General features: G+C 40.5%; 1 protein-coding gene and 3 pseudogenes across 4 annotated transcripts; 3 read left to right on the top strand and 1 right to left on the bottom strand.

Moving 5' to 3' along the window:
• Positions 1–49,753: 49,753 nt before the first annotated feature.
• On the top strand, positions 49,754–50,648 carry LOC148035673 (uncharacterized; annotated as a pseudogene).
• A 48,693-nt stretch (positions 50,649–99,341) lies between these two features.
• Positions 99,342–256,468, top strand: LOC148035670 (sphere organelles protein-like protein). Of its 4 annotated transcripts, XM_087677678.1 has the most exons (15): positions 99,343–99,708; positions 101,137–101,218; positions 101,308–101,698; positions 141,765–141,829; positions 148,738–149,025; positions 183,383–183,706; positions 184,499–184,556; positions 184,799–184,879; positions 184,967–185,123; positions 190,355–190,386; positions 190,566–190,739; positions 223,419–223,490; positions 253,899–254,051; positions 255,034–255,298; positions 255,493–256,466. In XM_087677678.1, the coding sequence occupies exons 3-15, from the start codon at positions 101,630–101,632 to the stop codon at positions 255,747–255,749; spliced, it is 1,995 nt and encodes a 664-aa protein (XP_087533804.1). In that variant the 5' UTR covers positions 99,343–99,708; positions 101,137–101,218; positions 101,308–101,629; the 3' UTR covers positions 255,750–256,466. The 4 variants fall into 4 exon arrangements, with proteins under 4 accessions (XP_087533802.1, XP_087533804.1, XP_087533801.1 ...); XM_087677679.1 differs by lacking the exon at positions 101,308–101,698 and having other exon boundaries at positions 99,344–99,708; positions 255,493–256,464; XM_087677676.1 differs by lacking the exons at positions 101,137–101,218; positions 101,308–101,698 and having other exon boundaries at positions 99,342–99,708; positions 184,499–184,546; positions 184,798–184,879; positions 255,493–256,468.
• Positions 130,008–131,885, bottom strand: LOC148035672 (uncharacterized; annotated as a pseudogene).
• LOC148035671 (large ribosomal subunit protein uL24y pseudogene) lies at positions 134,199–134,642 on the top strand (annotated as a pseudogene).
• Positions 256,469–288,358: the final 31,890 nt, after the last annotated feature.

Genomic DNA, 288,358 nt, shown 5'->3' with positions numbered 1-288,358 from the left:
CTTCAAGAGGTAAAAATCTGAAGGTCTACTTATCCAACTTAGTTGCAAGTATCAAGAAAGAGCTTCTAGATGTGATTACAGAGCAGCTACAAATGCTGAAGGTGAATACCGCCAATATATTCACTCCTGTGGAAGCTAGAAGAGATGTGATGTGCTCTAATACATGGTGCAGAAAGTGTCATCAAGTGGGACATTTAGCCACTGAATGTACTCGAAAACCAACCATTCCTGGAGCCTTCTGTTCTTACTGTTTGTGGAAGAACCATACAGAGGATATTTGCTCTCTAAAAGAGATGCATGAACGAAGACAAAAGGATGAAAATGCAAGATTCAACTTACTGGAATCCAAAATGACAACACAGGATATTGGACCAAAGCCTAGGGATTTTGGCCCTAATTTCGAGCCAAGGAGGTTTCCCTCTCAAAGTTACAAAGGACGAAAGTCTGGCGGTGGTTAGAGATCAGAGGTGGAATGTTATAGGTGTAGAGAAAAGGGACATATCTCCCCGAATTGTCCAAACCCTAGACGATCTGTGGATTACAAGCCCTTATGCAATCGATGCAAAGGAGAAAGCCACACTGCAAAGGACTGTCCAAGTCCAGCCCCTGTAAAGGCCAATGGCACTGATAGCCAACAAAAGGTACAAGAGCTTGCCTCCAATTTGGTAGAGTTGGAATTTGCTGCTGTTACGCGCACCAAGAAGAAGAAACCAGATGTTCAAAACAAAAATATTTCTCCTACCAAGACTGTGAAGTTCAACCTACCCACAGAGGGAAAGAGCAGTGCAGAACAGAACAATGCAGTACAGAGCACTGTAGTGCCACAGAGAGTCATAGAGACAGTCCCAGAGACAGGACCAGAGGTCCAGGAGATAGATGATACAAAAGCACTTCCAAAAACAGAAGAAGTGCCGATGCTGCAATTATTAGAAGAAAAAGGAAAGATAAAAATGGGTATAGCCCCATTCCCCAACAGGCTGGAGAAGCCTATGGATCCTATCAAAGATTATGACTTGGTCAAAGACCTAGACACTTTTAAACCAAACTTAACATTTCGGCAGTTGTTGATGTTGTCTCCCAGCTCTGCCGAAAGAAATTCAAAAGCATCTTGACAAGAAGACGTGGACTCCTTCAATAGCGACCAAGACCAATAAGGCCCCAGAGCCTATAAAGGAAGTAGATGTGGCTAATGCCTTCCTAGATCCTGAAACCCCAAAGATTAGTGTATGGATATAAGGATGCTTTATTTCAGATGCATTGATTATGGAGGCTTATCAGTAAACATAATGACAGATGTGACAATGAAGGACTTAGGGTTGCAAGGAATTCAACCTACATAGTGGCTTATCAAATTGGCAGACCAAAGCAGAATTAAACAGTTGGGCATCCTTCCATATGTAAAAACAACCCTTGCAGGAAGAGACTATTGGCTGACATATCTGGTGGTCAAACCAAATTCTTATGGGACCTCATACCCTCTGCTGTTGGGAAGACCTTGGCTTTTTGAAGTAAGAGCCAGGACGGACTAGTTCAAAGGAACCCTAACCCTAGGCAGAGGACCTAACAAAGTGGTGTTGAAGTTGTATAGATTGCAAAAAGGCAATGGATCCACATCCATCGAAGTCATAACTGACTCCTCCAACGAGGTAACAAATGGTATATCAGGAGATGAAGAGGCTTTTAAGCAGATCTTTCCTAAGAAAACAGAGGCACAGTCCCTAACAGTGGGCACTATAAGCCAACTGCCAACGAAAGTAAAATCCTTGTCCATGAGAGAATACCTCTTGCCTCAACTAGAATTAACTTCTAAAATCACCTCTAACAGTGAAATAGAAGCATGGATGTACTATTCTCCCTGTTACATGATAGTCGCAGAGACAGAACAGTTACAGAGCAGAGACAGAGCGGATACAGTACAGATACATAGCAAATATAGAACAGAGGCATAACAAAGACAAAGCGGATACAGAGATAGTAACAGACACGGAACCAGAGGCAGAGGCAGAAGCAGAGTCAGAATCTTTGACAGAAGTAGAAGCAGATGCAGATGCAGAAGATCTATTCTTCTCCTACAAAGCCTCTATAGAAGCAGAGACAAAGCCTCTAGAGGACGAGGATGAAAATGATGAGGAAGAAAACGAAACAGATTATGAAAGTGCAAATGAAGAATTTTCTCTGATAGTGGATGATCCTGTTGATGTCCCTACAGAGACCTCAGAAGCCGAAGATCTCAAGGTGCTGGAGAATGACCATTGTTCCATTTGGGTTGATCAATGGACCACAAAGTATGCAAAATCTATATAGGCAATGCATTAAAAACATAAAAATTAAGTTCACCAGTGGCTCCTATCACCCTGACCGTTTAGTCTAGAGAAAAGATGATGATGATGCCCCTTGTCAACAGAAGCCAAAGCCCTCAAAGCCTCGACCTCTAGAAGGTCCTTCCTATGTGACATTCCTGGACGCATCCTTTGAAGATGAATACCTAATTCCAGAAGAAATCACCACTCATACAGAAGCAAACAAAGCTGATACCTTTCAGCAACCTCAACAGACAAATGAGTCATCTATTCAGAAGGAGGATACTGGCTCTAGTGGAACATCAGACAAGGATACTACTCTCTTGAAAGAGTTAGACCTCTATCCAGAAGCAATCCGTGGGACATTCATCAGCGAAGTGGAAGGTGAAAGACAAGTAACGTTCTTGGATATTGATGGTACTAAACGTCACCTAAAAGTGGGTCTCAATCTTCTAGAAGAAGAATTAGTGGTCTTGCGAGACTTACTAAAGGAGAACTTAGATGTGTTTGCTTGGTCATACAAATACCTAAAGGGGATTGATCCCACAATATGTCAACATCACGTTAACCTAGAGCTTGGTGCCAAACCTGTAAGGCAAAGACAAAGGCATATGAATCCTAATTATTCTGCTTTGGTGAAGGCTGAATTATTGAAACTTCTTGAAGCAGAGTTCATTTATTCCGTGGCTAACAGTGAATGGGTTTCGCCCATTGTCGTAGTACCCAAAAAGAATGGGAAACTTCGAATATGTGTCGACTTTCGAAAGCTCAATTCGAAGACGAAGAAGGATCATTTTCCTATCCATTTTACAGACCAACTACTGGACACAGTGGTAAGCCATGAGCTGTATTTCCTCTTGGATGGATTCAGCGGATATAACCAAGTCCAAATTGCAGAAAAGGACCAATCCAAAACAACCTTCATCACAGAATGGGGGACCTATGCCTATAGACTGATGCCATTTGGGCTCTGTAATGCTCCTACCACCTTCCAACGAGTAATGATGGCTACCTTCCAGAATCATCTTCATGATTTCATCGAGGTGTATCTTGATGACTTTTGTGTCTATAGCTTGATCCGTGAGCACTGGGGACATCTAGAGCAATGTTTTGACAGATGCCGAGAGTATGGGATTTCTCTCAACCCGGACAAATGTGTCTTTGGCGTCTCCTCGGGAGTTCTTCTAGACCATATTGTCTCTACACAAGGGATTGCAACAGACCCGACGAAGATTGAAAAGATTGCGGCCTTGATAGCACCAAAAAACCTCAAGCAATTGAGAGGATTTCTGGGCCATGTGGGCTACTACATAAGATTTATTGCATATTTTTCAACCAAGGCAGCCCCTCTGCACAAGCTCCTAAGGAAAGATGCGGATTTCCTTTGGACTGATGACTATGAAGAAGCCTTTAATACGCTAAAACAGTGCCTTATCAAAGCACTTATCTTACAGCCTCCTGACTGAACGAAGGAGTTCCATGTGCACATAGATGCTTCAGTTAAAGGGCTAGGTGTTGTCCTATGTCAAAAGGGCCCCTCTAAATTAGATCAACCAATTTAGTATGCAAGCCGAAAGGTCGCTGAAAGGGAACGGAACTATACAGTGATAGAGCTTGAGTGCTTGGCAATGGTGTTTGCACTAGAGAAGCTTCGACACTATTTATTGTCAATGCATTTCAAGTTCTATGTGGATCATGAAGCTTTGTCCTTCCTGATGAACAAAGTAGATGTTAAAGGATGACCGATGGGATGGTTGCCACTATTCCAGGAGTTCGACTTTGAAGTGGTCACTAAGCCTGGCTGTTCCCATGTCCTAGCTGATCATCTATCACGGATTCCTCAACCAGAAGAAGAGGAATAGGATGATCCAGACCTTCCTGATGCTTCCTTGTTTTTAGTTGAAACAGTTACTCCTTGGTATGCAGACATAGCCAATATCCTAGCAACTCAATAGTATTCTCCTGGCATCTCAAGCCGTGAGAAGAAGAAGCTTCTACTAGAATCAGTCCCCTACACCTAGGTGGTGCACTGTACAAGAGAGGCAAAGATGAAGTGCTGCGAAGATGTGTTGCAGGGGATGAAATCGGCATAGTATTGAAAGCATGCCATGATGAACCATGTGGTGGACACTTCGCAGGAGAAGAGACAACCAGGAAGGCTTTGTTGGCAGGATACTGGCGGCCGATCCTCCACAAGGATGTACATGATTACTGTAAAAGATGTGATGCTTGTCAACAAATGGGAAAACCCACCAAAACAAGTGCCATACCACTACAACCCATTCTTCCCCTAAATCTGTTCGAGAAGTGGGGGATTGATTTCGTAGGTCTCATTGATCCACCTACGAGACGGAAGCAAAACAGATACATCTTAGTATGTACGGATTATGTCACAAAGTGGTGTGAAGCTAAAGCCCTGAAGCGGGATAATGGTAACAACGTAGCCCTGTTCATGTACGAGAATATTATCACCTGTTTTGGTAGTCCCCTCGAGCTGGTAAGTGATAGAGGTGCTCATTTCCTTAACAAAATCATGGAGGAGCTTACAGAACTGTATAAGATCCGCCATGGCAAGTCCACTCCTTATTACCCCAGAGCCAACGGCCAAGTTGAAGTCATCAATTGCATTATTTGCTCGATTCTAACAAGAACGATTGCCGCACATCGTCGCGACTGGGACGATAGACTTATAAAGGCCCTACATGACAGCTAGTGTATGGTACAGAAGCTGTCTTCCCTGTTGAGCTAGAATTGCCCTCTTTGCGAGTGGCAGTTAAAGAACGCATGGGAGATAATGAGTCACTTCAACATCGTCTCCTGCACTTGGAATGCTTGGATGAGATATAGCAGATGGCCCTACAATGCATGGAAACCACTCAAGCGCGACGTCATCTTGATGCATGGTTGGTCCGCTATTAATTTTTACGGGTTTTCGGGTCCTTTTCGTGTCTATTTTTTCCATTTTTCCATGTGAACCTATCCTATTTGCATTGAATTCCACTTTGATTTAACAGTCGTGTCCTATCAGCCTTTCCCCTACTTTTTCCTTTTTCCTCTCCCCTCTTTCGACTATCAAATTTTTAGTTATTAATTTTTTTGAGTGTTTTCGGGTGTGTTTTTCGTGTTTTTTCCACGTGAACCCCTCCTAATTCCTTTCCAACTGAGTTTTGATGCTCTAGTCTTGTGAATCCCTTTCTTTTGGACATTTTTTCTTTTTATTGTCCTCTATTCTGGCACACGGTTCTTCCCGTATTAATTTTCGAGTCCATTTTCAGGCCCTTTTTGGGGTTTTTCCCATGTGAACGCATCCTATCTCAATCGGAATTGTGTTTTGCCATAATAGGGTTGTTTGACACCTTATTTTGCACAATTTTCCTTCTTTTTACACTTCGTTCCAATGTACGGATTTTCCGATATTAATACCCGTATGTATTTTCAAGTCTATTTTTTGCGTTTTTCCCATGTGAACACCCTGATTCTGCTCCGGAACACGTGTTGCATATTTCCATCCTTTTTTCTCATCTCCCGGTACATTTTTCCTTTTTACGAATTTTTGAATTGAAGCACAGTTCGGATTTTATTAATTTTTATTCTTTTTTCCCATGTGATCGTGTTTCTTGTGTCACACGTAAACATGTTTGTTTCTGGTTTTATGCGCCTCGATACGCCCCATGGAGTCTATGGTTCATACATCACCATCCCTGCTCCATTTGATCCTGTCATTGCAAATTTTTTTACTCCTACCCCGCGCATGTGCACGGGACGGGGGTGCATTCTTTTGCACATTCTTATTCAATTTCTTTGTATTTTTTAAAAAAACAAACAAACAAATAACAAAATCAAACACACCACAAACCACCTATACATAATATATATATATATATATATATATATATATAAATTAACTAACATTACTTAATAATCACCATTCAAACCAAATAATAATAATACGTTTTTTTTTTAACAAAGAAGAAGAAAAAAAATCCAAAAAAAAACACAAAAAAGAGACAAAAACAAAAACCAAAAGAGCACAAGAAAAAGAGAAAAAAATAGAAAATGCAAAACAAATTAACCAAATTAAGAAAAATTTATTTAAACAAAAAAAAGAAAGAAAAAAACAAAAAAACAAAAAAAAAACATACCTGCTTGACCGTTGTTGTCCCCGCGTCCCACCCTGTCCTTCTTCCTGCCCCTTCTTCTCCCCTCCTTCTTCTTGCCCTTCCCCTTTCTCTTCCCCTTCTTCTCGTCCCTCCTTCTCCCCCTTCTTCTCTCCCCCCCCTCGGCCACCCGTCAACGCTGCCGTCCGCCGGGGCACCTGGCACCGTTGCTGCCGTCGCCGCCGAAGTAGCCATGGCTGCCAAAGCCACCACCCGCCGATGCTGGCGTCGCCGCCCGAGGCCGCCGCACACACCACCACCACCTTTTCCTCCTCCTTCTCCCTCCTCCTCCTCCATCACCACCTTCTTCTTCCTCCTCCTCCTCCTCCACCACCTTTTCCTCCTCCTTCTCCCTCCTCCTCCTCCTCCTCCCCACTAAGTTCCAATCAACCTAACCTTAGTTATTTTTTAACTAACCTTAGTTTAGTTAAACTGACCCTTAGTTAATTCATTTAACCTTGGTTAACCATAATTAGACTAACTAACCCCTAGTTAGTCTAAACTAACCCCTAGTTAGACTAACTCACCTCTAGTTAGCTTACCCTCACCCCCAGTTAACTTAACTTACCCCCAGTTAATTAACCCTAACCCCTAGTTAATTAACCTTACTGTAGTTAACTTAACTCATCCATGATTAATTCACCCTAACCCACAGTTAATTAACCTACCTAACTTAACACTAGTTAGTCTAACCTAACCACTGTTAGTCTCCCTAACCCTAGTTAGATTAACTTACCTTTAGTTAGACCCCTAACCCTAGTTAGACTTACTGAACCTAGTTAACCTGACTAACCCTCCTAACCTAATTTACCAAACTTAACCTAACTAACCATATTGACCTAACTAAACTAGCTTAACAAACTAACCTAACCTCACCTAATTGATTTACTCAACTAAACTAACTTAATCAACTTTCTCAGCCTAAGCTAACTTAATTCACTTAATCTACTTAGTTAGCCCCCGTTCCTGCATTTTCTCTTCCGTTATTTTCCCGTTGTGTACGGGTGTGCTAGCGGGCGTTCACGTGCGAGGACGTGCTTCCAACTTGTCATTGCGGTGGAGTATTGCAATCAACCGTTCACACGCACTCATCCTTCACTGTTCACACACAGTCGGGGTACCGCCTTTTATTTTTCAACCCGCAAATATATAAAAATACATAAAAATAAACATAAAACACATAAAATTTTCAAAATTTTATTTAAAATTTTCAAAATTTGTAAAAAAAAATCCTAAAAAATTTCCAATATTATTGAAATTATTTGGAATATTTTTAAGGTGAATATTTTTTGAAAAATAAATTGCAAAAAATTCAAAATCGAAAAATTACTTCAAAATTACATGTAAAATGAGTAAAATTCATTAGAAATTAGTAAAAATTCAGAAATAAATTCAAAAAAAAATCACAAACCCCCTTGCCCCTTTTGCTACTACTTTTCCAATTAAAAGTGCTTTCATAAATGGCAAATTATTATTTGAAGCCAAAAACCCTAATTTAATACTTCACTTCATAAAAAATTATTTTAAATTCTAAAAAAAAAATTCAACTGAAAATGATGGATGAATTAACATATATTGTTGACACTTGCAAGATGGCTGAAAATTCACTCATCCACTTCATAACATATTCATGTGTCATATATCATGATTTAATTATTAGCAAACAAAAACAGAAAAGAAAAAAAATAACAAAATAAATAAACCAAACCCCAAATAATATACAAAATACAAACACGCCTAAAATATTTTTTGTTAACCACAAAAAAATTAAATTAAAGTAGTAAAATAAATAAATAAAAATCAAATCCGAATTTTTAAAAAACACTAAGATGCTTTATTTTTTTTCAATCTGTGGTGTTTGTTTTTGTTTGACTTGATTCATTGCATTTGGGGGACTACTCTAACGCCTTCAGTTTATTGTATACACACCCCTACCAGGTATTTATTTTGTAAGCTTTATTTATTTTCATTACCCCTTAACCACAATTAATTGCTAAAACAAACTATATTCACCCACCTTTTCCACGCGCATTCGTGCTAAACACACAGTTTTTAATAATAAAAATCAACCAGTCGTTCACTTTGCACGCGCTACCTGCACTTAAGAGGCACCTTAATTTTTAATAAAAATGAACCAACCGTCATAAAAAAGCACATGCTAGCAAAACAGCGCTCCACATTACTATTAATTTTAAATTAATGAATTTGCATTTAGAGACCCCAGTCTGGGAATCGTAGTCCGGGTTTCGATAAAGCACCCGTTCACCCTAATAATTTGTAAGTAAATATTTAAGAAGGAACCATCGTTTTCTTATTAAGGTTTATAACCTAATAAAATGTCACCCATTGTTAATAATTTCTTAAAATGAACCCTTCATTAAAACAATTTTTTCTCACTACACTTTTTCTCCCTTTTTAATAAACACGCTTCGTGGGATGGGCGCGTAAAGTCCTCTTAGTTGAAATTGTTAGTCAAGGTTATGGTTAGGTCCTGATTTACATTTTTATGGTATTATGGTTTGTTTATATGTTACGATTACGGGTACGATTTGCAGTTTTTCTTTCTTTCTTGCTTGATACGGGGTTTTGGGTGCCTGTTTGTTGCATCGCATGAAGTTTTTGGTCGCATATGTGTAGAGGTCATGTTGAATGTTTTCTAGAATGTGGGTTGTTTGGGGTGGTTATTGGGTTAGTTACGTCTGTGTATGTCCTTATTTTGATTGATTCCTTTTTGATAGCCCTTTGGTTATTTTGCAAGCATTCTTTGTGATTGTCTGTGTTGTGGTGTGTATTTTTTCCATCTGAATGGCACATCACGCTCCTCCTCCTATCCAGTATGTCCTGCTGGTTAGTAGAGATTATTCTTCCCTACTAGCTTTTGAGCCTATAGCGAAAGCAGGACTTGGGACTTTCATGGCTGCTTCGTTCCCATTGATTACAGATGATCCATCTCTGTGTGATGAGTTCCTTGCATCATACAACAAGAAGTCGGGCCTGGTTCATGGTGCTTCCATGGTGTTGACACCCCGAGGGTTAGGGAAGGCTTTGTCTCTTCCCTACAAAGGAGAGCCCTTTGTTACAGCTAGACAATTATTCTCCAACGATGAGATTTTCAAGCTGTTACAGAAGCAGACCAAGGAAATTCTGGATGTCAAGAAAGTGATAAACACTTCAGGCATATCTTTTTCCATTATCACTGATCCTCTTTGGAAGTTAGTTTGCCAATTTCTCCAAGACAGGTTTATGCCTGCCAAAACACCATCCCATTACTTGTCCAAAGAGCTCTTCACAGCTTCCAGGATGGTGTTAAAAGGGGTGGCCATTGATTGGAGTACTTACCTGCTTACAAAGATGGACCAACATTTTGTCAAAGTAACCAGAGGAAATGTTACAAATGTCACATATGGATCCTACCTGTATGTTTTCTTGACATACTCCAATCTAAAGAAGGGTGTGCTACTACCTCCTCCATCTGATTCAGTACCTCCCCCTCCACCTTTCAGAAGACTCAGAACATATTGATATAGAGGATCTTGATTCCCCTCCTCCAGTGGTCATTCAGCGAAAGCACTTGAAGCGTGTGGTAGATAAAACTCCTTCAGTTCTTCCTTCAGCCACAATTCCTACTACATCTGGCAGTGACCTCCCTGCCTACCTCACATGTAACAATTTGTTCAAAGCACATAGAGAGGGTTCTTTGGACATATCAGTCCCTTCCCTGAACAATTTAGTGTCGGGAGATGCCATTCCATTCCTCTGTAAAGACATCCAGAGTTTGATTGAACTTTCAGTGACAGCTTGTGCTCAACAGATGTATGCTTCTTTTTATGAAGAACTGATGCAGTCCAAAGACAAGTTGCATAAGGCAATCTTAGAGTTAGCCTCTGCTAAAGACACACTTGCAGATCTATTTAAGCAAATGGAGCAGTAAACCCAAATGATTGAGACCCAGAGAGAAGAAATATCTTCTTTGAAGATTCTATTAATAGAAGCTCAGTCAGAGGTCACTAAAGTCTCAGAGGAGAAGGAGAGAATGTCCAAAGAAGCTCAACAATTTCAGACTCTTTTAGATGCAAAACTCTCAGCCTTACAGACTGCTCATGACACAATGGAATCACAAGCTTCCCAAATCAAGCAGTTGCAAGGCCAACTGACATAGCCACGGTCTGTTCCTCCAAGCCCCAATGTTCCTATGATTCCTTCTATCTCTAAGCAAGACTTGGCATTTCTCCAGAGACAGGCCACATTGTGTCCTTTGTTCCATGATAAAGTGGAAAGATTGCAGTCCAGGATGGATTTGTTATGGTCTACGTTTGAGCACTTTCAGAAGTATGTTCCTCTGGACCATTCTTTCTTTGTCCACTATCAATTGCAGAAGTTGGCCTTTTATATAAATCTTTCAATGATGGATCTTCCTCTTCCAGAGGATAGGCTTGGTCTCCTAAGTTGCTGACAGAAGTGGTCCGTATGGTGTTTGAAGATTCTGTGATGACGAATACCATGTTTCTGCCTTACATGTATCTACGAGCTGATCTGTTGATTCCAGATGAAGTAGATATGGCCTGGTATGTGGGGGACGTGGTTTTGCAAGCTGTCTTATATGTCAACTATTTGGAGTTGCGTATAGATGACATGTTCCAATGTTATGCTTCAAAAGTGGCTACTTGCCCTGACAATTCATGGCACTCAATGATTGATTCTATGGTCCTGAATCAACGTCAGAACACAGCTTCTACCTATGTACAGAGCACTAACCAACTGAGGGTGGATCTCTTAGCTTACCTTTCCAAAAACCATCCATTTGATTCAATCTTTTTTTATGCCTACTAGAGAATATATGTCTTAGGTCCCTCTGTTCCTAGCATAATGTACTACCAACAAATGGCTCATCACTATGATACCTATCTTTCCCTTTATCAAACCAATTCAGCAGCTATCTTACCTCTTCTTTTCCAACCTCAATCTTTTCCTCAAATTTCCATATTTACCTATTATTCTTTTATCGAAGATATAGTATTTTCCCCTTCTCCACCATGCCCTTCTCCATCTATCCATATACCTTCTACTTTTCCCATTTATCAATTAACACCTTTCCTAACTGATTCCCTTAAATTTTCAGCCACTCCTTCTTTATCTTATTCCTCCTTTTATGATTTTTCCTACCTATCTCTTCATCCTCTTTTACTTATTCCACTTCCATCTCTTGCCGCTTCTATTTCTCAACCCCCTCAGTTGGTTAGTGAATACGAAGGATTTGATCAGTAGATTCCCAGAAGAAGAGGATGGAGCTTGACTGATTCTCTTATAGGACCACAGATAAACTGGCCAATAATTCCAGGGGATTGGACAACTACCAGTCAAGCATACCAGAACTACCTTCATTTTGCTCACCAATATTCACAATCTCTAGATCCTTCAGTGAGATTGACAGCTCATTTTGCTTGGTATCTAGCATACATGCATAGGCATTCCCATAATGATCAAAAGGCCGTTCCAAAGCTTTGTATAAATGTCAATGTGAACATTGACTGCCAGCAGTTGGATGTCCTGTATTTTCATGCCCTATGTCTACCTAGCAGATACCTGGTTTTGCTAGAAAGGATGTGCTGCCTGCAGTTCTTTCAAAATCCTCCAAAGACATTTGTAGATGAATCCTTTTCCATGGATCGTTTTCAAAACCACCAAGCCTTCAAAAGGGATCATCTTCATTGATGCCTTTGTAATGTATTTTGGATGATTCTTAATTATATATATCTCTCTTTTTGGAGGTGTCATTCAAATGGTTATATTAGTGTTTGTGCGTGTATTGTAATGATTGTATGTGATGAGTTGTGCTGATTGAGAATAATTTGTTCGAGAGCTCTTTTCAAACTATTGATGGTGATGGTGGATGGAAAGCCTATTGTGAAAAGCTAAAGAAAAACCTCTTATATCCTTTACAAATTTGTTATGACTTTTTAAACGATTATCAGATGAGTTTATGAATAACGAAGTTTTCCTTTAGTAGTATTTTTCTATCAGATACAGGTAATAAGTTGGGGTCGTGGTTTAGCGAGATTGTTGAAGATCCTATGAAAGAGAGCTCTTTAATGAACTTATATTCTTCTTTTCCTTAGGTCACAAGGACGCTTCCTTTCTAAGTGTGGGGATATGTTGAGAGTGGAAAAAGACTTAATTTTTGATTGATTTTTGTTGTTTTTGAGGTTTGAATGATTGATTTTTGATGGATTTAGAGTAATGTATGGCTGATAATGGAAGTATTTGAGAGTGTTTTGGATGATATTGATTATGTTTTGGAATTTCATGATGATTCTCAGTGGAGATATGAAGCTCTATGACAATTTTTCAAGCCATCAACCAAATTCATTTCAGCAGAATGGGCATACATGACTGCCTGCAAAATCACATCTCCTACATACAAATTCATGTCCTCATCAGGGATGTGCAGATCTCCTCGAAGATACATAAAAGATAATAATTGATCTTCATGAGAGATTAACTAATCAACAAATCTATCAAACACTACTTTGAGTAAATTTGCAAACCACATGTTCTAGAACCCATCCTCTAGGGGTCATAAGTCCACATTACTCAAGGAAATATACAATGCAAAGCATTGTTGTTGATACTGAATCAGAAGGATGATGGAGGTGACACCAATTCAACATAGTGGACAAAATCTTCCTAACAACGATTCATGCGCTGCTAAAGGCACTCTACCTTGGCAAAAAACCCATCACACAGTTTAGCCTTATGTTGCAAATGATCTAGCTCTTCCTTAGAAGACAACAAAGAAGACATCACCAAGGTTGGAGGAGGAACAGAAAAAGTAGCAACTTTTTGATTAAGTTCTTCAATAAATTTCTTTTATCACTTGTGGCCCTCACATATATCAAGATTACGACCTAATTATATCATTTCCTCGAGAGTGACATTTTTCTCCTTGGTTAAGGATACATTCTCTTCCTCTAAAGTAACAACTAGCTTCTAACTCCTTAATCATAGCCTTCTATGAATCCATCAAGCTATAGCTGTAGTCATTTGTGTATGGATATCACTCAAAGCAATCTTTTTAGAAGATAAATCCTCCATAGTTTTGCTAAGCTAACTGGTCAAAGAATCCACCTTGCCTTGCAATGAGGTATACACTCCTGTATAGATTTTCTAAAGACAGGAAGTCATGGAAGTCTCCAAAGTAGAATGAACACCAGAACTAGCTATGAAAGCATAGATCTAGAAAGTACTATTTGCAAGGAAGGAGGAATCTATGGATCCGAGTGTCCTTCCCATTTCACTTCAAAGAGGTTGGTACAAGACAAGAATGAGGGAAGGGAGTTACCAAACACCTCATGTATCAGAATCTGTACCATAGGGGTTGGAATAGGGAGAGGAAGGACCATGTGTGTGATGCTTCTTTCAAATGATTCTGACAAGGGGTACATCTACTAAATTTGAATCGACTTCCATAGGAGGAGAAGGAATAGAAGGAGAAGACTGTTGTGGAAGTGGAACAGGATTAGGCACAATAATGCCACTTGGGGGAGGTGCCAATTGAATGATCTTCTTTAGAAAAACCCCATAAGACACAGTATTGAGTTGACCTTTCATGACACGTTGAAAGTGTCACATCTAGAGCATTAGTAGGATATACGACCAATGGAGTGTCTCCTATGCAAGTTTGCAAGAGACCATCTCCATCAACTTATCAAGGACCATAAGGACAATAGAAAATGGCACACAAAGGATCTAAGATGACCCTGATAAAGCTCTATAATGACCTAGGATTGACCTTGTATAGTAAAATCCAACACAAAGTCCAATTGGAACCTACATATTGGTCATGGTCAAGCAGCAAGAGCTATTTAGGGAAGCTATTATGTTAGCCCACATGCCTCAATATGAAAATCTAGAAGAACTTAAAGCTTGAAAAATGTCTCAAGGATCAATCTAATAATAAAAGGGCCAACCAAGGAAGACTTGATCTGGTAGTTGAGACAAAAAGGCTATGATGAGTGTGATTTCAAAGAATTAGGTCTAAGAAAATCTAAAATACCCTGATTGACCTCTCTCATCGCCTTAGAGCCACCCATAGTCATGATACCTTCCATGGATATGCCAAACTTATCAAATATTGACACAAAGGAGGCACAAAAGCACCCAACAGATAAAGAGGAAAACCAAAGCAAAAGGAGGCCTACATGGCCATGATCCAAACTTTATGAGATTAGCCACCATCAACAAGAGTAATAGAGCATCTGATTCTCCTTGAAATCCTAGCATAGGAAACAGAAGAAAATGTAGAGAAGATAGTGCAAAAATATCAAAATATCCCTGTCTTGAAATTTTATTTCAAGGACAATGAGGAGAGTGGATTTAAGTAGCCAATCCTATTATGCATTGGATAGTAGCTTATGGCACTCTAATACTGTCAACCTATCATACTGTGTTACACTAGATGACATGGTTGATACTATTTTCACCATAGATATACATACTTTTTACCCAAAGGCATCATTGTAATCATAGGAGCACATCAAGGAGTACCTTGTCAATAAAGATTGTCTTCAGCATATGCTCAATCCACTTCCTAAGTAATCTCTTTCCTATCTTATCCACTATCATATGATGTATAATTATTTATTCAAAAAATAGATAAAATAAAGAATAAAGAGAGGAAAAGAAAAATAGAAAAGGACATGCACATTCACTACACCTAGGGCAACACCCTAGCCCCTCCTCCACATTACAACCGTCGGGCCATCAGGACATCTTAGGATTGCTTGGATGACCTATTATCCTAAGGATAGCACCATATGACATTCTTTTACCACCCAACTGATTCCTCAAGTGTGGGATAACATTCCGCAAAACAACCTTAGGGCATTGCAAGAGTGTGACATCCTAGGCTTGCTTGGATGATCTATCACCCTAAGGATAGCACCATACCACATTCTTTCACTACCCAATTGAGTCCTCGAGTGTGGGACAATATTCCAAGTTTACTTGGAATTTTACACAACTCCCACTTACACATGCATGAGTACATAGTCTCTGCATGAGTGGGTAGACACACCCCTAAGAAAGAGCACAAGTTGGTAGATACACCTCTTAGAAAGAGCACAAATGATAATAGGTACAATCGACCTCCTCAAGTCTCATCAACATTGATGGCCCACATCTATCACGACCCCTTTGGCATTGGCCATCACCTCTTCCTTCCTCTTCAAGTTGACCTAATATGCTTTGAGTCTGAAAGTCCCCTTTACCTTTCCATCCACACCTCTTTTGCCACACCACACTATCCATCCTTGTCATTTTTCTTCCTTCCTGTTCAAGTTGACCTAATATGCTTTGAGTCTGAAAGTCCCCTTTACCTTTCCATCCACACCTCTTTTGTCACACCACACTATCCATCCTTGTCATTTTTCTCATCAAATGTCCCATAGTCTTTCATTAGTAGCAGCATCATCCATTTGTTGAAAGTGCCATGAGATTAGCATTTGTTTGGGAGGGGGTAAGTGTTAACTATAAGAAAAATATAAGAAAAAGGCCTACAAATTTTGAAAAAGTACTGATTCTTATAACACTTATTGATGTTATCTTTATAAGACCTGAGCTCTCGTCCCATGCAAATTGTACTTGGCAACTTGCATCACGTGTCTAGGTTATTTTTTTGGTTATATGTAAAGAGCCATGATTGCCTAAAAGGACCCCAAAAGGGGCAAGATGCCTAAGGGGGATGGAAAACCCTAACCCAAATTTTCTTCTATTTAAAGGATGAGGAAGAATAGAACATGCTATTTAGCTAATTTAAGTTGTTACCTTCTTGCTTTTCATTTTTGAGAGGGAGACAACAAGAGTGAGAGAGTTAAGAGAGACTACATGCATGAGTGAAGGTGAGAGACCATTGGGTGAAGCCTCCTTCTTCTTTCTATTAGCTCTTTCTATTGTCTATGCTCAAGCTTCTTCCTTGCATGAAAAGGATGTAGAGGGTTGAGAATAAAAGGCGCACATTTTTGGATCATGGAGCTTTGTAGGAGTATCCTTCATTCTTGAAGGAAGGCCACATAAGCTCACTACAAGTAGATCTAAGTATTCTTGATGCATGTGAAAGGCTAGGTAAGAGGTGGCCATCATACTATATGGTTGAACCTCTTAAATGAACAAGAGAGTGTTCAAAGACCCATCATTAAGTTCATGGAAAGCAACAATGCTCCTCTTATAAAAAAGACAAGGGGGAATATTCAAGAACTTGCATACTCATTAATCAACCACTTGATCCATGTACAAGCAATTCTTCCCTACAAGATCTTTGGCCTTCTTACATCTCCATAAGGGCTTTCCATTTGGAGCTATCATATATGTACATATATTCTCTTCAATGGAGATTTAGATTTTGGGTTTAGAGTTTAGAGTTTAGAGTGTGGGATCCTCCCAAGTAGCATAAGGTTTGGTTATTGTCTACTTTGCAGTTTGGGAATGCGAAATGGCTAAGGACTCAAGATAGATAGGTAAAAATTCTCTAAAGTGATTTGGTATTTTCTCATCATGACTGAAGAAGCACCCAATATTAGTGGCCACCTATTCTCTACAAACAACCCTACATTCGTGGAACTGTCATCCACCTCCTTAGGTTACCATCACCAAAGTTGTAATAACAACAACTTCACACCACCATTAGGAAAGAAAACCACTTCTAGAGATGGACCATCTCTTCATAATCACTTCTCTAGAAGGACCATCTTTTCATAATCATTCTTGCATGAAGTTCTACATTGTTGCATGCCATGGGACTGGTATCCATCTAGAAGGGGGGATACTATAAACCCCATCTTGGAGCAAAAAAGAAGAATACGAGAAGCACAATAATGTGAGAGCTAAATTTTGCATATACAAGTACAAGAATTACATCCAATGGAAATACTTGTATTTATATTTTCAAAGACATTGTATTCAATTATAACCCTAAGAGTTAGGCTCACTCATGTGCAAATTGTAATGACTTTTCATAATAGACTCCATATTAAGTCTCTAATTACAAATATTCATTGTTGCAAGGATCGAAAAAAAGACCATGAAATGGGTAGCATGCCTACCTTTTGGGGTAAATCCTAAAATCTTGGTCCATATATAAAAAGTGAACATTTGAACAAAGAGGTCATTCATGTGTGTACAAACTTTGGGACCCTTTGTTCTTACTTCTGTTTTCATGATTGTGGAAGAGTGAAGGAGAGGAAGAGAGTGAGTGTGAGATTTGTTGAGATGACAAGCTCAACACATATGCGAACATTGATAATAGACTACCTAGTTAGATGGGCCCACATGTCTATACTTAGCATGTCAGTGGTAATTAGGAATTTTACATAGCCATTGACTTATCACTTATTATATTTGGTTTGTTATACTTATCTACAACTAGCATAGTTATAGTGTTGGTTGTTTAGTAAAAAAATTTATGCACTTTTTAACTTACTAGCCTACTTTCTTTTATGTTTTACCTTATCTATACTTTGTATATATTGAAGAGTGTGTGAAAGAAGAAGAAAAAACTAGCAAAAAATATTTTTCCTTCTATCTTTCTTCCTATGCTCTTGAGTAAACGTTTTCTTCTGTGTATGGTGTGTGTTTGGCATAGCAACTTAAGCAAGTCCCCCCATCATGTGACTCATGACATGGTATCAAATTTGCACCATTGGTAGAGGCTAGTTTTGGAGGTTGAAGTGAAGGAGAAGAAGCAAGGATTCAAGCAAGCAAGCAACATGTAAGAAACTCTCATATTCTCATACTCTTTCTCTTAGATACTGCTTGTGGAGGCACATGAAGCAAGGCAGAGTAAAAAGCTCATATTTTTGTGAGATTTAGTGTATGAGAAGAGCACTACATATTTTGCAGATTCACTCTTCAAGTTGTTCTGCTATTGTTTTGGCCACTTGAGGCTGTTTTGGATCTCATTTTAAACTTGCAAGGTTGTGGTCATCAGATTTAGGATATACTATGATTTTGATTGTATCGATCGAAAGTGGATGTACATGTTACATATTTCAAAATTTTAAGTTGTGAGATATTTTCCACGATGCAAATACAAGTTTATCTACAAATATGTTGCAAATTGCATGTATTGTTGAGCAGCCATCTGTGAAAAAGGCCGATTGGTGTAATGTTGTACACTTGTTGTGAAAGGTTGTAGAAGACTTGCTTGTTGTTTTGTATTAATATTTTGATAATGATAGAGAACAATGGAAACCCATAATCGAGAAACTGGACAAGAACAACTATCTATCAAGGAAGTTCCATGTTACAAACTTCCTTATTAAAAAATGTTTCTTTGAGTTTGTTTCACGTGAAAAAAAGAGCTAGAGCTGAGTGACTCTACGATTACAGATGAATTAAAGATATGAAAAGAATTAAATGCAAAAAACAAAAAGATGATGTACTAGCTATCTACAATCATTGATAACACTATACTAGTATATATTAAAAATGTAAAAATTTCATATGCAGCATGAACCACATTTAAGAATACGTTTCCCATTAATACAAAGACACAGATGCTTTGTAGTGATTGATGCAATGCTTGGCGATGATGATTTGATATCATCTATTTTGGGTGGCCTTAATAATGAAAAGGCTTGAAAATTGTTTATTACTTCTATGTATGTATATAAGCCATTTTCAGATTTTAATGATTTGGACTCTCTCATGATCATCACTAAAAAAATCGACATGTAGGGTGAATCATTAAAAATTGTGGTAAATAGATCCAAGCCTTCTACCCCAGTTAAGGAAGGGGACATGATAGGTTCTCTTCAAGAGATTGTTGTGTGGGACATGTATGTGATAACTAGCAAAACTAGTTAAATCAACAATTTGGTGGCATGCAGGTTTTAGGAGGTTGTTGCAAGTGTAGAGGTAGGGGGAGCTCTAGAGGAAGAGATGCAATGTAGAATAGAGGTTCTAGCAATTCTGGTATTGTTTATCATTATTGTCCCAAAATAGGTCATATTGCAGTCCATTGTTATGCTAAGAAGGATTATATCCACAATGGTAAATTGCAAAAATGAAACAATGCATCATCTTCATGACGGAATGAAGACAAAAATGAGCATCTTTTTGTTGCAGTATATGATAAATACTATTACAAGAAAGGGGACACATGACAATGTATGATACATTGATTCAGCTGCATCTAATCATATGACCAACTATATTGAATGATTTTGAGAGATACACAATTTACAAAATCCAAGTTATGCATAGACATGTAAGGATTTATACCATCCAATTTTACACATTGAAAATTTTTTATTATCCTTGCACGATGGTCAAAGACAAAGATTTTGTTTTATATATTACATGTGATATCCATCTCCAAAGAATTTAGTGTCTATTGGTCAAATGGTAGAGCAAGGAGCTGCAGATTCGATTTAATACAAGAGATTATTTTATGGAAGATTTTAATGATAAGTGCAAGTTTCACAACAAGAAGTAGAGTTGGCTGCATGTTTATTTTAGATACTAGAATTCCTACTATGAATGCTGCTATGTATACTAAAGAAAAAGGAGTAGTTGAATGACATTGACATATGGCAAAAACTATTAGACATGCAAATGTACAAATGTTGAAATTAATGCAATCCAAAGAGTGGTTGGTTACAGGGTTGCTTGCTTTTGTTGCAAAATTTCATAAAGTGTATGAAGCATGTTAGTTTGATAAGCAGATAAAACAATTTTTTTCACATGATAGAGATGTGAGCATGAATATACTTGGTGTTATTCATATAGATGTTTGGGGGCCTACATTGAACATATCTCTTCGTGGCAACAAATATTTTGTCACGTTTATTGATTATTATTTAAGAAAGATGTTGGTTTATTTCATAAAGGAAAAGAGTGATATGTTTGAGAACTTCAAAACTTTAAAGGCTACTATTAAAATAGAAACAGCCTTGAAAATTATACTTGAGGTTAGATGGAGAGGGAGAGTACCTCTCTAAGGAGTTTTGTGACTTCTTGAGAACTCATGGGATAAAGAGACAGTTTACTTTGTAGGTATATTCCACAGTAAAATGAGATTGCAGAAAGAAAAATAGGCATATTGTAGAAGTTACACTTGCATTAATAGTTGAAAATAATTTATCAAAACATTTTTAGTCTAAAGCTATTTATACTACTGCCTATATGATGAACAAAACTCCCACAGCTATAGTTCATGGAATGATCCTCATGCTTTACAGGTAAGAAGCCCAATATGTGTCACACTCAAAAGTGTTTGGTTATATTGCATATGTTCATGTGCCCGATGAACTGCGAAAGAAGCTTTATCCAAAGGCTACCAAATGTATTTTCATTGGATACTCTTTAGAGAAAAATGGGTATCGCTATTACAACCATGTCACAACTGAGTTCAAAATCAGCATGGATATTATTTTTTATGAGATGAGTAGTTGGTATATATCCAATGGTGATGCATTGGATGATAATGATGATCATATAGTTATGTACAAAAAGAAAATAAAGAATTACAGAGTCTTAGTGGACTGGAAACATTATCTTGTACTACGTTTACAGTTAGTCCTTAGTTTGAGAGACTAAGGAGCACTCCCATATCTTTAGGTGCATCTACTAGTATTGGAGATAAAGACCAAGGAAAAAAGAAAGTGTCAAATGGTAATGATTAGTCTACTAGTCATTTAGGGTTTGATGGAGATTCTAGTGGTTTGGAGAGTTTGGATGATGAGCTTGGTATTCCTTTAGTCAAGACACTAGGTGTACATAGTGCATGGTAATATAAAGGCTCCACTGAGTGATCTAGTGGTATGCAGTTCTAGCAGGGTCAAATACCCTATTAAAAGATTTGGTTTTGAAGGTAATGCAACTCACCATCATGCTTATATGGTAAAGGTGATTGAGGATATTTGACCTACTTTTTTTTAGGATGCTATTGGTCATGCTTATTGGGATACAACAATGGATGAGGATATGGTTGCATTAGAGGCCAACAAGACTTGGGATCTAGTACCTAAGGGAAAGAAAGCTATTGGTTGTAAGTAGGTCTACAAAATTAAGCATAATGCAAATGGTTATGCTATAACATATAAGGTTAGGGTGGTTGCAAAAGGCTATGCTCAAACATGTGGGATAGATTATAAATAAACATTTGGTCCAATTGCTACGATGACAATTGTTACATATGTATTTTCTTTGGGGCAAGCCAAATGTTGGGGAGTTTGCAAAAAAAAGTAAAGAATGCTTTCTTGCATGGTGAATTGCAAGAAGATGTGTATATGGAGCAACTAATAGGCTATAAGGATTTAGAGAATCCCATATATATTTCTTTGGAGCGGCCTCCTCTTTGGGGGTTGCTACCTCCTCCTTCTATTTAGGTTTCGCATTCTTGTGGTTTGAAGGCATGCCATAAGGGACCTTTTAGTTAGTGCCACCACTCTATTGTTGGTAGTAGTATGCTTGAGTATAGGTGCAGGCATGGTTTTCTTCACCATGGGCTCTTCGTTCAAGTCAGAGATGGCTTGGCTCTCAAATCCTAAATCACAACCAGCATTCAAATGCAAGTTTGGACCCAACCGATGGCTTGCTTACCAAAGTAGGGCACCTTTAGTAGGAGCACAAGCATCACACTTCATGCTAGTATGGTAGGATTGGTTTGCAAGGTTTGAAGTGAACTTGACACTTTGTTGTCGTGTTTTGTGGTGGTGATCATCTTAGAGTCATTAGGCGGGAACTCACTTATGAGCAGTTGCTCATGGACTCTTGGTTGAGCTTTGGGTCAATAGAACATTTGAGCACTCAAGAATTGAGCACTCTTCCTTTTAGTTTTTTTCCTCCCCTGTTTCGATTGATATTTCTAAAGCTTGATTTTTGGGGCTAGTGGTAACAATGATGTACTTGGCTTGGGAGTATTGAGCTATAGGGATAATTGGACCAATGAAATCCATTCCCCACTTCTCGAATGGTTGGAATAAGGTAATCTAAATGCCAATCTAGCTTAGTCAGATAGACACCTAAGGGACAATCTAACCTCACAAAAGGCAACAAGCACTTCTAAGAGGCCCATGCTAACTCCCTTCCACTCAAAATCCACTAATGTCAAAGATAAAAGTGCTAAGCACTTTAAATCTTTCAAGGTAGCAGTTGAAATAGAAACAGGCTTCAAAGTGAAGTGCTTGAGATCAGATGGAGGGGGAGAGTACCTCTCTAATGAGTTTAATGGCTTCTTGAGGACTCATGGAATAAAGAGGCAATTTACTTGTAGGTATACCCCACAGCAAAATGAGGTTGTAGAAAGAAAAAATAGGCATATTGCAGAAGTCGCATGGGCATTAATGGCTAAAAAGAATATGCCCAAAAAATTTTGGTCATGCCATCGCATTATAGGATGGGGTAACCACTAACTTGTTACTCTTCTCATCACCTAAATTATCTTCTATAGAGGAATCATGCTCTACATAACTAACTAAATCCATCAGTAAGTTTTGTATAGGGAAAGCCAAGGTTTTCCATCCTTGAATGGACCCCATTTTATGGGCAGCTTAGCACACTACTAATGGAAATTTTAAACTTAGGTCCCTTTACAACCTACATTCGGAAACCGCCACTTATAGGCAGCTCCCGGAAAACGCACCACTGATGGGACCTAAAATGTGCTGGCACTGCTAGCCTTTATGGCCTAAGATTTGTAAAAATTACATGTCATATAACAAAAAATATATAAGGAATAGAAAGTACACAAAACATATGAGAAGAATAGAAACATCTTTAATTTCAAACAAACAAATATAAAGATGGCTTTGTCCACCCATGCACTTCCATTGTGAAGCTTAGATGGGGATCTAGTCAGATGATAGGCGACAAGCTTAAGGCCTAGCTGGAAAAACTCTAACAAGGTGAAATATATATTAATGATGGCTTTGGAAGGGTCTTTCTTTTATAGCCCGAGAAGGTGGTTTGGTCAGATTGTTTGATTATATTATGAACCTTCCCTAGTTAGCCAATAAATATTCTAGGGAATAATTCATTTACTATCAAGCCAAGGTAGCATTTGGTCACATATACCTTGTCTAACATGCAAGTTAGGACCCAACCAATATTTGGGCTCACACATGTCTCCTCGTAATGGGGGCCTTACTTTGGTGGCACCTTACTAGGGTAGGGCATTGAGCATATCTAACAAGATTCAACAAGGGATGGAAAAAATTTAATTGCACTCTGCGATGGTCAATCGGAAATTGATCTTGTTAGGAGATAGAGGAAATTTTAATGAAACCTTTGAAAAACATTGACCTATCTTCAGGGGCTTAGTTTTGCCAACCATCTAGTTAACTAGAAACGAAGTTGCTTTTGGGAGAATCAAGTATGTTAGACAGGTTTTGAGTGCCTTGATGCCAGGAGGCATATTCCACAGTGGATTCCGTGAGGTTTTGCAGTGGATTCCGTAAAATGTTATTATTACCGGGGCTCATACACAAAGTGGATTCTTTGTGCGAGAAGTCGATGGGGACGCCTATCCTTTTCGGGCATTTTGTTAATTTAATATGTAAGTGGGTGATTCCATAGCAGGTGATTCCATAAAATACATATTTAAATTAATAAATATTTATGAGTTTAGAGTGCGCACTCGTAATAAATTAAGGTTAGGATTGATTTCTAACCAATTTATTTATGTAGCTGAAGACTGCTAGGTATTCACTTTTGTCGGTTTAATTGTATTATTTTTCTAACAACTGTGAATGCTTCAGTTGATGTGTAAAGCGAGCAGCGGTGGCATTGGGAAGCATTGGGGGATAGCGTGTATTCAAATTATCATCAAGTTTTGATGGGCGCGTATCTTAGGCATGACGCCTATATTTTGTCGCGCTTATTTATTATAGTACTTGATATTTATTTATTATTTTTGTATGCGCATGGGTGCATGATTTAAATACTTGTATTGGACATTGTATTTGGGTACCGCCTGACTTCTTGGACGCCCATTATCTTTAATTCTTTATTGGCACAAAAGCAAACTCAAAAGCTAAAGCGTGCTATTTTGTAAATTGGGCTATTATTTGAGCTTGAAGATGAATAATATATTAAATACATGCGTTGTGGAGCGCTCACAAAGGCATGGGGGGAGATTGCACCCAATTGGTCTCTTGTTCATGTCGTTCAAGCTTCCTTTATTGGTTTTTGTGTAAAAAGTAGAGTTCTTTTGTTCTTGGGGACCTTTTGACGCTCACTACACGCATACGGTGACCGATCTGTGCACCAATGGTATCAGAGCGAAGCTGAGATCGAGAACTTCCAATCGCTTACCATCTCGCGCGAAGGCAGAGATCCTGGAATGATCGAGCTCTACAGTCAATCTCGTCGCGAATGGTCGATACCAGCGTGTTCCTGGCAGTTAAGAACCCCCTTCTGCACTCTTTGATCGCGAGAGACCAGCCTCTGTAGGCGAAGGACCGGCGACCAAGCTCCTTCATCAAGTCGTGAATATACAGATAAGCCTCCATAGCTTCACACCTTTCAAGCTTAAGCAAAAAGCTTATTAAGCTTTACTTTATACGAAGCTTATAAAAAAGCTTTCTTAATCGAATTACTGCGCTTGCGGCGGCAGTATGTACTGCCCGTCGTCATCGACGATGGCGTCAATATACTCATGCCCACGAAAATTACGCAGAGATCATAAAGCTTAAAGCTTTAAGTTTCCAAGTTCTTCAAGTCATCCAAGTCTAATAAGTCATCTCCAACAACTCTTATAGCGGCGGCCGTTCATACTGTGTGTAAGCTGAACTAGTTTTGGAGCTTCGAGAAGTCCCTATTCACACTTGCAGACTTGCTGAACTAGTTTCAGCAAGAACAGAAGTTCACACACAGGCCATACGCAGTCTATACGCAACACTATTCTTTTGAAAGACGGTTGTGACAACGAATACCACAATCGTAGAGAAGAGATATCATAAAAGCCAAACAAAATATACAAGCCTTGTAAACCCGCCTTTGAGCTACGCTCATCCCACTAACAAGATTTCAAGTGTGTGAGGTCTTTTGAAATTTTGCAGGATGAATGAACAAAACATGGAAGTTTATGGCTGAAGGTGATTTACCCGAACCAACGATGGAGCAAAAGTTGGATTTGATTATGATGCAGCTTGAAGAAGAACGAAGAGCTCGACAAGCTTTGCAAGTTCAATTGGCCAATTTGCAATGATCTACCACCGACCAAGATGGATCGCAACCCAAAGATTTTATACGACATACCATCGATGCAACACTTAAAGCCCAATCCATCCACAAAGAAACAAAGATAAGTAAAAGAAACTTCAAATTTCGTACTTTCAATGGATCACACGATGGAAAGACTGTACTTGCTTTTATCAGTCAATTTGATGATTGCTTCCATGAAGAAACATATGCTGAGAAAGACAAAATTAAATGTGTCACTAACCATTTAGTTGACCGAGCACCCTTATGGTGGACTGTAGTCCGCAAGAGCATTGATTGCCCCACTACTTGGGAGACTTTCCAAAAGAATTTTTTGCAGAATTTCCTTCCTCCTCAATTCCACGAAAAAGCTATCAAGCAATGGGGTCTTCTACAACAAAGGGATCGCGAACCTATTTCCCAATACACTGAACGTTTCTAGAATGCCCTACTGCAATTACAAATGCTCAAAGATGTACCTGAAGCAACTCATAAACGCAAGTTTATGTCTGGCCTACTTGGACATTTCTATGCGGAAGTCAATATGTTCAAGCCAACAACTCTTGAAGATGCAATTTCCTTGGCCCATGACACTGAAGACAAGATTCGCGGATGAGACAAGCGACCACAACAATTTCCAACTAATGGTAACTTTGGTTCCAAACAATTCAATTCAAATTTTTGAAGATTCAACTAAAGTCGTTTTCTTCCATCTTCATTCCGTAAATCTTGGACACAACCACCTGCCTTGCCATCAAACACCAATCCAAACCCTAAGCCATCCCCACAGTCAAATCCTAACATTCCTAAACTTCCTGCCATTACCAATAATGTATCCAAAGCCAAACCCATAGTTTGTTACAAATGCCATCAACCTGGACATCTAGCAGCCAATTGACAATCCAAAAAGCCATCTGTCCATATCAATTATCTGGGAGCAATAGAAGAAGAAGAATGTGAGGAAATGCCAGGCTTTACGGAAGATGACGATGACATTGGTACTACTTCGGATACTTTGCCAGGTATGCTAACTCCCCATTCTTTGTTAACAATGAAATGTTTTGTGCATGGTAAAGAAAAGACTATTTTACATGATGATGGGACCACACATGACTTTATTTCTGCAAAATTAGTCAAAGAATTGAATTTACAAACTGTTTCTACACATTATCGCATCAAGGCTGCATTCCTAGGTACGAGATATAATGGAACACAAGAGGTGCATAATTTAGAAATTAAAATTGGTGATTATACTGAACGAAAAAATTTCTTAGTTGTACCTTTGCAGTCTAGTGACATTATCTTAGGAATGCCTTGGCGTCATCAATACAATCCTAACATAGATTATTCCACGCATTCAATTAAAATTTATTTTCAAGGAAAACAAATCACATTGCATGGTATGCACGCTTCTAATAATTTTCCACTACTTACTCATACTCAGGCTAAATGTGCATTACATAAAAGTAGCAAATCCTATTTAATATGGGTGAATGAACTTCAAGCTAAAGAAAAACAGATGCATCCTAGGTATACACAATTTATTACCCAATTTCAAGATTGTTTTGCTACTGATTTACCACCTGGACTACCACCTTCACGTCCAGAAGATCACAAAATAGATTTAATTCCTGGAACACAACCACCATGTAAAGCACCATATAGACATAACCAAATTGAACAAAAAGAAATTCAAAATTAAATAGAGGAATTGCTTAACAGAGGGTTAATTAGACCTAGTAGTTCTCCATTTGGTGCACCTGTTTTATTAGTGAAGAAGAAAAATAATACTTATCGCATGTGCATTGATTATCGTACCCTAAATAAAATTACTGTTAAGAATAGATATCCGATTCCTAGGGTAGATGATCTTATGGATAAGCTACAAGGATCTGCCATATTCAGTAAGATAGATCTTAAATCTGGATATCATCAAGTAAGATTGGACAAATCTAATATATTCAAAACTGCATTTAGAACACAATTTGGACACTATGAATTTCCGGTCATGCCTTTTGGTTTAACTAATGCACTAGCCACATTCAGCCGCATGATGAATCGCATATTTCTGAAACATCAACATTGTGTCATAGTTTTATTTGATGATATATTAGTTTTCAATAAAAATGAGAATGAGCATTATGAACATTTATCTTTAGTTTTTAAGTTGTTAAAAGACAATCAATTATATGCTAATCCCGAAAAGAGTGAATTTTTCCAAATAGAAATTAAAAATCTAGGACATATTATTGTCATGAAGGAAAATACAACATTAATATTTGCACCTTGGATTAATTCCAGCCTTTGTAAATTTATCCCTAGCCTATGTGTACATGTGTGAACAGCCCTTAAGTTTGGAAGAGGGTTAGAATAAAAGGGACTAGAGGTCAAAGGCAAGACATCTTTTGATCATTCAATAATCTTGGCTTTACCATTTCTTGGAGTTAGCTTCTTCTTAGCCTATGAAGCACTCAGTCATGGCCGTCATGTATTCTTGAATCCCCAACCATTAATACATGATGAGGATGTCTTGGTGCAATAGATTTGTTAATTCTTTGTTGTAGCTTAGTTAATTTTCAATTTCAGTTAGATTTCATTCCATGGTTGATTGCTTTCATTACATTGGTATCAGAGCTGTAGGTTAGATCCTTGCAGAAGTCATTTTCAAGTACTAGATTCAGTTTCCTAGGCTAGAGAGAGCAAACCATAGTTAGAAATTTGAGTGACAGGACTTGACAGGACATGAAGGCTTCAAACCGGAGTTACATGTGAAAGTCTACTACAAACAGGGATGAAGATGGTGATTCTTGGCATTAATAATGGAAGAAATGGAGGGCTCCAGCCAAAATAGCAGGACGTGATCAAGATTTGAGCCAAAAATTGGGGTAAGTGTACAAACTAATGGTTATAGGACACTTTAACTGTGGTTACTTTTGAGAAGGAAGGGTTTCTTCTTTCCTTTCCTCATTCCTTCAAGCTGCCATACAAACTGCCATGGACATTTCTTCTCAGATCTTCTTCCCATGACCTCTAATGCTCTAATGGCTTATGTAAGAATGTAGTATGGGTCTTAAGCTACCTATTGATTACCTACATGCTTCATATCTACCACGTTTTCATCACGTAATGTAAGAGGATGTCCAGCAGCAGCAGTATGTGCTGTTTTTACAGCCCCCCCCCCCTTCTTGATCAGCAAACGTGAAGCAATCAGAGCTTGTACTCTTCATGGGATGATCAAATGGAGTGCAACTATGAGTCTACATCATCTTCTACTTGATCTTTCACTCCTTTTGGAAGATGGGAGCTTTCTCAAACCCTAGGTATGGAGTTTTATGACAGTTTTGGACAGCACTCAAATTTCTCAAATTTCTTCTTCAAGATCAAAGGGTTTTTGCTCTATTATACTCCCTGAGGCTTCTACATACATCCTAGTATCAACATTGATTGATCTTGAAGCTTGAAGCTTTGATGGAGCATGGATATGGAGATTGCAAACTCTATGTATAACAGTTTGGGACAGCATTAAAGATTTCTGAAATTTTTAAAGCAAATCATGGGGCTTTTGTGGGCAAAGCATCTCTGAAGCTTCCTCAACCATTTCCCCTCAAGAATCCATCAACATTGGACCGACATTGAAGGAGATTGAAGCCAATGGAGGTCTAGGTATTCAATGGACAGCATGAAGCTTTTATGCCATTAAATTTTGGCATTCCCTCTCAAATTTCGGGATCTCTTGGACACATTGAAGCCCTCTCTATTACCTATTGCAACCTACTTCAAGTAGAGAAGGTAATCGGTCTTCATCAACCCTCATTTGGAGCATTCATGGAGTCATGGAGCTTTCATGGAATTAATGAAGCTGAAGCTTATCAAGGAAGGGATTATTCTTGAATATTGAAGATCTCTTGGACTGATTTTAGAAGGATTATCAAGCTCAACTCACCTATGTCAAGCATTATGGATTGAAGGTCATTCCATCAACAATGCTCTACTCCAATCAATTAAATGAGGTACTCTAATCACTCTTAATTTCTCTTTACATCCAATTGCTGATCTCATTTCCAATTGCTGAAGAGAAATAAGAGGATTAATGAAGCTTTCATTCATAGCCTAATGCATTACATGAAGCCTATAGCTTATATCAGTCATTGTCTTTACTAAACCTCTTCAATTTACTGAAATGGCCATCTCTAAATGTCTCAAACTCTTCCATAATGAATGAGCATTACCCATCTACTTTCATTCACTGAAATTAGTAATTTCTTGAGCTTCATTACTCAATCTTTATTGCCTAACCCTGACATGAAATTGATTGTCTATTTTGCCTCTTGATCATAAGAAAATCATTACCCAATTGGTAAGTGAGAAAAGCTTTGTAAGCAGTGAGTCACTGTTGAGGTAAATACCTCTCCATTTCTCATTTACATTTCAGCCTTTTCAATTCCAATCTTGCATATCATAAAAAGGGCAAATGAAAGGCAATTGTATTTCCTTCCTATTCCATGCATATCATATTGATTTTTAGAGCTAGAATTCACTTGCCATGTACTTGTCCACGAGGAAAAGTGGATGCCGGGCGAGTCGGTAGGACAAAAGAGAGGTGACCCTCCCCTACTGACGAGGACCCTGAAGGGGAGCGCAATCCGGCCCGAGAGGGAACTTTGCAAACCCCTCGGGTCTTGGATCCCACGTATTTTCAAGTTTAGGTGCAGGTACAAATCTCAAAGGCACTTGAAATCAGTCTACAGCATGAGTTATGGGCAGTGAGTTCTTGAGATTTTGGCAAATGTATGGTATGGCAAATGTATGAAGACATATGGCTACAGTAAAATGTATGCATTCCATGGTAAAGACACTATGGTTCAGCATTAAAGTTTGGAACAGAGTATGTATACATACCCTCATTAAAGATTGCAGTCTACTTTGAGTTAGACAGCCATTTTACTGGTTACAGAGGTCATTTTCAGTATGGGCAGACGTATGAGACTCTCCTACAAGGTGGAAGTTGGTACATGCTTGGTATTGATGGTACAAGACATTAATTGACTAGAACAGGGTATTCACTCCCTGCAGGAATTTTCAGACAGCAACAGAAAATCCCTTACAGAAATTTCTATACTCATCCATTTTCTGCAGTTGATAGATCGTTGGATAGAGGGCTCTTCAAGCTTTGAACAAAGCCAAAGACCTCGTAATTTGGAGCTCTAGAAGTGAAGATAATCAAGTTTTTCTATTGCAGGAAATTCAGGACAGAAATCAACCCATGGCTAGGAATAAGAAGAGAGACCCTGTTTTGGATACTATCAATGAAGAATTGAAGGAATATCAACAGGAAAGGGATGAACATCAACAGGAAAGGGGTGAACATGACACTTCTCAAGATGCCATTTACCGAATGCATTATGAGAACGATGAAGTCGATGCAAGTTCCACCCACTCCCCTACCAATCAACCCATAGAGACGTCTCATATCTCAATGAATTCAAACAGTTTTCAACAATTGTCAAATGACATAAAGGATATGAAATCAGGTTTCGAGGGTATGAGGTTGGGTATTGACAAGCTTGTAGCACTTCTTGGTGAGAAAATGTTGCCTACAGCTGGTCTTAATATCCCACATCCTCATAGGGCTGAAGAACCACCTAAACCACCTACTCCTAAGGTGGTAGGTCAATTTGAAGTCGGAGAGTCATCTAAAGCTAAGGATTTTGTTCATCCCACTTCACTTCAGCCACAATTCCATCAACAAAAGGGTCACTTTCAGCCACATGGGCAGGATCTTCAAGAAAGAGTGCAAACAAACTCAAAGCATGATGAAGATATCCATGGGTGCAACTCTTTCTACAAGCAATTTTACCCTCAAGAAAATGTTGGTGGCTATGAGCAAGGGCATGTTAATTCAGCCCCAAACTCTTATGGGCAGCCACATGGACATGTGAATTCAGCCCCAAATGCTTTTGGACAGCCACAACATAATTTCTCTACTCAAGTGCAGCCCAATAGGCCAAGTCCCGTGTTAAATCATGGTTGGAATCAGCAAAATAATGGGCAGCAACCACCTTTCAACTCACCGATGCATGGACAACCTCCCAATGTGAGCAACACATATTTTCAGCCTCAAGGACATTGTTTCCAGCCACAAAGTCATGGTATGCATTATGGACAGCAAACTCCTTATGCACAAGGGCATGGAAATAATGAATATCCTAGGCAAGGACCTTTTGGCAATTCTTTTGGGCCACAACACCATAGTGGGCAGCAGCACCCTAATGGACAACCTCCTCAATATAAGAGAGAGTACAAGGAGAAAATAATTATCTCAAACTTCAAGGGAGAGAACCCTTCACCCACGGAGTTGGAGGAGTGGTTTGACAAGTTAGAGATGTATTTTTCCCTTTACCCAAGGCCCGAGAATGCCAAAGTAAAATTTGCAGCCCTTCATCTAGAAGGCTATGCTCACACTTGGTGGAGATATATGGCAAGGATGGGACATGACTTCTTGTCTTGGGATGCATTGAAAAATGCTATGATTGAAGTCTTTGTTTCCCCTATTGAAAAAGAGCGGTTAGAGAAAAAGTGGTATGCACTTGAGCAACGTGGTCTCTCGGTTAGAGAGTACTCAAATCAGTTTTTGAACCTCTCGATGTATGTTCATGGGGTCTCCGATAGTGCCAAGTTGAATAAGTACATATTTGGTTTGGAACCTATTCTTTCTTCTGAAGTTGGAGCCATGAATCCTACATCCCTACAAGCTGCCATTCAATTGGCTGAACGTTATGGGCAGAAATACAAGGGTTTTCAGCCAAAAACAGGGCATTCTTTTCAGCCTACGCAGTTCCCAAGGACATCAGTCCATTATGGGCATGCTAAAACTGATTTTCAGCATATTGGGAAGCCATCAAATACTTTCAGCAATACCTACAGCAAGATACCCACTTTTCCTACTGTTTTTGGGTCAAAACAAAGCAGTAATTTCAGATCTAATGCTGAAAATAGATTTGATGGAAAGAGAACTGATATAAGTGCCAAAACTTCAGCCCCAACTCAAGGCAAACATGTATCAAATGACAAGCTCAAAGATATGTATGCTAAAGGACTATGCTACAAATGTGGAGAGAAATGGTCACCCGATCATAAGACCAAATGCAAGGCCAAAAATATGAAGATTAGCATGATCATCGAGGATGATTCCGGTGTTGAATCTATTGAAGGAAGCTTGGCTCAGCTTGATGTCACAACAACTCAAGAAGAGGCGCATGAAAATGAAGAGAATGGCCATGATGAGTTCTATGATCCGATGGATGGGTTTCCTTTCGACCCGGGTGGTCATTATTTGGATGATTCATGGACTGATTTACATCCATCACTATGTGCCATATCAAGTGATGCATGGAGTGGTTCAAGAGGGGATAATACCCTACGCCTTAAAGGTCAAATCAAGGGAAGGACCGCTCATATACTCATAGATACGGGAAGTACACATAGTTTCATTAATGCTAAGTCACTCAATGGGCTGAAATTGAATACGTATGAAATGCCTACATCACTCAAAATCCAAGTGGCAAATGGAAATTTTGAGAAGAGCAATCAATGTTGTCCAAATGTACCTATCACCCTTTCCCCATTGTGCACTACATCAATGAGCCTAATTGCATTAGAAATGGGTCCCATTGATATAATACTTGGCTGCAACTGGCTGAAATCTTTGGGCAGATTTACCATGGATCTCAACAACATGGAAATGGAGTTTAAATGGTGTAGACAACAAGTAACACTACATGGAGCTGAAAAGAAAAGAATGGAGATGATCAGCCCCAAGAAGGTTAAGAAAGAGATAAATGCAAAGGCATGTATGTTCACCATTCTTCTTTCCAAGATTGAAGGGGATCGGCCCTCTTCTCCTACCAACAATATGGACCCATGTCTTTGTAAATTGCTGAAAGAATATGATGATATTTTTCAGCCACCTACCTCTCTTCCTCCCAAAAGAGAAGTGGATCATCCCATTGACTTGCTGCCTAATACAAAGCCCATCAACAAACCACCATATCGCCTCTCCAAAGTGGAAAGAGAAGAGGTAGAACGCCAAGTCAAAGAGCTTTTGGAAATGGGTCTCATTAAGGCAAGCCAATCACCTTTTGCTTCTCCAGTCCTTCTTGTGAAGAAGAAAGATGGCTCCTTTCGAATGTGCATTGATTACCGCGATCTCAACAAGGTCACTATCAAGAATAGGTATCCAATACCTAGAATAGATGATCTCTTAGATGAATTGAAGGATGCCAAGATGTTCTCAAAAATTGACTTGAGATCGGGATATCATCAAATATGCATGAAGGAAGGGGATGAATTCAAAACAGCCTTCAGGACGGAGAGGGGTCTTTATCAGTTTATGGTTATGCCTTTTGGGTTATCAAATGCTCCAGCCACATTCCAGTCTCTCATGAATAAGATACTTCAGCCATTGCTCTTTAAAACAGTTTTGGTATTCTTTGATGACATTTTGATCTATAGCAAGAATAAAGAAGACCATTTGCAGCATGTAAAAGAGGTCTTTGACATATTGAGGATACACAAACTGTTTGCCAAGGCCACTAAATGCTCTTTTATGACAAAGGAAGTTGAGTACTTGGGTCATATACTGGGAGAAGATGGAATCAAAGTGGATCCTAAGAAGGTTCAGTGCGTTAAAGAATGGCCTACACCAACCAATGCCACTTCATTAAGAGGTTTCCTTGGTTTGTCATCTTTTTACCGACGGTTTATGAAGAACTATGCTCATGTTGCAGCTCCTCTTACCGATCGGCTGAAAAAAGAAGCCTTCTTTTGGGATGAGATCGCTGACAAGAGCTTTAATGAGCTGAAGCAATTGCTTGTTTCAGCACCCATACTAGTTTTCCCTGAGTTCTCCAAGACTTTTACCATTTATGCAGATGCCAGTGGTAGAGGTTTGAGAGCAGTTTTGGTACAGGAGCATGGTGTCATTGCATTTGAGAGCAGAAAATTTGATGACAAAGAGAGAGAGATGCATGTTTATGAGCAGGAGATGCTTGCTATTTTACATGCAATCAAGAAATGGCACCACTACCTCTATGGGACACACTTCAAAGTCAAAAGCGATCATAGGGTCTTGAGATATTTTCTCTCGCAGCCCAATCTTTCTCCCAAGCAAAAGAGATGGTTGGCCACTTTGCAATCATATGATTTTGAAATATCATACATGGCTGGCAAGGATAATCTGGTGGCTGATGCGTTATCAAGAATGTGGGCATGCAGTCTATCTACTGTGTCTACCATCTATAAGGATTGGATTGAAGACATTCAAGAGGAATATGTGCTTGATGAGCATGCTGCCCATATTTTACAGAAATTACAGCAAGGGTGTGATGCTGAATTTCCTAATTTTAAAGTGCATAATGGCCTCTTATGGTTTAAGGGTAAAGTGTACTTGATTCCCAGTAGTAAATTCAAGCTGAAGGTGCTTCAAGAGATGCATTCATCGCCAATGGCTGGTCACTTGGGCCTTTTCAAGACGTTTGATAGAGTTCATCAAAGCTTTTATTGGGGAGTGGTGGAGCATAGAAAGAGAAACACATCCAACACTATGGGGGACAGAGGCACATGATTTTTAGGAGGACAAGGTCATGGAGGTTCCCAAGACCATCAAAGGGTACGAATCACACCCAAAATGGAGGAGGAGAATCTGCGATGGGAACACAGATGCATGGATGTCATTTTGCAACACCCTACTCAACGAAAGAAATAACCCAATGTACATGCCATATCCAAGAAGAGTAGGGGTGGACTTCAATCTTGACATCCATGGTTGCTATGACTTCCCAAATATCTAAAACATAAATGCTACTACGCTAGAGGTAGCTCTTATATTCTCCGAAACTAACCTAGGACCCTCAATCGCTAACTTCCTTAGCGAATTTTCCTCATGCCTTGATCCTGCCTTTATCACAACATGTAATTACCTTAGGTTACTTAGGGTTTTGCTCAAGCAACCACCTACTTCTCAAGAATAATGCCTTCCACCCCTATTTTTTAATCCAAATGTTGGCATAGATAGCTACACCATGGCTAGGTTAATGATGCGAGCTTCCCTCTTCCCATCCTTTTGCATGGCCCTACTAGAGGACATGTGTGACAACCAATTCACTAGGTATAGTCATCCATTTTTGTACACATTAAGGGTGGGACATTAAGGGCGGACACACCTAGGGAGGTCACACCCTCCTATGGTTAGGCCTGTCTCCCTAAGCTACACTCACTACACTTTTCTCGTACACAAACTGGGTCCTTAAGTGTGGGACAACACCCCAAGCTTGCCTTGACCCAACTCACAATTCCAATAGTACGAACACAATGCACCACATGGGGAGGTAGACACATCCCCTAGTATAGGCAGTGCACTTTTCTTTTTCTCTTCACGTAAATATGGATGTGATAACCACCGGCAAGGGAGGCCCCCATCACCCACTTAAAGTACCCTCGGCCTCCACAACCTTAACTATTTCAACATGCTTCTCTCCCATGTCCAAGCCCCACAAAAGCCCCATCACCAACCTACAAGGTAAACCTTTAGCCACCCAAGCCCTTACCCACAAGTGCCATGGGATTGGCCCTCAACGAGGAGGGGGATAATGTTACAGACCATACATCCCAAAAAGAAGCAAAGAAAGACCAAGGAAGCCCAAGTCAAAAAGTAAATAGAGAAGATCATTCTACCCAGAGTAAAGGTCTATGGAAAGATGTTAAAGAGTATGTATCTCAGTGCTTGGAGTGTCAGCAAAATAAGAATTCCACTCTATTACCAGCCGGCTTACTTCAGCCTTTACCCATACCTACGGGCAAATGGACAGATATTTCCATGGATTTCATAACGGGATTGCCTATTACCAGTCATGGATGGAACAATATCTATGTGGTAGTTGATAGATTGACTAAATCAGCCCACTTTATCCCAACTAAAGTCCAATATTCAGCAAGGCAAGTCGCCGAGCAATTTATGGAAGGTGTGTTCAAACTACATGGTATGCTTATGAGAATAGTATCGGACCGTGATTCGAAGTTTATGGGCAACTTCTGGAAAAGTCTATTCTCCTCTATGGGTACTTTCCTCACTCCTAGCACAGCCTATCACCCTCAGACTGATGGGCAAACGGAGAGAGTCAATCATTGGGTGGAAGTGTACCTTAGGCATTATTGTCATGACACACAAGCTTCATGGGATCGTTGGATCCACCTTGCTGAATTTTGCTATAATAACACGCATCACATGAGCATTGGGATGTCTCCATTTGAAGCTCTTTATGGGTATAAAGTCCAACTTCCATCAGTTTTATTCCATGAAGACATCAACCCACAAGCAAAGGAAGAGTTGGACAGAATGGAGTTGCTCATGAGGCAATGCAAGGACAGCATAAGGAAAGCACAAGACGTAATGAAGGTCTATGCTGATGAGAAAAGAAGACTTTTAGACTTCAAGGTTGGAGATTGGGTATTTCTCAAAGTGCCCAAGACGCATTATGCTTCATTAAAGGGTGGAAACAACAAGCTTGCTCATAGGTTTTATGGACCATACTTGATTTTGGACAAAATTGGAGAGCTTGCTTATAAACTTCAACTACCATCTTCCACTAGAATACATGATGTATTCCATATTTCACAGCTGAAGAAGTATGTTGGGCTTGATGTACAAGTATTAGAAGAGTTACCACCATTGGATGAGGCAGGACTGATCATATATGAACCTGAAAGCATTATTGGAAAGAGAGAGAAAGTTCTCAGAAATCGTACTCTCATTGAGTATCTCATTAAGTGGAAGAATTTGCCCATTGAAGAATCTTCTTGGCAACCATCCACTTATGTCAGTAACTTTCCTTGGTTATTACAGGATGATATATGATGCAGTATGTAGTGACTGTGCAGAGACAGCTTGCTGTATGAAATTTCTGCAGACAATAGAACTGTCCTGACTTCATCAAAATTTGATTCTGATGTTATGGGGTGATGCTTGGGAGTGTATACTTCGTTTCTACACCTCATACGCCTTATTTGGACCAATATATCAAAAGTTATGGCAGTTTTAATGAATCAGCCCTGTTTGGATAGCAGCCAGTTTTCTCACAGTTTGGCATGCAAAAAGGTCTTCTTTTCATGGACAGTGCTTTCTTATCATTGGAAAGATGAATGGGCATGATTACTATCATCCTTGACTTGGATTTAGTCCGTTACTTCTTGGTTTTGAGGACAAAACCATCTTCAGGACGGGATGGTTTGTCATGAAGGAAAATACAACATTAATATTTGCACCTTGGATTAATTCCAGCCTTTGTAAATTTAGCCCTAGCCTATGTGTACATGTGTGAACAGCCCTTAAGTTTGGAAGAGGGTTAGAATAAAAGGGACTAGAGGCCAAAGGCAAGACATCTTTTGATCATTCAATAATCTTGGCTTTACCATTTCTTGGAGTTAGCTTCTTCTTAGCCTATGAAACACTCAGCCATGGCCGTCATGTATTCTTGAATCCCCAACCATTAATACATGATGAGGATGTCTTGGTGCAATAGATTTGTTAATTCTTTGTTGTAGCTTAGTTAATTTTCAATTTCAATTAGATTTCATTCCATGGTTGATTGCTTTCATTACAATTATTTCATCAGAAGGTATTAAAGTCGACCCTAAAAAGATAGAAGCAATTTTAAATTAGCCCATACCCAAACATGTGCATGAATTACGTTCTTTTCTAGGTCTTGCTAGTTTTTACAGAAAGTTTGTGAGGAATTTCTCATTACTTGCATTACCTTTGATAAAACTTTTAAAGAAGGGTGTTGTGTATAACTGGTCTGACAATCAACAAAAGTCCTTTGATTTGTTGAAACATGCTTTAACTCATGCTCCTGTATTACAATTACGTGATTTCAATAGACCATTCTTTTTAGTAGTTACTGATGCTAGTGGATCTAGAATAGGAGCAATCCTTATGCAAGATAATCATCCCATAGCCTACTCTAGTTGCAAACTCAAACCATCTGAACTTAAATATTCTACTTACGAAAAGTAATTGCTAGCTGTAGTACAAGCCTTACGTCAGTGGAAATATTATTTAATGGGATCTGAATTTATGATCAAAACTGACCAACAAAGCATTAGACATCTCCTTAGTCAACCATAAATATCTGACCGACACATTAAATGGGTAGCTTTTATTCAAAGTTTTCATCCCCTTATACAATATCAACATGGAAAAGAGAATGTTATAGCTGATACTTTGAGTAGAAGACCGACAATTCACAATATTTCTATAATATCATTTGATTCTCTTATCCCTATGAAATATACTTATCATCAGGATCCTACTTTTCAAGCTAATTGGAATAAACTAGTTGCAAATAATTGGATTCCTATTGATTCACTGTCTTACACTAATGAATTCATGTTTTATGAAAAAAGATTATGTGTGACAGTTCCATTTCGATCATTTGTTTTGCATGAAATTCATTGTTCTCCATATCAAGGTCATAGAGGAATTATATCTACTTTGCGTACATTGACTGAAGATTTTTATTGGCCACATATGGACACTGATGTATCTAACTTTGTATCTAAATGCTTAGTTTGTCAACGAGTTAAAAGACACCATGGTAAACAATATGGTTTACTAATGCCATTATCTATTCCATCACGACCATAGGAACAGATTTCAATGGATTTTATCACTGGTTTACCTAACACTAAAGCTAACCATGGTATGATTTGGACTGTTATAGACAGGTTTAGTAAACAAGCATATTTTATTACATGCAAGAAAACTTTAACTGCATCTCAAGCTGCTCAATTGTTTTTGAAAACTGTTTTCACTAATCATGGTTTACCAAAAGTCATTATTTCTGATTATGATTCTAGATTTTGTAATAATTTTTGGATTACTTTGTTTGCTTACTTAGGAACAAAGATTGATTTTTCATCTCATTTCATCCTGAAACAAACGGTCAAATAGAAGCTACTAACAATACTGTTTTAGATCTTTTGTGTGCTTACACCATTTCAAAACCACATACATGGGATACACATCTATATTTACTTCAGTTTGCATATAATAATACACCACATACAACTACAAAGAAAGCACCATTTGAAGTTATTTAGGGATATTGATTGCCTACACCTATTGCATCATTATCAAACAAAATTCAGACTGCTGATGATATTGCTAACATGCATGCCACTATTTTTTATGAAGTTAAAGATATGATTGCCAAAGCCCAACAATCATATACAAAACAAGCAAACAAGAAAAGACAGGCTATGAATTTTAAAGTTGATGATTATGTTTGGTTACGAATAGAAAAATGAAGATTACAAAGTGTAGATAAACACCCAGTTGTGAAATTAGCACCTAGATTTTATGGACCATTCAAGATCATACACAAAATCAATGACAATGTATTTAAACTAGAACTACCACAACATTGGAAAATCCACAACACCTTTCATATCATTTTATTACGACCTTTTAGAGGCCAATTACCTGTACACCCTGTCTATGAAAACCCTCCTTTACTAGATGATGAAACTGAAATCCTTGAGCCTGAAACTATTATAGATACTAACTTTATGACCATTAGAACTAGCCGTAGATATTCTAGATATTTGGTCAAGTTTAAAAATCATCCTATTGAAGAGGCCCAATGGATGCACGCTAGAGACCTAAATGCTTTTCCCACTCTGTTAGCTCCACATTGAGCTAATAGCAATTGAGGACAATTGCTATCCCACCCCGAGGGTATGATGCCAAGAGCCATATTCCACGGTGGATTCCGTAAAATTTTATTATTACCGGGGCTCATACACAAAGTGGATTCTTTGTGCGAGAAGTCGATGGGGACGCCTATCCTTTTCGCGTGTTTTGTTAATTTAATGTGTAAGTGGGTGATTCCATAGCAGGTGATTCCATAAAATACATATTTAAATTAATAAACGTTTATGAGTTTAGAGTGCGCATTCGTAATAAATTAAGGTTAGGATTGATTTCTAACCAATTTATTTATGTAACTAAAGACTGCTAGGTATTCACTTTTGTCGGTTTAATTGTATTATTTTTCTAACAATTTTGAATACTTCAATTGATGTGTAGAGCGAGCAGCAGTGGCATTGGGAAGCATTGGGGGATAGCATGTATTCAAATTATCATCAAGTTTTGATGGGCGCGTATCTTAGGCATGGCGCCTATATTTTGTTGCGCTTATTTATTATAGTACTTGATATTTATTTATTATTTTTGTATGCGCATGGGCGCACGATTTAAATACTTGTATTGGACATTGTATTTGGGTACCGCCTAACTTCTTGGGCGCCCATTAGTTTTAATTCTTTATTGGCACAAAAGCAAACTCAAAAGCTAAAGCGTGCTATTTTGTAAATTGGGCTATTATTTGAGCTTGAAGATGAATAATATATTAAATACATGCTTTGTGGAGCGCTCACACAAGGCATGGGGGGAGATTGCACCCAATTGGTCTCTTGTTCATGTCATGCAAGCTTTCTTCATTGGTTTTTGTGTAAAAAGTAGAGTTCTTTTGTTCTTGGGAACCTTCTGACGCTCACTAAGCGCGCATACGGCAACCGATCTGTGCACCATGCCTAGAGTAGTAGTATCTTCAATATTTCTTACTATGGGTTAGGGGAATTACCCAAGAAATAAGAAGCTTTCAAGTTGGTCAGTAAGTTGCTTAAAAGTTCAGCTTGAGATTTCGTAATATAGGATATTTTCTCTTATAGTAGTACTTTGGCTTCTATATTCTTAAGATTTCTTTCCATTTTTTACACTTAAAAAATATCCAAAAGTTGTTCATCTTTTGCCATATTGTCAAAAGTCATTTCATCGACATCAAGACCCCATGGCTTGCCCTATTAATCTTCGAAAACCACTAGCATGTCCCAATTGGACAAATCAAGTACCATGGAGACTTAGAAGCCAACTGAACAAATCAAGAAACATGGCAACCTATAGGTAGAAGCCAATCAAGCTCAACAATTGGCCACACTAAAGCAACCGGTTGGTTCGCTATTATCTTGAAGAGTGTAAGTAGAGGTGTCCATTTCCATCTTTCTTACATTTGGTACCCATGTCCATCTGAAAATTGTGAAACCACTCTAATATAATAGCCCATCTAGACTAACAACAGTAGCACATAAAGTATCATGATGATGATTTCAAGTGCATTGTCCTCACTATAATAAAGGGAAATGGAGATTGAAGCCTAAAACCGAAAGATTATATAAGAGAACAAAAAGAGTAGCAAAAACTTGTCCCAACCAACCAATGAAATGCTTCACTATTATTTTGGACTAGTCAACATTCCTCAATTGTGAAATTCAACTAAGGGTTTAGTTTTGTCACTCTCTTGGGGCCATTACCTTATCGGTCCCCTTACCTCTCTCCAATGTGAAAATTATCACAATAGAATTTTTTTAGAATCGATGATAACCTCCCAATATCAAATCACATTTAACAAATTATAAATAATCATATCACCACAAGGGAAACCATAAAATATATATCTAGCATCAACAAACTTTACAATCAAGCCAATCTTGGCAACTGCAAAAAATGACAATAAATTCTTTTTTTATCTTTGGTACATACAAAGTATCCATTGGCATGAAAGCACTTCCATTAACAATAGTCATCACAAATTCTTCAACTCTTTTGACAACATAAGAGGACTTATTGGCATGTGTTCTAGCATTGTCCTTAAGGTTAGGCTCAAGCAAAGTGAATAGATTGTGTAGAGTAGTAATATGCTTCATGGCACCACTTAAAAGTACCATACATCTAAATCCACAACACACATGTAAGAATCATGTAAAGAAGAGTCATAATTGCATTGTGCACTAAATGTCCATTTTGTATCTTAACAACATTTGTAGATTCCAACTTAAAAGGAGAAGCATGTGCATCAACCATACTAGCCTCTTTCTTCTTAGCCTCCTTCATAGCCTTCTCTTTTTTCTTCTCATGCTTATTAACCTTCTTTGTCTAAGTAGCATTTTCATGTTTCCACTTTTAGCAGAAAATGAAGCTTTCTGATTAGCCACAAAACCTAGTCTACAACATGCTTAATGGACCTATTTTGTCTAAATTGTTCTTCTTGTAACAAAAGAGAAACCAAATCATCAAATGAAAATGTATTCAAATTACCTTTCATTATCAAACAAAGAGTAGATGCAAAATTGTAATAAGAATCAAGAAAACCATTAATAATTGTTTGAGGTGAGTGTAGCTAGTAATTACAGATGGATCCAACTTTAATAGTCCCTCATATATATGATGTGTGTAGATATTAGCAAGCTCAAGTGTAAACTAGAAGGTGGTGTGGAGCGGTTGTGATGGGGTGTGGGAATCATGTGTGCAAGTGAAAGATAGTGTGATGGGAGGTAGGTGTGGTCTACTCCTATGGGCTATATTAGTATGTTGAAAGAATATATCGTCTCCATGAAAGAGATGGATCACAATCTGTAATCCACCATCCTAGATTGTGTGGGTTGAAAGCATGTCAATGCTCCTAATGAAGGCCATTTCTCCACCTCGTTATAACTAACAAGGTGATGTCATGCTCCCAACTCAAACAAATGTTGTCCATACCCCATATTATCCAAGCCCTAATTGTCCAACATTCTCCTCATCCCAATCTTTGCTAGGTCTAGTGGATGAAGTAACTCTAACCCATCAAAATCATGCACCTTGCACTGATGATCCTGGCTCTTGGCATTAAAGTCTCCTACCAAGAGGACATCCCCTAGACTCCAAAAGTATATACTCTCCTTATCTATTAGCTCGTGTTTATGTCCATCTCCCTACCCTCGTCTCCCCCTTCCCCAAATGAATCTAGACCCCTTCAGGGAGAAGTAGTATAGTGCAATGTATATGTATCATCTTGATGATAGTTGTGCCCGAAATCATATGTATCATGCCTCTACATCATGTGAAATGATACAAACTCTCCTACATAGCTCTTGCCAAAAGAGCACCAACACTCCCCGATCCATGTATAGTGCTCTAAACTTTGGATCCCCTTTGATAGGTTAATTCCTAGATGTACCCTCTAATTCTAGAAAATTCCCTCTCCAAGCTCTAGTGTAGTGAGCAAGATAATGTCACTATCAACCATAACTTCTTCTAGTCACCCTTTGTATGACCATAATGAGCCATTATGATTCCATATCACAATGCCAATGCCTTCTCATAGGCCACGATTCCCTAGTCCATGGCCTTGCCAATATCAATGATGACTCGACCATCTCTAGAAAGGTCTTCTTCCCCTCCTTTCATGCATGTATGATCTCAGGCATGCATACATTACAATGTTCCACTTTCATCCATGTGAGACCATCATCTAAGTAAATGGGTTCCACATCTCTCATACCCTATAGAATCACCCTTTTTTCATGAAGAATGTCCTCTTCATTTCTGAATTGAAGTATAAGGGACCTTTTTTTGCTCACCTCTTGTTCCACTCACCATGCCTTGTTAAATGAAAGTGGGTCCTCATCCTTGTATCTCAATAGCATACAAAGATTTTTTCCATCATTCTTGGGGAATCTCTAACTTGTTTCGTCCTTGTCTGTGATTCCTATATTGAAGCATTGGGCTCCTCAATGATACTATTGATTATCAAACAATCTTCCTTCTATTTGTCGTCTTTCACCTCCTTTTTCATGTGTTTCTTAACCATCTCCACCCAACCTTGTTGCTTGGCTTTAAGCTAACCTTTCAAATTCTTGGTCATTTCCTCCTTCAATGCTTGGATGGCCTCCCTTGATATTTACTTCTTTTTGGGGAAGTTCATAAGTGGAGGCTTGTAGTTGCTAAATATCATTTTGCAATTGTAGCCCCTATAGGCTGCCCCTTGCCTAGTACTTGGTTTTTTATCTCCACAATTTCAACCTTGAGTTGCTCCACCTAATTAACATTATGTATCAGCCTACTGTGGGCTATCGCCCCTAGATAGGCCATGTATCAATGACGCAACACTTTTTAGGGGTCGCTTTCGTTTTCATTATATATCAATTTACAAAACCCATATTAACTCAAATCACTCACACGCAGGTGAGATGGTAGAGTGCTTGACTTCCAGCTGAGAGGCGTAGGTCCAAGCCCCCACAGCAATGCCATAATAATTTTGGTGCAAAGGGAGGGCTTTTCATTGTCACCGACAGTGTAGCGGTTGCCACGTCACTAGGCAAACCGACACTTAATGTGAGCCGCTCCACCTTTATTGAGTGCTTTGCCTTCCCTCACTTCAATGCCTCTATCTCCTCTAACTCCATGTTCAGTTGCCCCTTTTTCATATCGTCAATCTCCCCTTCAAGTGGTTGTATCTTCTCAATAAGAGTGCATTGGGCTATTGTGACACTATTGTCCATCATCCTTTTGTATTGTTGGAGCTTGTCCTTGCACCATTCTTCCAATTTATGAATTTTATCATCGATCTCGATATACCATTGGTCTATTATCATAATCGAAGTCTCTCTCGGCATGTAATCCTACTGATAATTCCAATCGAGGTCGATGCAAGTTAGGCCCAAGGTGAGGTGAGGACAGGTCCTAACCCATGCAGAGGGTAAGCACGTACATGTCAGGGGAGGAGTGAGATAGCACAAGTCAGTGGTGAGATGGATAAATCCCTTGTGCTTAGCTTTCTCGTGTATACAATGTGGCGATGAGGGTAACGATAGGAGCTCTTTTTGCTTTTTGGGGGGGAGGGGAGCAAATGGCACACTTGTAATATCATTTAATAAATGTAGAAGCATATTCTTTATTTTAAAAATAAACCATTGTCATCACCATCGAATCATGCCATGTTGTGATAGAATTATATTGGGGTTGTGTCATACATACATGCTGTAAGTTCAAATCCTATGAGTAAGGATTGATTAATTTATAATTTTGGTTTTATTTATCATTATAGTTAAGTTTTTCATGGATCCCTTTTTTTTCTAAGGGGACCCGTGATGTTAATTAGCACCTCATGATCACCACATAAATATGATAAAGCTGATCATAAGAAAGTTATCCTCACCCACAAGTCAAGGGCAAGTAGATCACAACTGCATGGCTCGAGTGGGACAGGACAGGTTGGGAGCAAGAGAGGGTGAGTAAGGTGAGGGAAGAGGGGGTTTAGGTGAGGTTACGGGGGAGAGTAGGTAGGTAGGAGAAAAAGATAGAGAAGTGGCCTAGATTACAACCTAGGTCAAAGGTGTAGTCTAGGTCAAGACCTCAAGCTCAAGTGTCTAGGGTAGAGGTGGAGCTTTAGGAAAAGGCATAACCCAAGCCATGAGCCTAGGCCCCTCCAAAATTTTCTAAAACAAAACTAAAACACACAAGTGTCACTTAAGCAATGCCAAAAATCTATTCTATATGTTATTGAGACCTTTGCATTGGGAATCCCAAACCAACCAAAAGGCTCTTAAATATATATGGCACCAGGAGAAGGAGTTTAGTATTCAAGAAATAAAAATGGCTTTTTCTTGAAGGGTGAGTGGGGGTTATATTTATTTTCTATCATCTCCTCCATCCAATTGAGCACACATATATGCTCTCTCTCTCTCTCTCTCTCTCTCTCTCTCTCTCTCTCTCTCTCTCTCTCTCTCTCTCTCTCTCTCTCTCTCTCTCTCTCTCTCTCTCTCTCTCTCTCTCTCTCTCTCTCTCTCTCTCTCTCTCTCTCTCTCTCTCTCTCTCTCTCTCTCTCTCTCTCTCTCTCTCTCTCTCTCTCTCTCTCAATTAAATATAGGATATGATCATGGAAAGGGAAAAGGTGAGACTTTGATAAATTATTTTGTGGCTCTTGCTCTCTCTCTCTAAAGAGAGATATATATTTGAATTTTTTTTTTAACTAGACATATGAAATGATATGATATTTTAATGGTTGAACATATGGATGCAATGTGTACATACTCTAAAAATATCCAAAATTTCACATACACTATTAAAAAAGAGTTTTTTTTAAATTGAAATGTATACATACTCTAAAACCACACACAAATGCACATAGACTATAAAAAGACGTGAACAATATATATACACATACACATATATGAGTGCATACATATATGTAGATATGCTCATACACATGTAAATATATATGGAGAGAAAAAAATGGAGAGAGAGAGAGAGAGTGGATATGAGAGAGAATAGATACACACATAAAACATATAGACATGCACACACACAAACACACACATGAAATGCATACAATCATGTTTGCACATGTATATACACATGTACACATGCATGTATATGACGTGAAGAAAGATGAGATACAATAGGGAGAAAAAGAAATGAGAGAAAATATAAATGATGAGAGGGAGAGAGAGGGCACATATTTACATGACCACACAAATAGACACACACATATTTAATGCATACATACATACGTACGTACGTACGTACATACACACACATGCATACAAAGCATAGAAAAAATAATAAATACGTAAAAAATTAAAAACATGTGTGTGTGCATGTGGATGTGCATATGTATATCATTCACATACTCACACAGAGACACACACATTGATTATGTATTAATCATTAACTATTAACCATTATTATGTAAATTATACTTAACCTATAATCAATACATATATGTATGGTTAATATTTTCACATATTAAACATTATTCATTATTTATAATTATTATTAAATTACTAATCAAATTAATTATACTTATAATATAAGTATTATAATTATTATTTTGTATATAGTAACCAATACATATTGTGTGTGTGTGTGTGTGTGTGTGTGTGTGTGTGTGTGTGTGTGTGTGTGTGTGTGTGTGTGTGTGTGTGTGTGTGTGTGTGTGTGTGTGTGTGTGTGTGTGTGTGTGTGTGTGTGTGTGTGTGTGTGTGTGTGTGTGTGTGTAAGAAAAAAATAGTAATGATATATATGATATATAAGGATTATGTGTTAGTTGTTAATAGATAACATGTCAATTAATTGTTAATAATAACATATATAATGTATATACATATAATAATTAATAAAAAATTAGCGTATCTATTTACCTATTCTATATATACATTAATATACAACTATTATCTATAATATTAGTTAAATATATACATACTATAATTGTATATTAATATACATACTATAAATATATACAACTATAGTATATATATATTTATACATACTATAAAGTAATTAGTTAAATTAATATACATACTATAAATATATACAACTATTAATAATAATTGCAATATACATACTATAGTTATTAATAAGTTTATAAAAGTAATTAGATATTAATAATCATTTATTAATATATCAATTATTTATTAATAGAAGATACATAATTTTTTTAATTATTGTATTATACATATATAATTATATACATATGTTATTAGTTGTTACTTTTGTGTGTGTGTGTGTGTGTGTGTGTGTGTGTGTGTGTGTGTGTGTGTGTGTGTGTGTGTGTGTGTGTGTGTGTGTGTGTGTGTGAGGAACAAGAATAATAATAAATACTTCTCAATATAGAAAATTAGTTGTCAAATTTATATGATGTTATAATTGACTGAGAGTATGAGGATAATATGCAATGCCATGATAGGCTCAATGTGAATAGAAATCGCCATTAAATGTGTTTATTTTTGAGAAACTTTGAGAAACGGTCATAAGGTTTTGTTTGAGATGTATTTTAGGTTTAATCCCATTAATGTTGGTCTTTCACTCTAAAAATATTAATGAGTGCCACATCCTCATATATATTGCATTTTTTTGCATTCAACATTGTATTAGTTTAAGTTTCTAAAGCTTTTGAAATTCAGATTATGCTTTTTCCCCTAAACCCTCTTGCCATATAAAACGTGCTTTGAAACCCTGATGCTTTGCACCGAGAGAACACCAGCACGGAGCGCCTAGTAGATTCTTTTAAGGGGCTACTTAAGTGACACTGAGATATGGTATGAACAATGCAAGTCATTGTCCCTTAATATAACCACATAATAAATATTTTGTAATAATGAGACTAGTTTTGGTTGCATAAGTGTCACATTTTGCCATCGCCCCAACTTGTAGTGATAATATTGCTAAATGTAAGGAAACTTGAGTTGGTGGCATTGCTTAGCTTTACATCCCCTCTTTAACATGTAAATAGAGTTGCATGCACTTTGTGAGCTAAGATATGCATTGATATATTGTTTCTTGGTTTTCCTTGCAAACAGTACATATTCTAATATTTTATCTTATATTACTCTTTGCATTCATTGATATAGCCATGCATGTGTATATGCATGCATAGAGTCATGGGCTAGTTTATCAAAAGAAAGCATTTGTTGATGTATTTGTTCATTGATATAGACATGCATGTGTATATGCATGCACAAAGTCATGGGCTAGTTTATCAGAAGAAAGCATTCATTGATATAGACATGCATGTGTATATGCATGCACAGAGTCATGGGCTAGTCATGTCTTGATGTATTTGTCATGGGCCGTTTACACATTTAACATCTCATTAAATTTCTTGTGTGTGTAGATTCATACATCCATTGTACGACGATCATGCATGCAAGCGCTATCTTTTGGACACACATGCATGTAGCTAATACCACAGGCTCGCACATAGATTAGGACTATTCTTGATGATAACTATGTTATCATCATAATTCCAGTATATACACCAAAATCAATGTGAAGTCTGGAATGAGGTGATGCATATTGCTCTTGTAAAAAGATGCCCAATGGTGGGGACGAAGAAATTTACAGCATGGTTCATAGCAATTTACTACGTGTAGTCGCAGCTGTCAGGCGGCCAATGCAGGAGCGTGGAGGGCAGCTGTTTTTTCATAGACAGCGTGTAAGGAAGGGCCGACGAGAGCAGGGATAGCAACGGTGTCTTTGTTTCGGATATAACTTTGTCATACGCAACTGCGTGAGGCCATAAGGCACAGAGAGAGAGAGAGAGAGAGAGAGAGAGAGAGAGAGAGAGAGAGAGACCTGTAGCATTGGATTGTGTGATGCAACTATACGTATTGAGAAGGGGGGGAAATGATGCGCTTGCTTGGGAAGGTGAAGGTGGTTGGCAATGGATGCAAGTATTATTGTTACGTGCAGCAGCGGTAAGAAATGTCAGTGATGAGGGGCTACGCCTCAAGTCAGCTTCACACAAGCTCGAGGCAGGGGATGCTACAGTAGGCGGTGAGCTACGAGGCGGCATCGGAGGATATGAAGCCAAAGCCAACAAACCCGGAGGCACGGCAGTTCCAACATGCACCTCACGAGTTGCAGCAACGACGGACACCGGTGGAGGGGGAGCGCCCCAAGACCATTGGCGATGTAATTATAAGAATATTCCTTTGTCCATTCTATTATTTTTTTGGTGAAATTTTTGTTTTTTTCCGTAATAATTTAATAAACTGAATTATGCTTATGCTGTGGGGGGCAGGCATGGAGGACGCCGCGCAAATGGGCGTAGAGAAGCCACTGGATGTGGGGTCCGCGAGGGCGGTAGAGAGCGTGGAGGTTAGTACTACGAGGGGGCCCTCAAGGGGTGTTGGGCGGCTATGCCTCCAGCCTCCTCGACTCAGAGGAGGGAGCCACCCTACGGGCCACCCTGAGTGTAAGCAGTGCATGCCACATGTCCCGATTATTCTTTTCATATAATAGAATAGATTGTTTTTATATAATAACATTGATTTTAATCTTAAATTAACTTTCGTGTAGGATGCCAAGGACTACTTGCCCGCCGACAAGGTGGCAACTCAGCCCAACGCTAGTCGCGTCGGGCAGCAGGCCGAGGCCCGCAACCACCCCTTGGGCCACATCGACCTGCAGGCCGTCGCTATCTCCGTCCAAGAGGCAGCCAACTTCAACCCCGAGAATAAGAGTTTTGTCCCGGACGTTAACCTCTCCCGGCACCGACTGCGCACTGGTTGTCTTGTCCCCCCCCCCCAAAAGACCAACAAAGAAAAACCAGAGAAGTAATTGATTTTTATTTTCTCTCCCTGGGGCAAATCCTCTGTTCCCTCCCCCTCTATAGTCTATCACTTGCTTTCTTCCCGTAGCCTAGCTGGCGAGTCGTCAACATTACCCTTTCCTATCCATACAGTTTTCATTCTTTCTCAGATATACAGTTTTTCTACAGTTGTATTTCTTCGTAAAAAAGTAATTATGCTCTATCCCTGGTTTTGCTTGTTCTTCTCAGAAATTTTCCCCAGACTACCACTAGTCTTGAATGAGAGAGTTCGTTGTTAGTCTGCGAAGTTTTTATTGATAGTGCTGTTGATTTGTCCTTAAAAAACAACCAAGGGGTTTGATCGGTCAGATTTTGCACTCTATAAAAAGTCGTTTAGGGAAGCTTCCATGAAATCCGAATAGGGCGCTTCAATAAGGTGACATTTAAATGGGAGCCTCTCCGGGTCCGAGAAGGTATATAGTATGATGAGGTTGATTTCAAGTAAAGGTCATGGTATCATCAAAGGAAGGAAGAATATGGTGGACATTACTACTACTCAATATTATTAAAAACATCATGGAATCATCAAACAAAGGAAGAACATACTACAGTGGTGAGCTTATTTAAAACAAACATTGAGCCTTTAATAAAGGCAAGAGCCGTTAAAGAAAAGGTCATCGGATCATCAAATGCATGAAGTATGAAGAATGTGGTACTGAACAAGACTACTAGTGAGTTTAAGAACATGGTAGGTAGGTAAGTTTAAATAAAAATGGACATTGAGCATCTCACATAAGCAAGAGGTCCTCTACTAGAAGAGCATGTTGATTCACCAATGAGTTTTTATAAAAACATACATTGTTAATTTACTAGTGAGTTTAGCAAAAGCAAGTATTCAGCATCTAACATAGGCGAGATGCTCTCTATTATAGGAGCATGTAATCAACATAGAGCTTCCTAGCACAAGAATCATAAGGCCAACTAAACTCACACACACTCAACATTTTAACATAGGCAAGAAGCCCTCTATTGGAGGAGCATGTAACAAAAAGTAGAGCTCCTTGCATTGGACACACAAGACATCCTCTACTATAGGTGCATGTAATAAAAGTAGAGCTTTCCAACATAAGAAGTGCAATGTCTCCAATAGTTGTTGCATTGAATCTTCTCACAAAAACATGCGACAAAGGAAAAGGTCATGGAATCATCAAATAAAGAAAGAAAATGGTGGACATTTTGCTATTACCATGACTATCAAATAAAGGCATGAAATGACTATCAAATGAAGGCAAATCAAGTAAGACTGGAGATTTTATTACCAAGTCCAATAAAAACACACACTAAGCATCTAACATGTGCAAGATGCCCTCTATAGTAGGAGGATCATGTAGTTAAAGTACGATGTTCTAGCTCAAGAATTGAAGGCCTCTAATGTTTATTGCATTGAACCCTTTTGCAAAAACATGCAACAAAGGCAAGGGCTCTAGTAACACAAAGGCTTCCATTGAAGGCCTCTAATGTTTATTGCATTGAATCCTTTTGCAAAAACATGCAACAAAGGCAAGGGCTCTAGTAACACAAAGGCTTCCATTGTTTCAAAGAAAAGATTATGGAATTATAAGCAATGAATCCTTGTGCAAAAACATGCAACAAAGGCAAGGCCTCTAGTTGTTATGACAAGCAACCTTCCATACATAAGTGGAAGTGTAGTATTGAAACATCCATTCGAAGAGAAGGTCAAAGAAGGTCTATAGGTTGCAAAAGGTGAGTTGTGATCAAAGTCACTACAACAAAAAGGCCTCTTAGACGCACTTTTAGACACGATTTTTGAATTGAGAGAAAATCTTATGGGCGTGTCTACCAGCCCGTCTATTTGCGCATCTACCATTTCGCGTCTATAGTCTCATGTATGAGGAAATTTACACGCACCAATAGACGCGTTGTAGATGCGCATATATACGCATGAACACAAGTGCATAGGAAAACCAAAATTGTTATTTATTTAATTTCTTTTGTGCATCTACAAGCGCGTCTACATGGCAAATTAGATGGGCATATGGACACGTTCATAGACGCGCTTTTACAAGCGCTAGTAGACACGAACGCAAAATCAAAAATCTCCTTTTTTTAAGAAAAATATTTTTTTTAATTTGAATTATATAGCGCGTGTATGAGCGCGTGTACTCTGCATTTTAGATGCGAGTATAGACGCGCATTTTCTGCAATTTAGACGCGCAAATAGACACGAAGGACAGAACTGGAAAAAAAAAAACCAAAGAGCATGTGGAGATCTCTGGTTTTTTTTTCCCCCTCCCATACATCAAATTGTGCATTTGGGAAAAACACAATGGATTTGAAGGCACAAGAATTGAAAACAAAAATCCATGTATTCATTATAGATAAAATACATTTTCATGGGGAGTTTAAGTGATTGCGACCTAAAGCGTGGCCGCAAGCAGTAGGCTCAAAGATAGATAATAGATATACAAGGAAACAAGGCCGTAGAGGAGGTATTGTGCTCCTCTACGAATCTGAAGAAGAAACATCTTCGCTAGCACCACCATGGCTACTAGCGTCGCTATCCCCCTCCTCGCTATGCTCCACATCAGGGTTCGCCTACACACACAAAAGATCAAGGTTGCTTACGTACAATTACAAAGAAAAAGTTATAATTAGCTATACTTTTAATAGGAAAGTAAGAAAAACATACCTCCTCTGGCTGTCGAATCCTCATAGCCCGGTTGTATTGCTCCTCAATGATGAGACCCTCCTCATAGAAGTGAAGCCATGTGGCTGCGCAGTTATGGCCTCGATGGTAGCCTACCTCTCTAGGAGTAGGTATCCTACTAACGATAGTAGTCTGCAAAACAATTATGATATATATAAACAATTATGAGACACAATGTATTAGAACAAATTATATAAAGAATTGAAAGAAATATAAATTTTTAAAAACTAGAAATCAAAATATACTTACAAACTTTGCCTCCCACGACTCTCTGCTGCCCGATCCATAATGCGACGATCCCATGGTTTTCATTTGGATGCGTCGTGCCTCTGCGTGCTGGCGACTCTTCACTTTCTCTATTGTTTTCTTCTTGGCTTTCTTTCACTCTATGCGGTGGCACATAGGTGGTTGGCTATAGGCTCTATGCCCCTCCTCCTGTCTCCGCAGTGACTCCCTGGCGCATGTCATGAGGTGGGATCTTTTGTTGTGAAGCAAATCCCTCACTTTTGTGCGTCCCCAATCATCCGAGAATCGCTGACCCTCAGGATTTGGATACCTCCTATGGACTGCCCTCAACACCTCTTGCCACAAGCCGCTTTTCTGATTCTTGAAGTAAACGAAACAATCTTTATACATCGCATGTACAACGCTCCTCATGTACGCCATTACATCCCTTCCTTCATCATCATGGAAGATGTCACCAATATATGTAACTCTATAGTAGTGGCGTACAGGCTCCTCTACGTGATCTTCTGGTGAGGGTGATTGCTCGCCACCTCCTAGGCAGTCCCCACACAAGCCTCATCCTCCCCCTCGACTCTCCCTCCTCCCTCTCTATCGATTACCCTCTGCCTCGCTAGATGCACGTGCTTCTGCAAATGCAAGTGCGTCGGCTGACGCTTGTGCTTCAGCCGATGCATGTACAGGTGCTGCACGTGGAGTACCTGCAATTGGAGTTTGGACATTTTGTGTTTGGGAAGCAGTGCCGTCAGAGGCATTCCAGACATGATGCTGAACACCTCGTCTGCTGTGGGAGAGCAGCCAAGGTGTCTAGTCATCTCTCCCATGAAGTCTTCCTTACTAGGAAAACCTCCAAAAAAAGCATCGACCCCTCTACCGAACAAGCCCAATGTATCATTCATACGATCCAAATCTAGGTCATTGCTAGATGAACCAGGATGCAACATCTGCAAACAAAACACAGGAATAAGACAAATTCATACAATTCCAGAAATAAAAATTTATTTTTTTATCAGAGTTGGCACGTATATAATCACGTCTGAGATGCAAAATAGACGCGCTCTCAGACGCTTCCCTGAGGTCAAACCCTCTGGTCAGAGCGCGTGTATATCCGCGTCTGAGATGTAGCATAGACGCGCTCTCAGATGTGACTCTAAAGTCAAAGCTTTTGGGCAGAGCGTGTGTATTCTTGCGTCTAGAACGCAGAATACATACGCCTGGAGACGCGACTCTGAAGTCAAAGTTTCTGGGCAGAGCGCGTGTATCCTCGCGTCTGAGATACAGAATACACGCGCCTAGAGACGCAACTCTGAAGTCAAAGCTTCTGGGCAAAGTGCGTATATTCTCGCGTCTGAGAGGCAGAATGCATGCACTGGGAGACGCGACTGCAGACGCGATGACAGCAAACATAGCTGCGCGTCTATGTCTGCGTCTGTACTGAAATCTACACGCGCTGTCAAGCACGCTCAGTTTGCTGCTTTCAATCCGATAACTGCCATCCATGATTTATTTGTGCTATAAGAAGTTCAATCATAAATCCTAATACACATATAGAGAGAGAGAGAGAGAGAGAGGACTCGCCTTGGGTCTTTGGACGGGCGGTGGCACTACTTCCTTCTCCTTCTTCCTCTCCTTGGTGAGTTACTCTCCCTTGATGCTTGCTGCTTGTTGTCTCCTCTCTTTGCTTCTTCTTCCTCTTGTTCTCCCCTCTTTTGTTCTCTCTTTCTTCCTCTCCTTGGCTTTCTTCTTTCCCCTCTTGTCTCTTTAAAGTGAAAGAAGAGGTGAATCATGAGGAGGTGAGGCATGAAGAGACTAGTGGAGGTAGATTGCATGTCCACTAAACTCGAGCTTCAGAACGCGCAAAAAATGTAGGAAAGGAAAGGCGCAGTTTGAAAAGAAATGATTCAAGTATCTTTTGAATTTTGACTTTTGCGTCTATTTTTGCGTGTATATAAGCGTCTACGTTTACATAAACGCGCTTGTAGACGCGAATTTAGACACGCAAATTTATAGTAAGTTCTCATCATAAGTTTTTATGTATTTATGATAAGTTTTGGGTATTTAAAATTGAGATCTTAGAATAATTAATACGCCTTGAAGTTTTTATATAAACATATGAATAACAAATTTGATGTTGTCATGAATTAGGTTTAATCATGTCGTCGTCATCACCTAGTGCGGCGCATGCTGATGAGTCAATGAGCACATCCTCAAGTGAGGATGAAACATTACGTCTTCATAATCGAGATGCATGGCTACGACGAAAAATTAAATGCATGTGTGATCATTGTCGAGGGTGTATTTTTCGAGCACGTCGAGTTGCAATGTCACACCTCAGCATGTATGGAGAATGGGACCGAGAAAAATCGCCGGTATTCATTGTTTTTAACACTAAGATTGCTAGTCTATGTTACTCAATATATATCAACGTACATGAAACTCCCTTTTGTGGTTGAGCAGGATGCGGTGCCACATCCTCAGATGCTCCCTCCCGGGCATCAAGAGGCTGCAAAACATCGACGCAAGGAGGCAGAGTCTTCAAGAAGAGTAGAGACTGACGACCACGATAGTAGCCCTCACGAAATGCCCTATCAAGTTGTAGAGGATGAGATTTTGGACAACATGGTACACAATCTATTTTCACAACCGGTTCAGGGAGAAGGTCACTCTACGAAGCCAGATGACCCACTATACGTAGCGTCATCTACTCCGTTGTATGAAGGTTGTACGTACTCCGTTCTTCGTGCGTCCCTTGAGATACTTAACTTGCAAACAATTTATGGATGGAGTAATGTCAGTTTGAATGCATTATTGAAGTAGGTATCAATTCAGTTTGGATTATGAATCATAATATTAATTGTTCTATTTTGAAATCAGACACAAATATATGTTGGTGATTTTTTAACTCACTTTTAAAAATATATGTAGGTTATTATCACAAATGCTTTCAAAAGGAAACAAATTGCCAACTAAGAGAGAGCAAGCAAGACATTACTTGACATCTTTGGGAGGCCTCGATTATGTCAAGATCCATGCATATGTCAATGATTGTGTCTTTTTTCGTGGGATTCATGAGTTCGCACAAGAGTGTCCTGTTTGTGGTGAATCAAGATACACGCACGAGGTTGCTTATCAAAGGTGAGACATACTATCAATTAATTTGTTTCTAGTTATATTTTATATAATAAATGGACATGTTTGATCTTAATCTTTTACTACTAGTGCACATTATTCAATGCTATTTGATGTGAGGGTAAATATCTTCGAACTCAACGTATAGATGAAAAGAGAAATACCCAAGATTGTGGTGTCCTTGCTCACTTCGAGGATGCCAATGGTACCATGGAAGGTTATTGTGGCTTGATCCAAGACATTCTAAAGCTTGACTTCAAACGATTCTTTATATATATACTAGATGTGAAGTGGTTTAAAGAAGTGGTAACAAATGGTGAGCATTGCACAATTAGACGTCATCCAAGTGGTTTTGTAATCATTGACTCTACAAAATTTCACCAAAACAAGAATGACACATTAGTACTACCTCAACAATGCGAGCAGGTATATATGTAAAAGCTAATTTTTTTATATGTATCCATGTGATACATATACACAATATAATAAGAATTTAAGTTTCTTGCTTTTGTTTTTCAAATACAGGTTGTGTATCATCCAATGATAAACAATAACCGATGGTGGTATGTCATCCCTATATCTTATCGTTCAAAACCAATATATGGTAATATTACCGATATAGAGATAGCAGATGACAATCCAAAAATTAATGATGATGTACATGATGACACCATAATGGATGATATACGTGATATAGTACAAGATGAACCTCGCGAGGATGTTCAAGGACATGCAGAAGAGGACAATAATGTGGTTGATGATGATGAAGTTATTGAACAATATAGCAACACATCTGATAGTGGGATAGACTTATTTGTTTCGTTACCTCTTTGTAACATAGACCTAGAAGTAGATAGTTTAGCAAGAGCTGATCTCATTGAAGATAAGATGGATCATTCACTGTAACATACTTAATTCGCTTAATGATTCAATGTGTATTCTTAATTCTATGGAAAATATCATGCGCACATGTGCATACTCAAGAATCAATAGTTAAGTTTAAAGCTAAATTGAATTTTCCATAATAAAAAGGAAGCATTTTTTATCATCTTCAAGTAGAGAAATTACGAGATACATGCAATGCTTGCTACTAATTGTATAATAAGATTTGTATCGCTTGCCGCTAATTACTTATATCAGGCTTGTCAACTGGAGGAACTGCCATTCATTAGAAAGCAATGCAAAAATAATTATTAACTCTGTTTTTTTATTATATTAAGTCCAATTTCAGGTGGTTAAATAATTACGCACCTGCAAACATGTCTATATTCGCATCTATATGCGCAAATATATATATGCAAAATTCGCATCTATTTACACGCACATATAGATGCAATGATAGATACGCCTGACTTTGCGTGTCTATGCCTTATTTTTGTTGTGGTGAGTGGCCTTCTACACGTGCATGTGTAGTGTCAAAATGTGTCAAAAAGCCCATTCGAAATCTGTATTCACATTTTTTTAAAAGGTCCTCTCATCCCTCCACTCTTTCTCTTGGATAGTGCCTGTGGAGGCATCGGAAGCAAGGCAGAGCAAAAATCTCAAATTGCAGTGAGATTTGGTGTACGTGAAGAGCGCTGAATATTCTGCAAGCCAGCCCTTTAGGGCTAACCCATAGTTATTTTGGGCATCTGATACCGTTTCAGGGCCCGTCACACGGCTTCCAACCTATATGGCACAATGAGAAGTTTGGTATTCAAAAAATGAAGACATCCAAAAAAAAGTCTATTGAAAAAGAGTTCGAGAAAGTATGTATTCTATATATTATTTAGAGCTTTACCTTAGGGATTCCGAATCAACCACAAAGCTCTTAAGCCTATATGGCATAATCAAAGGAAGTTTGCCAATTAAAAAAATAAAGAGGGCTTTTTCTTGAAGGGTGAGTAGGAGTTTTTTATTCAAAGAGGGCTCTCTCTCTCTCTCTCTCTCTCTCTCTCTCTCTCTCTCTCTCTCTCTCTCTCTCTCTCTCTCTCTCTCTCTCTCTCTCTCTCTCTCTCTCTCTCTCTCTCTTTGATATTGTATTATTACTTAAATTATACTTACCCTATAATTAATGTCCCTTGAGTTGTCGTATTTATATTATAATTGAATATTTTTATATAAATTATATTTGATTTATAATTAATATGTATATTTATAATTAATACTTATAATGTGTATTAGGTTGATACGTACGCAAGAGGCCCTCTATATTCTAGAAGCATATAATAAAAGGTAGAGCTTCTTGCATTGGATATGCAAGAGAGTCTTTATTGTAGGAGCATGTAATAAAAGGAGAATAAAAGTAGAGCTTTTGCGATTGGGTGCAATCTCTCCCCATGCATGGATGAGCACCTCCTTCATGCATATATTTATAATATGCAATTAAGTTTTTGTGCTCAAAATACATTGAAATAATCATTTTTAAGTTTTTTATTTTCCTCACCTTGTAGAAATTGCTTTTATGCAAATAAATCAAGCACAATTTATTCTACTAGCTTTACAAAAGTAATATTTTATATTCTCTAATAAATAGATCATAATAAATCTATCATGCATGTATGTATGCAAAGTCATTGCACTAATATGTACATATAAAATAGAAAATTTCCAATAATGTTTTTTCATGTCATGAAGCACACAAATTTCACACATTAAAATACACACTATAAAATAATAATTTACTTAACTTTGTCTAATTATCTACTCACCACAATACAAAACACATTAGTATTCTTCCATCTATCTACCGAGCATAATACAACTAATATTATACACATGTTTGCATGATAAGTTATAAATTATGTAACAAATAGATAAAATTTATCATAATTAAATTTTTAAAAAATAAATATATTTCATAACTTTTTTGGGAGTTAAAAAGCAAACGTTCCTAATTGATAACACAAAGAAAAATATACTAAGGGTAGCCAACCACATGTAAGTGTTGCCTCAAGCGTATACTAGTATTGCTTTCTATGGCAAATATGCACTATCAAATTTCATAGATTTTACACAAAATAATATCTACTACAATGAATTTATGTGCATGAGATATTTATTGTGATTGTGAGTGGTAGGCATAGAGTTAGCATTGATTTTTTAATCCACTATGATTCTTTCATGGAATGATTTATGTACTTGACTAAATACATATGGTATTTATTTTATGTTCTAGTACTTGTCTAGTCATAATCAAGAATCTTCAAGAATTAATATTTTAAATATCAATTTTTAATAAATGAGGGTCATCAACTATAGGAGTAAGTGGAGGTGTTTCCTTAAATGGTTTCAACAAAATAATGTAAAATTATGTATCTTCCAATTAGTAGAGATGCCCGATCTAAACGCATTCTAGTTAATCTTGTGAACAATACGGAATAATGGGCAAAAATACATTGGTGCTAATTTAATTTTTGAATACCATTCAATGGTTTAGTCTCCTCTTTTTAATATAAAATCTCATCTAAACTTTCAAGGGAACAATTGGTTAATCAATCACGAAACGCTAGACTAATAATGGTTGGGTAACAATAGTAAGTATGAGAATAGCCGTTTTTTTTCACAATAAACTTTTATAAATAGTGCTTTGCTTGGTATCTAAATATATACATAATGACAACTAATTAAATACCTATAAACTTATACATATAGCTAAGTATCTAATAACCTAAATAACTACATGGAATTCAAAAACTTCCCTCTTAATATGAAACAATCACAACTCAATATATCCAATCTCAAAGACAAACCATGCACGCTTCTAGGAATGCTCTAATGTTAGATCATAATACCTTATTTACTAACAAATTGCATATTTCTCCATGTAAAAAATAGCCAATGCATGAATAAACTATACAACATAACTTTGGATAAAATAGATAAAATCAACAAAAAAATGTTGTGGTTTCCTCTTTTTAATAGCACCCATATTAAATCATCCAAAAAGTTATATAGGATTGATGGACTTTGATAGCTATCTCCCAAAGTTAGATTAAAAAAGAATTTAAACATGAGGAGTTTAATGTCTTATAAAGACATAAAATCATAAAATACATGGTTTCTAAGGATTTTAATATATAGGGTGGGTCTAAAATAAAATCTAAGGATATCAAAGAAATAATCACTATATAAATAAGACCTAAAAAGATTACATAAGTATTAAGTATTTATTATGAAAATGAAAATGTGATTTTTTATTTAAAGAATATAAATACAAGTAAATATTGAAAATAAAAAACTTTGTAAATACAATCACATAAATATATGTAAGTGTATACAATCTACATTTAAACATGCAAAAATAAGGATGTTTAGTATGGTGTCTAGTCAAAATATTAGTAATATATATGCGCATGTGTGTGTATGGTTTTCTTCTCTTTTAGAAAGACTTAAAAGCAATACATTGTATACCAAATTTTAAACATGGAGTTCTTCGCATTTGTTTCGATGTCAAAGACAAAGGTTTGAGTTTTTTCATACACTTTAGCAGGTCCATTGATGCATGGATCTTATCGTTCCAATTCTCCTATTGTCTTTCCAAGCCTTCAATTACTAAAATGGTCATGAAGTTATTTTTTTTATGCTTACTCGCCAATTGCTAGAATTTTCTACAAGTCAAAGTAAGTCTTTTTATTCCTAAAACTAAGTCGACAAAGTAAATATACTTTATGGTGTGTGGTATACGACTCATTGTGGATTATATTTGCATTGTATATTGAAAGGATAATTGTTATAGGAGCAAAATATTTCAAGAAAAGGAAGGATTGTTATATGACTTGTTGTGGATTATATTTGTATTGTATATTAAAAGGATACTTGTAAGAAACTGGGAAGAATAGTTGTTTAGTGTGAAAATAATAGTAATACTATGTCACACTAACATAGATATAAAAAGGAAGTACCACTACAAGATATAGACCTTATAGCGACGTTTAAAGCGACGAAAATACAAACAACAAAATTTGCCCCCGTCGTCGCAAAAAGCGTCGTTATTGACGACGCCATAGAATCGTCGCTATAACCGTCGCTATATGCGTCGCTATATGCTATAGCGACGCTATATGCGTCGCATATAGCGACGCATATAGCGACGGTTACAGAGAATTTGCGACGCTAATAGCGACGGCAATAGCGACACGTGCAGTAAATTTGCGACGCAAATAGCGACGGTAACAGAGAAAAAAAATTTTGTGGCAGGGCAGCAAGCTGCCCTGCCACATATAGCACTGTGTGCTGTATGAGAGCCATACAAAATAGTTTCTGCACTGCTTCATACAAAGCGTTTGCAAACAAAAAGAATGTATACTGAAATCATAAAACTGATGGATGAAAAAAATACATGATATCGCATAAAATGCGATTGGTACAATCATAAAACAATATCACTAATACATAGAAAATGTCTACATAGATCGGGCGACTAAAAACTAAAGGTATGTGAGCTCTAAGGATCCAAGGGCGAGCTACAAATCGTCATCCCCCGAAAGCTCTTCCCGCTGTAAAGGAGCATCAAACGGATTCTGCAAAAAAAGAAACAGCATATCAATCCACCATACAATAATGCATTCAAATATCTCATGGTAACTACGGACAAGAAAGATGAGTGACTTACTGGGCCGCCGCGTCTATACAATCGGTCGATCAATGATCTGAGACCGTGCCTCTCCGCATATCGAGTCTCAAGGCCTTGCGGATCGCGATTTGTAATGGAGTGCTGCAAAGAAAACAAAATGCTAACTGTTAGAAACATGATTGTCAGTACAAAGAATATCTCAAAAAAACAAATAAGCAAAACAAAAGAGAATCTTACAAAGTCCTCCAAATATGTCCTGTGGCCGCCACTCCCAAGATGATGTACCGATCCGGCCTCGATTCGTGCCCTCGCCGCCTCCCGCTGCTGACTCCAACGTCCTGGCAAATTTGTAGCCTCCTCCCTCAGTCAGTGCCAGTCGTCTGCATCTAACCACTCGGGCTTTGGAGCCCCACTCTTGATTGCCTTGCGTGCGTCGGATCGTCTATGTGACATGTATGCACGCATGCAATCCATCATCCAGCCCGTAGAGAATCTATCCACTGCGGCTGGCACCGGGAACTCCTCGTGCAAGGATGCTACTATGTACTCCTTGCTCCCCTCCGGTATGTTCCTCCAATGATCCAGGACGTTGTGCCGAAAAACTTGTTGGCACAACTCCCTCATGCGAGCCATCACCCTCCTCCCCTCATCATTCATGATGATGGCTCCTGACCACCTGCCATCCACTAGGTATCCATAATCCCTAGGAGTGTACCTTGTATGGGCCCTCTCCCATCTCCATCCACGCTCCTGGGCATATCCAGGAGACCCCTGAACATCCGGTGTACCGACGGGGGTACCCTCTCCCGGAGTGACACACAAAGGGGTGCCGCCAGAGGGTGTGCCACCAAAAGGAGTGCCACCAGAGGGGGTGCCACCAAAAGGAGTGCCACCAAAAGGCGTGACATCTGCCGACGGCTGCGCAAAAGCCGGAGTAACTGGAGTGGACGTCCCCACAGGTGTGACAAATCCTGGCGGTGACCAAGCTCTAGCTGAACGACGAGACGGAGACACCGCGTCCGTGTCTCCACAGCAGCACCCCCCTGATCCTCCTGTAGTCGCAGTCCCTCCCTCTGGCCCAAGTCGCGAGCGTCGAGATCGTCTACTCGAAGCTGAAGCATCTGATCGCGCCGAAGCTGATCTAGCAGAGCGCCCTGACGAAGAACGAGACAGCTCCTGATCTGCTATCTCTCTGAATCTCGCGAGCTGATCTGGAGATATACGTGCCATCATTCCTGAAACTCCTCATCGCTCATCCCTCGACTCATCCTGAAAATGTCGATACCTACACAGATAAAAAATAATGTTAGAATAATCAATTTAAACTATATAAAGTACATTAATAAAATCATTTTTGAAAAATCCCTCTTAAAATGCATATCTTATCTACCTTTATGGAAGATCTAAACAACGAATTGAGTAATACAATTCTCCAAGAATGAAGTATTCTATGGTCCCATGTTAATCTCTTAACACGACTCTGCATACACTGGAAGGTCGATAGACATGTCACCACAAAACAACGAGTCTGTCTCGTTCTCAAAAAATTCTACGACTTCTGTATTTCCATCATTGTTACCCGATGCAAGCTCCAAGCTTGCGGTGGCCTCCACCCCTTGTAATTTCGATCCCTCTATTTGCATATTTTCTTCATCTATGCCTGGAACATCGCTTTGATCGTATACTCTCGCACCTCGAGGAGTTGAAGGTATAACATACCACCATCGAGGTTGTCGGGGATTTGGATAGAAGATAACCTGTTCACAAACACTTACAAACCGTCTTCAAACCATTGTGACATAAACCATGTCGTATTACAATTAGCAAGCAAATGCCTAGTTGCACCTGTTCACAATGGGCCGGCAACACAAAGGTGTCGCACAAATCCATCCATTTTTTTTCGAAATCTATTTCGAGAAATCCAGATGGACCTCGTCGAACTGTTGCACCAGCTCCTCCAAGTACCACTTTGAACCAATGCACGTCGAATATTATCATGGAGAAGCTACGGTAATCCACCGTAATAATACTTTGCAAATTCCCAAAATACTCCATCTCATCCATAACCGTGTTCGGATCCGTTGCTCGTCGCCGGCTCTCTTGCTCAAACCTTGCCATGATACCACAGTCCATTGTGGAGCTCATTTTGTCAATACGCTTCACCCGAAAATGCCGTCCGCGCGACCACGCTGCACTATATATTTTGTACTGCACATTGAAACACTCAAATTAGATGTAGCAAGCAAATTTAGATACGACACATTCTAAACCCCTCATTACCTTTGGACTACATCCCCTCGAGAACTCCCACTCCTCCATTGAGACCTCTGTCCCTTCGCTGGATGATGCGGTCAAGGCTCCATGCAACCATCGTGTTGACATAAACCGCGGCATCTCCTCCATGCCTTCAGGATATCGAATCGGTCGGTGACGCGTACTGCGTCGGAATTCAGCTCGTGCTTCCTCTCGATCTTGCCTTGCAATCTGGTACTTGGCGAGCCACGTCTCCATGGAGGCATGGTGCAACATACAAAAGCGATTCACCTTCTCTTCCATTGAGGCATCCATTCTTTTTTCTACCCCATTTCCAACCACCACATCTCCAGTCAGCCTGTCATCGTCCTTCAGCGTCCATAGCATTTCATTGTCTGGTTCCACCGTTGGTAGCCATTGTGAGATATGCACTAACGCCTCTGACACCAACCAACCTTCCGCCATGCTACCTTCTGGACGAGCTCGTTGTCGCACAAAGCCTTTCAGGGTTTTCATGAAGCGCTCCAGGAAGAACATCCATCGCGTATGGACAGGTCCAGCAATCTCCACTTCATCCACAAGATGCACAAGAAGGTGAACTTGTATCGTGAGCATGCTAGTGGGCAGGTATTTCTCAAAGAGACAGACCGTCTCAACTGCTCCCCGCCTTGCGGATTCAATAGAGGACGTCTTAATCTCTTTCTGTGAGATCCATTGCACCAAAGTCGACAGCTTGTAAATGGCCCCGCGAATTTCTGGAGTTAGGCATCCCGCGATCGCGATCGGTAGGACAAACTGCCACAAATGAGAAAGCATTAAGAATAATGGTCACTTTTCAAATTTCAAAATGTCCACGCTAATTAAAATCCATTCTGTTCACAAACCTGACATATCTTATGCCAATCATGGGATTTTAGCCCAGAAATCTGGTCATCTTTAGAAAATGCGGACTTGAGAGAACGCATCATACCCGTCGGAGTGTGGATAGACTTGATTACTTGCTTCACAATGCGCTCTTCTTTGGTAGACAAAACCCAGGGAGCGCGAGGAAGCTGCACTCCCCCTTCAGCACTCGACTGCGGCCAAAGCACCTCCATCTTACCTACCTCCTTTAAATCCATTCGTGACCCTATAGTGTCTCTCTTTCCTGTGATGTGGTCCCATAGCAAGCTGCCCACATTTTTGAAAATATGCATGGGATCCAACAAGTGGTTGACCTGTAAGTGGGTCCAATATGGCAACTCGTAGAAAACTGAGAACCGCCGCATTCCATTTGGATGTGAATCCGGGTTTACCATTTTCAGCTCGTACCAACTTGCAGTGTTCATACGTGCTGGAGGTCGTCCAAGAAAACCTTCCCTAAGTTCATGATCCTCCGGCAAGAAAGCGGCGTGTCCTTGATATACCATCTTCTTCATGGTTCGTGACCTTCGGGAGTCTAACTGTGGCCCACACAATGGACATGCATGATAACCTGAGGTAATGAGACCTGCAAGGCGATCCACGACCTAGTGAATACTTGATTGAATAAATAAAATATAGATATTACCGGCGAGAATAAAGGTCTGCTCACCTGAGCACTCTCCCAATCCCGGAAAGTCATGCATCGTCCACATGAGAATGGCTCGAATGTTGGCTGACCGCCGACCATCGCGCCTGCTCATATCTTGCACCGTGACCCCCTCCTCCCACAAAATCTTAAGCTCATCAACTAATGGACGAAGATACACGTCCATATTTTTTACTTTGTAGCGGCCCGGGACGAGCAAGCTAAGGATGAGATGTCCTTTCTTCGTAGAAAGCCATGGAGGAATGTTGTAGTTGACAAGCACTATAGGCCACACACTGTAAGAAGTCGAGCGCAGACCGAATGGGTTCACACCATCCATGGCGAGACCGAGCCGAAGATTCCTTGGCTCTCGCGCAAAGCCTGGGAAGGTAGAGTCAATGTGGCTCCATGCGCGCGAATCTGCTGATATTCGTTGAACTCCATCCGTGGACCTATTCTGCACATGCCACATTGTCAAGCTTGCCATGGCAGACGTACGAAACATGTGGTTTATGCGGGGGATGAGCGGAAAGTGTCTGAGGACTTTTTGAGGGATGGTTTGCCCTTGCAAGTCCTGTCGATACCTGTGAGCACCACACTTTGGGCATGTCTCCATAGTCTCGTATTCATCTCGAAACAATATGCAGTCGTTGATACATGCATGGATGTTATTGTAGTCCATGCCAAGCTTCCGTAAAACATGTCGCGCATCATCACGAGACTCAGGCATGGTGTTTGCAGGTGGCAATATATGATATTTCAATAACCTGAAAAAATCATAAAACACCTTGAAAAATCTATCCATGTTTGCAATAATACTGTTTTTTAAAAAAAACAATGAAGTCTGTGTGCAAGGTACCTGAATAACTCAGTCACACTCGTATCGCTCCAACCGTATTTTGCTTGCACACTTAAGAGTGCAAGTAATGTCTTCAACCGAGATACTCGGCACCCATCATATAATGGTATGGATGCTTCCTCTCTGAGCAGGTCAGATGTCTCAACATCCATGGGAATCAATGCATCGATCATTGCCTCCATCTCAGGCTCCAAGATTGTAGGCAAGTCGGGAAGGTTGTCTGTCTCCTCTGGCATTGACGGTATAGATGGGCCTTGCGAGTGGTCGATTGGCTCCTGCAATCCATCCATCGCACGTCCAGGAACTCTTCTAATTGGCCGCAAAGGGTGCACTCCCCCTTGGGTCGAGACATCACCCCCCTGGATACAAAATTTACCAACAAGACCCAATCTTATTGTGTATGGTTTTCAATTAGCTTGAGAGTACAATGCATGAAAAATGCTAACTTCAAATTACCGTTTGCTGAAAGTCTGCAATCGCCTGATCAATGATCTCAGATTGAAACTCGCCAAATCGTCGTACGTGTTCTATAGACAATCGGCGTTTTCGTCTAATTGCCAACTTGCATTGAGAGCAAGGACATGGGACACGCTGATTAAGATACGACTCGCGGTCTTGAACAATAGGACCTTCTTCGTTTGCCATCTTATCTACATTACAGCAAACAAGGCTTAAATGGATAGCTTTATGGAGATGTACGTCAAGTTGCAAGTTGACCATAAACCTTGCATTGTATATAGTAGTCGAGAGATTTTCCGATGTTATATCTCGGCCTTGTATCATGCTCAACGATTTGTTTGTCCCGGTAGATAATTTTTTGTTATATCTCGGCTTTGAGTATAAGTAATCCATTTTAAAATTAATGCGCGCCATCTATGAAATTTTATAACTATAGTAATAAAATTTATTTCAATCAATTCTACTCATAGTCATAAGACCTGAGAGAAATTATCCTATACTCAATTTAAGGGTTTCTTTTTCTATAACAATAATTTTGGGTTCATTTTGATGAAGTACGTGGCCGTATGCAAAGCACATTGCATACCATTATCAATACGTATATTATCTTAAATTTCCTTCCCTTCCCTCTCCCTCTCTTTCTCTCCCTCTCCCTCTCTTCCTCTCTTTCTCTCACCCTCTCCCTCTCCCTCTCGTTCTCTTTCTCTCCCTCTCTCATTTCCTCCCTCCCCCTCCCTCTCCCCCTCCCTCCCTCTTTCTCCCTCTCCCTCTCCCTCGCTCCCTCTCCCTCCCCCTCCCTCTTTCTCTCCCTCTCTCATTTCCTTCCCCTCCCCCTCCCTCTCCCTCTTCCTCTCCCTCTCCCTCTCTTTCTCTTTTTCTCCCTCTCCCTCTCTATCTCTCTTTCTCTCTCATTTCCTAAACAAGCAAAAAATAAAGTGATTTAAACATCCTCCAAGCAAAAGGGAGAGGGAGAGATACAATGCACTCTCCCTCTCTTTCTCTTTCTATCCCTCTCTCATTTCCTTTCCCTTCCTCTCCCTCTCACTCTCTTTCTCTCTCATTTCCTCTCCTAAACAAGTAAAAAATAAAGTGATTCAAACATTAAACAAGCAAAAGGGAGAGGGAGGGAGAGAGAGAATGCACTCTCCCTCCTTCTCCCTCTCTTTCTCTTTCTCTCCCTCTCCTATTTCCTCCCCCTCCCTCTCCCTCTCCCTCTATTTCTCTTTCTCTTTCTTTCCCTCTCCCTCTTCCTCTCCCTCTCTTTCTCTCTTACTCTCTCGTTTCCTCTCCTAAACAAGCAAAGAAGAAAGTAATTTAAACATTAAACAAGCAAAAGGGAGAGAGAGAGAGAATGCACTCTCCCTCTCTTTCTCTCCCTCTCCCTCTCTTTCTCTCCCTCTCTCTCCCTCTCTCTCTCCTTCTCTTTCATTTCCTCTCCTAAACAAACAAAAGAGAACGATTTAAACCTTCAACAAGTAAAAGAAAGAGAGAGGGAGACTCACCAATGAGATATGGCGAGCGTGGGCGGCTTCTCTTTGCAACGAGGGCTCCTCCTCTCCTTCACGAACAACGACGGTGGCGGTGGCGGCGGCGGCGGCGGCGGCAAGTCTCTTCCTCCTCTTCTCCCACAAAGCCTTGGCTCTCTCCCTCGCTCTCTCCCTCGCTCTCGCTCTCAAAAGGCGAAGAAAACAAAATGAAAACGGCGCTCTGGTTTCGGCCGCGCTTTTTTTCTTTGCGGCGTCGCAATTGGCGTCGCTATTTGTGTCGCAAATGCGACGCAAATAGCGACGCATATAGCGACGCCAATTGTGACGCATATAGTGACGCCTATAGCGACGCCGACATCTGCCGTCGCTAATCGGCGTCGCTATTGCCCCATTCCCTTGTAGTGGACATGTAATTTTACTCATCTTTTTTGAAACATTAATACATTATTGGCTCTTTCCTCATTGGTGCTCACAGCTTCTATGGCTTCTCGCCTCTTTTTGTCTTTCTCTCTCCATTTCTAGTCTTTCTCTCTCCTCCTTACTCTCTTTCTCTCTCTCCTGCAGTCCTTGTTCTCTCTTTTTGCAATCTTCTCTCTCCTCTTTCTCTCTGTCTCTTATCCACTTCTTGACAAGTGGTATCAGAGCATTGGTCTTTGATCCATTTTTCTTCTCTTTTCTTCATATTTAGTCTAATTTTTCATCATAAAAACCAAATTCAAACTAGTACTACAAGATATGGACAATGACTAGCAGTGGTTTGTAGGAGATCCACAGTTGGAAGAAGACTATATCTAGAGATCTTTAGAACACATATGGTAGTGGAAGGACAAAATAGCAAGTCATCATCAAATTTTCATGCAATTTTGAAGGTAACTTGGTCAAATGGGAGTTAATCGGACTTAGAAGGGAAACAAATTGTGGTTACCTTTCAAAGAGAGGGTTCTCTTTCCCCTTTCTTGGAGCTTCCTACAAGTTTCATGGAGTATGCTACCAAGATATTCTCCTATCTTTTAAACCCCTACTCCTCTTGACAAAGCAACACTTGATCAAGCTTTCTTGCTTCATATTCTTCATGTTGATTACCAATATGCCTCAAAAGAGCTCAGCTATGGAGCACATAACAAGCCCAAAAAATGTGATTCTAGTCCAATTCTTGGTCGTATTGCTCATCTCCCATGCCAAGGTGTTGTAGCTAATCTTTGGTATACTGAAGCTTCTATAAATTCTTGGCAAAGTTGGCATTCTCCTCTTCTCCCATTTCTAAGAAACCTTGGCCATGAAAGCTTCAACTCAAGTTTCCATTTCTCTTCAACTTCTTGAAGATTCTTCATCATTATAGCTCGTGGAATCATTTCAAAAGGATTCTTGAAGAAATTGCAAGGATTGAGCACGAATGGCCAAAGATTGAAGCTCAAGAGCTTCTATGGAGTCAAAATTTGGGGGAAAACGGGTTTAATACTATAATATTAAGCATCTAAAGCTTTAAGATTCCTTCCAAGCATTAAATACACAAGCATTGAAGATTATTTTAGCAACATTGGGCAACCAGAGGCTTCATCAACCGTTTGGGGATCAATGAAGCCTTCATCAAATATATAAAAGGTATTCCCCTTCAATTCTTAATCTCTCTCATTCATCCAATTGCTGAGCTTTATCCAATTGATTGAGAGATTAAAGAATTTTATACTTTTCATCAAATCTCAGTCAATCACTGCTTAAATCAGCCCATTCATGCAATGCAATATTTACTTGAGGTATATTGGATCCAATCAGTGAATTAGAAGCTTCTAATTCAAAATTCTAGCATTGCACTCAATCCAATTGATTAAGCCCCATTGATTGATAAGATTGCTTACTCTAATACATTGATTTGCTGATGATTGTTCATTCATGGAAAATTATATCATAATCCCGTCGTAAAAGGGTAAGTTTGCAATGAGTCACTGCTTGGTAAGACCCTCTTCCTATCCATTTTGCCAAATTTTAACTCTCTTGCATTTCATGAAAAGAGCTAAAAGAAAATTTCAATAATGCATATCATGCTGATTGATTAGAGTAGTATGTCATTGCCATATTGATATTCCCACTAAGGAAAAAGGTAAATGTCGAGGAAGATAGTGAGACAAAAGCAAGGTGACCCTCCCTTACTATTAAAGATCCCAAGGGGAAACTTTGCCCACCTCCCGATGATTTGGAGCTTGTGTAAGGAGCCTTTCCTACTGTTTTATCCCTCACACTGATACAATGAGTGGAGAATTGAATATTGAAGCACTTTCAAAGACTCAAGTACCTTCAAGAGCAAAACATGGTAAAACAGGGTAAAACAGGACACTGCAAGGTATATATAGGTCATCACAAGTACCATCTTCATTATTGAAGTATATGTGCAAGTACTACAAGATGACCACATGTCCTATCCAACTTGGTATAGGGTTTGCTAGCCATTAGGCACTACCATTTTGCTCTTACAGGTGGAAACAAGGTACTTACAAGTTAAAACAGGGTGCAAACCTAGATAGTTCAGTCTCAGAGATTAAATTGAAATTTTTTCTATTCTAAACCTAGTATGGGATGCTATAGCTCATCTTGAAAAGGGCATCATTGGCTTTGATTTGAATCAAAAAAATTTGGAATTGGAGTTTCCTAGCTCAAGTTATAGCCAAATTTCTGACGAGGGGTACTGCAAGACTGCACTACTATGGCAGGTCATAAAGAAAAGAGTAAAGCCCAGGATGAGTATGCAAAGTACATCAAAGATTCCGTGCTGGATAATACACCTGAAGAGGGTCCTAAATAGCCTCAAATGCAAGGTAAAATCAATGCACTCAATAATACCATGTGTGAATATGAGAATAAACATGCTCAAATGCATATGGAGCTGTTATCTAGAGTGGAGCAAATGGTAACGTCTATTAATCAAGTGAAGTCTTCAATTGAGAATTCAATGGATTCCATTATCCAAACGAAGGCTTCAATTGATAAATTAGTAAAATCTAATTCTCAAATAATGGCTCAATTCTCCCAATGGATGCAAATGCAAATGGGAACCAAGGAAGCTAAGGAGAAAGCTCATTCAAACAGTGAATCTTCAATCCCACCTCAACCACCTAACCAAAATGGTCAAAGTCATGGTATCATTGGATGAAGGGGTATTCTCAATAGTCAATATGAAGTAGGTGAGACTTCACAAAGGTATGATGACTATTTGGGCAGTTTGAATGGTGTTAATTCCCAAGCTTTTGGGCTGAATACCCAACTTCCTAGAGGTACTCTACCAATGAGAAGGTTTCATACTAGTTCTCAACCACCTATTGGGAGAGTACTATCTTATTTTGGAGATTCAATGCCTAATCAGACTCTGGAAGGTAGCTGGAGCATTAGTAAGCCCAAATGGCATCACTAGAAAATGGTAGAGCCCTCAATCAGCCCTAAAGGTAGTCTTGATTTAATCACCCTCTCACACTTGACCTCAAGTCAATCTTCATAAATAATCTAGCCCCCTTGAGTTCATCAAGCAAATTATCAATTCTGGGTATTGGGTACGTGTTCTTCACTGTGATCTTGTTAAGATCCCTATAATCAATGCACATCTTGAAAGATCCATCTTTCTTTTTACTAACAAGACTGGAGATGCATAAGGTGAAGAACTGGGTTCAATGAATCCCATTTTTAGAAGCTCCTTGATTTGCTTACTACTTCTTCACTCTCACACTTGGACAATTTGTAAGGTGGTGGCTTATTAATTAGCTTTGAGTTGGGCTCCAAATCAATTGTGTGGTCTACTGCTCTCTTGGGAGGCAATGAAGTAGGCACTTCAAACAAATCCATGTATTCCTCAAGAAGAGCTTTCAAAGTTGGATGATTTGTTGATTTTGGATTGATCTTTAACCTCTTTATTTAGGTGCAAAACAAAGATCTATGAGCACCTCGTGTACTCCTTTTTGTTATTGAATGGTGATAAGCTGAAAATTTGATTTACCAGGAATTCCCTTTAAATGGATGAGCTGTCTATCAAGGGTAAACTCCATATATATCTATGAGAAATCCATAGCAATTTTGCACAATGTCATCAGCCAATCACACCCGAGTACAATATCTATTGGGCCCATTTCCAAGGTTATCAGGTTTACTTTTGCTTCATAATTTTTAGCTAGTTGTAAAGAAACATGTGGGCATATTTGAATGCCAATTTCTTCTTCACCATTGGCTACTTGAACTCTTATGGGCTATTGTAAGTCAGTGGAAAGACAATTTAACTTATCCCTAATGGACTTATTCACAAAACTGTGTGTATTGCCACTATCTATCGGGATAAACACATCCTTCCCATTAATATTTCCCTTCATACAAAGTGTATTAGGGCTCTTGGAACCTCCCCAAGCATCCATGAAAATGGAACAACAAGTGGAAGTAAGTGGCTCATCAAGAGTTCCTCCCATATTGAAAGGAACACTACCACACGGATCAAAAGGAAAAGTGTTGATAGGGTCATACAAATGTTCTTGCCTAACTTCTTCCTCAACATTATCATTTTTAGTAGTAGGTACAAATGCATTGACCTCATCAATGTCATCTTCAAAATCCTCAAATACTAACATACTATGAACCTTGGCTTTTGCATTTTTGTATATACACTTTGTGGCATGATCAGATGTATACTTTTCTCCACATGTGAATCATAAGCCTTTTTCCTTTCTTTCTTTGTAGAGGTTGGTAGGAATAGACTTTGGATTCATATTGGCTGAAATAGATTTAGGCTTACTGTCCCCTCCCCCCCCCCCCCCCCCCGGTTTAAAATCTACTATTGGACTGTTTGATGTCCTGAAATTGCTTTGAGGTCGTGAAGCATTGAATGATGGATAAGTTGGCACTTTTAAGCTCCCACTTGGTGCATAATTTCTACCATAAACATTGCCAAATTGTGCCTATTTTAAACTGTCCTTGGCTATCCATAACTAGGTTGAAATGGGGACTCCCTTCTATATTTCCTTCCATAGTGCTCTGCAAGATTAATAGCTTTGAAGAGATTGGTAGGGTTTTGTGACATAACATCAGCTCTGATGAGGAAGGTTCTAAACCATACATATACTTGTGGAGTTTAGCTTCATCACTAATGCCCTCTACATACATGGTAAGGTCGAGGAATTGGTTTGTATACTCCCGTACACTTAGGCCTCTTTGCTCTAATCCATACCATCTCCATGCCACCAAATATGTGCAAATCCCTCCAAATGCAAAGATGCAAAATGAATCTTCATATCATCAGTTCTAGGGAATATATTAAAGTAAGATTCCAATTTTGAAATCTATTCCTCTAGATTGAATGGTGAAGATGATTGACCATTGTACTTTGCTAAAATGATCCTATCCTTTAGCTTTCTTTCACTCTTCAAGACCATTTATTACACATGAGGAAGGTTTTTGATGTATTAAGACATCACAAACTCTTTGCTAAGGAGAAGAAATTCTCTTTCATGCAAACTAAAGTGGAGTACTTGGGACATATTGCAAGTGAAAAATAGATCCAAGCTGACCCCAACAAGGTGCAATGTGTTAAAGATTGGCCAACACCTACTACCACTAATTCACTTAGAGGGTTTCTTGGTCTATCTTCATTTTATCATCAATTTATCAAGCATTATATGGCTATTGCAGCTCCTTTGATTGATAGGTTGAAGAAGGAAGCTTTAATAGCTTCAACTAGTTAAAGGAACTCCTTAATTTTGCTCCTATTCTAGTATGCCTAGATTTTTTTAAGGAGTTTACTATTCAGTGTGATGCTAGTGGCTGAGGCACAGAGGCTATTTTGTTACAAGAGCATGGATCAATTGCCTTTTAAAGTCACGATGTCTATGACCAAGAGATATTGGCTATCTTACATGCGAGATAAAGAGATGGCACCATTATTTGTATGGTAGCCGTAGAGTTCACATTGATCACAGGGTCCTTAAGTATTTCCTCACTCAGTCCAATCTTACTCCTAAGCAGTGTAGGTGGATAGCTACACTACAAAATTATGATTTTGACATCACTCATATGAGGGGCAAAGATAATGTAGTGACTGATTTTCTTTCTCATATGTGGGCCTGTAAAGTTTCAGCTATGACTGAGCTACATAGTGACTGGATTGAAGAATTATAGGAAGCCTATCTTTTGGATGAAGAGCTCGACCATGTTTTTTAGAAATTACAGTAAGGTCTCATGGAAGTTAACTCACATTATCAGCTTAAAAATGGCCTAATTTGGTTAAATGGCAAGATTGTCATTCTCTCTACTTCTTCTTTTACATAGAAAATTATGGACGAGTTGCATTCTTCGCCTTTAGTTGGACACCTTGGAGTTTTCAAAACATATGATAGGATCAGTAAAATCTTTTATTGGAAAGGACTATGGAAAGATATTAAAGATTTTATCATGAAGTGCATGCTTTGTTAGGAGAATTAGGACAGCACCCATAAGCTAGATGGTTTGTTGCACCCATAAGCTAGATGGTTTGTTGCATTCCTATGGAAAAATGCACGCACATTACCATGGACTTCATTATCGGCTTGCCTACTACCAAAAAGGGATGGAATAGTATATATGCAGTGCTGGATAGACTTACCAAGGCAGCCCATTTCATTCCAACCAAGACCCAATTTACTGCTTCTCAAGTGGCTAGTCACTTTATGGAGCAGATTTTTAGATTACATGGATTAGCGCAAATGATTGTTCATGACAGAGATTCAAAGTTCATAAGCAACTTTTGGCAGGTGATATTCACATCCATGGACACTAAGTTGGCTCCCTCTACATTCTACCATCCATAAACTGATAGACAGACAGAAAGGGTGAGACTTATCTTCACCATTTATGTTATGACGTGCAAAATTCATGGGATTCTTGGTAATACTTGACTGAGTTTGCCTGCAATAACTCCACTCATGCTAGCATTGGAGTCTCACCCTTTAAGGCTATGTATGGTTATAAGGTGCCCTTACCCATAGTCATCTTCAATGAAAGAATCAATCCTCATGGGAAAGAAGAATTGGAAAGAATGCAGACCCTTCTTTAGTAGTGTAAGATGAATCTTAGGAAAGCCTAAGGCCAAATGAAGATGTATGCAAATGAGAAGAGGTGACCCTTAGAGTTCCAAGAAAGAGAATTAGTTTTGTTGAAGATGCTGAAGTCTTGGTATTCTACTTTGAAGGATAGATCCAATAACAAGCTTGTTCACAAATTTTATGGACCCTACAGGATCTTGAAGCACATTGGAGACTTGGCATATAGATTGGAGCTACCCTCTTCCACTAAGATTCATAATGTATTCCATGTTAGCTAGCTCAAGACTTTCTATGGTGATCCTGTTGATACAATTGATGAGCTACCACCTATTGATAAAGAAGGTCTTACATCAATAATACATCCTTGAGGCTGTCATAGGTCAACATGAGAAGAAGCTTCGCTCTCATTCTGTCATTGAACATTTGATCAAATGGAGAGGTTTGCCACCTAAGGAAGCTTCTTGAAGACCTTATTCTATAATAAATGAGTTTTCTTACCTATGGGACACATTGGTGGCTAAAGCATATTGACTATGGAGCTAGTTATGATGCAGACAGGACATGGCAGCAGATTGTTTTCAAACAGTTTTTATTATACCTAATTTTTAGAATTATGCCACCTACATAGGGTCAAAGTACTCTTCAAGAGCTACACTTTGACATGTGGCACACTTCGTTTGGATACTTCTACCAGAAGTTATGGGCAGATTTGGTTCAGCAGGGTCTATCCTTACAGCAAGCTGTCTATTTCATTTTGAGTCCATCATTTGAAGACATTAAGGCTCCAAGTACTTTTGAAGCACTCTTGATCATGTATATAGTTTAGTCTTATTCTCAATCCTTCATTTCAATCCATATATCTTTAATCTTTCATTCATTTTTCTATTTGTACAGTTGAAAATAGAGTAATACTCTATTCCATCCATCCTTTTCCAACTCTTGTAAGTTTGTTTTTCAGGGCAAAAACCTTTGGGATGGGATGGATTGTGAGAAGTTGGGAAGAATAGTTGTTTAGTGTGAAAATAATATTAATATCATGTCACATTGATATAGGTATAAAAGGGAGGGACGTGTAATTTTTCTCATCTTTTTTGAAACATTAATACATTACTATCTCTTTCCTCATTACCTTGCTCACAACTTCTATGGCTTCTCACCTCTTTCTATGTTTCTCTCTCCATTTCTAGTATTTCTCTCTCCTCATTACTCTCTTTCTCTCTCTCGTGCACTCCTTGTTCTCTCTCTTTTGCAGCCATCTCTCTCCTCTTTCTCTCTCTCTAGTCCACTTCTTAACAATACTCACCAATTGCTAGAATTTTCTACAAGTCAAAGTAAGTCTTTCTATTCCTAAAACTAAGTCGACATAAATATACTTTGTGGTGTGTGGTATACGACTCGTTGTGGATTGTATTTGTATTGTATATTGAAAGAATAATTGTTATAGGAAAAACTCTTTAATGAAAAGAAAGGATTGAATAATAAATTATGATTGCTACTAGTGGGACAATTGGAAAATGCAGTTTGATGAGGTGTTATGTGGATGTAGATATAGTTGGATGAAAAGACAAAGATGGAGCTTGATGGAGATGAGATAGACATTGATAGGGTCGAGGCCTAACGACTTTTAAATCATTTTATCTTCTGAATTAAATGACACCATCTATGGGGGAATGTGACACCGACAATTCGGATCTAGCAAAATGCATGGCAACTAAGGGCGATTTTGACCATGTGTTAATGAGAGCAAAAGATCTATGATCTCTAATGGCTTTGGTGTGATTGTCCATGAAAAACCACCAAATGAGAAAAAAACCACTATGGTAGGTGGTTTTTGAAGAAAATGACTGCTTGTAATTTCAACCACCACTGAAAGCCTTGTAAAAAGAAAGAATGTAATAATAAGCATATGTAAGCCTTGTAAATGGAAAAAATGTAATAATGAGCATTTGTATGCTTATAAACTAACCTCTTTCCCTTCTCAACTCCCTCCTTGGAGAGGAGTTAGATAGGCCTGGGAATAGTTAGCAAAGAGACAAACACTAACCTTTTGTTTAAAGAAAATAAATTAAATATATAAACATGTCATAACATGGCATAGTGATAAGAGTCTCCCAATAATTGATGGAGAAAGAATAAAGAGAGTTTTACCTTGGGAAGACTTTAATTGATGATTAAAAGGAAATCTAGAATCACAAACTAATGGATAGTAAGTGGACAATAGGATGCTCCTTCTTCTTTGATGATGAAGATGATGCATCCAAAGATGGATGAAAGACTGACTTCTTGATATTGACATATAGACCAATCACCTTACTTTGATACCAATGTTGATTGCCTTCACTATATAATAGCCAATAAGCAAAAGAGAAATAAGAAGAGAATAAATATCATAAGAGAAAAAAGCTTTCAAAACTGGCACAACATAAGATTGGGTGCAATCTCCTCCTATGCATGGGTGAGCACCTCCCTAATCTATGTATTTATAATATTCAATCCAGCTTTTGAGGTCAAAATACATTGAGAACATCCTTTTGAGTTCTTACTTTTCCTTACCTTGCACTACTTCATTTATGCAAATAAATCAAATACACTCTATTTTATTAGCTTTATGAAAAATAATATTTCATATTTTCTAATAAATACATTAAAATAAATCTATTGTGCATGTGTGTATGCAAATTTTTTGCACTAATAGGTACATACAAAATATAATGTTTTCAATAATTTTTTTCCACACTGTGAAGTGTATAAATTTCACACAATTAAATGCATATTTCAAAATAATAATTTTGCTTAACTCCATCTAATTATCTACTCACCACAATACAAAATACATTAATATCTTTCCATCTATCTACCAACAAGCATAATGCAACCAATATTGTATACATTTGTTCACACAATAAGTTACAAATTATGTGAAAAATAATCTATAATAATAAAAAATATGTGAAAATAAATATATATTTAGAATAATAGAGTTATCAAATGAAGGAAGAACATTGTGGACATAAAAATGTAGTGAATTTAATAGAAACTAGCATCGAGCATCTAACATAGACATCATGCCCTCTACTATAGGAGGATACAATAAAAGTAAAGCTTTTCAACACAAGAAGCACAAGGTCTCTAATATTTCTTGCATTGAATCCTTGTGCAAAAATATGCAACAAAGGCAAGGCCTCTAGTGTTTTAAAGAAAAGGACATGCAATCATGAAATGAAGGAAGAGCATTGCAAACATTGCCCTTGAGAGAGGAAGAGGGGGGAGGATTGGTGGAAAGAAGAGGGGGGAGGATTGGTGTAAAGAAGAGACCCTTCTATTGAGAAAACATGGTGCATTTACATTTTTTAAGGGGCAACTCTTGAGGGTAGAAAAAAATTATTGCCCTTTGTGGATTGATCATAGTCCACCAAGATTGGCACTTTCCTTTACATAAGGTAGATCTATTACCATATTTTGATAGTAGTTTATGAGCATTTAAGACCATGGGACTTTTTTTTCCCTCTATATGAGTTTTCTTTCCTTGACCTTGTAAATATGCCTATTCACTTCAGGGCATATGTAGTTCTGTATATCTTCTCTGTAAATCCTACTCAATTTACTCTGCGCTATGCTCTCTCAAGCTTCTTCTTCTCCAAGCTGTGTGTGCATTTCTACAATCTTAAATCCAACAAGAAGTTCATTGAGAATAGTCTATACAATTGAATTCCCTAGCAAAGTCTCATCTACAACAATCAAGTCCTCCTTAAAATCTTTAATTTTATATCAAAAAACTATTTATAGAGTCACCTTCTTCCATGTATTCACTTTCTAATTTTCTTACACATGTAAGAAATGCAAGCCTTTTTCTCTTCCTTGATACAAACATGCAAGTGTATTTGAAGTCTTTTTAGTTGTCCATAAGCAAGTGGGTGGGATCATAGTATCTTAAATGGAAACTGCAATCAAGGCATGAACATCTATATCTCCACCATCCTAATGAATCTATTCATCATCAAATAGGTAGTGGTGCTTTAGAATTAATTGCAAAACTAGAATCTGCAACATCCTCAATTACATCTCTCTCCTTGTTGCTCTTACAACTTTCATAGCTACAATAGGACATAAATTAATTCCTTACATAATTTTCCACAAGCTTTTTGTAACCAACGCATGATGCATCGTATGAGCCCATAGTGGATACTTAGCTCCATCCAACTTGTCCTCATAGCCAACATATAGAAAACATCATTACTAGCAATAGTACAAAATAGAGTTCAAAATGAACCCAAATCAAAAATCTAAGCCTACTTTGTACTTATTGTAATGAAACAGAGTTAAATGAACCCAAGTCAAAATTCTAACAATATCAATCTCTAGGGGATGCCTTGTAAATTAGTAAATCTTTAGATGCTTGTCAAATCTCATCCCAATTAGTGAAGCGTATTGATGACCATGGCCAAAATGTTGAAGCCCACTATGATACTAAATGTTAGATTTTAAATTGCAAGAATGCATATATACAATTTGAGGAGAAAAAGCTTGAGAGTACACAACATAAAATGTATTTAGATGTATCAATACAGAATATTTACAAGACTAAGTTTGCCTTAGAATAAATGGGCATATATACCATGCTAGGGGGAAAAAACTGCCTAATGAGAAAAAAAAAAGTCATAGTGGTCATAAGATTGCTCAATTGGATCAATACCAATATATGGTAACATCAACTTCAGGATATAAAGCACTAATTATCCATGGCACTATAAGACAAAGCCAACCAACTAGAAAAGAAGCGCAAGGATCTTACGCAAAAGATCATCTTGAAATTAGGTATGGAACTATGCAAAAGATACCCAATAAGAGAGTCAAAAAAGTCAACAACAATCTCACATCCATCCAATAACAAAATTTCCTAGGGCCATACTATGATTGTAGTGGAAGGTGATGTCATTGAAAGCTTAAAGGTCAAACTAAAAATAGCACAAGCCAATCTCAACCACACAACTTTGGACCCCTGCTTCAAGATTAAATTTATGATTGAAGTGTGCAGATTGAAAAGAGAACGAAGCTTCAATGGTGGATGCTATGCAGGTGAGAGAGAGAGAGAGAGACAATGACACAGTGTGTGGGTACAATAGTGTACCTCTTTTGGTTTTCTAGATAGATATATAGTACATAGAGTACATTGCCAAGCAAGCAGACCCAGTGGTTAGGTACATTGCCCTTTATTCCCAATAATCTCCCCCCTAAAGGCAATGTATCCAGAGGTAAAGGAAAAAGAATCAGCTAAGTCTAAGTATGTACAAAGGTGAAGAGACTATACCTATCCAATCCCCATCATCTGTCTCGTCGGCAATGGGCAAACCACTCTGTTGGAAGACCCTTCGTGAGAAGATCTACAAGGTTATCATCAGTGTGTACCTAGACCAACTCAATGCTCTTGTCTTGGCCATTTTAGCCTTCTCATCATCAAATCTAGGGTTGTCCTCTGCCCTGAGTTTCACATATGGAGGCAATGGAACCCCAATCACTTTCCCTCCTCCTTATTGAAACACTACAAAACCTTGGAGACATACTCCTACTAGGATAGATAGATAAGCCCCTTTGGTCTATCCTTGAGTATCCGCATCCCAAGAATATGATTTGCATCACCAAGATCCTTCATGTCAAAGTTGCCATTGTAGACTTTGCTTCAGAGAGTCCGAGGCATGAACATCCATGCTGCAATTAACATGTCATCCACATACAAGACCAAGATAATCAAGCAACCATCTACTACCTTCTTGGTATATAACTAGTGATCCACTTGACTCTTATGAAAGCTCTGAGACTACATGAATGTATCAAACTTGTTGATGCCATTCTCAAGGTGCATGTTTCAACCCATATAAACTCATCTTGAGTTTACATACCATCTTCTCTTTAGCCTTTGCCACAAAACCCTCAAGCTATTGCATATTTATGTCCTCATGTAGATCACCATGTAAGAATGCAGTCTTTACATCAATCTGAATGAGTTCCATATCCTCAGTTGTAACCAAGCTCAAGGTGGTTCTCAAAGTAGTCATCTTGACTATAGGAGAGAAGATCTCATCAAAGTCAATCCCATGTTCCTACTTGTACCTCTTTGCAACCAGTCATGCTTTGTACTTTAGCAAGGAACCAAAAGTAACTTTCATCTTATAAACCCACTTGCATGGAAGAATCTTCTGCCCTTTAGGCAAATGCACCAAATTCCAAGTACCATTCATTTTAAGAGATTCCATCTCTGACAGCATAGCTTTGAACCACTTCTTGCTGTCTTTTCTAGTCATTGCTTCCTTGAAGCATAACATCTCATCACAGCCAATTACCATGACATAATTAGTAGTATATTGAGCACCAAGAATAAACCTATCAAGTGATCTTGAAGGTCGAGTCGGCTTGTGAAGCGAAGGTTCAGCATTTGCGGGTTGTGGGGCCTGCAAATCTGCATTTATAGCTTACTATCTTGAAATTTCAGCATGTTGTCCTACCACATCTAGCAGTCCAAACTGCATGTTTTTATGCTAAGACTATGGGGCATCATGGGCAATACATTGCCGACTATTTTTAGCATCATTCCCTATGTTTTTAGGGTCATTTATAGCAGGTATTCGTTGTCGTCTACTGGGCACAATCTGTTGTCCAACAAGTATATCTTCCTTGAAAATAACCCTTCTGACCTCCTCCATCTTTTCAAGTTGCTTATGCATGCAATCTTCACAGAAGGTTACATCATTGCTGCATACTATTTTCCTTTTCTCAAGATTCCATAACTTGTACCCCATTTCACGCTCGTCACCATATCCTAGGAAAATGCTTTTACAAGACTTTGGCTAAAGTTTTATGTGTTCCTCCTTATGGACATGCACAAAGGCCTCGTAGCCAAACACTCTCAGATGAGAATATGAAGGTGGCTTGGCCAACCACTCTTCTTGAGGGACTCTCCCCCCAAATACCTATTTGGTGACAGATTAATCAAGTGAACGGCTATCATAATAGCCTCTACCCAAAAACCATGGGGTAGTGCAACATGAGACAGCATAGTACGGACCTTATCCTAAATGGTCCGATTCATATGCTCTGCAACTCCATTCAGGGGTGGATTATAAGGGGCAGTGAGCTCCCTCTTTATCCTTTGCTGGCACAAAAGTCCTAAAAGGCTTCAAACACATATTCCTCACCATTGTCAAAGCAAAGACACTTAAGTGTCTTACCAGTCATCTTCTCAACCAATGCCATGAATTTCTTAAATTTGTCAAGAACCTCAGTCGCTATCAATAGGGTACACCCAGATTTTCCATATAGCATCATTAATAAAGGTGAAAAAGTATTTCTTTCCCCTAGAAATAACCATGGCATCTAACATACATCTGAATGTACTAACTCTAAAGGCAAAGATTTCAATGAAAGAGACTTTATGTGAAGTTTGTGCATGTTCACCATAAACACAATGATCACAATGCTCAAAATCAACATATCAAAGACAAGGCAAATAACCCAAACGAGTAAGTACTTTCATTCTAGTAGTCTTTGACTCATGTGTCCCAATTGGCCATGCCACAAGGAAACACTTGGCTGCTCAATCATGGCAACAACATGGTCACACGCACTAGATACATGTAATAGATACATGTAATGGATACAAAGTATCACTCTTTGAGCCTGTGGCAATGACCCTAGACCCCTTACAGATTTTCCATTTCCCATCACCAAAAGTGGTATGAAAACCATCATCACCTAGCTACCCAGTACTGATCAAGCTCTTCTTGAGCTAGGGTACATGTCGTACATTCTGAAGAGTAAAGACATGTCCATGCTGAAATTGTAGTTGCACACTGTTAATGCCTGCAATGTTACATGCATAGTTGTCCCCCAAGTGAACAACACCATGTCTATCCCAAGTGTAGTGTGAGAACCACTCACAATGAGGAGTAACATTAAATGAGGCACCTAAATCCAAGATCCATGTATGCATGTCATGATCTGTATCTGCTACCAAGGCATGTGCACTGAAGCAATAAGAGACAAGGAGTACATCATGACCAATGTCGCCCTCATGGCTGAATACATTCACTTCTTCAATCTTGACATTACTCTTCTTAGCTAGCTGACTCTCCTTCTTTTCATCCTTACTATCATCAATCTTCTTAATCTTTCTTTTCTCTTTCTTTCACTTAAAGTATTCCCGCTTAAAGTGTCCTTTCTTGCCACAATGGTGGCACTCCACATCTTTCCCACGAGATTTACTACATCCTTTGCTTTCAAATTTCCCCCTCTGTTGAGACCTACCTCTATATGCAAAACACTAGACAACTTGTTAGATGCATTGTTCTACCGATTCATCTCTTCCATAAGTAGAGAAATCTCTATATTAGAGTATAACAGCATAGCATTCAAGTTGCTTATGGAGATCCTGAAAGTATCTCATCTTTCAAGTAGAGTACATAACAGAAGAGTAGCCTTGAACTCATCATCGATATTGAACTTCAAGGAAACTAGCTAGCTAAAAATGGAATTAAACTCACTGAGGTGTACAAACATGGATGTCCCCTCCTTCATGCATAAATCCATCAATTTCTTTAGCCAATAGACTTTACTTGCAGCAATCTTCTAAGCTTACAATTCCTTTAGCCGCTTCCAAATGGCATTGGTAGAATCAAGCCCTTCTATGTTGAACAATAAAGCATCAGAAACAGAAAGCTCAATCATCGAACGAGCTAGCTCATTCGGATCATCCCAATCCTCTTGCTCTATGTCCATTGGTCGTGCTCCTTTCAACTTGATAGGCTTCACTTATTTCTTTTGCACCAAGACATTGTAGCACTGCTTTTGCCAAATTGCAAAGTTATGTCCCCCTTCAAGCTTCTTGATGTGCATAAGATGACTATTGTCACTACTGCCAACCATAATTGTAGCTCAAATGACAAGAAGACAAGCCAAATTTGTCAAAAAACAAATGACCAAGAAGAGATGCAAATTGACGAGCAAGATTTGTTGTTCATTGTAAACAACACCAAAATGCCTACATAGACTAATCTGTTTCAACCTAAAAATGAGTCATAAAGCATGTGCACCCAATGTCCAAGCATGTGTCAACAATATCAGCACCAAATCAGTACATAAGGACCTCAATGGGAACCATCCAACTATCCAAAATACCCTCTTTGTTATGGTACTTGCAAACTATAATTTTCCAGCCAAGGCAATATGTCCCCAGATCAAAACCAAGCTCAAAGCATCCTCGAAATTATTCCCAAGTACATGACATCCAAGATAAGCATCTAGACATCACTTTGAGTACCCGAGATAGTGCTTGCAACCAATAGGCATATCATTCACTAACAAAATGCATTCAACCCTTGCTATTACAGCACTGAATTCACCATCAAAATGAGCAATGACAATGCCAAAGTCAACTCCAAATTAGTACCAAATGGTATGCATAACATCCCATGACAAATAAGCATCCATTTGCATGCATAAGCATCAAAGAACCAATGCTATTCAAGCATATGCATGATTTGTCAATGCTGCCCTATAATTTGTTATGAACAGTCCAAGAAACTGAGTAAAACGCTCCCAATGCCAATGCCAAGCTCAAGAGTGAGCTCTCAAGTATCTAATGATGGTCCTGAAATTGCCAATGATGAAGGAGATGATCAAGATAGTGGGCTGATTTGCTTGCAACCAAGATCTGTATACATTGTCCTCAGAAAACAGCCTCTGTGTTTTCAACTTTAGACATACCTACACTCCAAATCAACTCACAAGCTCCTCTACAAAGTCGTAGAGCTTAAAGAAAGTTTCATTTTCATTTGAAAAGTTTTTTAATCCGAGTTTTCTAGCTCAAATTATGAGAAAAATACTAACATGTGGCCAATCTATCCAAAACTAAGATAAACTCATGGTTGCTGATGTGATGGCGCATGGCTGGTTGGGAGGGCTGGAAGGCTACAATGACTCAATGCTAATGTGGAGGGGGTCCCAAATGAACCTCCCAAGCTCCCTCTCTTGAAGCTTAGATGCAATGGTAATGCTTATGCTTCACAAGAAGCAAAGAGACATGGTTGTCCTGTTTCTAGCTTGAAGTGCTCTTCTAAAAGAGCTCAAGACACACTCAAAAATGCCCCAGCTTTGCTCCGATGAGGTTCGTAGATGCCCTGATAGATGCCAAAGCAAATGAGATCAAGACAAACATCAATGAAGAGCTACCATGGCTACCATAGCTACGAGCTTTCAAGGCCACTGCTACTCCCTTGCTACGCAAGCTCCTGCTCTTGAATCTTGAGCTCTAATACTAGTTTAAAGTGTGTAGATCGAAGAGAGAACTGACCTTCAATGGTGGATCCTATGCAAGAGAGAGAGAGAGAGAGAGAGAGAGAGAGAGAGAGAGAGAGAGAGAGAGAGAGAGAGAGAGAGAATGACACATTGTGTGGGTACAATAGTGTACCTCTTTTGGTTTTTTGGATAGGTATATAGTACATAGAGTACAATGTCGAGCGGGTGATCAGGTACATTGCCCTTTATTCCCAACAATGACTATGCAAAATAAGATATGGTTCTCAAACTCAAGATGGCCGGATATAATAGCTCAGAATTTAAGGAGATGGGATACATCATCTCTATCTCACATTCTAATTTTTCACAATCTTCAATAGAGTAACAAATCCCCAAGAATAGCCCACCACTATTTATTGTGATGATCCTTTGTAGGACAAGCCACCAATGCCTCGAGCCACAAAATATCCAAGTTCATAAACATCTATAACACCACGAAGTGCCATTAGGTGATGAAACATATCCATAGACAAGTCACAATTCCATCGATCAAACCCACAAAAAATTTATGTGACTCATCAAGATGTTCAAGTCCATTGTGCAATATATCCTACTATTCCATTCAAAGAGATGATGAGAACTTGATGCCTCATGTTAAGGAGTTTGCGAGTTCACAAGTTAAACTTAGCATTCCACTCATTTTGACTTTGTGATTCCATGACATCATAAAAGAACACTCATTATCCCTATTTTCAATTTCCTAATCGAGGTAGAAGACTCTACAACATGGAAATGGTTGAAGTAGATTGATTAATTAACCTTTGTCCAATTACTCAAAAATAACCAAGCTTGGCAAATAAGGTTTTCCTAAAAGCCAAAAGAAGCATGTAAAAAACAATCAATATGGCAATGTAACATGCTCAAATATAACCAACGTGCCTAGTAACATATGCCTCTTCTAGCCTAGGCACCAATTGGACCCCTTTGCTAACTTTATTAAATAGTTCGCTAATCATCATAACCCATACTTTATGTCTAGACATATCTCAAGCTTTTTATTGTTCTAGCTTGAGGGAGGCCAACCATCATGAGAAGCATTTGGTTTTGATATCATGATTGGGATAAATTGATATACAATGTCAAGGCTTATCCTTCATGTTATGTTTTTACCCTCTTTCTATCTAAAACTATTAAAAGATATGAATGAAGGCTACTTTCATAGTACAGTTATCTCTCAATGAATCGTTGTTTTAACAAAAATTACCTACTATCATATTCACTCTAACCACTTCTTGCCCTTAAAAAATACAAATATAGGAAATCTTAACTTTAATTTAATAGAGATCGCTCTACCAAAATTAGAGGTCCACACCACGATTGCACCTAGGGATCCTTAAGTTAGAGATGCTTGGTGGCTTTGGTCAATTGGCACAAATTCAAGATTTCTAGACCATTTTCCACCTTACACTCCAAAGCACATCAAGGCCAAGACATCCTAAGATTGATTGGTGGACTTGTCACCTTGAAACCCTCTACACTACACCCTAACCATCTCACTAATTGAGTCATCGAGGCAAAGGCCAAAAAAATGGAAGTTGCTAAAAATATAGCTAGTGAATAATGATTGTTAACGAATGCAACAAGACAACAAGGAGGGAGCTAGAAAAAAAAAGATTGATTAGTTATGATTAAGGTTATGATGTTGTCATGAATAGAATTTCTATTCATAATTCAAAGAGATGTGATTGTATCTTGTTATTTTATAAATAAAACCAAAATGCATGTGGCACAGGGAGAACAATTTTTGTAAGATATGAGCATTGGGCTCACTTTTGCGTAGATCATAAAATCCCATGTGTAAAATCTAATGTCAATTAAGTCTATCTATGCTAGCATTTTTGACATGCCAATTGGAAAATACATGTGTAAAATCTAATGTCACTTAAATCTAACTATGCTAACATTTTTTGCATGCCAATTGGAAAAATCCTATGTACAATAAGTAACTAATGAATATGCTTTTTAAAAATGGAGTAGAATTAGCAATTTAGAGAACATGACACTAAATTGTAAATGTTGTAAAAATTATAGAATGCTTTACACAAGTACACTTTTATATCAAAGAGAAGATATGGTGATGGAATAAGAAGTTGAGCTAGCCAAAACAATTGAGCCTCTTGCTTTCAAATGGACACTCCTTTTGAAACACACTTGAATAGGTACGAAGGCTAAGATTGGACATTGAGTAGAAAAAAGATTAGATTAGGAGTTTTCATTATTCCATTCTCTCCAAAGGAAAACATTAAACAACATGAAAAATCATATTTTAAAAACATTTGTGAGTTTGAATTCTTGCACAAATCATATCACTTAAACTCATAGCTACTTATACAACATGCATTGGAAGTATATAGAACATTGTTTAAATATCATTGCTTGATCTTATTTTCATGTTTTTGAACTCATTTGTCACAAAAAACTAGCAAGAGATGAGGTTTGCATGTGGTGAGTATTCAGTTGGTTTGAGTGCTTGTAGAACCATCACACATTGTTTATTGATCATGGAAACCACCCATTTGTTTGCCTTGACCGCATCTTCCACACCTCAACTACTAGTTTTGTGTGCCAAAACTTGATCTTCAAGGTCTTTTTCATGGAAAACCACTCCTCTCGCATCTACATGGTATCATTTTGGGGAAATTGAGGATTAACAGAACATTACAAAAGCTTGCTTGCCAATATCACCTCAACTGCATCTTCTTTCACCTAAAATCCTACTATTTTGGGCTTAAAATCTCATTTTCATGGGCTCCAACATGTGCAAAACATCTTTACTATGTTGATAGCTAGGATAATTAGCAAGTTATGTGAAATGTGACTGAGAAGATTATATGCACTTGGATTACACACCAATCACCATCACCCTGGCTATTGCATTGAACCACCTTGATTGCTAATTTTTAGACTCGTTTTTTGCATCTACAACACTTCGAATGAATCTAGGTCTTTTAGGTTCTAACATCATTTCGTCCATTGTTTGAAAGGCTTCAATCCATCACCTTGGTTGCTTCTTTGTATCACCTTGATTGACTATCATTCAACTAAAATATGTTGACTTTGACAGCATAACATTACTTAGCATCATTATCTACACTTGGAAACTCATGAGAAGCACCCTAGCCAAAACATTCATCAACCATTGTACTTCTCACTATCTGATAAGGGGAATGCCTACATCACCTTAACTCACTACTCTATAACCTCAACTAGCTAAAACTTGAGCTAAAAATCATTCCAAATCCATACCCTTTTTGTTGCAAACACATAAAAAAATCTTGTGCAATGTAAAATTTCTATTGATTACCCTATAGACCACTTGCATTTAAATTGTCTACATCTAGTACCTTGACTATAATGGCTAGTCACCTCAATTTTCATAATTAAGGCCAATAATTTTGCTATTTTTGTTATTGATTGATACTCTCTATAACTTACAAACTTTGGGAACTCATATCAAACTCTTGGGATGTAACAAAGTTTATTTGAGGCAAAATAGACATGTCTAGGCCTTGAAACAATTTTCTTAACTACTTTTTGGGCATTGCCTTGACTGTTCTTCACCTTGAGTGACTCTCCATCCTAATTGCGACTCATCACCTCCACTTGATCACTTTCAATGCACCAAATAGACTAGCTACATACTACATTTCATCACATTGACTAGCACAAAACCCCTCAAGCTGATCTTGATGTTGTCTAGAATTGATCATCTTGATCAAGGTTAACTAAACTATTCTAAAAGGGCTAAGATAATGTAAGGAATTTGTTGAAATATTCACTTAGAGTAAACTTAAGGGCAAATGTTAAAGGTAGGAGCCTAATATAGAACTATAAAAAATAGTATTTGTTAAAAGGGATCATAATAGACCCCGAAAGGGATTAGACTTAATTAAGAACATCCCAACTAGTTCATATAGATTATTAACTAGTCCCCTAGAAAAATCTAGAGAATGTTGGGACACTAAAACCTTGATTTTAAATGTGTACTAATAATAGTATGTAAACCAAGATTCTTAAATACTAGGCAAAGACCATATTTAGAAGAATTTAAGAGAGTTAGATAAGTTGTTTGCGGATGGGAAGAACCACCTAGCTATAATATTTGACACAACTTGTTTAGATAGTTCCCATGTCATACATACATCATACACTCTTGTATACTTGATTCCATTATCCATTTAATATCAATATAATATCATCATATGATAATAGAGCTATGGCATGTCAGCATTACTAGTGAGAGTTTTGAGGTCACACGCTCTACCAATGAGGAGAAGGCTTCTATACGAAACTTTTTTTTCAAAAATCATTTTGAAATTTTTAAAATATAATTTTGGTATTTTTTAATAATTTAATTTATTAAAATGGCTAGAGTAATTGTTACTTTCCAGCAATAAAGTGGATTAATTGTAGCTTTGTCGAGATAGATTAGAGTCATTGTCATTTTCCAATAGTAATGTTTTGCCTTCGCATTTTAGCCCTTTCTCTTATCAAGGGGAAAACACGTGGTAGAACCTCTCATTTGAAAACTTTTAGTGTCCCTTGGAGTCTCTCCACTCGGCCACATGTTTCTACTCTCTATCTTTTTATTCCATGGAGATGGCTTCTCAATGTAGAAGACCCACTGCTTGTATCAAGTCCATAGTTGCTTACAATATGCCTGATGAGCAAGACAGGTGGGTTCCCTAAGCCATAGCAAATGAAAGTTTGATAATCATGTAGCAAAGAAAGCAGAAGAGATCCTCAACAACCAATCCTTTCTAATCATGCTGGAAGAGTAGAATAACGGATTTTAGACATTGTGGCTCTAAGAAGACAATCAAAGAAGTCCATGCGCAATATGTTCTCATGCATAAGGAGCTTCACCTTGAGCCCAATGCCTCTAATCTCCTTGTTGATAGACCCAAGTGTTAATGTATTCTAGTTGTGTCTCCTTTCTTGTATGAATGAATGTCTATGTTTCTTATTCATCTTGTAATTGATAAGTCCATTTGATGTTAACATACTTGTATTCATCAAGTGTCGAGGAGTGGCAGTCAATGGAATGTGTGGCAGATGTTCTAGATATCATCCACACCTCCCATGGTGAAGATCTTTACAAGGAGAGGACCAAGCGGCACTAACTAAGATGGGCAAATTCTTTTACGATTATTTTTACATACCACGTGCCTCTAATGAGCAATGGGGGACCTTGTCCAACCTTCCCCTTCCAGATTTCAAGAGCAAAGGGTGGTCGTTACCAGATTCAAGAATAAGTGAGAGTCATAGGTGAGAAAATTTTCATGAGGTGTAGAAATGCCCAACTATCAATAGGCCTTAAATTTAAAGGATTCTCCAACTTTTCATTTAGAATGTCTTAGAAAAACTCCCCTTTTCTTCTTAGAGGGACTTGAAAGGTACATAACTATTTTTCTAAATTTTCCATCATTAATTTGAAGAGTAATATATTGTTAGCCCTTCTCTAGAAGGGTAAAACCCCCTTGAAGAGTGTAGCCTTCAAATACCAAGTCGACATGAGAGGGGAATGGTGGGATAGTCAAGAACCTTCAAGGATGCAATCGAGAGTGGTTGTTGCTATTGATATGGTGATGTGATGGGAGGAGAGCATATGGATCAGCCATGTGGTGGGAAACAAAAAGTATTGCAAGCTAAGAATCCTTTTTGTTTAAAACTATGTATATTTTACTCTCTTAATACATCTTTTAGGCCCTCCCCCAAAAAAGAAAAAATGAGAATTCAAAAAAGTACCCCTTTATTTAATTCTAAAAAGTGAAAAATGGGACCTCATGCTTAGCAATGTAACTAAAAGAGAATTACTCACTAACTCCATGGAGTGATCACTAACCATACAGATGTACCTTACACCACCAAAAGGATCTATTTCTAACCAAATTGATTAGCAACTTCATAGATCTAGATGCTCTTTAAAGGAACATGTGTGGTTTCCTAAAGGAGATGTCCTTTCGGCACTTTTGGATAGCATTGGTGGTGATCCTCATGTGGTGTAAAACCACACAAGGATCATCATCAAGTGAGAGGCACCTCCAATGAGTGGAGAGTTATCATATTGCTCTCTCATGACCCTAGTGTGGGTTGAACTCCAAACTGGCCACCATCAAGCCAGAGAGGTCGCTCCCATAGGTGATGAGCCCTTTTATAGTTTTGTGTTGACCATGGTGTGGCTTAAACTTACAATGGGTCACCACCAAGCGAGAAAGGCCCCTCCCATAGGTGGTAGGCCCTTGTATCAATTGGTTATAAACCTCATGAGGTGTAATCCTATAAAGGGTCACTAAAGAGAGGCCCCTCCCAAGGGCGAAGGACCCCTCCCCTGTATCACTTGATGGTAACCATTGTGTGTGTTGAACCCTGAATGTATCAGCATGAAGCAAGAGAGGCTTCTCGCAAGGGTGAAGGGCCCCCATATCGGTTGGTGGTGACCCTCCTATTAATGTGAACTATGCATGGGTGATCACAAAGCAAGAGAGGCCCTTCCAAGGGCAGAGGGTACCTATATCACTTGGTGGTGACTCTCTTGTGTAAGGAACCCCGAATGTGCCACCAAAAAGTGAGAGAGGACCCTCCCAAGGGTGGAGGGTCCCCATATCACTTAGTGGTGGCCCTCCTATGCGATGAACCACACATGGATCACCACCGAGCAAAAGAGCTGCCTCTAAAAATTAGAGGGCCTCCATATTGCTTAGTTGTGACCCTCATATAAAGTGAACCCTGCATGGGTCACCAGCAAGTGAGAGATGTCCATCCCAGTGATGGAGGGCCCTCATATGTCATGTTAGTGACCCTCTATCTGGTGAGGGTGAGAATTTTGTTTTGTTTGGCCTAGAGATTTTTTTTCACTTTTTGCTTACTTTCTTTGTTAAAAACATGAAACTATTGGAGTTTGAGGATGATGTGGAGGAGACCCCAGCTGAGAAGCTTTTCATATTTCAATACATTGATTGTGCTTATTCCCGTGCTCATGAGTTGTGGAGTATGCTTACTTCGCCACTTTCTATTGAGAGTGTTTTGCAATCTTGTAGAAATGTGATGATTGTCCACGTGGAGAAATACCAAAGAATTTCAAGTGGCACAATGGACATAAAGGCATAGGAATATATTTACACCGTGACTTTATAACAAACAAAGCCACGAAGAGAAAGTTAGCCAAGATGCTAAATAGATTACCTAGCAATGTACACAATGACATAGAGAACTTCCCACTACACTCAAAGAGGTGTCATCTTCTACAATCCTCCTTTGCATTCCTTTGCTATTCTCATCTCTTAGGATATGAGAATGGCCTAGGAGAGAGAGACTTTAGCAGCATTGCATGCTGAGGATAGAAGACAACCTTTTATTACTATTAGAGAGGTTAAAGAGGTAAACGAGATGATGCCCTTTGATGCAAAGGAGGAGAGAACGAAGGCTACTTTGCAAATTTTCAATCAAGCCCTAGCTGCCCCTAATGACCTAGAGAATGTGCAATTGATCGATGCATATGAGAAAGGAAGGTTACCTATCCACCTTGATTATGTTCGATCAAGTAGGCCCTCAATATATAAGCACTATATATGAGCATTGTCTTAGAAGTGTACATGAGCACATCTAGACACACCCAACTTGCACATGCTTGTGTCTAATTGGTCCTCAACTATCCTCCTCTTGCAAAACCATGGCTCGATGAAATAACCCCCAAGTAGGCACAAAGGGTAGCAATCTCCATTGCCTTCCCCATATAGTAGAACTATAAAATGAGTTTGGTGATCCAAGCTGAGGATATGTCAAGGACCATCCTTATCTTTGATCATCAATAGGGAAGACCATTACATTGGTCTTCCCTAGATTTATCATTAGGTTCTATTCTATAGAAAACTCATGCAATGGATCAAGGTGATATTATAGGCCCTTATGTGAATTTGATATAAGCATAATGCCACATGCATGTAGGAGGATTGAGATCAAACCACCATGTAGGGATGCACCACCCTCTCCCTTATGCCCAATCTACTCCTCCACCTCATTAATATATAAGTCTAAAGAGTGTGCATGAGAGTGGGCATCTTTGCTTCACTCCACTAGTACTAGCAATCTTCTCTAAATAGCCATCTAGAGCATGAGCCCTTCCTTACACCTCTTCATAGATGGAGATTCTATTTCAAACCTATTGTACTACAACTTTTGCTTCATAGTCCCAATTTGCATGCTTGCCACTTTTTCTTCAACTATTCTCTATCATGAGCTCTACTATGGATTCATCTTAACGTTTAATGTTCCATGCACCTAGAAATTATCACGAGCTCAACATATGAGTACCCTTATCATCTCCAACCTCTCCACCATCAGCAGTAGATAATGTATCCTCAATGCAACTCTAAACTCTCTCTCTCTCTCTCTCTCTCTCTCTCTCTCTCTCTCTCTCTCTCTCTCTCTCTCTCTCTCTCTCTCTCTCTCTCTCTCTCTCTATTTTGAGAGATACACCTTAGGCCCTATCATCTACTAAGATGGACACCTATACACTTAAGACCTTCAACTTCCTCATAGCTTCCAAAAAGGTGATGGTGGCCATGTGCATATGAAAAGAATGCTTTTTGAAGACAATCACAAACCATAGAAGGATTCACAACCCCCTAGATAGGGCCACCTTCACTTCAATTAATTATAGCTTTGTTTAAGCCCTAGAGTGTTGTTTTGTCTTCACCACTCCCTTTTCTTTTCCACCTTCTATTTTCGCATAACCAAGATAGATCACAACTTGATTTAATCCTTGCTATTGATATTTCTTTATTTAACTTACTCTTAACATGTAAGATTTTGGTAATGTTGACTCTCTCCTACTCTTCATAGCAAGAGGACACATGTTAAATTGGACGGCTTGCCATACTTCATGCATGCACTCATATGCCATGGCATGCCATTACCTTATGTGTGTGTGTGTGTGAGAGAGAGAGAGAGAGAGATAGAGAGCAAATTACAAAAGAAGATTTTAGAGAGTATTTCAGAGCAGAACAAAGCAAAACTTAGATCAGATTAGTTCATAGATCACTAATTAGAGATTAGCTAGATGATTTGGTGAACATAACCCGTGTACTTTGCTATAGCAATAGTCATGTCTAAATTGAACTCTACTTTTATCAATCAAGTGGTGGAGGCTTTGGGACCCACTTCAAATGTTGGAGAGGGGGAAGAAATGGTTCCATGTACTGAGATGGCAATCCCCCGTTCTAAAGTTCAATTTAATCTTGATATGCAATTGCAAATCAAATGAAACAAACATGCTTTTGATGCTTTGATGGAAGACCGTGAGGAACCTTTGCTAGATGATCACCAACCATGCTCCTATGCACTTGTCACATCCACTAACCACCACTGAGGAATTACAAGATTTAGATTGGGAACTTTGAGCAGTTGATTGGTCGTGTGCAATGAGTCACTTTACAATATGGTATCCATCAAGCATCCATTTGCAACCTATGTTGATAGGCGACAGAGGAACTATTAGCCTTGGTGCATTCATTGCTTTTTCGATCCTCGGGTGATACATTCTTGTCCTTCTTGGCCATGCGATTGGTTGATCTTATCCAATAGTTTCAATTGAGATCTTATCAGTAAACTAAATTGAAATCTTTGATTAACAATTTGTAAGATGCCTCCTGCTAGTCTCATAAGCCCTTTTAAGGTTTGTATCCTTCCCCTACCTGTGAGAATATGGTTAGACTACATCATACAAATGGGCACATGGTTATGTAGATATGTAGTCCATTGTTTGCATGTCTCATGACTATTCTTTGGAGCTTCTTGGAATGACCCAACACCTCTTTGAGCATATTTCTATAGCCTTTTTTGGCTTTTTATGATTTGGTTTGGGACCAAGTTTCATTTAGCATACAAATTGCACTCAAAAGTGACATTAGGATGAGGTCATGGCTGTCTTATCACACTTACCCATGGATAAAATCCCTAGTTAGGATGGTCTCTCTAATGTATTTTTTGAGACCTATGCCACTCACATGGCAAAACCTTTGGCTTTGATGTGTCAATAGGTTTGGGAGACAGGAGCTATGTGAGCATCATAGAAGGAGAGAGTTATTAAATTGATCCCAAAAGTGCCATCTCCATCAATGTTGAAACATTGGAGACCCATCTTCTTAATGGGATCTATGTGTTAAAATGTCTCTAGAGTGCTAGCTAATCGCCTCCATTGGCATCTCCCTCCCATCATGCACCCCAATCAGTATGGCTTCGTTAAGGGTGGAAACATTTTGTATAATGTGCTAAATGTGTAGATGGAAATTGACTATGCCAAGCACCCTAACTAGGAGGTGGTATTAGTGCATTTGGATTTCGAGAAATCTTTTGATTACTTGGACTAGTCCTTTCTTACAAAACTAATGCATACTATGGATTTTGGGCCACATTTTTCCTAGTTAGTTTATACCATCAATGTTGATGCTTCTTCTAGGGCTATGTTAAATGGAGGTGTTATTGACCCCTTCCCCCTTGCACAGTTAGTCCAATAGGGATGTTTTTTTTTTGAGCCCTCTATTTTTTGCTTGGCAATGCATCCTTATGCTCATTATGCTATCCCATATGGTGAGTATTGGGTAGTTGGCAAGGTTTATCTCTTCCTTTTGGATAGCATTTTGTTGCACAATTGCTAGCAGACAATACCTTCATGATCTGCATGTAGAGAAGGATAATCTTTGCAAGGCATTGGATGTTCTAGTTGGGTGTGCTTTTGGTCTCCATGTTAATGCTACAAAATCATCCCTCGTTAGCTGCATTGAATCTGACATCCAGTCCTTGGGATGGTAGGGGTGGTGGTGCCTTGTGGCAATGTTGCTAGACACTTGGGATATCCTTTGGGTGTTGATGTTCAGTTAAAATACTTGTTGGAATGGATCTCCCAAAAGATAGAGGCAAAATTTATCTATTGGAGAACATAAGTGTGGCCCCTTCATGTATGCCTCAAAGTAGCCCATGCCATCATGCTACCCATGCTTATCTACTTTTTACCACTTCTATCTTGGAACACCGCTTCTTTGAATGCACTCACCAAACATATCCATTTTATGTTGTGGAAAAATGACTTCTTGCATGTAGGTATGTCTTGGATTTCTTAGAGCCATGTCTAGACCTTGAAAAGCATGGGTGGTGGGGCGATTTTGGATGTATAGACCCATATTGTGGCCCTTCATTGGTCACTTCTTAGAGTAATGTGTACTAATTGTCATCCTTGGGTCTTTATAGTCTACTTTTTTCTAGAAGACCGATGTGCTATACATGGTAAATACCAGCATACAATCATCATGGTGGCATGTTCTTAATTTAAATACTCACTTTTCCACACCCTCCTCCGTTTTGGTAAATCATTTTGTTTCTTCTTGGAGCCTCCTTCTTCAGAAGGTCCACTCTGTGATTGTATAGAGGATTATAGAGGTAAATTCCATTCAATTGAAATTGTTGGCGGTGTCGTGACTGCTCTCTTGCGATGGAAAACAGGAGGACAAGCGCAAGTACAATCGTATGGCACAATGGGTTTGTATTTTGTCAAGGATGCCACTTTGATGAGTTGTGGGGGGCTGACGTCTTTTCGTATGACGAGGAGACTTTTTAGGATTCCTCGTGGTGGGGTCGAATTGAAAGGTTGATGCAGCCTATGTAGCCTTTTCCTGCACTTGATTTGGATTTCCCTTAGTAAGATTGGGATCTTGTTAGTCGTCTTTATCTTTAAAAGGCTTTAGCTAACCAAGTGTATCATCTCTTGATTAAGGACAAGCATTGGCTAGTTACTAAAGCCAATGCAATTTGGGGCATGCATAAATCCAAGGCTTGTAGGAAAATGACAATGATGAAAGGATGGTTGAACAAGACTCCATTGTTGAAATGCAAGGTCTTTCTTTAGAGAGTGTTCATTGGTGGGCTTCCCCTTGCTCTACTCTTTCTAAGCACTGAATCTCAAATGGTAATTGCTTTTTTTGTAGAACTAGTGTGGAATCTTCACATCATAGATTTATTTTCTGCCGTGTGGCTAGGAAAATTTGGGCTCTTCTAACAAATATTTGGCCAGTGGTTGTTGGTCTATCAATGTGCCCTTTTGATTGGGTTTTTGCCAAGGCCAAATATCCCACCCTAGTGTAGCCACATATGAAGGTCTTGTTCCATTTTTTAAGATTTTGGGGCTATTGGCATAATTGGATAACTTGGAATGATTTTGTCTTTGACTTTGCGGTGGGTGTCCATGGATACATAGCCAAACTCAAGGGTTTTCTACACTGGCAATTAGATCTTATGCAACATGTTGATCTTCTCCCTAGGGAAAATCTAGCTCCTTGGTATATGGCAATCTTTATTGCTTCTTTGCTATGAATTTTGTACTCTTTTAGTTATTTGATCTTTTGTAAAGCAAGTTTATGCACGATTGCCTAGAGCCATCTTGCATCTCGTAATCATGTAATCTTGTACTTTTTTTGTAATCAATACAATTACCTATTACGAAGAGAGAGAGAGAGAGAGAGAGAGAGAGAGAGAGAGAGAGAGAGAGAGAGAGAGAGAGAGAGAGAGAGAGAGAGAGAGAGAGAGAGAGAGAGAGAGCAAGGGCGCATGGATGTGGATCGAGACTACATGTTTTGGGGTGCCTTGTATGGCATTCTTAAAAGAGTTATAGTAGCATTAGGATTATTGATTAACTTCTTATATTAGGTATTGACTTTTAATAAATAAAATATATATAACAAATGAAAAATCACCAAACTACAAGATGGGCTAAGAGCCCCTCTATGCAAGTTTATCGACTTGTGGTGGAGGGCAACTTACCTACAACACACACGTGACACACATAGGTTAGTTGGATAGGACACCAAAGACTATTTGCCCCACATGAGGAAAGAGAAAGACCAAACTAACACGAGAGAGAGAGAGAGCTTCCCCTTGTTTACGAAAAAAAAGAGAGCTTCCCCTTGAAACCCCAATGGTATTCCACCATGTCATCCCAAGCATACATACGTAGTATGTTCCAAGTATATATACGTAGTATATTCGAGTACACCCACTTTTACTCTCACTAGTTTGAGAGCAGCTGAGTTGCATGTCCACACGCCCATTGAGTAGACGTCCATACTGCTCTTATAAAATTGCGAGGGACTGCACTCGTCATGGAAGTTTGTCCCAACGAGAAAACGAGAACAAACAAAGAAAAATAGAAGGCAATCGACGAGCTATGGAGCTTGCAATCAGGAGTAGCGCTTCGTGCGAGGGCAGCGTGAGGATAAAGCTCTGCTTCGAGGACCGCAGCATTCTCAGACCTAACCAGCTGGACGATGGCTTGCTAGCCTCCTGGCTCGTGGTGCGCCCCCACGTGCACACCATCGCTGAGCTTGCAGGCGACATCGTCCTCACTTTCAACCTCTCCAAGTCCTGCCCTCACGGTATCTTGCTTCGTGTACGTCTCTCATCCTCCCGCAGAGGTAGCCTTGACACGCTACGTTCTGTAGCTCACGTGTTTGTAACTACATGTTTTATAACTGCATGATACATTGCTTGTTTCGGCATTACATTAAGTTAATATGTGTTGATTTTGGCCCTTAGATTCAATCTAAACAAGTAACTTTGTCCAGCTCTGTACTAAATCAAATTCTTATTGATTTATGGCTATAACAACTTCAATCTAGACAAGTACCTATCTTTTGACGAGTCATTGTCTAGGTCTCAAGTTTTCTAGGTGGGCTTTGACAAGTCATTGATCGTCTAGCTTATGTGTAGAATAAACCAGGCACATGATCCGTTATTTAGCACTTGCAAACTTGTCTTAATGTTAAGACGTATGCATATTGGTAGTTGAAGGACATGCCAAGGACTATGAAGCATATGGACTAATGATTAAGAAGCTCAGTTATAGTCAGATGATTGCATTAGTTGGATGGTGTCGCTAGGCTTGAGCTTGCCATGCGCTACAAACTGGTGTTGGTTAGATTTACATTGTAGCCTATTGGAAAAACTTAGAATAGTGTTGTAGTCAACAAAGATGTGCTTCTTGGATTTTTTTTTTTGGGGCAGGGGCGGTCCAACTTGCCCCTTTTTTGTGCTGACACATAAGCATTAGCATCACATATATAGATGCAAAAGTGATCAATTGAGGTCCAATACTTGATGTAGCACTTTAGTTAATGATTTAAACTGCAAGCTATCATCTCTTTCTCTCTAGCCTGCCCCTCTTCTATGCTGACATATAAGCATAAGCATCACAAATGTAGATGCAAAAGTGATCAATTGAGGTCTAATACTTGATGTAGCATTGTAGTTAATGATATGAACTGCAAGTTATTATCTCTTTCTCTCCACTGTAGGTTGGATTTGATAAGATCCCTTGATTGCCCATAAAAGGGGCAAAGATTCGGAGAAATGCATGTCACCTATGCCATGAATTGGTAGATTTGGGTGGATAGAGAGCAACCAAATCAATGTGCCAAGTTGCTATCACCATCTAAAATGTTATGGATGGTTTGTTGGATAGCATGGAAAAGAGTGATGGACAAGACCAATGCTAGAGCTCCAAATGTCCTTGCTTGATTCAGATTGAAACTCACAACCAATACATAGACATGGAGAAAAACATGACCACTAACACCCTCCTATATCATGCTCTCAATGAGGAGCACAATGCATCTCGCCAGTTAAGTAGTGTTAGCATGTATTTTGTCAATTAGTCATTTCTTGGTTGTGAGCTTTGTTAAGAGTGTGAGTAGACATAGGAGCTCTGACTGTTTCAGCCCATTATTTCTGTGTGCATTAAACATTTCTTTTTCAATGAGTCTAGGGAGTCTTTGCGTTCATAGAGGGTCGTGTCTTAGCCCTTGCATTTCTTTTGCAGTGATTAGTGGGAGGGCAGCCAACATGTTTTAGCGGGCAGCTGATCATATGTTCATGCCACTATTGCCACTCATTTATGACAGGTTGGCCAGCTGTCTTTTGGTCAATTGCAACAAATTTTTGGTCGGTAGGATTTGTTCATTCAGATTTGGTATTGGCTTTCTTCCTACAGGTTCGTGATACTCCATCTTCAACACTCCTTCGTCTCTAGTATTGTTGTTGTTGTCAGCCTGATCCGGTGGCCTCATTGACACATTGGGCTGCATGCAAGGATTGATCGGTCCACCATTTTATTCAGCCTTCCATTCAGATGGAGTGCAAATTTATCACTTTTTTCTCCTCTCTTGCTGTCTCTCTCTTCTCTTTCCTCTCCATGTTCATGTTTCTCTTCCATTGCACACTCTCATGGTATCATTGCCTCAGTGAGAACATGGAGGATTCTACAAGAGGGGACTACATCTAGATTGCTGTTTGGAGCAGATTTGTTGTAAAGAATGCGAGCTTGCTACTGTTTTTGGGCTATCCATAAAGCATACGTGACATCTACAACTTCTTTTTGCAAGGTATGGCTGTTGTTCCCTATGTTTAGGCATCTTGATATCAAAACATAAATTTTCAAGTGCGATTGTAGGTCTCTTTTAGAGATGGAATACCACTGGTTCAATGCGTTTGATGACTCAGACGAGGAGTCTATCTGTTCTTCAAAAGATAGGCATTCGAACCACGAAGAATGACACAAAGAAAGAAGATCATAGCATCGTTCTTAAAGGGAATACCACTCGAAGAGATCAAAGTAGCTTTCTCCTCTACCCGCTTGTTTACATGTCTCACATAAGGCTTGTCCTTTTGGCCCATGTATTGTCATGAATCATGATGGCACCTTCTGTACAGGTGTATATTCTCCCTTCATTACCTAAAGAAGATTGCCTTGATGGGTCAAACTACTCTCTTTGGTCATGCAAAGTGAAGTGCATTCTTGACACCTTTGATTTTTGGGCTTTTGTCACCACTCCAATTCCTCATCTCGAGGAGGATTGCGCCATTGGTTCTATAATGGACCAAACAACTCTATGGGATCGGCTCAATTCTCGAGCTAGGTCTTTTCTCTTTATGGGCTTTCAAGATTCAATTCTTATTCATGTATGCATGTTGTAGACTGCAATGGAAGTGTGGATGAAGCTCTGTTCTCTTTATCATCAGAAGACCTTTGCTCATGGTATCACCCTAGAGAAGAAACTCGAGATGCTCTTAGTTGATGACTCTCCTTCTATGAAGGACTATATCAACAGGATGGAGCACATACAAGATGAGCTTGTATCCCTCGGTTGGGAAATATCTTCAAAGGACATGGCGATGGTTCTTCTTACCCAGTTGCCATCCCCAAAATATGATGTTTTCTATACCAATTTGCTTACCTCTAAGGTACGTGAGATTCTTATTTGGAAAGAGCTAGCTCCACTTGTCTTTGAGCATGATGAGCGAGATTATATTACACATTATTCATTGTGCAGTGTCCACTATCTTTGAGTTACTCTTTACCTCAATGTTCTTCCATTATCACTTGGAGTTTAATTGTATGCTTGTATATATCTTTAGTGCTCTAGTAATTCTCTACATTGTATTAGAGCTAGGTACTCTTTGAAGAAACCTAGGTCTTGATCTAAAAGCTCTATATCTAAGACAAATAACTTTTAAGGGAAAATTGCCCATACTCATCCTTACTGCTTTAGTCTCCTAAACAACCTTTGCTGAGAACTGAGTAGAAGTTGGCCTTTCTAGCCTTAGAGATCCGCTGCGTTTGGTTTCGAGCTTGCTGCCGTACTGTTTATATATCATTCTACTACATCGACAATGTGTTTTGTCATCCTTAGCTCTAGTCTATCGACGACTCCTCAGCTTCTACCTCAGTATGGTGGTTGTTGCACTCAGGATACGTTCTCTAAAACTCTATGACACTTTCTCAGCTTGCTTCCATGACAGTCATTAGTCTTTGGATTGCTTTGCCTTTGAGCATTGTGTACATCCAGTTGCAGTTATTTCATGGTAATAGGCTAAGGATCTTGAGGATGTAGTGGATGTCAAAGGAAAAAGTTGTGATAAGTTATGTCAATTGGATTTTGCTGGTCCGTTGGTGTCAATTTTAACCCTAGAATAGTTGTTTGGCTTATAAGTGTCAGTGGTGACACTAGGTACTATCATTAATTAAGTAATTAATGCCAGTCTAAGGGTCAATAGAGGTTAGGGACCACTCTAGGTTGCAAATGGCCTAGTCAATTTAACTATGGATTGGCATATTTAATTTTGGGCAAGGTCAAAAGGGTTGAAATTAATAATCAAAATTATTTAATTTTGAAAATTAATCCAATGGCCACATAATGTTGGAAAATGGGTTTAGAAGGTTGTCACTTGGCACAAATACCCATGCAAGTGAGAAAAACGTTTTTGGGATTGGTGCAAGTTGTTTTTGTTCATTCAGCTTGGCAAAGAGAGAAGGAGAGCTCCTGATCATTTTTCAGGCCTGAATTCAGCCATTGGAGACATGAGACAACAGCCAGGAGGCTAGAGAGAGCAGGTGATGATAGTTTGGACCTCTCCAGGCAGAAGGCGATAGCCTTGGGGCTGATCCAAGTAGTGCAACAGCCTATTTAGGGGCTTCTCTGTGTGAGTAATTTATGGAATTTCTCTTTCTATAGCTCTTTTACTCCTCTCAGTAAATTTTAGCGTTTCTCGGCCTCTCTTAGAAGCACTTAGCCATATTTGGTGGACAACAGGGAGGATTTTGTTGTAAACTCTAAATTTCTACATAATTTAGGGTTTAACAACTACCTCAGAATCCATGCCAATTAGGAGAAGGCATGGTACATTGAAATCAACACCTACCATTTGTGATATTGACAAGGATTTTAGATGCCAGACCATCCATTGTAAATTTGGGGTAGCATTTGGCAAGTTGGGGTTCGATTAGAGCAAGTCTTGGGTGAAATTCAAGGGGCAAATTGCCCAACTTGTTTGCTGATTGTTGGAATAGCAAAGGGCTTTTGGATTAGCCAAGGAGATTGTGGAATCTTAGTTTGTCATCAATTCATTGGTAATTGAAGTTAAAGAAATATCGAAAGGGGCACTAGTTTTGGGGTCAATAGGGTGTCCAATGTCCAAGATTATTTGTTGATTGTTGTAATGAAGCTCTTGATTAGGGAACTACCACCCTCTCCAAGAAGGAAGGTTGGTTTCATGGTTCCATTGCTGGGAAACCACTCAATCCTTTGATTTGGTGGGCTCAAGACACTTAATTGCAAGCCAAAGCTTTGGGCTAGTGCTGATTTTTATTCTCAGCTGAGAAATTATAGCAGTAAGTCTTTATACAGTGAGATGGAATCAATCATTGATGATGTCTCTTAGTATAGACACTCACATGGGGAAGAAGGAAATGCAATGCCCGATCTTAGACAAGGCTCAAATCATGGACAACAAGCTGAAAATGTTGCTGTTGGGTAAGATGCAGGACCTTCAATGCATAATGAGGCTGATGACCAACAAAGTGAAGAGGAATCTGATGATCAGTTCAAGAATTGGATGAGAACCGTAGCAAATCTCTTTGCTGAATTGGCAAAGGATCCTTAGTTCACTCGATTTTTGAATATTTCGAAAAAGGACAAGGGCAAGAAGAAGAAGTCATCTTCTACACCTTTGGCATAACAAGGTGCACTGAAGGTAATGCCAAAGCCTTTACTTGAAGCTCCCAAGGATGCTAATGAAGGAGAATAGTTAGTATCTATAGGGCAAGGAATGCAAGTGCAATGCCATGATGGAAGTGCCAATCCAATGGATTTTGGACAGCCGGGTATACTTGCTATGATTGGGCAGCCAAGAAACTTAAGTGGTAGCACAAATTTTCATGCTATGGTTGAACAGAAATTGAATACGGGAATGTGTGGCACAAATCCCTATGGTATGTAGCAGCCAATGCATGGTACGCAAGGCCAAATATATTTGGGTATGATTGAAAATGTGTAAAACCCTATATATGATAGCATTGGCTTGATACCCGGGGCACAAAGTAGCAGGTTTGGTGATGTGTTTGTAAATTACTGAATGTTTATGGGGCTCAAGGAATGAGTGCTGGTCATACAAATGCTTTGTGTGGTATTGGTTTTGATGTAAATTCAATAGATGCTCCGTTTTTGCAGCAACTACTATATGACAACTTGACACCCAAAGGGGTAGCAAAAGACAATGATGAGGGTGGAAAAGTAGTGAAGTTTGAGTCCTTCAGTGTGGTAGACAAGATAGGCTGAAAGCTTTGACTTTCATTCAGCACTTTGATGCAGACTATTAAGGGGGAAACTTCACCAAATCCTCAAAGATGCGAAAGGTTGCTAGTTTTTGGAAGGGGAATGCATTACGGTTGTGGTTCACTCTTTTGATACAAGGTAGAGTACCGTGAACATAGGTACAATTCAAGCAAATGTTTGCATCGAATTAGTTGATAAGTACCTTTGAGGTGGACATTGTGACAACTTGGAATAGGCTTGATGCTAAGGAATGCAAGAATTTGGAGCAATACAATAAGAAGTTTTGGGATGCATTGTTGCTTGTCACTTCTTATCGCCCCGTACCCCTTCATGAGTAAGTGGAAAAATATATTTGTGGGCTGCCTAAAGAAATAAGGGATTTTTGCATTAAATCCACTCTGTAGCATGTCTTAGCTCATAGAGACTGTTGCTATAGCTGATGCCTTGTTGCATGGGAAGGATTCAGGCTTCCTAGAGAGTGAAGAGAAGCTGATAAAAAGTTGTTGAAGGTTGAGAAATGGGTTAGATCTAAAAATCAGCCTAAAAAGACGCCAAAACAACAAAGAAAGGGCTTGAAAATATTGGCACAATGTAGGGAATTGATGGTTGCAAATAAATGCTTTATTTGTGAATAGGAGGGTCACATTGCAAGGGATTGTCCCAATAGGCAACAAGCTGGAAAATCAGAAAATTAGGGAGATCTTAAGAAAACCAGTGGGATTGGTGCTTGATGTTGTTAGTGATTAGCCCAATGATGATGCTATTGAGTTGTGTAGAGCATGGGCAAAATTAGAGATTAACATGCATTGATATTCTTTGATAATGGTGCATGAGCTAACTTAATTTCTGTTGATATGGTAGCCCGTTTAGGCATTAGAGAGGATGAGATGGGACCCGTGGGGAAAGTTGGAATGGCTTGTAAGGGTCACGCAAAGCCTGTTACACTACTCATTGAAAAGCTTTGGTTGTGTAGACAAGAATGTGTGGATAGTGAAGAGTTCTTTATTGCTCCATTTGAGGGTTTTGATGTATTGCTTGGTATGCCATGGTATCACTGTATGCATGCCACGATTGATTCACGTGTAAAAGAGATTACTATTTAGCATAAGAAAAAGATATTCACACTTGATGTAAAAGTGAAAGGGAAATTTGGCCTTGTTATATTTGCAGCTATCATTTGTAAAGCAATGAAAGATCATCTTTCAACATACTTGGTTTTTACTAAGGATAGAAATAATAGTGAGAATGCTAGGAATATATCTAAGTTAGAGAAGGATTGCATGTAATTATTGAAAATATATGTTGATTGCTTCTCTTAGTCATTTCAAGGGTAGCTAACGCTTGAAAGGCTTGAAGGTCATGCATAGATCTTATTTATAGTAGTAGCCCATCTAATAAGCCACCTTACATAGTTAGTGCAGCCCAGTACGAGGAGATTATGAGTTAGGTAAATGAGCCCTTAGAAAAAGGGTTGATTTAACCTAACTTATCTCTTTTTTATTCTCTAGTGCTTTTGGTGTAGAAAAAGGATGATTCATGGTGTATGTGTATTGACTATTATTCTTTGAGTATGATCACGATAAAGAATCAATTTTTGATCCCTCCGGTCGATGATGTTATGGATAGATTGCAGGGGGCAGTCATATCCAACCGCATAGATTTGAAAAGTGGTTATCATTAGAGATGTATTAGAACGCAGGATGTGTTTGAGGCAGCTTTCAGGATATCTTTTGGATTATATGAGTTTCTTGCTATATATGCCTTTTGGACTTATGAACGCTCTTGCCACTTTCAATCCGAGAATAAGGTAGAGCATAGAAAGCACTTGGACATTGTGCTCAATGAATTGTATAAGTATAGATTGGTTATCAATGGCAAGAAAAATGAGCTCTTTTTACATGGGATCGACTTTTTAGGGCATATTGTATCAGCCAATGGTATTCCTATAGACTTTGCAAAGGTTGAGGTAATACGATTATGGCCACCTTTGAAAAATGTGCATAAGATCTGTACAAAAAACGGTATCATTTAGATGGATAATAGTGGAAATTTCAGCATTTGAAAAATTGAAGGATAAGATGACTTTAGATTCTATGCTTGTATTGCTCGATTTATGGAAGTTATTCGTGGTTCAGTGTGATGAATGTGGTAACATCATTGGGGCTGTTCTTATGCAAGATGGTCGAGTTGTGGCTTATGAGAGTTGAATTCTCTATGGTGTAGAGAATAATTTGTAAGTCTATGAGAAAGAGCTATTGGCCGTAATTCATGCACTATGTGGAAATATTATTTGTTGGGGGATGATTTTATAGTGCAGACAGACCATTAAACTTTGAGATACTTTTTAACGTAGAAAAAGTTGTCAGAGAAACATATGAGGTGGACAAATTTTCTCTCCGTGTTTCATTTTCATATTTTACATATTGATGGTAAATGAATGTTATAGCTAATGCATTGTCACATAAGCCATAAATTTCAGCCATCAGTATGGTTCATCACATTGAGTTGGATGCCATGAAAGAGCAATATGTTGCTGATACAGACTTTGCCAATGTTTATGATCAACTTTTCAATAACTAGAGACATGAGCACTTTGTGCTTAGAGGTAGATTTCTGATGATGCATGGGCGACTGTGTGTCACAAAGCAGTTGATGCGTAGAGTTATCATTGAATGTCATGCTTCTCCATGTGTAAGACACAGAGGTATCGATGCTACAGTCAAGGCAGTGGAGTATTTCTTTTATTGGCTAGCTTTGAGGCATGATATAGAGCAATTTGTTATGACATGTATCTATCATATGTCAGAAAGTAAAACACGATAGGCAAAAAATACAGACGGGGCTTGTTGCAATCCTTGCCTATTCTAGATAGATCTTGACAAAGCATTGCGATGGATTTTATTTTTGAGCTTTCCAGGATATCTATAGGGAACGATGGAATATGAACTATCATTTGTAAGTTTAGCAAACATGCCCATTTCATTTTGGTAAGGAAGAAAATAAATAAAGGTTGATCATATGGGACTATTGTTTTTGCAGTACATCTTTAAGTGTCATGGTATGTCAGAGTTGAGTGTTAAAGATTGAGACCCTTAAATGACTAGTTTAGTTTGGAAGGGATTATTTGAGAATATAGATATCACGTTGAAATTCTCATCCTTCTTTCATCCACAGACAAATGGTCGGTCTAAGGAAGAAAATTTCACAGTGTTGAATCTTTTGAGGTGCTATGTTTCAAACCACAAGACATAGTGGGAGTAGTATTTGCCATTGGTTGAGTTTGCTTACAATAACATAGTGCATAGCTCCACTAGCAAAGCTCCATTCGAGGTGGTTGAGGGTGGCAAGAAGATACCATCTATCTAGTAGACTAAGGATAAAATCTTTAAGACTAATCATTATGTGGAAAACTTGGATGCAACCTATGCAAAGATACACTTCAAAGATCACAGAAAAATCAAAACAAGGCGATTGATTGCCATAGATGTGCTTTGTAGTTTGCAAAGAGCGATTATATATTGCTGCACTTTGAAAAGGCAAGGCTGAAAAAGATGAAAGGAAGAGAGAGATTGTATTCAAAGCTAAGTACAAGATACTATGGGTTTTTCTAAGTGTTGGAGAAGATCAGCGATGTGGCATATCAGCTGAAATTACCTCTGCATTGGCAGACACACAATGCCTTTTATGCCAATTTGTTGAGGCCTTTTTGTGGTGATGTGCTAGAGGATATATCTGCTGAAATTCAGCCTAAGATTGAGGAGTTGGATGAGATCTTGTTATCTAAGTAGGTCTTGGCTCATAAGGAAAGAAAGGTTAGAGGTAAAGTTTCCAAGAGATACTTAGTGAAGTTTTAGAATTATTCACCAATGGATGCAAAATGGATGGAAGAGGATGACTTGGCAAACCATTCTTAATTATTGTAGCTTTACCTAGATGCCTTTTAGTTAGAGCGGACTTCAGTTTGGGCTCAGTCAGGTTTAGTAGAGCAAGGGTGTGAAGTATTGCTTGATGCTTGAGGTGGAGGTAGCACATCCTCTCCTCCAGTTGTGGACAACTCTCATATGTACTGGATCTTGGGTGTATTAAGCATGCATCCAAGGTATTGTGCTAACAGTATGTTTGCCATGAGGTTACTACTTAGTGTACTAGTCACTATGAGATGTATGCAGATGAGTATGGTTGTTACCATGGCTTTGAGACTATACTTTTGCATTGGTTTGGGATTGGTTTATGATAAGTTTGGCATGAACTTTTGCCTCAATTTTGGGATCAAATTTTGATGAGTTTCAGCTTAGTTTTTGATCAGTTTGAGAACCATTTATGGTCACTTGTGGGATCAGTTTCGCATCAAGTTTTGAATCAGTTGTTGGTCAATTTTTGCAATTAGTTTGTGATAAGCAAGTGATCAGTCTATGATCAATTTATGCTTAGTTTTCAATGGTTTATAGTTGGTTTCATAGACAATAGCATGTTAGTAAATGCCATTGATAGTTTCAGCTATGGTTAATACTAAGATTATGCTTTACTATGGTTGTGAAGTTAGAATAGTTGAGAAACATAAGCTTTCAGATTTATGTCATGTATATGCTGGTTGGAGATTTTCAGCAAGGTTTGGACATGTAGCATGGTTAGAGAACAGTGGTTAATGTTGTGACTTTGATGCCTTATGGAAATTTTAGTTCAATATGCTTTTCCTTTGGCACAATGCAATGCAATCGAGGTTGATTGCAGGGATTTCAAGGGGGAGGTCTGTCACATGACATGAAATTTTGAGATACTTTAATCTTGCTGATAACATTTGATTAAGTTATTAATCAAACATGCAAGGTTATTTAGCACATGTGTTGCACATGGCAGTTATTTCATGGTGACAGGCCAAGTATCTCGAGGATGGAGTGGATATCAAAGGCAAAAGTTGTGATAAGTTATGCCAATTGGATTTTGGTGGTCAGTTGGTGTTACTTTTGACCCTAGGATAGATCTTTGGCAAATAAGTGTTTGTGGTGACACTAGGGACTAGCATTAATTAAGTAATTAATTCCAGTGCAAGGGTTAATGGAGGTCAGGACCACTCTAGGTTGCAAATGGTCTAGCCAATTTGACTATGGACGGGCACATTTAATTTTGGCTAGGGTCAAAAGGGTTGAAAGTAAATTTTAGAATTATTTAATTCTAAAAATTAATTTAATGATTGGATAATGTTGGAAAATGAGTTTAGAAGTTGCCACTTGGCATAAATAGCTATGTGATTGAGAAAAGCGTTTTTGGGGTTGGAGGAAATGTTTTCATTCATTCAGCTTGGAAAAGAGAGAGAGGGAGATTTGCGGATCAGATTTCAGGCTTGATTTTAGCCATTGCAGGCAAGAGACAACAACCAAGAGGCTAGGGAGAGCAGGTGACAGCATTAATGAGTCTTCCAGCTGCTGGTGACAGCAGCAGTTTGGGCCTCTCTAGGCAGCAGGCGACAACGTCGAGGCTGATCCAAGCAGGGTAGCAGCCTATTTTGGGGCTTCTCCACGAAGAATTTCTGGAATTTCTCTCTCTATAGCTCTTTCACTCCTCTCAGCAAGTCTCAACGTTTTCTAGCCATTCTCAGAAGTACTCACCCATATTTGGTGGATTGCAAGGAGAATTCTGTTGTAAACCCTAAAATTTTGTAGAAATTAGGGTTTAGTAGCCACCTCGGGACCCATCCCAACAAAAGGCATGGTACATTGAAATCAGCACCTGCGATTTGTGATATTGACAAGGATTTTAGATGTTAGCCCATCCATTGTAAATTTGGGGCAGCATTTGGTTAGCTAGGATCCACAAGTCTTGGGTGAAATTCAAGGGGCAAATTGCCCAATTTTTTTGTGGTTGTTGGAACAGTAAAGGGCTTTTGGATTAGCTAAGGAGATTGTGGAATCTCGGCTTGTAATTAGTCCATTGGCAATTGAAGTTAAGAAATATCAAAAGGGGTGCCAGTTTTGGGGTCAACAGGGTGTCCAATGTCCAATATTGTTAAGGTAAATTGTGCATTTCAATTGTTGTTTTTTTACTGATTGCTGTATTTAAGTGCTTGACTAGGGAATTACCACCCTCTCCAAGAAGGAAGGCTGGTTTCAGTCCACATGACTTTTACTTCATATGGTATTGCCTGTATGTGTCCGATGCATGGGCAAATTCTCCTAGGTGATAGCTCTTTGGTCCCAATCAAAGGCAAATGTGATATACACTTGATTCTGGATGGGTAAGGTGCATATCAGAGGTGCCTAGGTTTAGGGTATTATCTACTTTTAGTGAGCAAGATCAATGCTCTTGGTTTGACGATAGTGTTTGATAAAGACTCCTTTCAAGTTCTTGATGGAGTGTCTCAACAGGTTCTTTTTGTATGACATGAGGAGAATGGAGTCTATAAGATGTGGTTTTCATTTGCCTTTTCTTCTCTTCTTCTTTCTTGTCAAACTCGGATTGAGCTATGACATGCTTTGTTTGGCCATCTTAACTACGAGTACCTTTGGAAGGTAGCTCGTGGTCAGCTAGTGCAAAGATTGCTAGAGATTGGGGCGAGCCACTCGTGATGCATATCTTGCATTGGGGGCAATTCATAGGGCAAGCAACATAGAGATGCTATTCCTAGCAAGGCTTCACAATGGGCTATGGAGCCCTTGGAGCTTGTTTCAACGGACTTATGTGGATTGATGAGGACGGAGTCCCTTAAGGGGAGTTTGTATTTTATGCCAATTGATGATGATTTTAGCAGGATGACTTGGGTGTATTACTTGGAGTTGAAGTTAGAAGCATTATCACACTTTAAGGATTTGTTGATCTTTGAGGAGAACAGGTACGATAGGAAACTCAAGGCCTTGCTTTCCGATAAGGGAGGGGAGTTTGTCTCCCATTAGCTAACTTGGTTTTGTGTAGATTGTGGCATTCATCAGGAGTTTGCCAACATGAATATCCCTCGGGAGAATAGCATATTGGAGTGGAAGAATTACAACGTGATTGAGGTGGCGCGGACCGAGATGGAACATTGGTAGACACCTTAGTGTCTATGGGCCAAAGCAATGGCCACCGCCATTCACATCCTTAATTGATCCCCTACATCGGCTGTGATTGTGGTAGGATATCTTTTAAGACTTACTTTCATCAAAAGCCAGATGTTTCTTATTTCAAGGTGTTCGGATGTGATGCATATGTTCACATTCTAAAGAAAGAGGGATACATTTGAGTTGGCCTCCAAAAGATAAGTGTTCATGGGTTATAACTCACAGTTCGAAGGATACAAGCTTTATGATCTTGATTTATGGAGGTATACACGAGTCGAGATGCTCGGTTTGTAGAGTTTCCAGCTGCAGAGACCTACTTTAGTGCCTTTGGAGCCCCTATCTATTGAGGCTCCACTCTTAGTGGAGAAGATTGCTTCACCATTGGATTTACTTGTTGAGCTAGCACTAGTGGATATTCTAGAGACTTCGGCATAGGCAGAGCGGTGAGGGGAGTATTGGCCTCCTCCTTGTTGGGCTCGTGTGATACACTTCGTGATTCAAGGATTGAGGGAGTTCCTAAGAAGTGGTAGATGTAGGATGGCCTGTGGTACTCTTGGAGGAACCAGGTACATTTCACTGAGCTTGTTTGAGGTACATTTCACTGAGCTTGTTTGTACTAACTACTATGTGATGACTTGTGCCATGTAGGATAGGAAGCCCATCTCTGAGCAGAAGGCTTTATAGTCACACCATTGGAAGAAGGTTATGGAGCATGAGTTGGATGCTATTGAGCGAAATGGCACTTGGGATTTTGTGCCTCGGCTTGCTCATAGGCAAAAGGCTTCACATAGCGGCTAGGGGTGGATTTCCATGATACCTTTGCACCTATAGCTTGGATGGCTACCATTAGGGTGGTTCTTGCCTTACCAAGTGATAGGAGATGGCCAATTTATTAGCTTGATGTGAAGTTTGCCTTTCTTAATGGTGACTTGAAGGAGGAAATCTATATTGAGTAGCCTCCTGGCTTTTCCTCATTCGATGGATAGGTGTACATGTTGAAGAACGCCCTTTATGGCCTCGAACATACTCCACATGCTTGGAATGAGAAGATGGACTCATTCCTCCAATGGAAGTTAGTGTATTGACGTTCCTCTTTCGATCGCCAATTGTATGTCCACACCTCAGCTAGAGGGCAGATGTTGTTCATGCTTATGTGGATGATCTCATCGTGATAGGTGACCATGCTCAAAAGGTCAAGTAAGTTGTATGTCCACACCTCAGCTAGAGGGCACACATTGTTTATGCTTATGTGGATGATCTCATCATGACAGGTGACCATGCCCAGAAGGTCAAGCAAACAAAGGAGGTGCTACATGAGATGTTCGAGATGACGGATATGGGCCTTCTCTATTTCTTTTTAGGTATGAGATTTGACAGACTCCGAGGGGGGTTTTCATCTCCCAACGGTGGTATGTGCAGGAGCTTTTGACTATATTTGAGATGGAGGGATGCAAGGCTATTTCTACTCCTATGGATTTGAACTAGAAGGCTATGGTCCATGGAGATTCATGAGTGGTGGATGCTACCCGCTATAGGTAGCTGATTGGGTTGTTGATATGGCTCCTTAACACTTGGATGGATTTGTGCTTTCCTGTAGGTTTGTTTATTGGGTTCATGGGTGAACCCAAGGTGGTCCATTGGCAAGCTGCTATGAGGATCTTGTGGTTCTTGGTATTCATTATCCAGGAGGTACTGGCAATTTGACTTTGGTTCTTACTGATTGGACGGATTCGGATTGGGCCGGAGATGTTAACTCAACGTAGGTCAACAACAAGGTATTGCTTTACTTTGGATGCACATGTTATCGTGTGGAGAAATAAGAAGCAGTCCACAATTGCCCTTTCTTTTACAGAGGTAGAGTATATAGTGGCGTCTTCTACCACATGTGAGATTGTGGCTTCAGAGGTTACTAGGAGAGCTTGGCTGCCCATAGACAGTTCTTACGACACTTCATTGCGACAATGAGAGTTGCATTGATTTGGGACAAAACCTTGTGTTTCATTCTAGGTCGAAGCACATTGAGATACAGTACCATTTCATTATCTTGGATGAGACTATTGATGTAGCATATTGCAAGACTGAGGACAACACTCCAGATTCGTGAGCCTTATGCCACATCCAAGATCTGAGAGGGGGTATCAGGGATTTAGTTATCCCTTGGATTGGCATTCTTAGGCTATAGTTGGTACAATCAGTACTGTTAGGCACAGTTATGCATTACCTATCAGCTTTGGGCATTTTCAGCAGTCACTAGGTGCAATCACCTTTTGCCGGGCAGGTCACACATGTTTTAGGTAGGCGGTAGTGCCATGTGGCAATACGGATTCAGATCTATGATGCAGTCCGCCAGTTTGTGTGCAGTTGGTATCTTTTGCTGTGGGTCGGCGAGTTTTGTTGGATGCTCTGATTATTTTTATTGCATTATTTCCAGCTATTTATAGTTGTCGTGTGCCTACCAATCTCACTTGTCATTCAGGTGGAGGATAGAGAGACCAGATTGAGGAGATACTTCGATAGCCTGTTTGTATATATGCCTTCTTCATTTCGGCATTCATTGACTGCAGATTTTTGCGTTCTTCTGTCTCTTTTCTCTCCCCCTCTTCTCTCATGTTCATTGGTTTTCAGTCTTGTCCATACACTCCCGCATGTGTTGCACTTTGACATGGATGGGCTTATGCATTCATTTCCATCTCCTTTCTTCTATATCAATGAGATTTGCACTTTGTGACTCTTGTAGCCAAAGTGCAAGCCCACACCCTCACCAATGCCACTCTCAAAGAACTCTACGGAAAGCCCATGGTGGACTCCTCATTATCACTTATATGCAATATTCTACAAAAGGGAGGCACCACGATGTCAATAACATGAACCTTTTGCCAAAACTCTTCATTTTGGCACAAGTGTTGCATGGCTTTGGCCTCCTTTGTCTCATGCTCGTCCCACTCATTTCATAGAGTGGACACTGCTATCTAGCAAAGGTTGGACTGCAACTCATAAAGGCCCTCCGAAAGCAACCATGTGAAAGCAAATTGATTTGAAGAACACTTCTTCGATGCGAGCTTGCTATGCTCGCAATTACATTGCAAGTATCTTTATCATTCTTGTGAAGAAGGTGACAATCGATGTAGCTTTAAGCACCACCTTCTTCACCCAGTTGAGCACTCCAATATTCTCCATGAGCAAGTCAAGACAGTGGCTTGCACATGGAGTCCATACAATTGGGGGAAACTTGGCCTTCAGCAAGTTGCACATGCACTGACAATTGGATGTGTTGTGAGTAACGACTTTCATGACATTAGAGGGCCCACCTACATGCAAATACAATGTTGAAAGAAAGAAAGAAAGAAAGAAAGAAAGAAGAAAAATCTATATAACACCCTTTGGAGGCGAAATTTGACCTATAGAACAAATCAAATAATTCATTACATTCCACGTCGGGGCACTAGTGCCATGTGGACACATAAAAGTAATAAGGAAATATGAAAAAGGACTAAACTCTAAGTTCTCATGACTCCTGAAAACTTTGATTTCAAACCTTGGGTTTCATTACAAGTGTAAAGGATAGCTGAAATTCACAAGAAACTTTACTTCTGGTCTTCTGGGGAGATGGAGTGCGGAAGTCTTTGATAACTACTTTTTCTCCTTTGTATATTGCCCATTTTCCATTTCTTGTCTCTCTAACTTTGGCTAATTCTATTGATTGATTTTTGAGTTGGAGAGGGATCAACTCATCTGCAATTTGCACTCTTGTTCCTTTGTTTGATCATTGCTACCTGATTTGTCATGTTCGTGTACGTAACCTTAGCTTGTGTACCCTTTGGGGTAATGTGGATAGGGTCCCCCAAGCCTATGAATGGAACAACCTTGTTTAACTATGCTTTTAGTACATATGTTTCCAAGATGATATCTTGCTCAAACTTTGGAGTAAGCTTCTCCTTGTCTCATCTTGCGGAGAGGCCACCAATCCTTATCTCACTCTTGATACTTTCAATCCTCTTATTTTCCTTGATTAGCGACATGACCTCTTTATACTTTGCAGTTGTTCATGCAACTCCTTGATATACTCCTCCTTGATCATTTCTTGTTTCATTTTGTTGCTAGCTCGCGTTGAATTTTTCTTGATCCTTCTAGCAATTATAACTCCCATGATGAAGGTTTTACTCTACTAATGGCAGGATTGAAGATATCAAGAGACTAACTATTGTAGCGAAGGTCTTCTTCTCCATTAGCTGCTGAAAATAGAGGGGGAAGTTAACCTAGTGTACCTCCAGGGGTTTGCCTTCCCCCGTTGGGACTGTTAGAGGTTTTGGGGGGGGGGGGTGCTCTGCCCTTGCTATCTATTTCGAGCCGATGGTCTTATAGGGACTTGGGGTTTGGGAGGGAGAGAGAGAGAGAGAGAGAGAGAGAGAGAGAGAGAGAGAGAGAGAGAGAGAGAGAGCCATAGTTGCTCCGTTCTTGCAGATCGTCTTGTTGCCTTCGTTGCATCTCAGCTTGCTACAGCCTGCTGCGACACATTCCTATTGCCCTGTACTTGTGCCATGCAGGAGTTGCATGCACTTGCAGTGGCTGTTAGACAAAGCTGGGCATCGACTTTCGAGCTATTGGGGGATTTGGTGCTATCTACACAGGGTGTCGCCCTGTTAATCTTGTGACTTGGAGCTGATATGTGACCTCAACAATGACAGAGACAGGTAGAGCCTTGATATGGCGAATATGCGTGAATCAAATGGCATTGATGTGGCTTTTCTTGATCAACATATAGGACATGGGGATGACAAAGATTTGGTGGAGTCGGATGGTGACTCTTTGGCTGAGGATTCAGGGCAGTTGATGGATGGGGAGGAGATGGGAAAACGTCGTAAGATGTCTGTTGATGAACCGGTTTTATGTGCTTCGAATTTGCTTCAGCAAGATATTCATGTTCCTTGCTCATAGACTGATGGGTCTCTTTAGTTTATGCTTGCCACTGCCAACAATCTTATGTCGGATTATGTTCATGCCAATGAGGGTAAAGCAAGGTGTTTACCGGAAGGGGATCACATGGCTGTTGTCATGGGAACTGACTTGGTTTTACAGCAGATTGCTGCTTTCCATGAGAGGGCAGCCATCTTTTACTTTACGGGAAGGATTCCTTTGATTACTAAGATCCGTGCTTGGTTGCAGTCCATGCTTGTTAGTGTTGATGTGCGTCAAGATGATGTTTTAGGGCAAGTGTAGGTCCCTCTAGTTGAAGAGATTTATGATGGACCGAGAGGGTTTTTTGAAGTCTTTTTTCGTACCCCAAATGTGTGTGCTTGCATTATGCAACGTATTCCTTTGTTCATGGATGGTCAGTTGGTACATATGGTCCCATGGCGGCCTATGGCTGAGTTTCAGGATAGGTGCTTAGGTGGGCATGCCCAATTTGGGTGGAGGTGGTTGATTTTTCTGCACATCTTTGGCGACTTCTTCCTCTGGTTTTGAGAAACCTTGGTGAGGTGTTGGTTGAGCCCTGGTTGGCCTCCCGCAATAGGAATAGGGCTTGTATGTTTTGGGACATAGGGAAACCTTGGCCCGGTTGAGAAACCTTGGTGAGGTGTTGGTTAAGCCCCGGTTGGCCTCCCGCAATAGGAACATGGCTTGTCTGCTTTGGGACATAGGGAAACCTTAGCCAACCAAAATTAGTTTTGAGGTCCATGGAATGCAAATGTTGGTTTATGAGCTTAAATGGGGCACATTTGCTGGACATTATTTTAGATGTGGTCAATTGGGTCATTTTGTTTTTGAATGTGTTAGAAGCCTTGAGGTATTGCAGCGTTCTTTGGATCTTGATATGGATATGCAAGAGCATTCTCCCTAGCAAGTGGCTTAATAGCAAGAGGTGGTTCTTGTGTCTCTTGCCTTGCGTGGACATGATAATGGAAATAAGGATGTCTCCCAAGTTGATATTGAGTGTGCATCGCACTTGGGTGGTTAGAATTTGCCTCCTTAGGAAGATTCTTGGGTCACTATGGTGAGACGTAATGCTAGACAGGAATCTCATTTGACTCTTGCTCACCCAATTTTTGGAATGTATCCAGCAATTTATTGCTTCTTTTAGCTGGAGGGTCCTATCTGGAGGGATGGAAGCATGGGCTGTTTTTAGAGACAATGCACGAGAGTTGTCGTGTCAGTATGGTATTCAGCATGCTTCTTCTTTTCAAGCTGAATTGCAGCATTTGCAAACTTTGTTGGCTCACTTGTTGTCTCTGTGTCAGTCAGGGGATACCACTGATGACTTGCTCACACACATTGAATGGTTGAAATGTAGAGTTCAATCTCTGGAGGAGGAATATACTAAATACAAATTGCTGGCCAAAGCGGAAGCCTTGCATGATAATAACTGTCAATCTCATAAGTTTTTTGCTTGTTTACGACAAAAATACACTCGGGAAAATATTGTATATTTGTTGGATGAGCAAGGTGTTATGGTGACCGATCTTGCTTCCATCATCCAAATGTGTGTTGAGTATTATAAATCTTTGTTGGGACCACAAGAGATTCTTTCAGATGCTGTTTACTCTGCTCGTTGATACATTTGCGATTTGGTTAGCAAGATGGTCCTTCTTGTGGCAATTGATGTCCACCATGGGATTTGGTCCACGTATGACTTCTCTTGTTGATACCATTAGTTAGGGTGCTGTGGCTCGTATTGCACTTAATGGAGGGATCGCATATGAAATTGCCGTGTTTTGGTCTCTTTGGCAAGGCTGCCCTCTTAGTCCTTTGCTATTTGCTTTGGTCACTCATCCAATGCTCTTATTGTTGGATAAGTTGGTTGATCAAGGTGAGATTGTTGGTTTGTCTCTTCCCAATGGTGCCCAACTTTTGGGCCAATCTTTGGCAGATGATTCTTTTATGTTTCTTAAGACTGATCATACTAACATTAATCGAGCTATGGCTACGTGGAATCTCTTTGCTTTAGCGTTGGGACTTCGTATTGATACTCAAAAGTCTACAATGCTTTTTTGTATACAGAGTGATTTGCAAATTTTGGGTTAGCAAGGAGTGGCGATTTCTAAAAAAGATATTACCGGACACTTTGGTTATCCTATTGGTGTGGATGTACCCCCCCGTGCCTTGCTTGATTGGATGTTATCCTGTATACATGATCGGTTCATGTATTGGAAATCTCAAGGCTGGCCTCTTCATGTGACACTTAAAGTTGCTCAATGCATCATGATCAGTATGGTCTCGTTTTTCCTGCCACTACTTCCTTGGACTAAGAAGTCTCTTTTGGAATTGATTCAACTTATTAGATTTATGTTGTGGAAAAAGAAAGGGAATCGTTTGGGCCAAGTGTGGATTTCATGGCAACATGTGACTACTCCTAAAAGGATGGGGGGAGCAACTTTATTGGATGTTAATTTGCATATGGTTGCTTTGAGACTCGCACTTTTGTAGGCATTGTGTGTACAGAGTCATCCCTAGTTAGTTATTGCAAATATTTTCATAGAAAAGACTGGCATCTCTCATGGTAGCGCAATTATTCAAGTTTCTTAGTGGCATGTGCTTAACTCTACAAGGCCTATTAAGGTCTCCTAGCCTTTTCTCCTTTCTCATTCGATTGCATCTTGGTAGGAGATGTTACGTTTTGCAGTTTGGCACCCTCCTGATCTTCACAAGAAGGAGAATTCGTTGCAAGGAGAAGTGCTGGCTACCTCTAGGTCCTTGGATTGGCTTGATAAAGATTTGCTGTGAGATAAGTTTAATCGTATGGCTCGTTTGGGGTTGCAGAGAGTCCATGATGGTGTTATTCCTGGGTAGTCCCGTCTTTATTCTTTCCGACATATTCGTTAGCAATTTCGGGTGCCTCATGGCTATCATGACATTTGGTCATCCATATAGGACAAGCTTCAAAGGTTCTCTCCTTTGCTTGCTTTACTGCCATCGTCTCCCTGGCAAGATTGGATGTTTGTGCTTCTTGATGATTTTGACAAAAGGTCAACTAATCAAATCTATCATTAGATGGTTAAGGTCAAGAGCTGGATCACTGGAAAGACTAATAAATTATGGCATATTCAAGACAACAAAAAGAAGTGGCAAGAAAGATTCCTCCAACTCTGGAAGTCTAAGGTTCCTTATCAGGGTAAAGTGTTTATGTGGAGGTTGCTTATTGGGGGTCTTTCAACTAGGGATGTGTTGTGCGCTCGCAAGATCTCTCGTGGTCGTTTATCTTTTGCACTACATGTGATGAGACATTGCTTTATCTTTTTGTCTCTTGCCATGTTGCTCGACAGATTTAGAGTTTTGTTATCGTGTGTGGTTCTCGACGACTCAGCAGTGGATTTCAGCCTGTTTGTCGATTATGGAAAGGATAGCTTCTATGTCTGCTTTGCAATTAGCTTATTCTTGTCTCTTCCATTTCCTTAAATGGACAGCTTTGTGGCATATTTGGCGTACTCGGAATGCCTTTATTTTTGATTCGGCATCGGGTATCCATGGTCATGTGGCCCGTGTTCGTGGTTTAGTGTTATGGTAGATCTCCTCTATGGTTTTAGCTGATCTGGTTCTTCATATTATTATTTAGACTGGCCAAATTTTTCATGGATAGAACCTATTTATAGGCTAGGCCTTCCTCCTCAATTGTCGCAGCATACTTTGACATTTGCAAGTTGGAGAGAGGAAGCTAGTGTCGATGCCCACTTAGTCGGCGACTCCACTGTTGTATTTGATGGTCTCATGTCTTGGTATATGGACTCCATTTCTTGAGCATCCTTTTGCTGTGCAGTCTATTACAGCAGGTTTACACGCTTCTATCACTACACCCACTTCTCCTTGCTCTGTTGAACTTGATTGAGCCCGATCCAAAGTCGACTCTAATTGAAAAGCATCAAGGTAAAGTTGCAACAATTGAGGATGATTTGCCAAGTCATCCTCTTCCATCCATTTAGTATTTTGAAACTTCACTAGATACCTTCAGGAAACTTTACCCCTATTTTTTCTTTCTTTATGTGCCAAAATCTGCTTAGGTATCAATATGTCATGCAGCTCTTAAACCTTAGGTTGAATTTCAGTAGATGCGTCCTTTGGCATATCACGATTAACAAGCCTCTTCAAATTGACATGAAAGGCATTGTGTATCTGTCAACGCGGAGGTAATTTTAGTTGATATACAACACTGTTGATCCTCTCTTACACTTGGAAGGATGAATAGTATCTTATACTTAACTTCGGATACAATCTCTTTCTTCCTTTCACCTTTTTTAGCCTTGTAAGTGATGCGATCATCCCTCACAACTCTGGTGCCAAAGAGGTGCCAAAGAGGGAGTGTGAAAGGATGGTGAGATGGGACAGTTGAGGCTCATCCATACAAGTATACAAGTGCATAGGTTCTAGAGAGGGACATTTGTGACGCATGAACCAAAGTTTAGTAGGTTCAAATCTTGGGGCTCGGATTGACATCCAGGTTCATAATGAGCTGTTTCTTTGACAATGAGCAAGATTGACTCCTAGTCTTCAGCTCAGATGAGGGGACACTTTGGCGGTCTTGGCCAAAGGCAGGGAATCCATGGTCACATATGTTCAGAGGTATTTTTGATAAGATGGTCTTGTATGTTACTATGAGACACAAACACTAAGATCTGTTATAACTCTCTCTATTTTCAAGAGCTAGTACGATCGACATTGATCTCAGGTTCTCTCTAAGGCACCTTGGTGGTGGCTTGATCACCCACTACTTGGGTATCCATGGTTCTACTCTGGTGGTTCCTTGTTGTATTTGATTATCATTGTATCATTGTATTGTGTCAGACCACCCATGATCTAAGAGAGGGTGTTAGTAGTCTAGTTAGCTCATGTGTGAGTTTGAGCTATGTTTGACATTCTTGGGTATTTTAGGCATTTTATAGTGGTCATATTAGTGATTATTTAGGCATTTATTGCTGGCCGGTCAGCTGCCATATTTGGCACATTTTGGGCCTATTTATTCAGCAGCTCCTCCTCCTCTCATTTAGTCATCATCATTCTTCAGGTGGTCTTCCTGTTGGAGAGAGGAGCCAGTGCCGGTGCCCACACAGCCAATGACTCACTATTATACACATCATTCTCGTGTTTGGTATATGGATCCATTTTCTGAGTACATCTCTGAGTTCTCTTCCTTTGCAGCGTTCTTTTATTCTTTTGTTCTTTTGTTTTCTTTCTCTTATCTCTTGTGTTCACCAATTTATTTCAGCACTTGTCTATGCTTCCATTGCTGCATCACTTCTGACAAGGAGGAGCTAGCAATGTTATACCAACAGGGGGCAATGTTGGAATAGAAGGAGTTGGCGCAGGCAGCACCCAGGTTGCACAGGGCGTAGGGCAAAGAGTACTGGCACTAGCACCGGAGGTGACTATGGCGGACCTGCAAGTGTTGCAAATGGCGATGACCACATGCTGTTGGTGGGGCTGAGCTGACCCAAGAGGTATAGGCATTGCAAGTGGCGGGGCTGAGCTGGCCCTAGAGGAGCAAACATTGCAAGCGATGCTAGACTGAAGGTTGAGCTCAAGACAGAGGTTGAGGAGCTTGAAGAGCTTGGTTGTACAAAACCTGAGCTCTAACACCAAATGTGGGATATAGAGGATCGACGTTCAGATAAGAGTACCAGTTGACAGTGAAGAGTGAGAGAGTGAATTTGAAAAAGAGGATCCTTTCGTGACGCAGACTCCTCCTTGGCTAGAGGATTGGAGTCAGAGTTTGAGGAAGAGGATGACTCATCGGGGGAGTTCGCATCCTACTTCTACTTCTCGTTCTTCTTTCGTGAAGGTGCTAACTCCTTGCAATCCTTCAGCAGCAAGTGATCCTTCTTACCACAACGATAACATTGGGCCTTTGACTTCTTCTTGTCACCCCTCTCTAAAGTTATAAAGGCCTCATTGGAACCTCCATAATGAGATGAGAGCCTCCTCTGCAAATGCAAGGATGTCTCATGCTCAAGCAACATCGAGGATATATGTGTAAAGCTCACAGGTTTAGAGGATGTCTATGCTCTCAAAGCATTCACTGCTCCATCAAACTCTGGGGGAAGCTTGTAGAGTATCGTACCCACTAGATGTGCCTTTGGAAGGGCAAACTGCATGTGTTGAAGTTGTTGGGTTTCACTCACGCCTACGCACTTAGAGGAGTGTCGATGATCAGTAGGACACTGGGGCACTTTTTACTCCCGGTATGGTTTTTTACCCCAGACTTATTGTCTATTTTTGTTATGTGCTTATGTTACACACTTACGGGCACTTCTCGTGTTTGGGTGTGAACACCCCCTTACAACCCTAAGGTTTAAGGATTGTACTTTGTACTTTCAGCTTACACTCTTTCAGTCTATTGCATTAGGTATTGTGCTTCACTCTCCACACTGTCTACTGCTCTCTCAGTGAGCTTCGATCCTCTCACCCTCTCACATTTGGTATCAGAGTTGAGTTGAGTTGAGTAGCTCTGCTCAGCCTCGAGGAGTTCTCGCTTAGTCCAACTTTGCCTTTGGTGGAAGACCACTGGTCCTGCCCGTCTCCTGCAGCAGCTCGTCAGCTGTACCCCCTGCCGCCATTGCCTAGTAGGTCCGCCACATGTACCGCCAGGTCCACCACAACAGCGCCAGGCCCACCTGCACCGCCATGCCCACATTGCCTGCCAATCTGCCTAGGGACACTGCCTGCCACCCTCTGACCTGTTGCCTGTGCCCTGTGCCAACGCCCACGCCGCCCACTAGTTTGCGCCCTCTCGCCTGGACTTTGCCACCCCCGTGGCAGCACTCTCCACGCTTGCCTCTAGCTCGCCATCACCGCTCGCTTGTCTGCTGTCTGTGCTGCGCCCGCCTGTACCAGTGCCCACCTTCCCTAGAGTCGCCAGCCACCAACGTGAGCGTGCTGCCCCGCCTGCAGCTTCTCTTCTGCACTCTGGCCCTAGCCTGGCAGATGCCTGGCCTAGCTCACCCAACAGTTGCTTTGTCCACCATCTGTGCCACCATTCTGCCTTAGAACCAGAGGTACAACATTTTTTTATATTTATTTTTCTATTCCAGATTCATCTCTGGAAAAATAGATTCTACAAGGGCAGGCACAGAAATCAGAGAACGTGTTTGGGACACGATTGATGCTTCTTGGAAAATAAGTCAAGAAATTTGGGGCTTTTGGGATTTTTGAAGACATTGGCACATGTATTGCAGTCTTAGTTAGAGATAGACTATTTTGAACAATTTTGGGGCAAGAAATTTTGGAGTTTTTGCTCATATAGTGTTGCTGAACATTGAATGTACCTTGGACTGCGCGCATTAGAGACAGTTTTGACAGAGTGTATCTCAGTGTACTAATTGCAGCAAGCTATTTGCTGTAATTTGTGGAAATTTTGGAGATTTCTAGGTTGGTCCAGCTTGGACATTGCTCTTTTCCCTTCCCTTGGTATTGATTATCATGGCAAATGAGGGAGAAGATGTATTTACCTATGTATCCAAGGAGGACAGATTGGATGGTAACAACTACTCACTTTGGTCCTTCATGATAAAGAATGTGCTTGTTGCGAAAAATCTTTGGGACTATGTCAGTGGAGAAGAAGTTAGGCCTAAAGTTGTGGCTTTTGCTACTCCTCCTCCAGGAGGACGTGGACAACAGGCACCTAAGCCTATTCAGCCTGCTTCACTTCAGCCACTTCCCCAAAGATTAGGAGCTCAAAAAGCATGGGATACACGGGATGCCCACAGCTGTTGCTCATGACAAATTTGAAGCATTCCGCAATGCTTTAAATTTGATCTCCTTTGATGGATGATCCTTGTATGCTAATCACTTTTCACTCCATAGGGGGTTTGTTGGGTTTGACTCATGACTATGCTCACAGAGGAGTGTTAGTGATCCGCATTAAGACACTGGAGCACTTTGTACTCTCCTTATGAGAGGTTTTTTTCCACAGTTATATTATCTTCTATTTTATTTGTGCTTATGTTACATAATTCGGGCACTTATCGTGTTTATATCTTTTGCATGTGAATACGCATTAACAACTTTAAGATTTAAGGGTTGTACTTTGTACTTTCATTATACTCTTGAAAATTGCATTGGGAGTCGTGTTGTCTTCACTCTCTTACTCTTCACTATTAACTGTGTACTCTTAGCCGACCTTCGATTCTCCATATCCCACAAATCCTGCATGATTTGCTAGTAGCATGGAGGTAATGGATCTCGCGAAGGGGGCCTGAGAGTAGAAGAATCTCTAGGTGGATTAGGAGCGGACAAGAGACCCATCTTAAAAGTCACTATCGCTCAGGGAATAAAGCGAGGAAAGGACTTGGAGTCCGGTGCAAAAAACTACATAATGTTCCACTGATCAAACACTACCTCTTTGCTAATGATCACCTTGTTTGTGTGAGTGCACAGTGGAAAGAGAAAAGTGAACATGGAGAGAAGAAGATAAAGAGAGAATGCAAGAGAGAGAAGGAACAATGTGATTGCAATGGCTGAAGGTACAAGGCTACAACAGTCAAATCTAACATGTAGCTCTACATGTTAGTGTGATTGCAATGGCTAAAGGTACAAGGCTACAAGAGTGAGTCCTAACATGTAGCTCTATATGTTAGTGTCGGGGCTAGATGGTAGCAGGGGAATGAGAGAATAAGGATGGTTGGCTGATCATGAAGTCAATGATGGATAACAAGATTGGAAGGGTAGGCTACCTATTTATAGGCAAATAGTGGAAAAACCCTAAATAGGGTCAAAAGTGCCCAAAAAGAAATGCACTAATGTGTCCTCTATCTAAAGTGTCTAAAACACATAAAATGGTAGATAAATACAATGTTAGAGCTCCTAATGTCCTCGTCTGACTCAAATAGAGGCTCATAGGTAGGAGAAACCGCACAAGACACACATGATTGCTAACATCCTGTCTTAGATCCTGGATGTGGTGGAAGGCCAAAGGAGATGCGGATCTGAGGGTGGCAGGAAGAGTGCCAATGCCGATGAAGTCCACTGATGAAGAATGCCAGCCAAGGAGCAAGATCCCCTCCTCATATTAAAATCATCAGATGGAAGACCACCAAAGGTCAATGGAAACAGAGAGGCCTTGAATGAATCACTCTTGAAAACTCCAGTTGGGAATGGGGGAGCCAAGCCTTTGACCCAGCTATGAGATGGTAGTGCGGAACTATCGAAGGTGCCATAACTTGCATAGAAACAATAGGGACCAAGTGCCAAGTGGCAAGGGATGGTGGCTTGATAACAAGGAAAAGAGGTCGCCTCATAAAGGAACGGCCCAAAGTAGATTGGAAGCCCTGAAGAAACTCCTCATGATCTTCGAAAGCCCCTTTTGAGATACTAAGGGCTAGGAAATCTGGAGCTACATCATCAATATCGTCCCCCTCTGAAAGGGATGGGAGGTATGAGGGAAACATTGGAAGAGATGGTGGGGGATGGGATAGAACTTGTGGGATAAATGGTGCACAATCGGGAATGGGTGCTATGAGAGAAATCTGCCTGGGAGGATTGGCACAATGGAAGGGGAATAAAGCATAGATTGTCCCCTCTCATGCCAACTTGTCACAAAAGTGCCTCCTGTAGAAGAATCGTCAACAAAGATTGCTGGCTCGGTGAAGACGTGGGTCCCGAGTTTAGGAAAGCCATAAATGGAGAGGAGAGGGAAGCCCATGTCCGAAACATCTAGGGCTTCAGGAACGGAGCTTGATGGACGGTCAAACAATAGAGGCAAGGTGCCAACACCACTAATAGGCACCGAAGAGAGATCACGAGTTGTGATGAATCTCTTTGATGGACGGAGATCTTGCAACAAATCACCTCAAGGAGTCCTATGACTTGATGCACCACTATCAATGAGCGAGGGTTGCTCAAAAGATGAGACGGTTGTAGAAGGCTCCTCCACTTGATAAATGTGTGGAAACATGTACTTCGTGGTAATAGTGGGTAACAAAGAAGAGGTAGAAACATTGGTGACAGAAGATGTGAGAATTGTCATAGCTAGGCCCTTTGAAGAAATGTCCGCACCTTTGAAGAAATGTCCGTACCAAGGGATGCAAGCTCATCTTGTAGCTTCTCCATCCTGTGGATGTGATCCCTCATTGTAGGGGAATCTGTGATAGAAAGCTGTTGTAGCTTCTACTCGAGATAATTAATGCCTATATGTCTAGATCCAGAAGAGAGATGCCAATCTCTGCCAAACCTTTTCAGCAAATCTGCTGAATCTGTGGTCACACCATCATGAGGATGCACGGTATGTCAGGGTATAGGGATAGTAACAAAATCCCAATGGTCATAGTCGTCGAGGAGGCACTCCATGCGGCATGATGATAAAGGGTAGTTCCTCCCATCCAACTTGTCGGATGTGGGTAGAGAGGGTAGGACTGACTTCAGCTCGAGAGATGCCATCAATGCCAATCGAGGACTGGAAACCCAAGAAGAATATAGTGGGAAAGAGAGAGAGGATGGTGGTCAGTTTGAATCGTTCCGATCCACGCTATCCCACAAAGCATACGAGTCGGCCATAGAAGTCTTTCAAGAAATACTTGCAAGAAAACAAAGAAGATGCTACCATTGGAAGGAAAACAACCAATAAGAGGTGTCTTGGGAATAATTGGGATCCATCAGGCCACCATACAGAAGAAGACGGACGCAAGTATGGTAAACAGGGAGTATTTGATGCCGAAAGGAACACACAATGCCAAACAAAGAGGGCTAGCGCAGTAAATGTGGATGAAAAATCGATCTTCACCTTGTAAACACAAACAACCAGGGGCTGGTAGAGGACCAGGAGTACCCAGAGTTGCAAGGACCTGCTCTGTGAACGCAGAGAATGAAGATGTAACACCTGCAAATGGCCGCTTAGCTGGTCAAGATGCTGCCCAAGTCTGAAAACAGGCCACCCAGGTCTGTAGGATGGTCCCAGCAGTGAAACACAGCAGAAAAAGAAGTCTGCCCGCCTGTAAACAGGCTGCCCAACAGAGAATAGCTGCCGCCCAGCTGAAAGGAGGGTGCTTTGCTGTAAAATGCAGATGCAGGGGGGTTGCCTGCAGAAGACACAGGCAATGCAGGGCCTGGTCCTGCAGCAACTGTGCTGGGGGCATAGGCAATGCACGGCCTGTCCCGCAGCAACTGTACTGGGGACAGCCTGCAGAAAACTGCAGGCCTGTTTGGTGCCACCCAGCCATGAGAATGGCCGCCTAGCCTATTTGACGCTGTCCCAGTGCAGGATTAGTGCAGCCGGTGGAAGATGGCCACCCAGGTCAAAACACAAGTTTGCTTTGGTCAATGCAGACTTAGAGGGCTGGGAACAGGCCGCCCTGCCTTGTTTGACTCCAGACCCAAGGTTTGCAACGCGCGAGGATGATGCCCGGTGTGGGGGGGAAGAGAGAATCGAGATAGATATTAGAGAGAAACTAGAATAGGGAGACAGATAGTTATGCATAAATCAATCAATTATCATAATGAAAGAAAGTGAAACAAATTTAAAAGGCAATGTATACCTCAATGATAGCTTGTTGAATGTGGCGGTAGATGAATGCGCTTGTCATTTTTCTCCCCCTCTTGCCAATATCTACAGCCCGTGAAAAGTAACTGCCGAGTGGACATGAGATGAGTATGTTGATGATGCCCCATTTCTTATGATCACTCCATCTATCGGTGAGAATGGAGCAACTATATTTTATCCATGCGGCCCGAATAGGATCAAGGGCTTTATCGATCCTCTCCTTCTCTTCATCATTTTTTTTGTCCTCATGTCGTTGTATGTGACACCGGTCCATCCTTCACATGGACCCACATTGGCAATGGCTTTTACCATATTCTTCCATTGCTCTTGCTTTAGGACATTGAATGCAAGATTGCACTTAATCACCATGCGTGGAATTTCAATGTCCGCAAGTCATCGCCTTTCTCTAAGAAAGGCAACCGATCCACGCACATGACTAGGAGCTTGAGAGAGAGAGGATTGTCTCTTTGGCACCGCATGAGCCTTCACTCTTTGTCTTTTACTAGAGCTGGATGCGGATGTGGAGCCCCCACCACCTATGGAGGCCTCTCCCACATCGGTTAAAGATACACCCACATTCGATGCTTCCTCGTTAGTAGGCATAGGAGTTCATGCCGATAAGCCACTTCCTCCTCTTGTGGATCCCCCTCTCATCTTGGCGAGAATCTCCTCCATGATGTTTTGAGGAATCTCCTTGCATGGAGCAACTCGGCTTCTCCAACATCTTTCCAAGCCGAGTTGGACTACTTGTATTGCGCTTCCCACAATACCGCCATGTCCAATGGTGGGAGTTGGACTTCTTTGTGTCCCTCTCCACATGGATCGCGTGCAAATTGAAGGCCTCGTGCTTCTCGCAAGTCATGGTGCTGATGACAGATAGAGGCCCGAGGGAGAGAGAGAGAGTATATTAACGTCTCTAAAAGGCCAATGTGGCCTATGAGACCAAAGCAATATATACAATGATGGTGTGTTTCTCATCTGGAACGAGAAAAGATGAAAAACATGCCTATAAGACTGAAAAAATGAAATAGTGTCCTATAAAAGGGAAACATGTCAATGATCTAAAAGTGAGTAGAAAAAGGAAAACTCTCCATCAATGATATGTCTGTCCTCTAAGGAGGCGTATCTTTGCATGGCTGAGGCGTCTCGGCATCTGTCTCCTATGGCGCTCAATGATGGCTTTAATTTGTCTGTGGTGTGGATGTCTAGGCCTTCGTCCGGGTGGACGTGGGCGCCTAGACCGGCTAAGTGCCACTGCTCTATCCAAAGGGACACCTACAGAAGATGAGGTCCAATGATGATGTACTCCTATAGGCTGTGTGGTAGTAGTAGTGGTATCTGCCATACTCTGTTGTGTATCAGTGAAAAAGTTAGTGACTGCTCTCTGTCTATGTGAGCCGAGCTGTGGGGGCCTCCTACTCCGTAGAATTGTTGCTCTGTGTCTCTGGAGCTCCAAGAGGAAGAATCCCAAGCATCTCTGATCCTCAAACTGCATGATCCGTCTCAGGGGTCCAAAACCCTCTTGAAACAGATAGTGGTATCTACCTCGTATATCATAATATACAATGCATCGGCAGATGTAGTGTTCCTCTGTCTCTGGCTCTCTGTCGCATAGTGGGCATATGCGTTCTTCTGTATGTATACCCTCCCATCTGCTTGTCTCAATCCTCAGGTGGTGGGATGAGGTGCGGATTTGACCAATAACTGTGCGTAGTCTATGAGGCAGCTGTGTGTCCATGTAATTGGGTCGGGTGATGAAACCATCCTCAGATACTTGAAGGAAGTGGGTCTGGTAGTGTGCCATCCTCGTGCCATGGGGGGAGGGGGGTCGGATCCAGGTCTTCTCCGTATCTAACTTTAGTATGTCTGCTCTGATCACATGGTTTAGCTCTGATCGGCTTAGGTCAAGTGTAGGGCAATCCAGGCTATAGTCAAAGGCGGGTAGTCTGTCAATCTGCAGCCCATGTAGACTCATCCATGTACTCATCTGAGCATACCAACAATGTATGTCACCATCTGCTGCTAGTTGTCTAGAAGAGGCCAGGGCTAGCCATGGGTATCTATCTTGGGGGAGCTCCCATAGTCTATGTATGATAGTCACTGCCTGGACCAAGGCCTCAGCCACCATGGGTGATGCTCCCAACTCAGCTCTGATAATCTCATGTGGGGTCCAGCTCTTCGCTCGTATCATACGTGAGATCATCATGACCAATGGTCTTTCCATATGCTCCCACCCGTCATAGTATTCCTTCTCTGGTTCATCCTGGTCTCCCAAAGGCTGTTTCCTCGTGTGAAAGAGACTCAGACCCCAAATAGCTGCCCCATATAGGAGTGTGGGTGTAACCAGGGTGTCAAAAAGGCACAATTTGGTGCGCGGCTTATGAAATTGTATGTGAGCACATTGCCTCTCCAATGCACCTAAGGCTGCATATGCTCTTGCCAAACGAGCCTCTGATGTCTCTCTCCAAGAGAACTGTGGTCCCTTCAATGTGACCCCCAAATAGACATACTGCCGAACCATCTCCACTGGCTCTCCATCAAAAGTAAATTGGTGCTTAGGTCTTGCCACCCAAGCAGCTGAAGTGTTAAATACCATAACTTTAGTTTTCCCAAGGTTCACCTTAAGATCTCTATCTCTGCAAAAAGCTGATAATGCATCCAAGTGTCTATTTAGTCCCTCAGGTGAATCAGATATAAGTATAATGTCGTCGGCATAAAGCAGTAATGGTATCAACACTCCAGCTAGGCTGGCTCCAGCTCCACCAGTCCTGTCCACATATTCTGAAATTTCATCTATGTACAACCCAAATAGTGTCGGTGAAAGTGGACAGCCTTGTTTCACCCCAATGGTGCTATTGATTGTATCTAAGATGCCCTCAGGTCTTCATACTCTACCCGTCATTGTCTCATACAAGGCATAGATACTCCACTGTATCTCTACAGGCACATCAATGTTTTGCATTCTTCTCATGAGTCTCGCACGTGGCACTGTGTCAAAGGCCTTGCGAAAGTCCACAAAACAGCAGTAGATCTTTTTCTTGAATGCCTTGCCTTCTTCGATGATTGCCCTCAATGTAAAGATATGGTCTAGAGTTGTATATCCCCTCCTGAAGCCAGCCTGGCCTTTTGATCTTAGGCCATGCATCTCGGCCCATTCACTCAATGCTTGTTCCATGATAGAGCCATATATCTTGGCCAGCATGTGTCCAATCATGATAGTTCGATAGTTACTAGGTAGCGCGGGGTCTCCACTCTTAAAGAGCGGCACAATAATATGGTCTGATCAACAGGTTGGAAATCCCTCACAATCTGCCCTATTAAAGATGTGAGCCAGCGTTGGTGCCAAAATATCACAGGCATGCGTGAAGTGTTCAGCCACTAAACCATCACGATCTTGGGCTTTTCCATTTTTCAGTTTCCATATGGCATTCCTCACTTTTTTTTCTGTGAAAAATCTGCAATTTGCTGGTCTTGAGGTTGAAGGGAGTGGCATAGGCTCTTGGCCAGGAACATGATAGAGTGTGCAAACATATCCATGCCAATCATCCGGTCTAGTAATCTGTAGGGGTGGCTGGTTCTCATGCATCTTTTTCCATGCTCTCTTGCTGTCTTGCCCCAAGAACATGGAATACATTTCTGTTTCTAGCCTGCTGAGGTATTCCCGCTTCTTTTTGCGTACCAATCGTCTGAAGAGTGTTCGAGCATGCTTATGTGTACATATGCCAAGTGCCATTTCTCGCTGAAAACGTGCTCGTGTCTCTATGCACTCATCATCATACCAGCCATTCTGTGGGGCATTACCTCGTGGAGGTTTATCTGACGGTGTAGTGTGTGGGAAAGCGTAGGCTGCTGAAGTATGTATTATCTCGGCCAACTGTCCTGTAAACTCATCCAGAGCGGCCTGTGTGTCTAGCTCCCTCAATGCATCTCGCACAGTAGTGTTGTATATGTGTGAGGTCGCTTCCACAAAATCATAGCGTGGTAATTTTGGTATGTGTGGCTGTGCTTCGTGTATATGCCCATATTGCATTGTGAAAGCTAGAATAGCATGGTCTGCTGCTAATCCAATTGGTCTGCCTGAGATTTCAAAGCTTTTTATGTCAGGTAGCAAGTTGGGTGATCCAATCAAATAGTCCACTGTGCTTGACCCTTTCTTGTTATTCCAACATGTGAAACCATTAGATCTTGGCCACTGTGGCAGCCCGTTAAGGATGGCCAAACCATGTGCACTTCCCAATGCCAGTAGGTGTGTTCCATATTCTGTTATCTCTCTATCTTGGGCTGATCTAACTAATCCCACTTCATGTAATGCAATATCTCTGAACATCTCATCACTAGTGTCAAAGAAAGCAGATTGGTTGCTTCCTGTGCGTGCATTAAAGTCTCCTGTTAGTAGAACATCCCCAATTCTCATATATCTCATTATGTCCTCATATAGTGGTGTATACGGGGATGCTTCTTTAGGGGCAAACTTAGAGTATGAGGGGGAAAATAGCACATGGCAATATACATGTCTCGAGTTCTGCTTGTACGTAACTTGATCCACATGTATCTTGCCTCTACATCTCTATGTACCACTTGGACTGTATCTTGGAGCTCTTCTCTAAATAGAATTGCCACACCTCCTGATCCCCTCGTCCCTCCAGGCTGCCTAGGCTGATGGCGATATACACTTTCCCATCTATATCCATATACATCAGGTAGACGGCTGTCTTTACATTGATGTGTCTCAGTATACATAGCAATGTCTATCCCTTTGAAAGTATTCTCAAAATAACCTGCATCTGTCTTAAGGGAGCCATTGCAATTCCACAGTGTGAACTTCAGGGTCTCATAGGCCGCGCACCGTCATGCTGTCCTTTTCTCTGTGATGATGACTCTTCCATCTTTGTAGACAGCCCATTTACCTGCTTTCCGTGCCTCTAGAACACGTGGCATATTTTCCCTCCTGTGGGCTATCTGAGCTAGGGTGAGGTCTTCATCTAGGTAGATCTTTTCTCCTTTGAGAGCGATCCTCTTGGAGAGGAAGGCTCTCTTCTTTTCCAAGTCTCCAAACTTCAAGATGAGGAATTTTGTTTTTGTGTCAGCTTTCTCGACTCGCCAAGCCCCAATGATGGGTACATCTGTAGCCACAATTTTGGTGGCAAGAGAGAGAGAGAGAGAGAGAGAGAGAGAGAGAGAGAGAGAGAGAGAGAGAGAGAGAGAGAGAGAGAGAGAGAGAGAGAGAGAGAGAGAGAGAGCTGGTAGCATCGACTTTGGGAGCCCAGACGCGTAAGTGATCTCCATGAAGTTCAATCCAAGAGTCAGCAGCTCTAGGCGCAAGTCCAGGAAGGCTCATTTTACTGCACCTTCAAGCGCATGGCACATTTTGATGAGTGCACCGCTTTCCTCTACACTGCGTAACAAGCATAATGTTCGTTTACTGCCTGTGCGAAAGGATGATGAAGTTAAGGTTGTAAGAGGAACCTTTAAAGGTAGAGAGGGAAAAGTGGTCCAAGTGTATAGACGCAAGTGGGTTATTCATGTGGAGCGTATCACTAGGGAGAAAGTAAATGGGGCAACTATCAATGTTGGTATTGACCCATCTAAAGTAGTCATTATGAAATTGAAATTGGACAAGGACAGGAAAGCTCTTCTTGACAGAAAAGGAAAAGGGAGAATTGCAAAGAAAGGTAAGGGGAAATCTACAGCCGAGGATGTTGCTACTCCCCTTCAAGAAGTTGATTGAAGTGTAAATAGAGAGATGCCTAAAGTTAGTGACTGTGTCTGAGCTCAGATATCACAGTTATCTGATGCTACATGAAGACCTTATGAGTCCCACTGTTGTTTATATGGGTTTTGGCAACCTGGGGTTGTGGTATTGTCTTCATGAGCTGTACTACCTCTTTTTGCAAATTACATTCAGATGTTAGTTGGAAAGGGAGCTGTATAACTCTTCTAGTCGAACTTCTAACTTAAGATGTGTCATGAGGGAGCTATACTAACTTAAGCTAGGCTAGGTGACTTCTCTATGAATTTAGTTTGATAGTCACAGGGTGACAAGAAATTAGAACTTGTTCGGGCTGCTGGTCTTTATTTGTTCTCTGTGAAATGGTAGTCTTGAATGTTTCAGTTCAGGCCTGTAAAAAGAGAGAGAGAGAGCGATGCTCGAGTCTCGACTCTTGAAACTTGAAAGTTGAAATAGAGGGAGAGGCCCGAGGGTTGGGTTAAAGTTGAAAGAGCAAGAGTGAGAGAGCGGAGATGGGAGATGAGAATGGCGAATGCTTTGATAGGGTGCGGGATAGAGGGGATGGGAGATGAGATTTGAGAATGCCAAATGCTTTGATAGGGTGCGCAAAAGAGGGGATGGGAGATGAGAAAATCACAAGTCCATTTAAGATCCAAGAGAGGAAGATGAGAATGGTAAATGCTTGTTGAATTGGTGTGAAAGCATGGAGGAGAGGAGTACCTTTTGTAGATGAGAGGAGTCAAAGTTCAAACAGTCAAAGAAGGTTGCCAATTGGATGGAATCCAAGGAGGGCTGGGGGGGGGGGGGGGGGAGTGCATAGCTAGAAAAGGGGGTGGGATGAGATATCCAAGGCTTCCCGTCCCCCCAAAAAGTGCCACGCAGGCAGGCGGAATGTGCCGGATTAAAGGTAGCAAAACATGAGACGTGGGACGCGTAGACGTGGTGGCGAGAAACGGTCCATTTAAGCGTACAAACCCGTTCGGTACCATACAGATCGTATGGTACGAACAGTATTGTAGGACGTACGGAGACAACTATGAAGGTGAACTCGCTCTCACTATCACTTCTCATGCATTCTACATGACCACCAATTTGGTTATACACTAGTAGCACCCAAGGAGAGAAATATGTAAAGGCATTGGACTTATGCTTGAGGAAGTGCATCCACATGTATCTAGAATGATCATCCATAATTAAAAAGTACAATGGGCTGCCGTTCATGGTGGTGGTGAATGTGGTCCCACAAAGATTAACATGAATCAATCGAAGAGGCGCCTTAGCTCCATGTGAAGGCTGCTGAGGGAATAGGCTATGGTGCTACTTCTTGAGTTGATAAGCTTTACAGATATCCCACGATAGCTTCAGGCGTGGAAGGCCATCAATGATTTGTCGACACGACAACTCATAAAGAGAATGCCAAAGATAGTTAGTGCTTGTAGACTCCCGTGCAATGACTAAAGTGTGGAAGTGATGGAACTTTAAGGTTTTGGTTGTTGGCTCGGTAAGAAACTGTCATATGGTACAAGCCACTAGGTTATGTCTCACTGCGAGCAATCATCACTAAACTGGTTTGAGAGCCAAGGATCTCGATTGTGGTCGCTGTGAAGAAGATTGCTTATCCCAGTTAGCAAAGTTGCTGAATTGATAACGAGTTCATTTCAAGCTATACTATACATTATCTAGCATAGTGTGATTTGAGCTTGGTCAGTGGCAAAACTAATGCTACTGTGAGCTTGAATCTTGACTGAGATGTTGTTGCTAACTTGGACTCTCGTGGCTGCAGGGGCTTGGGATATGAAAATGTCCTCTATGGGGGTCATATGATGAGTAGCTCCATTGTCCACAATCCAAGGAGTAGTTGAAGTACTCTGTTGTGACGTATAGCCTTTGCAATCACCTTGTGGGGAGGCAACTCACAGATTTAGATGAGACTCACATGGCATTGAGAATGATGTTGACTGTGATGGTTGACCGTTGGCAGCATGGGTCTAGCTTTGCTATTGCCCGTGCTAAGGGTTGCCACTTCCTTGACTTCCCTAATGGGGGTTGCTTGACTGAGGGGTGGGGCTTCTAGTCTTACCTTTTGATTCTGTGTCTCTTGCATTTGATCGACACTTGTCGTTGAAGTGGCCAATATTTTGACAATGTTGACAATACTGATTTTGCTTCGGGACATTTTGCCACTTGGGTTTTAGAGATGACTAGGAGTTTCCTTGGTTCTCACTAGCTTGATTTTGATTTTGAATTTGGTTTTGTTTTGGATTTTGATTTGAGTTTTATTTTTGTTTACCCTTCGCTTGCTGCTACTTTTGAGAAGAAGCAAGAAGGATCCCTTTGTAGAGGTTATATTATGAAATTGATTAAACAGTTGATGTAGTAGCTAATACATAGAATATGGGCATAATGGGTTGTGAGATGACCTGTTGTACAAATTCGATGAGAAGGTGATGATATGCAGCCAAGTTGAGTTTCTAGTCATTCCAATCAGTGATTTTAAAGTTTTGGAGCTCATGATCCAAATTGAAATTGAGATAGCAAAACCCTACATCTGGTCGACAATAGTGGAGATAATGAAACAAGTGCGGGATCTAGTTGGGGTTTCATCCCCTGCACAATATCCCATAGGTTTATGTGAGTCAAGGATATGTTTCATTAGGAAGAGGTGGGAGGGGGATAAGTAAGAGGCGGAGGAGGTGGGTAGGGAGGAATAGGTTTAAAATATCCAATCGGTGCCAATTGTTGCGGAGGCACTGGATCATGAAGATTTGCATAAGGTGGCGGTGGTAGTGGAGGTACCAGGATTCGTAAGTCTTGTCCAATTGTCACTTGGGGCACAACAAAATGACCAGAAGCCCCACTAGGTAATGCCATGGAGGCAAATTGTGGAACCTACTGATCCACACTTGGTAATGGCTGGGTGGTATTTCCAGGCCGTAAAAATCCTGAAAGTGTGTATACGAGAGGATGAACCTCCATCATGGAGACACCACTAGATTGAGGAAAAGACGAGGTTCTAAAGGCTGTGCCCAAGGATGAGGGATCCCCCCAGTGTGATGTGTGAAGACATGAAAGATGCACTTAACGGAGGCTAAAAGGATGTGCTGCGGAACCAGTGGGTGGGATGGATGGGAGATTAAATGGATTTGTTATTGCTGTAGTTGTGGGAAATGAGTTAGGTTCGTTTGGTTTATTGAATGAAAATGATGAAAAATATGATTCACAAAAATCAAATTGACCACGAGATGGAAAACCTCAAGGAAAAGACAAAGGAGTACTCACCAATTAACCTTGCAACTTTTGCTTACCTTTCTTGAGTGGAAATGGAAAAATCTATCTTCTTTAGGGCTTACGAACCAATACTTGTGAAGAGTTTCTTCATATGAGCATTACTAATATCTTGTGAAAAAGAGGAAGTAATTTCAAAAGAGTGAGAAATGTTGTTTTGTGTACGTAACATAGGAGTGAATGAAGATGGAGATATGCATTGCATAGAAGAAAGTGGCAAAGAAGTGTAGGGTGTAGATGTAGATGGAATGGGTAGAGAGAAAATGGGTTTGTATTCCATGCTGCAAAATTGTTAGACTGGTGCACCGAATCTAAAGGGAAAAACTCAAATTTAGCTTGAATTTGTTGTTGAGCTCGATACATGAGGATTAGGTCGTATTCAACTTGTGAGATGTCGTATGGTCTATGGACTTCATGGTAGTCTGAAGTCTCTCTAGCCATGTCGGAAGTGGAGAGAACAAGTTGTAAGGCCCACTCTTTCTCGTTTCTCGATGTGCTAGGCTTGAGAGCATCATGATGCAGTGAAGATGTGTGTTGTTGTTTTTGTTCCTTGCGAAGGGCTTTCAGATCAAAGGCCTAGGTTTCTTCAGAGAGATCCTAGCTCTAATACCATGTAAAGAAGTACCCTAACGTAGAAACAGAAATGAAATCATACAACAAAACATAAACTTAACAGAACATAGTTAGGGATAGGGTAACTTAGAGACAATGAACATAGTGAAGATTTGAATGAATGAATAAATACAATACGATGCTCATGCAACAAAAAAACTTAGGGAATGAGAATTGTACTTTGAACTCTTGCATCTCGAGGACTAAGGCAAAGATAATGAGCTAGAGAGTGTGTCGTACTCCTCATGGATCCCAAAATGTAGCAAGCCAATCTACAGATGCCGGACAGCAGCAAACATAGCAAACAATGATGCTAGATGAGTATCGGATAGGCAAGAGAGGGAGAAATCTGCAAAACGCAGTCAGCAAAGCGCTTAGGACCGCTAAGTGGCAGCAGTGGTAGCAAAATGCAGCCTTCTTAGGTGTGAATAGGGGCTGACAGCAGCATATTGCAGCAAATGTAGCAGGTAGGCTGGTTGTGAGCTGTTAGGAAGGGCACATTCTGGACTCATTTGAAGCATCAACAGAATGGGGACATGCCAACATTACCATTCCACTAGGCAATCTCCTAAATCGAGTCCTGACTTTTAAAGATTACCTCCTGAAAATAATTCAACATGACCACCCTAAACCAGAAGAAGTGGCCATGACAACCCATGCTTTAAAGGAAGCAGTTTAGAATATCCAATCCTAGTAGGCTCCTTGTTTGTTCCAATCCTAGTAAGCTCCTTGTCTGATCGGAAGATTTTGGTGATTCCTATTTGATGCAAGGACCAAATTATCCCAAATCTCATGCTTGGCAGTGGATCAAGGGTCAACATCATCACACTGGCAACTTGCCAACAATTGGGATCGATCGATTGGGACCCAATCCCCTTCCTCATGAAGATGGCCGATCAACAATAAGTAAGACCTCTGGGCATAATCAAGTCTATGTGCTTCTTGAAATTGTCACAATTTAGTTTTTGGTTTCCCTAGTAATCTTGAATACGAAGCATGTTGACAAAGATTACTGTCTGCTACTCAGAAGACCTTGACAGGAAGGAACAGCAATAGGAGGCTTAGGCTGCGAGGTAGAGGCTAGAAATAGATGCTGGATGGGTGTAGACAACGTGGGACAACTTTGGCTAAGATGTCCTCTGTGAATGGGGTGTGGGCAGCGAAACTAGGGAGCCTGAAACCTACAAAAACGAGATGGGATTGAATGGATAGTAGCTTGCCTATTTGTAGAACGAGACCTCAAATCTCTCCTTGTTTTAGTTCTCTTGAGCTGCTCCCCTTTTAGGGTTTTTCATTAATTAAGCATTTTTGGGGTTGTTCAAGAGACTCACTCAGCATGTAATGCATATTTTAGCTCAACAAAGGGCACCTGGCAAGCAAACAATTTTCCCATGAGGGACATTGTCCAAGTGGCACCCGCTACATGTGCATTCTCATCATGTAGCGTAGTACTTTATACATCTCATTGTGCAAAGCACACCTGAGCGGATCCTAAGCTGTCTTCACTGGTGGTTCTTTACCGCCTCATCACCATACTTCTTCACCACTTTCCCTCGTCATGGACACCCTTAAGTGGTTGGGTTAGCTTGTTTGTTTTGTGATGTATTGGATCTAATCGTCCCTTTTCATTCTCCCCATGAGGCACAATTACTTGAAAGGCCGCAATCCATATCTATTCTCACCAAAAAAAGAAAAAAATTTCACTATGGTTCCATGTGCCTTTGCGTGTCTTGGTAGGTCATTAGGTAGCCGATTACCACCCTTTGTCTAATGCATTGGTCTCTCTAGGATGATCATTTGGGCTACCTTGATAACATAACCATCACCTCTGTAGTCTTGGTAGGCCATTGGGTAGTCGCCATGCACCCTTTGTCCGATGCCTTGGTTGCTTTGGGGTCGGATGCCTTGGGGGTAAAAATGGGCTTGAGTTTTTATTTTAGTCCCTTTCTAGTTGTAGTTTTGGGCCTGAGAGGGGGTGTTGAGCTACATTGCATCAGTTTGCACCCTTCATTGCCTTCGTCACCTTTATCTTTTCAATGTTCTTGTCTCCTATTTGCATTTTACCTCTTTTGCTGCCATTTTGACAATATCACGGGTGAACATGCTGAAAGCATTAAGTTTTTAGTTCAGTTTTAATAGGTTAACTGCTAATATCTTATATATTTATAGTGACCATATGAAACACTCTACTTTTTCTGATAAGTTTTTGTGCTTGTTCAGTACCTTACTAAGTCAACGCATTGAATCCACCATACAAATTGTACTCGACTATCCTGTATATATGTAGTATATGCCCCTATTCCACTGTGGGATCATTTGTAGTTGCATTTTATTGCAGCTATCCTTTGGTGTGTGACCATTGGTTTTGGACATGGAGAGAGGATGCTTTATTCTTGCTTCCTCCTTGCAATGGTAACATGGTGGTTCTATCGGTCTTGGTTGCACACTAGTAGTTCAGTTCTGTTGCTCTTGTTTGGGTGTATGCATTCGTCTGTTTCATTTGATCTTTATGCATATCAATCTTGTGTTCGGCTTCTGCATTATGTCATGTTAAAACATGCTGGCTCTAAAATTGTGAATATGTCATATACCCAGCTGATTGTAATGTAGGTGCAGCTTTCGTCTCCCAGATGCCATAATTCTTGAGGCTAAATCAAAAAGTGTGACAAGGCACTTGAACCATGATTACCTTGTAAAAGTGCAGATGTAACTGCTGAATGCTGCTGAAATGCAGCTGTAGAATGAATGGTGAGGTGAAAATTGCAAATTGAAACTGTCTGATGAAGGTCCACCTTGGAGTGTTAGCTGTCTGAGCAAAATGCAGCTCTCTGCTGCCTTGACTAGCTCTGGACTGCTCCACTGATGCAAATGTAGCTCCTGCGGGTGTCAATTGCAGGAAAACACAGCTTGTATGGTAAAAATTAAAACGAAATGTGATTTGTTCTTGAGATTGTCTTGGTTTGTCTTGATGAGATGTTTTACTTTTGTCTTGGTCAATCTGATTTGAAGTCTCCAGTTTCATCATGTCATTGCCAAAACTTAAAAGCAGACGAGTCAACAGCATAAGAGCAATGTACCTTTAAGTTCAGTGATCGTATATATTTATTTTCCAAGCTAGTGAATTTGCAGCTGATCTCTATTCTCCAACATTTTGTCGGTTTCTCCATGGCATCAAGGTTTAATATTTTCAAATACTAGAATTTAAAATAATGCTTTTATATGCAGATGGAGGACTTTACTTTACCTTCTTCTCAACCTATTTGGCTCCTTAAAGACAAGGATGTTGTCAGGTACTAACTTCTTTGAGATGTATCTAAGTGCTTAGTGTTGCAAATGAGTGGCTAACTGTAAAATTATAGGTCAAAATAGTGGTTGCTGATGAATGACAAGCAGACAACAAGGGAGAGATGAGGCAACAAACTAGGTCATGGAGATTTGACAGCTAACTTAGATTAAGGCAAATCGTTGTCATGGCCTCTATATGTGGGGCTTAGAATTGGGGCAATCAATTTAGGTGGCTTACATCTTGATATTTCCTTTCGTTAGTAGCATAGACACGAGTAGCTTGTTTCTCAAAGGTCTAAACATATTGAAGATTTACTTTCATGTTAGAAATGCACGGAGGTCTAAACCAATTGAAGATTCACTTTCATGTTGGCATGAAGTGCATTCTTTCTTGAGCTACCTTGCTCAAATGCAGCCCTAGATTATAATGATTCAGCAGAATTCACATGAGTTTGGAGCTATTCTCTCGTGGAGAATTGAAATCGACAAATTGGGAGATCCCTTTAAGAAATGCAAATTGGATATTGATGATGTGCTGATTCCTTAGTTACCTGGACAGATTAAGTACCAAACTTGGAAGTTAGGCAAAGCTTATAAACATATGCTTCAGTTGAAGAGGAGCCTGAGATGGTTTTTCTGATGGAAAGGCACATGACGGCAAGGAACCCGAGATATTTGATGAGAATCTGTAGCAGATTACATGGAATGTGGAAGAAACAGCGGAGAAAGTTACACATCTGTTTGTCCATGGCAGTGTTTGACAAGATGTTGGGTACATGCAGAATGACATGGGAAACTCGGCTAAAATCAGCAAAACATGTTTGTCATTGAACTTCTGCTGTAGGTAATGGGTGCTACAAACACACTTTCATTCTTTTGGGCGTCCATGATGATGATGACTTGCAAACACACTTTCATTCTTTTGGGCGTCCATGATGACTTGCATTAGTGCTAGTTGATTAGTATAGTGCACTATTTGACTTAAGCCACTTTTTTTATATTGTATTTTATTTATACCTTGTGTACATTGAAAAGTGTGTGAAAGAAAAAGAAAAAACCAGCAATAAACGTTTTGGCCTCCATCTGTCTTTGTGTGTTGTTGAGTGAGCTTCTCCTTATGTGTATTATGTGTGTTCAGAGTAGAGTAGCTTGAGTAAGTCCCCCCACCACACGATTCGTGACATGGTATTAGAGCTGCATCATTGATAGATGTTAGTTCTGGAGTTTGAAGTGAAGGAGAAGCAAGGATTTAAGCAAGAAAGCAATAGGTAAGAAGCTCTCCCATTCTTCCACTCTTTCTTTGGGATAGCAATGATGGAGGCACCGGAAGCAAGGAAGAGCAAAAATCTCAAATTGAATGTTGGCTTAACGGTTCATTGTGGTTGTAAAAATACTTCTTGATTTTCAGATTTCATCTCATTCACGGCTCTGGAGGAGATGACAATCAAGGGCAGCTCCTCACATCTATGCCATATGTAACAAATCATATGCTGTCTAAACAAAATAGTCCCTGCACCACACGATGTTTCATATTGAGTTATGTGTCAAACAAGACAAATAACTTTGCTTGGTTGTGGTTGAGGTAAGGATTGCAAGCGAGGTTCGGCCTGGATATTATTTCTGTAGAAGACTTTAAGAAGCTAGGACAGCTGATTACAAAGAATAAGTATTCACATTGGATGTTGGTATTCCTGCTATAGTGGCTGGTATGATTGCTAAACATAGAGCACAAACACATGGGTCATGATAATGTGCAAATGGCTAAACTTTGTGTAATCTCAGAGAAATTTTTAGAGGGTTGGCATCTGTTAGAGTGGGTATGCAAGACTAACCGTAGCATGCCAACATTGATGGGGGATGACAAAAACAACTTAAGTAGTGGAAGATACTCACTCAGAGGCAATTTACCTGCTTGTATCTACTACAAAGAAACAATATTTTGAAAAGGAAATTATGCACACATTTGCTGCATTTTTGCAGCAGATAGGTGAAGTCCATCCCACCCATGTTTTTGCAGCATTTTTATTCTCTTGCTGTGTTTTACCTGTGCAACCACTCTCTTTGCATCAGCCAGTGTTCCTTTCACTAGGATTCTCTTTTTATGGTCTAGAAAAAATTGCAATTTCAGTAGATCATTGCATTTTTGTACAATATCTGTGTTTGCATCAGATACCTATCACACTCAAGATGGCATAATCCCTGTTCATCCTTAGCATCAAACTTATTTATGGCAACTACTCAATCTGAAAGAAACTAGTGAGGCTGTACTTGAAGATCTATCAACATTATGACATGATCAAAGGCAAGCACGTGTAACCCACTGATACAATTGCCCTCTAGCAGTGGAACTTGCGTGACCAGGAATTTCTAGCTGACCTTATAACTGTTATTTGAGAGGTCTGCAAAACAATTGCTTCTATTTGGAAACATCTTGCAGGCAAGCGTGCCATATATACAAACTCTTTTGCTTTCAGTTAGAGCAACAATTGCTGAATTCCAATCTTGATGGTGCTAACATTCTTGACCAAGTGCAGAAGTATGGTGAGCAATTGGATCAGCCCAAGAAAGTCGGCATGACAATTATTGATGACAAATATGTCACATATGTCATACAAAAGCTTCAAGCCTTTTTGAAATTGTTTAGAACCTTCAAGATTGCTGTCAACGGTTAGGAGAAGGTTCCTAGCTCATTGAAGTTATACTTCATGCTATAGGCAAAGATTGCCTCCCATCATACCCCTCCCAAGATGGGGAAGGCCTTGTGTTTGAAAGTTGTGGGTGTGGATGACCAGGAGACATCAGTAGTAGTCCCAATGTGAGGACTCCTTGCTTGTGGCTATTGGGGTTTCGGAGACCAGATCTACAAATATTGCTACCATTGTATGGATAATGAGGCAATGAGGTCTTTGAGGAGGAATCAGCTTGTAATCCAAATTCCACTCATAGGAACTTCAACATACCAAGGGTTAGTCATGGTGATCCTTTTTGAGAGCTAAGGGAGGGTTTAGATCTTGCATCTTACTCGACCCTACCTCCCCCCCTTGGTGGAGTTTGAATCTCTTTTGGTGGTTCATTTACAAGAAAACACTTCAAGGCTATAAAGGCTATCATTGCACCACTATTGGTGGAGAATTGCTGATAATGTGTACATGGAAAACACGCACAACTGGTGCCTTTCAGGTCTCTCGAAGGCTAAACTGATTGGCTCATAGGGCCTTCCCATGGATTTTGACCCTTAAGAGACATTTGACTTAGAGGTTTTCCACTTGCAGGGACTTGCCAGATGAGAAGTTTGTTGGTATCCTTATCCTTAAGCTTGTTATCCAATAGGATCCTTAAGCTAATTAGGCATCGAATTGGATCCTTAGGCTATGTAGGCTAGTCATCTGCAGGAGTCTTTAGGTATCTTCTTGGTGCTTACATGCTAGGCTTGTATTTCATTCTTGAGCTAACATTGCAAAGATCAATTGGTTTTGATTGGACCGGAGACATGGATTTTTTACACTTCCATGATGGCTTCATGTTCTCACTTGGTTGAGCATGGATTTGTTGGACCAACATGGAGCAAATGACTTTTGCTGCTTCCTCTCCCATGGTTGAGTTTTGGGTGCTCTTTGATGCGACTGTAGAGGATATTTCTTATAACAAGCTTCTAGTTGAGATGCCTCTTCCATTCTTTACTGGGTACTTGACATGTTTTTGCCAGAGCCGACACTCTTGCTACTTCTCATTCGGCATCGACATGATGGGGAGAGGGGATGCATTCTCCCACTCCTTTGGAATTGACTTGATGACAAGAGGGGATATATTTCCTTCTTTCCACATATAGGGTTTAGCTTGTCAAATTTTTCTTCAATTTCAACATTCTTTTCCATTTGTACTTATATCACCCAAGCATAATTTTTGTAGAATGGTGCTTGAGTAGGCAAAAACTCCCATTGAGTGTGTTGCTCAAGTGAAAAACCTGCTGCATGCATGCCCTAAATTTGCACTCTGCTTTGTATAGCTTTTTTTGTCGGCATTTGCTTAAAAATTCAATTAGGCAGCCTTCCAAGTGAAAACCCTTGTATATGTGACAACACTCACCTGTCTGCTTCTTCTCATTGGACATTGGACAATATTCATTGTCTTCATTGTTCTATCTTCTAGTGATCCCGAGTGACTATCTTCCTTGGAAGCATTGATACATTGTAGGCACCCTTGAGGGTGGTTAACTCCTTGGCTTCTTTTAAGTCAAAAAACAAAAAACAAAAAAGGAGGGGGAAAAGATCCTTCTTGTCATTTCATCTTGGGCCTAATAGGGGGTGTTAAGCTACAAAAATTGGGCCTTTATCAAATAGAAGTTACTGGCCAATTTATTTGGTTCTCACACAGCCTCAAAAAGGCAAAAGTGAAAAGTTATGGTTGGGGTTTCATACTGTTAAAGCCCTTAGGAATTTTGTAATCATTTTCTGTGCATGATTTGTGCGGATAGACCATAGTTTACTGAAATATGCAATAGTCCTAATTTCTAACTTGTATTAGTACAGGGGGACGAGATGGTTGTGCACAAGATAGCATGGTGAACACATTCAGTGTCACAATGGGTCAAAGTCCTCAATTTTCCACGAGTGTGGTTTACAGATAAAAATGACATGATTGGACCAGGGAATTAGAGATGATTCACGTGAGTGTAAACATGACTGTGCTTTGGTTGATGACATGGCAGTGCTGTGTTGCTGATGCTGATGTGGCAGCCTGAAACAAACCATGGAAGGAAAAATATTTATACTTGAATTTAAATGTTTTAACTTTTAGTGCTTATGCTTTAAAATGAAACAAACCATGGAAGGAAAAATATTTATACTTGAATTTAAAAGTTTTAACTTTTAGTGCATATGATGTAATGCTTCAAAGTGCTGCCACTAGCTTTTGAGTTGTAAAAGCTGTGTTTTGCTTTTTCTGTGGGACCAAAGCCACACATGCCAATTTTGGGCAGGGAACAACTTAAAAAGGAAGTCATGGCAGCCAATTGGTGAGGACAAAACTGCTCTGATCCTCAAAACCTGTCAGAATGATGTTCCCTATGGACTGGCAGAGCTGCTCACTGGCCTAGTGAAGCTGCTGGCTGACCTGGCATTAGCTGACGTGGCAGGGCACTTTCTGAGTGTGGTCAGGGTTGAGTGAAGCTGATTGGGGTGCTGAGACGAAGTTTTTTGTGCCTGGTTTTTGCAGTAGAGAGGCTGATCTGCTGTTATGTTGCAGTAACTGCTCTTGTGGATTTGTCCATTAATTGTCATAATGGTTGGCTGATCTGACTTGGTGAACCTGCTCATCGGCCTGGCGGTGCTGATTGCTGGTGTGACGATGCTGTTCTGGACATGGTGCTGCTGTTGCTGAACTAGTGGCTGTTCAGTATCAATGATTTGCTGATCTACTATTGTGATTGCTGGTTTCACAGACGTTTTGGCTGTCTTGACAGTCATCGTGGCTGAATTATTATTTGAGATGATGGCTGATTGTGTGCATGCTGTTGTGAGTCATGAGACGAGATCTAGGGTGCTTGGCTGGACTGATTCAGACAAGGTGCTGGCTGGCACACCTAAGATCAAGTAAGGGGCTGTTGAATTGATCTGGATTGCTCGTGCATGGTGCAGGTGCACGTGGAAAGATTTGTGTTATTGTCTTCATCTACAAATGTTTTCATGGAGTGAAGATTTAAAGAAGTAATTGCAAGGGATGCAACAAATTAGGCCAATTTGTGTTGGTGTTTGGGTAAACATTTTGAGCGATTGTTTATGAGCATTCTAGCTCCTCCTATTCTTTGGTCTTTGTTCTGAATCTGTAACAGTTAAAGTTTGCCCTTTGATTTATTGAAGGCCAGTTTCTCATTTTGCCTGCCCAACCCGATGAAAGTGAGCCAGGGGTGTCTTGCTGATTAGTTGAGTTACTCTTTACACGACTGCATTAGGGCGGTTGCATTATTTTTCTTGATGTGGATAACTCAAGCGGAATAATTGAAAGGAAAGTCTCTGTACAACATGAATTCCAGGCAGACAATGAAGAAACTTCTTTCTCAAGTGTCTTTGGTACTTGTGAGAATTCTCAATCAATGCAAACAGTAGAAGCTTTTCATGTTATGATAAGGTCCTCCAAGAAAGCTTTACATCCATGCTCAAGCCTAAAGTGCGATTTACAAGAAAGATCTATATCCTCAGTCCTTGCTTAGTACTAAGAGCTGTTGTTGCACAAGTGGTTATTCAGTTGAACATACTTGACAATGGCACAGTATGGGCTGATTGGTACTGTGGTATGCCAACGTTCCAAATTGTGGATCATGGTGATTGAGCACAGCCTTGGAATATGGAAAGTGCACTTGGAGCCCTTTGGTGCATCGTGTTATGATTTATAGCTGAATTAGCTGGTGTTCTTGTAGCTCAAGCATTTTTTGACCTTCCTCTCCTTGCAGGTCCCTTCTGTTCATTTACCATCATCCTAGTATGCACCTGGAGTGAGAGTAAGAGTGTACCTGACTGCACATCTTAAAATGGTCTGTACAGACAGATTCATCTCAATGCTGTGGTTTATGTTTATAAATACTCTGCCCTTTGTTTTCAGCCGCAGCTTACTATTGCCCACTGGTTGTATGGGATGCAGGATTGCAGTCAGAATGATCTTTTAGCTGTATTTAATGGCTTTGCTCCTTACAATTTCATTGCTTCTGTTCACTTTTGGTGAATAGTGTAAAAAAGAGTTCATGACTGGTTTGATTTATATTGAAACACTCAAGTCTTTCTATTTCTGTGCTTAACTGATAAGCATTTATGGCAAAGGCACGAGTCTTGAATTATAGCAGATCTCCTTAGGGGCTTCTCAAACCTTGGCTTTTATTATACTGACATTGTGACTTGAAATGTGTTTTGACCTTTTGCAGTGTAAACAGAAAGACAGGTCCAAGCAATTCTGCTAAGAAGGCCTTACAGCTTGCAAACAGTTCCAGCCTTGCAGACTCTGATGTTGGTGATGGAAATCAGCCATTGGGTGTGAAACCTCGTGCTATTGAGGAGTTTGAGAAGGAGACAGGTGGCTATGAAAGCGAGGAGGAGGAAGATGCAGCAGAGGCACTGCATGATGACTTGGATTCACTGGACAAACGATTTAAGTCAAAATCTGCATCGAAGCAACAAAAAAGGAAGAAGCGAAAACGTGATGCACTTGACGGGTCTTTTTCTTTGTCCTTCCTCCTGTTGTTTGATGTTTCCTATACAATCTTTTGCTGTGCAGATGTGTGTCCGTGCACAAAATGTGCAGTGTAGTAGGTTGATATGTGGTCTAGAGGCTGTGTGTTTGTGTCTCTGTGCTGGCATCCCTAATGTCTTCTATCAAATAAGTGAACTTGTGCCTTTTAAGTTGCTTATAAAATGGTATTGAAGTAGGGCTATGGTCAGTGAAAAGTCATGATTATTCTTGAAGCAAACTTGGTTCAATCTAGTTATGCAGGTTACTTTAATGTCCATCTTGTAAGATCTTGGTGGAGAAGATGCTGCTGTCCAAGGTGCAAATGTGGTTGCTTTAAATGGATGAAATGAATGAAAAACACAACTTTGGCTCCTTACACTTGTATGGATGCATTCATGCCTGAGTTGTTGGGTGCAAACACTATTCTTGCATGATTAAGACTTACTAAAGTAGTATGAAACACTTATCCTAGGTCCAAACTACAGCTTGACAGCCATAGCAGCTAAGAAGGGGGTGGCGGTTGGTCACTTGGAACCCAAAACATGTTTTTTGGACAAAAACTGCTAGGCAACGTGAGGGCTCAGGATTTTGGATGAGAGATTGATTTTTTAGTGATTTTGTTTAGTTATTGGACTTTGCCAATCTAGTATCTATTCTTGTCTTGAGAGTTGATTATTATATGACTACTCTCATTCATGAGTTATTTATGATATATTACAATTCATTCCCAATTTTGACATTTTGTCAGTTTGTTTTGAAATGAGAATCATGATGTTGCAACTTGACTCAATCCATATTGTAGATAGGTTATTTACATGTTTATTTCAATTTTCTTTGTATGATATATATATGAATTATAATGTTTGAGTTCTAAACCATAGTATAGCTTGTTCAAAGACTAACTTTGTCATAAGTGACAAGTCAATAATCAATCATGGATATGTAATGTATTATTCTCAATTGACTCTATTATCACTCAAGTTCAATTGGCCTTTTAAGAGAGAGTTCCATAGAGGTTTAGAACCTCTTTTCCTAGTCAAAACTATTAAAAATCCTTATATAAAAAAACACGTTTTCTTATTTTACCCTCTCTCGAAAGAAACTTATGAAATATGTTTCTAACGTTTTGTTTCTAAACGTTTTTTGATGTTTTAGGCTACTATGTTGATAGCCACTAGCTGCATGGTGGGAAGGTGTATTGTCTTGAGTATTTGGTGCATGGTCACAAAACCAGGCTTGGTTTGGATGCCTTACCTTGAGTACGCTTTGCTGTCTACAAGGTGTGATTTGTTACTGCCTTACACAAGCATCTAGACAATGCATTGCTTGCCTATGCTTGAGGACTAGGTCATCCTAGAGTTTGTGCACTTTGACTCAAGCTTTCTCTTTGAGTATTACCATGGAGTGATAACTTGGATTGATTGGCATTCTATTTTGCCAAGGAACCTTATAATGAGCTAGAAGGAAGGCACCATCCTTATCCTTCATTAACCTTCATCTTGTGGCTTGAGTACAATGACTCTTGCAGTAATGTTTTGAGTGTAAAAATTTGGGGTTGATGAAGAGGGTTGTAGACCAAGGAGAAGAGTTTTGGAAGCTTTTGGAGATTGAACGGCCCATGCTACATTGGTGTTGAGTTTCACACCATTAATATACTATCTGTAATGCAACATTAGTTAGAAGGTTGGGAGTATGCTATGGGCAAAGAGAGGTTAAAGAATCACCTCTTGTATTCGCAAAGATTCTTCAGTTTAGTGGTATTGTTTGACTCATCTTTGTTGAGGAATCATCTATGCAAATTATCTTTATAGATGTGCAACAGTGGTGCAAGTATATGGTATGGTCACAAGAAATGGTCCTTTCCTAGCCTTCACTCTTAGAAACTTTGTTTCATGCGAGTTATTGTTGCCCTTTCTGTGTTGAGATAAAAATACACTTCATCAGGCAACTACTGTTGTTCAGTAGGTGACTACTGCTGTCTACTGTTCTGGTGCTGAACAGGCTACATTTGCAGTCCAACTGCTTACGTCAGCATTTGGTGACTGCTACCTGGCTGTAGGCCACCTCATGGGCTACGTGTTGATGCCCTTTGATTCATGATTCGGGCTCTCTATGTATTTAAACACTCATTAAATGCAGTTGTTGCCCCTAATATCCTCGGCACTAAGTGATACTAGAGTTAGGGTTTTATTTAGGGTTTCCTGTGACGGCTAAGGTGTTAGGGTTTCATTTTAGTATAAAAGGACACTTTATGCATTTGCACATACATGTGGCATAGTTTAATGTGATTGCCTTGAGTGTTGTATTCTCTCCTACTCATTAATATATCGCCTCTCATTTTGTGATTGAGTTATTGTGCAACCATTGTCATTGAGCTCCTCTCACTCGGCTGGCTATCCCACGAGCCATTGCTGCTGCGTTGGCTCAAGCCTTTGTGGTGATCACACTTTGTGCCACTATTTTGGTCTATCTCAATTGTGTCAATAGCACACTGCGTCTCCCTCTCTCTAAGTCTGCAGTTGACTTGCTCGGATTTTGTCACTAGCCATGAAGTGCCACTTGCAAGTTATCGACTTGGAACATGCTTATTTGTTGTAACTTTTGTAGGTTTCTTGGACTAACCTGAACTGCCTATTTGTCTATCACATCTTACACAAACAACATGCTTGTATCAACTTTTAGCCGCCCTTGAAGTGTTGTTGTGGTCACAATTGTTTGATATGCTGTCCATCGCCACGTCATCAACTTGCCATCTATGTGCTGCTCCTTCAAAATCGACACCCCACCATGCCACTCCATGCTCCAAGTTCGCCACCTTTCAGTCGACATACAATGATGTCATCAAAATCTCTTGTCGCCCTGTCGCAATCAGCTTTGACATTGCCTTGCTAGCTGACACTCCACACACCAAATTTGCCGCCTTTCAGCCAACACACAGCCACCTCATCCAAATTCCTTGCTGCCTTGTGGCAATTAGCCTTGACCCAATCCCATTAAATAATAATAATATTATTATTATAATTTTATATACACTAGCAAGGAAGCCCGTGTTTCTACCCATTGGCCCATCGAAGCATAGTTTGGGGCAAATTTGGGGATTTCCACTAAAATCACACAATCTCTCTTCAATTGGAAGAAAATTTTGGGCCTTTCCACCTATTATTTCAAATTCATCACCGTATTGAAGGAATTTGATACCTGTCTTCATCACATTTTGGATTTTTGTTGTATGCCACTAGTTTCTCTCCAATCTCGCCACCAAATTTGGGGCTTTTTTAAACTTTGGTGTTCTTCATTGACATTGATGCTCAATTCATTTATAGGCACAACATTTGGCATTATCGATAAAATTTTCACAAAAATTCTTTGAATTTCTCTTCAAATTTTAGATAAAATTGAGGGCTTTTTGTAATTCAAGATCAATTTCACTCGAATTTCTTTGAAAAACTTGTCTCGTGATTTCTTTGGATCTCAGGCTCATAAATTTACTCTAACCCTAGTCACACCTCAGATGTATTACATTTACTTAACCGTGTGATTCAAAATTAATCCAATTGTTTAGCGAGGTTTCAAAAATACATGTCCTCCCCCTCAAAATCCTTGCAATTATCCTCGATTGCACTACAGATGCATCAAAAGTAAAATAGCGGATTGGAATTTCCACAAGGCATCATAGTTAACACACCATTGAACACTGCTGCTCAATCATTCAATGTGCCCAACACATGTTGAAAATTACCAGCCAATCAAAACATAACATAAGACGCACAAGGAATCTGAAAAACATTGCCAGATTATCATGTGACATGTCTATTTCTCATGAGTCAACTCATCTAGCAAAACCAAACCATAGCATAGCATAACCAAGCATAAACCATGACTAAAACATCAATGACATCATAACATATGCTGTTGTCCATGGAACCAGTTATAAACATTGAAAACTGAGCATAATCTGATCATAAACTGATGACTTGCTGATCTGAGAATTGATCACAAATTGCTGCAAATGTGACCCCAAACTGATCACAAACTCATTGCAAAAATTGACCAGTAATCAATGCGAAAATTGATGTAAAATTGATCCCAAAATTGACCATAAACGGTTTTCAAGTTGATAAAAAATTGAGTTGAAATTGATCAGAAATTTTGTCTCAAAATTGAGGCAAAATTCATGTCAAATTGATCATAAGCTGATGCAAAAGTATAGTTTGAGTGTCCAGGTGAAACTTATACTCACCTGCATACATCTCACAGTGACTAGTACACTAAGTAGTGACCTCATGGCAAACATATTGTCAGTGTAGTAACTTGGATGTATGCTGAATACATTCGAGATCCACTACATACGAGAGTTGTCCATAGCTGGAGAAGTGGAAGCGCTACCTTCCCCTTGAGCATCAGGTAATACTCTGGACCCTTGCTCTATTGAACCTGACGGAGCCTGAACTAAAGTCAGCTCTAATTGAAAGGCATCTAGGTAAAGCTGCAACAATTGAGGATGATTTGCCAAGTTATCCTTTTCCATCCATTTGGCATCCATTGGTGAATAATTTTGAAATTTCACCAAGTATCTCTTGAAAACTTCACCTTTGACTTTTCTTTTTTAATGTGCCAATATTTGCTTGGGTATTAAAATCTCATTGAACTCCTTAACCTCAGGTTGAATTTTAGCAAACATATCCTTTGGCACATCACCATGAAAAGGCCTTAACAAACTGCCATGAAAGGCATTCTATATCTCGCTAATGTGGAGGTAATTTCAGCCAATATGCCACATCATTGATCTTCTTCAACACCTGGAAGGGCCCATAGTATCTCATACTCAACTTTGAATACAATCTTTCTGTTCCTTTTATATTTTTCAGCCTTGCCTTTAAAAAATGCAGCAATACATAATCGCTGTTCACAAACTGTAAAGCAAATTTGTGGCAATCAGCTTCTCTCTTTTGCTTTTCTTGCGAACTCTGAAGTGCATACTTTATCTTTATATAGGCTACATCCAAGTTTTCCACATAACGATCAGCCTCAAAGATCTTATCTTAGTTTGCACAATAGGTGGTATCTTCTTGTCACCCTCAATCACCTCAAATCGAACTTTGCTCGTGGAAATATACATTGTGTTGTTGTAAGCAAACTCAACCAAGGGCAAATACTGCTCCCACTATGTCTTGTGGTCTGAAACATATTATCTCAAAAGCTATAACACTGTTGAATTTGATTTCTTAGAATGATCATGTGTTTGTGGATGGAAGGATGATGAAAATTTCAGCGTGGTATCCATATTCTCAAACAACCCCTTCCAAAATAAACTAGTCATCCGAGGGTCTTGATCACTAATGATTAACTTTGGTATACCATGATACTTAAAGATGTATTGCAAAAACAATCGTGCCATATGAAACCAACCTTCCCTTAGTGGACGGGTGGTGATTCCCTAATTACAACCTAGTTAGAGCAACAATATTTATTACAAAACTGAGAAATGCAAATTAACTTAGAATCTTGGACAATGGATACCGTGTTGGGTCCAAAACTGGCGCCCCTTTTGGTGTTTCTTTAACTTAATTAAAGAAGAAGTTGATGTACAATGGGATTTTCCCAATCACTTTCAGTATTCCAACTCCCCTTGCTATCCAAAATGACTAGCAAGTCTTCGATCTGATTTGTCTCTTGATTCAGGTAGTCAATTGGCCTTCACCAGCTTTGATGGAGATAGAAAATGCCCCAAATTCATTAATTTGCTGGTCCCTCCACCTGAATTTGATTGAAAACAGCTTCAGTCCTATTGAATCCAAGTCTTGGAGCTTTCAAATTTTGGCACACTTCTTGAAGATGCTGCTAAACCCTAGTTTATGTTATAGATTAGGGTTTACAGGAGAGAAATCTGAAATTTCTCAACCCCTGGTGATCTCAATGTTGTAATATTCGAAGCAAGACTGAGAGATTAGAGAGAATGCTAAGAAGAGAGAAAATTCAGACTTTCTTCAGGAAGAACTGAAGAACATTAGATATTTGCTGTTGTTGCCTTGTCTCAATAGCTTGTAGATGCTGTCATGTGTTGTTGATTGGTCTTCTCCTGCCCCTAGCTGTCTTAGAAGGTCCTCCAATGGTTGCAAATCAGACCAGAAGCATCTCCTCCCTCTCTCTTTTAGGTTGAATGCACTAAAAATGCCTCTCTCTAGCCTCTAAAGACGTTTTTCACTCTTGCATGGATAGTTTTGACAAATGGTTTCTCCAGCATTATCCACAATTATTCCTAATTAAATATTAATTTTCAGTCTTTAAATAGTGAAAATTTATCCAATAATTATTTCGGTGCTCAGAGAAATAATTTGACTTGCAAATAATTAAATTCACTTGGCAACTTGCATTTCGGAGTAGTGTCTCTGTATTATCGTTGACTATCATATTGGCGTTAGGTACCATTAAATGCCACTTCTCTAGTGTTACCAACTAACACTTACGGCCAAATGAATGACCTATGCCAACAACTAGCACTAGATACTACCAAGTATCTGTTAGGATAACTTATAGTAACTTTTGCCTTTGACATCCCGTGATTTTCTCGGATCCTGGGCTCATAAATTTAGTGAGGTTTCAAAAATACATGTCCTCATAAAAGCTGCCTTGTTTGGTAATATTTTATTTTTGAAAATTATTGTTCTCACTATATTTTTCTCTCCCCTCAGCAAGAACATAGTAAGAGAAAATTATTATTCTTCATATTATTTGAGTTTATTGAGATAGCCGGCATCTTTACTATTGGTGGTTTATTATTATTCGGACATTTATTTATCTTTCTTCATTTGAAAATCGTTATTTTATTGCTGATTTCCACTCATGGCCAACAATAATAATGATTTTTTGAGTATGCTTGGTGCCATCAACAAGCTTGACGACACTAATCATCCGATGTGGGCTTACATGATGTGACATGTTCTTGTTGCGACGAATTCATGGCATATTATTAGCGACATTGAGCAAATGCTAGATTCTCCAATGTCGGCACCACCTCTCGCCTCCATATCACAAGGTAGCTCTTATGATACCAAATCCTCTTTCTGTTTTAGTCCCTCCCACTCAAGAGTAAATTTGATGGGATAGGTGTGATGCCCGAGCACATGCCCTAATCGCCTTATCCTTGAAAAGAGCCATCATTCCACACATTTGATCATGCAAGATAGCCAGGGATGCATGGCTAAGCTTGCATCATTATATCAGGCGTGCAATGAAGCACATGTTGCTTACCTTCGTAAAAGCAACCGGAAGACACTCACATGCAAAAAGGTAACATGGATGCCTATCTCATTGGCATCAAAGATCTTATCGAACAATTATTAAATATTGATGAAGAGGTCCCATAATAATTAGCTTGTTTCTATCACTCTTAATGGCCTACTGGAGTCATACCAAGGTTTTGCTACCACTTTGCGGTTGGTAACTATGGGCAATCAAGTCATGTAGAGTTTTAGTCAACTTGTCTCTCTCTCTTATTGCAAGAAGAACAAAGCTGTCTCAACCGCAATGCTACCATGGCGTTCTAATAGGCCTTTTCCACCCATCATTGTGGAAAAGACAAACTGAAAGTAAAAAACAAGCTTGTTGGTCAAAAATCAGCAAACTTTCATGTTGGTTATCCTTTTACCTCTACTTCTTTTCCATTGAAGACATCCTTCCATGTTGGTCCATCCTCTACCAATCCTTTGGAGTATAGTCTTCCTCAATTTAAGGATTACACTTTTTTCATTCAGTGTCAACATGACCCTTCTACTCACAATACTTGTTTTTCTATCACTGATGTTGCTTCTACTTGGTATTTTAGCAATGGTGCATCTAAGCACTTCACCTCTTGTGGAGCATGACTACTCTCATATTAAGGATTTTACTTTTTTCATTTGTTAGTATAACCCTTCTATTCATGATTTTTTTTTTCTATCATTGATGTGGCTTCTACCTTGTATTTCAATAGTGGTGCATCTAAGTGTATGATCTTTTTCCGAACATTATTTTCTCTCTCTCATGTACCTAAGGGGGATACAATCATGTATGCTAACAATGCCTCTTATGCAATGGTGCATCTAAGCACATCACCTCTTGCTGAGGAGTATTTTTCTTTCTCATGTACCTAAGGGGGGTACAATCATGTGTGCTAACAATGCCTTTTATGCAATTAAATGCATTGGTCATGTGTAGGTTGTCTTTGTTTTGGGCATACTCCTTTGACACTGCATGATGTTCTCTATGTTTCCGACATCAAGAAGAATCTTATTTCTATTTCAGCCATTGCAACTTTAGGGTTTCACATCATTTTTAATGGTCCCCGATGTGCGGTATATGATGATCAAGTTTCTTCTTCCATGGTCTTGAGAGGCATCCTTACTAAAGGTCTCTATCGTCTTGATACATATAATCAAAAGCTTGCTGAAAATTCTATTGATCATGCAGTAAGCAAAGAAATCCTTTCATGATACATAGTTATGGCATCAAAGGCCTGGCCACATTAACTATCGAGCATTGATGAAGCTCCAATCAAAGGATATGGTCAAAGATCTTTGATATGGTCCTATACTATCCCTTGATGTTTGTGGTCCTATATGGATATGGTCCTATACCATGGCCACATTAACTATCCTTTGATGTTTATGGTCCTATGTGGAACAAATCCATTGGTGGATTCCTACATTTTGTTACATTTATTGATGACAAATCTCAATTCACTTGGGTATAGGGATTGAAGCCTAAGTCTAAAGTTTTCCCTTGCTTCAAGACTTTTATTGCCATGGTGGACAACTAAAGTGGCTTTTGGATTTAGACCCTTCACACTGATAGAGGACGGGGAGGGGGTGAATGTCTTTCCAAACACTTTTCAGAGTATCCACATCTTGAGATATTCATCACCAATGCACTGTTCCTTGCTCCCCACAACAAAAATGGAGTAGCGGAATAGAAGAATAGGCCACTCATGGAGATGGCAAGATCCATACTAGAGAGTAGGAATTTACCTAATTCTTTTTGGTTCGATGCTGCTCTATGTGTTGCTTATGTTTTGAACATGTGTCCACAAAGAGCTTTACTCACCATTACTTCTTATGAGGGATGGACTAGCTCCAAGCCTTCTCTCTCTTATATGAGGACTTTTAGCTCATTGGCATATGTTCATGTGCCTTCTTAGAAAAGGCACAAGCTGGATGATAAGGTTGTTCGTTGCATATTTATTGAATATAGTGTTGAAAGCAAATGATATTGCATTTATCAACCCTCTACAAGCAAGATTTTGTCAGCTGTGATGTTATCTTCTCTGAAAATGCTTCTCATTCCTTGCTAGACTGTTAGAAACAACCTACTATTGATGCTTTAGATATCTTTGATAGCCTACTACCACTTTTCCATAACGGTTCCATGACTGATCCTTCTTTTTAGCCTCCATTTCCATTGACTACAAATACATTAAGCAGCCTATGCAGCCCAATTTACAGCCACAACAGCATCATTATACCTTGTTCTATGAGCTGCCTCCTATTCATGATCACTTGGAGCACACAAGGGTTGAAATTCAGCAGCCTAAAAAGTCCCTTGTTGGCTGCTAGACACTCTTTGGGGCAGCAAGCAGCCTCTTCCTTTGACTACCCGCACATTCTCACCTATTGCATCTTGGTTTTTATTATTCTTGTGCTTTATGTTGATTACATGCTTGTCATTGGGATCAATGCTGGTCAAATTGCTGCATTTAAGGTTGATTTACAACAAACCTTTGCCATGACAAATCTTGGTTTCCTTCACTATTATTTGTGTATCCAATTTACCACCGTTGAGAGGAGGGGGGGATATCATCATGACACAGTCCAAGTATATTGGATAGCTTCTTTAGCACTTTAAGTTTGAGGATTGCAAGCCCGTGTCAATTTTCTTGGAGCTTCGTTTCAGATTCACTTTCTGATGATAAAAGAAATATGACAATTCCTCTTTAAAAAAACTCACTGATTTCACCCTTATGAGCTAGTTATTAAAAAAGCATTTGCATGCTTATGAGGCAAAAGGCTTAAAAGGCATATATATGCTTAGTCATACACCCTCAACAGAGTAGTAGCGGATCCTTTGACACTACCTTATATCGACAGGCTGTGGATGCTTAATTTATCCATGTCACATGAGGCTGGATCTTCAATTTGCTATCTCCCAGTTGAGCAAATTTATGCACAACCCTTCAATACTTCATTGGCAAGCAGTGAAGCGTGTCTTTCGATATCTTAAAGGCACCTAGAATCTTGGCATTTTCTACACGGCCGATTCTTTACTCTCTTTGCATGGATATCCTAATAGCGATTGGGTTGGATGTTTAGCTTCTCTTGTCTCTCATAGTGGTAACTGCATCTTCTTGGGTATATCTCTCATTTCTTGGTTCAACAAGCAACAAACTATAGTTTTATTTTCAGTTGTGAAGCTGATTACAAAGCAATGTTCATAGCCACAGTGGAGTGTGTTTGGCACCTCAAGTTACTTGCAGATATTCATGTGCACTATATGAGTCCGATACTTATCTACATTGATAGTCAAAGTGCTTTAGTCATTGTGTGGAACCCCGTGTTCCATACATGTATAAAGTATATAGAAGTCCAATAATATTATGTTCGTGAGCATAGGTTAGGTGGAGATATAGAGTTGTCTTATATACCCGTTGAAGACAACTTGGAAAATCTTTTCACAAAGGCTCTTCCTTGACCAAAGTTCCGAGCTTTTCGGTAAAACTTGAACTTGATTTCATTTGTTTTATGATCTATCATACTCTATATTGTCATAGGTTGCTATATCAACTTGTGCAACCATGACCTTATATTTTATTTTATTTTCTAGAATTGTGTCATTGTTCCTTGATTAGTTCTCTTATTTCATGAAGGGGAGTTTGTAGGCCATCTGATGAGCTACATGTTGCTCTATAGGCATTTAAACTATCATTAAATGCAGTTGTTGCCCCTAGTATCGTAGGCACTAACTAATACTAGGGTTAGGATTTTATTTAGGGTTTCAGATGACTGTTAAGCTGTTAGGGTTTCATTTCCTTATAAAAGGACACTTTGTGCATTATTAGCACATAAGTATGATGGTTCTCATTGTGATCACCTTGAGTGTTGTATTTCTCTTTTACTCATTAATACATTGCCTCTCATTTTGTGATTGAGTTATGATGCATCGATTATTCATTATCTTTCATTCTCTATCAATTAATTGCGCAATTACTTCACTTCTGGGCCAACATCCAACTCATACTCTCTACCTTGGTCCTCTAGACACGGAAGTTTAGGGGGGGAGTATTCATTCATTGCATAGTGTTTTTGCTGCATTGAGGGTTAAATTTTATTCAGATTGATTCAATTGATTATTCTTTGTGTTCATTGTCTTCGAGTTATCCTAACCCTAATTGTATTATATTATTAGTTTGTGCTTTGTTGTACGATTGTATGTGATTTTTTTGTGCTAGGGTATTTCTTTACATGGTATTTCAGCTATTTACTCCTTGAAGAAACCTAGACCTTGATTTGAAAGCTCTTCTCAGAAGCCAGGAACTACAATAGGACAAATGACTTCGAATACTTGTACACCTACTTAATTTCCAAATGAGCCGCAATTGAGAATTGAGCAAGAGTAGCATCCACAGCCAACTCTACAAGGTTTGGACTCGATCGGAGATCCTTCTAACTATATTGGAGACATCACATATGAGAAATTGCACCTGATCTTGGCTCACAGAGCTAGGAAGTCCAAAGAGTTATGTCAACAAGCCTTCAAACAAAAATTAGATGAAGAGGGTATACTTGGTTATTTCTTGTCAGATGTAGTACACAAGTTTGATGATGTTGTAGGGCCATTGATACTTGCATTAGGGATGGGCTCCATCTTGGAGAGAGGGATCCAAAGTACGTTACTTACTTTTAGCCTCTCTGTCCTACTTAGGTGTAAGGTACACAAGTTTCTACTTTTGTCCCTTCATCTATTTTTTTGTCTTCACCACCTTTGCAGCATGTTGGTAAGAACAAGTTGAAGTAAGAGTACCATATGTTGATCAGTGTAAATCTCCCATTGAAGATCCACTCATGTATGTTAATATAAGAAGGGGTGATTATAAGAAAAAGTTTGGTATCTCTTCTTCTTTCCTTCCTTCTATTCATTATACTTCTCAAAGTCAAATTAAGTTTGGTGTATCATCTTCTGCATCTTCGCCTTCATTTCAATTTCCGTTATCTAATTAAAATTAATTTAATGCAACATCATTTTCACACCAATTTCAAATCCTATCAATTCTACCTACTTCTTCCACTGTATCACCATTATATTTCACATCTTTTGCTTTTACATATCAATCACCACATGATAGCAGTGCAGACACCACACTGGGGGGTCCCTCAAATATAGACACAATCTTTAGACATCTACACCTTTAATTCCGAGTGGTGCTCATGCACCTTTCGGAGAGGCTCAGCATCCATCCTACATATCTTTGGGTTACACTCAGCATGGGATTCCTATCCTTGCTTATCCAGGTGTCAATCAGCTAGTGCCATAGCTTGCCTCCATGACTATGCTTAGTGGATGTACTGGTCACATTGTTGTGCCCAAAAGATATTTGGACGAGGCTTACATGCTTTAGTCCCTCCACCTCCATCAGCGCCTTATGGAAATATTCATGTTCTAGTGCCTCCATGATTGTTACCATATGGACACTCATAGCCTATTTTTGTCTACCCACTTAGTTAGTATTTCATTTTATCTAGGATGCCACATTGGACTACTTGTTTGCGTGTTTTGAGATATCTTTGGTGTACTTATTCTTATGGATAGACTTTTGATCGTGGTTTATGCTTGCATGATTACACTAATTCTCACTTGGCAGGAGATCTTGATACTCGACGTCCCTATGGCAGCCACTTCTTTTCCTTGGGTACGGCTCCCATCTCTCGGTTAAGCAGTAAGCAAGAGACGATGGTGGCTTCCATGATTGAGGTTGAGTATAGAGCTCTTTACGATGATCGTCGAGGCCATCTATTTGAGGAGCTTGCTAGTGGTGCTTCAGTTTTGCTTGTGCCGCTCCGATTGTTATCTTCTACGAGAACTAGAGTGCAATTGCACTAGTTGGAAACCCACACCCAACAGATGAGGCAGGTCAAAGTTCACTTCCACTTCACTAGAGAGCAAGTGGAGCTAGGCAATATTTGTCCAGAGTTTGTACCTTCATGTGATAATTTTACAAACATACCGACCAATGTGGTCAATCGGCCGGTTCTATAGTATTTACTTTCCAAGATCGGCTTGGATACTCTCTCCCCTATAACTTTAGACTGATGGAGAGAAAGTGACATGCTCTAGCTTTCTGTTGCAGCTTGAGAGGGGGCGACTTTTCTCTTGATGGTGATTACTTTGTATCATTATCCGCATTATCAAGAATGACCATGATTGTAAAAGGGCACTCGGGCAAGTGAACAATTCCCTTGCGAGGGGGCATGCGCAAGTGGCACTGTTGCATCACATTTTGCATGAGCATGATTACTTGTATAACTCCAATGCATTGACAATGTGTTCTTGTAAATATGCATGTGTGCACATTTATCCCTTCTCGGTCTTTGGAGTGGTTGACTCTGGATTCATCATATTTGCGGCATTGCACATGGTAGTCTCCCTTGCTTGCTTAGCTTGCCTTCACCTATCTTATTTGCTTCTACCACATATTCCCCACATTCCACTATTCCTTGTTCTCGACACCTAGGAGTGGAAGGAATAGCCTTGTTTCTTTTGTGAAGTTTTTGGGGGCGTGACTATTCCTTATCATTGGGACATAGTTACTCAACAAGCCACAAACTCATTGAAAGACTCATTTAATGTTTTAAATCTTTTGGAAAACAAGACAAAGGCCCTTAAGAAAAGAAAAAAGAGATAGTCCATTGTGTTTCCATTCACGTTTGTAGGACTTAGTAGGCCATTGGGCAGCCGATGTGTACCCTTTGTTTGATGCTCTAGCCTTTTTGAGGTGAACACTTGGGTTCCCTTGTTGGTAAGATTACCATCACCTCTGTAGTCTTGGTAGGTCATTGGGCAGTCGACATGCATCTTTTGCTTAATGCCTGGTTGCTTTGGGGTGGGATGCCTTGGGGAAAATAAAAGGGCTTGTTTGCTGTCCCTTTCTGGTTCTAGTTTTGGGCATGAGAGGGAGTGTTGAGCTAAAAATACATTAGCTTTGTTGAGCAACCCCAAAACTCAAATTAATCAATGAATTAAAACCTTTTATTAAAAAGAGACATGGTCCTAGAGAGTTTATGTGTCCCACATGCAAAGTCTAATTTGGGAGGCCCCAAAAGCTTTGCTGTCCACACCCTGTATGCCGAGGATTTCTCAGCCATAGCTGTCCTAGACTGCTGTCCACCCACTAGTGCTTGCTGCCCAGCCATCTCTTGCTGTTGGCAACTGTTTGCAGCCTTGATTTTACTGCTTTTCATCTAATAACTGTTATTGTCCACCAGATGACTGCTGCTGTCCACTGTTCTGGTGGTGAACAGGCTGCATTTGCAGTCCAGATGCTGACGGCAGCAAATGGCAACTGTTACCTGGCTGCGTTTACTCTTGTTTGCTGCCAATTTTGCCAGAACTCCTGTTGCCCAGCGTAGACACTCAGCAGATCTGTGTTTTACTGTTCAGACCTTCCACTAGCTGCCATGTCATCAAAACAGCTGCGTTTTGCTCTCTCTTCTCCAACTACCTGTGTATCATTGATCCAACTCTATCTTGCAGCATTTGCTCCTGCCAAAACCTCACGAAGGCTGCCTTGTTGTGTTTCAAGATCTGTTAGAGTACGACACACTATGCAGCTCATACTCTCTACCCCAATCCTTGAGACATAGGAGTTTGGGGGTAAGTATTCATTCACTCCATAATGTGTTTGCTGCATTGAGCATCATACTTTATTCAAATTGATTCAATTCATTATTCTTTGTGTTAATTGTCTTTGAGTCTTGACTTAAGGGGGAAGAAGTACATATGTTTAACACTTTCTTGTGATTTTCTAGCTATCCCATTGCACAGAGTTGGTTGTTGCCATTGCCTTTTCTGTTGCAAGTGATCAGGTGCATATGCTTTCATTGCCCTGAAGTGGAAGAATCCATCTTGTGTATGTGTTACAAAGGGGACTTTGCCAAACAACAAGATGTTACACTTATTTCATTTCTTTGAAACTTTGGTGTAAATGCTTTTATCCACGGGCACTTTTTATATTCTAGTTGGAGAAGGGTTTTTTTCTTCGTGTGAAGACTCATTAGTGGGTGTGGTACTTTAGTATCTTAGGGATCATACTTTCTTCATCATTCTCACGTAGTAGATCTGACATTCCAACACTCTCTTCTCTCTTGCTCTTCACTGTTCACTGTGAGTGTGTGTGTGTGTGTGTGCATGTGTGTAGTGGATCATTGACCTAATAGTGGTAGTAGAGCCCCCTTCTCTGCCGTTGCTGGCATGCATCCACCATCAAGTCTCAACTCAATGGCATGTTTAGAGCTTGTTCTTTGGCCACACACTAGAGGTTATCTAAACGAAAAATACCCTATTAGGTTAGACATGTCACCTTCTCCATCGACTACGTGTTGGGCACTTGTTGTAGTCAGGTGCTCTCCAACCAACGTGTATTTGTCATCTTTGCATTGTCAATGTCACTTGCTCTAGCAATGTTTCCTTTTGCGTTTCTTCAACTATTACCTAGTGCAGTTCGTAATCTACGTCATTTGGTTGTATTCATTGCTTGCCTGTGCAAGATTCATTGCTTCTCTCCATGATTTGATGTTGCCTGTTTGTGTCATATTCCCAACAGTGTACACATTTGATGCGACAGTTGATAGTCCATCTTGCCTTGTCATCGAATCGTCATATCATCTTGCCCTCAACATTTTGACATGAAACTTGTTAAATTAAACCTTAATTGAATCTCGATAGATTTGTGTTTGTGTGCAAGCTTCATATATGTGCAAATTTGGGGATTTTCGTAGCAATCTTTAATTTCCACTCAATTTCTTCAAAAAATTAGGGCTTTTGTCAAAAACCCTAAAATTTAACGAAAATTTTAGGGATTTTGTGTTCAATTCACAATATTGCTTGATTTCCCCTAAAAAATTTGGGCTTTTCACATTCAAGCTCAATTTTTTTCAAATTTTATCAAATATATTAGGAGATTTTGTGAAATTTATTTGAGTCTATCAATATTGAGGTCAAATTCTTCATCTACAGTGATATTCAAAAATATTGAAGTCTTTTTCAATTGCATATTCTTCTTTGACATCATCAATTGTATGTAAGATTGCAAGTTTTTAAAGCTTTTCCTTGCGTTTTCATATCGTTGGTGCACGTGTAGGAGCCTCTCTTGTAAAAATTTAGTTATTAAACACAGTAAGCAATGGTAGGTTCAAATGACTGGTTAAATACGTATGTGGACTTTGATAAATTGGATAGCATAGATTATTCGATGTGAGCATGCATGATGAAGCCTTGTCCGATGGCACAAATTATCTGATGTGGACATACAATATGAAGCATGCTTTGGTCGCCAACTACCTTTGGGGTTATGTATTTGGTTCTGAGGTTCGGCTTAAGGACCTTGTTGTATAGAATGCTATATGCTCACCTAGTCACAACTGGATCTTCTACTCTAGCTCCTATTGCACCTCCCACCACTGATCATTTGAGATTGGATGGGAGAGATGCCTAGGCACATGCTTTGACTGCACTCTTGTGCAAGAGATAGGTTATTTCAAACATTTAGTTGTGTAAAATGGCCAAGGATGTTTGGGATAAAATTGCTTCTTTGTATTAGGTGCACAAGGAGGCTTCTATGGCATTCTTACGTAAACAACTTGAGATGGAGAACATAATAGAGGGTGATTTGGTGGGTGCCTCCATTACATGTGTAAAGGATATGATAGAGCAACTTGCAAAGATCGATCAGATTATTCTTGATGGTTTTTTTGTTTCTATAGTCTTGGTTGGTCTACCTAAGTCATTTTAGAATTTTGCTACTATACTTCGCTTGCTTGCAAAGAGAGATGCTAATACACATTCATTTAATGCATTGGTATTGTGGAAAATCAAGCATTTGTAGCTAGCTATAGAAACAAAGGAAATTAGCCTCTTCTATGGACTCTTCAAGCACCAAGGATGAGGGTGTCGAGAGAAAGAGATGTAATTATTGTAGATTAAAGGGCATGTCATTGAGAAATGTAAAAAAAGGATTGCCAGTGAAAATAAGAAGCAATTGGGTATAATTGTTGCGGAAAATTGAGCAAGTGCGAAGGATGTGATGGCACTTTTAGCAAGTTTGGACATTGGCTGATCTTATGCTTCGTTCCTGTGATCTTTCTTCTCATGCACATGGCTTATCAGTGGCTTAAGACAACAATACATGTTATTTTGATAGTGGTCCCAATAAGCACCTAGGGCATGGTCCGAGGATACATGTGTATTTGATGCTCTTGGCTTGAGTAATTCACACATTGAAAGCACGCTTGATGTCCACCAATATGGGGTAATCTCTTTATTCTCATTCTTTATGTGGATGATATGTTGTTGAATGGACCTCATGAGACACTAATTGCAGTCTTAAAGGCTGAATCGCAGCATGCTTTTGATGCTACAAATCTTTCCCATTTGCACTACTATCTTGGCATATAGTTTACAGATGTTGAGAAGGTACAAAAGTCCCTTTCAACATGCAATAGGCTATCCTTTGCGAGTGTATGTTGGTGCGTACATGCGTGTAGTTGAGCATTGTTCTAACGTGTGTCATGAGGACATGTATTTTTAAAATCTCACTTAACATGTGGATTAATTTTTAATTATATGATTAAGTAAATGTTGTACATGTGAGGTGCAACTGGGGCTAGAGTAAATTTACGAGCTCGGGACTTAAGAAAATCAGGGGATGTCAAAGGCAAAAGTTGCTACAAGTTATGTGTCAATTGTTGGTCTCGGTCATTCATTTGGCCATAAGTGTCAGTTGGTGACACTAGAGATGTGGTGTTTAATGATACCTAGTGCCAATCTAATGGTCAAAGATAACACAAAGAGACTTGGGAGTGGAAGATGCCTAGCCGATTTAATTATTGGCCAGTCAAATTATTTTTCTCGAAACCGAAGTAATTATTAGATTAATTTGCAGTAATTAAAGGCTGAAAATTAATATTTAATGATGGATAATGTTGGAAAAACCATTTGGGAAGGCTTCCACTTGGCAAGCTTGCCTATACAGGCTAGTAAAAGCTTGAAGAAGAGAAAAAACGAGATCATTTTTGCTAAAGCAAATGTGGGAGAGCTGTGAGCACCCATGGCGAGCCTATTTTCAGCCATTGCAGCCAGCCATGAGTGAGTTTTGAGGAAGCAATTGCAGATTCGGACTCTCCACAGTTGGGCGATTGCATCCAGGTACAAGGTGACAGTTGATTTGGATGTCTCAGCGGTAGGCGACAACATTTAATGTTGTTGTGGTAGGACAACAGCTACATTTGATTGATTTTCAGTCATTTTTCATTACAAAACTATTAATTTTCTCTCATCTCCTAGCCATTTCGCAGCCTTGCTTCGAAGATCTCAGCATTTGGATCCTTGGAGGCTAAGAAATTGCAAATTTCTCTGTTGTAAACTCTAATTTACAGTAGAATTTAGGGTTTAGCAACAACCTCGGGAAGTGTACCAAAAATTGGTAGCTCCAAGACTTGGATTTTTTAGGACTAACGGTGAATTTCGGCTAAATTTAGGTGGAGGACTAGCTAACCATTGAATTTGGGGCATTTCCATCGTCTATGAAGTGGGTGAAGGCAAATTAAGTGCCCGAATCAAGGGGCAAACTAGATACCTTGAGCAAGTGTATCAAGGGCTTTGCTTATTTAGCATAGTCTTGAATGATGTTCTAGAAAAATTGAGTGAAATCTAAGAAAGATTACATCTTCCTAATGGCCCTCGCAATAGGCCTATCAAGTATGACTAGTACATTTTTGGGGTAGATCTGGATGATGCAATCAATTGAGATTACATGTCGAAGGTACAAAAGCTTTATGTCAAAGAATTCGCATATGGATAGCTTTGAAAATAAGTGCCCTTGGCTTATGAGATGTAAGATGATATATAAATGGTTTACACGTTCCTCCAACGATTTACTACAAACAAGTCTGCCATAAGAAAAACAACTAACCACTTTTTAAGATAAGGGTGAAATAGATCATTCATGATCTTCTGGAAAGTTGCGGGAGCATTTGTCAATCCAAAAGGTAGGGTCAAGAATCGATACTGTCCGTATTGTGTATTGGAACACTGAGACTATCACTATTTCCTCTTCTCCGTTGATTATTGCTACTATCCATTGATGATCTGAAGTGATCATGGACTATAGCCATATTTTCGTCTTTTGACTTTGTGAAGGACCCATCATGTCTATTTAGTAGTGGGATCCTATCTTTGATCAATTTTTGTCTTAGGAGGTGGAAATTCTCGCTGGAGGGCCTATCGAACTTCTTAGACTACCAATCTTTGAAAATTTTTTGGAGACTCTCAGCCTCTATGACCTCAGTAAGCTACCTTTGCTTTCAGCAGTGACTCTTGAAAGTGTGTCTCGTATGCATTGATGCATGATTCGAATTGGATCATTCTTAGTATACCTTTGCTCTTTGATGCTATCTTATCCTTGTCCATCAATAAGGTCATCCGTTTGAGGTAGTAGATACTTGTCTTTGATGATTAGATAACTTTGTAATCAATGGAAAGTGCATTGTGGCAACTTCTTTTTCACTAGAAGAAGAGGTGCATCCCATGGAGACTTACTAGGTTAATAAATCCCTTCTCAAGATAGTCATGTAATTGCCTAGCCATCTCGTCCTTCTATTTTAGGCCAAACCTCTAAGACTGGGAAACCTCTCTATCTTAGGGTCTATTGTATTATGAGTGTGGAATTCCATCATGTAATTCAGATGGAAAGACATCAATGAATTCATGTAATAATGGATCCATATATTGACTAAGATCCGAAATATTATCAACACTTTTATTGAAAGAAAGAGAATTACATTGCAATGTTGACGATTGAACTTTTTGAATAAAACATAGAAGTGATAACATTCGAATTAGAAATTGACTTGTTGAATTCCAGTGCTGATATTATATTTACATCAGATTCAGTGATCTCAGAGGGTGGGCGTCCCTCGATCATGAAGAAATGACCATGATAGTGAAAAAATGAAAAGAGATTACGTAAGATTTATAATTTTCAAAGAGTAAGGTTTAAATAAATGCTTGTACGACAAACACAATGAACAATATAACTCAACATAAAGATAACTCAAAGTGACGAATGAACGAACCAATGATCAAACTGTATGCTGAATATGATATAATGGGCCTGAAACTTGTGCGTTTCAAGGGACGGTGGATGAAATGAGCTGAGAGAGAAGTCAGATACACTAATGAAATCTCTGAGAGTGTGTCATACTCTGGATGGATCTTGAAACACAGCAGCAGTCTCTTATGATGTCTAAGGGCAGATGCAGAGTAGTGTAGTCAGCCCAAATTGCTGAAAATGCAGATTTCAGCTGAGTAAATGATGAAAACTCAGGGTATGGCAGGTGTAAATAACCTCAATAAGTAAACACGAATGCTTGAACATTAGGCGACTACTGTATGAGTGTTGACACGTACTGGGCGGCCTTGAACAGCAGCAAACACAATGTCTCTAATGCGGACAGACTGCTGTGCCAACCTGAACAGATGGGTGAGAATAGAAAGGTGAAAACACAGCTGATTAATGATGAAAATCAGGTCACGTAGCTGAGAAAAGATGAAACACAGCTCGGTGAGGGGAGAAGGATGGTGGCAATGTGGAGATGATCCCTGGAATTGGGTTGCCTAGCTGCAATGAATGTGTGGACAGCTGAGGGCAACACTCTAGGAAGCATCACAAATTGAGGTATATGCAGGGAAGGGGTGTAGACATCGGTGGGTGTGTGAAGAAATAAACTAATGCAGAAACATAAGTGAAAGCATATGATAAAGCATAAACTCAATAGAACACAAATAGGTTAGGCTAACTCAGAGACAATGAACACAGTGGGAATCTGAATGAATGACTGAATACTAAATATAAAATGTTAATGTGGCAAACTAATTGTGTAGGGAGTGAAAACTATACCCTGAACTTGTGTCTCGAGGACCGAGACAGAGGTAATGAGTGGGAGAGTGTCGTACTCTTGACGGATCCCGAAACGCAGAAAGGCAACCTGTGAGTGTTAGACATTAGGTGGATTAGTGTTGGACAGGCAACAAAGAGAGAGAGAAATATGCAAATGCAGATTTAGCTAATGATGTGGCAATAGTCTGCATTGTAAACGTAGGTAGCAGATAAGATGGCAATAGCTTGTAGAGTAAAATGTAGGGAAAAGATTGATGGCGAGAGCTTGGATGAGGTCGTTGATAGCTGGGCTGGAGCTTGGGCCTGCAAATGCAGCAGTTTGTTGATGTGAATAGGCTGTATGACAGCATTGCAGCAATCAACAGCAGTTGTCTGGCTGGAAATAGTGCGAATTAGCAAGGGGAAGGCTGGAAACAGGTGGTAGATTGATGTAGACAGCAATGGACAGCTTTGGCTGAGATGTCCTCTGTGAATGGGTGTGGGCAGCAAAACTAGAGGGCTTGAATCTACCAAAATGAGTTAGGGCTGAATGAGGGCAGCCTACCTATTTATAAAAAGTTTTAGGACCTCGTACCATACACTGTTTTAAAACTCTCTTGAACCATGCATCATTTTAGGGTTTTCATTAAGCAAGCATTTTGGGGTTGTTAAAGAGGCTACTTCAACATGTAATGCTTATTTTAGCCCAACACCCTCTCTCGGGCCCAAAAACTAAGCTAGAAAAAAAGGTCAACTTGAAGTTTTGTGTATTTTTGTTTTGGTATTGGTTTTACCCCAAGGCGTTCCACCCCTAAGTAGCCAGAGCATCGAACAAGGGATGTACGATGGTTGCATAGTGGCCTACCAAGACTATAGAGATGATGGTTATTTACGAAGGGAGTCTAAGTGGTCACCCTAGAGAGGCCAGGCATTAGACAAAGGGTGCATGTCGATTGTCCGATGGCCTACTAAATCTTGCAAAGGTAGATGAAACCACAGTGAACCTTTTCTTTTTGTGGGGTTTTGTTTGAATGAGTGTTTGTTTTAGAAATTGGGGATGGCAATTGATTAAGTAAGAGATGGGAGACAAGTGGCTAGATCCAAAGGCTTTCGCAAAATAAGCAAAGCTATCCCTACCACTAGTGGGTGTTGATAACGAAGGAATAGGGGAAGAATCTAGTGAGTATGTGGAGAGGCAAAAAAGTGTGCTGAAAGCAAGCTAGCGAAGCTAAACAAGCAAAGGAGATTGCCATGTGTAATGCCATGAATATGGTGGATCCAAAGTTGACCACTTCAAAAGATAAAAAGGGATAATGTGCACATATGCATGTTTAGAAGAACAGAATGCCAATGCACTGGAGTTATGCAAGAGGCAATGTAGCTATGATCATATTAATGTAAAATGCTACGTAATGGGTGTCACTTGAACACTGTCCTTGTAGGAAAATTGTTCATTTGCCCAAGCGCCCTTTTACAATCATGTCATTTTGATGATGCAAATGAAGATAGAAAGTACAATATACATAATGTTTGAGAAATAGACTGCAAAGAACATCGTTTCACTAGGAAGAGAAAAAAGCCGTCCCCTCTCAAACTGAAAGGGAAAGTTAGAGGAAAGCACTCTCTTTTTGTTAAGTTCAAGAAGTGGGAGAGGGTATACCCAAGCTGATCCTAGGTTAAGAATACTAAAGCACTGGCTGATAAAGTGGTCAATATGTCTACAAAATTTTATGATGAAGGCACAAACTTTAGGCGAATAGTGTCTCGCTCAACCTGCTCTTGGTGAAGTGAAAGTGAATCTCTACATGTGGTGTCCGTGGTGTAATGATTGGATTGCTTGCAAGGACAATGGTACTATGGTTGTCACAGTAGACAATAGTGGGAGAGTTACATGGAAACTGAAGTGCCGCCAGTAAGCTCCTGAAGTAGATAGCCTTTGTGATACCATCAAAGAGAACCCTATATTCAGCATGAACCGTGGAAGCTGCTACCATCTCTTTTGTACCAGTTGGCCTAACAGATAGGTACCATCAAAGGGAACCCTATACTCAGTCTCGATTGTGGAAGTTGCTACCTTCTCTTGCTTACAACTGGCTCAATAGATGGGTGCCGTATCTAAGGTAAAGAGATAGTTGCTATGCGAATGCCAGGTATCAGGATCTCTTGCCTAGTAAGAGTCAATGTATTCTTGTAAACATGAATCAAAACGATATGTCAGTCCATAAGAATATGTACACTAGAAATATCTCAGAACATAAAGATATGCAATCCAATGGAACATCCTAGGTGTAGTGTAATACTAACTAAGCAAACTAACAGAGTAAGCTAAATTTGGTCTAGTGTGAATCAACCAAAGGAGTTTTTCCACCACAAATTTGTAGGTGTGCTCTTGTCGAAGGGCTGACTTAGGGTATCCTTAGAAAGATGGACAATGGGATTAGGATGTGTGGTCGCAGGCTATGTTTGATATGTGCAATAATGGTCCACTAATTGAAGAGTGTACTTTTGTTGTGACACATTGATCTCCGTCCCCCAAAAGTAAGACAACAAACCAAGGTTTGCCATCTCAAAAGTAGCAAAAAGCTAAGCCTTAATCTCTACTATGGTAGCATAATCTAAGCGAGTGATAAGTAAATAATCTATATATAGTAGGATATAGTTGACCGTCTTTGAAGTAATATGGATGTATAAGTTTGGGTCATAAGGGGGTAGAATGGTATTTGTGAGTTCGAAGAAACTCATTCCTTCTCTGCAACCAAGACCTCAAGGCTTGCTTCAGTCCGTAAAGAGCTTTCCGCAAGTGAAAGACCTTATCTTTCCAGTCAGTAGAAGAAAGCTCAGGAGGTTCCTTTACATAGACTTGCTCCTCTAGGTCACCATTCAAAAGACACTTTTGACATCGATCTAATAGATTGGCCAACCGTAGTGAGTGGCTAGTGCTACCAACAAACGAAATGATGTCAACCGCACAATAGAAGTAAAGATCTCTTCATAGTTAATACCTTGCTTCTGTTGAAATCCTTCACCACAGGGTGAGCCTTGTAATTGTCTTAAGTCCCATCAACCTTTAGCTTAGTCCTTAAAATACACTTCGTCCTAATGACTCTTGTGGCTCGGATGATCACTAAGGTCCAAGTTTCATTTCGGTCAATCCTTTCTAGCTCCTTTTTCATAGCCTCTCGCCATTGAGGTTGTTGAAGAGCCTCTTGCCACCTATCTGGCTCAAAATACGCTATGTAATCAATTGTAAATAGCGACATAGATGATGCTTGAGGTGCAAGCCGGGCAGATCTTCTAGGGCTCCTTGGGAGTGGAATCCAATGGAAGGATCCTTGAATCCCACATGGTTTGCTGGTACTAGTGAGGTAATGGGTCTTGCATAGGGAGCTTGGAAGCTAAAGAATGTGTGGGTAGGTCCAGAGCAGGTACTAGACTTGGCTTGCAAGGCACTATCTCTAAGGGAATAATGTGAGGAAAGGGTTTGGAGTCCGGTGTAGAAAACTACACAATGTTCCTCTTATGAAACACTACATTTAACAAACAATAGGCTTTCGCTTTGGAGAAGTATCCTGTAAAAATTAGGAGATTAGCTTGGAGAGTGAGCTTGCCTATCTTTTTATCAGGGGTGTGCATGTAGGCATGACTTCCAAAAGACTCTAAAGTGGGAAACACAGGCAGAGCCAAAAAATGCCTCATATGGAGTCCTTAAAGGGATTGCCGCATTCGGGCACATTGGTTGAGGATATACACCAAAGTGTTAATAGTCTCCACCCAAAGGCGCTTAGGGAGCTTTGTTGCGAATAGTATAGAGTGTGCCATGTTTATGATGGTTCGGTCTCTACACTCTACATCTCCATTTTGGGAAGGAGAGTTGGTAGAGGTAAGCTAGCGTGAAATGCAATGCTCATGTAGAAACTCGAAAAACTCGTGGAAGGTAAACTCGCCCCCACTATCTCTCCACATGCATGCTATACGATGACTAGTCTAGTTATGCAGTAGCAGCACGCAAGTAGAAAAATATGTGAAGGCATTAGACTTATGCTTGAGAAAGTACACCCATATGTATCAAGAATAATCATCAATAATAAAAAAAAGAAGTACAGTGCCTTGTTTAAGGCGGCGATGGATCTCGAACCCACAAAGATTGACATGAATCATTCAAAGAGGTACCTCAACTCTATATAAAGATTGTTGAGGGAACGAGATACAATGCTACTTCTCAAATTGACAAGCTTTAAAGTATTCTGCAATAGCTTTAGGTGTGGAAGAGCCACTTTGACGGCGAGTGTCAATCAAAGGCAAGAGGCACAACACCAAAAGCTAAGACTCAGACCCACGCCCCTATGTCGGGCAACACCTAGTAGGGAAGGCAAAGTGGTGGCAATCCTCACGAAGGGGAATGGCAAGGCCATACCAATGCTGCCACTGGTCAGCAATCATACTCAATATGGTTCTCAATAACAAGAGCTTGTCTAGCCGGTGTGTAGAGGCCCACATCAATCCCGTCGAGACATTTAAGAATGCAAGTCTCGTCCATATTTGCAAATTGCCTCTTGACGAGATGATTGCAAAGGCCCACTCATCACAATCAAGTACTTCAGCTAGTCCTTGGATTGTGAACAATGACGCCACCCATCATGTAACCCCCATTGAGAACATTTTCATTTTTAAGCCCCTATAGCCGACAAGTCCCTATAGGAAACAATTCCTTGGTCAAGATTCAATCTCACGGTTGCGTTAGTTTGCCACTGACCAGAGCCTGGATCAACCTACATTAAATAATGTATACTATATTCCCAAGCTTGAGGTGAGCTCGTTATTAGTTCAATAGCTTTGCCCATTGAGATGAGCAATCTTCTTCACGGCGACCACAATCGAGGTCCTTGACTCTCATACTGGTTTAGTGATTGCAAGCAATGAGGGGTAGCCTAATGGCTTGGACTACATGACATAATTTATTTCCCAGCCAACAACCAAAGGCTCTGATTTCCATCACTTCCAAGCTTTAGCCACTGTATGGAAGCCTACGACCATTGAGTGTCTTTGGCATTTTCACTCAAGTCATCTCAGATACAACTCTCTTTATGAGTTGTCGTGTCATTCTGACAACATTGACAATGCCGAATTTTCTTTGGTACATTCTGCGACTTGGGTTTAAGAGATGACTAGGAGTATTTGGGGTCTCACTAGATCGATTTTGATTTTGATTTTGTGTGGAATTTTGATTTGGTTTACCCTTGCCTTGTTGCCCTTCTGAGAAGAAGTACCAAGAGTTGCCTTTGTAGAGGTCAAACTATGAAACTAATCGAATGGCCCAGCGTAACGCAATAGCTAATACTCAAATTTATAGAATGTAGACATAGTGGGTTGTGAGATCACTTGTTGCACAAAATGGAAGTTTTTCCGCGGCAGCTTGTTTAGAAACAATGTGATGTGATTGTTTAAGGACTTAGGACTTTCCGTGGTAGAGAACTTTGCGAGAAGGCACCGATACTCGGCCAACTTGAGTTTTAAGTCACCTTGGTCAATGATTTTAAAGTTTTGGAACTCATGATCCAAGTTAATATGACCTGTCCTACCTCGAGTTGCATATCGATTAGTCAAGTGTGCCCAATGCTTAGATGCTAAGTCAAAATGTTGACATTGTGAATGGAATTCAAGTAATAGACCTTGCACCAACTTGATAATAGCAAAGGCATTCCTAGCCTTGCATGAGCAGACGTCCTTGTATTGAACAAGTGCAGGATCAGGTTGGGGTTTGAACCCCTGCACAAGATCCCATAGGTTGTGCGAATCAAGGGCATGTCTCATCAAGTTTGACTAAGTAGTGATGTTAGAGCCATTAAAATGGGTCTTGTCATTAAAGACATGTTTGGTTAATGAGGAGAAATAACCATGAGGTGTCAGATAAGTGGAATAAGATGGATAAGGAGGAGGTGGTGGAGGGGGTTAAGTAGGAGGGGGGGAGATAGGTAGGTAGAAATAGGTTGAAAATGTCCAATAGGTGCTGATTGATGCAAGGCATTGGAACAAGTGCTGGTGGAGACACCTGGACATGTAAGCTTTGTCCAACGATCAACTGGGGTATAAGAAAATGACTAGAAGACCTACTAGGTAATGCCATGGAGGCAAATTGTGGTACTAATTGATTGGCACCCATTGAGGGATGGGTGACATTCCCAAGCCATGAAAAACTTAAAAGTGTAGGGATGGGAGAATGAACCTCCATCATGGAGACTACCTAGCTGAGTAAAGATGAGGTTCGAAAGGTTGTGCCTAAGGGTGAAGGACCCCATGGTGTGATGTGTGAAGACATGAAAGGTGCACTTAATGGAGGCTAAAAGGAAGGTGCAACGGAACTAGTGGGTGGGATGGGTGTGAGATTGAATGGATTTGTCATTTGTATAGTTGTGGGAAATGTGTTAGGTTCGTTTTGTCCATTAAATGCAAATGATGAAAAAGATGATTCACGAAAGTCAAATTGACCATTAGATGAGGTGAAGGAGAAGATGAAGGAAGAGCACTTACCAAAGATTCTTGCACTCTTGCTTACCTTTTCTTGAGTGCAACTAGAAAAATCTATCCTCTTTTAGCCTTACAAACCAATACTTGATATGAAGAGTTCTGTCATCATGAGCTTCATCAATATCTTGGGGAAAAGAGGAAGTAAACTCAAAAGATTAAGTAGTAATATGCGTACTTGACATAGGAGTGAATGAAGGTGAAGTGTATGGAAAAGATGGAAGAGGTAATGATGGAGATGATGGTGGTAGAGAGGAAAATGATTTGTACTCCATGCCAATTTCGAAGTCAGTATAGCTAGTTTGTTGTGGAGTTTCCGTTCTTCTTATAAAATCATTAGACCGGTGCATTGAATCTAAAACGAAAAACTCAAATTAACCTTCAATCTGTTGTTGAGATCAATACATGAGGATGAGTTCGTATTCAGCTCATGAGATCTTGTATGGTTTATGGACTCCATGGTAGTCTTAAGACTCTCCGGCCATGTTGGAAGTTGGAGGAGCAAGCTACGAGGTCCACTCCATCCTGTGTCTCGATGTGCTAGGCTTGGGAGCATCATGATGATGTGGTGAAGATGCATTGAAAGTCATCTTGTGCTTCTATTGTTCCTGCTTCTTGTGAAGGGCTTTCAGATTAAAGGCCGAGGTTTCGTGGAAGAGAACCTTGCTCTTATACTATGTGAAGAAATATCCTAACGCAGAAACATAAATAAAGCATATGACAAAGTATAAACTCAACAGAACACAATTAGGGTTAAGGCAATTCAAAGACAATGAACACAATAAGAATTTGAATGAATGACTAAATACTAAGCATACATTGCTCATGGAACAAATGAACCATGTAGGGAATGAAAATTGTACTTGGAACTCTTGTATCTCGAGGACCAAGGCAAAGCTGATGAGCATTCAATGCTCATGGAACAAATGAACCATGCAGGGAATGAAAATTGTACTTGGAACTCTTGTATCTTGAGGACCAAGGCAAAGCTGATGAGCGAGACAGTATGTTGTACTCTTGATGGATCCCGAAACGTAGCAAAGCAGCCTCTGAGTGTCGGGGGCAGTAGCAAACACAGCAAATAGTGATGCTTGATGAGCGTTGGATAGGTAGAAGAGAGAGAGAAAACTGCAAATGCAGATTCAGTTGATGATGTGGCAGCAGTCTACATAGTAAACGCAGATAGGAGATGATGTGGCAGCAGCCTGCATAGTAAACGTAGGCAGCAGACTGATGGCAATAGCTAGGATGAGGTTGCTGATGGCTGGGTGGTCGCTAGGGCCTATGAATGCAGCAGTTTGCTAAAATGGACGGGCTATATGACAATAGTGCAGCAATTAGTGGCAGTCACTTGGTTGGAAACAGTGCGAATCAGCAAGGAGGAGGTTTGAAATAGGCACCAGACTGGTGTAGATAGCAATGGAAAGCTTCGGTTGAGATGTCCTCCACAAACGAGGTGTGGTCAATGAACCTAATAGGCAACGAGATTGGGCTGAAAGGAGGGTAGCCTACCTATTTATAGAAAGTTTTAGGACCTCCTACCATGCACCATTTTTAAAAACTCTCTTGAACTATGCACCATTTTATGGCTTTCATTAATTAAGCATTTTTAGGGCTGTTTAAGAGGCTAATTCAGCATGTAATGCTTATTTTAGCTCAATAGAGTGTGAGAGGGCTGAATGATATCTAGCTGGAAGAATGGGAATCAAGGATGCACTCATATAGACTTCTATTTATAGTGGATTTGGGTTATACTTAACCTATTACCTTGGTTGGAAGAATGGGAATCAAGGATGCACTCGTATAGACTCCTATTTATAGAGGATCTGGGGTGCAATTGTCGTACGGTAAAAAAAAAACCCATTTAATTGCAATAAAACTGCATTAGTGTGCTCGTGGGGTTGGTTTAATGAAACTTAGTGGTAGGTTAATGGAAACCTTGTAATTAGTAGCTCAATTGTAGGGAAATACTTGTCTATAGATAATAGATAGAATCGTAGACAAAGCACACATTGATAAAAGAACTCATTAGTTTTTGGGCAACTCAGAGAGAATGAACACAGGAGATGAATAAAGAATAATTAATAAATACAATGATCACACAGTTAACACACAATGTAGGGTGACTACAAAACCTTGAATTCCCATGTCTCTAGGCTTGAGGTTGAGATGTGAGTTGGAGAGTGTATTGTCCTTTGTATGGATCTCAAAATTTAGCAGATAGCCTTTGAAACTGTACAACAACAACAATGCAAATATTTAGATTTTGGATTTCCTCAATTTGACAATGAATTTAGAAAAATTGATGAGAATTCCCAAAATTTTGATGAAATTTGGACGAGATTGGGTGCTTTGGATGGAAATCACCAAATTTTCACTCAAGTTGTGTTGTGCTTGGGAAGGGAAGCGCTTGAGAATAGGAGCTTTACAGAAATGAAGGAATGCATAAATAACATATTTTTTGAGAAATGTTGAAGTCTTTGGTATATCAGGACCATGGCGGCAACAAGTACATGTTGACTCGGTTATTAGTAGGTAGAATGTGATGAGCCAAGGAAGTATACAACGAATAGGACAGGGTTAGGTAGATGAGGTGATGGATTTGGTTGAGGTGGTGATGAAGGCATGGTTGGTTGAGATAGTAGATGTGTGACATGACGTTAGGTCAAAGGGACAGTGATGCGAGTAGCTTGGGAATGGGTTGTTGACTAGTGGGAATGGGTTGTTGACTAGTGGTAGGGACAACAACATCCACAATAGAACTATGTTGCTGCAGTCAACAAGACAACAGAGGAAGCACTTGACTGAGCAATGATAGTTGCTATAGATGGTGAAGGTACACGAGCTGTAAGTGGCAGAAGGCCATTGAATCGTGAAGTTGATGGTGTTCTTGCAAAGAAGAGTTCCAGTGGAGGTGACAACGGTTGAAATGGTGATGTGCGACTATCGATCGGTCAATTGTTGGGTTTTAAAGAGGTTGGCACAATGGCAATGGCTTCGGGTGGTAGCTAGCCAAGGTGTGGTACTCAATGACAATGGCTGCAAGGAAGGTAGCCACAGTCAATGGCGATGAAGGTAGTGGCTTTGGTACCACTATTGGCCCACATGCAAAGTAAGTGTTCAATAAAGTGTAATATAGTGATTGTCTTTACATAAGCAAAATAGATAAAGATAATGCGAGAATTAATAAATACACAATCATCCTCAATTGTAATAGGAGAGGCAAGGTATTAATGATTGAAAGAGAGTACGACGCTCATGGTGACCACAATGAATAATGCCATATTTGCTTCTAGTGATGCACAAAGTGCCTTTATATAGTAAAATCTAAACCCTAAATGACTTAATTTTCATAAGATACCCTGATTTAAACCCTAACCCTAGTGTCACTTAGTGTCTAGGACACCCGGGGCAACAACTATTTTAATGATAGTTTCAATGCCTAGCGAGCTGGGATCATGAATGAAAGGGCATCAATGTGTAGCCCATGAGATGGCCTATACAAACTTGCCACCAGGCTTGACTATGAAGACTTTGAAATTTCCATTGTGTCGCAATTGGATAGTCTTTTGTCAATTGAGAGGTGATCACTCTCGATAGCAAGTGCCCATGTTAGCTTGTATTTTGTCAGTCTGTCATCTTTTGGTTATGAGCTCCATTAGAGGTTGATGGAGATAGAGCACTGACTATTTCAGCCCAGTTTAGGTGTGTGTATTTCTTTTGAGTGCGTTCACCCTCGCACCGACCACTTGCATTTCTTTTTTTGTGGTTGGGCAGCCTGTTTTTGTGTCAGAGAGCGGGTGGCCTGTTCTTGGGATTTATGCCATGTTTTTCACCATTGTTGCAGGCTGGTGGGCCAGTTTTGACTTGCTGACTGCATCAATGTTTTTTTCTCAAGGCTGGTCAGTCAGATTTGGATGGGGTCAGCTATATTTATCAAGTCCCCCACACTTGGAGATCATCTCTCTTTTCCACAGGTTCAACACACTCTACTTGTGGTATCCTTTGCCTTTGGTGCAGTCATCTTTATCAGCTTGATCCAGTGACCTCACTGATGCCTTGGGCTGCATGCAGGGATGGATCAATTGTCCATTGTATTCAGCCTTCCAGTCAGATTCAGTGCAGATTATCACTTTCTCTTCTCTCTTGCTATCTCTCTTCTCTTTGTGTTCATGTTTCTCTTTCGTAGTGCACTCTCACATGATATCATCACCTAAGTGAGAACGTGGAGGCTTCTACAAGAGGAGACATCTACAATCTTCCTTTGCAGGGTGTAGCTGATTTTCCCTTTGTTTGGGCATCCTGACACAAGAATGCAAATTTTCTCGTGATATTTTGCGCATGGCATAGGAAGAGAACCCTTTTCAATGGCTATTAGCTCACAGGAATGTAGCAGTTGGCACTTGTCTTGGATACGGTAGGGACCTAGTTGTATGGATGAGATGTGGTGAGCTAGAGGAGATGCAAAGGCACTGCTTATGGGATTGTTCTAGAGCTTAGGAGGTATGTAGGAGAGCCCATAGGATGATATTCCATAGCACAATAGGAACCATGGTCGCAACCGGGGGGACTTGTAACTTGAGTCATGTGGCCTAGCATATGGCTATGAGGATGTTTGGGGGAGCCTCTCTTTCTTGATCATTGGACAACATTTGAGTAGAATCCCCACTTGAGATTACTTTGCATGTACAATTGACCTAGGGACACTCTCATAGATGGGAGCTGATTGGTAGTATTATAACCTAACATATTTGGACCACAATGTGCAGCCATGCTATAGACCTTCAGGATCTATCCACAACAGAGACTCTTTCAAGGATTTGGATAGAGATTGTCTGCTCTCTCTGTGAAAGGTGGGGGAGGATGCAGGTTGGTCCTGAGAGGACGAGAAGGAGAAGAGAGGCCTTCTTGTGGACTATTGTATTTGTGATGTAATTAGACACTCTTTACAAAGTTCGGTGTACTTTGTATGTTTACCTCAGGGGGATTTTCTTCAAGGTGTTATTAATAAAATTTTCTTTTTTCGGGAGAAATAAAGATACCATGTGAGAATGGAATAGGGTTTGCATAGAAACATAGAGCATTTAGGAACATGACTAACACAATAAACTCAGACAAGACACAAATGAAGAAGAAGGTACAACTTTCCGCTGAAGAAGTGGAGGCTGCCCAACAATCACTCTCTCTCATGGGAGCTGGCTGAGCGATTGTTGTCCTCTGTGAAGGGATCCCTAGTGCTGCAGACCACTCATGCTGATGCAGAAATCTAATGTAGAGCACAATGGAAGCAGCATAGATGAAGAGGGCTATCCAATTGAGTAGGTGGGGAGAGGATAGGGTGATTATAGAGGGCTGGAGAGTCATGAAAGCAGGGTAAACATAGTAGTTCTGATTGCTGGAATGAGAGGACATGTATTCAGCCTGGCGAGAGCCTTTGGAAGTGAAATGCAGCATCTGATAGTCAAAATGCAGCAGTGGGCAGTGCATGGCTGAAAACACAGGCAGCAGCCTAATCAGCAGCAGGTGGGAATGATGATGATGTGAGACGGGAGGGAATGTTGGGGATGATGATCAAGGCAGAAAAGTGATGGAGGAGAGCTGACATGGAAGGGTGAAAGTCAAGGACAAGGGTATGAAAGTGGCAGTGCACAATAAGTCCCCTTTTACAGCTATACACTTTCTGGCCAGTTGTATTACCAATTATTCTTCAGTCTCGTATTAATTGATTTAAATCTTTTTGGGGCTGTTCTAAGAGCCAGCAAAATGCCAGAAAAATATGATTGTTTAAATGACAATTTCGTATGGGTTAATTGAGTGCATTCTTGCATAGAACAGTACTATACCCAAAGTGTCTTGGACCCCACGTATTTTGGAGTTTCAATCCAGTGAGAACACACTGGTTCCATGATTTTTAGATAGTATTGTAGCTTCTATGGCAGGAATGGATCCAAAAATCTGATGTTCCATGTGTGCATTACATGGGCCAAGTCTTGCCTTCCAGGTGAAGTGGTGGTAGTTCTTACATCTGAAAGAAACATCATCCTACTGAGGATGTCTTCTGCTGACATCTTGGACTGATTTAGAGGTCCATAATCTTCACAGCCACGCTCAAGTTGGTGTTTTATTCCTGATAGGATAAAGTATGACTTAAGGACTAGTAATGCATTCCAAGATGAAAGACCAAGGCTGAATAGACTCAGGATGTGAGCTGGATAACTTATCAATGACAATGGTGACCTCTCACAGCACTCATAGGTATAATATCTGTTTAAATGGACACTCACAGTCAGAGGAGGTTCCTTGTGCTTCACTGCATGCATCAAGTGATGAAATATATTTTAAGAGTAACGTGAATCAGTTGGGCCAGCTGCTTGCTTTTGAATGAACAGGAAAAAATTCACTCTCTAAATTGAAAAATGAGGCTCTTTTTTTGAAGCAACTAGTTTCTGTATGCGAGAGTTACATTTTTTTAAAAGCTTGATTATGTTGTGTTCACCTCTCAATAACTATTGTGCCCTTGCCCTTGATAAAACTCAAACAAAACATCTACTTGTCAGTGCTTGTTTTAAGATAAACACAGATACTGACTCGATGATACCATACTTGTCAGAAAGCTAATTTTTATATGGCCTTGTTTCAGGACAAATGAACTGGAGAAAGGCACCAAGCTACAATTGGTTCCTTATACTGGTCAAGATATTATGAAAGAAACAACACCAAGGAGAGAGTCGCCTGTTGTGCTTCCTTCCTCTAAGAAAAAGAAGCTGCTATCTGGTGGGAAATCTCACAAGTCACAGACGGATAAGAAAGTTGAGGAAAATAAAAGGTCTAAGCTGACTGATGCAACTGAAAAGAGGAAACAGATAAATATTGCAGTTGAAAGCACCAGTAGTGATGCAAGTGATTCAGTGAATTCTGATCAAGTAAATGTGGATAATGTCAATGAGAAGCAATGTCCAACCAGGTATAAGTAATAATCCTCATACAGTTTTCAGCAAATGCAAGGACTGCGGGGATTTATCGCAGTATATGTATCTGTCACTGTTGATTGATCTCTTTTGATCCATATGCTTCACTGTTTGCAGAACTGTTTGAAAAGAATGAAAATGTCTGTGAAACAGCTACACATTGTTGGTCCTGGGGATATGAAATGAACATTGAAGGATTTTCTTTAGAAACACATTGATCTGTGCAACAATGATCCTTATTTCTGTCATTATTTTAGAGGAATAGATTGGAGAAAAGAGTTCTGAATTAAAGTCTTAAATGTACTGGGTGAAATACCTTGATCCATTCAAACTTTAGTCCAGCATAATGTAAAGCTAGAGTTGGAAGAAAAATTGAGCAAACCTAACTTTTTAAGCTACATGGAAATCTTGAATTTGAGGAGATTGAACCATGTTGGAGTAACTAATCTGAAGCAGTGCAAGTTTGTATGAAAATGAGAGAAATGTCAATTTGAGGAAGAGTCTGAAGGATTACGGAAGTCACCAAAAATCATTTGCAAAACATCTGACGTGTAGGTGCAAGGTGTAGTCCATTCAAATGTAGTACTACATAGCTCATGCTTAGTGATGCCAGTATGGGATCTAGTTTGGATGTGACATAGGTGCTTTTTTGGTTATCTTCAAGCATCTGGTCATAACTTCTTGATTTTCAATGCTTGTGCCCTGTTTTTAAGATGTTTAACAGTCGTTGCACTTCTCCCTACTCCGAGTTGTTTTGAAAATTAAACTGACGTGTTTGGATCATGCAGTCTGCATGCTTTGAATCATCAGGAGCAAGTGGACTCCAAAGCAGGAGATGGAAAAAAGGTCTGTTTACAGGACAAGTTTTTAATGCTTCTGGGAGGAAGCCCACGAATGCTGCCTTGCATTACATTTTCTTAGGAGAGTTGCTTGGGGGTTTCTTTACAAGTTCTTGTGAAATGAAAGTAAAGTTTCTGTACAAGCTTAAGGGTACTCCAGGTCAAAGGAGCCTTTTAAATATGAACAAAGATATGACTACTGTGTTTTTTTAAAACTGCTTTATTGTTCCTTTACTGTGGTGATTTCAGAAATTGAGTCGTAGTACTCTACGGAAGAAAGCAAAGCGCCGTTGGAAACGTGAGCATCAAGAGACTATGGCAACAGAGACTGTAAATTCTGATTTCCAGGCATTCTATCTTGGTGTCTTTACTCATAAAAAAGGCACTAGGTAATTTTGACTGCTTCATTTTTCTCAGAATGGAAAGAGGGATACCAATACCAGGTCAAATGACAAGTCGAAATCAAATTTGTTCTCTGTATTGAAAACAAATGACGACGATGGAGAAGCTGAGGAAGAGAAGCTTCCAATTGTGATACGACCTGGACATATTCGTTTTGAACCTTTGGATGAAGGTATGGATTCTAATCTTTATAATGCACAATAATGTTAATCTAGAATGCCTAGTACTGTTTTGGGTGTGTTCATAAAACAGAAATGAACAACATCATCCACTTCACCTGAAGGCAGATCATGTTTACAAATACACGTGGTCGTTCATGAATGTCCTGGGCATTGTGTAGGGTTTCCCAAACCAAAGTCCTGGCATTTGGAAAGTGATCAGGAGGATGTAGCTTTTTCATTTCTGATAAAAAGATCGGGTATTCAAAATGCATGTATTTACTGACATAAATGCATTAAAATAGCTGTGACGACATTAGCTGATCTACATGGCTTGTAGGCAAAAGTCTGTTCTGTATAGACATTCAATCAGTTGTGAACCCAACATGCAAAACTCACATCTTGAAGCATGGGATCGGCATAAGACAAGATTACTTGTGCTCTTTTTCTTGGGAAGTGGCTACCATGCCATGATACGTATTCAGTTGGCAGATATCTTGGAGTCTTTAATAGTGTGGACTGAACACATTGTATCGTATGACACTTCAAATGCCTGTAAGTGTTCATGAGCTTCAGCTCTTGAGCTTTTCTAGCTTGTCATCTCATAACTGTCACCTTCTTATTGCTGCAATATTTTTTCAAGTCGTTTCTTTATTACCCTCTTGTCTTGCTTTCCTCTCCTGCAGCAGACAATATTGTCTTGAACTTGTACAGTTATTAAACCTTTTAAGACCCGAGTGCTATTTACCACTCACACGCCCTTGTCTTCTTGGTTTCCTCTTCAGTGGCTGACCAACAAGAGGTTTAAAAGAAGGTACTCAACCACAAATGGCTAGAAAGGCCTCTTGGCTTCTCTTGCAATTTGAATCTCCATAAACTCTTCTATTTGCCTTGGATGTTGGGGAGCATGAATGATCTGCACAGATTTGAGTGTATGACCTGCAAGTGAAAGTATTGTGCTGCCTCATCTCATCTTACAATGTATGTACACAAAGCATTGATGCTAGAAATGAGATCCCATCAGTGATAATGTCATGTAGTGCACTCCATTTAGGTGAAGCCTAGAGTGTGTATGGCTTGTCTGTTGACCTGAGATATGAAAATATATCTTCTGTAGAGATCCTCATATCCATTTGCTGGTTCATTCTCTATAACCCCAGCTATCGCACCTCAGCCCTAGAATATGATTCTGAGAGCTCTCTTCTAGAACTCTTGAGCTCTGGTAAGCCACAGAAAGATTCTAATTTTCCTAGTTGTAATTTTCCAGATTTTGGTCCATAAAAGTTGTGCAACTTGGGGGATAATGCTGGTCATATGTGTTTGAATCTTACCTAATGTAGCTGTATCCTTCAAGAGAAAATGTTTGGAGCTCTATTCTAGATGGGTTTTGCCAAACTGGCACTCTTGAATCCTAATCAAGTGTGTAATGGTATCCTCTTGTAAGCTTAAAATCTCACTCTCTCCCCTAGCCGTTCTCTAGATCAAATCACCACTTTGATCATGCTGGGATACAAGCCTGTCCTGTGGTGGCTGCAGCCTTTGTGCTCTGCCTAATCAGCCTCTGTTATGTCTATGATTCTTGCTGGCTCCAGAGTGAAGGATTCCTGGCTGCTAGTAGTGATTACCTACAAAAGAGTGTCTCCTCAGCCTCTTGTATGTCTATGATTCTCGCTTGCTGCAGGGTAGAAGGATCCTTGACTGCTAGTAGCTATTACTCACAAAAGGAGTGTCTCCTTTGGACAATAGGCCTATCCAAGCCTAGAGAGTATCTCTTCAAATAAATGGAGTGCATCGTGGATTGGCCTTTCTAAGACCCCCAGTCTCTGCCTTTGGATATCTTGTGAAGGTCTCTAAAGGTTTCACCAACTATGCTAACAACTTCAAGGAGAAACTCCCTGAACAGAGATGAGATCTTAGCCCTAGTGTGTGCCTACTACAGAGTTTGTGACCTTAAATGATTGTTGAAGAAAAGAGATCGCCTTATCCTCTCTTCAGTAGTCCCATGATCTATTTGAAAAAGTGTGTAGAAATTGATCTGTAGGCTCTAGATATTTGGCTCTGATTTGGTGGAAAATCCATCTAATGCTCTACTGCCAGGGACCACCCAACTCTAGTCTAGTCTCTTCTCATCTTCACATTAGTTACTGCTTTCAAGGCCTACTTGGATGAAGACATCTAATGAAGAGTTTGACAAGAAAAGCTCCACTCTAGTTCATCTCTGAATCTCTCAGCGGAATAATTTAATATCCAAGTAATCTTCGCTCTAGCTTGATTAGTGTCACTTCCTGACTAGATGAAGTTTTGAATAAGATGTTTCATGTGTTGAATACAGGATATGGACAAAGCAGGTAATGTACCAGATAGTTGTTGAGCTATTGTGCCTGGCTCTGTTTTCTGTCATGCCCACTTTTGTCATAGGCCCCAACCTTTTTGGTTCACTGACCACCTGGAGTGGTGTCTGATTAGCATGCATATATTTGTTAAGCGACATCTTCCCTGGAATGAGTCAAGCATTTCTTGGGGTTATCATTTGTGAGATTGTTCTGAGTGTTACAATATCAAGGCAAATCACAGGATCTGTGTTTTTATGCTCCTCAATTTGAATATTCTATAATTCTTCCCCCACCTCAATAGGGAGAATTCTCTTAATTTGTGCCATAGTTGAAGTTCCCTCACTACTTTCCAGACACACTGACCCTGTCTTTGCTGCTGCCACTTTTCCCCTTCACTGCCCTTTTCTTTTTGTTGATCTTACTCCAGCAAGAGCATTTTTGTCTCCCATCCTTGTCTCGTGGTGGTCATCTCTGGGCTGTGAGGGTCTGTGGTTTGTAGGCAGGCTGCGGCTAGGCAATCATGCTCTCTACAGATGAAGGATGGGTTGGGAAGTTTAAAGTACACTATTAGCTGGAGTATCTCCCTTCCATGAAAAGTAGGAATAAGGATGAGCGTCGGAGAGCGAATAGGCTGTCTGAGGGCATTCTCACCCCCATCGTAGGGGGTAGCAGTGGACTCCCATTGATGTTCTCATTGTGCTGGAGTATATCACAAATATCATGGACATTATGATAAAAACATTGGAAAATTGTATTTTACAATCAGTAAGAGTGGCATTTTGCTGAAGCTCCATTCTCATATTCATGTACAAGGTCTTGTGTTTTATTCAGCTGTATCTACTTTGCCTAGGAGAAGTACCATTTTACTGATAAAAAGCCTTTAAAAAATGGTTGATTTGGTGCCAAGGTGCCTTTTAGTGCTACCCGCCAAACTGTATGGAGTTTATATGGGTCTTTAGAGAGAGACAGGTCAGCTTAGAACCGGTCTCAAGCCCATTGACGATTGTTTTAAAGGAATATTGACTTCTATATTAATAGAACAGTTGGTTCAATACTTGGGGAGAACCACCTTAGAGTAATCTGAGCAACACCACCATCCTGCAACTGAGACTTGAGGATTGGGCTAATCACAACTCCAACAAGGACCGATCTGAGTTATAGTGTTGTTCTTAAGCTTCAGCTTTTGAGCTATTCTGACCTTTGCCACTTGTCGCACTCCTACTTTGTCATTGCTACATCTGTCTGGACTCTGAATCTTTTTGACTTTGCTAATCTCAAGGAAATAATTTCAATCACGTCATGAAAAAGCTGTTGGACTTGCAATCCTGCATCCATGATGATGAAATGGGCAGATGTATGGATGTGCATGTCCCCCATCTCTTCGTGCTTTCCTCTGCATTGGCTGGTGCACAACATTTCAAATGCACTGCTTTAGTTCTCAAATAGTCAACACCCCCTCTCTCTTCCCACCTTTCTCTGGTGACACAGGTCCCAAGAAAGGTTTGACATATAGCCATTAAGTTTTTAAGGCTTGAATGCTTTATGCTACATGTCTACCGATTTTATAATCATTTCCTTCTCAAACCAGGAACCATTTGTTGCAGATAGCCCCCCTTCATTTCACCCTTGGACTATGTTTTTGGTGTGCTAAAGCATATTCTAAATGGCATAGGCAATCAAAAAGTTTGTTTGACACAGTTTACTATCACAGAAGGTGGTTTGTGAAACATCATTCTCATATTTGTATGCAGTAATATTGTGTCATATTTCAGCTGGATCTGCCCGGCTCTAGGAGAAGTACAGCTTTACTGACAAAAGTCTGGAAAGGTGTGACTGATCTGGCACGAGGTGAAAATTTAGTACTAAATGTGGAAGAACATGGCATAGAACTGAGTCTCACCAGTGATGTGTTCTTTAATTCTTGAGAAACTAAGTTTTGCTAGTCTATCAAAGGAGTATTAGCTTCTTTATCAGTAAAAGATTTTATTCAATACTTGGAGAAGATAGTCCATGTGGTAACTTGATAAACATTTATCACATTGCAATGGAGACATGAGAGTTGGCCTGATCACAATTGCAACAAGGACAAAATGCATGGGCCACCGGGAATAAACTGCATAAAGTGATAAGAATTTCACAAGTCTCAGAAATTCAGAATGCTTGACTGATTGTGAAAACAGGGTAATGACCTTATCCATGAGACAAGCCACTGGCCAATCGGCTAATGGCAACAACTATGCTGCCGATTGCTGCCATGATGCTATGAGCATTTAACGCAGAAATTCAAAGTGCAGGATGTACCCTTGACGAAGCAGGCTGATCACTAACAAGCAGGCTTCTCCATATGCATGCTGCCAAGTCTAAAAATCACAGCCTGTAACTAGCCCCAAACAAGCAAACTTCTCCACAATGCTCAACATTAAGTCTGGGACTCTGCACAAGTGCAATGGACACTGAAATAAGGGCAGCAAGTGCACATGAACTAGTGTTAAACTCAAAAGGCAACTGGTAGTATTCAGTGTAAAAGCAGCATCTGAACTCTGTTGGTTGAGTACGTGCAAGTTTGCACAGTTCAGTGCGATCTAATTAGAATCAGACTGATTCACAGGATAGAGGCTTTAATTATATTTACAAATGTTAAAGACATTTTTTGGATGGTTTTGAAATGTACTGCATACCTCTTTATGCAAATGATCTTGCTATGTTTCTGCCACCGCATCTCTTATTTACACGTTTATAAGAGATGAAGCTGGTATTTAGGTTCTTTGCTGTTTAGGCTCGTTTGCATCATGCACATTCATCACTGGTCCTTCAAGTAACTCTGAACCATCCTTTTCTGTTTGATATGTGCACATGCATGAACATCATATACTAAATGTTCTTTGGTGTATTGTGTTCTGGATTTAATGCAGATGATGGAGACTATAATGCTGAGCATGCTGTGGTATGTTGAGGAATCAGTATAAGTTGTTGAAAGCATTTTTCACTTATTTTTGACAATATTCCATGTGTTGAAGTCTTTATTTATGACAATTTTGGATAGTTGGCTGAACATATTGTTTGTTTAGGCTGAAAGAGAGCTCGTATTCCTCATATTAATGAAACTTGATGCATTCTAAACAGCCTACATTTGCCTGGAGTGAGGGAGTAAGCAAGAGGAAAGGTCAAAGCTGGGGACAAGAAAAGTCACACAATAGTAAGAATGACTGGAAACTGAAAGGAAGCGGTTCGTCAGGAAACAATGAATTTCATAAGATCTCCTTTCAAGATCTACCTGCCTTAACTGTTGCTCCTCAGGTTTGCTCCATCTGTGTGTGTGTGTATGCGTGTATTTGTGATGCATGTGTGTGTTTAGTTAATGGACACTGCTTTCACCCAACAAAGAAAATGTGTGTGTGCTCATCTCACAATCAATCTATCTTTCAGTTTGTGTGTACTTGCAAGAGTTCTCTCTCTGTGTGTCTCTGTCTCTGTCTCTCTCTCTCTTCTTGTGAAAGGTAATTGTATTAATTACGAAAAAAGTACAAGATTACATGGTTACAAGATACATGATGGCTCTGGGCCATCATGCATAAAATCTGAGACATCACAGTGAAAGTACAAAGGAAGCAAAGTGACTAGAGGGGGGCAGAAGAAACTGCAGTGTGCCAGTAAATCTTGTCTAGGGAGAATATCTGTTCACTCAATCATGTCGAGCTGCCAATGAAGAACTCTTTTCAAGTGCACTATACTTTGCACTCCTGATGAAGCATCAAAGATGAATGAATTCCTTAGGGTCCATATATGCCAACAACCCCAGAAACGTAAGAAAGGAAAAAGCACTTTCATATCAGCTTGCATGGGGTCCACAAACTTGGGATGTTCAAATACCCAGTCCTTTGGAAGCATTAATAGCCCAACACCTCGGAACCAAATGGCCGATAGTAGTGACCAAACCTTTCGTGTCACCGGGCAATTAAGGAACCAATGGCGGGGTGTTTCTATCGACGTTTGACAAAAGAAGTAGCAATGATTGGAAATACTTCGCTTGGAGAGCGTAGAGGCAAGAGGAAGTGCACCTATTAACATTTGCCAAAAGAAGACCTCGTATTGGGAAGGCTTTTTGTTAAGCTGGGTTGTCATTACCATAGATTTCCACCATGCTTGGCCTTTCCGGAGACCCAAAGTGGTATTGCCTATTTGGACAAGCCAATCCTTATCACGTATAAGCAAATGATATATTTGATTTGCTGAAGCATGAGCCAAAAGGAGCTGACTATTAATCATCCAATCCTGCCAAGGGCCCTCCTTGTCCAAAGATGAAAGAGGTTGCATGGTCCATAAAGAGGTGGAGATGACGTTCAACAAATTGCGATAGCCCTAGGGAACATGAAGGCACTATTGAATTGAAGGACATAATAACCCCATTGATAGGTAGAACAACATCAGCAATAGTAACGAGTCCTAGGCGCGCCATTCTATTTAACATCGGTCTCTTTTTTTTTTCCTCTCTCTCTCTCTCTGTCTCTGAACTACGAATTATGAGACAAGAATTGGAGAAAGATATATGAGAGCAGGTCAAAGCCGAACTGATGGTAAATTAGAGGGCAGAAATGCAAGACATGCAAATAAATATTAAGAATGACTTACAGGCACAAATGCTGTCTGAAATGCACACACTGAAAAGTGAAATGTTGAAAGTTGTAGATGCCTACAAATTTGAAATCTTAGAACTGAGGGAAGAATTGAATACATTTAAGAAAAAAGAATGAACGTGCAAGAAGAATTACAAAAAGAGAAAGAGGCTTTGACGGCATGTGAAAGGGAGGTTCACTCATGCGTAGAAGTGGCAAAGACAACACAAAAGTAGATAGAAGAAGCTAGCCCATGGATTGAGGTAGTAAAAAAGAAAATTTCAAGCCACTCCAAGATATGTTAGACAAACCAAGGTTGCAATGGAACAAGGTGCATAACTTAAACCTCATGTACAATTGGGCCCTAGTCCCTGATCAGACACAAGAGATATACCAAAACCTAGGAGACGATAAGCAATCGGACAAAGATGACTCCAATGACAAGTACGAAGATTGTTGTTCTTTCAGTGAGACAAAAGTGAGGGTGAGATAGACACGGTGGAATACGACACTGAGGGACGAGAAATAGAATAGATACGAGCGGACTCCAAGCCACAAAAAAAGAGTGTCTTTAAGATAGAGCGAGGGGTCATGCGCATGGATTGTGACCGCGCTTGGTTGGAACACATAGGAGCCATAACTTGGAAGAAGAGACTAGGAGACGGGCTAGGGTTTTACATGTACGGGTAGTAGGATGGAAGGAGAAGAGCAGCCCACATGAAGATGCTAAGACACTTGCTGATAAAATTGGGGCTTCAGACGTACCTATTGTTAGTGCTTGGAGAGTGGGGAAAGAGGACTCAGTCCAAGTCTCTAATTCTTTGCTTTGGAGACAGAGAGAAAAAAAAGGCCTTCCTTTCCAAGAAGAGAGCCCTCAAGGGTGAGAAGATTTATTTGGATGAGGACCTTACCCCAACACAAATAGCACATCACAGAGAATACATGCCAAGGTATTGTAGGCTCGCAAAGAGGGAAAATGGGTTGTTTATAGGGATGGACAAGTTATCATCACTAACAAAAGGACTTCATGACGGTACGAGACCTATGAGACACTTTGAATGTCAATATGGAATTGTAATGGAGCCCTATGCTTGGATGCTGGTTACTTTGAAGATAGCTTCCGAAACATAGATATAGTAATGTACACAGAAACACACCAATGTAAAGTCAGTCGACTACTAGACGTGTGGGGATATAGGTGGGAAAGTGCATTTCGTCCAGTAGCTAGAAAATCAGGAAGCACTAGGGGTTCTGGAGGTGTGGCCATACTATACCGAGAAGACCTCAAAGGGATAGTGAAGTAATGAAAAGAGATGATAATGCACGATATTTATGGATTAGGATACATATAGGAAGACCACGGGATATATTCATCGCAATATGCTACTTTCCTCTTGCAAATTCTACCTATGCCACACAAGATGGATCTCCCTTTGATGTACTTTATGAGAATATCATGAGATATGCTAGCATTGGGAACATATTATTAGTAGGAGATTTCAATGCATGCACTGGAGATAGACAGAGTGACTTTTATGCATGATAATGCTATGTTTAAAGAGATCGACATAGATGAAATAGGCCTATGCAGGAGAGCCTAGGATAAAGAAGTAAGTATCTATGGGACACACCTATTGACTTTGGGAAGTGCACATAGACTAGCCATCTTTAATGGTATGCTACAATGGCTAGGATCTGATAGTTTGACATGTTGGAATCACAAAGGAGGGGCAAACTCTGTTGACTACTTGATAGGCTCACCAGCATTGATACTAGACATCCAAAACTTTAAGATATCTAAGAGATCAATTGGAGATCATACTATTTTGACACTCATGCTCTCTTGTATACATATGAAACATGAAACACCATGCCTTCCTAAACATTCCAAATACTACTTTATAGAAGACACCTCACAGATCTACAGTGGTTCTCTACAGACCAATTTACATATACTGGACTTGAGTAGATCGTTGGAAGAATGTACAAGGGATTTAGCAGAGGCCATACATGGATCAGCCATGTAAGCATTCCCACACACCTTGCCCTGATGTAGACCCACACAATCTACTGCTCCCCAAAATAGTTGGTATGATGATGAGTGTAGAGTCACCCGAGCTTGCTTACAAAGGGAAGTGGAGCTAGGCACTCAGACACATTACCAAGCAGAGGCATTCTTCAAACGCCTTGTGCGGAAGAAGAAACGAGACTACTTAGCGAAAGCAGAAGCAGAGATATATCAGCTATTTTTGGGGCGGGATAGCAAAAGTACATGGAAGATGTTTCATGAAAGACAACCCCCCATACAAATTACATCACCAGATGCTTGGCTTGACTATGGGACGTACTTGTGACATATTATCACCCATATTAGCAAATATGTTCAATAGAGCAGTATGTGAAGGTTTCCCTATGAGTTGGTCAGACAATACTATAATTCTGCTATTTAAAAGTGGTGATCCCCTGATTCTTGGAAACTACAGGACTATCATGATCGGTCGTACTTTGGCCAAGATATATGGATCTATATTGAAGCATGAACTCAGTGAGTGGGCTGAAATGCAAGGCAAGAGAGCACAAGGACAGACAGGTTTTAGAAGAGGATATACCACGCTGGACCATATTCTCACACTTAGAGGATGTACTCTGGATTTTATCTCATAGGTCACATTGGCCTTATATAGACATTAATATATCTTTCTTTCTTTCTTTCTTTCTCTCTCTTTTTCTTGTAATGGATGTTATATTTATAAAGTACTAAACGACAAAAAAGTTACAAAAATCATGGCAAAGACGCAGAGGAAATTGCCATATGCCAGGGAAGTAAGTCCTCCCGAGGGAGTAAGTCAGAGTGCCGAATGAGATCTATCTGCCAATGCAAGAGACCTTTAAGCCTAGCAATATGTCCCTGAACATTAGAGGCTGAATCAAAAAGAAAAGCATTCCGAATGGTCCAATTGTGCCAACAGCCCCAGTATCTAAGAAAGTGAAACAATATCTTCATATGCGACTGTGTTGGTGTGGGGTATTTGGGCCGCACAAAAACCCAATCAAAAGGGCTCAGCGAGAAACCAACCACTGCTCGCCAAACCGCTGACAAGAGTGACCAGATTTTCTTAGCGAGAGGGCAAGAAATAAATCGATGACGGGCCGATTCCACGTTGGTGGTGCAAAAGAAACAATTGCCGTTGGAGATTCGACATTTGGAAAGGGCTGAAGCAAGAGGAAGACCACCAATCATCACCCTCCAAAGAAAGACCTTGCATTTGAAAGGTGTCTTGTTCAACCAGCCCTCCATCATAGTTACCTTCCACCATGACCGAGATTTATGCAATCCCCATACAGTATTAGCTTTAGTAACCAGCCATCGATGATCTTTAATCAGAAGATGATACACCTGGTTAGCTGAGGCCTTTTCCAAATTCAGCCGGCCTACAAGGTCCCAGTCCTGCCAGGGACGATCCGAAACAAGGGCAGGAAAGGGTTGTCTGCTCTGGAGCACCATCAAAAGCTGTCCCCATAAATCACGGTATCCACGAGTGATCCTGAAAAGCCTCCTGGCTGTACAAAACGATATCAACACATTGCGACTGGCAAGGGTGGCGTCTGCAACCGAAGTCAAGCCCAAACGTGCCATGCGGTTAAATTTTGGTCTGAGCTCATGTTTGCCTTCCCAAGAAAGTAATCGCGAGGCTGTCAACAATTCTAGTTGAAAAGAGTTAGTAGCTAAGCGGTCATCCGCTGGATGCCACTGAGCCTTTTGGAGAACCAATTTCTAGGAACATACCAAATGAGGAAGCAGAGATGATGAAGGACTAGAAAATCTAGCGTCTGCATTAAGAACATGCCGCCAGGAACTCCAAATTTGGGTATTACCATGCACAAGCCCGTGATCCTTAAGAAAATAACGGCCTATAAAGACCCACAGGTGATGATCCAAGCACATGGCATGAAAAAGAGACCAACGGAGTGCCAACATATGAGTTTCAGCATCCAAAATAGCCCCACTACCCATGCGTTTGGGGGTACATGCATGCGACCAAGAAATCCATGAAATGCCTGCATGCAAGGAGTCCTTCCATAACATGAAACGAATGTACTGAGTAAGAGTATTCAATGTAGTAGTAGTCCAAGGCAGCAATGGCAAGAAATATGTGAGCATTGGCAACATAATTTTCTGAGCCACTTTGAGGCGAACATGGAAGGGCCAAGCCTGTGACTTCCAATACAGAAACTTAGCTGCCAGTTTCTGTGAAATCCACTCTAGTAGTTGCGTTGGCCGAACATCAGCACCCAAAGGGTACCCAAGATACCTGACAATGGAACCACGGGGAACAACCATTCCCTGCCAGTCCAATGACTGCAAATGTGACTCCGTGCAACTGAGAATGGCTGATTTCAAAGCATTGATACGAAGGCCAGAAGCATGACCAAAGAGAGTCCAAACATCTAATGCTTTGCGGCGATTATCCTTGTCCGCACACAAAATCATAAAGCTGTCATCAGCCAAGGATTGACTAATGAAGTGCTGTCCAAAAGGAAGAGACAATCCAGCCAACTGAGTAGAAGCTGCCATATGAGATAACATCGAAAGAACTGGATGAGTCGCAAGGGCAAAAAAGAGAGGACTCAAAGGGCAACCTTGTCTCACAGAGCGTGCAAGGACCAATGGCGCGGTAACACCACCATTCAGCATAACTCGCGAAGAAGCCGCAGCACTAATGGTGTAGATCGAACGAGACATCCGAGTACCAAAGCCCATAGTAGACATAAGTTCTGCAATGAAAGACCAATCTAAATAATCAAAAGCCTTTTCCAAGTCCAATTGAATCAATATCACCTCCTGATTAGAGTGCCTTGCATAGTCAATAGCCATTTGCACATTTAAGACATTATGCAGAATGTTTCGGCCCTTAATGAAACCATATTAAAGAGGATGCACAATGGCAAGAAGATGGTTATGGAGCCGATTCGCCATCACTTTGGAAAAGATTTTATACATAGAACCCATCAAAGAAATTGGTTGCCAATGTTTCAACATAGACGGCGAAGGAACTTTTGGAAGCAGTTTGATAAGTCCTTCTTTCCATGAGGAAGGCATGAACCCGGTTTCCCAAACCTGTTGAAACATAGCCGTCAATGGTTTCACCAGTCGGGTAGCAAAAGCCTCACAGAATTCATTGGTGATACTATCCCAACCAGGACTTTTATCCTTGGGCAAGTGTAACAAAACATCCATAACCTCCGCCTCACGAATATCTGTCTCCAAAGTAGTTTGCATGTCATGTGGAACCTGATTGCGGACCAAATCATAGAAAACTGAGCGGGGATGAGTAATTTGGTCAGAAGGTGAAGGAGTAGAACCAAGAAGGTTTAGAAAATAATTCCTACACATATTCACAATAGTCTGAGGATCAATGACCATTTGACCTTCCGCATCCTGGAGTCTAGTCATATTCTCTCAAGCAGGAGATGCATGGAGAGCTCGAAATAACTTATGAGTCTGACAAGCACTATCTTGCAAATTCTCAGTCAAATTTTGCAATTTGACCTGCTGATAAGATTTCAATTGAAACTCTTTAATAAGATCAGCCAAACGCATAGCCAATGGCAGCAGAAATACATCATCTGGAGTCTCCACCAGTAGAGAACGAACCAAAGCTAGTAATTCCTCCGCTACTTGTCGACGCCGCCGACAAAGAGAGGCATGATGGATCCCATATTGCTGAACAACCCGCCGCACATTAGAGAGCAATCGTTCAAAAGAAGCATTGCCCTCAGAGGAGAAGTCCAATAAAAATCTATCAATCAATTGCTGCATATAACCCTGAAAGATTGAATGCTTCAAATAAGACGAGTTGAAACGCAAAGGGAGTCTATCTAGAAATTGCTTAAAAGGTGAAATGGAATGTACAAGCATCTCAAGTTGTAGAGGAAAATGGTCCGACAAGGCATATTGCTGCAACACTTTTATTTCCAGCATCTCAAGAAGAAAAGCATCATCCTGCATGATGCACATGCGGTCCAACCGCGACCATGTAGCTGTATACTGCGCAGAATGAAAAGTAAACCCTGTAGAAGAAGGGTGTAGCCATGACCAGAGATCTTGCTTAAGTACGGCAAGAGCAAACGCATTCCACACATGGCTTTTTGGAGCCTCCATCACCGAATGCTCTGATGTGGACTGTGAAGAATCAACACACACATTAAAATCCCCCATCAAAAAACCCCGTCTACCAAGTGACAAGGAGGTCTGCAAAGTATTCCAAAGATCCCGACGGGATAAAGGGTTATTTGGAGCATAGAGCCCAAGTAACCATAAGATCTCTCCTTCAAATAAAACTTCAATCACCACAAAACGACCATGTACATCATTTTTAATAAGAACATGCTGATATTTCTCATGTACAATCATAAGCACACCAGAATAATGCATGGCATGTGTCCCTGCATAAAACAAGCGAAACCCATGGCGATCCACAACTTTTCCTGCTTCACCGTGACTCTTGTGCTCAACAGCACACAAGACATCCCACTGATTCTCATGCAATAAACTCCACATGGCATGTTGCTTATTGCGAGAACAAGTGCCTCGCACATTTCACGTGGCTATCTTCATGTATATTCAAAAAAGTAAAATCAGGAACGAGGCAAAACTTGCCTCGATTTAACTTTTTCTGCTAGAATGTTAAGGACTCCCTCATCCAAAATATCAGCTAACACGGCAAAAGAGTTCTGACGGCTAGATTTAGAGGTAGACGGTGTATCCACTGTCTTGGGGATGGAACGGGGATAACGACGATCCCATGGGGTAATCACGTTACCTCTAGCATCAAAAGCCAACTTAACAGGTGGGCCCTTCGGACCATCCGTACATACTTTCCTAGTGGGCTGATTGCGAGGAGTAGAAGAAACCATAGCATGAGTAGTGTGCTCTGAAGACAACATGTCTTTCCTGTGCATATAAGTACGCAAGGAATCTTGTGAAGCATTAGGTACAATATTCGCCATGCCAGCATCAAACCTTTTACCTTTTTTGGCACGTACATCTACCCAATCATTGTCATAGGAATCCAAACCCGAAACATGTTGTTTGCCTTTATCCAAAACTTTAGGTGGCTGGGTCGCATCCTGCGACGGAGCATCAAGTACCATATCTTCCATGGGAGGTAAAACATGCTCAGCATTTGAAGTCGGTTGCTTCGCTGGACATTCGGCCATAAAATGTCCCAATTTTCCACACAAAAAACAATGCCCTGCAAAGTTATCCCATTCCAAACTAAAGTGCAAAGGATGCATGCCAAAGCAATTAAGACGTAACCAAGCAGGCCTTTTCTGAGCAGTGTCCCATAACATACACAAACGGTTATGATTCGTGGCCCGTAGGCTCGGGGGAACCAAAATAGTGTCCACAACGACCATGGCATTCTTTAACAATGGCCAATAGATAGCCGGACAGTTTTCCACTTCAACCCATACCGGGCATTCGTGTTGAAGCAAGTGCTGAAAATCCGCCATTGGGCGCCATGGCACAACATGGACCAAACAACGATCAAAGAACACTGGCAGTTTAGTCAGCAGATCGGCACGATGCTTCTCGGATTTCAACAATACCTCATAAAAGCTTCGGGGCCTAACAAAAATCTCTTCAACACATTCCCCTTGTAGTAGACTTTGCAGCCACTGGCGAATATAGGAAAGCATTGGGATCCTACCAGTGAAGAAGAGTATAACAGCACGTTCATAAAACACTGAGAATGAGCACAAAACATTTTTAGGATCCACAGCGGCTTCCAGAACATCTTCGGTTTTAGAGTCAGAGAACGCTTCATGATTATGTTGAATATAATCACCAAGCAGAGTGTTGGCAAACTTCAACAAATGCTCCCAGTCAACATCCTGAGAATCCACAGAATCAAAAGCAACCTGAGCATAAGAACGTTCTTGATGATCCATTGTATCTTCCGAAGTATGCTTGGTGTGTTTGCCTACAGGTTGGAAGTCAGGACCAGATGGCATCTCCTCTGTGCAAGGAACCATATCCTCTGGTTCTTTTGTTTCAGAATCCAGACTAAGGGCTGCCACTGTTTGGTCAATAAAGGCCATGTCCAGACCAGCCATGTTGTATCACCACTTTAACAAGAGATCTGAAGCTATTTGCAAGGCGCTCTCTCTCTCTCTCTCTCTGTTGTCACAGTCTGCCTGCTGACTTGTGCAGGGTCACAGTTGCGCGCTCCCAGATCCTGACAGTTCTATGGTACGCCGGCTCCTCTCTCTCTCTCTCTCTCTCTGTCAATCGCAGAGTAGGGCTCCCTTGGAAGGATTGAAGCACGCCAGTTGGCAAGATAGGTCAACCAGCTGTTCATAGGTAGGCGAGGGCAGGGCTCGAACAGGGCAGAACGGACCCTGCACTGGTCTGACGGAAGAGCTCAGGCAGTGCACGAGGCAGGTACGCACGTCCGCTAGTCAAGGGAAGCACGTCCGCAGGCAAGTAAGTACGTCCCCTCTCTCTCTCTCTCTGCGTAGGCCCGATAGAGCTAGCACAAGAGGTCAGGTCGCTGCAGTAGAAGGATCATGACAGGTCACCATCTCTCTCTCTCTCTCTCCTTTCTTTCTCTCTCTCTCTCTCTCCCCTCTTCTCTCTCCATCATGGAGCTTCACCCTAACCCAATGGTGATATCAGTTGTGATGCCATATCTTGGCATCTAGATGGTAGATGCCATGGAGAGAACTCAAATTGAGAAATTCTTAGGCATCGGGTTTTCCATCTGGAAGACAAAGATTCAGCTCATACATCTGCGAGAAGGCGTATGGTAGGTCTTATTTACTAATGAGTCAGAGAACGTTTGGAGCAATCGTCAACTTCATCAAGAATGGCTCGAAGAACAACAGTGCTATCACAATCATGGGGCTTGGCCATTTTGACAACCTTCTTCATCACCTTGATCTCATTAAAATGGCAAAAGAGAGATGGAATGGCCTTCAAGTTACATTTGGGGAAGATATCAATAATTGCAAATTATTTTTAAAGATGCAATTGTTTAGTATCTCCTACAATCCTTCAAAGGCTATTAGCAACATCTTGATCATTTAAGTCTCCTTTACCAACTCTTGACCACTCTTAATAGTGGTCTCGATGGCGACGACAAAAAGGCTATATTTCTTAATATCTTGATGAAAGAAGCACAATTCTATGTAATTGTTACAGCTCTCAAGGTGGCTTGAGAGATGAAATATGAAGAAATGGTCGGCATTCTTTTGGATAATGAAAGGTGCAATTAAGATACTGACATAGCACTAACATCCTTCTACACTAAGAAACAACGGCCAAAGTGTCGATATTGCAAATATATTGGTCATGTTGTTAACAATGCTACAAAAAGAAAGACAAGCAACATGCCCAATATGCTGTTGCTAATACCTTATTAGATAGTGACCTTGATGAGCCACCTACTATATTTGGCAAGACTCTCAATGTATCCATTAAAGTCTATAGCAATTCTCTGCCAAGGTCTATCAGGTATAGGCAAGGGCTACAATAAACTTTGATATCTTTTGTCTATCATACTTGACCTTCCGACACACAATGCATATGCATACAAATTGATCTACATCATTTCTCAGAGTTGGTCAATAGAAAAAGTGTTCTATTTCCTTCATTGTAGCATTAACGCCTCTATGCTTTGCATAAGGAGGAGCATGACATTCTATCATCACTTCTGGCCTCAATTGCTTTGTGACACATAACCTTGTATACATCATGAGAAAGCCATCTCTATGCATAAAGTGCTTATACCTCTGACTATTGCAAAGCTGATAATAAACATTAGCAAAGTCCAAATCAGCAGTATATTGATCTTTTATGACATCTAAGTGAGTGTGATAGACCATAGTAAGTGCCGAAATTTGAGGCTTTCTTGATAATGCATGAGCTACTACATTCTTTTTGCCATCAATATGCACAATTTGAAAGTCAAACATTGAGGGGAAGTTTGCCCATCTAATATGCTTCTTAGATAACTTTGTGTGGGTCAAAAAGTAATGCAATGTTTGATGATCTGTCTGCACAGTGAAATCAACCCCTAAAGGATAGTGTTCACTATTTCCAAGTGGAAAGAGCATGGATTACAACAAGTAATTCCTCCTTATAAACATGCAAATTCCTCTCTACATAGGCACAACATAGCTATCTTGCATTAAAACAACAGTAAAGCTATTACCGCACGCATTGCACTACACTACAAAAGATTTTTTGAGATCTAGCAATATAAGCACTAGATCCGAAGTCATCTTTTCGTTCAGCTTTTCAAGTGCTGAAATTTCCACTAATGTCCATCCAAATGGAACACCCTTATTTTGCAAAGCATGCAATGGAGAAGCAATTTCAGCAAAGTGCCAAAGATACCTTTTGCAATAAGAACAAAGGCCCAAAACACATGCAAGTGTGGCCATGACCTTTTTATCTCAACCTTCATGGGATCCATCTGTACACCATTAGCTGATACAATATGCCCGTAGAAAGTGGTTTTCATGCAAAAAGAACTAACTCTTTTTGTCATTGATCACTAACCAATGCTTATGCAGCTCATTATACACTATGTCCAAGTTCTTTCTATGCTTTGCCTCATTCTTTGAAAGCACAATCATACCATCAAAGAATTTAGCCACACAAGCTCTATGTGGTCAAAAAATATGATCTATCATCCAATTGAATGTGGCAGGAGCATTCATAAGCCTAAATGACATGACAAGAATCTCACAAAGCCCAAAATGTGTCCTAAATACTGTTTTTGGTACACCATTTGGCCTTATAGGAATCCAACGATACCCACTTTTCAAACCTAAACAACTGAAAATGTCTGCCCCTTGCAATCTATCCATAATATCATTGATCTTAGGAATCAAAAATTGATTTTTGATTGTGGTCTTGTTCAAAGCATGGTAGTCAATGCATGTATTCAATGAATCATCCTTCCTTTGGACCAAAAGCATTGGTGAACAGTAAGGGGATTAGTTGGCTGAATCAGCCCCTTTTCCAAGAACACATTAACTTTGGAGAAGGATATTAGAGCAGCGTTTCTCTCCTCCAAAGACTGTTGACATATGTATGACATATCTTGATCTTTCTTGGCCAACTTCTAGGGGAAATTGGATGATAGTTTGAGGCCTAACAAGAGATCTCTCTTTTATGTTGCATGGTAAACAGCCCATAGGAGTTTGATAGTTGGTATATGGCTTGGAATATGATAGGTTGTGCCAGATGTGGACAAATAGAGGAGACAGAGATGTTGTTTATGGGACTGCCTTATAGCTTAGGAAAAATGGAGTAGAGCTCTCAGGCTGGCCTTTCATGGCGCACTTTGATAATAGCTTGTGGGGTGTAGCTTGGGTCACAACAGATAAGATCCATCATGTGGCTATGTGGATATTCAAATAAAGTTATTGTTTACTTATTTTCAGGCAATAGTTAAACAGTAGTTCTACTTTTAAACGTCTCATTGATAGAGTGGACTTTGAGACATTGCCACAGGTGGGACTGATGGCTAGTATTATTGCTTCATATATGTGTCTTTTAACGTTAGGAGGATATTGAATTGCATAAAATATCTACTTCTTAAAAAGACACAAAAAGTTTTTAAATTAAAGCTCACTGCTCTTATTCTTAACAAAATTTAGCCCAAGAAGGAAAGCATCAAAGAGAGGACACATGACACTCGTCGTTCAAGCTTCCAAGTATCTCTTTGCTTATATAACTTCATGGCACTAGTCTTTTGCAGCAGAGGTTTCGTTGTTGTGATTTACCATATAGTAGTTAAAGGTGTGGTAGCTATTGCCCTCATTATCTTTCATGTCTGCATCATCCTTAACTCTCTTCACTCTTGACACTGCTGCTTTTTGGAGCAGCATATCTGTACATTGAATTTTCTACCCTCTTTCAAGCATTTTTAGCCTCTCTTCTTCACATTGGGATTCTAAAGAAAGCTACATGAAGAAAGGATGGCTTTTCCTCTCCTAACTGATAAATAGTAAACAATCACTTGATTTGTTCCATTGTTATTATGTGTATGTGAGTATGTGTACATTTGTCATCTTTGCATGAACTGTGACTCTTTCAAGTTGTGCTTGTGGCTTGTAAATTTGTGTGCTATTACTCAAGAATCTTGGAAGATTAATGCTGATTTTTAATAAGGTGCTTTGATGTACAATTTAATTTTTTTGCACTCCAAATATTGATTGGTGGACTTTTAGTATATTTTGTTTTTTGACTATGCATTGAGAACCGATTTTCATATTGTAAGATAAAGGGGCTTCTTCTTTGGAAATTTTGGCTATAAGGAGTGGAGTAGGCATATGAAGCTGTTCAATGTAGTCCTCAAAAAATGGTATTTGTACATCTTCATAGGGAGGGGCTGTCGAGGTGAAATCCATGTGTGGTGTATGTGTAGCAGGTAAAGATCATGTTGCATGACTAGGTTCCTCTCTGAGTGAGAGAGGTGTATGGAGGGGGAGTTAGGGCCATACTAGAAGGGGGGGAGAGTGGTACATATCGATCCTAGAACCTATAAGCCATTGCTCCACCTGTATATACCATGAGGTCTCACATCTTCTCAGAGCTAGCTGTCGAGAAACCAGAAATGCTCTTCTAGGTAGTCAAATTGGATGCATGGCATGTACTTTGTGGATGAAGCTGATGGTTTGGAAGAGAGCCTCTATCATCGTGGGGGGTGTAGCAAATTCTGGTATGATAATCTCATGTGGTATTGATGGCTTGCTGCAAATCATATGAGAGAGCATGATGACCCGTGGTCTCTCAATTTGTGACCATAAGTAAGTAGCCAAGGCAAGGCTCCAAACTGGTGCACCATACAGCATGGTTGGTGTGGCCAGTGCATCAAATAGCCATCTCTGTGTGCGAGGCTTGTGGAAATGTGCTTGGTGGGATTGTTGCTCCAACCTGGCTAAAGCAACATATCCTCATGTGAGTCGGTCCCTGGCCACTTGCGCCATGGTGAACCTTGGTGCTGATGTAGTAAGGTGACTCCCAAGTAAACATATGAGTCTACCACCTCCACCTATCCCTCTCCTAGAGTGAAGATTGAAATCCTCGTAGGGGCTGATGAGTGGAAGATCAATATCTTTGTCTCCGCATGATTCACTACTAGTCCTGCTATGTTAGAAATCTTGAAGGTGTGTGTAAGTGTCATTGTAGACCCTCTTGTGACTCAAAGACCAGAACAATGTCATTAGCATGAAGCAGGTTGCAGAATGGAGACTAAAGTACTTGCTATATCCACTTCTCCTGCTCCTCATACGATGTGACTCTCTATTGCATCAATGTAGTATTCGATGAGCGTGGGGAAGAGGACATTCTTGCTTCACTCCTAATGTACTAGAGACCTCGTCCGATAGTCCTCGTGGGCATCTCACCCAATCAATCGACCTCTCATATAGTGCATAGATACCCCAAATCATATTTGACGAGCTCTGGAGTATTTGCAACCTTTATAGTAGTCTATCTTGTGGAATTGTATCAAAAGCTTTGCAAAAATTCACAAAGTAGCAATAGAGCTTCTTCTTCCTCATCTTCGCGTGCTCCACCATAGCCCTTAGGGTGAAAATGTGATCAAATGTAGAAAACCCTGTCTAAATCTAGTCTATCTTGGTATGCTCAAGCCCTCTCTTGCTGCATGTGCACTGAGCTCGGTCTCTAGTATTGCTCCATATATTTGGGCTAGTGTGTGGCATACCATGATGATCATATAGTTTCCTCGATCTAAGGTGGCCCTAGATTTATGGATAGGCATAATGATGTGCATTGTACACTCGTCCGTTAAGACTTTCACTAGGGCCCTATTAAAGACAAAGGCAAGGGTGTCATGAGGACATGCATTTTTTAAACCTCACTTAACATGTGGATTAATTTTTAATCATATGGTTAAGTAAATGTTGCCCAAGTGAGGTGCAACTGGAGTAAGAGTAAATTCACGAGCTCGAGACCCATGGAAACCACGAGATGTCAAAGGTAAAAGTTGCTATAAGTTATGCTGCATAGGTACTTGGTGGTATTTGGTGCTATAGTTGATGGCTTGGGTCATCCATTTGGCCATAAATGTTAGTTTGTTGACACTAGAGAAGTGGCGTTTAATGGTACCTAATGTGGATCTAATGGTCAAAGATGATGCAAAGACACTTGGGAATGGAAGTAATCTAGCCAATTTAATGAATGACCAGTCAAATTATTTTTTGGGGCATTGAAATAATTATTACATTAGTTTTCAGCACTTAGACTGAAAGTTAATATTTGATAGGTTGGATAATGCTAAAAATGGGATTAAAAGACTGCCACTTTGCAAAACTTGCCCATGCAAGTGGGAAAAACGTTTTTAGGGGGTTGGTGGAGTCTATTCCAGCCATTGTGAGAGAGGAGGCTATTAGAAAGTAGCGAGAGGCTGCTCATGTGATTTGTAGCTACCATGGATCAGTCCTACAGCATGTGACAACAGTTTGGAGCCCTCCAGGAGCATGTGATAGTAGCCCAAGGCTCGTTTCGTGCAGATGACAGTATGCAAGAGGGAGCAATAGTCTTTTTGGTGGTTCTAAGCTGTAGGTGACAACATCCATGGCTGTTTGACCAAGGTAGCAGCAAATTTTCAACGTTTCTTGTGATAAAACTTTGAAATTTCTTTCTCCATATTATTCTCTCTCATCCCCTAGTCGTCTCTCAAGTTATCCAAGCATTTTCCAGTAGTTTAAGCCATTAGAGAGAGATTTGAGTCAATCTCAGTTGTGAGCTCTAATTTGCAGCAGAAATTAGGGTTTAGCAGTTGTCTTGGGAAGCGTGCTGGAAATTGAAAACTTTAAGACTTGGATTCAACAGGGTTGAAGTTGTTTTTAGCCAAATTCAAGTGGAGGGACTAGCAAATCAATGAATTTGGGAGCATTTTTAATCTCCATCAAAGTGGTGAAGGCTATTTGATTGTTTAAATCAAGGGGCAAATTAGACTAAAGACTTGCTAGTCATTTTGGACAACCAGGGGAGTTGAAATAGTGAAAGGGGTCGGGAAAATTCCATTGTACATCAACTTCTTTTTTAATTAAGTTAAAGAAATATTAAAAAGGGGTGCCAATTTTGGGGCCAATAAGGTGTCCATTGTCCAAGATTGTGAGTTAATTTGCATTTCTCAGTTTTGTAATAAATGTTATTGCTGTAACTAAGTTGTAATCAAGGAATTACCACCCATCCACAAAAGGAAGGTTGGTTTCATGGTTCCATTGTTGGGATACTATATATTTCTTTGAATTATGGGTTCATGGCACTCAAGTGTAGCTTGGGACTATTGCATTAGTGCTGAAATTGCTCTCAGTAGTAAATTACGACAAGCATGTATTAGATATGTTGAATGCCCCAGCCTCATAAGGTGCCACCAATGATCCATGTTGCTCTAAGTTGTAAGGTTCCCATGATGAGGAAAAGCCATGTGTGAGTAGGAACATTGGGTGGGTCGTGACTTGTATGTCAGATGAGGTCTATGTGATCGGATGGCAAAAATGTGACCTTTGTGGATCTAGCCTTTGGGTTAGATAGAGTAGTTATACTGGTAGCAACCCGAGGCACAATGTATCGAGTTGGGAGCTGTGAGAGTTATCAAGGGTCCTTATTTTGGGGTCCAAGGGCTACGGAGGGGTCTCATGGGGTACTAGGGGCACATGGGGTCTGGAGGTAGCACTCCCAACCTAATGGTAAAGGGAATATTCCCTAGTCGACTAGGAAATGCTCATAATACGGTCGGAGTTACCGACCAGACTATCTTTCCGGGCTATAAAAGGAAGACCTCTCTAAAGCCATCGTCAATCTATCTTTTGCCCAGTCATAGTTATTCCAACTATCCTAAGCTCTTCACCTATCATTTGTCTTAATCGCCATCTAAGCTTCATAGTGGAAGCACATGGGTGGATGGAGCCATCTTTATATTAGTTCGTTTGAAATTAAAGTGACCTTTGTTCTTCTCATATTTGCTGTGTATTCTCTACTCCTTGCTCAAATTTTGTTCGCTGTGCCATGTAATTTTTGCATGGTATCAGAGCCTAGGGGCCTTTGGAAAGCGAAGAGTATATGAGAGGCAAGGGCGTCAACAACGAAGAGGAGAAATGTTGTCTACTGCATCAAATAGCGGTGTTGGCACATAAGGTGGTGGTGCTGCTTTTTCAGCAATTCAAACATTGAGGATTCACCCACCAACCTTTAGCAAAGGCAAGTTAGATGGTATAAACTATACTTTGTGGAAGTTTAAAATGATAACTATCCTTGATTCTTATGAGCTTCTGGAGACCATTTTGGGGTTGATTCAAAAGCACAATCCATCCCCCACCCATCAAATTCAAGTGATATGATTCCTCCAAATGCTGGTCTTCTACGAGCTTGGAAATGAAGGAATGTTGTAGATGCACTATGTGCTTTATTTACAAGTTGTTTTGATAGGGTTTTGACCTTGCTTTAGTACACAAGTAAGGCATCGGAGGCTTGGAACATATTAAGGAGTCAGTAGAAACACGAAATCAAACAAGGATTCAAAACTTGGAAAATCAACTAGCAGCAGAGAAGTCTGTTGAAGGAGAGACAATTGAAGCATTCATCACTCAGATCAAGAATTTACACAATCAGATGGCTCGTGCTAGGATACAAAAGACTAGTGAGGAGCTAGCTCGGAGGTGTTTTCAGATTTGTCCACTAAAGTTTGATGGATTGGTAATTTTCCTAAACACTCAGGTGAGACCCCAAGCTTTGATGTTTGAGGAATTTTGTGCACTACTAATGGAGAAGTTGAGGCTTAAAGTCCGAGAAGGTAGCAACAATTGAGATGTTGCATTCTCCGCCAATGTGAAAGGCAAAGGTGGTTTCTCTACAAACGGTGAAAAAAAGAAAAAGGGTGGTAAGAAAAAGTTTCAAGGAGAGTGCTTCTACTGCAAGAAGAAAGGACATGTAATTGGAGATTGTCGTGTCAAGAAGGCAAATGAAAAGAATGGCACCGTGAAGACTAAAGGGAAGGAGACTGTCAATATGGCTGAAGTAGAGTTGGAATTATTCATGACGACCATTGAGAAAGTGTGTTCTTTAGTGCAAGAAATATCTAACATTGACTCATGGATATTGGATAGTGGTGTCTCTTGTCTATATGGTTCCATGAAGCTTTTGCTAGAATCCATCATTGTGACCATTGGGAATGATGCAAAATGCCCTGTTGAGGGCACAAGTACTATTTCCTTTGTTACTACAAATGGGTGAACTTAAGAATCTTTCAAATGTGTTGTATGTTCAAGAGATTAAGAGAAATCTACTATGAGTTGCTTCTAAAACTGATCTTGGCCATGAAGTGAGGTTCACTAAGACAGGTGCATAAATTATCGAGAGTGCTGGCAAAGCTGTCAGCAAAGGAAAAAGAAGGAACAACCTGTATCAGCTAAGTGCTCTTGCAGCCACTGTTGGTGTGGGCACAAGTAAACTTTGGCATAAAAGATTTAGTCACATTAGTTTTGCAGTGTTAAAGGAGATGCATAAGCAAGGCATGGTGGCTCACATGTAGTAGGACTTGCCAACCAGACTACCTTCCCGGGCTATAAAAGGAAGACCCCTCTAAAGCCATCGTCAGTCTATCTTTCACCGAGTCAGAGTTCTTCTAGCTATCTAGGCTCTTTGCCTATCGTCTGTCTAGATGGCGATCTAAGCTTTACAATGGAAGCGCACAGTTGGATAGAGCCATCTTTGTATTAGTTCGTTTGAAATTAAAGCAGTCTTTGTTTTTCTCATATTTATTGTGTGTTCTCTACTTCTTGCTAAGATTTTGTCCGCTATGCTGTGTAATTTCTACAGTATGTCTTCACATGGTGATTTGGGATCAAGTGGAGAGGATGCATCACTCCTTGGTCAATCACATCGTGAAGGGGGAAGTGCAATGACTGATGTTGGGCATGGTTCTCAGCATGGACAGCAATCTAAAAATGTGGGAAATGACCCAAATGTTGGCACTTCATTGCATAAAGAGGTTGATGAACCGTAAGGCGCTGAAGAATTCAATGATAGCATTGAGAATTAAATGCGTACAACAGCAAATCTTTTGCTGAATTGGCAAAGGATCCCTAGTTTTCTCGATTTGTGGATGCCCTAAGGAATGATGACAAAGGCAAAGAGAAGAAGACATCTTCTATAGCTTGGGATAGCCACAAGAACGGAAGGAAATGCCTAAGCCTTCTTTGGAAGAATCCAAAATGCTTGATGAGCACAAACAATTGGTACCTGTGGGGCAGCAAGTGCAAATTCATGGCCTACTTGGTTGTGCCAATCCGTGGGAACATGGGCAGCAAGGTAATTATGCACATCCAAGCATGGGACAGCAAGGATACTTTGGTGGTGGTACCATTTTTCATGCTATGGTTGGAGAGGCACCGCATATGAGAATGTATGGTTCAAATCCCTATGGTATGTAGCAGCCAATGCATGGGTCACAACACCCAATGTATCCGGGAAACACAAGTGGAATGCTTGATCCCATGTATAACAGCATAGGCATGATGCCTAGGGTCCAAAACAGGCCATATGGATATATATTTGCACCCCCAGGGATTGTTGGAGCACAAGGATTCGGATGTTGGTCATATACGAGCATTTGATAGTGTTGGTTATCATGTAAATATAGCAAATGCATCCTTTTTGCAGCAGCCTATTCATGATAACTTGACTCCCATAGGTTCGTCGAAGAACTATGATGAAGGTGGCAAAAATGTGAAGTTTGAGCCTTTCAATGGTGCACAAGATAGGCTGAAAGCACTTGTTTTTATTCAACAGTTTGATGAAGCGTACTTTGGAGGCAGTTTCACAGAGGCATCTAAGATAGAAAAGGCAGCCGCATTTTTGAAGGGAAATGCATTGTAGTGGTGGTCTACACTTCTTATTCAAGGGAAGTCACCTACCACTTGGGTTTAGTTCAAGCAAGTGTTTGTTTCAAATTGATTAACAAGTACCTTTGAAGTAGACATCATGACTGCTTGGAATTAGTGGAATTCCAAAGATTGCAAGAACTTGGATCAATATAATAAGAAGTTTTGGGATGCATTGCTGCCAATTACTTCTTATCGCATGATGACCCTCCATGAGCAGGCAGAGAAGTATATTTGTGGTTCGCCCAAGGGTATTCGAGATTTTTGCATTAAGTCCATTGTTCCCAACATGTCTTAGCTTATAGAAATTGCTACTACAGTTGACACATTGTTGTGTGGAAAGGATGCAGGATTCCAAGATAGTGATGCCAAGCCACATGTCACTAAGGCCAAAGTTGAGAAAAAGGGTAAATCTGAAAATAAAGCTGAAAATCAGAGGAGATTTTGGCACATAGAGTGGAAGATTAGGGGTAAGGTTTCCAAAAGGTACTTGGTGAAGTTTCACAAATTTTCACCAATGGATGCCAAATGGATGGAGGAGGGTGACTTTGTAGACCATCCTCAATTATTGCATTGTTACCTTGATGCTTTCCAATTAGAGCCAACTTTAGTTTGGGCTCAATCAGGTTCAATAGAGCAAGGGTCTAGAGTATTACTCGATGCTCGTGAGGGAGCTAGCACCTCTGCTCCTTAGTGATGGACAGCTCTACATGTAGTGGATCTCGAATGTATTCAATATACATTCAGGGTAGTGTAGCTGACAGTATGGTGCCAGAAGATCACTATTTAGTATATCAGTCATTATGTTTGGTATGTAGATGGGTATAGTTTTCACAATAGCTTTGAAATTGTACATTTGCATTGATTAATGATCATTAGCGATTGATTAAAAAATGCTGGTTTTTAGTGTATGATCATTAATATTTAGTGGTATTCAGTTGGTTTTGTGGACAATAGCATATGTTATGATGCCAATGATGTTTTAGCCATGTTTTATGCTATGCTATGGTTTGGTTTTGCCAAATGAGTTGAGCAATGAGAAATATGCATCTCACATGATAATCTGGCAACGTTTTTGAATCTTCGTGAGTCTTATGTTTTATAATGTTGATTGGTGATTTTCAGCATGTGTTGGGCATATGGAATGGTTGAGCAATGGTGCGCAATGTTGTGTTAACTATAATGCCTTGTGAAAATTCTAGTCCACTATTTTGCTTTTGATGCATCTAGGAGTGCAATCGAGGATGATTGCAAGGATTTTAAGGGGGCGGGCTGTCATTAAGACGTGTATTTTTGAAACCTCACTTAACCATGTGGATTAATTTTTAATCACATGGTTAAGTAAATGTTACACATGTGAGATATAATTGGAGTTAGAGTAAATTTACGAGCCCGGGACTCCAGGAAACCACTAGATGTCAAAGGCAAAAGTTGCTATAAGTTATGTTGCACAGGTACTTGGTTGTATCTGGTGCCAATTGTTGGCCTAGGTCATGCATTTGGCCATAGGTATTAGTTGATGACACTAGAGAAGTGGCGTTTAATAGTACCTAATGTCAATCTGATGGTCAAAGATGACGTAGAGACACTCAAGAATGGAAGTTGCCTAGTCAATTTAATTATTGGCTAGTCAAATTAGTTTTCTAGGCACTGAAATAATTATTAGATTAATTTTCAATAATTAAAGACTGAAAATTAATATTTGATAGATTGGATAATGTTGAAAATGAGACTAGAAGGTTGTTACTTGGCAAAATTTACCCATGCAAGTGAGAAAAACGTTTTTAGGGGTTGCTGGAGTATACTCTAGCTATTGTTCGAGAGAAGGAGGCTGTTACAGAGCAAGGGGATGCTGCTTATGTGATTTGCAGCCACCATGGATCAGTTCTACAACATGTGACAGCAATTTGGAGCGCTCCAGGAGCAAGTGACGGTAGCCCAAGGTCCTTTTGTTGTAGATAATAGCATATATGGGGGGAAGGGGGGGGGGGGGGAGGGGGGGCAACAGTCTTTCTAGTGGTCCTAAGCTATAGATGACAACATCCATGGCTGTTTGACTAGGACAACAGCAGTCTTTCAATGTGTCTCGCAATGAAACTCTGAAATTTCTCCTTCCACATTATTCTGTCTCATCCACTAGATGTCTCTCAAGTTATCTCAACATTTTCCAATGGTTTGAGCTATTAGAGGAAGAGATTTCAGTCAATCTGTGTTGTAAACCCTAATTTGCAGCAGAAATTAGGGTCTAGCAGCAGCCTTAGGAAGCGTGCTAGAAATTGGAAGCTCCAAGACTTGGATTCAATAGGGTTGAAGCTGTTTTCAACCAACTTTAAGTGGAAGGACCAATAAATCAATGAATTTGGGCATTTTTCATCTTCATCAAAGCGAATGAAGACCAATTGAATGCTCGAATCAGAGGGAAAATCAGATTCAAGACTTGTTGGTCATTTTGGACAACAAGGGGAGTTAGACTATCGAAAGGGATTGGGAAAATCCCATTGTACATCAACTTCGTCTTTAATTAAGTTAAAGAAATACCGAAAGGGGCGTCAATTTTGGGGCCAACAGGATGCCCATTGTCCAAGATTGTGAGTTAATTTGCATTTTTCAGTTTTGTAATAAATGTTGCTGTTGTAACTAAGTTGTAATCAAAGACTTACCACCCATCCATAGAAGGCTGGTTTCACAAGGACAGGAGCCATAGTGTCTAAAGCATTGGGAAAATGCGGGCGTCAGTTTTGGGGCCAATAGGGTGTCCATTGTCCAAGATTGTGAGTTAATTTGCATTTTTCAGTTTTGTAATAAATGTTGTTGCTGTAACTAAGTTGTAATCAGGGACTTAGCACCTATTCATAGAAGGCTGGTTTCACAAGGATAGGGGCCATAGTGTCTAAAGCATTAGGGAAATGTGCTCCTTGTATACATGTATGGTCCATTGACCACCCATGCTATAGTCACTCTATTGCTTTCCTGATCATATCCTGTGTAAAGATGGTGGATATGGAGAGGAGAGACTTCAGTGTGGATGAGGGATCGGTGGCTAATGTGGTAAATCATATAGCTTCTTTGCATATGAGTGCCATATTTGCGGGTCATTGGTAGGTGTGGGTTGTTGTGGCTTCCTCAATCTGTGCCAAGCGGTGGTTGCATCTTTGCTCATATTTATGTGGAGAGGTGCCACCATACAAGTACAAGATCGAAAATAGCCTCACCACCATGTTTTTCTAGGTTTAACATGGTTCCAATAAATCCAAGAACTACTTATATGTAAGGATTCATTTTTCCATAACATGAAATAGACACACCTAGTAAGATCAATTAAGATAGTGGTAATCTATCGAAGAAGTGGCGAAAAATAAGTAAGCATGGGTAGTATGATAGTTTGTGGTGCTTTGAGATGAACATGGAATGGCCAAACTTGAGATTTCCAATAAACAAAGTCAGTTTTCAATATATGTGAAATCCATTCCAGCAAGCACTTTGGCTGAACATCAACACCCAAGGGATAACCTAGATGCCTCGTGACATGGCCATGGGGTATTACTACACCTTGCCATCCCAAGGATTGGAAGGGAGGACTTGGTTCCTTGGCATATGACAAATTTTTTGTTTCCTTGCCATGATTTTTGTATTCATAATGTGATTTGATATAATATAACTACTCATTTTGAGAGAGAGAGAGAGCGAAAGAGAGAGAGAGAGAGAGAGAGAGAGAGAGAGTATGCTGAGCGATGTCGCCGCCTGCGCGTGCCGTTGGCCGTTGGTCGTCTGCCCTGCGCCCGCTGTCACGTCTGCCTGTCTTTGGCCGTCATGCCTGACCTGCCCGCCGTCACGCCTGTTCGTCTTCGCCTGTCGTCAAACCTGCGCCCGTCGTCACCAGACGTGCGCCCGTCGCCACTAGACCTACGCCCGTCGCCCGTCCTCATCAGCCTTGTGCCCCTCGTCAGACTTGCGCCAGTCGTCCGTCGTCCGTCGTCGTCAGGCGCCCGTCGTCGGCCGTCATCAGTAGTCATCAGACCTGCCCGTTATCAGACACTGCCGTCGGACCAGCTCGCACTCAGACCCGCTTGCGTGAGAGAGAGAGAGAAAGAGAGAGAGCACACCCTTTGCCTGGACGTTCTGTTGCCCTCTGCCTGGTGCGTGCATATATTATGTCGCCCTGGTCCTTCCTTCCTGCGCCGGGGAACCATCGTGCTAGCCTGTCGCCCTATTGATCATCCTCGTCTGGTTCACCTTCGGTCGTGCACAGCTGCCCGCCCTGATCTGCCCATTTTGCCACCAAGGGGAAGCAGCCCGTCACACCTAGGTTGCCACACAGAGCGCGCGATAGCGTGAGCTAGCAAAGGAAACGAGCCCTTCTGTGCCTGTGGACGTGCCTTCTCTGCACAGCGGCCGTCTATTTCTGCGCGCGTGCTTCCCAAGCCCCTTTGTCAGCGGGTCCGTTTTGCCTGAGAAAGAGGGAGAGCGGCCTGCGCATTCCTACCTCCCAGTCTGGATCTGGATTTCATAGACCAAATGGTGGCAGCGCTTGGTCCAGACTCTGATAACGAGGAACCCGAGGATATGGTTCCGTGCACTGAAGAGATGCCCCCTGCTCCTGACTTTCGGCCTGCAGGCAAACGCACCAAGCATACTTCAGAAGAGACAATGGATCATCAGGATCGTTCCTATGCTCAGGTTGCTTTGGATTCTGCGGACTCTCAGGATGTTGACTGGGAGCATTTGCTGGAGTTTGCCAACACTCTACTTGGCGATTATATTCAACATAATCATGAAGTCTTTTGTGACTCTGCACCGGAAGATGTTCTGGAAGTCACTGTGGACCCGAAATCTATATTGCGCTCCTTTTCAGTATTTTATGATCGCGCTGTGATACTCTTCTTCACTGGTAGAATCCCCCAGCTTTCCCGTATTCGCCAGTGGCTACACAGTCTGCTACAAGGGGAATGTGTTGAAGAGATTTTTGTTGGGCCCCGAGGTTTTTTTGAGGTGTTGTTGAAATCTGAGACGCACCGTGCTGCTCTCCTGTCTAAACTGCCTTTGTTTTTTTATCGCCGTTTGGTCCATATTGTACCATGGTGCCCAATGGCAGATTTTCAGCACCTGCTACAACGTGAATGCCCTGTATGGGTTGAAGTGGAAAATTGTCCGGCTGTCTATTGGCCACTATTGAAGGACGCCATGGCCGCTGTGGGCACTGTTCTGGTCCCTCCAAGTCTAAGGGCCGTGAATCGTAACCAGTTGTATATGTTATGGGACACTACTAGGAAAAGGACTGCGTGGTTACATCTCAATTGCTCTGGCATGCATCCTTTACACTTTTGTTTGAAATGGGGCAATTTTGCAGGACATTGCTTTTCCTGTGGAAGATTGGGGCATTTCATGGCCGAATGCCCAGAGCAGCAACACACTTCAGATGCTAGGCATATTGCGCTGCCCATGGAAGATATGGTGTGTGATGCTCCGTCACAGGATGCTATTCACCCACCTAAAGTTCTAGATAAAGGTAAACAACAGGTTTTGGGTTTGGATTCCCGTGGCACAAACTGGGTTGAAGTACGCGCAAAAAAAGGCACCAGGGTGGTTGCTGGCATGGAGGATTCTGTGCCTTCTGCATCACAAGATTTCATGCGTACTTATATGCGCAGGAAAGAAATGTTGCCTTCAAAGCACTTTGCTCCTACTATGGTTTCCTCTGCCCCCCATCCTCAGCCCACTACGAGAGTGTATTCGGATCGTCCAAAGGGTCCACTTGCTAAGCTGGCTTTTGATACCAGAGGCAAGGTCATTACCCCGTGGGATCGTTGTTATCCCCGTTCCATCCCCAAGCCAGCAGATATGCCGTCTACCTCCAAATTTGGTCCTCAGAACTCTTTTGCCGTGTTGGCTGATTTCTTGGATGAGGGAGTCCTGGACATTCTCGCAGAAAAGGTAAAATCGAGGCAAGCTGTGCCTGGTACCTGATTTTCTTTTGAAATCACATGAAAATAGCCACGTGGAATGTGCGAGGAATTTATTCTCGCCACAAGCAACATGCCATGTGAACTGTATTGCATGAGAATTAGTGGGATGTCTTGTGTGCTGTTGAACACAAGAGTCACGGTGAAGCCGGAAAAGTTGTGGATTGCTATGGCTTTCGTTTGTTCTATGCAGGGACACAAGCCATGCATTATTCTGGTGTGCTCATGATTGTACATGAAAAATATCAACCTCTTCTTATTAAAAATGATGTACATGGCTTGTGGTGATCGAAATTTTATTCGAAGGAGAGATCTTATGGTTACTTGGCCTCTATGCTCCGAATGATCCTTTATCTCGCCGGGAGCTTTGGCATACTTTACAAACTTCCTTGTCACTTGGCAAACGGGGCTTCTTGATGGGGGATTTCAATATGTGTGTTGATTCTTCGCAGTCCACATCGGAGCATTCGTTAATGGACGCGCCCGAAAGTTGTATGTGGCATGAGTTGACTCTTGCCGTTCTTAAGCAAGATCTCTAGTCCTGGGCTGCACCCGTCTTCTACAGGGTTTACTTTCCATTCTGCTCAGTATGCAACAACATGGTCACGGCTGGACCGCATATACATCATGCAGAATGATGATTTCCTTCCTGAGATGCTCGAAATGAAAGTGTTGCAGTAATATGCCTTGTCGGACCATTTCCCTCTACAGCTTGAGCTGCTCGCACAACCCATTGCACCTTTTAAGCAATTTCTGGAGAGACTCCCTTTGCGTTTTAACTCGTCTTATTTGAAGCATGCAATCTTTCAGGGCCATATGCAGCAATTGATTGATAGATTCTTATTGGACTTCTTCTCTCAAGGCACTGCTTCGTTTAAACGATTGCTCTCTAATGTGCAGCGGGTTGCTCGGCAGTATGGGATCCATCATGCCTCTCTTTGTGGGCAGCGTTGGCAAGCAGCGGAGGACCTGCTGGCTTTGGTCCGTTCTGTGCTGGTGGACACTCCAGATGATGCATTTCTACTAGCACTGGCAATGCGTGTGGTTGATCTTATTAAAGAGTTTCAGTTGAAATCGTATCAGCAGGCCAAATTGCAGCATCTGACGGAGACTTTGCAAGATAATGCGTGTTAGACTCATAAGCTCTTTCGAGCTCTCCATGCCTCTCCTACTCGAGAGAATATGACTAGACTCCTAGATGCAGAAGGCCACCTAGTCCTTGATCCGCAGACTATTGTGCATATGTGTAGGAATTATTTCCTCAAACTTCTTGGTTCCACTTTTCCACCTTCAGCCCAAACTACTCAAGCCCGTTCAATTTTTTATGACCTGGTCCGCAATCAGGTTCCGCAGGACATGCAAGCTACTATGGAGTCAGATATTTGTGAGGTGGAGGTTATGGATGTTTTGTTACACTTGCCCAAGGATAAAAGTCCTGGCTGGGATGGTCTCACCAATGAGTTCTTTGAGGTTTTTGCTACCCAACTGGCAAAACCATTGACGGCTTTGTTTCAGCAGGTGTGGGAAACAGGGATCATGCCTTCCTCATGGAAAGAAGGACTTATTAAACTGCTTCCAAAGGTTCCTTCGCCGTCTATGTTGAAACATTGGCACCCAATTTCTTTGATGGGTTCTATGTATAAAATCTTTTCCAAAGTAATGGCGAATTGGCTCCACAAGCATCTCTCTGCCATTGTGCATCCTCTTCAATATGGTTTCATTAAGGCCGAAACATTCTGCACAATGTATTAAATGCGCAACTGGCGATTGATTATGCAAGGCATTCTAATCAGGAGGCCGTACTAATTCAATTGGACCTGGAAAAGGCTTTCGACTATCTGGACTGGTCTTTTGTTGCAGAGCTTATGTCTACTATGGGCTTTGGTGCACGGATGTCTCGTCTGATCTACATCATCAGTGCAGCGGCGTCTTTGCGAGTCATGCTGAATGGAGGCGTTATTGAGCCATTTGTCCTTGCCCGCTCTGTCAGACAGGGGTGCCCTTTGAGCCCTCTCTTCTTTGCCCTTGCGACTCATCCAGTTCTTTCGATGTTATCTCATATGGCAGCTTCTACTCAGTTGGCTGGATTGTCGCTTCCTTCTGGACAGCACTTCATTAGTCAATCCTTGGCTGATGATAGCTTTATGATTCTGCGTGCGGACAAGGATAACCTTCGCAAAGCATTGGATGTTTGGGCTCTCTTTGGTCAAGCTTCCAGTCTTCGCATCAATGCGTTGAAATCAGCCATTCTCAGCTGCACGGAGTCGGATTTGCAGTCATTGAACTGGCAGGGTATGGTTGTGCCTCGTGGCTCCATTGTTAGGCATCTTGGGTACCCCTTGGGTGTTGATGTTCCCCCAAAGCAGCTTCTACAGTGGATTTCTCAGAAACTGACAGCTAAGTTTCTGTATTGGAAGTCTCAAGCCTGGCCCTTCCATGTTCGCCTCAAAGTAGCCCAGACAATTATGTTGCCAATGCTCACATATTTCTTGCCCTTGCTACCTTGGACTACTACTACTTTGAATGCTCTGACTCAGTCTATTCGTTTCATGCTATGGAAGAAGGATTCCTTGCATGCAAGCATTTCCTGGATTTCTTGGTCGCATGCGTGCACCCCCAAACGCATTGGTGGAGGAGCTATTTTGGATGCCCAAACTCACATGCTAGCACTCCGTTGGTCTCTTTTCCGCGCCATGTGCTCGGATCATCATCCGTGGGTCGTTATAGCCCGTTATTTCCTTGAGGAGCATGGGCTTCGGCATGGTAATACCCAAATCCGGAGTTCTTGGTAGCATGCTCTTAATGCCGATTCTTGTTTCTCCAGTTCTTCTTCATTACTACTTGCCCATTTGGTATGTTCCTGGAAATTGGTCATCCGGAAGGCTCAATGGCATCCGGCGGAGGATCGCTTAGCTGCTAATTCTTTTCAATTGGAATTGCTGGCAGTCTCGCAGTTACTTTCATGGGAAGGTAAACAAGAGCTTCAACCACAACTCAACCATATGGCACGTTTGGGCTTAACTTCAGTCACGGATGCCACCCTTGCCAGTCGCAATGTGTTAATATCATTTCGTACAGCCAGGAGGATTTTCAGGATCCCTCGTGGATACAGGAATTTATGGGAACAGCTTTTGATGGTGCTCCAGAGCAGACAACCCTTTCCTGCCCTTGCTTCGGATCGTCCCTGGCAGGATTGGGACTTTGAAGGCCGGCTGAGTTTAGGCAAAGCTTCCACTAACCAGGTCTATCATCTTCTCATTAAAGATCGTCCCTGGCAGGATTGGGACTTTGAAGGCCGGCTGAGTTTAGGCAAAGCTTCCGCTAACCAAGTCTATCATCTTCTCATTAAAGATCATCAATGGCTGGTTACTAAAGCTAATGCTCTATGGGGATTGCGTAAATCCCGGTCATGGTGGAGGGCAACTGTGATGGAGGGGTGGTTGAACAAGACACCCTTCAAATATAAGGTCTTTCTTTGGAGGGTGATGATTGGGGGTCTTCCGCTTGCTTCAGCTCTATCCAAGCGACAAATCTCCAACGGCAACTATTTCTTTTGCACCACCAGTGTGGAATCCGCCCGTCACCAATTTATTTCTTGCCCCATCGCTAAGAAAATCTGGTCATTCTTGTCAGCGTTTGGCGAGCGGTGGTTGGTTTCTCGCTAAGGCCCTTTGATTGGGTCTTTGTGCAGCCCAAATACCCAACACCGGCACAGCCACATATGAAGCTCGTGTTTCACTTTCTTTGATATTGGGGCTGTTGGCATAACTGGACCATTCGGAATGCTTTTCTTTTTGATTCCGCCTGTAATGTTCAATGGCATATTGCTAGGCTTAAGGGTCTCTTGTATTGGCAGATAGATTTTCTTCAGCATTCTGACATACTCTCTCGGGAGGACTTACATCCCTAGCATATGGCAATTTCCTCTGCGTCTTTGCCATGACTTTGTAACTCTTAGTACTGGAACCTTTTCACATGATGGCTTAGTGTCATCATGTATCTTGTAATCAAGTAAACTTGTACTTTTTTCGTAATTAATACAATTACCTTTTACGAAAAAAAAAGAGAGGGAGTATGCCGCGTGTTATTAAATCGATTCCCAAAGTGCTGTCCCTCTCAGCTTTGAAGCATTGACAACCAATTTCCTTCATGGGTTCTATGTAGTTTACATAAGTCTTGGCCAATAGATTTCAGGATTATCTTCTTGACCTTATATACCCAGCGCAGTATGGATTCATCAAAGGAATAAATACTATGCACAATATCTTGAATGTCCAAATAGGGATAGATTATGCTCATTGTGTAAAGCAGGGAATGGTGATGTCTCAACTAGATCTAGAAAAAGCCTTTGATCATTTGAAATGATCCTTCCTAGGTCAACTAATGTAGACAATGGGATTTGGCCCCAAAATGTTTGAACTTATTTGCACCATTAGCTTGGATTCTTCTTCAAGAGTTTTGCTCAATGGTGGCTTCACAAAATTCTTTCCTCTTCGTTGATTTGTTAGGTAGGGTTGTCTATCAAGTCCTTTGTTCTTTGCTTTGGCTACCCATATCATTTGACGATGTTGTCTAGCTTAGCGGCTAATGGTGAGGTGGTTGGCCTCTCTCTTCCTTCACATGAGCAGTTGGTTGGCCTAGCTTTGGGGGATGACACCTTCGTGTTTCTCAAAGCTGACTATGATAATATACAAAGGGCAATGGATACATGGGACTTGTTTACCCTTGCTTCGGGGCTTTGCATTAATGTCTCTAAATCAGCTGTTATCAAATGCACTGAAAGGGATCTTCAAGCCTTGGGATGGCAAGGCTAGATTGTGCCTAAACACTGTGTTTATAGACATTGGGCATCCTTTGGGGGTGCACGTCTCATCTAAAATACTGATAGACTAGATTCCCTCATGCATCATGGACAATTTCATATATTGGTCTGCCCTTGCTCCCTTGGCCAAAGTTTTATCTATGGAAGATCACTCAGTCCATTCGGTTCTTGTTTTGGAAGAAGGATTCTACATGAATGGGGGTCTCTTGGGTCTCATGGCACCATGTTTACACTCCTAAAACAATGGGAGGTGGGGCTGGTCTAGACTTGGGGACACGTGGTTGCTCTTTGTTGGTCATTGTACCAAGCTTTGTGTGAGGGCCAACAGCGGTGGTGTTTGGTTGCCAGGTTTCTCCTTGAGGCCATGGAGGTTAAGCATGGAAACACTATTATTTTTGCTTATTGCTGGCATTTGGTTAATGCAGAATAGCCTCTTCATGTAAAATCCTCCAGCTTTTGAATCATTTGGTTCACATGGGAAGGCAAATAGGAATGGAGGATGATGTTAAATTGAATGGCACAATTGGGACTAGTCACTGTTGGTGATGCTCTTCTATCCACAAGTGCAGATGTCCTGTCTTTCCGATTATTACAACGTTGTTTGGTTTCACCTCAAGTGGGGTACTTTCATTGGACACTATTTGTCTTGTGGTGAATTGGGTTACTTCTTGGTAGAATGTCCCAGTGATCTTTCAATGATTCTTGAATCTTTGCTAGAGCTTGACCATGTGGTAAAGCTTATATGCAAGTGGTTCCAATAGGATATTCTACTTGAATTTGTTAAACTACTATGGATGGCAACCTTGATGTACCCATGTGAAAATAGTTGAGCCAGTATTGTTTGATGGCCATAAGATAGAAAGACTACCTTGGTGTACCAGCCTGTGGATAAAGACCAAAATGCATCCCCTTGCCCTACTAAGCAACAGATTATTGAATCAAGCTAGTCTAAACCCAAGCAAGCAGCTCCTCCTTCAAACCTGGAGACATAGGGACGAATGCCCACTGCACTACAAGAAAAGCCAAAGAGACTTCTGTGCATGAAGTAATGCTGGCCCTTCTTCATCAGATCCTCCACACTTATTCGCGGTCGCTGAGATGTGCCAATTGCTTCGGTTTCAACTACTCCCAAGCCTCCGCAGCCTCCCAAAGAGCCGTGACAACAATAGCGCACTTGTGATCCACTGGCCCTACTGGCTTGCAATGCTGCTGGTCGAGTGATCACTCCGTGGGATCGTAAGTACCCCAAGTTCTACCTCCCACCGTGCAGATGGACCTTCCTCCTCAGAGGCCAATCCCGAGAGGCCCAATCCGTTTGCAATGCTAGGAGGCTTCTTTGAGGATGGTGTACTAGAGACATTGGCAGTGAAGGTCCAAGCCCATGTGGCAAAATCTCATCAACACTCTTGATCCTATGTGTCTATCGAGTCCCGGGGTGCCTCTTGTGCACTCGTCTATTTGTGTTTGCTGAATCCACTGTATTTGGTTTATATATGATGGCATAGATTTGGTTTATATATGATGGCCTAGAGCTACCTTGAACCTTGTAATCTTGTTATTTTGTACTATTTTTGTAATTGATATAAACAACCCATTGAGAGAGAGAGAGAGAGAGAGAGGATTAGGATTGATTTCTTGCTTCATCCAGGTAGGTGATACATTGGCATATCGATTGTTGGAGCTGACACCTTCCAAATGTCCTGAAGTATCGGAGTACCGGGTATGATGTGTCCCACAAAAAGTCCCTTTTTTTTCCATAGGAAAGTTAAAATTCTATTAATACACCTCAGAATAGTGTCCCAAGGCAAAAATACCGATTACAAAGCAGCCCTATAAGGGACTTCCATGTCAATAATTATGTAACAAGGGGAAGTCTATTACAAAGCTTGAGTGAATAGCCAGTCGAGATGTCTATAATGCCAAACCATGTGGGTCTGGAAGAGGAAAAAGGTGCCAAAATGCCATGTCTTGAGAAAAACATCTCTCCTCTTCCTCATAATCTCCGAACTGCCTTGTATTTTCTCCCATCTCCCATGAAGAGTATACAGAATCTCTGAGAGAGTCTTTGCAGTAGATATGTTTGAAATATCAATAGCCTGACTACATCTGGCTGTCCATATGTACAAAGCATTAATGCTAGCTATGAGCTCCCATCTGTAACAATGCCCCTGAGTCCATACTGTTTGTGAGAAATCTAGCACGAAAGACCTGCTCATAAGCTGCCTCGAAATGAGATAAGCCTGACACCCAAATACATCCTCATATCCACAAGCTAGGCCTCTGTTAGTGACCCATGCAATTGTCCCCTCCGTAGGAATCATAAAATCTGTAGTGCCATGAAACACCATCCTAAGGGCTCTCCTCCAGCCTCCTGAACTCGTGGGCTATCCCATAAGCAATGCCTCTGAATCTCCTTATGCTCCTCATATCTTGCGCAAGGAATAGGGTCTGTACCATAGCCAAGCCATGTACCAACTGCTAAACTCCTGTATGCTAGTAACCAAAGAAAGAGTGAAATCTTTCTTAGTCTAAGGCTATTCTCCAATCTCCTCCAGAAGTCTGCTAGGAAAGGCTGTGATGTATTGTAGATAGTCCAGTGCTTAGCTCCAGCTGGCACCACTTTGGTCCTACTCATCTGTATTCTCCTCCCCAACTTAGTGGTATAGCCAAAGAAGGGGATGAATCTCTCCATACCCACTCCCCAGGATCCCATTGAAGCCTCTGTAGCGGCCTGCTCCTATATGCCCAATGTGTCCATCCATCTTCCATACAAGTCTAGTGGCCTGGGTCAACGTTCCAAGTCCTATTGCAATGAGCCATAACTCTAATCCTTTGTCGAGAGCACCATGTGAACTCGAACTGATCTGGATCCTCTCGCCTAAGTCTGCCATCCATCTCTTCTGAAAAAGTAAACACACTCTCTCCACTAGTGGCTACCATTGCAAGAAGGATCTCTCCTCCGATAAAGAGCCCTATCCATGTCTGATCTATCATAGCGAGCTCCGCCATCCGTGCTCTACTCTGACTATCTGGCCAAGTGAAATTCACGATGAGCCACTTCACTTGGCCAATGCATGACCTAGAGAAGGCCCAACAAGAAGTTACGTACCACATGGTGGCTAACAGAACCTGATTCGCAACTACCACCCTTCCTGCTAGTGATAGTCTTGGTGTGCTCCAATGTAGTAGCTTTTGTCTTATGCTAAGTAACAAGGGTGCCAGCCGCTGCTCTGAGGAAATATCAATGTCTACATGGCAGCCTAGGTAATCCCACAAGTCTTGTCGTTGTCACCTTTCTTAGAGTATGTAAATCAGTTTTATGGAACTTGATTTCTTGTAAGATGCAAGGTAATAGGGGAGTGACATGGATTGAGAAAGCAAACTAGTAGAGGTTTTGTAAACCAGTTTTACTGAACTTGATTTCTCATAATATGTAAGAGTGTGTTCTTTATTCTATGGTTGGAAAAGGTTGAATGGTACACTCCATATAACTACATTGGAATTTTTGGACAAACAACGTGATACATTCAAAACATGCTTCTTTTGACTGACTAAATAAATTACTATTCACAAAGACAAAAGTACAGGTTTTCTTGGAGAGTGTTTTGACCTCCTTTTTATGAAGGGTACAGAGTGAGTACTCTATGATACAATTGAGTTGGTAGGCAACTACGTTTTTGAAATCTTCATTTTTGAGAAGCAGAGCAGAAGAAATAAACTGTGTTTCAGAATTTGGCTCCATTTTCATTTGTGTTTGCTAGGTGCAGCCTCCTTTTTATCATCATTACATCAAGATGGTGCTATGCCTTGAACTTTACGTATGTGGCCAGAGTCTCCACCTCTCATGTCAATTCCCCTCTGCTCCCTCTTATTATTGGAAATAGGCAAGGTCAAACATAGGTGAAATGTGAGACTCAAACAGTAAAAGTACTTGGAAGAGCGGTTCTTGTTAAAAGGGAAAAGGAATATATGAATGCAAGGTATATGTCCCTGTTACGTAGGCCAAGAGGCACATTAACCAGCTTGACCTTTAAGCACCTAAAGGGTGTTCAGGCGGTGTGATACATAGGCACACTAGAAGAGATATGCAATAAATTGTGTTTCAGCTTTTGGTTCCATTTTCATTTTGAAGCAATTAGCTGCAGCCTCCTTCATTTTACCTTGATTACATTAAGATGTTGCTATATCTTGAGCTGTATTGATTCAGCAAGTGCCTCACCTCTCATGTTGATCCCCCTCATCTCTCCCCTTATTGCTTTTGGAAACAAAAGTAAACAGAAAGAGTGAGTGAGTGACTCAAAAATGGGAGAAGTACTTAAGAGGCAATTTCTTGTTAAATGAAAAACTAGCTTGATGCTTCTTTAATGCATCTAAAGGGTGTTCATAGGATGTGATACATAGGCATACTAGAAGATATGTACACACACATAAGTGCATTCATGAAGAAATATATTGCTAATATTTGAGTCATGGGTGACCAATCCCATGGTATGAAACATATGTGCATCTATGTAGGAAGGTTTACCTTTCACAAGACGACATTTAATCTAGACCATTTGACTAGGTGAAAGATGTTTAAATCCTAGCTCCTCGAGAAGGCCTCTCTTGTCCTTCTTATCCTTTAAGAACCACCTTGTATTCTGTCTCATCTTCTGGAGAGAGCATGGATCATAGTTGCAAAGGGTTAGTGAAACAAGAGGTATGAAACAAGTTTCATAGGTTTCATACTTTTTTTCTAAAATATTAGAAATGAGTGTCATTTGAGATGGAAGAAAACTATCATGAGACTTTCTACGTATAGAGTATGGCTCATGTCATGTAATTTATCATAATTCATGATCTTATACAATGGAAACGGAGATTTAACATATCATCAACATATACATGATCATGGTCCATTATCCATGGCAATATTAGCTTTAATTATAGAGGAAGCCATCAATATATACATGCACCGTAGAATACTCCTCAAGAAAAAATCTTGCAATCAATGTCAATGTCCATGTAAGTGTGTCAAATGAATCTGTGACGAATGTTGATTACAAAAGTTAAAACATATTTTTTTAGGGGGAGGGGTTTTTTGGAAATTCAAAATAGGTGTGTCATAGGTTTCTAAAATGTCTAGGTATGAAACGAGTTCCCTAACCTTATGAAATGGGTTCCTTGGCAAGGATCTTCATTTAAGGGCTCTAGGGACATCGTGGAGGCCTATAGAATGGCTACATCTATTGTAGACCATATGTACCACGCAATAATGTTAATCAGTTTCCATTTGTGTCCCTAGGTCCAATGTGCATTGGAGTCATGTGGAGTGAGGATTTTGCTTAGATGCTAGCCAATGATGAGAATGGAGTGGCTTCTCTAAAAATCCTCATGTATTCAAATGTTGGAACTTTGTTTATAACCCTAGCCACGGCCCCAAAGTTCTCACCATGGTCTCTGTTGTGTTGTGAAAGACTAACTCAGGGCTCTCCTCCTTAACTTGTAAGCTTTGGGATAGTCGAGTAGTATCTCTGCGTGACCTTTGGCCCACCACATGTCACAAGTGACACTGGAATGTTGCCATATCTAAGCCAAGTGCAAACTCCTAAGTTCCTACGAGCTAGCAGCCATAGGAAGAGGGATATCTTCCTAGGCTTGAAGCTGCCATCCAACCTCCTCCAAAAGTTTGATAGAAAATGATGTGAGATGCCATGTGTATTTTCTAATAGAAAGTGGTTGTTGGCTATGCTCTAATCTTGTTCATGTGAATTCTTCTCCTCAGCTTGATGGTGTAGCCATAGAAGGCAATGTCACATCGCCTATCAAGTAATAAGTCCCTTCAAAATCACTCTACTCGATCTAATTGTAACCCTTGAATAGGTCTCCTTTGATAAGCCCAATCTCCATCTGTATATCAACTAGGTAGTTGGGTGTTGACCTGTGTATCACCTCCTCTTGCAATGTGCCACCATAATGAGCCTATGTCTAGAGCACCTTGTGAGCTTTGTGGGTCCAAATCCTCTTTTAAAGGAGATAGTCCACCATGAATGTGAAAATCTTACTTTTGCTAGTATCGGTGACCCCAAGGAGTATATCTTGTTTAGAGAAGAGACCAATCCAAGTTTTAGAAGTGGTTGTATCTCATAGTAATAAGGGATGGCCATTTCCTAGCTTCGTATCCTAGTCCCATCTTGTGCCTATACCATCCCAGTCTTGTCTCCATGTTAGGGCCCCCTCTCGTGGTAACAAGGGAAGGCAATTCTCGTCCTTGTCCTCGTCCCCAAAACCCATCCATGCTACTATGTTGTTATCTATTCTCCATGGGAGGGAGTCCCTCTGTCATCGCGGTTGTTGAGCTAACATAAGAATTACATGCTGAATTAGCCACTTAAATAACCCTAAAAATGTTTAATTAGTAAAATCCCTAAATTGGTGCGCAGTTTGAGAGGATTTTAAAGGGTGCGTAGTTCGAGGTCCCGACACTTTCTCCAAATAGCCCGGTCGCTCTTCATTCAGCCTTAATCTTGTTTTTGTAGGTTTCAAGTACTAGAACTTCATCGTCGACATCCCATTCACGGAGGACATCTTAGCCAAAGCTGCTCCAAGCTTTCTTAATCCATTTGGCGCTTGTTTCCAGCGTCTACCTCGTAGCTTGTGTCACTTCTTGTGGTTTTACTGTTGCCGTTTTACTAGTGTCCTTTTACTCTGGTGTTTCATTGTTGTGTTTTACTACTATCGTTTTATTGTTGTTACATTGCTGCGTTTGCTGCTACTAGACATCTTGAGAGGCTGCCTTGTTGCATCTCGAGATCCGTTAGGAGTACAACATGTGAGAGAGGATGGCACGATCGAAGCTCAGCACAGAAAACAATAGACAATAGAGAGTTAAGCACAACGCCCAATGCAATAGATTGAAAGAGTGTAAACTGAAAGTACAAGGTACAACCCTTAAACCTTAGGGTTGCAGGGGGGTGTTCACACCCGAACACTGTAAGTGCCCGTAAGTGTGTGTCATAAGCACATACGAAATAATACGGTAAGTCTGGGGAAAAAAACTCTCCTACTGAGAATAAAAAGTGCCCTAGTGTCCTACTAATCACTGACACTCCGATGTGAGCGTAGGTGTAAGTGAGGCGTGAGTGAAATACCCAACAAACCCCCCTGGAGTGAAGAGTGATCAAGAGTACAAGGATCATCCGCCACCAAAGGAGATCAAATTTAAAGCATGGCGAAATGCTTCAAATTTTTCACGAGGAAGAGCTTTGGTGAAGATGTTTGCCACATGACTGGTGGTAGGACAATAGACAAGGTTGATATCACCTGCATGTAGCCTCTCTCTGACAAAGTGATAATGTGTCTCTATGTGTTTCGTGCATGCATGAAACACTGGGTTCTGTGCCACTGCAATGGCACTTTGACTGTCAGTGAACAAAGGAGTAGACTCTGTAACAGATACTTCCAGATCAGCAAGCAAGCGTCTGATCCATACGCATTCAACTGTGGTAGTAAAAGCTGCCTTGTATTCAGCGTCACATGACGATGTGGCAACAGTGGACAGTTTTTTGTTAAGCCAAGATATGCGAGACGAGCCAAGAAAGAAACAATTGCCACTAGTGGAGTGACGTGAATCATAATCACCAGCCCAATCAGAATCACTGTGTAACTGCAGTGGTCCCCCCTTGCATAAAGCAATCCAAGAGATCTAGTACCTTGCAAATAACTGCCAACTGTATGTTTGGCCTAGTGTTGCATAAGTAAATAAGACATCCAACTGCTAGAGTATATGTGTGTATATCAAATAAATCATTGTCATCATGTATCGACAGTTTAAGTCCAGGTTCCATTGGTGTACAAACTGGCTTGTAATCCTGTAAGCCAAACTTCTCTACCAATGTATCTTGACTGTGATAACTCAATACCTCTAGCATCATGTATGAACCGAATGCCCAAGTAATAGTGCAAAAACCCCAAGTCTGACATGTCAAAAGTTTGCTGCAAATTTTGTTTAAATGCTGAAATCTGATCAGCATGTGTCCCTGTAAGCAAGAGATTATCAACATCAAGAAAAATGATCAGCATGGATCCCCCCTCTTTACATAAGTAAAGTGTGGACTCAAATGAGCTGTTTATGAACCCTTGGCTAAGCAAGAAAGCATCTATCTTTGCATACCAAGCTCTAGGAGCTTGTTTCAAACCATACAAAGCTTTTTTCAGCTTACAGACCAAGTTTTCCAAGCTCTCAACTGCAAAACCAATGGGCTGCTGTACATATCTCGTGAAGTTCCCCATGTAAAAATGCAGTTTTAATATCCAACTGATGCACAGTCCATCCATAATGAGCAGCCAAAGCAACCATAGACTTGATGGTCGTCATACGGGAAGTAGGAGCAAATGTCTCCTCATAGTGAATGCCTTTTTTCTGTGCATAGCCTTTACCTACAAGCCTTGCCTTGTATTTGTCAATGGATCCCTTAGCATTCCGTTTCGGCTTGTAGACCCATTTTGTTCCAATGGCTTTCTTCCCAAATGGCAAAGACACCAAATCCCATGTTTGATTCTTAGTGATAGAATCCAATTCAGCTTTCATTGCTGCTATCCAATGCACACTCTGTTGTGTATCCTCAAAACATTCAAGCTCTTCTTCATCAAGGGTGCTTGCGGCCGTAACAAACTCCATGGTATATGCAGTATCATGCATAAGAGCTTGCCTTCTAGTACGACCAGCCATGGGTGCATCCAGATGACTATCTTTCATAGTTTGTAAATACCATCTAGGCATTTGTCTTGCCTCCTGACTATGCATAAGCTCTTGCTGAATTTCAGTTTCAGCAATTTGCTGAATATTCAGATCAGCCAATGGCTGATTTTCTGCATTTTCCAAAGGAGTAGCTAGCTGAACATTGATTTCACTTGCTGAAACTCCAGCTGAATCACCAAATGTAATGGGCAGCAGCCCTTCAAATGCATTACGGGCAACCTGATATGTGTCTAAACCAGCCAGGGACAATTCTGATTTTTCATCAAATAGTACATCCCTATTGACAAACACCTTTTTCGAAACAGGATCATAGATTCTGTAGCATTTGCTCTCATTGCTATATCCCATAAAAATGCATTTAACAGCCTTGTTATCCAACTTTTTTCTGAGTACCTTTGGAATATGTGCATATGCAAGGCACCCAAAGGTAGGAAAGTGTCCAACACAAGGTTTCCGGCTGTTCCAAGCCTCAAAAGGTATAATTTTCTTCAATGCTTTGGTGGGGCATCTGTTCAAAACATGGCAAGCACACATTACGGCTTCCATCCAGAAACTGTGAGGCAAGCTCTTTGCCTTCAGCATACATCTGGCCATCTCCATGAGTGACCGATTCTTTCTCTCTGTAACCCCATTCTGTTGTGAAATATAAGCAGTAGTGTACTGATGGACAATGCCCTTCTGCTTTAAAAAGGAATTCAGTATAGAGGACATGTACTCCCCTCCTTGGTCCGAACAGAGAGTCTTAATTTTACAACCAGACTGGTTTTCAACAAGTGCAATAAAAGCCAAGAATGCATCATACACTTTTGACTTTTTGACCAAAGAGTAGACCCAACAAAATCGAGTAAAGTCATCAATAAAAGTCACAAAATAGTAACATCCTCCCAATAACTTTGTTTGCATAGGTTCACATATATCTGAATGCACTAACTGCAACCTGGCTGTTGCCCTAAAAGCAACATCATGGGGAAACGAAAAACGATGCATTTTTTCCAAAATGCATCCTTTGCACAAGTGCTCAGGAGATCTCTCCAGTAGAGATAATCCATCTAGCATCTGCATATGCTGTAAGAGCATCAAGCTATCAAAGTTCACATGCCCCATCCTAGCATGCCATAACTCTGTCTGTATCATAGCAGGCGTATGAGTGGATGTTAAATACGCTGACTAATCGAGTGAAAGAGCATCCAACTCGTATAACCCATGACATAAAGTGCCTATCAAGACCAAAGTCATGTGTTCTTTGTTTCTCACCATGCATCTGTCATCATCAAATGTGACCTACAATCCACAACGTGCCAAAGAAGAGATAGAGAGCAAATTCTTCTTTATGCTTGGCACAAATAAATCATCCTGTAGGCGGAGAATAGAGCCATCAATGGCTGTGAGCACAATCTGCCTAATACCTCTAACATGGTATGATGCATTGTTGGCACATTGTATAGACTTGCCAACTGGAGCTACATGAACAGATGCAAATAAATCTCTGCGAGATGTAATATGCCTAAAAGTACCATTATCCAAAAACCAAGTGTCTGCATCCTCAGTGGAGCTGAATGCTCGATCTGCCCAAGAGGTGTCATAACTACATGTGTAAAAACAATAGTCCCTGTCTGCAACAAAGGACACGGACTTAGTAGCAGTGGAAGGAGCATCAGAAACAAACATTCCTGACTCCTTTTTCTTCTCTTTGGCAATGCGCTTTTTGCACTCAGTGATGTAGTGGCCTAGCTTCTTGCAATAATGGCATTTGTCCTTTTTGGCTTACGTGCCCCCTTGTTTTTTGTTTGCGTGTGATGTGTTAAAAGTCCCAAAACTCTGCGGAGCATTCTTCACTTGGTTGCCTTTTCCCTTCTATCTAGCCATAAAAGCCTGCTCAGAGGCTATAGCATCCACACCACTATTCCTCTGTATTTGCTCCTCCTCTAGAAGTAAACTGACTAATTGAAGAAAAGTGATTGGCTGCACGGCAATCCTCATCGTGAGATTTAAGGCTGTATGAAAAGCCAAGTATGAAGGAGATAATGAGTTCAAAGTGGTAGATATCATCTGTGCATCCGAATAGTACTCATCAACATTCATGAGTTGCTCTCACAAGTCCTGAATTTTGTTCAAGTGATCCTGAATAGAATCACCTCCATCCATTTTCAATGTCTCTAGCTCTTTCTTTAAGAAAGAGATGTGAGTCTCATCCTTGCATGCAAACATCTGCTCCAAAGTTAGCCAAGCTTCTCGTGAAGAAGCTACTGAACGAATATGGGGGATGATTGACCGCTAAACTGCCAATGCAATCAATGACAAAGCTTGTGCATCCCGTGTATCCCACGCTTTTTGAGCTACTGTTCTTTGGGGAAGTGGCTGAAGTGGAGCAGGCTGAGGTGCCCGTGTTGCACATCCTCCTGGAGGAGTAGTTGGAGCCACAACTCCAGGTCGAGCTTCTTCTCCACTGACATAATCCCAAAGATTTTTTGCCACAAGTACATTCTTCATCATGAAGGACCAAAGTGAATAGTTATTTCCATTCAATCTGTTCTCCTTGGATACACAGGTGAAAACATCTCCTCCCTGATTCGCCATGATTTTTCAATCACCAAAAAATGCAAAAGAGCAATGTCGAAGCAGAACTTTACTGGAAATCTGAAAATTTCCAAAAATTGCAAGAAATAACTTTCTGCAATTAGTGTAAAGAGGTGCACTGTGTCAAAACTGTCTGTTATACACACAGTCCAATGTGCAATCAGTGTTCAGCAACACTATTCTAGAAAAATCTCCAATATTTCCTTGCCTCTAGTTTGTCAAAACAGTTTGTCAGTGACTGTAACTGCAGTGCGTATCCAATGTTCCGAGAAAACATAAAAGCCCCAAAATTTTAGATGAATGTTCCCAGAAATTTGCATCAACCATGTCCTTGACACACATCCTGAATTCTGTGCCTGTGCCGTGGGAACCCCCTCTTCCACAAATTAATTCTGGTATAAAAAAGGTATATTTTTTTTTTTAATTACCTTTGAAACGATGAATTGTCGCTGACGATAGGCGGGTGTAGGAGTGGTCAACGTGGCTGACGTTGCAGGCGAACTGGTGGGAGGGTGCAGGACAGACAGGCAGCACAGGGCCGGAACTAGCAGGGCATGGCGGTGCAAGGACAAGATGGTGGCAGTTCTTAGGCACAGGCGGCGCGCGCTTGAGATCCAAGTGGACGGACGGCTCAAGCGATGTCAAAGGCGAGCGACTTGGTTGTTGATCAGGGGCAATGCTGCAGTAGACGAGGCAAGAACAGGCGTAGGCGGCGCTGGAGGGGCTGAAGGCAGTGCACCTAGGGCGTGGCGACTCACGCACAGGCTGCAGGGCGTCGCAGCTACCAGGTATCACAGTTGGCAGAGCTATCGTTGCAGCTGGCAGAGCTACACAAAGTGTTGACAGGAGGTGCTGTGCAGGGCACATGGGCAAGGTGTCTCCTGTTGGAGTGACAGCTTCTGATACACCTGTCGGCTACTATTGCTAACGAGCAGTTGACAAGTTTAGGCTTGAGCACAGTGAGAAGTCAGAGCTAAACGCAGAGAGTAGACTGATCGGGAACTCTCAAAGGTTGAGCAGAGCCTTAGCTCTAATACTAAATGTGAGAGAGGACGGCAAGATCGAAGCTCAGCACAGAAAACAGTAGACAATAGAGAGTGAAGCACGACACCCAATGCAATAGACTGAAAGAGTGTAAACTGAAAGTACAAGGTACAACCCTTAAAACCTTAGGGTTGTAGGGGGGTGTTCACACCCAAACATGGTAAGTGCCCGTAAGTGTGTGTCATAAGCACATACGAAATAATACCATAAGTCCGGGGGAAAAAACCTCTCATACCGAGAGTAAAAAGTGCCCCAGTAGCCTACTGATCATCGACACTCCGATGTGAGCGTAGACCTAAGTGAGGTGTGAGTGAAATACCCAACACAACACACTCCCCCACTCAACACCTGCATGGTTTGTTTGCTGCAAGAGCATTGCATATTTAATATTTACTCATTCATTCAAATTCCAGTGTGTACATTGTCTTTGAGTTACCCTAACCCTAACCATGTTCTTTTGAGTTTATGCTTTGTCTTATGCTTTCATTTATGTTTTTGCATTAGGGTATTTCTTCACATGGTGTTAGAGCAAGGTTTTTCCCTTTAATTCGTTGCATTGGTCTAATGATTTTGGAGGAAGAACGGAAGTTCCACAAAGGACTGATCACCTTTACGTGGAAATTGGCATGGAGTATAAGCCATTTTTTGCTTCATCTTGATTCACTCCCATGTTAGGTATGCATGCTATTACTTAATCTTTTGATTTTACTCCCTCTTTTCCACAAGGTATTGAAGATGCTCATGATGAAGAAACTCTTCATACCAAGTATTGGTTTATTAGCTCCGAAGAGGATAGGTTTTTCGAGTTGCACTTAGGAAAAGGTAAACAAAAATTACACGAATGTAGGGTGAGTGCTTCTTCTTCATCTTTATTTCAGCTTTTGCATCTCATGGTCAATATGGTTTTACTTGTATGACAAAGATGTTTGGGGGCCTACCGAGAATGTATCTCTTGGTGGTAGTAAGTATTTTGTTATATTCATTGATGATTGCTCTAAGAAACTCTAGGTATATTTCATGAAGTGTTTGATCTCCCACCCATATTACCCATTAGTTCTGTTGCACCTTCCTTTCAGCCTCCATTAAGCACACCACACGTCTTCTCACATCACACCTAGGGATCCTTTTTCCATAGGCATACCTTTTAGGATCTCATCTTTTCCCCAATCAAGTGATGTCTCCACGATGGAGGTTCATTATTTCATCCCTACACTTTCAAGCTTTTCACAGCTTGGGAATGCCACCCAACCACGACCGAGTATGGATCAGCTAATATCATAGTTTGCCTTCATGGCATTACCTAGTGAACCTTCTAGTTGTTTTGTTGGGCTCTAGTTTCCTATTAGACGGGGCTTTTGTGTCTCGATGCTTCCATCTCCAGCAACACTTTATGGAAAGATTTATGTTCTAGTGCCTTCGCATCAATTAGCATCCATTGGACACTATCAGCCTATTTCTGCCTACGCACCTCTCCCTCCTACTTATTCCCCTCCACCACCTCCTTTCTACTCCATTTATCTGGCATCTCATGGTTCTCCCTCCTCATTAGCCAAACATGCTCTTAATGATAAGACCCATTTTAACAAGTCGAACTTCACTATTTGGTTAAATATGATGAGACATATCCTTGAATCGCAAAACCTATGAGATCTTGTGAAGCAGTTGAAACTGCAACTTGATCCTGCACTTGCTCCATACGAGGTTGTCTGCTCATGGAAGGCTAGAAAATGCCTTCGCTATTCTATTATTTGAATTTCATTCACAGATTCAACATTTAGACTTAGCATCCAAAGGTTGGGCACACCTGACAAACTGTTATGCAGCTCGGGAGAGGACCTATTGCATCAATTTGGATCATGAGATGCAAAATTTTAAAATCACTGACTAGGATTACTTGAAAGTCAAGTTGGCCAAGTATGGTCACCATCTTGCTGAGGTTTCTACTACAGGGGCTTCTAAGTTCTTGGACAATCAAGTCACATTGTTTTTAAACAAACCATCAAGGAAATGTTTCTATTTTGTACAACAGGTGATCTGACAGTCCACCATGTCCATATTCTATGAATTTGAGTATTAGCTACTGTGTTAAGCTCGATTGTTTGATTAGTTTCATAGTCTGACCTCTATAGAGAGGGTTCTTGTTGCTTCTTCTTAGAAAGGGCAAAAGGGAAGGATAAGTAAAGTTAAACTTTTAACAAAAATAAAAAACAAACTCAAAATCAAAATCAAAGCCAAACTAGTGAGACCCAAGGAAACTCCAATCATCTCTAAAATTCGAGTGGCAGAATGTACCGAAGAAAAATTGGGAAGAAAATTTGGTATTGTCAACATTTTCAAAAGGTTGGTCATTTTGACGACGAGTATCGATCAAAGGCTAGAGACGTAGTACCAAAAGCTAAGACTTAGACCCCGATTCCTCAGTCGGGATAACCCCCATCAACAGGGAGGCTGGGTGGTGGCAACCCTCAGCAAGGGGAGTGGCGAGGTGAGGCCCATACTACCATCGATTAACCATCTCAATTGAAAATATTTTCAACGCCAAAGGGCTTGTTGGAATGGTTTGTAGAGGCCCACATTGTCTCCATAGAGACATTTGAGGATGTGAGTCTCGTCTATATTTGCGAGTTGCCTCCTAATGAGGTGACTCACAGCTGAGTACTTTAGCTTCTCCTTGGATTGTGGACAACGGAGCTACTCATCATATGATATCCATTGCGAACATTTTCCTTTTCCAAGCCCGTGTAGTTGGGCACATGGAAGTTGTAAACAATACCTTAGTCACGTTTCAGGCTCACAGTCGTGTTAGTTTTCCCATTGACTATGGCCTGGATCGCGCTATGCTTGATGATGTATGCTATGTCTCCCAACTAGGAGTAAACTTGTTTTTGTTCAGCAACTTTGCTAGTTGGGTTGAGCAATCTTCTTCACAGTGATCACACTTGAGGTCCTCGACTCTTAGACTAGTTTAGTGATTGCTTGTAGTGAGGCATAGCCTAGTGGCCTAAACCACGTGACACAATTTCTTTCTAGATCGACAACCGACGGCTCTGAGTTCCATCGCTTGGAGGATTTAGCTGCTACATGAGAGTCTACAAGCACTAAGCATCTTTGGCATTTTTGCTTGGGGGATCTTAAATGCGATTCTCTTTACAAGTTGTTGTGTCGAAAAACAATTAATGGCCTTCTCTACTTGAAGCTTTCATGGGATGTCTGGAAAGCTTGTTAACTCGGGAAACATCGTACCCCATTTCCTCAGCAGTCTACATATAGAGCTGAGGCACCTCTTAGATTGATTCATGTTGATATTTATGGGCCGACATCCACCGCCGCCTTAAACGGCCCACTGTACTTCTTTTTTATTGTGGACGATCATTCTCGTTACATGTGGTTGCACTTTCTTAAGCATAAGTCCAATGCCTTCATATATTTTTCTGCTAGTGTATAACTAGACTGATCATCGTGTAGGATGCATGAGGAGTGACAATGGGGATGAGTTGATCTTCCACGAGTTTTCCAAGTTTCTATAGGAGCATTGTATTTTACACCAACTCACCTCTATTAACTCCCCCTTACAGAATGGAGTTGTAGAGCCTAGCAACCGAACCATCATGAACATGGCACACGTTATGCTATTTGCAGCAGAGCTCCTTGAGTGCCTTTGGATTGAAGCTCTTAACAGTTAAGTGTACATCCTCAATAGGTGCCCAACTTTGCTTGTTTCTCAATGGACTCCATATAAGGCATTCTTGGGCTCTCGGCTTGTAGCTTCACACTTTAGAGTCTTTGGGAGTCGTGCTTACACGCACACCCGTGATGACAAAATAGGGAAGCTTACTCCCCAAGCTGATCTTTTGAGTTTTGTAGTATGCCTTTTGTCTGTTCAATCCTCGGACAAACAACGTGATCATTAGGAGAGATGTAGTGTTTGATGAGAGGGACATTGTGCAAACTTCTATACTAGATTTTGTGCCCTTTCCATTGTTTCTACCAAGATAGTGCCTTCTAAGCCGAGTCTACTATCCGTTCCTAACCCATCCGTAGATTCTTCACCCCCCAAGCCTCCTCCATGAGATGCGTTACCTCGTTGGTACGAGCAGACCATGTGGGATTGGAGGATTTCTTCACTGGATACCACTTTGGAGGGTCCTAGAATTTCTACCCGACTTGCACCTGAAGCTTCATTTGCACCCTTGTTTACAACTAATTATATAGCACATTCTGAGACAGATAGTTGGCAGGAGGATCTTAAACATTCTCGATGGTGAGAGGCCATGGAATGCCAGGGTATGGTGTGACCCCCTCTCCCAATTTACATATGTTGATGAGGCGGCGAGTGGTAGATGAGGTTTGATTTCTCCTTGCAAGTGTTGGTGGATTTCTCCTTCACTCGCTCGAAGTAGGTAGAATTCAAGTGAAAGGCCTCATTAAGAGGGTGTGCCATTGATGATTGGGTATATGGAGAAAGAGAGAGGGAGGGAGCAAGGAAGACCTTGAGAGTAGAGGGTAGAGACCAGACAGAGTGGATGTAGAGACTCAAGAATGTGGAGGGTGCAGTGATTGAGGAAGTACAAAGGGTAGAGAGGTTGAGGGAGTAGAGATTGCTCGAGGGATAGAGAGGTTGAGATAGCTTGAGGGAGTAAGAAAGTAGAGATAGCTAGAGGGTGTAGAGAGCTTGAGATGGCAAGAGTGCTTGAGGGAGTAGAGAGTGTGGGAAGCTCAAGAGTCAAGCGAGTAGATACTAGAAAGGATGAATGAAATGTGGGGAGAGGGACATATTTTTATAAAGAGGGGGTGTTTTAGGATTTACAGTTGGTTGAGAGAGAGAGAGAGATTTCAAATTTGGATGTATGCATGTGGATGATGCAATAAGAGAGCTGTTGGAGGAGACAAGGTGGTAGAGAAGAGAGAGTAGTTGGAAAAAATGGGAGGAAAAAGTGCAGAAAACAGTTGCCAAATGGCACTTTAACTGGATGCCTCTAGATGGGATCAAACAGATCGTATTGGATTGGACGGATTTGATGGGTTGACTCCTCTATTGGATTGGGAAACCCTAGCATGTTGTTTGCCACTATAGCAAATACAATGAATATTCCATGTAGCGAACTTCGTAAAGAATGATAAGCAAATCAAGTTTGACATTGAAATCGCCTCCCTTTGGCCTTATTTGCTAGGATAGCAAGAACTTCCTCATCCAAAAAGTCAACCACAACAACAAAGGCATTCTTCCCATCACCATGTACACTAGAGTTGATGACCGATCTTGTCAAAGTACTCAATAGATAATGCCTCATGACACTCCCATTCTTGGGTCATAACTCTCATATTGAAGCAAGTAATATTTACTAGATTAATTGCTAATTTCTTACATATTTTTTAATGACCATATAAAACACTATATTTTATTTGACATTTTTTTGCGTACGTTGGGTACCGCTCTAAATCCGCAAACTAGATGTTTAGATGGATCATACTTGATTGCCCTCCTACATACTAGTAACCTAAGGAGAAAACTTATCCTGGCGATATGCATAAGTATGCACATTCTATTTCTATTGACAGCACATGTATTGGGAGGAACCAACACTTTGTCAATCTCAACCATGGCATCAATTAAAAGAAACCCAGACACCTCTCAACCTCCACCCAAACTTGCTTGAGCAGTTTTGTGCATTCGGTCATTGGCTTTCATGGAACAACATGCACCAACGTGTGATCATAAAACAGTGGCAACTTGCCCAAAAGTATATCCTTGTGATGAGAGGATTTGAGCTACAAAGATATCCTCAACACAGTCTTGCAAAACTCCCCAAGCAGTGTATTTGCAAAGTCCAAAAGATGCTCCCAATTCAATTCCGGAGAATCCAAAAGATGCTCTAGAAGGTGTCAAAAGATGACGTACCAACGGGACAGTAGGGTTTACAAAGAGGAACACAGAGTGAACTCGGCAAACATGGAGAAGAGAAGAGAAGAGAGAAGAAACTCTGATGAATGGAAGGATGAAGTTCTGAATCATGGAGTGAATGTGATACAAGGGAACAAGGGTGCCGTAGCACAAGGAAGATGAAGACAACTACGAACCACGAATTGCAATGTCCTCCTAAAGGGGTGTGAGGGTAGTGGAGAGGCTGGAGAGAAGAGGTGACGGACTGAATGAATCAGCTATGTGGAATGAATGAGAGAGTGGCCTATAAATAGGCAGAGTCAGTCTAGGATGGCGTCCCTTTTTGGGGCTGCAAACCCTAAACGCATACCCTAAACACAAAATGCAGAAACACAAAAACGCGAACTGCAGGTGAAGGGTTTCTCAACATCCCCTCTTACGCCCAAAAAGGGAAACAAGAGAAGAGTTAGGTGGAGATGCAATGATACATGCTGAAGAATGCTCATGCAGTAGGTGCCACTAGGACAGTGTCCCTCGTGGGGAAATTGTTCACTTGCCCAAGTGCCCTAGTACAAAGATGATGAAAACATGCAATGCATAGGAGGAATGTTGGACTTTGTGTGGTGCCGAGAACCATAAGGATATGCCCGTACTCAATCTCGAGAGGGGGCTCCATGCTCACCAAGTGACCAAGGCAAGAAGAGAAGAGAAGGAAGAAGATGTAGAGGATTCCTCAGATCCAAGAGTTTCACCTAAAAGGGAACCTGCAGTAAAGACTAGTAGACAAAGTGAACTGGAGAACCTGAAACTCAACCTTGGGAGAGAAGCCACTAGCTCTGTGCATCCATGCTGGACGGAATACGAAGGCCTTGTTACCAAGTCACGGCTAAACCTCCAAGGTCCCAATCTAGGTGGTATCGAAAGATCTTGGGTATCAGTAGAAGAGATGACTAGTCGAAGACAGCCACCCCAAGAAAGTAGAGGATGGGCAAAGAGCTTCATGTGGAGTAGGTTTTCCCTTTGAGGTGGGAAGTGGATGGGCCCCGCTGAAGTCGAAGAAAAAGTAGATGCCCCCTCTAAGGGCAAAGAAAGAGCATTCTCCTTTGAATCCCCCTTTGAAGTAGATAGGAAATTCAAAAACTCATGGATCACGAACTCTGAAATGTTCGATGACGAAGGAAGTACCGCCAGTTGTGTCGAAGAAGGTATCTGGGGTGTTGAAGAGGAAGCCAGAAAGCACCCAGAAGTGGCCTCTCGAACTTGAGTGGAAGAGGGTGGGGAGGAAAGAGGCTCAGGATAAGCTAAGGGTGGGGAAGAGTGGGGCTCAGAATGAGCAAGAGGTGAGCAACAATCGTTGTCTCTCAGTGGAGTGGACTGGGTAGCCGAAGAAGAGGAAGGAGTCGAGCAGCCACTGTCTCTTGAAGGAGCAGACTGACGAGGAGATAGTATCAAACAATCACTGTCTCTCGGTGGAGCGGACTGTAAAGCCGTAGGTCGTGGAAGCCATTTTACCTGAAAATAAGTGGGAGAAGATTGCCACTGGCATTGCGACGATCTCCAGGAAGTCACAACACCAATCGATCCTCCATGTGCTTGAAAGGACTTAGTGCGCATCGGAGCGTCTTATTGCCTTGAGCATAGTACTTTGATAGCCAATGCAAAATGATCTTTGTGGCCCAGAAAGGAGAGGCGACACAAGGAATGCCTGGTGGAAGGCGCATGTACTCCGGAGACGTGAGGAGCAAAGGTCGAAGTCGGCAAGCATCGGTGGTGTGCTCGGTGATGCCACAGTAGGAGCACCCTTTAGTCTGGTCATCTGTTGGTAAAAAGGCCATGAATAACAGTGTGCCTTGTTGAAGAAGGAAGAGGTCAACCACCATGAACCACGAACCACAATGTCCCCCTCAAGGGGGTGTGAGGGCAGTGTGAAGCACGAACCGCAATGTCCACCTCAAGGGATGGGAGGGTAGTGGAAGGGATGGAAGTGAGCTGCCAATGGGAGGAGGATGTGACCAGCAGTAAGAGATTGAAATCTGCAAAAACGAGATTGTTTTCTAAATGGAGAGTAATCAGCAACAGTCGTTCTGCTGTAAAAAGCTGCAAACTACGGGTGGAAGGTTGAAAACATGCGCCAGATTGTAGATGACAGCAAGGGATAGCTAAGACTGCAATGTCCTCCGCGAAAGGGGTGTGGGCAACAAGCTGAAAACACCTGAAACCTGCAAAAACGAGATTTTGATGCAATGGAAGAAGAAGAGAAGTGGATGGCAAACTCGCCACCGGTCTTTGCCTTCACCGGAGTGGAGGATCTTTGCTGTTGTTTGAGTAGATCCAGCTCTGATACCATGTCAAAAGATGACGTACTAGCGAGACAGAAGGGTTTGCGGAAAGGAACACGGAGTGAACTTAGCAAACATGGAGAAGAGAAGAGAAGAGAGAAGAAACTCTGAAGAATGGAAGGATGAAGTTATGAATCATGGAGTGAATGTGATACAAGGGAACAAGGGTGCCGTAGCACAAGGAAGATGATGAAGACAACCATGAACCACAAACCGCATGTCCTCCTGAAGGGGTATGAGGGTAGTGGAGAGATTGAAGAGAAGAGGTAACGGACTGAATGAATCAGCTGTGAGGAATGAATGAGAGAGTGGCCTATAAATAGGCATAGTCAGTCTAGGATGGCGCCCCTTTTTGGGGCTGCTAACCCTAAACGCAAACCCTAAATGCAAAACGCAAAAAGGAAAAAACGCAAACTGTGGATGAAGGGTGAAGGGTTTCTCAACAGAAGGTTGGTTGGACGAGTGGAGGGTTGCCACTTGATGCGTGGGACTATAGAATCCAAATGCAAGCAGCAGGAGGGTTTGACAATGACATGGATGTCAAACACAACCAAGTGTGGGACAGTAGATAGTGGGCAGCAGCAATGGATGAAGATGCTAGACATTGGAGGAGTTGTGAAAGGTGTGGCAGCAATTGCGAAGGGTAGATCACTACATGGGTGAAGTTTGTGTTGGGAATAAAGGCTCACCATACCTTTTACAGTGTTCGGGTGCGCACCCTTACACACGTACTTTATATATATTATTAAAAAAAACCTAAAGTGGTACACTTTAGTGTAATCTAGTCCCCCCTAGCCCGCTCCCTAGTCTAGAGCCACTCAATCTACCTCCTCACCTCCTCCCTCCTGTAGATCGAGTCTGGGATCCAACAGGATCGCGTGCCATGGATTGAAGCGGGAGCATCGAGAGTGAGGACAACTGGGCAGTGATCATACAAAGTGGTAGTTTTGTGAATTTGTTAATTGCTGTAAATAGTACTTAATCAGGTTATTTATCACCCTATCTGAGAAGAAAGGCTGATTTCATGGTTCCATTGTCAGGATACCACTCAATCCCTTGATTTGAGGGGCGCGAGGCACCTGATTGCAAGCCAAAGCTTTGTGCTAGTGCTGATTTTTACTCTCAACTGAGAAATCAAAGCAATGTCTTTATACAGTGAGATGGACTCAAGTAGTGATGATGGCTCTCAGTATGCACATTCACATGGGAAAGGTGACCTTGGACAAGGCTTAGACCATGGACAATAAGCTGAAAATGTTGTTGTTGGGCAAGATGCACAGCCTTCAAGGCATAAAGAGGCTGATGACCAACAAAGTGAAGAGGAATTTGATGACCAGTTTAAGAATCGGATGAGGACAACAGCAAATCTCTTTGTTGAATTGGCAAAGGATCCTCAATACCCTTCATTTGAAGCTCCCAAAGATGCTAATGAAATAAAACAATTGGTATCTATGGGGCAAGGAATGCAAATGCAAGGCCATCACTGAAGTGCCAATCCAATGGATTTTGGACAGTCCAGCATGCATACTATGATGGGGCAGCCATGATATTTTGGTGGAAGCACGATTTTTCATGCTGTGGTTGGACAAGGACCACATATGGGAATGTATGGCACAAATCCCTATGGTATGTAGCAACCAATGCATGGTGTGCAAGGCCCAATGTATTCAGGTATGGCTACAAATATGCAAAACCCTATGTATGGCAGCATTGACTTGATGCCTAGGGCACAAAGTAGCATGTTTGGTACTGCATCTGCACCCCCGAATGCTTATGGGGCTCAAGGAATGAATTTTGGTTATGCAAATGCTCCGTTTGGTGTTGGTTTTGATGAAAATTCAGAAATACACCCTTTTTGCAATAGCCATTATATGATGACTTGACACCCAAAGGGGCAACAAGTTTAAGTCCTTCAATGGTGTACAAGATAGGATGAAAGCTTTTACTTTCATTCAACAATTTGATGCAGCCTATTCAAGGGAAAACTTCATAGAGTCCTTGAAGATTCAAAAGGCAGCTACTTTCTTGAAAGAGAATACATTATAGTGGTGGTCCACTCTTTTGATACAAGGTAGAGCATTGTCAACGTGAATTCAAGCAAATGTTTGCATCGAATTGGTTGACAAGTACCTTTGAGGTGGATATCATGACAACTTAGAATTAGTTAGATGCCATGAAAGAGCAATATGTTGTTGATTTGGACTTTGCTAATCTTTATGATCAGCTTTGCAATGGCCAAAGGCATGAACACTTTGTGGTAAGAGATGGATTTCTAATGATGCATGGACGACTTTTCACAAAGCAGTTAAGGCCTAGAGTTATCACTAAAAGTCTTGCTCCTCTATATGTAGCACACAGAGGTAGTGATGTTACGGTCAAGGCAGTGCAGCATTTCTTTTATTGGCCAGCTTGGAGGGATGATGTACAACAGTTTGTTAAGACATGCATCATATCTCGGAAGGTAAAGCATGATAGGCAAAAGTTGTCAGGTTTGTTACAGCCCTTTTCTAGATAGGGCTTGGCAAAGCATTGCAATGGAATTTATTTTTTGAGCTTCCTAAGACACCTACAAGGAATGATGGGATATGGACTATCATTTGTAGGTTTAGCAAACAAGCCCATTTCATTCCGATGAGGAAGAAAATAAAGGCTGATCATATGGCACGGTTATTTTTGCAGCACATCTTTAAATATCATGGTATGCCAGAGTCAATCATTAGTGATTGAGACCCGCGAATGACCAGTTTATTTTGAAAGGAGGAGTTTGAGAATATGGGTACCACGCTGAATTTCTCATCATCTTTCCATCCACAGACAGATGGTCAGTCTGAGGAAGCAAATCCCACAGTGTTAGATCTTTTAAGGTGCTATGTTTTAGACTACAAGACATTGTGGGACCAGTATTTGCCCTTGGTTGAGTTTGCTTGCAACAATATAGTGCATAGTTTTACAGGCAAAGCTCCATTTGAGGTGGTTGACGGTGGCAATAGCCTAGGACTCCAGGAAATCACGGGATGTCAAAGGTAAAAGTTGCTATAAGTTATGCCGCATAGGCACTTGGTGGTATCTGGTATTAGTTGTTGGTCTAGGTCATTCATTTGGCCATAAGTGTCAGTTGATGACACTAGAGAAGTGGCATTTAATGGTACTTAATGCCAATATGATGGTCAAAGATGAGGCAGAGACACTCGGGAATGAAAGTTGCCTAACCAATTTAGTTATTAGCTAGTCATTATTTTTCAAGACATTGAAATAATTATTAGAATGTTCAGTATTTAAAGACTGAAATTTAAAATTTAATTATTGATAATTCTAGAACAACCATTTGGAAAGGTTGACACTTACCAAAAATACCCATGCAAGACTGAAAAACGTCTTTAGAGGTTGGAGAGAGGCATTTTAGCGTATTCAACTTGCAAGAGAGAGAGAGAGAGAGAGGAGATGTTGTTGGTCTGATTTGCAGCCATTGGAGAACCTTCTGAGGCAGCTAGGAGCAGGAAAAGACCAATCAACAGCAAGTGACATCATCTACAAGCTGTTCAAATAGGGTAGCAGCAGTAAATGATTGATTTTCTTCAGTTCTTTGCATCTACAAGTTGTTGAGACAGGCCCATTCAACCTCATTCTCTTTGAGTAGATTTCAGCCGTGAGGGCATGAGGATCGAGATAGAGTGCTCAAGGTTGAGATATACGCAGTAAGGGAGAGAGTGAGTGCAGAGTAGAGAGTGAGAGTGAGCAACACAGTGAGCCTTTATTCCCAACAACCTCCCACGTAAGGGCAACGTGCTTGAAGATAGAGGAAAGAATCAGCCAAGTCTATGTATGTACAAAGCTGAAATACACATATACTATCCAACCCCCATCATCTAGCAGCAATGAGCAAACCGCTCTGTTGGAAGGCCCTTTGTGAGAAGGTCTGCAAGGTTATCATCTGTATGCACCTTGACAAGCTCAATAATCTTGCTCTCAAGTATATCCCTGATAAAATGATACTTCACTTGTATGTGCTTTATCTTTGCATGAAAGACAAATTCCGCGCTAGCATAATAGCACTCTGACTATCGTAGTGGAGGATAAGCACCTTTGTAATGCCAAGCTCTCTCACCAGACGTGAAAGACATAAAGCCTCCTTATATGCCTCCATGGCAGTCAGATATCCAAGAGACTACTCCCCTGTGAATGTGAATACAAATCCTGAAGTAGACTTTCTACATTCCTGCAGTTAGGATGACCAACATAGTCTGCATCTGTAAAGTTGACAACAAATGACTTCCACTCCCCAAAGCACATACACAAGTCCTTTGTGCCCTTGAGGTATCTCATGATACCCTTCGCTGCTTCCCAATGCTTTTTGCCAAGATGTGTCATGTACCTGCTAACCACTTCCACCACAAATGCAACGTCAAGATGTGTAGCAACCATAGTATATATCAAGCTACCAATAGCTGACGGAATCTTAGCCATCTCAACGTTTCCATCATCAGATGTAGGACTGTCATCTGCACTAAGTTTCACATATGGAGGCAATGGTATACCAATGGCTTTCCCTCCCTCCATATTGAAGCGTTGCAAAACCTTAGTAACATACTCCTGCTGTGACAGATAGAGAAGACCCTGCGACCTGTCCCTAAGTATGTGCATGCCAAGAATATGATTGGTCTTACCAAGATCCTTCATATCAAAGCTATTGTGTAGACTTTGTTGAAGGAGTCAGCATGAATATCCTTGCTTGCAATGAGCATGTCATCCATGTACAAAACTAAGAGAATAAGATTGCCATCTGCTGCCTTCTTAGTGTATAAGCAATGATCAACTTGAAATCTATGGAACCTGAGATTGCATAAATGTATCAAATTTATGATACCATTCTCGTGGTGTCTATTTCAACCCATACAAACTCTTGTTTAGTTTACATACCATGTGCTCTTTTCCCTTTACAACAAAACCCTCAGGTTGCTGCATATAGATCTCATGCAGATCACCATGTAAGAAAGCTGTTGATACATCCATCTGTATGAGTCCCATATCTTCAGATGCAACCAAGCCCAAAATGGTTCACAAAGTAGTCATTTTGACTACGGGAGATAAAATTTCATCAAAATCAATTCCATGTTCTTGCTTGTACCCTTAAGCAACCAGTCATGCCTTGTACCTTGGCAAAGAACTAGAAGTGGCTTTCATTTTGTAAACCCATTTGCATGGTAGCACTTGTTGTCCTTTAGGCAAATGTACCAAATCCCAAGTGCCATTTTTCATTGGAGATTCCATTTCAGACAACAAAGCCTTATGCCATTTCTTGCTATCTTTTCTATCCATTGCTTCCTTGAAGCATGAGGCTCACCACAATCTGTCAACATGACATAATTACCCACATAATTGACACCAAGAACAAACCTATCTGGTTGTCTTTGCATTCTGGTTGGCCTATGGACCCAATGATCTTACTGAAATTGGTACAGCATTTTGTAAACCCATTTGCATGGTAGCACTTGGGATGTTGTACCAAGAAATCTGCATTAACAATTGCTACTCTACAAATTCAGCATGATGTACAGCTGGTTCTAGTTGTTTAAAAGGCAGCTGTTTTTACTGAAATTGTGGTATCATTCCCTACATTTTCAAGGCCATTTACGGTAGGTATTTGCTACTGTTTAGCAAACATCCTTTGTTGTCGTATCGGTATATCTTCCCATACTGCAACCCTTCTAACTTCCTCAATCTTTAAGTTGTTTGTATATGGGATTTTTCCGTAAAATAACATCATTGCTACGTATAATTTTCCTTTTTTCAAGATCCCATAACCTATATCCCATTTAATCCTCATCACCATATCCTAGGAAATACATTTACAGGACTTTGGATCAAGTTTGCTGCATTCTTCCTTGTGAATATGCACAAATGCCTCACAAGCAAACACTCTCAAGTGAGCATACGAAGGCGGCTTGCCTGACCACACTTCTTGAGGGACTCCCCCCCTTTTAAAAGACCTATTTGGTGATCGGACCTTGTCTTGAATAGTCCTGTTCATATGAAAGAAAGCACTAATAGCATGCTACATTTTTTTTTCTCCATTTTCGAAGGCTCCTATCTTCAAAACGGTGAAGAATTGCGCAATACCATTTCGGAGTGGATTGTGAGAGGCAGTGAGCTCCCTTTTAATCCTTTTGTTGTCACAAAGTCTTGAAAAGCTTTAGATATATATTCCCCACCTTTGTCAAAGGAAAGATACTTTAATGTCTTGTCGGTTTGATTTTCCAGGAAGTACTAGAAAAGTTTTTAGATTTTTCCAAGGTGTCATCTTTACGATGGATTGGATAAACCTATACTTTGCATGTGGCATCATCAATAAAAGTAATGAAATACTTATTTTCCCCTAGGGATAACCCTAGCATATGACATACATTTGAATGTACTAAGTCTAAGGGTGAAGACTTTAGAGAAAGAGGTTTTTTATGTGACGTTTGAGCATGCTTACAATAAATACAATGATCACGTTGTTCAAAATCAGCATACCTCAAAGACGGCAAATAACCCAAACGAGAAAGCACTTTCATTTCACTTTGACTCATGTATCCCAATCAGCTATGCTACAAAGAAACACTTAGTTGCTTGGTTATGGCAACTACATGGTCACACATGCTAGATACATGCAAAGGATACAAAATATCACTTTTGGAGCCCTTGGCAACAATCCTTTAAAGAGATCGAAATTTGCAAGCAAAGAGCTAAGCAGTGAGATACTTCCAAAAACAAAACTGAAAATAAAGGAAAACAAAGCTAAGTGCAATGCAATGAGTAGATAAGTATGCAAGAGAAGTCTAAAAAAGGAGTGGCTAAGTGTGCAGTTACCATCACGTACGCCCACTAGCAAGGCTCTACCAATTTTTGATGAGGTAGTGAAGTGGCCCTAGAAGGTGCAGTGAATGCCCTAGGAATTGATGCATAAAGTGTAGTAGGTGAGCCACTAGTAGACCAATCAGCTCAGCCTTCAGGAGTAGTGAAGGATATAGGCTGTAGAGATTTTTTGCACACCACATGTTCATAGTTGCATTCGTACTATGTACGGACTAGTTCGTTTCGTATGGTTCATATTGTACTGTACGGTACATATCCATACTAATTCGTACAAAAAAACAGGCTATTTTTGCTCTATGAAGACTAGACCACACAATATCTTTGAACTCCTAAGTTTTGTGTTTATTATCATACTTTTAAGTCTCTCTCTTTTTTGTAAAATGTAATTTTAAGTCTCTCTCTCTCTCTCTCTCTCTCTCTCTCTCTCTCAACTTGCAAGATGAGTATGCAATTTCAAGAGCATCCCCCCTCCACCCTTCCCCCCCCCCCCTCTCTCTCTCTCTCTCTCTCACACACACACACACACACACAAATGAATGAAGAGCCTCTTTGTCTATCCATCCTACACTTTGCTTTGTTGTATGATGTATTATATATACACTCTCCTCTAACTTCTAGTAGTGCATTGTGCATGTTGTGCATGAGGTTTTACCTTGTTACCCTCATATATTCATCCTATTAACTCAAGTGACATTGCTATTTTAGCTCTAAACATGTGCTCTATTATATATGATTCAAGTTTTTATTTTTGTTTTTAAAAAAAATTAATATCGTATTGTACCTCATAAAATCATAAGGTACCAATTAATACCATATTTTATCGTACCATACCATATCGTACCTTTTGTACGTAACAACCCTGTACATATCCAATAGCCACTAGGGAAAATGGAGCATATCATGCACGAACGGGAGGCATAGCCCCATTTGACTGGCTAGCCGGAGCAGAGGTAGTCGCAATAGTCTATTGTAGTTTCCAAGATGGAAGACCTTGGGCCTTGGTACGACACTCCTTGTCCACATGGTCTGATCTCTGGTAGTATATGCAAAACCTATTTTTCTTAGGAATTTGCTGCCAAAGGGATCACATTTCTTTGGTTCTGTTGGAGAAAGGGGTGTCACCCTTGGTTTGGCTTGCCTTCGCAATATGCGAAGGCTCGCCACTTTTGGTTTTCTCTCCCAAAGAAGAGTCCCAAAGAAGAGGTAGTCAACCTTTGCTTCTATGAATGGATATGTGTGGAGGATTTCTTGTGGACTTGATTGTGTAGCCTTGCGTAGAGCAAGACCTGACACTCCAAGAGAGAAGGATTGATAAAATGGAAGTATTTGTTGGGCAACTTGTTCAAGAAGAATGTGATTTGATCATCATCTGACTTTTGGGGAGCTAGTAGTAGCAAACTCCGCAAGTAACCACCGATATTCAACCAACTTGACTTTCAAATCATCCCTTTTCTTAATGAAGAACTCTTTAAGCTTGAAATCAAGGTTAATACGTTAAGTGCAATCTTGTGCCGCATAACGGTCAATGAGATGACTCCAATGCTCAAATGCGAGGGGAAAATGTTGTAATTGTGAGTGGGATTTAGGAAGCAAACCTGCATTAACTCAACATTGGTTGTGGCATTGTAAGCTCTCCATTGACAAATATGATTAGGGCGGTCTAATGGAGAGTTCATGCTTGGTACCAACGACGAGGTTTCCAAGTCCTTGAGATTCAAGTACTTGTTGCATGAAGTTCGACCAAGTGATGAAATTCGACCGATTAAAATAAGTCTTATCCGTGAAGGCATTCTTGGCAGTTGCAACAAGAGTGGTAGTGTTAGGAGACAGAGGTGTGTAAGGGGTAGGGTGGATAGGGGAGGTAAGGTGGGGGAGTAGAGTACACTTAGGAAGTAATCTCAAAGTGCCCAATGTGTAGACAAGAAGTGTGCGGAGTGGTTTTAAATGTGAGCATGGGTGTATTGGTTATGGGCATGGTAATTGCATGAGGAGCCTAGGGTGGAGGGATAGGGACAAGTGGAGCAGAGAATGGAAATCCTTCCAGGAGATGTGACGACAATCCATAAGCAAAAGATGGATATCCCTACGTTTGAAACGTCATGTAGGGGAGGGGGTCGTGAGTGTCCAAGGCTAGTGAGGGGGATGCCCATCACAACCTTCCCAAAGTGTAAGGTTGTGAAAAGGTGGGGGTATGTGGAAGGTACAATGGTGGCATTCCCCCTAAAAAGACACGAAGAGGTTGAGTGAATGGAGGGTAGATAGATGGTGGAATGGGGAATGAGAAAGTGCTAGGAGCAGAGATGGAAGATCCAACCCCTAGTGTACTTGGAGCAAAAGTGGAGTGTAATCCGAGGTTACCTAACATATGGCGTGGTTGAGATGAAGGAGATGGATCGCTAGACTCACTGAATGTCGTGGTCCCTCCAAAATCAGAGAGATGGACAATCTCACCAATCAATCTTGACGAGGTAGTATGAGTTGTTGGAGGGATGTAAACTTGACTATACGCGATGCGCAAGTACTCCTCAAACTCCTCATTTGTAAGATGACCAAAACATGAAGAAGAAGATGGTAAAGGTGAAGGTGTGTCTATCTCCTCCTCAAGACCATAATGCCTTCCTAGAGTCTCCAATGATGGAGAACCTTGATAGGGCATCATAGGATCCATCAAAGAAAGTGTTCGAGACATTACGAGTCAAAATCAAGTCGCGTGTGTCTCTTGCACAAAGACTAGCCTCCACAATCATCATAGGATACTCTTTAAAAGAGCATTGGCTCTGATACCATGTGAAGATATGCTAGGGTTTGTGCTTAGAAAACAAAGCATATACGATCAAGAATGAAACACAGACTCAAACAGTGATGAGCAAAACTCAAATCCTAAGCGTAAAACACAAAACTCAAAAACTCGATTACAGAGAGAAACACAGAGAGAAGAAACTCTGAAGTGAATGAGTGATATAAATGAATGTAAGAGTTTATAGAATGCCCAAGGCTAGAGCAATGGAGTGTTGGAGAGTGACATCCATTGAAGATGGATCCCAAGTGCTTTGACCACCAGTCAGAGTGCAGAGTAAGGGAAACACCAAACATTGATCACCGGAGTTTGAGGGAACTGAGGCAATTGTAAAGGATGATGCCCAAGGAGAGTGGTGACACCAGAAAGTTGTAAACACAACAATAGAGCTGCTGCCTAGAGGAGGAAGACCACAACTAGTTGTTCCCTGCAAAGGGGTGCGCCAAGCGCATGCTCAACAAGGTCGCCTGGAAGAGTGAAGAGTTGCCACTTAACACCTAGGATTGTAGAATCCAAATGCAAGCAAGAGGAGGGGTTGGCAATGATGGGGATGCTGAACACAGCCAAGTGTGGGGCACCAAATAGTGGGCGGCAACAATGGATGAAGAGGCCAGGCACCGGAGGAGTTGTGGAAGGTGTGGCAGCAGTTGCAAAGGGTAGACCGCCACGTGGGTGAAGTTTGATGAAGAATGAGGCTGAATGGTGGGCAGCCTTTCTATTTATAGATGTTGAAGGGTGCCCCAAAAAAGTAGGATTTTGGGGGACCACTGAAACTCTCTTAAACTATGCACCGGTTTTGCGTTTTTCATCAATTAAGCGTGTTTTGGGGCTGTTTAACGAAAAGCATGTTTTAGCGTTTTTCATCAATCAGCTGTCTTGGGGCTGTTTAACAAAAAGCATGTTTTAGTGTTTTGCGTTTTTCATCAATCAGCTGAAAAGCATGTTTTAGCTCAACACTGCATCCTCTGTGTGTGTGTGTGTGTGTGCAGTGCTGTAGGCTCACGACTCACACACATTTTTCCCAAAACTAATCTAGGTTGCGGCACTGCTGATTGGCTTAGGGTGGTTGTGAGAGAGATTTTCTGAAGCGATCAGAAAATCAAATTTACCAAAAAGAGGTGGAGGATTGGAGATGGATTATTGAAAATGCTATCAAAGTTTGATTGGTTTAAAACAGTGTGGCTAAGTGGAGGGATCACTTGTGTCACACACATTTCCCAAAACTAATCTAGGTTGCGGCACCGCTGATTGCTTAGGGTGGTTGTGAGAGAGATTTTCTGAAGTGATTTTTTGAAGCAATCAGCTAATCAAATTTACCAAAAAAGGGTGGAGGATAGAAGATGGATTACTGAAAATGCTAACAAAGTTTGATTGGTTTATGACACCTTCAAGGAGAAAATATATTGATAATCACCTTCAAGGAGAAAATATATCTTAAGTGGAAGGTGTCATGTTGACTAATGTAACAATTAGAGGGAAATAATATTAGGAGCTGTGACTGTCTATGTATTATAGAATATACACATATGGGGTTGAGGGGGCATGACCATACATACCGGAGAGGTACTTGTTAACGTGGGATAAAGCCCATTTAATTAATAGGCTAAGGCAAGTTAATGTGTTTGAACATGGGGCAAAGACACAAAAGGTCTTAGGTGATTATGTGATCGGCATGCGTGGTTATTAGATTAATAATACAACTCAGTTCTCACATTTTCTTCACATGTTGCTCTCTGTCCAGATGAGACCAGCAAGTTGTAACAGGACTTCTATCATCTAACCTGGAAAAGAACTGCAGGATTAGTCATGATTTAGTTTTGTTTTGTTTGGTTGTGGCCTGTTAAGAGGGAGGGAGATAGAGAAAGAGGGACTGAGTGACTTGTGATGTTTTGCAGGTAGGAAAAGTTGCTAATGCAGAGAGTCAGTCTGGGATATTGAAACTTGTGGAAGTACCGGAGTACCCTCTAAAAAAATGCTGGGAGGATGAAACTGAAAGAATCATGGACGCAACATTATCTTGTCCATACAATGAAGATGGTTCACTTGAGGTAAGCTGACAAATTTGAAATCTATGTCATACTTTGCAGTATAACAACAGCTTCAGTCTAAAGTTGGAACTGTGTACTTGTTTGGATCTTCTAGAGCATGGGAGTTGGTTAGTTTGTTTTAGGAATTAAACCGAGTTAGCAGGCAGTTTGTCTAGGAATTAAAACCTAGTTAGCTGGTATAGTGCAGTCACTTGCTGGTTATTGACTGAGCACCACATCTTCTTTCACTACTTTCCTACCCTGCTTTGCTCCTAGGGAGTGTTTTGTTTTTTGGAGTTGTTTGGGGGGTTGGGTGGGTTTAAATTGTTATTATTCAAGCTTCCAATCATGATTATGTTTTTGCTGCTAATCTCCAAAACTTGCAGATATTGAGGGAGTTTAGAAACCACATGTTTGGTGGTGGCAGCGGCCCTGGGGTGGTTGTTTTGGGGGGGGGGGGGGGGAGGAGCTTGTTGATTATGTTTTTTGTGCTAACTCTCTAAAACTTGCAGATATTCAGGGAGTTTAGAAGCCACATGTTGGTGGATAACAAACAATGATGGTATAGTGCAGTGACTTGTTGGTTACTGATTGAGCGCCACATCTTCTTTGACTATTTTGCCACCCTGCTTTGCTCCTAGGGAGTGTATACCAGTGCATGCAAAGCACACGTGTGTGCATGGGTGTTGCCTCTAAGTAGAAAGTGTTTGTACTCCCAGGCTTTGTGCTTCCTCATGGGTGTTTACCCCTTTTGTCCCCTTGCTCTTCCTATTTTCCTGTACTGTAATGCTTAAACAAGGTTGTTGGGTTGCATGGATCGGTATGACATCATGAAAGAACTAATTACAGCCAATGGCTAGTGTTTTAGTATGACTAGACTGAATCTTTAAGAGCCTAGCCCTTTGACTTTTGTCTGTTCAATGCAGTCATCCATGCTGCTGTTTGTTTTCTGTGTGAGGCGGTTCTCTTTTAAATTACTAACAATGTCCTCTATGTGTGCTAGATCGAATGGACATCCCTACTTGATGTACGGTTAGTGGAAAGTGTTTCAAAGGACATCAAGAAGGATGGTTCAGGATGCCAAGCATCTGATATAGCAGTTAGGGAACACAACCGTGTAAGCTCTTCTGCAGAATGTTTGCCTGATGTCTCTAAAAGTGTAATGGATGGTGGTGGTCTGTGCACTTCACACAAAGGCATCACTGCTAATAGCCAACCATCCAGACCTTCCACAGAAACAAAGGATCAGAACAAAGTGAATGGTTCAGGTAATTTTGTTAAACATGAAGATCCATGAATTGATAGTTATTGGCATCTATGAAATCAAATGCAACCTATATTTGCATATAATATGTGCATTTGATGATGCATTCCATTGCATAGCATCTGTTCTGTGCTTATCTGTATGTATTTATGAATTGTGTTACTACTACAAAGATGACAGTTCTGCACTTTTAACCAGGAGATTTAACAACGACCTGGCAAGAGATTGCAGAAGTGCTTGACAAAAAGAAAGAAGAACTCTCTAAATGTGGACACTTGACCTCTACTGAAGGGTGCAGTGGCAATGCAAATTTTGTGGAAACAAAGCAAGGAAATGGTGACTCAGGTGCAGAGAAAGGTTCTAGGAAGAAAAATGATTCTCGAAAATCGTGGGTTAGACGAACTGGAGGACTGGGATCAACTATGGCCCTTTTACGAGGACAAAATGCCATGTGAATTGAAACTGACAAAGCACAGAAATGTCTGTGTCTCTTCCCTGTGATCCTCACTTTCTTCTTATTGCTTGGAGTGCACCCCCTGTTCCCCCTACCCAGCCCCAAAAAGCCAACTTGAAACAAATAGAATGCCGAGTCAGGGAGAGAGTGGAGTTTATTTTCTGGGGGAGGGGAAATCCGCTCAGTGTTATGTAAATGCTCAAAACATTCATACACTTATAATTGTGAAGTCTCATTTCAAAATTTGTATTTTCTTAGATAGCATTTAAGAAATTTACTAATTTCCAGAAAAACAGCAGAGAGTTTTCAAGCAGCCTTTATATTGATTAAGAAAATTGACAGAATGATCCTCCTATTTTTTCCCAAAGGCTGTAGGAGCAGGTAAAATCCTTGTGTTTCCTCTTGATTTTCACATCCCAAGATTTGGAAGGGCATATTTTCATTGCCCTGGAAGGGCACGTTGTGGAGAGGGCTTGAAGGACAAATTACTAGCATTTGTGGTAGAAATGTTCCATATACATGTGGCTAAAGTCCTCAAAGCCAGGCTGTTATCTGCCATTATGGGTGGAATTTTCTCGGTTCAGGTATTCAACAGCTCTATCAGATTGCTTATGAGTGACATCCTGTGGACACTGTAGTAATATTGTATTAATGTCTCAAAAGTTGAAGCAACCAAGGTTTGGTCCTGCTGCCATAGTTGGTCACTGAGTATTATCTAACCATAGTTGAATCAAGATATCGGTATTGTCATACATTTGAAAGCGTGTTAACCAATGATCTTGGATATATAGGGACCAAGTTACAAAGCAGCACCAGCTACACTACCCATCTTATATCATGCAACTTGGACTTTGTGGTCACTTTGTATCTTTCAAAAAGGATGGAAAATAGAGTTGTAATTTTCAGAGGGGATAAAAGCATCATAGAAGTTATTTCTACGTGACTCGAGATGGGATCTTGAGGCCTTGATACTAGTTACAAGGCAGAATCTTGGTAGGACAAACCTTCAGGTTTTTATTTTCGGGATACGGATGGATTTTTCTATGGAGGCAGAAAGGGACACTTAATTCTCTTGTATGGGCGGGATACAAATATTAATCTGAAGATAAGTTAAGGAACTGTTTGATCTTGTTTTATCTTGTCTTTGTATCTATGCCCTAAATTACATAAAGGAACATGTGATTAACGGGTTAATTAAGGAAGTTGCTTTTATGTGTCAAACATAATGTGGTAGGTAATTAGATAACTAAAACAACGTGGTGGATGTGATTGTCGGGTTCCAATTCGTCTCATGTTTTTTTTTTTGTAAGCAACTGCTCAGTATATCATAAATATACAAAGAGAGAATGCTCCATAATGAGCTCTACAAAAAGTTCAAAAGTAGTAAAACACATAAAAAAGAGAAGCATCTGTATTACCAAGTTGACAGCTATTGAACAGAGATTGCTGCAGCAAGGGACAGAGACTACAGGGTCTCAGGGGAGCTTGGGCTATTTTTGAGGTTGTGACGGAGGGAGTACTTCCTAAGTGGTGGATGCCATAGGGACATCCTTCTAGTGGTCCCTTTGACTAGCAGAGATGGGGCATTTGCTTTTTTGGTAGAGGGGAATGGACACCTCCACTGAGATGGCTTGGACCTCAGAGTTCACATGATGCTCTAGAGAGAGAATCAGAGTAGTGGCACACTTTTGAGAGGAAGTGGAATATTGACTAAGACCTAGCCAGCTGCATTGTAGATGGATGGAGATATTGAGCTTATTAGAGGAGGCTTCTACAGAGATTATAATGGGATCCAAGATATTGGGTATGGAGGGATTTGTTTCTTGATAGGCTATGTGACATGGCCATCTTTGGCCACACTACTACGCTGAGGAGCAGGTTATAGATGAATAGGATCAGAGCACGGCTGACAGCTATCTCCTATTGTTTTAACTTATCAAACTTTTAGAGGCTAGATGAGCTTTAGGCCTAGGAAGATATCCCTTTTTTTTTATGGCTATTTTCTCATAGGAGCTTAGTAGCGGACACTTGGCTTTGATGCAATAGAGAACTAGTGGCATGCGTCAGATGTGATGAGTGAGAGGAGATAGAAATATTGCCTATGGGATTGTCCAAGAGCTTAGGATGTGTGGAGGAGAGCGCTTAGGACAACATTTCATGGCACATCAAAGACGTATAGCTTGGGTCACATATAGAGGCTTAATATATGGATATGAAGCTATGTAGGGTAGCTTGTATTTCCTAATTATTGGGCAAAGATGCTGAGTAGGGCTCCCACTTTTAAGTTTTTCACAACCATTGTGGACCCATGGACAGTCATAGATGGGAGTTGATTGCTAGTATCATAGCATGGTACATTTGGATTGCAAGGTATAGCCATGTTATTGACCTTCAAGTTGTGTCCACACAATTACATTGTTTTGAGGATTTATATAGAGATAATCCACACTTTTTGCGAGAGATGGGAGAGGATGGAGAAAGCCTTTGAGATGATGAGTAGACATGTCTTCTTGTGGACCTAGGACTCTAGTGCTTTTTTCTATAGAACTCCTCAGATAGTTCTGTATTATAGCCTATCTAATCAGTTCCACTATTTTCAAAGTTCCTTGTATTTCACCTCAAGGGGATTCTCTAAGGTTTTGTAAATGGATCTTTCTTTTCTTTGGAAAGAAAACATTGTTGTAGTGGGTTGTTGAGATACTTAAGTCATTAGGTTCATTGTATTTCATTAATTTTTAACTTGGCTTCCATTTACGGCTCGTAAAAAGCTGCATTTATATGATTGATTAGTGCCAGTTGAGAGTCAGTGTGCCATCCTAGAGAGTTTAGTGACTCATGTGCTTATAAATAGGGCATGGTCATTCATCACTTACGCTTCACTCTCATTCTTGAGTCAATCTCCCTCTTTCCCAATTGTTGATCACCTTCACCTCACCAATGCCTAGTGGATGCTTCTCGTGGAAGTGACTCGTGTGTTGCCCTTTAAAGTTGATTTGCTACTGCACCTTGATTCGGTTGGCAATTGTACAGCTTATTGCCTTGTTAGAGGAGTTGTTCAGCTTATTGTCTTATTTGAGTTCCTCAACTTGTGTTTTCAGCTTGATGACCTATTCATCATTTCTAGTTGCATTTGTTGATATCACCCATTCCTTGATTGATACAACAAAACATCTTCATCTTCATTGTTATTATGTATTTCTAGCCTATATTACCAACCCAACCCCTTTATGGAGGCTACATTTGGAATAAATTCAAGCCATTTATAGAAGGTTACACCCTCTTTATTAGCCTTATGTTAGATACCTTTGTTTTTGTGTTTTCTTTATTTCTAAAGGGCTGCCCGATGTCTTAATAGTAGCCACCATTGTGGAGAGATTTTAGCATATTCTTCATCTTTGACAAATCTTGAGGATTGGATTTTACTCCCTCTACTAAGATTCTTTATCTTTCTGTGTTTACTTTTATATTCCATTATTCAAAGGACTTCATTTTGTGCTCTCCATAAAAACTTGTTTTCTCATCATCGACACCTCTATTCAAAGGATTACATTTTGCTCCCTTCACAATGCATGTCCCTTCCATGTGCTACCACTTGATTAACCAAGATAGTGTAGTTTTCTTCAACCTCTACTCTGTTGGAATGAGTCAATGTTTATCATTCATCATTCTTTTTCTTCTTTGGTGCTTTTGAGTTTCTCTGTCTCAATTTTGTCATATACATTGTATTTCTCCTCATAAAGCTTGTTGTTTCTTAACATGATATCACTATATATCAGAGTATACTCTACCATTGAGGTAAAGAAAGGTTTTGGAATCAACAAAAGTCTTAGATTTCAAATTATCTATTTTTGTTACATCATCGGGAGATACCATTATCTTCTCTCTCCCATCCTCCCTCCATAGGTTTGACACACTAGTGCTATGGCAAAGTTATACCACTACAAATTGTGGTCATTGACCTTTACTCCCTACCTCATTAGAGTATATGCATCTACCTCTCAATATTTTGTTTTGTATTGGCTATCAAATATTTATGCTCAAGGCAATAAGGTACATACAATGCACACTAAGCCCTTGTGAGCAAAAGGAGGCTCTAAGATCTCACAATGTTATAAGGCCTCTTGGAGACCACCATGATGTGATGTCCTACAGGTCACGATCCATGAGTTTTCATATTCCCTATATTTGATAAAGGGGCATTTAGAGGCAGTTTTATCTTCTATCTTCAAAGGAGGATATGCTTTCTTGAGTTTTAAAGGGAGTTATTACTCCTCTTGTGGACATTCGTTCACTTCGGTGAAAAGCCTGTGCATTGTTTAGCTCCCCTTGGATGGCGTGGTCAATATCAAGTTGCCATCTCACATATTGATACCCAAGATCTACAAGTTTTACCTAGGTGGAGGTCTTGCATGTTTGAGTTATGACTTGACACTTGTATCTTTACATTCTTACTAGTGGAGACATAGAGCTAGTGGCTTCTTTCTCAAGGTCGAGTTTGAGGTACCATCAACGCACAGTCCATTATTCTTCCTTACAGGTGTCCTAAGTATAATACTTGGATTACAAGGCGGAGAATGTCTCTTTCACTCCTAGCAGACATTTTTAATTCTTGATTTGATTTCCATTTATAGCCCTAAAAAGGCTTTATTTGAAATGTTTGGGTACCACTCGAGAGAGTCGAGGCACTCCCCTAGATAATTCAATGACTCGTGTGGCAAACAAGGCATTGACATTCATCACTTTACAGTTCATTCTCATTCTTCACCTTCACCTCTCCAAAGCTTGGATGCTTCTGATGGGAGTGACTCATATGCTACCCTTTGGAGCTAATCTGCTACCACCTTGATTCATTAGGTTATTGCCGAATCTACTACACAATCCGAGGAGCTACACAACAAATCATCATTGTCATTATTGTAAGTTTCCAGCTCCTATTGCCACTCTAGCACCCAAGGTTAGTTTCTAGCCATTAGCCACTTTATGGAGGCATGTTTGCAATGGATTTAGGCCATCTACAACATGTACACTCTTTATCAACCCTATATCAAACTCCTACTTTTTCGTGTGTTCTTCACTCGTGAAGGGCTAACCAACAATTGCCTTTGCACTAACCATCATCCATGAGAGATTTCAACATATCATTCATCTTTGACGGCTCTTGAGGACCATGTTTTGCTCCCTCTACTACTGTCCATCTTCCAATGTCTACTATGATATTCCATTGCTCGAAGGATTGCATTTTTCTTCCTCCATAGAGCAGCTCCTTTCCTTGTCATCAACACCTTTGCTCAAAGGACGACATTTCACTCCTTTCATACCATAGATCCCTTCCAAGTACTATTGTACAAGACAACACACTGATATGTGCGCTCTGCTTCTTTGTATCAACATGATTTTATGTTTATCATTCTTCATTCATTTTTTTCTTTAATGTTTTTGAGTTTCATTGTCTCGATGTTTTTATACACCGTATTTCTCTCCACAAACCCTACCATTTCTCAACATGGGATCAAACCATACATCTCCATCTTTTGACACAATTGGAAAACTTTGCAATAACGAAAGAGAGATGGATAGTCTCCAAAACATATCCCAAAATTGAGAAAATTTAATCTTGTTTTGCAAGTTTTTACAGCATTCACAAAATTCCAATCATATATCTTCAATGATCACTTGTCTTCTCTTTTCATTTGTAGGAGAGGCCATGAGTTTCTTTTCTAAGGATAAGGTTGTTAGGATCTATTGCGATAAATCACCCATCCAAGAGTTTGAGGAGTTTTTGGATGTAGAGTTACACATGACAGAGAGGTTTATTTTGATGGAGACAAGAACTTTAGAGCTTTTGTATCTATGTAGAGCCTTAGGGGCTCTTATTAACTAGCATAAATCCTATGGATGTTGGTTTTGCCACACAAATAAGCATTTTACTCGCATTCCTCGTGGCACTCTAGTGAGGTACCTTAGCTTTTTTGTGGGTATTGATATCATAGCACTAGTTGGCACCCTTCTCTTAAGCATAAGATAGAAGCAATTGAACTAGAGCATAACAACATTATCATTAGCATGGAGGGTGATAGTGGCTAACTAGGTTCTACTTGCTACCATGCGGTATATTACCTCTTGCTAGGCCATCTCTAACTCATGTATTAGTAAGATGAAGTGTCCCGTGAAGAACTTGATTTGGTAAAGTGGAGATGCTAGTTGTTCAAGATATAAGGTATCTTGGGATGTCATTATTTATCCCAAATTGATTCTAGTTTAGGAATCATTAGCCTAGACAACCATAGTAGATTATTGACAATGAAGCTTATGTGAGGGGCCTTGTTTTGGGCGTGGAGCTATGGAAGAATTCACTACTATGGAGATAATAGGCCATTTGTTTATAGAGGACTTTGGTAGCTCAACATCCATTGGATTTTTCAACACATCCACACTACAAGGGAAAGGATTTTAAGGTTAGATTTGTTGCATCTATTATAGTGCCTTGGGTATCACTATCTATAAGACTCCACTAGATTCACCCAACCACTATTGAATAGAAGTTGAAGAGGATCCCCTATCACCTAGGGGAGGATCCCATCGCTTGGTGGTGACATTCATGTGGACTTCTCAATACTTTTTGATATTTTTGAATATCAAATATTGTGGCGAAGGACACTCACATCACTTGGTGGTAATCCCCATGTACATCAAACGCCCTGGGGGTCACCACCAAGCGAGGGGGGCTCCTCACTAGGATGGAGGCCCCCCACATTGCTTGTTGGTGGTGACCCTCACATGCACCAATCATCGTCTGGGTCACCACCAAGTGAGGCAAGTCTCTCACTGCAGCAGAGGGCCCCCCTTTGCTTGGTGGTGACACTTTTGTGAACTTTTTCGAAGGATCCCCCATCACTTGGTGGCAAAGGACCCCCCATGCCACTTCTCCTCAATCAAATACTTAGGATACAGAGAGCCACTTCTCCAGAATCAATTACTTAGGATAGAGAGTGGCCACGCCATTGGAGAGAGGATGAGCTTACTGAGGGGTAGGTTCTCTTCACAAATAGCTTCTATAGTGGGACAATGGATTGCCTTCTTGGAGATCTTAACTCATGCAGAAACATAAAGCCTTTGCAACATCAAATGGGCTAGAGATATGATGGAGGCATCAGAAAAGCTATACCCCTTGAGTGGACTAACAATAATAGCTCTTACATGGATTGGGCCCTTCACTAGAGGTGATATCCTTTTTGCATTGGTAGCCACCAGTAATGAAAGTGTGTGCACTTTCTTAGTATAAGAAGATGGTAGACTTAGGAGGGAGGATTTGGATCGATTGGAGTTCATTGGATGCTCTTGTTAGAGGACTAGCATTATGGATCATTGTTTGTCATATGACTTGATATGTAGACCTAGATTGTGAGACATGCATCATGGATATTTGGAGGCATTATATATACAAGAGGAGACATCTTTAGAGGCTATAGTGGGACTTTGTGAAGTGGATATAGATAGATCCATTTGCAAAGATACCTAGGGATGTTTCCTATTTTAGATACACCACTAGATTGGAGAGGAGGATACAAATAAGTAGATTCAAAATTATGCAAGTTGCAACTCGACATTGATTGCAAAGGGTATATCACCCTCGTATCACAACATTCCCTTGGTAACTTCTAGAGGAGATTGGAGGACAATTTAGAATAAGAAAGATCTCTCCTTTGGTTGAAATGGCACATGAATTTAACATTTGATCATGGTTTGGCTATGGTAGAGACCTTTTCCCTTGTGTTTGACATTAGGAAGCAAAGGAAAACATGATGCTCATCTAAATCTATGTTGATTTTTTTCCTACTACATGACTTTAAAGAAGTATCAACTTATTTATATTACAAAGGTCTCATTTCTTTTATGTAATGCATAATCATTATAAAGATGAGAAATATGTACACAAAAAAAAAAAAATTGTCTCAAACCACTACCATGTCTTCAAGCTCATCTTGTATATTATTGCCACTAGGATAGCCCTAATCATCCACTTCAAATGTTGCAAACCCATTTTTTAGCATATTGTTGTAAATCTTGAACCTAAATGGTTGTCATTAGAAATGCAAGCTTATCTTAAAGGAGGACACACACACACACACATTATTGAATAATTATTCATTAAATCACCAATGTATAAGGAATAGAGTTCATGGAAAAATCTAGTGTCAAGAAATAGGGTCAATGGTAAAATATCTCTATATTACTAAACTGGTAGCTATAGGGATGAATTGCATATACCCACAAGTATGTATAGTTTCTTCGACTCCAAATTATGCATGTTGCGTTTCACAAGCTTAACATTTGTGAATGTTGGACACAACCCTTATCATTCCAGGGGCTCAAGAGCACAATGCACTTAGTCAACAGCTACCTCTTACATAGCATATTCACATGCGAGATCTCGTGACAAATCTAAATCTATCAGGTCTACAATAGATCGGCTTGAGGCTTGGGTATAAGGAGCACACTTACCTACTTACCTCTTTGTTGGGTATAGAGAGTGGACTTACCTACTTATCTCATAGTTGCAATACCTTAATAAGTGAGCCTCAAGGATCCACACAATGCCACTTGGTTTGATCTACATCCTTAGATCCACCTTTGCACGCAATATGGAGAAGAGAAGAGAAGATGAGCGTCCCTCACTTCCTCTCAACCTCACCTATCACCATGAAGAGATAAATATAGAAAAAGTAGAATGGCAAGAGCTTTTCCTTATGAAGTCCCTCAATCTTATTGTGAATCACATGGTAGGGGGACTTGATTGAGCTATTGTGCCAAACACACACCATACAAACAAGAGGAAACTCACTTAAGAACACAAGAAAAGAGATGGAGGCAAAAAAAAAAAATTGTTATATTTTCTTTCTTTTTTCACACACTTTTCAATGTACACAATGTATAGATAAGGTACAACAAAAAGAGAAGTGGCCTAGTAAGTCAAACAATGCATAACAGACTTTAAATTGAATGGTGCTATAACTATGATGGCCATAGATAGGTGTAATAAATCAAATATAATAAGTGATAAGGCAGTGGCTATGTAAGAGCCATAATTACCATCGACGTACTAAGTGTAGATGTGTGGATCCATCCAACCTAGCAGTGCATCATCAATGTTTGCATGTGTTGAGCTCATTGTCTCAACACTACTTCTCAATCTCAATTGCATCTATGTAACTCCAAGTAAGCTTCGAAACTTTCAAAGCTTCTCTCCACTCAGTGCCTTCATGAAGATGTCAACTATGCAATCCTATGTGTTGACATATACCAAGTTAATCTCATCTATTCAATGTGTTGGCATATACCAAGTTGATCTCACTTGCAAGTATCCTCTCTCACACAAAGTGTTGAATGTACTTCAATGTGTTGGCATATACCAAGTTGATCTCACTTGCAAGTATCCTCTCTCACTCAAAGTGTTGAATGTACTTCAATGTGTTTTATCCAAGCAAGGGACGCAGGGTTCCTAGCCAATTGTATGTTACTTATGTTGTCACAATGAATGATAATTGGACCATCTATCTACACATCCAAGCTGCCCAATAACTTTTACAGCCATACTATACCACATGCTGCCATAGCAACACCTTTATACTCGTCCTTTGTACTCAATAAAGAAATTGCAAGTTGCTTTTTGCTGCTCCACAAAACTATTGTACTACTAAGGAAAAACATGAATCTATTGGTAGATCTTCTATCAAACATGCTACTAGCCCAATCTGCATCTGTGTATCCAAACACATATATATCCTTACTTGCCTCATGAAAAAGTCCATAATGCAAAGTGGACCTCACATATCTCAATATGCATATAACTGCATCTAAATGAGGCTTTTTAGGCACTTGCATAAACTAACTAATAAGGTCAACATCATAGCTCAAGTCTGACATTGTGATAATCAAAATCTCTACTATCCTCTTGAATATAGTAGGCCATTCTATCTCATTCCCAACATCAATACGCAACTTCATATTTTGCTCCAATGGCGCAAAGAGAATTACATGTTATCTTTGGAACATCCATATACAATCATCACATTTGATTACCTTAATACCAAGAAAGTGTCTCAACTCACCCAAGTCCCCATCTCAAACTTCTTCTTCAAAAGATCCTTAACTTTAGTAATTTCACTATCACTGTCACCTCTATACTAATCAATTCATTCACATATGTGACTATGATAACCAAACCTATATCTCCCTTTTTCACATAAAGTGAGCGATCAGCATTAGAAACATAAAAGCCAATGTTAACAAGATACTCTCTGATCTTGTTAGACCATGCTGTAGGTGCTTACTTTAGCCCATTGCGTGTCTTCTCTTTAAGCTCCACTCAACAGAATTCCAAAATTGATATGTTCTTGATTTTTCCACATAGCAAGCAAAGTGAGAAATATTTGTGAACATTGAAAGCGCATCCCTAATCAAGAGTTTGTTGCATATTAATCCCCAAAGAATAACATCGATTCTAAAATATGAGATGGCATGGAGACCCTTTTGCAATCGATTCTTTCACATCCATAATGTAGCTCAAGGATCCTTCATTTTCCATGCTTGCTCTGCTTTCAAAAGTGAACAAGCATTAGGTTCTCTTATACTACCTCTTCTTAATTGCAAAGAAAGATTTACCTTCCTTCTTTACCCAAATATTGTAGGCAGGTTGGGAATTAGCATAATAAAAGTGGTGGGCCATTCATTCTTCACTCTAGACATCACTAAGCAAATCCAATTGATTTCTTCATTGGTTAAATCAAATTGATGAACAATGTGATCTATGTAAGAGAAACACCAATTGTCCCCATCTCATAGGTCATACAAGCATTTCAACCCCTTGTCATGCAATTTGTAGCTAAGTATAGGATTGACTTCAAAAAAGGTAAGAAAACCCCTTCATAAAGAAACTTGGTATTGAGATAGAGAGAGCAATCAAGTTTACCTCTTCTTACACCCTTCCATAAGAGCATTGAAGAAACTTTCTTCCAAGAATTGACAAGTTATTGTGTGCAATTTATGATTTATCAATCTTAATATTTTTCTAACCCCCACAAAACTTACATGCCAAATACTTTAGAAGTTGTGTTCCAATGTGACAGTAATACGAACCAAGGCTGTCCATCATTCATCTTCTTTAAAATAGTGAGAGAGCCTAACCAATCTCTCCCTGATTGGTCCTAGGCCCAAGTCCCCCTTAAAGAATTGGTGCAGTTAGTTGCTCCTAGGATACTACATGCCAACATTTTCCCTCTACATAACTCCACAAGCACTACCTAAAAAGGGACTCAATCTTTCTCCATTGATATCATCTTCAATGATGAAAGAAATGTAAAAATGGAAGCCTCACCAAACAATAGAGCTTCAAATCTTAAGTGAACCTTAATATCTATAGTTCTATAAGCTCCCTATACCTAATATAACATTTAGTGTCTTACAGACAAAGGTGTATAGGTTAGGCAAGCACGAGAAGAAACATAGCAAGAATATGGCTTCTAAGTGCTCCTCTCCAGGTCAAATACTCGTGCCTATTGTGCCAAGTTATTTCTATGCATGATTGTTCTATTATTCATGTCAAAGAGTTCCCTCCTTTTTAGCCTCAATCGTATTACCCAATCCATGCAATCAACCACCAACATTTTTAAAATCATGTTCCAATCTTTGAAAAGGACAACATATTACAAACACAAATCTAGTTCCACTTCTTTGCCCACACGTGCGACGAATTTGGGGCATACATGGCGATACAATCCAAAGGTTCACCACTCATTTTCACCCTTACCCCAAGCAATGTCCCATCATGGTCATTATTTAGCAAGGTTGAATTCATCCTTTCTTGGATGGCCATCAACATGCCCCCTTTGTCCCTACATATCAAGTTAAAGAAAATATTATATCTAGAAAGATAAATTTCCAACTTGTTAGATGGGTCAAGCTTAGTCTCTTGAACACCATCTAGCATGCATGTCTTGACCAACCAAAAACACATTGTCTTTCTTTGGAACAAATCCATCTACTATTCTAGGTGAGAAAAGATGTTATATATGTTGCTTTTTCCATGCAAAATAGGAGATTAAGTTTCACTTTTGGTTTGTTCTTATTCTTTCTTCTTTTCTTTTGTTTGTTTTTCTTGAAAATGAGGTACATTGAGGGAGAAAGAGAGGAAATGAGAGAGAGAAAGAGAGAGAGAAGAGAAGGAAAAGAAAGAGAGAACGAGAGAGAGAGAGAGAGAGAGAGAGAATAAACTTGAAAGATAACAAAGAAAGAGAGAAAGAGAGAGAGAAAGGGAGGGAGAGAGGAGAATGAGTGAGAAAACAAGGGGACGGAGAGAAACAAAGAGAGGGGCAACAAAGAGAGAGAGAGAGAGAGAGAGAGAGAGAGAGAGAGAGAGAGAGAGAGAAGGGAGAGAGAACATGAAACGAAGAGTGCAGAGAGAGGTGGATAAATTGTGTTAGGTTAGTTAGAAAACTAAAGCTGCTCCTCAAGGGAAGTGGGTGTTTAAATTGGCCATGGATTTTTCATACATCAAAGTGGTCTTGGTTAGCCAAGAGAATTCCATTAAAAATCTAAAATGCTAGATTAGGTCAAGTTAGGAAGGATCGAATGTCAACTATCCTAATGTGTCATCCTAGATTAAAATCAATGTTATTTTAGGGAGGCTGAGCTGAGACTATACCTTATTAATAAAGTGGTTGATGCATATCACTCCCCCTCATTTCTCACACTCTTTAAACCAATGCAATGTTCTACTTAATTTTGAGAGATGATAGTAAAGGATTTATCTTAAGCTAATGTTAGATAACCATAGTAGGAGACTATATTCATGATTTAGGCTTGCTTTAGGTTGATTCTTGTGGGGTTGAGGTGGTGGAACTTTCCCTACGAGGTAGACTTAAGCAGTTTGAGATAATGGAGTTTGATTATTACAAGGGAGTTTTGATCAGAAGTTACATTGATTACCTCTTGATAAATTTGTGCCATTAGGATTCAATGGATGAACATGTTACAAATATAGATATGTACCTAGATATGACTATAGTCTCTAAATTTGCAAGGCCATGCACTCTCTAGAATTTGGATGAAAAGGTATCAATTTGTGCACACCTTAGATTGACTTTATGATCTTTCTTCATCATGAAAGGTATTGAATATGAAATGGCATGTATTTCTTTTGTCAATGCAGATCATCTTCCCTATATTAGAACCAACCTTAAGTAGATATGGTGGATGGAAAATCTAAAAGTTATTAAATGTTCATTTTGAAGGAATCTAGAGTTAATCCTGTTCTTTTTATAGGAGGACGGAAAATTCATCTAAATCATTATATTTATTACAAAGTAACTAAAGTGATTCAGGCTGATATTGTTACCATTCTAGGTTGCTCTCGCTGGCAAAATTATTATAATGAAGTTTATCTCGAGACCTTTCTTCCAAATACAAGATCCTAGAGGTTTTTACCAAACCTCAATTATACCATAGTACTAATGTATCTAATTTCTATGGGCAAATCTTTATAATAGGATTCTTATCATGATGTAATGTCTCTTAGCTATTGGAAAAACTTAAATAAAAAATGATTCTTTGCCTTCTACTTGTGCAAGCTCAATAGCTCCTAAAAATTTAGGTTAAAATATAAGAAGGTTGATATGGAATCTTAATAATGTATATTAAACTAGTTTGTTATGTGTTGTAAACGAAGACGTTTCAACTGGCATTAATTCTATTGAGTTACAAGAGAAGAAATCCCTTCTCAAAACAAATAAAATCCCCCGATGTCGAGACATATGCTAGACTTTGGATCAAATCCATGGAGGATTATATTTTAGTTGCAAGGATGAGCACTCTTAACTCTTCCCTCCCCACTCTCACTTCCCTCTACCTTTCCATTCACACTCAATGCATCTCACTAAAATCAAAGTCAAAGATGGGGGGGGATAAAGAAACATTTATAGAAATAGAGAGGGAGAGAGAAGCAAAGAAGGATGAAGGGAAGCAAATAAAAAAAGAAAAAGAGAATGAGAACAAAAATTGTTGTTTGTCGTAACGTAGACAAAATGGAAAATGATGATGGTCATGATGTCCAAGATTGCGAGGCATATCTTAATCGGCGTGTCCTATGCCCTTGCTCTCAATGCAAGCAGCAATTAGATGAAAGCATCGCTTGTCTACAGAACATGTACGACACTTCGGGGAGTTCCAATCGAAGATCATTGATAAGGCAATCTCAGACTTTAACCAAATGGTAAGAAACCTATGTATCAATCATGCCTTACATTCGCAAACTAATTGAATATCATATACAAAAACATTAGACGTGGCCGTAAAATTTATACTGGGAGGTGACTTCTTATCCCAAGGAGGAATGCACCTATTGCAGCCAGTTAGAAAAGTTCGTGGGCATGCGATGGATAGAGTGCTTGAGCCAATCCACCACTTGGAAGGCATGACTCAGTCTATATCATCAATACCAAAGGAGACATGCAGCCTTTTGGACCTTCCTCCAATCTTGGAGCCTAAGATGGAGGCAACGATTGATGCCCATGGATACCAAGGCATGTGATCTGCTAAGAGAGGAAGCATCCATACCATTACATGATGGGTGCCGAGTACCTCGCCTGAAGAGGCTACTTGCACTCCTGAGTGTGCAGGCAAGATACGAGTGGAGCGATGCGAGTGTGATCGAGTTGTTCAAGCACATTCTACGTACACTCTGTTGATTTTTTTCGATACCATTATAAAAAACACATGCTTTTTCAAGTTATTTTATGATTTTTTTTCAAGTTGCTAAAGTATCATATATTACCACTTGAAAATATCATGCTTGAGTCTTGTGATGATGCGCGACATGTTTTACGAAAGATTGACATGGACTACAATAGCATCCATGCATGTGTCAACGATTACATGTTGTTTCGAGGAGAATATGGGACTATGGAGACATGTCCAAAGTGTGGTGCTCATAGGTATCTATAGGACTTGCAAGAGCAAACCATCCCTTAGAAAGTTCTTAGACGCTTTCCACTTATTCTGCATATACATCACATGTGCATGACAAGCTTGACAACATGGCATGCGCAGAATAGATCCACAGTTGGTCTCCGCTCAACTTCTTACAATGTATGGCTAGTAGTCCTTATTAACATTCCACCATGGCTTTCTATGAAGAAATGACACTTGATCCTTAGCTTGCTCGTCGTTCATGGGCGCTACAAAGTCAAGAATATGGACGTCTATCTCCGTCCATTAGTTGATGAGCTTAAGATTTTGTGGGAGGAAGGGGTCGCCGTGGAAGATATGAGCAAGTACGATAGTCAACGGTCCACCAATATACAAGCCATTCTCATGTGGACTATGCATGACTTTTTGGGGTTCGAGGAGTGCTCAGGTAAGTAGACTTCCATTCTTGTTGTGTGATATCTAACATAGCTTATTTAAGTTTGTGTTAACTAAATAGAGGTGTTGGGACAGGTCTGATTACCTCAGGTTATCATGCATGTCCATCGTGTGGGCCACAATTAGACTCCCGAAAGTCACGAACCATAAAGAATATGGTATATCAAGGATACGCCACTTTCTTGCCGAAGGGTCATGAACTAAGGGAAGGTTTTCTTGGACAACCTCCAGCACCGAATGAATGCCCAAAGCTGGTACGAGTTAAAACGGTCCACACAGAGTCACATCCAAATGGAATGTGATGGTTCTCGAATTTCTACTCACTTATTATAAATCAACCACTTGTTGGATCCCATGCATATTTTTTAAAATGTGAATAGCTTACTATGGGACCACATCACAAGAAAGAGAGACACTATAGGGGGATGAATGGATTTGAAGGAGGTAAGCAAGATGGAGGCGCTTTGGAGCGATGATGGTTACTTGCAACTACCTCTCACTCCTTGGGTTCTGTCCACTAAAGAAGAGCGCATTGTGAAGCAAATTATCAGGGCTATCCACACCCTGATAGGTATGATGCATTCCCTTAGATCCGCTTTTTCTAAAGACGATCAACTATCGTAGCTAAAATCCCATGATTGGCATAAGATATGTCAGGTTTGTACTGGCCTCGATTATAAGTGGCCTTCGTATTTTGCTATTTAGTGTCTAATCGGTGTTTGTAATGCTTTTTCGTTTGTAGCAGTTTGTACTACCAACGATCACGATCATGGGATGCCTCACTTCAGAAATGCGCGGGGTGATTTATAGGTTGTCAAATTTAGTGCAATGGATCTCACAAAAGGAGATCAAGACATCCTCTATTGAATCCGTACGACGACGAGAAATGGAGGCAGTCTGTCTCTTTGAGAAGTACCTGCCCACCAGCATGCGCACGATACAAACACATCTCATGGTGCATCTTGTAGATGAAGTGGAGATTTCAGGATCCGTCCATATGCGATAGATGTTTTTCTTAGAGTGCTTCATGAAAACCCTGAAAGGCTTTGTGTCGGAGGTGTTAGTGCATATTTCATAGTGGCTACCAACGATGGATTTAGATAGCAGTATGCTATGGTCGCTGAAGGACAATGATAGACTAACCGGAGATGTGGTGGTCGGAAATGGGATAGAAAAAATGATGGATGCTGCAATGAAGGAGAAAGTGAATCGTTTTTGTATGTTACACCATGCATCCATGGAGACGTGACTCACTAGGTACGAGCAAGCCAAGAAAGATCGGGAAGAAGCGCAATCAAATTTTTGACATTGTACACACCTGAGGGCATGGAGGAGATGCCACGGTTTATGTCTATGCGATGGTTACATGGAGCTTTGATCGCAGCTTCTTGTAAAGGGGTGGAGGTCTCAACTGAGGAGCGGAAATTCTCAAAGGGATGTAGTCTAAAGGGGACCACATGTTTTATAAGTTGTCGTATCTAGATTTTATATGTGACAACTAATCTAACAATTTCAATGTACAGTACAAAATATACATTGCAGCTGGTCATGCGAGCAACATTTTCGTGTCGAGCACATCGATAAAATGCACTCCACAACGGCTTGTGGTGTCATGGTAAGAGAGCCAACAACGGGCCACGGATCCAAACACCGTTATAGATGAGATAGAGTATTTTGGGAACTTGCAAAGTGTTATTCTAGTGGATTATCATAGCTTCTCCATGATCATATTCGATGTGCAGTGGTTCAAAGTGGTATTGGAAGGAGCCGGGGCAACCGTTCGATGAGGTCCATTTGGATTTCTCAAAATAGATTCCGAGAAAAGATAGAAGGATTTGTGCAACACATTTGTCTTGCTGACCCATTGTGAACAGGTGCATGAATTGTTCTTTTAAAAATTTTCACGACACAGATATGTCACAAATGTTGAATCTCTATTGTATATGATTTTGGACCTGTAATTTTCTATCCAAACCCTCGATAACCTCGATGGTGGTATGTTGTGCCTTCAACTCCTCGAAGTGTGAGAGTGCATGATGAAAGCAATGTTCTCAACATAGATGAGAAGAGTATGCAGGTGGAGGGGTCGATATTTCAAGGGATGGAGGTCAAAGATGGCTTGAAGCATGCAAAGGAGGCAGATTCAGGTAACGATGACGAAAAGATAGAAGGCCAGCAATTCTTTGAAAACGAGGTGGACTCATCCTTTTGGGGTGACCTATCTATCAACCTTCCAGTGTATGTGGAGTTGTGCCAGGAGATTAACATGGGACCATAGGCTACATCATACTTGCAACATCCACCTTTTCAATTTGTTGATGAATCGCTTATAAGGGTACTCTAGAATATGCATTTTAAGTAATATCAAAATTTTCAGTCATATTATCGTGCTTTGCTTAAATCTTTATATTGATTATGCTAACATCATTTTCTATCTGTGCAGGTGACCTTTTGACGATTTTTGGAGAGCAGGATGAGTCAAGGGATCAGCAATGAGGAGTGTAGGAGATTCATACGAGTGTCTCCAAATCAAATGGCCCGATTTAGAGATATGGCAGACCAAGAGCCGTCTCAGACACCATCAGGTTGTTCCATTATTAGATCTACTTCAACACGCTCTAATGCTTAGGTTTCTAGTAGACAAGGTCGATGCTTTAGACTGGGCCCAGATAGAGGGAGTGGTTCTGGGGGATGCTCCGAAGATGTGGATGTTGTGAGCCCATGGTTAACTCGAGATACATGTGCTACTCCTTGCTCTTGTACATGTTTGTGGGTCAGGTGGTTGTTATGAAGACACCGATGCAATGTCTTCGTCTCATCGTTCTGGTGGAGGTGTGTCACCTTTAGGGTTTGTCACACCCTGTGGAGACATCTACTCCAATGACTCTAGCTTTTACTCAACCATCTGCAGGTGGCACCCCTATGGATGCTACTTTGAGAGATACCATCCCCGTGGGTACACCAAATCTACAGGGATCTCCTGACTATGCCCAAGAGCACGATCATAGGTGGGAGAGGACACACCTTAGACATACCCCAAAGGGGTATGGATACCTCGTAGATAATAGGACAAGAGTTGTAATCATGAATGATGAGGGGAGGAGGGCAATGTCTCACATGAGAGAGTTGTGCCAACAAGTTTTTCGACACAACGTCTTGGACCATTGGAAGAACATACCCGAGGGGAGCAAGGACTATATAGTAGCATTCTTGCACGAGGAGTTTATGGTACCTACCATCACAGAGAGGTTTTCCACTAGGTGGATGATGGAGTGCATACATGCGTACATGCTACACATACGATGAGATGCACACAAGGCACTCAAGAGTGGCATCTCAAAGCCTGAGTAGCTAGACGTAGATGACTGGCGGAGACTCAAGGAGGAGGCGACAGATTCCCTAGGACGTTGACGACAGTAGATGAGAGGTAGCGAGGGCATGATTAGAGGCAGGGATGGTCCATCATCTTGGGAGTAACAACCATAGGATTTATCTAGAGGACTTTGTAAGTTTTTCTTTTATTCTTCTCACTTTCTTATTTGCAATATCAATTGTATTGGCAATCGTGTTTCTAACAGTTGTATTCTATTTTCTTTGCAACACTCATTACAAACCACGATCCCACCGGCATGGAGACTTGACATGCAGAGAGACACGGTCTCACTACATTGATCGATAGCACGCAGAAGCCCAATAAGTCAATCATCTTTCTTGTCCGTAGTTATTATTTTTGTTAAAATGCATTGTGTATGGTGGACTAATGTGTAGTTGTTCATTTTGCAGAGTCCATTCAATGCTCCTTTGCGTCAGGACGAGCTTTCAGATGGTGAGAATCTATAGCTCGCGCTTGAATTCATGGAGTACACATCCTCTTCTTTTTTGGTCCTATGATTTATGCATGCATTTTCTATGTGCTATGTTGTTATCATTTTGTATCTTGCCATAATTCTATGAGTTTTCAACAACGATCTTGTACTTATTCTATGTATCAATCTTGTGGGTTCAAGTACATTTTGTGCTCATCTTGACGACCATTGTGCACTTAACATGTACTTCATTTGTAGAATATAAATACATCACATAGTGCTATACATGGTAGGGCAGCAAGTTGCCCTACCATAATTTTTTTTCTATAACAATTGCTATTAACGTCGCAAATTTACTACACGAGTCGTTATTGGCGTCACAATACGCATCGCAAACTATCACTATATACGTCGCAAAATTGACAAAAATTGCGACGCTGATAGCAACGCATATAGCAACAGTTTTATGGAGACACTAATATTGACGTGTTTAGTGACAACTGGGGAAATTTTTAATGAACATTTTTTATCGCTTTGAACATCGGATATGAAGCCTGTATCTTGTAGTGAATAAGATTAGATACTTTCTTTTTTTTTAAACATCATTGGCAATACTTTGATCCTAGTTATGAAATTATGTTTCTTGAATTACTCAATAGCTTTCATGTAATATAGTATTTAGTAGTCCTTAGTAACTTACGTATAATGTAGAAATTTAGTTTTATATTGTATCCAATATTTCTCAATAACTTTCGTACAATAGAGAAATTCAGCAATATACAATATTCATTATTTCTTCGCAGTTTTCGTATATTACAATATAAACTATATTTTAAAATACAAAAACTTGCTTTTTTGAAATAAAATATTCAATAATCCTTATTTTAGTTATAACATAGAAGGCTTGATTTTGTAGAATATAGTAATCAATAGTTCTCATTTTAGTTATAGTTTAGAATACATTTAATTTCAAAATACTTAGATAAATGGTGATTGTTCACAATATATTGACTTTAAAATGACAAAAAGAAACATTATCGTAATCACTAACACTTTACTTCATACATGTCTTAGTAATTGATTTAGATGAGCTCGTTAATATAACAATGGAGACTAGTAATGAGCTAGCAAAAAAAGATTATGTGTTTTTTACACTAGGAAATTTTATATGCACAAAAGGGCTCACAATTGTCAACAAAACACAGATTCAAGAGAAAAATGATGACAAAAGAAAATCTTTAAAATCCTACTACCAAAAAACTGATGCATCCATATCATTAAAGTTTATATTGGGCATATTGTTAAATTCATACTAACTTTCAATGTAGAATTGAAATTTTTCCATTAGAAATATAGCAACAATACTTGTAATCATATTAGTTTTGTTTATCTATAATTCTTACCTTTTCATCTTTTTGATAGTTCCACCAACTCTTTGATAGAGTCTTCATAGTTTGTACTTAATGCTACACTTGCTTTGTTGGCAAGTGTGCTTTGTACTCAATAGGAGCATGTAGCAATTGATAGTCTTCTTGTAGTTCTAACAATTAGGGTTCAAACTCATTAGAATTGATCTCAAAGTTATCATAAATTCTTGTACATCTTAATTTTTTGAAAAATATGATATTTCATTGGTTTAAAAAAATTTCAATTGATGCTACTTAAAATCTCAATAATTTTTATAGCCAGTTTTTAGTGATATTTAGTCTAGAGTTTTTGCTATCCACATTTTATAATGTTTCATGTAGCAAAGTTATTATTTTGGACTCTTTTTTGCCAATTGCAAATCTTCCAAAAAAAGTGTTCCATGAGCTTGTTGCTTGAAATGCTTAGTTTATTCCAAGCAATGAGTGACATGAGTAGTATACTATGACAAGCGGCCTTGTTCAAATCGAAATTCTTGTAATCTTTATGGCTACATTAGCCTACATTTATTTTTTTTACAAAACAAGGAATTAGTTATTATGGGTATGTATCTTACCACAATTTGTAAGTTTTCTTTGCATTGCTTGAATGAATAGGGATTATGTGTTATCAATATGAATTCTTAGCATTCTGTCCAATATTATGCCACTTTACTAGTCTTTCTTCTATTTGTTTATGTGTAACAAGTAATGCTAGAATTGTGTGCAAACTATATAATATCCCTTTTCTAGAAGCAAATGAATTTAAGGTGATGCTTTTAATGGTATACATGGTTCATCTAGTTTCTTTAGACTCATGTAGAAGTTTATCTTTGATATTTTTGGTTCCTTGAAAGAACATCAACTATTATGTGAATCATATTGTGTTTTATTTTATATGCATACCAAAGTGTAATCTTGGTCCATATATCCATCGAAAATATTCAAAGTGTGAATGGATGTCCATTTACCATCAATATGTCAACCATTGCTATGACCACCACAACAATCATCCCTTCATCATTTCTTGTTTTTGAGCATATTAGTTCTTGAATTGTTATAGTAAGTTTAAAAAATGGAAAAAGGAAAGAATATGCTACGTACACTACAACAAACACATAGACTCAAGTAACTATTACAAATAATAACTTCAGCTTGATGTATATTTCCATAGCAACTAGAATATATTACTAAGAATTCGTGAAAGGTGGCAAGATGCATATAATGAAATATCAATATCATTGAAGAAAAGGCCAAAAACTACACTTGCGCTAGAACAAAATAAGAACAAGCAAGTTGGTTAGACTTTGGTTGATGAATTGCTCTCATGAAAACTTTCAATATCACCCTTTGATCCATTGAAACCTAAAGTCTTAAAACTTGCATACATAGGAAAATCAACTTACAATGGATAGTTTAACACTACACTCAACTTTTGCAATACCAGTAAATCAATAACAGTATATTGACCTATCCAATGATAAGCCAAGTAGAGTGAGAAAAGCATACATAGAAGTTGAAGCTTTAGTGATTGAATGGAATTTCACTCATAGGGGCACATAGGGACTTATAACAAATATGACACGTTCATAATAAGTAGGTGTTCTTTGAAAATCATCTAAAAGTCCCAAGTTTTTGGACAAAATATGTACCTTGTTACCAACTTCAATAAATAAAAGTGCAATAGAAAAGATCCAAGATTTGTTTTCATTTTACACAAAATACAATTAAATCAGTGCATTGAATAAAATATAGAAACAATACATATCAATTTCCTCAAAAAACTTTCATTTGTTCTTGCAATAACACACTTGTTTTACACTCAATGATATACAACCAATAAATAACAATTGTCTTTAAAAACCTCCATTTGTTCTTACAAAACCACACTTGTTTTACACTTAAAGAAGAACCACAAAACATAACAGCTTTTTGTTCAACAATACAATTGGAAAAATATTCTCATTCATTACTCTTGATATATGATCAAATACTTGCCCACAATTAGTTGTGATATTTGAAAATCCAAATGACATTACAAGACTACATCAAAAAACCAAATTGAAACTAGGAATGATTATTGAACTTTGTACATGCAACTATGATATTAATGATGGGCTTGTGAAGTAGATGGTCTATTAGAGACAAGACAAACCTAGTTGACTTCCTCTTTCACATAAAAGAAAAAAAAAGAACATACACACTAGATAAACCAACATTCATTCTTGGAGATTTCAATATCAACATGCTACAACCAACCAATAAAATCACAAGAAACCATGACATATCAAATGCAACAATTGAAATTCATTCTTGGAGATTTCAATACCAACATTCATTCTTGGAGATTTCAATATCAACATGCTACAACCAACCAATAAAATCACAATAAACCATGACATATCAAATGCAACAATTGAAATTCATTCTTGGAGATTTCAATACCAACATTCATTCTTGGAGATTTCAATATCAACATGCTACAACCAACCAATAAAATCACAAGAAACCATGACATATCAAATGCAACAATTGAAATTCCAAATATTAAATAAAAACCAACCAACAATGCAATGCAACTCTTTGATAGATCATATATGGACAAATGTTAATATATATCAATAACAAGAGCCTCAATCATTCCACTGTGATGGTCAAATCACAATGCATTATCCATTGAATATAAACCAAAAAGTACTTAAGATAAAGGACAAGCATGTGTAAGCAAGCAAACAAGAAAAATCAACTTGTTCTAAGCTCTCTTTTAAGTTAGAAAAAAAGAAAAATAAGGGCAATGCTCTTACATGTGATAATGCACCCATCTTTTTGAATTTTTATTTGGCATAATTTGGATTAGCTATCTCCTTCACATATGCTACGCTTAGAATCCCTTTTATCTTCCTTTGCCTTATTAGCATCAATTAGTTTTGAAGAGGTTTGTTGTCCATGTTTGCATTTTCTTACCAACATTCCCTTATACACTAAACCTTTAGTTGTCATAGCCATAGAGGTTGTAGCACCAACTATAGGCCTTCGACTCAACTCATCAGCTTCCATTGCCTTAGATGTAGATGCTTGCTCCTCACTATCCAAACACACTTGATCCTTTTGACCATTATTGGGTGATTCAACTTTGGCCCTTTGAGTGACACTTGGGCAAAATGCCTAGATTATGTACATGGTTACCACACACCATGAAAGCTAGAAAATCTAACCTCACATAGTAATTGAAGCCCTCTTTTGTCATGGATCTCAAGGACTTTAGGTAATTCCATTCCCATGTCCAACAAAATACATGCTTTTCTCTCACCCTTATATTAGAGGAGAGAGGAGGGATGTAAAGTGCCTTGCCCAAAGTTGATGCAATGGAGTGAAGGTTCGACTCAAAAACAACTTGTGCAAATTAGGGAACACCACCTAGACACAAGACTCAGATAGCAAGACTTCATTGAGAGAGAAGGTAGTTGACCATGGCATATTGTGCACCATGTTTTCTTTAAGTCCAGCAATGCTTGAGAGAATCCAGTTCCTCTTTTCTTTTGAACCCACCAACACTTGATAAAAATAAACCAAATTGCAATAAGCTTGATATGTGTTGAGAAACCGTTCAAAAATCTCCTCGTCAAAGGGCACTTGTGTTATTTTTTAAAAATCCTAAGCTTTTTATGTGTATTAACATTGGAGGAAATTTTACAAAGGTTGAAGTGTCAATTGGAATACAATATTAATGTTTAATTAATAGATATATATCCATGAGAAAAGCTAAGAATGCTTAGCATGACCAACACATACACACGCACACACGCACGCACCCACGCACGCACGCACGCACACGCACATGCACACGTACGCACACACGCGTGCCCGCACGTGTGCGAGCACGCACACGCACACACACATACACACACGAAAAGGGTAACTGTATTGATTACCAAACCATAAGTAAACTATGACAGACAACGCATCTCTCTCTCTCTCTCTCTCTCTCTCTCTCTCTCTCTCTCTCTCTCTCTCATTTGAAACTTCAATCTCTCCACTCATTCTCCTACAAAAATACAATTCAAATTTGAAGGCTTCTTCATAATCCCTCCTCAAAAACATTGGACAATTGATAGGATGTGAAAATTGCTCCAAAAAGAACAAGAACCCATACAAGTGGCTACCAGCCACGTAGCTGATGATTCAAGTAGCAACTCTAGCGATGTGGTGGTGGGAACTTTATTCCCTACCATGACAACTAGGGCTTTTAGAAAGTTCATATGAAAAAAAGAAGCAACAAAGGAGCCAAAGGATCTCACAACAAAAAATAGGTCACAGAAATGGAAATCAATACACAGCCCTATTGATCAACATTGAAGACAATATAGCTACTCCTAAGAAGGAAGATAAGCCCTCCATCTTTGACAATGAATCAAAAGAGGTAGAGGAAGAAGAATTTGTTAGTGTCACATAGTTCTTTGAAGATGCTCAAATCAAGGAAGAGGATTTTAGAAAAGAAATCAATGAGCATGACCTCAACAAACAACTTAATGATGAATTAGAGACTCCAAAAGTCATGGACAAAAGCCAAGCCAAAGAGGAATCCCTACCAAAGGTAAGAGAAACCCAATAAGGAGCTGAAAGGGAGCGACGGATCGAAGGTTGGACTCAAGAGCTATGGTGGGAGAGCAAGAGCAAGAAAGGGAGAGACTAGAAATCCTAACTCCAACAGTCACAATGTGTGACCGGGCCTTCCTTTATTCAAACTATCACTAAAAGAATAAAGAATAAAGTGACGGTGATGTGCGCCCGCCACCTGCAGTGTGCAATGGCAGTGACTGTCAGTGTAGTAATACACAGGCGGCTAGGCAGAGGCGCCTTTACCCCCAACAACCTCCCACTTAAAGGTGAATTTGCCCCAGTGAGGAGTGAAAAGAAAAAGAAAAAAAAGACAGTACAACATCTACACGTGTACAACAGGACAAGGAAAGACGTCATCTCATCCCACGCCCATCAACCTCCTAAGGAAGGCAAAGCGCTCTGTAGAGAGGCTTTTCATGAGCAGATCTGCAGGATTCTGGTCAGTCGAGATCTTGACAAGATCAGCTGACTTGTCCTCAACAACCCCACGTATGAAGTGATACCTCACCTCGATGTGTTTCGTCTTTCGCATGAAAGATCGAATTCTTGGCTAACTGAATAGCACTCATAGAATCTGAATGCAGTGTAGGGATAGCATCAATACCAAGGTCATCAACTAAACGACCCAACCAAATGGCCTCCTTGCAAGCCTCAGTGGCTACAACATACTCGACCTCTGTAGTAGAAAGGACCGTGCATTTCTGCACCTTGGATATCCAAGCAACAGCACCTCCAGCATAGGTGAATACATAGCCAGAAGTGGAATTCCTACTATCTGCATGTCCTACATAATTGGAGTCTGCGTACCCCATGACTCTTGTATCCTGGCTGCCATAGCATATGCACATATCTGCAGTGCCCTTCAGGTACCTCATGATACCCTTCACGGCATCCCAATGCTTCTTGCTAGGTGTAGCCATATAGCGTGCCACAACACCAACTGCAAAGGTAATATCTAGACAAGTGGCTATCATGGCATACATAAGATTGCCCACTACGGATGCATAGGGAATCTTGGCCATCTCGGCCCTCTGCTCATCTGTCTGCGGATAATCAGCTTGTGATACCTTCACATAAGAAGGCAATGGACAGCCAATAGGCTTTACGTCCTACATGCGGAAGCACTCAAGGACTTTATGAATGTACTCCCTCTGTGACAAGTAGAGGAGTCCCTGATGCCTGTCCCATCTAATGCGCATACCAAGTATGTGAGCGGCCTATCCCACATCTTTCATCTCAAAGCTCTTCTTGAGCTGAGCCTTAAGAGCATCTAGCTCATCATGAGCTTTCCCTGCTATCAGCATATCATCCACATAGAGTACCAAAATCAATAAAGAACCATCACAGGCTTTCTTTGTGTAAAGACACAGATCCATAGCACTCTGGCTATAGCCCTGTGACTGCATAAAGGCATCAAACTTATGATACCACTCCCTAGGTGCTTACTTCAAGCCATAAATACTTTTCTTCAATTTGCACACTAGGTGCTGCCTGCCAGGTTCTGCATAGCCCTTAGGCTGCTCCATATAAATCTCATCATGCAAGTCCCCATGTAAGAAAGCCATCTTGATATCCATTTGGTATAAATCCAAGTCAAGCTGAGCAACCAAAGCCAAGACTAAGCACAGGGTGGTTATCTTAACCATAGGAGAAAAGACCTCATCAAAGTCCACATCATCCTCCTGCTTAAAACCCTTTGCTACCAATCTAGCCTTATATGCCAGCTTGGGGTGTCCAGGGGTACTTTTTAGCTTGTACACCCACTTGCATAGTAAAGCCTTCTTGCCCATAGGCAAGGAAACCAAATCCCAAGTGTCACTCTTATGCAAGGAGTCTATCTCAGACTGCATAGCCCTCTCCCAGGAGTGACTGTCACCCCTGCGCATAGCCTCATCGTAGGTGAAAGGCTCTCCTGCATCTGTAACCAAGACATAATGCATTGAGGGCTGAAATCTATCAGGTGGACATCTGTCTCTAGTAGACTGTCTCATGGCAGGCTCTATTGCCTGCCCAACTGCCTCTCCAACACCCTGACCATGAGCATCTGTTGCAGTTGTAGGCTGTCCAACTAGTTGTGCGGGAGCTCTCTGCTCCTCCTGAAATATGACCCTGCGGATCTCAACAACTCTCTCAGGCTGCCTATGCATTTTGTCTTCATAGAAGACTACATCATGAGTGCGGATCACTTTTCGTGCCTGTGGATCCTAGAGACGATAACCCATCTCTCATGCATCCCCATAACCAAGGAAAATGCATTTGACACTCTTGGGATCCAGCTTACTTCTCTTATCCCTAGGCACATGGCAAAATGCCTCACATCCAAAGACACGGAGATGCGCATAAGAGAGAGGTTTTCCAGTCCATATCTCCTCCTGGAAATCCAAACCACTAGAGGGTGATCTGTTTATGGCATGCACAGCTGTACTAACTGCCTCAGCCCAAAAGCTCTGTGGTAGGCCTGCATGGCTAAGCATATTGTGTACATGCTCCTAGATGGTTCTATTCATCCGCTCAGCCAAACCATTCTGGGGGGGTATAGAGGGCGGTCAACTAACGCTTAATACCCCTCTCATCACATAACTGCTCAAAAGCACATAAGACATACTCACCCCCATTATCTGTCCTTAGGCATTTTAGCCTATACCCAGACTAGTTCTCAACCAATGCAAGCCATCTCTGAAACATAGCCAAGACATCGGATTTCAGCTTAATGGGATAAGCCCAAACTTTCTGTGAAAAATCATCTATGAACGTAACAAAATACTTTGCACCACCCATAGACTGACAAGGCATGGGCCCACAGACATTCGAATGTACAAATGCCAAGGGATCACTCATGCGTGGCCTACCAGACTTCTTATGCGTAGACCTAGTCTACCTGCCATAAAGACAATGCTCGCATGAATCAAAACATGCATAATCAAGGGGCGGTAAGTACTGCAAACCAGAAAGCATTTTCATTCCCTTCAAAGACATATGGCCCAAGCGGGCATGCCAAAGAGATACATGTGGGATAGAACCCACAGACAAAACATGATCAAGGGAAGAAGCTGATACAATCAAGGGGTAGAGACTGCCAGCCTTGGCACCTCTCGCAATCACGTTTGCCACGAGTGATCTTCCATGCAGAGTCTCCAAAACATACATGATATCCTGCGTCATCAAGCTGTCCAGCTGACATGAGACTGCGTGTCAAAGCAGGTACATGACGTACATCCTGCATAACAAAACTGCTGCCAGAAGGAAACTCCAGCCTAACATCACCAATGCCCACAATATCAAGAGAGCTGTCATCACCCAAGTGCACAGAACCCGAAATAGTACGGTATGAATGAAACCACTCTCGGCAAGGTGTCACATGAAAGGATGCACCTGAGTCCAAGAGTCAACACTGTGCATACATAGAGTGTATCTCTGTCATCTGCGAAGCACTAGAAGAAGCTGCTAGGATATAATCATCATCATCAATATTCTCAGGCTACATAACATTGATCTCTTCAATTTTAACACTGGACTTTGCAGGTACTATGCTACGATCAGAAGACTTATCATGCACTTTGTCTTTCCCCTTATCTTTACACCTGTCATTGCACAATTCATGGCATTGTGGCCTAATATGGCCCTTTTTCCCACAATGGTGACAAGTAACATCTGCATTACTGCCATGGGATTTGCTATGTGACTTCCCACGAGACTTGGACCGAGATTTCTGAGAATCCCATCCACGACCACTACCACTGCCATACTTTCCATATCCATCATTCCTGCCTCTAACTGTCATAGCATGAGACACACGACAGGCATCCAAATTCTTACGGTTAACCTCTTCCTACAGAAGAGCACTCTCAACATCAAATAATTTCAAGGTAGCAGTAGAGGCACATAATGCAGTGCGGAATACATCCCATGACTCATTAAGAGTACCAAGCAAGAAAAGAGAAGTGACATCCTCTGCAAAAGTGATGTCCTGCGAAGTCAAGTTCTTGAGTATAGCATGGAACTGGCTCAAGTGAGCAGACATAGTCACATTCTCCTTCATGCGCAGATCCATAAGCTGCTTCAGCCAATACATCTGACTCGTTGGACTTTTCTTGTCATAGAGATTTTTGATCTTTTCCCACAACTGCCATGCACTTTATTCTTTCTCAAAGACATTATAGCGAACCTATTCTGTGAGAGATAATACAATAGTGGACTTGCATAACTCATCAAGCTCAAGCCATTCCTCATCTGGCATAGTTGTAGGCGGATGCCTGCTTAACCTCAAAGGTTTGATCTGCGATTTTTGCACCAACACTTGCCAAATCTGGCTCTTCCAATAAGAGTAATTCGTACCATCAAGCTTAGTGATGTTGAAAATAGCATGATCAATGGATGAACTCGCCATAATGCAAGCTGGAAGACTGTAGACAGTTCAAAACGGCTTGCTGTTTACTGTAGAAAATGACCAAAAAATCACCAAAATCGAGGAAAAATGGTGAAGAAAGTGGAACCAAAGCTGCTGCCCACCAAGTACTAGTGAAAGTACATCATTTCAGAGTGTTTCAGCATGAAAAATCCATGTCAATCCATACATATATGCTTGTTGTAATAAATTTCAGATTTCAGTAAAAGAGAGCTAACAGTGCCAAAATCGAATCCCAAGGCAATCAAATACTACCAAGACCAGAGCCGGCATCATGCGGGCATAGCATAAGCATATGACGGTCGATAAGCATGAATCCAACACCCAAGTATGTCATACAAACATTTGCTAGTGAGTCGGCACACCCCCCCAGGCAACGGGGCAAAGTGTTCCTGCCACTACCAAAACTTGACACAAGTAAGTGTCAGTTCACAAAGATACAGATCCAAAACTGAGACTTAGCTCATAAGCGTACAGTGAACCAAGACATATGATGTATCATCCCAAAAGGTAAGAAGTCCCAAAGTCTCAAGTGTCTGTAACTGCTCAATAGCATGTAACGGCTCAATGCATAAAAGTACCACTTGCTCAATGTCTGATAAGCATTCAAGAATGCTTCCACTGGCACAAAAGCCGTATGTATGAGCTCAAGAGCTCAAGCCAAGGCAAGACATAGTGCGAATGACATAAGTCCAAGACAATACATCAATAGTACATCCCGAACATGTAGGCAATAGAGCATCCGTATGTAGCATCCATAAGCATGTAAGACATCAAGTACATCCCAAGATACAACTCTGGCAAGACAATAAATAGCTCAAGTAAGCTCCGAGAATCCAAAGTCAAGCCAAGACCAAGCTCCAGTAGCAATAGGCTCCAAACAATGTAACTAGCATGTAGTAATGGCATAGGCTAAGCATGTCAAGACCGGTCAGACATAAGCAACATACATGCCATAAGTACATCCAAGACGGAGCATCTAAATGCTTTGCAAAGAGAGCTCAAGCTCAACCAATGATCCCGAATCAAAACCAAGCTCTATGTCGAGCCCCGTGTGTCAATACATCACCATATATGTCCGAAATATAGCCCGAAAAGCATAGGCATAAGTATACATGAGTAAAATGACTTCAGCCCAACTATGTACAGCAGTGATTTACAGCTCAAAACTGACAATTTCAGCTCCAAAATCAGCTCCAAATGGTTGCCAAACAATAGGCATACATTCCCTAACATCCGGGCATCAAACGGGACCAACCGGGCATCAAATGACAATGCCAAACAAGCTGTAGCATCAAATGTCAGTGTAACACTGTCATAAACTACCTGTGGACTGTTATGACAGTCCCGAAATAGTGTTAAATCAGTCCAAATGCTATGCCAACACATCAACCATCAAAACCAAGCATAAAAGCATGTTCATATGCCCGAAATGGAGCCTTTCCAAGTGGCAATGGAGGGGGAGAGCTGCTGTTGTGACTATCAATGCTGAAGACACATATGGGAGGGCTGTGTGATTTCGCCAACTGTAAATGCTGGTCCTGGAGCTACAAAAAATGGTGGCCAAGCTTCGGAGGGGTCCGGTTAAAGCTAAGGAAGGCCTCAAACATTCTCCAGTAAGTCTTGTTCAAAGGCAAGTGAGATATGAAGCAAGGGAGCTTCAATGGTGGCTGCCCCAATCTTTTTTACAGCTTGTGAGACCTGAGAACTAAAGTAAACCCTGAAGAAAATGATCAAATGCCTCTTATGTAATGCCCTGAAGGTGCCCAACAATGCCGAGAAGGTGCTCAGGAAGCCGAGGAGTGACGGGAGCTCGAAGGAGTCGGATATGGCTGCTGGGAAGGAGACCCAATGCAAGTAGGGAGTCGACGGGATGCTGATAATGCCACGAACCAAGCTCAAGAGTCAGAAAGCAAAGCTCTGATACTAGTTGAAAGGGAGCGACAGATCGAAGGTTGGACTCGAGAGCTATGGCAGGAGAGCAAGAGCAAGAAAGGGAGAGACTAGAAATGGGAACTCCACCAACAGTCACAATGTGTGACTGGGCCTTCCTTTATTCAAACCGTCACTAAAAGAATAAAGAATAAAGTGATGGTGACGGGTGCTCGCCACCTGCAGTGTGCAGTGGCGGTGATTGTCAGTGTAGTAATACACGGGCGGCTAGGCAGAGGCGCCTTTACCCCCAATAGGAGCTTTGAACATTGATCAACAAATCGATACTCTGTCCCTACCCAACAACATTAATGGGGTCAACAAAAGAAGACTCTCCAAGGTTGACATGGGACAAGCTAGCCCAATTAGTACACGTAAGAAGCCTAGAGGTAAAGGAAATCCATCCAAACTTAGCAAAAATGTTGTTTAGTCCCTTAAAGTGGGCTTAAAGTCCTATCATATAATATAAAAGGTCTCACAGATCCCTTTGTGCAGTAGTAATTAGGAACTGGCTACGACATGAAACATTATCCCTTAACTTCCTCTATTTGCAAGAAGTGAAAACTCAAGGTAATCCCCTAAAGAAAAATCTCCACTCTATCTCCAAGGGCTACTGATGGGTTCATACCAATCATGATGGTGGTAGTGGAGGAGTTGTAATATGAGTCCACAAATAGATTCATCAATTTCAACTACAAATTCATGTTTGACCTCAACCACAAGTGGGTAGCCACCTTGTTGAAAGTAGAGTAGGAGATAGAGGTAGTTTTAGTAAATGCCATTGGGTTAGCCCAGTCATGGTCTAGAATTCGGGAATCACTCAAGATACTCGAATGCCCTATCATATAGACGAGTGATTTTGACATGGTTGAATCCTCAGCGACCACCAAGATGGAAGAGGGGTAGTCCTAGGAGGTCAAGAACTCAATGCATGGACTGACTTGAAAGGATATCATGCCTTGATAGATGCCTCATCCTACACAAGATTCACCTCGGCCAATAACCAGAAACCTCCTCACCTTTGTAA

The sequence above is a fragment of the Lygodium microphyllum genome, chromosome 5 (genome assembly GCF_053477565.2).
Source record: "Lygodium microphyllum isolate KBCC chromosome 5, Lygodium_microphyllum_v1.1.10, whole genome shotgun sequence".
Lineage (NCBI taxonomy): Eukaryota > Viridiplantae > Streptophyta > Polypodiopsida > Schizaeales > Lygodiaceae > Lygodium > Lygodium microphyllum.
The sequence above is the reverse complement of the archived record's forward strand: the minus strand, read 5'-3'. Positions and strand labels throughout refer to the sequence as shown.

Excerpts from the sequence above, each read along its gene's own strand:
- LOC148035670 (XM_087677675.1), top strand. The coding sequence starts at position 99,355 with ATGTCCACACGCCCATTGAGTAGACGTCCATACTGCTCTTATAAAATT. Across the intron at positions 185,124-190,354 it reads TTTTGAACCTTTGGATGAAG|ATGATGGAGACTATAATGCT; the intron begins GTATGGATTCTA and ends GATTTAATGCAG. Across the intron at positions 190,740-223,418 it reads CCTTAACTGTTGCTCCTCAG|GTAGGTGATACATTGGCATA; the intron begins GTTTGCTCCATC and ends TGCTTCATCCAG.